This window comes from Lissotriton helveticus, chromosome 4_1 (genome assembly GCF_964261635.1).
Source record: "Lissotriton helveticus chromosome 4_1, aLisHel1.1, whole genome shotgun sequence".
Classification (NCBI taxonomy): Eukaryota; Metazoa; Chordata; class Amphibia; order Caudata; family Salamandridae; genus Lissotriton; species Lissotriton helveticus.
Window position 1 is genome coordinate 1,833,077,203 of NC_136063.1, and position 243,793 is coordinate 1,833,320,995.

Below are 243,793 nucleotides of genomic sequence, written 5' to 3' on the forward strand. Positions count from 1 at the left end.
TATGGCGCTGCTGACGTGCATGATTGAGCACTTTGACATTTCAGTTCATGCGTATGATGACGAGACTCCGCTGAATGTCAGATTGGACGATGGGCCCTAGGGAGGATGTCCTGAATCTCAGGATATGCCTTAAGTAAGTGTTGAAGTGGATGAATGTTAATACACTTCTCCTCAACCGTAATAAAATGAAGATAGTGGTCTTTGCAGCAGCAGGTAGCTTGTTTGGCCTGTGGCACTAGGGGCCATGCAACCCCCCATATACCAGGCTTGTAACGTGGCAGTGCTTGTAGACTCTGTTCTGTCTTTTGGGGAACACATTAAGACTGTGTGTTCCATTGGTTTCCACATACTGAGCGATATTATAAAAATTCTCCTTTACTCATTGTAGTGAAGGATGATCGGGATTCCAGTACTTTCAAGTATATATTTATTTCAAGTAGATGGTACAATGTAGTGAGTCCAGAGATGGTAAATAAAGATAATAAATAAGAAAAACCCCACCAGGAGCAGGCTCCTTTCAACTCAGCCCCAAGCTCCCAACTGAATTCACCAGAGCTAGGAACCCAACATTCTAATGTGTCATCATAAATATATAAACATTCCACATGGTGACAGCAGGGGATGAGCAAGACAGGATGAGTAGCAATCACTACACTCCTGGGTGCCAAGGGTTGCAACTGTGACCCCTAAGCCACCCGTTGTGACCCCTGCCACCTTGTTTATGTCCCCAGGCTGTTTGCCAGCCATGGCAAGCGCTCTGGTGGCATAAATCAGGCAGTGTGAGAAGCACTTGATTGCACTCGACCTATAGAGACATCATGAGGGCCTGCAAGCTGAGCTTGGGTGGGGGAAAGAACTCGTCTTACTCCTTGTTGCTATGGTGTCCCCGGGCTGTCAATCTGGTAGTGCACATTAGCGCTACCAATGATGATGGCCCTGGCAAAAACTCCACGGGGACTGGAGTTGGAATAGTAAATTAAACTATTCACTATCCAGCGCCCCCCAATGCAAGTCGCTGTAACGACTTGCGTTGTAAAACCTGCGTCGTAACGGCATGAGTTGTAAAAGAATGCGTTGTAGTGACATACATCCGCAATCTGGATATCATTTTAGAATAAACAACATGAACAAATCCCCCTCTCAACCCCCCCACCCCTTATCCCCCCCTTCCCCAAACTCCCCCTTCCCCAATCCCTCCCCACCCCGCCGCACAATATCATCTCACATTCAAAATACAGTGTCCAATCAAATGTGTATAAGCACCAACAGTGTCAGTCCTTTCATGTCATCCCCGGAGAATCCCCCTGCTCCACAGGGGGGTCCAGCCACAGACCTCTGTAGTCTGCCCAGCGCTTCCATATTTTATAATGCTTCCTTGGGCATCCCCTGGCCTCAAATATCGGACGCTCCAAACCCATGCAGAAGTCCCGCCCTCTCTTCCACACTAGTACCGATGGCGCCCTGGGTTCCTTCCATGCCCGAGCCACATCCCGTTTGGCAATGATGAGGCCCAGCAACAACAAATGTCGTTTATATACATTTACCCCCGCCCCTTCTAAAATATGCAGAAGACCCAACCGCGGAGTACACGGAAGCTCCCATCCCAAGACTTCAGACAAACTGCTCCACACTCCCCTCCAAAACCTGACCAGCGAGCCGCAGCTCCACACCGTATGCATCAATGTCCCAACCTCTCGACCACACCTAAGGCAGTCCGGGGATGCAATTAGGCCCGCCCGCCACAATTTTTCTCTTGTGTAGTAGATTCTATGCAAATATTTAAATTGAACCAGCCTCAGACGCATCGCAATTGCAGCTCCTCTAGGGGCCTCAAGTGCCTCTCGCCAATCGTCTTCATCCATTGCCCCTACATCCCTTTCCCAGGCTTCTCTCAGTTTATGCAGGGAGGTAGAGCAGTGCGTCACCAGGGTTTGATATATGCTGGATATCTTTTTATCAACTAGATTCCCCATGAAGACCTTGGCCTCTTATGGGCTAAATTCCGGTAAAGAGGCAAGGCCTACCAAGCTCGGTGTGATGGCGTGTCGGAACTGAAGATATTTAAAAAATTGGGACTGGGGAATCATATTCAGCAGTTTTTGGACAACAATAAAAGTGTCAAGTTAACTCTGATGATTTATTAATGTACCTGCTGGAGTTGAGAAATGGGAGTTATGACTTGTGGCTGTTTTAACGTATCTAAGGTAGCGCAGAGGGTTAATATGCCTGCTGCAAAGAACGTGTGACACACGATGCGGCCTGGGAGTCGGATTTGGACTCGTGCCTGCTGTGTTGCGTCGGTGTCACTAGTGGTGCAGTGCAAAACTGCCCACTCTTTACTCGTCACTAAAACCTAAATATGAATGCTACCTGACACACAAACTGAACGTGCACTTTGCACGATTTTGGCGTGTCATAATGATTTATGCACACGCTGCATCTGGCACTGCTGTTGCAGAAGAGACTTTACTGTGTAGAATTTACAGTTCTCCTTTATTGTTCATTAATGCCGAAAGAAATACATTTGTTTTTTAACTTAGGAACTTCCTTCACTAAATAGAGATTACTTTAATTAAAACGATCTAGAAATAATCATTTGGTGATGATTAATAAAGTGACTGAGATGTAATAACAACACCTATATGCTTCGCTATATGCTTCATTGCAACGAAATGGATTTATAGTAATAAATTGTGATAAACTATACAAAGATCAAAATTAGTGATGTGCAATTTGTTTAAAAAAACATCCTCTTTACTGCTGAAGCAGTACTTATGATTTATTTCTAAACGTGTGCTATATTGTCTGTGTAACTGTTCGGAACATCGTTCTTAGCTCTCAATGATCCTTATATGTGAGCTATCTTAGTACAAGTCAAACAACAAAGGTTATTCAATGTATGCATTCATGTTATATGTAAGTACTTTCAACATAGTTCTCAGTCATGTTTACGGTTGGGCAACTTGATTATTCACTGTATGATTTATGCAATATGATCTAAAATTACTAAAGAAATATTATATTCATATATGTTGAAATGTGCACATGCATATTGAATGTGCACCCTTGAATTGATGTCTTAAGTTAGCAATTACTCTAAAGGCCTGCATTTCACTTCTTAACTTACTGTGCTTCCGTATTTTGCTGACTTGCTTTTCTTGCAGGGATTCTCATGCTTTGCTAGTTTAGAATAGATACATTTCTTGTAACAGCAATAGATACATTCCTATGAAAGGAACGTTAACTATGAGCTCATGACAAATCTGTGGATGACTAAATACTATTATGTTCTAGCCTGAGCTTGTGACCAAGATGGTGTTCCCATGTCCAGTATGGGATCTTGCTCTACTTCTGCAGTGTTTACCATGTGAATCCAAACAGAGAATGAAACAAATAAAATGGACTTCTATTGATGATGCAGCCAAAGGAGAGTTGCAGACAGACTTTAAGGATATAACTTACCGTTTGCCCTGGCAGATGCGTGCTAATAGCTTCGAACTTTATTGCAGACTGTTTGCTGGAGTTCTTTGCTGAATCCCTTTCTGCGGACCCTATACAGAACCTTACATGGATTCCTATCCGAACCATTTCCTGAATCCCGATTGTCCTTTGAATGGACGCTTTGAGAAGTTACCCTATATCCCGTTGCGTTTCCCTAACTTCTGCATTAGACTGACTTTTATTTCCAAACTATTAAAGACTCTTGACCTAGCTTCTGCAATGCTACTGCTGGTGATACTTTTGTGCCTTATCCCTATCGTTTTCTATAGAGCTGTTTGAATCTGAACACTGAACATTCCATTGCCTGCGTCTGTACTTGAAAGACTTAGATTGCCAATGTATAGAAAAGACCAATTGAGATTATTTCCCGAGCACCAGATTCTCATGTTATTGTTCTGTATTGCGGTAACAGCTCCTTGTTGGTTTAATTCTTGCTTGACTAAACTTCTTCAGGAGGCTTGGCCTCCCTGCTGCCATCTAATATCTCTACAGTGTGGTCTTAAGAGGGATATATTTGAACTTAATTACAAATTTATAATAGATACCCTTGAACTTGGCTACTGATTCCTGGTCTTCATTCTGTAGCCAAATTGGTTGCACTGTAAACTGTAGTGGAGGTGATCGGACAAGAATTACTATCCCTCTTTCCTCTCAGTGCAACTTATAAAGATCCATTGGAGGACCAAGTTAGAAAGTAAGCAAGAGTTTGTGATCCAGGAAAGGAGTGAAACCTAAAACTCCTGCTGTGGGCCCAAAAACTCTGGATCAAATCTGGTAGCATGTCAGATGGTTTTGTCCACTGGCATGAGAGAGTAAGGGTGTTTGATCTAGAAATTGGCCAATTAAAACCCCAAAGGCCCATGGTTCGGTCGGAGGATTAATGGAGTATCATTGAAGCAGCAGAGGACTGTATTAATAGAGTTGGACGTTGTATTTGCTTATACTTATATTGTGGTGTTTAGTAATGGCTGTGTGGTGTAATGCAGTTAATTTAAGTTGATGTGTGAATGTGGAGCTTGATGCAGAAAAGTTGAAGTGGTAATTGGGTCAGTCGTGGCGTAAGATCCTGGGATACATACATCTACGTGGTGGGTCTCAGTGTGGAAGACACTGGGTGTAGTTGTCTGCTGTGTTGTGGTGCATGTTGTGAAATGTCGTAGACAGCATGTGATCGTGGGCTGTCGGCGGACTGGAAAATCAGGTGAGGAGGCCGGATATAGTGGGCAATAGCGTTCTTTTATTGCACTCCGAACAGTTCTTATGACAAGTGAGGGAACAGGGATATGGTTTCTCAAGGGCTGTGCCGTCTTCTTCGGTCACCGTCGGGTGTTCTGGGGGTCCAGTGGTGTTCCGGGTCTTGGGTGAAGGCGTCCGTAGATGACCGGGCAGGCTCCTCGGAGGGCAATAAGAGAAAGAGAAGGAGCCGTTAGTCTTCCTGGGGCTGGAGGCCGGATACCTTAACCGTCACCCGGGGTGTTGAGGTAGAAAAGACGGTGAGGAAGGGGGGGGGGGGACAAAGAAGGGTAGAGTACAGAGTTGGTGGTCGAGAGGGTTCGTGTGGGGGCTGTTTTTATAGTGAACGGTGCTATACACTATATACAAAGTGGCTTTCTACTACAATGGACGTGTCTAAGATAGAGGGGTAATTACACGGGACGGGCCGTACTATTTACACAAGCACTTAGCGTGCTTAAAGGAGGAAGCTGGTACTCACGCGCTCCGCCGTAACTCTCCTCCGAGTTACGGCCGCTCTTCAGCCACCTCCGTGGGACTCCACCAGTCTTCCGACCACTCCTCGGTTTCTCCGCTCCCGTCTTCTCCTTCCGTCGTAGCGCCAGTCGAAATCTCCTGCCACGATACTCCGACGCCCGCTGTCTCTCGTCCTCCGTCTTTTCTGTGTCCGGCCGTCGGCGGGGAGGCGGGACTTCCGGGGTCAGGGGGAGGTCCTTCCGGTCCGACGTCTCTTCCGATTGGGTCCTGCAACAGAGAGAGGGGCGGGTGTTCCGTTGTCACGGACGCTGTTGTGGTTGTTCCGGGTTGCGTGTCCTGGAAGGGAGAGCAGAGGAGGGGTGAAGTCCGGGGTAGGGTGAGTAGGGATCTCGCGCACCGTGGGGAACCCTCACATCCCTTCCCCTAGCTGTCCGTCTTGTACGGGGGGGGACATGGGGTAGCGAGAGAGGTAGTCTGCATTACCCTGGTCCACACCTTTCCGATGTACTGTTTGAAAGTGGTACGGTTGGAGCGACAGGCACCAACGGAGGACTCGGTCATTATGCCCTTTATTCCGAGCCATCCACTCCAGGGGAGCGTGATCCGTGTAAATGGTAAAGTCCCGACCCTCCAAGTAGTATCGGAGGCTCTCCACCACCCACTTGATAGCCAGGGCTTCTTTCTCCACCACGGCATAGTTCTTTTCTCGTGGGAATAGTTTCCTACTAAGGTAGAGGATGGGTTTCTCGTTCCCAAGGGGGTCTTTTTGGGATAGCACTGCCCCTAGTCCTTGTTCCGAACTATCAGTCTGGAGCAGGAAAGGTTGGGAGTAATCAGGACTCACCAACACGGGACTGGATGTCAGGGCGGTCTTTAAATCGGAAAAGGCATGCCACAACACTGGCGTTGGATTTCGAAACACTGATTCAGTTTTGGAGGATTTTTTTAACAGGTCAGTGAGCGGCGCCGCTTTGTGACAAAAGTTAGGGACGAACCTCCGATAATAGCCTAAGAGGCACAAAAACGCACGAAGGTCTCTTCTGGTCTGGGGAAAAGGGAGGGAGTGAATTGCTTCGGTCTTGCTTTTCTGGGGTCGGATTAAACCCTCACCCAGGAGATATCCCAGATATTTTACGGTTTGGGCTGCTAGGGTGGTTTTGGCAGGGTTTATCGTGAACCCATAAGACCCCAGGGAAGTGATGACCTTGTGCAGGTGTTCTAGGTGTTGTGTCCAATCGTCACTGTAAATGACGATATCGTCCAGGTATGCACCCGCATACAAGGTGTGGGGTCGTAAAATGTGGTTCATTGCACGTTGGAATGTAGCGGGTGCGCCATGGAGGCCGAAAGGGAGGACTAGGAACTGGTATAATCCTTCAGGGGTGGAAAACGCTGTCTTTTTTCGGTCCTCCTCTCTGAGGGGTATCTGCCAATACCCCTTACAGAGGTCTAGCGTAGAGATATACCGGGCCTTCCCTATGCGCTCGACCATCTCGTCGACGCGAGGCAACGGATAGGTGTCAAAGGAGGAAATTTTGTTGACTTCCCGGAAGTCAATACTAAACCTGACAGACCCGTCAGGTTTGGGTACAAGGACAATCGAGGAGTTCCAATCACTCACCGAGGGTTCTATTATGCCCATCTCTAACATCTTTTCCGTTTCCCTTTTTATTACCGCCCTGCGGGCTTCGGGGACCCTATACGGTCTTTGTCGGACCACCTTCCCAGGTACCGTTTGTATGGCGTGTTCTGTGATGGTGGTATGTCCGGGTGCAGAGGAAAATACCTGGCGTAACGGATAGAGGACATCCTTTAGCTCAGAGCACTGCTGTGTGGGTAATTCAGCATCTATACAGGGGGAAAAGGAGAGAGCAGCACATGAAAGAGAGCCGGACAGGACGGGACGAGGGCCTTCCCATTTTTTTAGAAGGTTCACGTGATATATTTGTGTAGTACCACGTGTGGGGTCCAGGTCCAACTCGTAGGTGACAGGGGTCACCTGTCGAAGGATGGCATAATGGCCTTGCCAATGCCCTACGAGTTTTTGATCCGAGGACGGCATCATCAAAAGAACCCAATCCCCGACGGAAAAGGTCTGTGGTTTTGTGCCCTAATCGTATTGTCCCCTCTGTTTGTTTTGTGCGTTCTCTAGGTTTTGGCAGACAATGTCCCTGATTACCGATAGGTGTGTTTTTAGGTTGTCCATATATTCGGGGAGAGGGCGCGTACGGTCTGGTTCTGCTTCCCAGGCTTCTTGGGCCATATCCATTAAGGTTCGAGGGGGTCGGCCATACAGTAATTCATAGGGAAAATAACCTGTGCTGCTCTGTGTAGTACAACGAATAGCGAACAATGCAAGGGGCAGCATATCCTCCCACCTTCTTGCTTCTAATCCCAGCAATTTTTTTAGTGTCTGTTTCAGCGTGGCGTTGTATCGCTCTACTAACCCATCTGTTTGCGGATGATACGCCGAGGTTCTGATCTGTTTAATCCCTAGGTGGGAGCAGACCTGCCTCATCAGAGCTGAGACAAAAGGAGTGCCCTGATCAGTCAGGATTTCCCGGGGAAACCCCACCCTAGAGAACACTGAAATGAGGGCTTTGGCGATATTCTGAGTAGTGGGCTGGCGTAGAGGTAGGGCTTCGGGGAAGCGCGTGGCGTAGTCCACGAGGACTAGGGCGTAGCGGCAGCCGCTTCGAGAGGGTAACAGGGGCCCTATAATGTCCACCCCTACTCTGCTGAACGGGACATCGATAACAGGAAGGGGCCTTAGGGGTACCCTAGGGGGCCGATACATGCTATGTTTTTGGCACACTGGGCACTCTCTACAATACGTCTTGATGTGTTGATATACCCCGGGCCAGTAAAATTTGTCTGAGATTGCTTGACTGGTTTTTTCGTCGCCAAAGTGACCCCCCAGAAGGTGGCTGTGGGCAAGGAACAGGACCTTATCACGGAAGGGGCCAGGGATCAGAAGCTGGGGTTTTTGCTGGGCCCCTCCCTTGCGGTATAACAACCCATTTTTCTTGAAGAAGTAGGGACCTACGGTAAGGGGATCCTCGTTGTCTAATGCTCTTTCCCATGCTTCCTGTAGGACAGGATCTTCTTGTTGGGCTGCCCTGAATTCCCTGTCAGTCTGCCAGGGGTGGTCGTCCGGGATCACGGGAAAGACACTGGCATGCTCTCTCCTTTCCTTCTTCTTTTGGGTTTTAGTTTTCTGGGGTTTTGGTTCCTTCGCAGGGGTAGAGAGACCCTGAGGAAAAGGTGTTTCTTCCCACCAACGGGTCAGGGAATCGGTTGTGTCCTGTAGTAGTCCCGGTAGGCCTGAATAGTCGCTCCCCAATATGGCCTGTTCCGGCAGAGCTGGCACAAGACCCACCGTGAGGGTGGTTCCCAAGTCCTTAGGGTGTCGGACATGCACTTGGGTGGTGGGGTATCTTTTTGTATCGCCATGGACACATTGGATGGCGACCATACCAGACGGTTGGCCGATGGGGTGGTTCAAGTCCTGAGGTCTAAGAACGCTCTGTCGACACCCAGTGTCCGCCAGAGCCATGAGGGTTTGTCCATCAATGTTCACCGGGCAATGAAAGGGGGAGGAGAAGCACCAGGAATCGAGCATACATAGTTACGGGCGAGGCCAACCTCCATCGGCTCTTCCTTGTGGGGGCACCCTCGGGCGATGTGACCAAAGCCTCCACAGCTGTAACATTGGGGTCCTTGGTTGGAAGGCCGCGGCAACAAAGGGGTGGAAAACAGAGGGGTCGGCTCGGGTCTTCTTGGTAGAGGCGGACGGTGAGGTTGGATAGCCGTGGAGGGATGTGCTTTATGTGGGTGTTCCTCTCTCCCTCGCTGCACCTCCTGTGCACGGCTGTAGGCACTTGCGATTTCCACAGCGGCTTCCAGTGTAAGACGGGCATGCTGTCGCACCCATCTTTGCGTGGCTGGATGTAAAGACATCAAAAACTGTTCGAGGTATATTTTCTCGAGGATCTCCTCCTTGGTGGAGGCATCGGGTCTCAGCCAACGATTGGTCAAGTCTTTGATCCTAAACGAAAGGGCTCTGGGGGTTTCTTGGGGCCCTTCTTTGGCCTGGCGCAGCTTTACACGATACGTTTCGTCGTCTATGCCCAACCGTTCAAGAATACACTTCTTGATATCAGCATAAGGATTGTTGCCCTGTATGTTTGCCTGTTGATACGCGGCTTGCAGGTCTCCTGTCAACAAGGGACCCAGGTAGTGGCCCCACCGGTCGATAGGCCACGAAGCGGCCTGTGCTAGCCGTTCAAAATTGGTAAAGAAGAAGTCCGGGTCCTCCCCGGCACATACTTCTGGAGGACCACGGAAGGTAGGGAGGCCATGGGCCTCTGATGTCCCAGTACGTCGGTCAACTTCCCCATGGCTTGCTCGTGCGTGTCCCCCTGTTCTTTCAATACGTCGTGTAGCTGGCCGCGGTCGTCCTCAGCGGTTTTCAGGAACTGCTCCATGAACTTTCCCAATTGTTCCTGGGAGTCGGCCATCCTCTTCATCACGGCCTCCATGCCTCCAGGAAATTCCACTTCTGACACCAGATGTGATCGTGGGCTGTCGGCGGACTGGAAAGTCAGGCGAGGAGGCCGGATATAGTGGGCAATAGCGTTCTTTTATTGCACTCGGAACAGTTCTTATGACAAGTGAGGGAACAGGGATATGGTTTCTCAAGGGCTGTGCCGTCTTCTTCGGTCACCGTCGGGTGTTCTGGGGGTCCAGTGGTGTTCCGGGTCTTGGGTGAAGGCGTCCGTAGATGACCGGGCAGGCTCCTCGGAGGGCAATAAGAGAAAGAGAAGGAGCCGTTAGTCTTCCTGGGGCTGGAGGCCGGATACCTTAACCGTCACCCGGGGTGTTGAGGTAGAAAAGACGGTGAGGAAGGGGGGGGGGAAGGACAAAGAAGGGTAGAGTACAGAGTTGGTGGTCGAGAGGGTTCGTGTGGGGGCTGTTTTTATAGTGAACAGTGCTATACACTATATACAAAGTGGCTTTCTACTACAATGGACGTGTCTAAGATAGAGGGGTAATTACACGGGACGGGGCTGTACTATTTACACAAGCACTTAGCGTGCTTAAAGGAGGAAGCTGGTACTCACGCGCTCCGCCGTAACTCTCCTCCGAGTTACGGCCGCTCTTCAGCCACCTCCGTGGGACTCCACCAGTCTTCCGACCACTCCTCGGTTTCTCCGCTCCCGTCTTCTCCTTCCGTCGTAGCGCCAGTGGAAAACTCCTGCCACGATACTCCGATGCCCGCTGTCTCTCGTCCTCCGTCTTTTCTGTGTCCGGCCGTCGGCGGGGAGGCGGGACTTCCGGGATCAGGGGGAGGTCCTCCCGGTCCGACGTCTCTTCCGATTGGGTCCTGCAACAGAGAGACGGGCGGGTGTTCCGTTGTCACAGACGCTGTTGTGGTTGTTCCGGGTTGCGTGTCCTGGAAGGGAGAGCAGAGGAGGGGTGAAGTCCGGGGTGGGGTGAGTAGGGATCTCGCGCACCGTGGGGAACCCTCACATCCCCTTCCCCTAGCTGTCCGTCTTGTACGGGGGGGGACATGGGGTAGCGAGAGAGGTAGTCTGCATTACCCTGGTCCACACCTTTCCGATGTACTGTTTGAAAGTGGTAAGGTTGGAGCGACAGGAACCAACGGAGGACTCGGTCATTATGCCCTTTATTCCGAGCCATCCACTCCAGGGGAGCGTGATCCGTGTAAATGGTAAAGTCCCGACCCTCCAAGTAGTATCGGAGGCTCTCCACCGCCCACTCGATAGCCAGGGCTTCTTTCTCCACCATGGCATAGTTCTTTTCTCGTGGGAATAGTTTCCTACTAAGGTAGAGGATGGGTTTCTCGTTCCCAAGGGGGTCTTTTAGGGATAGCACTGCCCCTAGTCCTTGTTCCGAACTATCAGTCTGGAGCATGAAAGGTTGGGAGTAATCAGGACTCACCAACACGGGACTGGATGTCAGGGCGGTCTTTAAATCGGAAAAGGCATGCCACAACACTGGCGTTGGATTTCGAAGCACTGATTCAGTTTTGGAGGATTGTTTTAACAGGTCAGTGAGCGGCGCCGCTCTGTGCGAAAAATTAGGGACGAACCTCCGATAATAGCCTAAGAGGCCCAAAAACGCACGAAGGTCTCTTCTGGTCTGGGGAAAAGGGAGGGAGTGAATTGCTTCGGTCTTGCTTTTCTGGGGTCGGATTAAACCCTCACCCAGGAGATATCCCAGATATCTTACGGTTTGGGCTGCTAGGGTGGTTTTGGCGGGGTTTATCGTGAACCCATAAGACCCCAGGGAAGTGATGACCTTGTGCAGGTGTTCTAGGTGTTGTGTCCAATCGTCACTGTAAATGACGATATCGTCCAGGTATGCACCCGCATACAGGGTGTGGGGTCGTAAAATGTGGTTCATTGCACGTTGGAATGTAGCGGGTGCGCCATGGAGGCCGAAAGGGAGGACTAGGAACTGGTATAATCCTTCAGGGGTGGAAAACGCTGTCTTTTTTCGGTCCTCCTCTCTGAGGGGTATCTGCCAATACCCCTTACAGAGGTCTAGCGTAGAGATATACCGGGCCTTCCCTATGCGCTCGACCATCTCGTCGACGCGAGGCAACGGATAGGTGTCAAAGGAGGAAATTTTGTTGACTTCCCGGAAGTCAATACTAAACCTGACAGACCCGTCAGGTTTGGGTACAAGGACAATCGGGGAGTTCCAATCACTCACCGAGGGTTCTATTATGCCCATCTCTAACATCTTTTCCGTTTCTCTTTTTATTACTGCCCTGCGGGCTTCGGGGACCCTATACGGTCTTTGTCGGACCACCTTCCCAGGTACCGTTTGTATGGCGTGTTCTGTGATGGTGGTATGTCCGGGTGCAGAGGAGAATACCTGGCGTAACGGATAGAGGACATCCTTTAGCTCAGAGCACTGCTGTGTGGGTAATTCAGCATCTATACAGGGGGAAAAGGAGAGAGCAGCACATGAAAGAGAGCCGGACAGGACGGGACGAGGGCCTTCCCATTTTTTTAGAAGGTTCACGTGATATATTTGTGTAGTACCACGTGTGGGGTCCAGGTCCAACTCGTAGGTGACAGGGGTCACCTGTCGAAGGATGGCATAAGGGCCTTGCCAATGCCTTACGAGTTTTTGATCCGAGGACGGCATCATCAAAAGAACCCAATCCCCGACGGAAAAGGTCTGTGGTTTTGTGCCCTAATCGTATTGTCCCCTCTGTTTGTTTTGTGCGTTCTCTAGGTTTTGGCGGACAATGTCCCTGATTACCGATAGGTGTGTTTTTAGGTTGTCCATATATTCGGGGAGAGGGCGCGTACGGTCTGGTTCTGCTTCCCAGGCTTCTTGGGCCATGTCCATTAAGGTTCGAGGGGGTCGGCCATACAGTAATTCATAGGGAGAATAACCTGTGCTGCTCTGTGTAGTACAACGAATAGCGAACAATGCAAGGGGCAGCATATCCTCCCACCTTCTTGCTTCTAATCCCAGCAATTTTTTTAGTGTCTGTTTCAGCGTGGCGTTGTATCGCTCTACTAACCCATCTGTTTGCGGATGATATGCCGAGGTTCTGATCTGTTTAATCCCTAGGTGGGAGCAGACCTGCCTCATCAGAGCTGAGACAAAAGGAGTGCCCTGATCAGTCAGGATTTCCTGGGGAAACCCCACCCTAGAGAACACTGAAATGAGGTGAGGGCTTTGGCGATATTCTGAGTAGTGGGCTGGCGTAGAGGTAGGGCTTCGGGGAAGTGCGTGGCGTAGTCCACGAGGACTAGGGCGTAGCGGCAGCCGCTTCGAGAGGGTAACAGGGGCCCTATAATGTCCATCCCTACTCTGCTGAACGGGACATCGATAACAGGAAGGGGCCTTAGGGGTACCCTAGGGGGGCGATACATGCTATGTTTTTGGCACACTGGGCACTCTCTACAATACGTCTTGATGTGTTGATATACCCCGGGCCAGTAAAATTTGTCTGAGATTGCTTGACTGGTTTTTTCATCGCCAAAGTGACCCCCCAGAAGGTGGCTGTGGGCAAGGAACAGGACCTTATCACGGAAGGGGCCAGGGATCAGAAGCTGGGGTTTTTGCTGGGCCCCTCCCTTGCGGTATAACAACCCATTTTTCTTGAAGAAGTAGGGACCTACGGTAAGGGGATCCTCGTTGTCTAATGCTCTTTCCCATGCTTCCTGTAGGACAGGATCTTCTTGTTGGGCTGCCCTGAATTCCCTGTCGGTCTGCCAGGGGTGGTCGTCCGGGATCACGGGAAAGACACTGGCATGCTCTCTCCTTTCCTTCTTCTTTTGGGTTTTAGTTTTCTGGGGTTTTGGTTCCTTCGCAGGGGTAGAGAGACCCTGAGGAAAAGGTGTTTCTTCCCACCAACGGGTCAGGGAATCGGTTGTGTCCTGTAGTAGTCCCGGTAGGCCTGAATAGTCGCTCCCCAATATGGCCTGTTCCGGCAGAGCTGGCACAAGACCCACCGTGAGGGTGGTTCCCAAGTCCTTAGGGTGTCGGACATGCACTTGGGTGGTTGGGTATCTTTTTGTATCGCCATGGACACATTGGATGGCGACCATACCAGACGGTTGGCTGATGGGGTGGTTCAAGTCCTGAGGTCTAAGAACGCTCTGTCGACACCCAGTGTCCGCCAGAGCCATGAGGGTTTGTCCATCAATGTTCACCGGGCAATGAAAAGGGGGAGGAGAAGCACCAGGAATCGAGCATACATAGTTACGGGCGAGGCCAACCTCCATCGGCTCTTCCTTGTGGGGGCACCCTCGGGCGATGTGACCAAAGCCTCTACAGCTGTAACATTGGGGTCCTTGGTTGGAGGGCCGCGGCAACAAAGGGGTGGAAAACAGAGGGGTCGGCTCGGGTCTTCTTGGTAGAGGCGGACGGTGAGGTTGGATAGCCGTGGAGGGATGTGCTTTATGTGGGTGTTCCTCTCTCCCTCGCTGCACCTCCTGTGCACGGCTGTAGGCACTTGCGATTTCCACAGCGGCTTCCAGTGTAAGACGGGCATGCTGTCGCACCCATCTTTGCATGGCTGGATGTAAAGACATCAAAAACTGTTCGAGGTATATTTCCTCGAGGATCTCCTCCTTGGTGGAGGCATCGGGTCTCAGCCAACGATTGGTCAAGTCTTTGATCCTAAACGAAAGGGCTCTTGGGGTTTCTTGGGGCCCTTCTTTGGCCTGGCGCAGCTTTACACGATACGTTTCGTCGTCTATGCCCAACCGTTCAAGAATACACTTCTTGATATCAGCATAAGGATTGTTGCCCTGTATGTTTGCCTGTTGATACGCGGCTTGCAGGTCTCCTGTCAACAAGGGACCCAGGTAGTGGCCCCACCGGTCGATAGGCCACAAAGCGGCCTGTGCTAGCCGTTCAAAATTGGTAAAGAAGAAGTCCGGGTCCTCCCCCGGCACATACTTCTGGAGGACCACGGAAGGTAGGGAGGCCATGGGCCTCTGATGTCCCAGTACGTCGGTCAACTTCCCCATGGCTTGCTCGTGCGTGTCCCCCTGTCCTTTCAATACGTCGTGTAGCTGGCCGCGGTCGTCCTCAGCGGTTTTCAGGAACTGCTCCATGAGCTTTCCCAATTGTTCCTGGGAGTCGGCCATCCTCTTCATCACGGCCTCCATGCCTCCAGGAAATTCCACTTCTGACACCAGATGTGATCGTGGGCTGTCGGTGGACTGGAAAGTCAGGCGAGGAGGCCGGATATAGTGGGCAATAGCGTTCTTTTATTGCACTTGGAACAGTTCTTATGAAAAGTGAGGGAACAGGGATATGGTTTCTCAAGGGCTGTGCCGTCTTCTTCGGTCACCGTCGGGTGTTCTGGGGGTCCAGTGGTGTTCCGGGTCTTGGGTGAAGGCGTCCGTAGATGACCGGGCAGGCTCCTCGGAGGGCAATAAGAGAAAGAGAAGGAGCCGATAGTCTTCCTGGGGCTGGAGGCCGGATACCTTAACCGTCACCCGGGGTGTTGAGGTAGAAAAGACGGTGAGGAAGGGGGGGGGAAGGACAAAGAAGGGTAGAGTACAGAGTTGGTGGTCGAGAGGGTTCGTGTGGGGGCTGTTTTTATAGTGAACGGTGCTATACACTATATACAAAGTGGCTTTCTACTACAATGGACGTGTCTAAGATAGAGGGGTAATTACACGGGACGGGGCTGTACTATTTACACAAGCACTTAGCGTGCTTAAAGGAGGAAGCTGGTACTCACGCGCTCCGCCGTAACTCTCCTCCGAGTTACGGCCGCTCTTCAGCCACCTCCGTGGGACTCCACCAGTCTTCCGACCACTCCTCGGTTTCTCCGCTCCCGTCTTCTCCTTCCGTCGTAGCGCCAGTCAAAATTTCCTGCCACGATACTCCGATGCCCTCTGTCTCTCGTCCTCCGTCTTTTCTGTGTCCGGCCGTCGGCGGGGAGACGGGACTTCCGGGGTCAGAGGGAGGTCCTTCCGGTCCAACGTCTCTTCCGATTGGGTCCTGCAACAGAGAGAGGGGCGGGTGTTCCGTTGTCACGGACGCTGTTGTGGTTGTTCCGGGTTGCGTGTCCTGGAAGGGAGAGCAGAGGAGGGGTGAAGTCCGGGATGGGGTGAGTAGGGATCTCGCGCACCGTGGGGAACCCTCACACAGCACCATTACAATAGGGACTTAAAAAAAAACATTTATTTAATATTTTTCACAAAAGGTTATAACATATAAAACATACATTGTTTGAAGACAGAAGTATGGGCAAGCTAGTGAATGGTATATTATGACATATATTATAGCACTAGTGGTTATGACAATGCATTGGGAAAAGGAGGGTGGTAGGAAAGAGATAGGATAGAATTGGATATGAAACTATGCAATACAGGAGACTAATAGGGAAATGCTTATTAAGCAGGCACAGTACAATTCAGCCGGGGTTTTCTGCTTCGAGGTTGAGGAGGTTGTCTCGCAAGAGCTGCCAAACATCCTTTGGGCTGGAAGTGAGAGACTTTAATTGTGCTAAATCTTCACTGACTTTGTTGAAGTGTGTCATGTTTCTGAGGCAAGCAGAGTTTGTGGGGACCCAACCATTGCCCCAGTGCAATGCCAGCTCCCACTTGGCTAGTAATAATGCCATAGAGGTGAATCTGAGGGTAGCCTTGGGTATGTCATGTGAGTACCCCAGTAGTGCCATCAAGGGGTCAGGAAAGATTTCAGTATCTATCATAGTGTAAATAAGAGTGAAGATAGTGGTCCAATAATAACCCACCAGGGGACACCACCAAGTTAAATGATCAAATTTAGCATCCGGGGCATGACTTTTTGGGCACCGAGATGAGCATGCCAGTTCACAGCGTGCAATAGCAGTGGGGGCTTGTAGGCCCAGTGCAGGAATTTAAAGTGTATGAGTTTGTGTTTGACAGGCATGTTTCGTGTGGGAGCAACAGGAGGACCAGATTTTATCGGCACGCTGATAGCCCAGGTCAGTACTCCAGGCTTCCTAATGCGCCTGGTGGAAGCGCCTGGTGTGTAAGGTTTCATGTCCAAGCTAGATCGGTACAGTCTGGAGATGAGATGATATCCGTCTGTGTTGGATATGATAAGTGTTAGTGGTGGAAAGTCATCTGGGGCAAGTGGGTACATAAGTACTTTGGAGTATAGACTGTTACGTAGCCTTCGGAGTACAAAATGATCCATATACGAGCCGTTTGGAAGTGAATGTTGTCAGTATGTGTCACGAGATGGCCATCTGAAAATTCATCTCCTAAAATCTAGAGGTTATGATAATGTAGTGTGCGTTGAACAAGTTTCTCTTGCGTGAGAGGGAGCCAGGGGTTATAAGTCAGCAGGAGAGCAGTAGAGTAAAGAAGATTCCCACCCATTATGCACCAGGCCGAGCAGGTGGTGGACAGGGTATGAATATCGAAGGAGTTCAAAGGGATACCTTTGGGGTGTATCAATGAGAGAGGTAGGTGCCCAAGGTGATCTCTTTCTGGTTTGAGATAGGGGATGCATGCATCTGGATGATACTAGTGATCTGTGTACTGGCATTGCGCAGCCAAATAATATAGTTGAAAATCTGGGACCCGGACACCTCCACACTCTTAAGGGAGAGTTAAGGTGTCCCACTGGATAAGGGGTTTGCGTCCGGCCCACATGAGGCATAATAGGAAGCTGTTGAGGGGATTACAAAAATGTTGTGCGAGTTGTATTGGTATATTTTTAAAAAGATACAATAATCGGGAAAGGACAACCCTTTTAATTATCACTACTCGCCTGCCATTGAAAGTGGAAGTTTGATCTAGCATTCTACCTATGTCGACAATTTGTCGATGGCCGGAACATAATTGAGTTGAAGTATTTGGTCTTTATCTTAGTGCAGGTAAACACCCAAGGATCTCATTTATGAGGCTGTGCGTCACTTTTACGCCAGTGGTGCGTCACTTTTTGTGACGCACCAGTGGCGTAAATAATGCGCCTTGTTGCGCATATTTACAAAGTGACGCATCTAGGTAGATGCGTCACTTTGTAAGCCCCTGCGCCACATTATACCTGCGCCAGGTATAATGTATGCAAGGGGGGCATATTGACGCAAGAAAGGGTTGTAGAAGTGACGCAGTGAAATCTATGAGATTTTCCTGCGCCACTTCTAGGACACAAATGCGTCAATTTCTTACGCCTGCCTCACAGCAGGCGTAAGACTGACGCAGGCCCTTTCACATGGGGCATGCCCATGTGAAAGGATACATTGCTGGAGTTGCGTCACTTTTGTGACACACTCCAGCAATGCGTCACTTTTGCGCCATACAGATACGTCAGAAATACTGACGTATCTGTAACTCCTTGCGCAATGATGCGTCATACTGTAAATATGACGTATCATCGGTGTCGTAAGGAGGGCGCAGTGAAAAGTGACGCATCGCTGTTTTCACGCAGCGATGCATCACTTTTCATAAATGAGGCCCCAAGTATTTAGTGGAGTCTGTGTTCCATGACAGGCAATATTCAATTTCTACAGGATGGGTGCTCTCAGTTAATGGAAAGAGCTCAGACTTGGCCCAGTTTATAAGGAGGCCCAAAAGACTACCAAATCATATATTCTCACAGATCAGAGGGGGGAGATTGTCAGAGGTATTGAATGAACAATAATATATCATCCGCATACAGGGAAAGTAGGAGAGGGCCATATGTGAATTAAAGGTTGCAGTGCAGATGCCAATCCTGAAAATGGCGGACCAGAGGGGGCATTGCGATGATGAACATGAGAGGGGAGGGAAAGCATCCATGTCTTGACCCGAAGGTGACTGGGAATCAATCAGTGAGGGAGCCAGACACCCTTAGGGATGCCACTGGGTTAGAGTGGAGGGGCATAACTGGGGATTCAAAGGATCCCAGAACACCCAGCTTTGTTGATATCACTCTCAGGAACGGCCATTCGAGGGAGACAATCGCCTTTTTGGTATCTAGCAGTCCACCTACTGCAGGGGTAGGTGGGGAGATCCTATGTAGGACTGCAAATATTGTCCTCAGGTTAATGGAGGTGGACCAGAAAGGGACAAAACCATACTGGACAGGGGAGATGATTTGCTCCATTAGTAAGGATAATTGTGTGGCGAGTACTTTGGTGAAGATGTTATTATTATCAACCATCAGGAGGGAGAGGGGGCGGTATGAGGAGCAGAGATGTGGGTCCTTGCCAAGTTTCAAGGGAAGCGTGAGTACTGACTCCTGCTCTTAGGGGGGTAGAGAGCTGATGACAAAGGTCTCCATGTACATGGTTAGGAGGTGAAGGGCAAGTGGATGTTTATATGCTTTATAAAATTCTCCAGTGAGGCCATCAAGACCTGGGGCTTAGGAGCCATCCAGGGTGCCTATTGCCTGCATAATTTCCTCACACGTTAAAGGCTCAGGAAGTTTCGGTGGCCATCTGTCATCCATACCATGGCAATCTCAGCTAAAAAGACCGCGATTTTGGACGCCCTATGTTCGTTGTCTCTGCAATACCCAAAATGCAAACATTGTTCCTTCAGGAATGTGCCTCCAGATCTTCGTTCTTGACAGCCACCGCCTTGAGGATACTTTACAATTTTTCAAGGTGCTTCACTGTGGACATAGCACCATCCTCCAACCGAGATGTGCTCCTCGGTACCGTCCAGTCTGGTGTTCTGATGATCAGGACACTCGCTCATGCAATCAGGGTGGCCGACAATGGCACCGAAATGGCTGTATATTGACCGGAACCAGGTCCTGAGCTCTGCCATGATGGCATCTGTACCTTTCCTAGCATCGGAGCATGTTCCCCTGTCCAGTGGTTCATTGGTATCCGAATGAGAACTGCATTGGAACGCTGGCTTAGATTGCTCAAAGAGAAGCTTGCATTGTTTAGGGTCTCCTCTGCCCATCATGAGGAACAGCTGCGGCAAAAGGTAGGATGATGTGATAGGGAGAGTGGGGAGGGTTATGAACTTGAACTGTGCTTTCAACTAGGTATGTAGGCTCTCGAATCTTGCTTTCAAGTGTCCCTTAATGGGCAGGGTATATTCAGTGCAGATGGCTGTTGGTGAGAACTGCTAATAACTGGCCGGTATGAGCACAGAGAGGTACAATAAGGTAAATAAAGGCACAGTTTCAGAATCCGGGTGGCCTACATGCAGAAGTTGCCCAGTGCAGCACCAGTATTACAAGGGTACAGACGCGGTCCATGCAGGTAAAAGCGGTGGGGTGGTGGGGCAGTGTAAGGGGGGATTCTAATTGACGATGCTGAGGGAAAATTAAATAATTAATTTTCCCTCGGAATCGTCCCTCGGAATCCCCCCTTACACGGCCCCACAACCCCACCACTGTTACCTGCACGGACTGCTGCGGCAAAGGTATGACAAAGTTTGCAATGGATTTTTAAAAAAAGGGTCGTTGGTGCGTGACCTGATATCTCTCACCACAATTGGGCTGTATTGGGTAGGTTTGTCTGAGTCCTCACACTGTGTTGTCATGCCCCAGGCCAGTGGGGTCAGTAGCAGCATAAGTTTCAGTGAAAGGCAGCCTTTGTGAGACAGTTGTATGGGGCCACCGGGTTCCGCTCCATCACTTCTTTAGCCACCAGGATCATTGACTGCTGCTGCAGTACCCCTGCTGATGAAAAAGAAAGGTGGATCAGATCCCAATGGAGTTCGGTACACAGAGGGCCCAGGTGCTGATAAAAATCAATGGTGTGGGACCAAGGCAGCTGTAGTCAGCAGTGGCATTGCATGTACAGCGGAGACAGGATGTCAGAGAAAAGGGCCGGGAAAATCAGGGTTTCATTAGCAGCTGCGTGTCATGGGCCTTGAGGTGGCAGGAAGTGGCAGAGAGTAGCCCATAATGTGGCACAGGCCAGTCAGCTGGTCAGTCTGGATATTAAGAGATCCCGGCACCTGCAGGCATCTCACTCACCAGATACTTTGTTGTTGCTGAGGGCCCCTCAGAAGTCGGGAGGCAGCTCCAGCAAAATGGCGGCCAGGTAGCAGGATAGTACTGCAGTCGGTTGTCTGCAGATGCGATCTAGAGCCAGGATGTTGCTGCTACAATCTCACAGGTCACGCAGCTCCTAGGCAAATCAGGTGACGGGGCTTGCTGCTCCGGCAAGAGCTAGCGGTCCTGGCCTCAGGCTTGCCAGTGGCTCCTGTCACCGCAGGGCCTGCAAGGCAATGGTGGGCAGCATGGGTCCTACTCAGCAATCATGAACATACTGATGTATTTCACCCCGGGAAAAGCAGCCGCCTGCAGCACACCCCAGCAATAGCACCATTCCATGGGTTAGATGTCACTAAAAAGGGGATCCATGCTGAGTGACTGCCCGCAGTTGCCGGAGCTTCACAGGCAGTTGGCCATCTTATTCACCACGACGGCCCCCCTTCCCCTTAAGATAGGAACTTGATCTTTGTGTGGTTGTGAGATATGGTTGGTATAGTTGATATCAGTGCACAGGGAATAACTGTATCAATCTGAGCAAGACCCTGCTGGTCAAGGTTCCACTTGGAGGGAGTGTTAGAATAGGTTAGAAGGTATTGTTCAGATGTGTTTGGAAATCAGTGTAGCAGACAGTTGTTGAAGTTGCTTACATTTTTTGTGTGTATTGCTTAGAAAATGTGCTTGAGAAGAAAATTGTAAATGAGGGTAATTCACTGAGATAAGAGAGATTGACGTCACAGTGTGCTGTGTTGGTATAGGTCGGTTGGTGTGAAGCCATGTTGGGATTGGGTATATATGTCATAGAGAGCTGCACTTGTATTGGTTGTAACCACCAAACAAGAGATTTGTGTAACCACCAAACAAGAGATTTGTGGTAGAAATTAATTTACTGGTTTCAACAGAAAGTCCTTTATGAACAGTGTATTAAATCGAATGAAAATGAAATTCCTGAAAGCCATACAACATATAGTAAGGAGAGATGTGACTGTGCCCGTTAAGAGAAGGAGAAGAAACACCACCTCAAGGTACACCAGGTCGCATTTTGGTGACAGATGAGGGCTTTCACACGTCTTTGGCTTGCACAATGGCATAAGATCACCGAGAAAGATATTGCATTACGTACGGAACATTCAATTTGAGAACGATTGAGAAATTGAAGAGTAAAATGTATAAAATGAAACCGCCTCCTAGACCTACCCAATATGAAGCGCTTAATGCTTGGGAACATGTTTCACGTCTTATAGAGAGAGTGAGATATCAGGGACGAGTCACGAAAGCCATACACACTTGTGCAGATGCTAGGTGGGATGCACAACAGAAAACCAGGAGAATTTACATAATTGAGGGGACCCGATTATATCTTGTATTGACAACTTCAGGAGAAGAGAAGGCACATGCAAGGAAAAAAAAGCATATAGAGGCAGAAGGGAATGGGAATAATCCTGAAGATAATGACAGTGAATTAGATTGGGATTTTGTGACTGAATTATTGTTAAATCGTCCACCTCTATATACTAAAATACTAATCACTGGATCAAGTAATGCATCTGTTGATGTAACGTATTATGTGCCTTCTGCATCATTCAGTGGGAATCCAAATTTAGTTAGGGAAAATTCAGAGACAACAGTTCCTTCCACCACACATGCTCTAAATGCCCCAGATGCACTGACAGTTCCAGTCACTATAGGTCCTGTAGTCCTTTTGCATGAGGCTGGAGCAACCAGAAACACTTCACATACTTTGGCTGTTCCTACTGGATACCTGTTGTAGTTGACAATTCAAGTGGTTCAATGATGAGACAAGTTTCTCCAGGCACCCATGCTTCCGACACCAGGGAACACTTTAGGTGTTGCCAATGCGACCTCCACCTCGCATCAGACAGTAATCAAAAGGTCCTGAAGGTTTCCCAGAGACCATAACCCTTTTTCATGCCCAACTCAAGTGCCCCACCCATGATGAATTACAGTCCCCTGGGCAGAAGTGCCTATGGGAACGCCAGCTTCTGACATGTCCCTTTTGCATTCACCATTTACCTTAAGCAGTGGTACCTACAGTGGAGAAATAATTATAAATACTCAGAACAGCCACATCCTTCTGCTCCAGAATTCAATGATTGGCTCAGAGGTCTGCATACTCCGACAAATATTGGAAATCCTGGAACGAATGGAGGAGCTACTGCTTAAACTCCCAATAGAAAGAGGGTCATAGATGTGGTTAATTGAAAATTAACATGAAAGAAATGATAGTTGGAACTCTTAGCCCGACTTGATTACAGGTTTACCAGGATTATGAACTATTGTTCCCATGTGAAGACATTACTAGACACACAGGACAGCCTCATGATAGGCTTGCAAAACTAAAGCAGAAACATGGGATTGACATCTAGCGTTTCAAAGTCTTACAGAGAAGTTACAGGTTGAGCTTTAGCGACAGAGACATTGCAAAAAATGCACCCACCCTGAATGAAATTATAGATTATAGAGTTGATAACATATGTACACAAATGTGGCGAGCTGGATAAGTGGGAATGATGATGGTCAAAAAGGAGACAAAGAAAGTCAGGATACAAATGTCTCCCTCTGGAACAGACAGGGGAGGACGCTGAAAACATCCCAATTCTTCCCATGAGAGATATGCGTGGTGGAGGGTATGTACTGTATGAGTTGGACAAGTAGGAAGGTAGATTGTTAGAAATGGGGATCTGTAGTTTGCAATGGTTTGTACCGTTGTCCAAGTAGGGACCCTTCTTCCTAGTCAGGGTAAGGGGATACACTCCTAAGGTAACCCTTGCTCACCCCCTTGTAGCTTGGCACACGCAGTCAGACTTGTCTCAGAAGCAGTGTGCAAACCATTTGCTCATAACCAACAGTACTACAGTGAAAACACTACAAAAGGACACCTGACAAGTTTGGAAAAATATCCAATATTTTTATATATCCAAAACAAGACCAAAAAGATAAGAATCCAACATACAGTACTTAAAGATATATAATGTGCAAGATATCCTTTAAGATTGCAGAAATATCTCAGAAGCAAAGTCCTTCTGAGTCAGTAGCTCTGTCTGGGGCTACCGTGATACTGAAAACAACAGAATTCAACATTTCCTCCTGACTGTGTCGGTCAGGGGTGTCCATGTAAAAATACCTTTTTTGTTGTGGTGACACCTGGGTGCGAGTCGGTCATGGCACCCGTCGCGGTTGCGATGTGAAGTGAAGCGGTGCAGTGCCCTCAAGGCATGGTGCTGGCAGCAGCTCGGTGATGGTTGTTGGTGAGACCAGGGCTAAGACACGGAGTGAGGTGGTGCTCATTGCAGTAATGGCAGGTCATGGTGCAAGTGACAGAGCCGGTTAGCAGGAGCTGGCATCGGTCGGCCCTGACTGCTGTGTGGGACGAGGCAGTGTGTTGTGAAACTTATGAGCTGTGCCTCCAACCACAATGCCATCACGGATGTCTAGGTCACCAGGTAGGGAAAGCTTCGGTGAGACCAGGGCTGTGAAGTGAGGTGCGATGGTGCGGAGTGCGGTGCCCACAGGTCACAGCGGAAGCAGTGGCTCAGTGGCAGCAGTGTAGGGGAGACAAGGGTTGCAGTGTGAGGTGCGGCGGTGCCTTCTGCAGTGTCTTCAGGACTTGGAGCCAGCAACGGAGTTGCTTTTCCCCCTCTCTGTGCAACTGAAACAACTGTTCCAGCAGTGGTACCCAGAGGTTGGTTAAGTCCTTGCAGTCCCCGAGACTTCAGAACAGGAGGCAAGCTCTACTTCAAATTCTTGGAAATACTCAGCACAAGTAAAGAAAGTTCAGTCCAGTCCTTTCACTACTCAAAGCAGAAGCAGCAACTGCAGGCCAACCCAACATAGCAACAACTCAGCAAAGGGGCAGCACTCCTCCTGGCAGCTCTTCCAGCTCTTTTTCTTGGCAGGTTCCTTGATTCCAGCGACTTCCCTAAAGTCTTTTATCTCCCTGAGACTTCCAACAGGAGGCAAGCTCTACTTCAAGTTTCTTCAAATCGGAGGGGGACCCCACATCAATTTAGGCAGGTCGATGGGGAAAGTAACAATCAAACACTGAAAGGGGACCTGCCCGCAATAATTTTTGTCAATGGCCTAGGAGAGGTCCTTTGTATTATAAAAATTGTCCTGAACCCAAGCAACTCATATAACAAGTTAGATTTTATCAAAATATATTTTTTATTTTCATGAATTCATTATCATTGTATATAGATATAAATAGTTATACATCCAAATAAATAAACATCTTGACAACAATTAAATGGTGGTTCTGACTTCATACTAACATACCCTTCACATTCTTACAAAAAACATTCACACATCATGCATCCTACAACACTAGGCAGAGATGATTTTTAGATGACAGGGGGACCGATGATCGGATGTCCGGGTTGGTTCAGAAGGTTCCTAAATAGGAACAGACGCCAACGCGCGTTTCGGTGTATGGCCCCGTCCGGGGCAACACCTTCATCAGGGCAAAGTGGGGTAGAGAAGAAGGAACCACACATGTACAGAAGATCTCACTCTTCCGCTGCCTCACTTATGGGTGTGGGAATCACCAGTGCTAGACACCCTGTGTAAATAATATTGGAGTTAAGAACTTCTGTTCTAGGCACCGGCGTTCAAACAGGAACACAAAGGACCAATGTGTTCTTATTTTCATCCTCTTTGGAAATCCCACTTCGGAGGCACGAGTTTTCAGCAACATATAAGTACCTGGTCACCAATGGGGATCTTCAGACATCAGTATATTTCCTCATGTAAACTTCTTCTTCTCACCACCCGTGCTTCCTTGCTCGGGGAAGACAGGTCGCACAGGCTCCAGAAAGGTACCTAAAACAGCGTCTATTCTTCCTGCTTTGGGACCTGTCAGGGTTAAACAACGCCTTCTGGAGCCTGTGCGACCTGTCTTCCCCGAGCAAGGAAGCACGGGTGGTGAGAAGAAGAAGTTTACATGAGGAAATATACTGATGTCTGAAGATCCCCATTGGTGACCAGGTACTTATATGTTGCTGAAAACTCGTGCCTCCGAAGTGGGATTTCCAAAGAGGATGAAAATAAGAACACATTGGTCCTTTGTGTTCCTGTTTGAACGCCGGTGCCTAGAACAGAAGTTCTTAACTCCAATATTATTTACACAGGGTGTCTAGCACTGGTGATTCCCACACCCATAAGTGAGGCAGCGGAAGAGTGAGATCTTCTGTACATGTGTGGTTCCTTCTTCTCTACCCCACTTTGCCCTGATGAAGGTGTTGCCCCGGACGGGGCCATACACCGAAACGCGCGTTGGCGTCTGTTCCTATTTAGGAACCTTCTGAACCAACCCGGACATCCGATCATCGGTCCCCCTGTCATCTAAAAATCATCTCTGCCTAGTGTTGTAGGATGCATGATGTGTGAATGTTTTTTGTAAGAATGTGAAGGGTATGTTAGTATGAAGTCAGAACCACCATTTAATTGTTGTCAAGATGTTTATTTATTTGGATGTATAACTATTTATATCTATATACAATGATAATGAATTCATGAAAATAAAAAATATATTTTGATAAAATCTAACTTGTTATATGAGTTGCTTGGGTTCAGGACAATTTTTATAATACAAAGGACCTCTCCTAGGCCATTGACAAAAATTATTGCGGGCAGGTCCCCTTTCAGTGTTTGAAAGCTCTACTTCAAGCCCTTGGAGAAAACTCTAATAGCAGGATGATGAAAGTACAATCCAGTCCTTTCCCTGCCAAAGACAGAAGTAGCAAGCAGCAGGCCAACACAGCAGAGCACTCAGCAAAGTGGCAGCTCCTCCTGACAGCTTTTCCAGCTCTTCTTCCTGGCAGGTTTCTTAGTTCAGCAGTTATCTAAAGTTCTGGGGTCTCGGCCCCAATATTTATACTCAGTTTCTCTTTGAGGCAGAGAGTGTCTGTGTTCAGCCCAAACCAGTTCTGTCCTCTCGGCTTCCCAGCAGGAGGTGGAGACAGCATTGTCCAAGGCAGACAAGGCCTATTTAGGTGCCAGGGAAATCTCCACCTACCGCTTTAAATGCAGACCAGGCCTATTCAGGTGCTACTGAAAACTCCTCCCACTTCGCTGAATGCAGCTCAGGTCTATTCAGCTCAGTCGTGACTCGTTCAGGAAAGGTAGGACACACATCAACACCCCCCCACACTCTTCCTGTGGCTGACTGAGAGAAAGCCCCTGTCACTCCAAAGCCAGACAATCAATCCAGGATGGCTCTTGATAGGGATGCCCCCAGTCATGCTAGTGCTGCTGGACTTGTCGGCTGCTTTCGACATCATCTCCCACTGCATCCTGCTTAGCAGGCTGCAAAAGATTGGTGTCGGTGGTTTGGCCTTGAATTGGATTCCGAGTTATCTCTCTGATAGAACCCAATCTGTTCATCTTGATGCCTATGTGTCGCCTACAGCTGCAGTGGACAAGGGGGTACCACAGGACTCTATTCTGAGCCCTACTTTATTCAATCTATATGTGGCCCCCTTGGCCTCAGTCATCAGGAATTGTGGGTTTGAAACCATATCCTATGCGGATGATACGCAGCAGATAGTTCACATAGAGAAGGATCCTACTGAAACGAAAGCTACATTTTCAAGGTGCATGATCAAGATTGCTGAGTGGATGAAGAGGAACTTTTTACAATTGAACTCTTCCAAAACAGAGATCCTCCTGTTTGGCACGGCTGTGGACCTGTGGTCCTCAGACTGGTGGCCTTCAGAGTTGGGAGAGGCCCCCTCTCCAAAAAGCTGGGTGAAGAATCTGGGAATGAAGATTGACAATCAGCTCTCAGTGGAGGAGCAGGTGAAGACGCTTGCAGGCTCCTGTTTCGGGACCATGCGGATGTTGAGAAAGATCTTCCCATGGATCCTCCTCAGTGCCAGGAAGACCTTGATTCAGGCGCTTTTAATTAGTCGCCTTGATTACGGCAACTCCCTATTGGTGGGAATTAGGGAAGATCTTTTATCCAAATTACAGGTTGTGCAAAACACAACTGCACGTCTTGTCCTGGATAAACCAGCCCGAACTCCCTCTTCGCCCCTCCTACGCCAACGACATTGGCTTCCAGTCAAGAAACGGGCCACCTTTAAACTGCTGTGCCTGGTCTTCAGGTCCCTGCACGGACTGGGGCCGGTCTATCTGACTAATAAACTCAAATGGTACCATCCTGCACGTCAGCTCAGATCTAGAAATCATAAGCTGCTGTGCTGCCAGAGAATCAGGAAGGGAAAAATGGGAGGTCGTGCCTTTTCATATCTGCCCCCCAAACTTTGGAACGACCTCCCTGAGTACATCCGGGAATGCCTGAACCTGTCCCAATTCAAAAAACGTCTTGAGACCTGGCTATTCTAATCTGCTCTCCAATGACTGCTTGTCCTTCTCAGGCGCCAAGAGATCCCCTTGGGGATAATTTGTGCGCATTACAAATGACTCAAATAAATAAATCCACAAACCAGCAGAGGCACACAGGATGGCTAAGCAAGAATAACCCACTTTCTAAAAGGGGTATTTTCAAAACACACAGTATAAAAATAATCTTTACTAAAACATGCATTTTTATATTCAGGCATATTAAACTCCAACTTTCTATCTTGTCCCAATGGGAAGTTATATTTATAAGATGTTATAAATAAACTCCCATTCTATCCTACAGGACAGATGGCCTTTCAATAGTGAAAAATGAAATACACAATATGACCTGGCAGTATGTGCACACTTGCCAGGTCGACACGGCAGTACCAAAACTGCACACAGACACTGCAGTGGCAGGTCTGAGTTACATTTACAGGCTGCTCATGTGGGTGGTACAATCAGTGCTGCAGGCCCACTAGCAGCATTCGATTTACAGGCCCTGGGCACTATACTAGAGACTTAAAGGTAAATCAAATAAGCCAAAGATGGAAATACCAATCCATAAACACAATTCACCTAGAAAGCTTAGGCACTTTAGCACCGATTAGCAGTGGTAAAGTGCCAAGAGTACCAAAACCAACAAAAACAGGGTCAAAAACAGGAGGCCAAAATGTAAAAAGTCTGGGGCTAACCCGCTGAAGAAGCCAAGTCTAAGATAGACGAACAAAGAAAAAGGAGACAAAGAAAGTCAGTATACAAATGGCTCCCTCTGGAACAGATAGAGGAGGACAATGAAAACGTACACAAGCTTCCCATGAGAGAGGTGCTGGTGGAGGGCAACTACAAGTCTGTAGGTGTTAGACCTGCACTCCGTATGTAATCAAAAATTGCAAAAATGTAATCAATATTTTACATAGTAAGGTAGTCCCCTGCTAAGGGTTGTCCCCACAACCCTATCTGAAAACTGCTCTGTCGAGGCCTGGAATGATCCAGGTCTGCAGGGTTCTCTACCTAAGACCCTAAGGTTTTATCACTTGTGATAAAAATCGTGCACTCATGTCGGCTCATCTTTTTTTATATATTTTTTATTTTTATTTCATTTGTGTCATCAATATTTTTTTGTGGTCAATAAAATCATATGATCACATGATCGCGTTCACCCTCACACTTGCTATTATTACGGGACACTCACGTATATGCACATCGCCACCCGTGATAGAAATCGCGCACCAATGTCAGTTTAAATACATTCTTATCCTATCTATAACATGTCTTTTGAGGTCAACTAAATACATGATACATGACCATGTTCACTCTCACACTTTTTGATCAGTAGGCATTAATAAACGTGATATTCATTCACGGTTGTCACTTGTATCAGTCAATAAAGTTTTTTCAACATCCCGGCCCTTTAAATACCATGAGAGGCTACATGGGATGTTTACACCGGAAGCCAGTGATATCGGAATCTCGTACTTCGGAATACAAACGGGAGGTATGCACCCCACGCCACCAGTGCGTTTTAATGCCTTTAACATTTGGGAAACTATTTGTAAAACTTGGTTGCCTGCATTTCAGGTTTTCAGAAAACATTTCAACCACGCACGCAGTGACACAACGGACGCCCTGAGCGAGGTCGTTTCGGTAAGGCCATATTGCATTTACCATTTTTCGGATATAATTGTCCTGTTTGATTTCGGTTCCCGGGCGATAATAAATATATGTATACACTTTCAGAGTATACCCCGGAAGTCATTTCCTTTCATACACGAGTCGTTGATTTCCATTTACGTTCATCTTTACGTGCTTCTGGTGGAGTCATACATTCGAGCAACAACAATTGGCGGGGTAAGCTTCAAACATATATTACCTTGGTAGGAATGCACCACGCTTATGCTTACGAACGCATTTGGTTATAATGTCAACCATTTCTCTGCAGACTGAGAAAGGGGAAAGATTCCCCGGCGGGAGACATCATCTCGCGTTAATGACTATTTCTCTAGTGAGTACATTATTTAATATCACTGAGATTGAGTCGTTCCTCTCCAGCACTTATTTTTGCACTAAAGTTACGCTCACTGGGGGGTGCATCGGAACAATTTCATCACGAGCACCACACATTTGGTGCATTTTTACATAGTATCCGTGTCGTCTATAGAAATGTTCTCTTCCTCCATGTATGAAATTCTCTTCTCCTCCACGTAATAACAGTTGGATGTGCGAATTCTAAACAGTGACGCATGTAAACACTAGAGGATACACAATGAATATTATCATATCGTGTTGTATTATGTTCTTAATTTCAGAACCACGCCTTGGAACCTCAAGTCACAGACCTTTTTTTATTTTATTTAAAACCCCTGAGGAAGGGTTCAGAGGAACCCGAAATGCATTGGGAATTGTAATTTTGTGTTGTTTGTTCTTTTTGTAAACTACAGTTTGTGGTATTTTTACTTGATTGAATTTTGACAAAATTTAAAATATGTGAATGAGTTTTACCATCGTATTCAGAATATGAGTACATAAGGCATCATGAAAACAGTTTTGTTTACTTGATTACCTTTTCATTAACTTTGGAATTCACTTTTGTATATACGAGCACAGCAGCAAAGAAACCTTAGGGTCTCAGGTAGAGAACCCTGCAGACCTGGATCATTCCAGGCCTCGACACAGGGGTATCTACAAGTGCCATGGAGCAGGGCTGATCTTACATCCTTATCAAATGACTTCCCGAAATTGAGAGAAAATCCAGTAGAATGATACAGACCGGTGGAGTGATTTGTGAAAATATCCAAGTTTGTTTTAAAATTGTGGTTCCTAGTGACTTGTGGGTTGAATGCCAGGTTGCTGTTGAGTGGCCCGACGTGGAGCCGATGAGACATCCCCAAGAACAAGCGCCTTCCCAATAGTAATAAAAAATATTATCAGGTAATTTACCCATTTGAAATTGAAAATATCAACTGGGTCAAAAATGACAGGACAACCCAAGAATCCAAAGTCATTTCATGCTTACTTTGAAAGATTGTGGCAGGCATTCAAGCACTTCAGTGGGGCAGAGAATATCTCAGCCAAGGAAATGGGCCATTTTGTTTACAGCTTCATGCATGGGTTGAGCCTGGAGGTTAGTTCCATGATTCAGAAGCATTTGATTTGTTGGCAGAGTAAGCCTATTGATGAGATCCTGCAATATGCAACATATTACAGCAATTAATTGGAAATGAATCATAGAAAGATAAAATAAAAGTTGATGTTTGCACAAATCATGGCAGCACAGAGAGGTTAGAATCACTGGTCACTGACACTCCAGGTCCAGTGCAGGGAGGATATCAACAGGTCCCAATGATGCAAGGTGTTAATGGTTTTCAACAGCAAGGGTTTCAGCCACTGGAAAGACAACCAGGTGTGCCGATTGATCCAAGGACAGGTGTTGATGTTCCGACTTTAAAGAAAACCAACTCTTGCCACATGTGCAGCAAGTTGGCGTCTTAGAAGAGCGAATGTCGATTTAATACAGGAACTATGATTAATGGAAATCATGTTCAGAATGGTAGATTTGTGCAGTCTCAGGGAAATAATATGGTTTAACCCCAGCAGGTACAGAGACAAAGAATTCAAAATCCTAATGTACCCCAAGCAATGCAAGTTCCACAAGCACCGATGCCACAACAAAATGCGAATGTCCAGAGATACAATAAGAACAGGTTGGTCCCTAGTGCAAACCCCAATCCCTTTGTGAATCATAACATGTCCCAACAATATTCTATGCTTCAAACGGTGGATTTCAACTCAGACTTGTCACATTGATGGGGCCTGAGAGGAGAGGAGGAATGCATAATTGGTGTAACCTCAGTGGTAGAAGTGAGTGATCCCTATGTGGAGAGTGAGGTAAATGGGAATCCTGTCTCATTCGTAGTCGACACTGGTGCTACCCACTCTACTATGAGAGCAGAAGAGGTTCCCAACCTACCCCTCTCTGGAGAGTGAATACAATTTGTAGCAGTTGCCAATAAATAAATGACCAGCCCAGTTTCAAAAGCGGTACCTATCAAAATAAGTTCTTTTGAGGATCATTTGTTGTGTGTGGTTCGAGTCTTGTCAATCTACTTGGACAAGTCCCTTTATGTAAACTAAATTGTTCCATTTACAGTACCCCAAATGGTACTGAGTTCTACACTCATGATGAGTACATTGTTTTCAAACTTGCCTGACAGAGGTCGAACATTGGAATGTACCCTTTACTGACTAAGGATGATTTGGCCCTGGAGTTGAGAGACAGTGTTGCCTGAAGTCTGGGACTTTTCAGGTAAAGATACAGAAAGTATGCTGTTCCTAATTACGACACAAGGGAAAACTAGGGGAACCGGTTTTGCGTGGTCATGAGATGTAGGAGGACGGGGAATTTGGGGCCCTCACACACCCAGCTGGGTTTCATGCTTCATCATAGGGCTGCTCCTCGTTAGGTCAGCACTACAATACCTGACGGGCTCCCTATGAGGGGCTCTTTGGTGGAGATCTTTCATTCCAAATTGCCGTTTGGTGCTGTGGGGGTGAGGGGCCTAACCAGTGTAGCTGAGTGAGTGGAGGTGTGTAACCTGAAGGAAGTTAAAACGGGTTTGGAAGTACCAACAAAAACAATTTTAATCAATAGGTCTCCCACCTGATTAAAAGAAAGAAAGGCGCATGTCTGAGGTTATCTCTCAGGTAGGGCATTCCATTGTGTGGTCAACATGTTTCTTGCCTAGTAGTCAATCAATCTTGTTGCAATTCGTCAGGACCTTATAAAATAAAAATCTATCCACACATGGGTGGTTATATGGTGTAATCTACCTCTTTAAACCAGCCTAACATATACTATGTGTAGTATCTGATAGAACATGACCAACCTGGTGAAGGAATAAAAACAAATAATAAGATCTGAGACTTCAGTATAAACAAAACCTTTGTGTTCCCAGTGTGACAAGCTCACAGCACACAGTGGTGATGGATAAAAACATACACGAGTGGCGTGTGGGTGACTCTCACTGAGCTTTTATCGTGAAAATTACACAGGCAAGTACGGTGGAACACCACCATGGTTGCAGAAAAAAATGATGAACTCACCCCAGTCGGGTTTCTCATTTTACTTCATCAATACCCAGCAGGTATCACACATGGAATTTCCCTATGTACTGTGTGTGTTGTAGGTTAGAAGAAACAGACATTAGAGCACAACACGTAAGATGTTGTAGGTAGGTGGTTAGGTATATGGAGCAGTGAGGGAGTTTTTTAAAACTATCAACAGTTAACAAGAAGCAGCCGTTAATATATGTTACGTAAACGAACTCGCCATAGGACAGATCATGTGGTGATCAAATTGACATGAGCTGGGTGTAAAACTTGTTTGCTAAAAATTGTGTGTGTCATGTCAGGGCAGGTATTTGTGTGAATGCCACATGTCAGGTTACAATAGTCTAGAAACATTTGGTCTGTGGCGGGGGCACCAAAGATTGTTTGGTGTGGTACAACAACTGCATAGATAATGGGTCCCCGCTAGGTGTAAAAAAACTCTTGTTGTTTAGGTAAACTGTGCATAATGAAAACAAAACTAACATTAGATGAGCTTGAGTGTTGCAGAGTAACTAAGAAAAACCCCAAATTAAGGAGAATTATGAAGGCTGTGGGCAATGTGTACCCCAAGAAGCACAGCGTTATCGGACACAAGGTACTCACCTTTGCTGAATCAGCAAAGGCCTCTCTGACCTACCCACTTCTGCAGGGATCGGGAGGTACTGGGAAGGATTGTGGACCTGTTAAAATACTGAAAATGACTCAGCCTGAATTGCCCGGAAGCTCCCGGTTGACTCGCAGTCCGCACTAGACCGCTCAGGTCATAGGAGGGAAACCGGTATTCAGCAGGGCCATCTTGCTAACGGATTGCAACTTCCTTTTAATTAAATATAGAGCAACACATGAGTTATCACCACTAGACTTAGTTGGAACATAATAGCAACTCCACACCACCAGAGAAGCCCTAACACCCTCCAATATGGCAGTTCCCATGATCAGGATTTCTAGTCATCCAAGATGGCCCCCACTGAATACTGGTTTCCCTCCTATGACTTGAGCGGTCTAGTGCGGACTGCGAGTCAACCGGGAGCTTCAACCGGGAGCCAATTCAGGCTGAGTCACTTCCAGTATTGCGGACTAGATCCTGAAAGATTTGACGGGGCTGACAGCAACAGGTGCCTGTGAAGCAATAGGGAATGGATTTTCTGCTATTGGCAGATGGTTTGGTAATCTAGGGAGTGAAATTGTTGGAAACATCTTGAGACCCTAAGGGTCCGATAACGACTTTGGCGGTGTGGCACGGGGTCCACCCTGCCACCACACTACCAAAGCCGTCGTCAGACTGCCCTTAAGATTATGAGTTTCTTCCTGTCTGGCAGGCTACGTTTTTGACGATCCCCACGGCGGTGCCCTGAAAATGGGCACCGTAATGGGAACGTCAAAAACAGCTCCTGCACGGGCCTGGATGCAGGAACTAGTGTGCATGGGGCCCCCTTGCCCCCTGTGTGCATCCACAGGGTGTGAGGCCCCCTTTGCTTTTCCTCCGCTACGTTTTTCATGGCGGTGATCTGCCATGAAAACTGCGGTTGAGAGGAAACTTGTAATATGCTGTGCGGGACCGCGGTGGTCCCACCAGGTATATTACTGCCTCCTTACCGGGCTAAATCGCCATAGAACAGCAGTTCCCTGTCAGCTGCGGTGGTACTGTGCCCATATCATAATAGGGCCACCATCACTGCCATACCCCGTGAGTCTGGCAGTCCGTGGACTGCCAGACTAATAATCGGGGACATAGTGTTAGTTGCTATTTGCGGATTACTCTTGTTCATGATGATAAAGTGTACAAACATAAACAAGTGAAAAAGCGAGTGAAGAGAAAGAGAACAGATGTAGAACTAGAAAGAGAGACAGAGTAAACTTTATGATGACATGGCATTTCTGGAGGATCCCAGAAGGATAATGATGAAGACAGCAAAGCTGTAATCTGAACATCTGATAAGACATTAATGTGATGACTTGATTAGCCATTGGTGCTGCGCAACACTGCCCATTCTTGTCATTTCTCTAAAACCTAAACACGAATGTTACCTGACACCCAAAATTAGTGTGCACTTTGCATATGAGCCTTACGTGTTATAATGATTCATGCACACATTGCATCTGACACTGCAGTTGCAGAATAGTCTTTACTGTGGAATTTACAGTTCTCATTTAGAATGTTTAGTAATGCTGAAAGAAATGCATTTGATGTTTAACTTAGGAACGGTCTTCACTAAAAAGAGATGCCATTAATAAAAAATGATCTAGAAATAATCCTTTGACATTGATTCATAAAGTGACTGACATGTAATAACAAAACGTATATGCTTCATTGCAACTAAAGGACTTCCAATCAATCAATCAATCAATCAGGGAATTGTAAGTGCACTACTCACCCGTGAGGTTATCAAGGCACTGAGGTAGGGGGAGGGGTATGCTGCTCCGTTCAGCCAAAAAGCCAGGTCCTGAGGGCCTTCCTGAAGGTGTTCAGGGAGGGGGCGCGTCTGATGTCTACTGGTTGCTCGTTCCAGGTCTTGGCTGCGATGTGGAAGAACGATCTTCCACCTGATCTGGCTCTGTGGATGCGCGGGATTTTGGCCAGTGCGAGGTTGGATGATCGCTGGTCTCTTTTGGGTATGTGGAAGTTTATTCTGTTGTTGAGGTATTTGGGTACATTGATGTGCATGCATTTGTAGGCATGAGTGAGGATTTTGAAGGTGACTTTCTTCTCCACTGGGAGCCAGTGGAGTCGCCGCAGGTGTTGGCTGATGTGTTCATGCCGGGGGACACTGAGGACGAGTCTGGCCGCGGTGTTCTGTATTGTTCGAAGTTTGACGGAGTAGGGACTTGTTGATGCCGGCGTAGAGTGCGTTGCCATAGTCGAGTTTGCTGGTAGTGAGTGCGTGGGTGACTGTTTTCCTCGATTCGGGGGGGATCCATTTGAAGGTCTTTCGGAGGATGCAGAGGATGTTGAAACAGCTGGAGGTGCCATCGTTGACCTGTCGGTTCCTGGAGAGCGATGAATCGAGTATGATGCCGAGGTTCTTGGCGTGGTCTGAGGGGGTAGGTGGGCTTCCAAGGGCAGTGGGACACCAGGTGATGTCCCATGCTGAAGGGTGGTTCCAAGGACAAGGACTTCTGTCTTCTCAGCATTGAGGTTAAGGCAGCTGTTGGTCATCCAGACTGCCATTTCTTGCATTCGTCTCTGGAAGTTGAGTTTTGCAGTGGTCGGGATGTTGTGGGCGTAGGATACGATGTTGAGGCCGTGTAGTCAGACGATGTCTGCGAGGAAGGCCATGTAGATGTTGACTTTCAAGTTATAATGTGTGCTACATTACAAAGATGGAAAGTAGTAATGTGTCATTGTTTACAAAACCATCCTCTTTACTTCACTGCTGAAGCATTACTCATGAATCCTAAACGTGTGCTATATTGTCTTTGATCCTTACATGTGTGCCATCTTAGTACAAGTCAAACTACAAAGGTTATTCAATGTATGCATTCATGATACATTGATGTACTTTCAACATAGTTCTCAGTCATACCTACTATCGTGCAATTTGATAATTCACTTATGATATACATAATATGAACTATAAGTACTAAAAAAATATTATGTTAATATATGTGCTCACGTATATTAAATGTGCACCCTTGATATAATGTCTTAAGTTAGCAATTACTCAAACGGCCTGTATTTCACTTCATAATTTACTGTGCTCCCGTACTTTGCTACTTGCTTTTCTTGCAGATGTGCTCATGCATTGCTAGTTTAAAATAAATACATTTTTGTAACATTAATAGATACATGCCTGGGAAAGGAGCAGTGACTATGAGCAAGTGATAAACATGTGGATGAATAAAAGACTGTTATGCTCTAGCCTGAGCGTATGACGGTTTTCCCATGTCCAGTGTGTGATTTTTCTCAACTATTGCAATGAATGAATGAATGAATGAATGAATGAAATTATTTGTAGAGCGCACGATGGCCAAAGCGGCTTCCTGGCGCTGAGAGCTCTAGAGGACAGAACAGACAGGGCCAGGAGGTTTAGCGGGGGTAGGCCAGGGCAAACAGAAAAGTTTTTAGCGCTTTACGAAAGTGTGAGAGAATGGGGATAGAACGCAAAGAAAGAGGAAGGGAGTTCCAGAACCGGGGAGCAAGAACAGAAAATCTAGTTCCACCAGTGCGAGATTTGTGGAAACGGGGAACAGTGAGGAGGGCAAAAGAGGATGAACGAAGAGTGCGGGCATGTGACGAGAGATCAGAGAATTGATGAAAGCCGGTGCAGAGTGATCAAGGGCCCGATAAACAAGGCACCCTAGCTTGAACAAAGATCTCTGCAGAATGGGTAACCAGTGGAGGGATTTAAGGACAGGAGTGATGTGATGGGTTTTGGGTAAGTGAAAGATGAGACGGGCAGCCTGATTTTGGATAGCTTGAAGGCGGCGGGTTTCGTAGGCAGGAATGCCTGCGAACAAGCTATTGCCATAATCCAGGCGGGAAGTGATAAGGGCAGAGATAATGATTTTAAGAGAGTCCAGAGAGAAAAAGCGGGAAATTTTTCGGATGAGCCGAAGGGAGAGGAAGCAAGAGGACACCACGGCGCTGACCTGGCCGTGCATGGACAGGTCCTGACTGACTTTGATGCCCAATGTTTTAACGGAGGGAACCGGAGTGGGAGGGGGGCCAAGAATAGGGGGCCAGAAGGCAGGGGACCAAAGCCTGGATGAGCCGCCAATCAAGACAAGCTCAGTCTTATCTGGATTGAGCTTGAGGTGGTTGGCGCCCATCCACCCAGAAATAAAGACCATAAGCAATATGTACCATCTGAATTTAAACAGAGAATGAAACAAATACAATAAACTTCTATTGATGATTCACACAAAGAGGAGTTCCTAATGAACTCTATGGATGTAACTTACCTTTTGCTCTGGCTGATGCATGCAGATGACTTTGAGCTGTCTTGCTGACTATCTGCTGGACTTCTTTGCTGAACCCCTTTCTGCAGACTTTTCCTTGGACTATTATGCAAACCATTTCCTGAATCCCCACTGCCTTTTTAATGGACTCTTTGAGAAATGTCCCTATGTCCTGTTGCTTTTCCCTAAGTGTGCATTAGACTGACCCTTATTTCCAACCTACTGAAGACTCTTGACTGAGCTTCTGCAATGCTACTGCTTGTGTTACTCATACTCTTGTACCTTATCCCTATTGTATATAGCTCTTTGATTCTGAACTCTGTGCATTCCTGCACCTTTGTCTGTGCTTGGAAGACTTAGATTGCTCATGCATAGAAAAGAACAATTGAGATTATTTTCCAAGCATCAGATTCTCATGTTATTGTTCTGTATCGCAGCAGTGGAGCACTTTGTTTGTTTAATTCTTGTTCGCCTAAACCTCTTCAGGAAGCTTGGCCTCCCTGTTGTCAGCTTGTATCTCTGCAGTATGGTCTTAGGTGTGATATATTTTAACTTAATTACTAATTTGTAATAAACACTCTTGAACTTGGCTATTTCTGGTCCTCATTGTGTAGCCACATTGGTTTTCTGTAAACTGTAACGGGCAAATATTGCTAACTTTCTTTTCCCTCAGTCGACTAAGAAAGGTTCAAGGGCTACGATAGAAAGTAAGTAAATGTTTTAGTGATCCAGTAAAGTAATGAAACCTAAATCTCATGTTGTGGGCCCAGAAACGCTGGATCACTAGTCTCTAGAGTGAGTGACTGACTTCAAAGCAAGCTCAGGAACAGACTCCCTGTCCTGTTTGGGCCATGAGTGACTTGCTTCACTTAATTGTCACTCTCTGACTGAGTCAGATGCTTTGACCTCAGGCGGGCTGCAGGTAGTTGTACTGCCAAGCGATTCTTTGCATGGCTGCAAGCACCTTGTTTAGGGTTAATATGGTTAGCAGAATTAAATTGCCTTGGATGACCACTCTGGAAAGGCCATAAACAATACCATTAATAAGTGTGTGATTGCGCAAGCCACATGTGAGAGTGAGACAGTCTGTGTCGTCCAATCAACTCAACAACAGTCTCCACTCAGCGACTCCCCTTAGTGGGGCTGGTTGTGGTGACTACTATGAGCTGCAGACACTGGGCAAACCTCTATCAGAGGGGACAAGTAAAGTCAGATAAGATTATCTGTTTTTAGATTTGACAAAAGATTTTCAAATGCCCTGTAAAACTTCAAAAATGATTGTTAAAGAGCACACATTTCAGGTTGAACCTTCTAACTCATTAATTGCAATTGGTTTATATCAAACACTACAGCGGTGTAGCCACAGCATGTGCATGCAGGTCAGTGCTGGTGGACTGGCCAACAAGACATGGTCTGTTTCGAACACCACCAAGGCCGGAATGGCTGTGCCGAGCACCAGGCAACGGGTGGGAGTTTCCTGGGAGGCTGGAAGGACGGGGAACAGGATTTGTTAATGTGGGCCGGTTTGTAGCAGTGCAGTAGTTTTAAAAGCACTTCAAAGTTCCTCGTATATTCAGCAGTTTTCGGGCAACAATAAAAGTGTCAAGTTAACTCTGGTGATTAATGTAACTGCTGGAGAGAGATAGGACTTTTGTCTAGTGGCAGTTTTCACTTATCTAAGGTAGTGCAAAGGGTAAATATGCTTCTGCAAAGAATGTGTACCATGCATATCAATAAACAATATTTTATGTGGATAGCTCTGTGGGTTACTGCTTTTGTCACAGAGATTCTGTTGTTACGGTTCAGTTCATAAGTTACATTCGCAATATAGCACAGTGAGCCATAAACTGCCATCTAAGAGCTGCATGCAAGCTGTGTGGTACAGGTCAGAAAGTTAAGTTTTTTTCCCAGCCAATCTTTCTATCCTGATGTTGCTAAGAAAGGTTTCTTTGGGTAGTTAAATTCTGATAATTAAAGTCAACCCTAACCACTGTGTTATGTTCTGAATCAGGAGTTTGTGCCTCTCTGGACCAAGCACTCTTAAAAAGTGCCTACCAGTATGGATAACATGTAAATGCTACACCGTGTGGTCTTCTTTGCCATATGTAACATTTTCTAAACACCGATTTACACATGTATGATTAATTGTCTCTGTATGTGTGTGTGATGAATTTTGGAAATGAGGAAAGTTTTGCTTTAGGAACAGTGATGAATGGAGTCATTTTTAAATGTGGACTGTAAAATATGCATTTGTAAAGCAAGCATTCACGCCTTTGGGCATTCTGGCTGTTAGATAAGATATTTGCTGCTGGCAAGGTATCTTCCATACAAGACTCACTATTAGGCACACTATGTTATGCTGCCATTAATTCTGATCTGCTTTTGAGGCACCATGTTTGTTGGAGAGACTGAGCATGGTGAGACAGCACACACAAAGACGGTAGGGCAGTGTCTGACAAAGGGTAGGGTGTTGAAAATGCACTGGAGAAAGTTTAATATCACACATTTCGAATGAATGCATGATGATGCAGAAAGGTCATAAATAAGATGCATAAAACCTTAGAGGGCTGAAGCTCAGTGGACTAACTCTGGAATGCTATGTGGGGTCCTTGTTGACAGCTTGCTACTAAATATTAGAGCGAAGTGTTGTACTTTCACTGAAAAGGAATGTGTATCATTCAACAAAAGTGTTCACAAGTCTTTTGACTAACATTTTATTTTCTAGTATTAATGGTCTAACGATTCACAGAGTATAAAAATAACTTTAATCTGCCATATATTGGTTGCATTTTCCATGCTTAGGCTAGGATTCATTTTGTGGTCTGTACTGGATTAAAAGAAACTGCATTAAGAAAGCAGGAAGGAGGATCAACAGATCTGCTGCATCAACTAAGGAGAAAAGTACAAGGATGTATTGCTCAGCAAGGCCCTGTTGACCTCCAAAGTCCAGGGCAGAAGTAGCCGACTAATACAGGTTTACAGGTAGTGAGGGCCTCAGTACAGATAGAGGAGACAGGGCAATGAGATTGACAGGCTGGTCTGATGCCCTTTTACTGCGAAGTCTTGAACAGCAGTAGAAGAGACTACAAGTATACACAGGGAATGCTAGATCCCCACTTGCGTTTCACCTTTATCTAGCATGCCCATTAAGTGAATATCTGAAAGGCAGTAAAAAGAGCAGGTTGTGCTTTGAATCTTAGGTATGGCTGTTAATACATTGTAGGTTGATGATGGAGCTAATGTAGCAAATAGTACCGACATTATTTTGGAATTTAACAGGACTCCTAGTGTAAATGCAAAAAGGACAAACAAGATTTGGCCTGCTTCTCACAAACTTGAGCCTGCCATGAAAAGTTGAGAAAGTATGAGGGGTAGTCCATTAACATATATTAATTTTTTGCTGATTCAACTAACCTGTTATTCCTGTGTTATAAAAACAGTTTGAAAGTTAGAGCATACCTCTTAGTTCAACCCTGCGTATGAGGGAGTCACCACCCTTTGGCTCTTCCTCCATTTGAAAATATGACACATCTCACTGAAAGACTTGTGTCTGGATGAACTACTGCTTCTAGGACTGCCAACAAATGTTTAAACAGAGTGCAAATACTCCAAAATGCGGTTCCCAGACTGACTTGGGTTTTAAGAAATCTTCGTCTATCTTCAGTTAGCTCAAGAAGCTACACTGGATTCCTGTCAACAACAAAAGACCTTCTAAAAACTTTGACCAAAAATGTGGGACAGATTTCTTATATATCTTCGTTGTTCTCCTAGTATCAAGCCCCTCGTCCAGTTAGATATCACTCTGCTTGTCTGGTAAAGGTCCCGAAATTCAAGAGAGCTTGAGTACGGGGGAAGCCTGAAATGCACTACCACCACTCTTACATGCCGAAAACAAACTTACTGTACTCAGCCAACAACTGAAGACCTTTTTATTCACTAACCGCTTATAGCATCCTGTGACTCATCTTGAGCTGATGTTAATCTCAGCTATTTCTTCCTTTTAGAGTATCAGGACACTTTCCCGAAGTAGCTGATTGTGATTTATAAATTGATCAACCCACCCCCCCCAAAGCATATATATATATATATATATATATATATATATATATATATATATTCACTGAAAAAAACATAGGTTTTAGCCACGTTATAGTTAGGAATTAGCATTTAAGAAACCTTAGAAATTCACTGAAAAAACATAGGTTTCACACATTATAGTTAGCTGGACATTTCACTCATACAAAACCATTGAAATTCCCCCATTATAGTTAGTTCAGCTAACTATAACTCGCGCGCCCGCAATCCACTGCTGATGACGTCACATATTACATCACTCATGACATGGTCAGTGACATCACTCATGACATCACTCATTACATCTCAAATGACATCACTGATGACATCACTGATGATATCATCCTTGTGAAAGAGTGGCAGACCTCCTCTCACCCTAATATAACCTTTGATAACCAGAAAATTTTCAAAACAATGGAGATACCTATACCAGTTAGAAGAACCTATTCAGTAATTCCAAAATCTACATACATATCCACTCATTCACCAACAGTTCTATATAGTCACTCATACATGTAGTCACTCATCATATGTACTCATACACCTGGACATCCTGTTCCAATAATCCTATATTACTTTTAAAAGCAATTACACAAATTGCGGTGGAACGTCATGCGTACTCGCATCGTAAGAGTACCGTAATCACAGCGTAAGCGTAGGCAAAGCCATGTGACTTTAAAAGAAGAGATTTGATTGGTTCATAACACTTCCTATTACAACTTTTGAAACTTCCGTCCCATTTTAATAATTCTACTTCTCTAATTTGGCAGTTTTTTACTTTTCCAGAAGGGCAAAAAAACGTTAATGCTCCAAAAGTAACCTGTAAAATTTTCCAAACTATTTCAAGGGGTGATCCATCTCAAAAATACTCCTTTGACACAGAAAATATGGAGCGACACGTGAAGAACTTACACCCCAACAACTTTGCTCGAGCTGCAACACAGAGGTTGAAGGACAACCCACCTGCTGCTGCACCAAGCACATCAACTGCTGCACCAGCATTTTCAGCAAGCAGTCCACACCCAAAAATTGATCCTGATTTTGCTAACGTTAAAATTCTATGCATTTATTGCAATAAACTTTTGTGTTATGGGAAACAGTCTATTGACCTGATAAAACGCAGGAAGCAGGAGCATCGCTGTCCTCGACATTAGATTTTTTTTCATTCTTTTGTTCCTGTTGGACACTTCCAACCCCCCATTATAGAAAAAAATTGCCCCCGGGATTTGCCCCCCCCCCCCGGGAGCTAATTAAGAATAAAACGGACTTCTAGGTTTTTTTTTTCCTTTTCCACCGCGTACCTGTACCGTACGCGTACCCCGCGCTTTTTTTTATTTAAAAAAAAAAATGTTTGTGCCTAAAGATCCATGTGGGACCCCCTGAGCAGGCCTAGTGGGTCAACATGTTTGTACCCTTCCCCCTTTCCTTATTTTTCAACTTTGTTTTACTGTTTTCTTGTGACTCAGTGCTACCGAGCGAGGCACAAGATGGCTGCCAACACTTCCTGGTTTGGAGTGTTGACAGACAGTTGACATCCAATCAGTATGCAGCTTGTGCTCGTAATTGTACGGATTTAGGTACGCGTGCCGTACTTCGTCTCTAGATATTACTATGATTTTACTTTTGATTTTCTCAGGAACTACTGAACGGTTTTGCACAATCTGCGTACCAAACTGTACCTCTCTGCCAAATTTGGTGTAATTCCGTTCAGCCGTTCGGGCTATAGCCCTGGCTAAAGGTCCCTATGGAAAATTGCATGGGGAAAACACGTTTTGGGACTCCCTTTTTTCTCGGCCCCCACTTGACGAATCACCCTCAAACTCGAGTAAGCGCCACGGAGCTCCATTGCAGAGTGTTGTAAAAAGGGGCGTGACCTCTGAACACCCCAGGTACCTCCAGTATGCGCCCAGGAGCTGCGTTGCAGACAGGTGTTCAGAGGCCAAGCCCTTCTTACACCTCTCTGCAATGCAGCTCTGTAGGCTAGTTGGACCCTAGGGACCATCAGGATTCAAGGTGACTTAATCTCCCAACTTAAAACGGACACAGGGTGCGTTTACACAGGGACGAAGGGAGGGTACGGGGCCTGATGTGAATGCGACATGTGCAAACTCGCCCTGTGGTGTGTTTTAAGTTGGGAAAATAATTCCCCTTCAATCCTGAGGGCCCCTGGGGGCCAACTAGCCCACCAGGTGCTTCCAGTAAGAGCCACTGCGCTGTGTGCAGAGAGGTGGCCCAGGCCGTGCCCCTTTTTACACCTCTCTGCAACGCAGCTCTGTGGCCCTTAGTGGAGGTACCTAGTGGGCAACTTGGACCCTAGCGACCCTCAGGATTCAAGGGGACTTAATCAACCAAATTAAAGCAGACACAGGGCGCGTTTACACAGTGGTGAAGGAAGGGGATGGTGTAGGAAAGTGGATCTATATATGGTGGACCAAAGTAAAATCAGCCGAACTACGAATTCCGATTAACTCACCTGTTATCAGGAGAGACCTCAGTACTGCATCTTTGAGCCCAGTACTGATCCTGAAAAGTAATTTTAACCATACTTACCAGTAACTTGAATTTCCTTCCATAGGCTAACATTGACTAGTTTGGAAATTCTTCTAAGTGTGGAGTTTTGGAACTTACAAATATTCCTCTAAAATCAGCCGAATATTTACCGAAAATCATCCGAACAACGAATTCCGATTAACTCACCTGTTATCAGGAGAGAACCTACTGCTGCATATATTAACCCAGCACTGACCCTGAAAAGTAATTCTAACCGTACTTACCAGTAACTTGTATTTCCTTCCATAGGAATCCATTGTGTGCTTTTCACCAGAAAAGTTTCAGTGTCAATTTTCACAAACAACAATTAGTCCTTAAAATTCGGCTGTATGACTTAAACGCATTCTTTCAACTGTTTACAGGAGATGCACCAGTGCTGGATCCAGGATCCACCACTGAGTAAGAAAAAGTAACGATAACACTACTTACCTGCTAAGTGAATTTCCTCCCATAGGATAACATTGGTGATTCTGTGTGAAAAAGTTTCTAAGTGTCAACTTTTAAAATACAATAATATTCCTTACAAATCAGTACTGTAACCAAAATGCTTTTACTCAACTGTTTATAGGAGATGTCCCAGGACTGAATCCAGTATCCAGTCCTGTGGTTAGAAAAGTAATCCATAAAGTAACCAATTGCATTTAAGTAGAAATTCCCATTGAGCTCAATGTTGCATTGTGTTTGTAATTGTGTTGCCCATTGCAACAAGTGTAACTACTGTACTTAAGTCTATTGCCTATTTGCAAAGCATTTAAACTAAAGTAATTCATTCTGAGAAAGTATATTTTGTAATGTAATGTATAATGTATTTATAATGTAATTAAAAAAAGAAATATCGAAAAATAAATAGTTTAAAAAATGTTGTAAATCGGTATCAAAAAAATAATTATAACAATTAATACATTTAAAAATTGTCATTTACAAAACCTTTGAAATTCACTGAAAAAACCATAGGTTTCAGACATGTTATAGTTAGGAATTAGCATTTAAAAAACCTTTGAAATTCACTGAAAAAAACATAGGTTTCAGACATGTTATAGTTAGGAATTAGCATTTAAAAAACCTTAGAAATTCACTGAAAAAAACATAGGTTTTAGGGGTTTTATAGTTAGCTGGACATTTCACTCGTACAAAACCATTGAATTCCTCCGTTATAGTTAGTTGTACTCACTATAACTCGCGGGCCCACAATCCACTGCTGATGATTTCACATAATACATCATTCATGACATGGTCAGTGACATCACTGATGACACCTCAAATGACATCACTGATGACATCATCCCCATGACAATCTGATACATCTCATCATACACTAGTATAACCTTTCAACACACATTATAAAATAGGGAGTACCATATTTGAAACCAAAACAAGTTTCTAAAAACCCACTCAGTGATTCCTACATCTACACACACATCAAAACACCTACCTATAGATTCACTCATACATGCTAACAAAGAGCAATAAACTACTATTAAATATACTCATACACCTACATCGACATTACACACCAGTACACATCCTATTCAGTTATGCAGTCATCCTACTCACTTATGCAAACAATTGATCATACTTACATTTACTAAGCTACACACTTATACAAACACCACTTTATTTATTCAAATAGATAGTAACTCATACTTAGCGTGTTATAAAATCACTATTACAAGTATATAATTTTCAATACAGTCACTCATGCAGTCACTGAGTCTTATGTATACTTATTTATATACAACAACTGTCACATACACTGCCTTTTATATTTCTACTTTGTTGGACATGTGTCATTAAGAAATATATTTACTCATCACCACACCCATAAAGAGATTCACTCACTCCCCGTTTCAAAGCTTTTATTCGATTTGTTAGTACAAATCATACAAGCAAAACTTATATAACAATTCATTACATTAAAATTATTATAAGAAGGCTAAATTGTAAAAGAGAACTCCAGAAATATGCGGAGAGGACATAATAAATAATAACAAATCTAGGTGTTAATTCATATTTGTAGATATGATGATAACTAAAAATGCAGGAGTTCACGTATAACAGAGGTTATAAACATCTCATGTGGTACATATCCTGACAACTATAATTTTTGGAACGAAATCCAGGCCAAGGACATGAAACATTATAAATAACAAAAATAAATTTGAAACAAAATAAGTACAGACAGGACGGTGTAAAATATGGCAACTCTAAACACTTCCTGGCAGCTGTACTTTTCCAAATAAGGTAACTACGGGTGCAATAAGTACATAAAATAATAATTAAGCATTAAACATTAGAGACTAGGTGGCAGGGGAGTGTAGCTATGAAAACAAAGCCAAAAAATGGTTTATCACAGAAAATACTCTTCCTGGCACTATACAGTTTAAGTCGGGCCGAGAATAAAGAGAGCAATTTGCATAATTATTTGTAACATACAATATATAAAAACATAAGGTACAGACAGGAACATATAAGAATTATGACAATACAATACATTTCCTGGCAGCTGTACATTTCAAAATAAAAGTAGCAGTAAAAAAACAAATATCCTCATTCTCAAGTGCTGATAATAATGCAAGGGCATTCTTAAAAGACCGTATGTTATATTTGATAAAAATAGGTTTTAAATACCTGATTCTTAAAAACTGATAAAATTTGCAAAAGAGTAGAAAATGGCAGCAACTCTGGCGTGAAATGTTGTCACATGGGCAGGGAGTTTCTGATTTAAGTTTCTGTACTGGAAATGCCACAAGGTGGTGTACAATACCCAGCCTAACACGAGTTAGGACAAATTGATGAGAAGGGCGGTTGACCACTGAAACAACTGTGTCCACATACAGTCTTAACCTCATATACCTACTAAATCAACTATTTACACATCTTTAGACAGTCACACACCTCCCACCCAACCACACACACATTCACTATCCCATACAAATATTCACTTAAGTAATTAATAACTAATATAGACTTTCACATAGCTAGTAACCAACTTATGTAGAGGTTTACATAACAAGAGATAGAGTAATACAGATATTCACACAGTTTAATCACTATCCCATATATTTAGTGAAACACTTTAAATTAGTCACTTAGACAGTCAATCACAGTGCTATAAATCCTCCATCCAGACACTTATACATCCACTCAGTCTTCAATGCAGATTGCTATATATATAATACTTATTTAAATATCGAACCAAACCTCATTCACTAAGTGATGTCATCAGTGATGTCATTTGGGATGTCATCAGTGATGTCACTGACCATGTCATGAATGATGTAATATGTGACATCATCAGCAGTGGATTGCGGGCGCGCGAGTTATAGTGAGTACGACTAACTATAACGGTGGAATTTCAATGGTTTTGTACGAGTGAAATGTCCAGCTAACTATAAAACCCCTCAAACCTATGGTTTTTTCAGTGAATATATATATATATATATATATATATATATATATATATATATATATATATATATATATATAGATATATATATTCTGTCTATATACATCTCTATATAAATAATTGAAAACATATAAGGTAATTGAAGAAGGTGTTAAAAAAGAATGGAAGATGAGGCAAGAAATTATGCATTGTCTCTTTATTTCTTTCAAGAGTTTATATTGGCGTTCTATCAAATATGTGAAGGTTTCATGTACAAGAGAAAATGATCAAATTGTCAAGGATAGTGCTTGAGAATTTCAAATCGTTCCTAAAAAGTGCAAAGAAACTCCCCAAGGAGTATTTAACACCGCTGTTAAATTTCCCTTCCAATTTTTGAAGAACGTCCAGAGGGATCTCTGCTATTAAAAAGGGACCATACTATTAACATCATAATTGTGTTGAGAATTATGAACTTTTGGTACATAACAAAACATACTTGAAAGGTCACGTATGAATATACATACATAATATTTTGCTGGCATTAAATTGATTAACCTGCATGTCAAAGGGGTTATGCGAATAGTTTTCTGTGGATAACAACATGGTTTTCTATGTGAAGTCTAAGATGGAAAGTCATATGGATGCATTGGATTTTCCACCCTTTGTTCCATATCTTATCTTGCTTTAGTAGCCATATGGATTTTTGACCTGTGGGCGCCCCATCACGTATGGTTTAGAAGACCATTGTGCAAGGTTATTTGAGGGATATGCATTGAGCTCATAGTCTTCACGTGGTAACTCTGGTACGTTGGATTTCTGTAAAAGAATAAAAAAAAATCTCAATTATGACAAAAAAAAGGAAGACATCAGTAAGTTTTTTAATTTTTTTCACTTAACATTAGGTCCAAGTTGATACGTGTACATTTAAAGCTCCACAATGTATTTACTGAAAGATGTAATATGCATTCTCTTATCCTGCTTGCTTTTGACTGTATTACTGCATTCACCTTTATTTCCTCATCACAGGGCACCATTACATTTATAAAATTACTCAAGGGGAAGATTTAGAAAAATGTTGTGCAACGCAGCGCTGCCCCGTGAGGCTGCACTGCGTTGCGCAACAGGGAGGGAACAGGAGAGCGCCATGTCTTCAGACATTGCTCTCTCCGCCCCTTTCCCTTGCGCAGGTGCTGATTACAGCTGCAGTTCGCCGTGCACACACTTTAGCGCCGCAGTGTGTGCATGAGTCCAGCATAAGTTTTGTACAGGAAGTGTACCCTTCCTGTACAAAATTCTATGCTTGACACAAGGGAAAGCTTTTCCGTCTTTTTATGTGTGCTGCACAGTGCAGCATGCATGCAATGTCGGAAAAGGAAAGAGAAATGAAAGGATTTCTCCTTCCTTGCGCCAAGTTGAAAAGGGCGCAGTTTTCTCATGCTAAACCCAATCTACTGTCTTTAGTAATTTGGGTTTAGCGTGAAAAACCTTAGGTGATTGCATGGGAACGACCATGTACCGCCTTGGCATGCCCTCATGGCGCAAAGTAACGTGTAGCAGCGCAACTCGCTGATTCGCATTACTTTTACGTTATTTCCAGCGCTCAAGTTGAGCGCTGGAAAGTAAATTACAAAAAAATTATCTTGCGTCATTTTGATTCCCTTTTGTGCAGCAAACACGGCGCAAAAGCTTAGTAAATCTCCACCAAAGACTCTTAGATGTTGCTGATCATCTGGATGAATCCTACAGCTACCCCTGTTATCAGATCTCCCCAGCCTTTTCTTTCCATGCCCAAATCTAGTTAGTAGGAAATCCAAAGATCAAAAGTCAGTTCCAAACTAGTCTTATTGTCTTTGAATCTTAGCACCCTTGCAGCTCTGTTCATACCCATTCACACATCCAGCTCTTACCACCATCAGCATAGTAAATCGTACTTACTTAATATATTCTTATAGGGGCTTTCAGTCAGCTCTCTTCATTCATTGGTTTGTTATTGCGCCATGCACATTTTTCTTCTGCCCACTACAGCCTTAAGCATTGGCCAGTGTGTCAGCCCGCTTAAGTTATTGGCTAACTTTACTGTGAGTGACGGAAATGTAACCTTTCACAAAAAGCACGTGCACACAGTAGTTCCCTTCAGTGGTCAAAAAATATCTTTGCATTAGGCATTTTTTTTTACATTGGTGAAGGCCCAGAAGGACTCCAACAAAAAGATTTGATTAAAAAAATGGTAAACTAAAACAGGCATTGACAAAGGCTGAAGGCTGACAGCCAATGCCAGACCTTTGCTTGTTCTTTCTGTAAGGGTGATGAAGAACAGGCTGCTACGCTGATTTGTCTTGTCATTTTCCCAGCACTATAGGAAGCAAAGCTTTACAATGCTTTATGATACTCAGTTGGTCTGTCTGCTTTTCAAAGATGCCTCAAATATTACTTGTAGTGACTACGGCAGTCCCACAGTATGATTAGATTAACAAAAAAGGTTATTACACATGCAGGGAACTGGAAGGTCTCACACTTCCAAAAGTAATCCACCCACCTTGTGCATCATAAACAAAATGGCCACAGAAGCTCTGTAATTAGTTAAATATTTTTCACCCTTAGAAAATTAAGAATATTTATGTAGGTATTGCTTTTCCTAAGCTACCTATTTATAAGACGACTGAATGCCCATTTATTTATAGGCAATGAGCCTTCCACTGACCAATACAATGCCAAGCGTGCAACTCCTTTGATCTCCATAAGCCTTTGAGTTCTCCTAAAGACCTTCTTTTGACCTATATACATTAACAGCTGCTGATATATCAAGATCCAACAGCATTATGCTGCTCTTTATTACCACTTCTTAAGAATTGACTATGTAGGCGGCTATTTTGAAATTACACTGACACTTGAATTTGAAGTTGTAAGTAGAGAGAAGCTGCATATTCAAGCTGAGGGAGATGGAAAATTCTCACAGTAATGTATGAAAATCAGCCAAACTATGTCTATGGTATTTCTATAGCACAAACCTAGCCAAAAGGCAGCAGAGTGCTTTACAGGGTCAAAGACAAGTATACAGTCAAAAAGCGATAGGAGAAGTCTCTGGTTTATGGATGGTTAATTAATTGATGAAATAGGGTTCTTTAAAGCGGTGAGTCTAGAGGTGAATCTTCACCCATTTCCTAAGTTGGTGCAGCATTAGGGTAGTTCTGATGGATACGGGCATGCTATTCCAGATCCTCGTGCATTGAGGGAAAAGGCCTGCTGCCTTGCTTTTTTCTTTTTACACTTCTAATCTCCAATCTTATAGTATCCTGGCTGCACTTGTTTCACGAACCGCCACAGATGGTGAACTTGTCTGAAAAATAAGAGGAGGTGCTAGTCATAATGTTTTTGTAGATGATGTATCTGGTTTTAAAGATGGCGCGGGCCAGCATATGGGGATGAAGTGATCATATTCCTTCAAGCCCTCGATGAGTTGTCCTGAGGCATGTAGGATGCTAATAAGGGGTGTCATCATGGAGCCTGGTAGGCCATGGTGCAGGGCGTTGTCACCCTGCAGCTGTGAAATTACGAGGGCTTGATAGCAAATCTTAAGTGTATTTCTGGAAAAAACTTTCGTTTTCTTTAGAAGAGGAACCGTCTTTGTTTTTTGTGGCAATGTATTTCTTGAGGGTGAGATTGGTGTGATGGATAAATCAAAGTGATTCGACATTCGGTGAAAGTTGTGGTTTGAAGCCGCACAACATGAGAGGCATGGTAAACAGCCATTAGTTTGCGGATATTAGTCCGTATACCATTACTTCGCAATCATCACAACGCATGCGATGTAACAACTCATAGCCCTTACTACGCGATTTGTTACATCGCATGTGTGGTACCAACGCATGCGTTGTACCAACGCATGCGTTGTAATGGCTATCTACTTCGTTGTGAGGAAACGGACGCGCTTCAGTTTCGTCGCAACAACGTGCCCCTCTGATGAGACTGGAAGCCGGAGAAGAGAGGAACCACGCTGGGAGGAGAACAGAGGAAGCACGAGGAGAGAGTGGTAAGAGGGGCTGTGTAGGGGCTGTGTAGGGTCATGCAGGGGTATTGTTTAGGAGTAGGGACAGGATTAGGGGCTGGGTGGTGTTTTAGGGTTTAGGGTAATGTTGTGGTATTAGTGTAGTGTAGGGTAGTGTTTTAGGGTTTAGGGTAGTGTTGGGGGTCTTGCAGGGTAGTGTTTCAGTGTAGGGAACGGACTGGGGGTAGGGTCGTGCTGGGGTTGTGTTTTAGGGTTTAGGGTAGTGTTGTGGTGTTAGTGTAGTGTAGGGTAGTGTTTTAGAGATTAGGGTAGTGTTGTGCGGGGGATGTATGACATAACAACGCATGCTTTTACCACGCATGCCTTTACAACGCTGTTTTTACAACGCATGCCATTACAACGCATAGTGCTTTGGGGCGCTGGATAGTGAATAGTTTAATTTACTATTCCAACTCCAGTCCCCGTGGATAGTAGGGAAGGTGTTGGATAGTAAATTCAACCTATTCCCTATCCAAGAGCGCCCCCCAACGCAATGCGTTGTAATGGTTTGCGTCGTAAAGGCACTGCGTGGTAAAAGTTGCGTTGTAAAGGTTGTTCACCTTGTGCGGGTCATGCAGGGTAGTGTTTTAGTGTAGGGACCAGCTTGGGGGTAGGGGCAGGGTCGTGCTGGGGGTGGTGTTTTAGGGTTTAAGATAGTGTTGTGGTGTTTGTTTAGTGTAGGGTAGTGTTTTCTGGTTTAGGGTAGTGTTTAAGTGTAGGGACTGGCTTGAGGTAGGGGCAGGGTTGTCCTGGGTGGAGTGTTTTAGGTTTTAGGGTAGTGATGTGGTGGTTGTGTAGTGTAGGGTAGGGTTTTAGGGTAGTGTTGGGGGTCGTGCAGGGTAGTGTTTCAGTGTAGGGAACGGACTGAGGGTAGGGGTAGGGGGTAGTGTTTTAGGGTTTAGGGTAGTGGTGTTGTGTTTGTGCAGTGTGGGGTAGTGTTTTAGGCTTTAGTGTAGTGTTGGGGAGTCTTGAAGTGTAGTGTTAGAGTGTATGGTCCAGGCAGGGAGAAGGGGGAAGTTCGTGTAGGGGGTAGTGTATTAGGGTTTAGGGTAGTGTAGTGGTGTTTAAGTAGTGTAGGGTAGTGTAGTATACGCATGATTTTAGTGCGATGTTTTTACTTAGCATAAACCATAGTAAATTTATAACCATTTGTGTTATGAATGCATGCACAGTTAAAACTTGCGAAGTAATGGTTTATGCTAAGTGAAAACAGTGCATTAAAATCGTGCGAAGTAATGGTATGAGAAGTATCGACATTCATTCGAGAGGCATTCATGGGAGTGATTTTTTAGACAGAATTACAACTCAAACATATAAAAACAGTCTTACAAAGTCCCAGAACAAAAAACTGTTCGCTGTTGCTTGGGTATGACAGGGTTGTTCTTATTCTCTCAAATCAGAATATACTGTGGGACTCTTTTATGAGGTGTGCGACCCTTCTGCTTGTGTCTGGGTAAGACAACAATCAATGTGCTATTTAAATCGCCAAATGGTGAGTTCTTATTTTGGTTCACATAAATAATAATAACCTGCTGACAATGGTTTCTGTGGTTATTCTATATTATCCTTCAACATATCTGCAGATAATCGTACAGCTAATCACATAAGGGCAGGCAATGCAGTGCTCACGTGTATGAATAAATACAAAAAATATACAAAAGAAACAAAACAATATTCACTGGTTATAAATGATGTAGATCAGACAGACGTGCCTGTGGCATAGAAACATGTAGATTTGTAACTAATCAGATAACCAAGTGATATACTGTCGACGTTTCGACCCCTTATAATTTACAGGGTCTCCTCAGGAAAATAGTCATCTGGCTTAGTACATCACATCGTATGCCAAGGATGTGGCAATAATACCTCGTCAAATTCACTAACAAGGTGGTTGAGGACAGTCTTTGCCCCAAAATCCTCAGTGGTGCATTGGTCCACTAATTCAAGGCACTAGCAAAGTTGTCAACCAATTCACTCAGCATGAGTAATCAGCCGATGCATGATTCTCCATCGGGGATCAGTAGCTGCGCTACAGTTGCTTTATGGAACATTGGGGCATATTATCAAGCACGGAGTTAAAATTATCGCTGATTTGGTGGCAGAAAACTGGGTTTGATAATATGCCCTTGAAAATTCCAATAGAAGCCCATGTTGACACCAACTTCCGCTAAAGTGGCGATAATTTTTACTCTGTTTCTTGATAATATGCCCCATTGTTCTCGACTGCAGTAAATGGAGATGGATGTTCCGGCACCATGCCCATGACGACTAATCTTGCAACGTGACAAAGTTGGATAGAATAAAGCAATTTTAGCGTTTACCCTGGCCCCGTGGGCATATAGGGTTGTCTTTGTGGCATTATACACAGGGTTGTGCTTATGGCAAAAATAATGAACACAAACATAGCTTTATTAGAATGCTGCCCTGGGTATGACACATGAAAAAACATAGAGACACTTTATTATTCATTGCTCTGCCTATAGCCCAATATAGAAACCGAGAATAACCAAAACCTTCGCAAAAATTGCATTCAGGACTCAAAATAATGCACTGATATTTCTCCTAGCTGACAGCATTCCACATATCCGAGATGGGTCCTTGACATCTGGTTTCCACCTCACTACAGACCATTATGATACCGTCTCCAGTCCTAAACATTTCACCTAAAATTTATAAATTTCAAGCATGTAAATCTAATTAGTTAAATGGAAGCAAAACTAGACTACAACACAAAAGTCCAGGGCGAAACAGCGTCTGTAATGACATGGAAGAAATGGTCACCCTACCTTCGTAGTCTCGAGATATGGCTCCAATGTGACATTAACCATCTTCTCTTACACCGCACAGTTTTATGTATCGTTGTCATGTAAAATTGACTGATGCCCAAGGGGAAAGAAACTATCTATATAAGTTAATCAGGTATCACAGCTCTCCTTTTTTCCTAATTTTTGTGTCATCTTCTAGGAGGAGGAGCATGGGAAGATGCTGTTTACTTTCCGTTGCAGCTTCTGCCTAGTAGCAGCAGTGGAGTGGGTGGTGCCGAAGGGGCGGGGGAGGGGAAATCAAGTAAAAGAAAATCACTTACCTCCCGGCTGCCGCCACCTCTCCAGTGTCCCGCCTCCTCCTCTTCCTGGCTTTCTGTGAGGAAGCACCAGGGCTCCCACACTCCCCACAGCCAATCACAAGGCTGCAATGTAGCGTTGTGATTGGTTTGAGTGCCATGACACAGCGCTCAGCCAGGGGCTGGAGGGGTGGGCATGTGCTCAATGCAGGTTGTAATGCAGCCTGCATGGAGAACAGGAAGGGCCGTCCAAACAGTCATTGCACACAGGAGTGTTCTACCACTCCTCCCTTGCTCTGCAGCCCTAACCGCCCCCTCACACACGCCGCCACAGTAGGAGGACAAAATAAATGTCATTATCATTTAATTTTTTCTTTTCTTTTACTGCTTCCTGGCAGTGGGGTGATGCTCCTCCGCCTTAGTGAAGGAGCCACCACTGTTTACTTTCTCTCCATGCCTGCAAACCGGCCGCTAGCAACACCATTCAGCAGTAAAGTGGGACTATGCTGCCCCCATAGAGTGCACTACCTCCCCACCTCCAAGACGCTGTGCCTGCCGCCCCAACCAACCTTCCCGACCCCACAGCCTCCCTCACACATGTTTTTCACCAGCTCAGAGCTGGTGGTAAATATCTGTGTTAAGAACCAGGGAAAACTCTGGCAACCAACAAGATTTCCCAATTCTGGGGAGTTTAACTTGTTATTCCATCTAACACAGGGGGTTGATGCCAGTCGGTATTGTTAATTCTGGAGCAGGTATCTCCCTGCAGAATTAATGTGGAACTTATAATGAGGGACTTCTAGAGAGGAGCTTGCACCTCTTCAGCAGATTGAACACTTTAAAAGCTCTTTGCACCTTTCTCATTAGTGGTTGTGCTTTTTCTTACAAACCAAAAGTACTGATTAATAATTGTCATCTTGCAATACCTCTTTAGAGCAAGGTGTGGTTTTACTGTCGAAGTTCATTCATCTTAAAGAAAACCTTGCATGAGACAGATGCCAGAAATCATCCCGTTATCTGCCTTTGCCTTTCAAACAAATGGTGAAGGAAGACATCAATAAGAATGAATCCCATTTAGACAAAAACAATTTAATGTACTACGCAGGATGTAGACCACGAGGACTTGACTCAGCCTTGGTGACCTTTGACCTGTGGTGGACTTAATTGTCTCCTTTTGGGCCTTTCAGCGATGTTCAACACTTCTATCATGGTGTATTTTTCTCTTGATTAGAAGAGTAGGTTATAGCTAACACCATCTTCAGGCAGTAGTAGCTGGCATGCATTGATAGTGGCAGGGCGGGCGGGCGGGGGGTTGTGAGGATCGGAGGATGTAAAAAAAAAAAGATAAAAATGCTACCTACTTGCCGCTCTCTCCCGTGTCATCTCAGTCTCTCCTTTCCTCTTCGGCGTCGGGACAGGAAGCAGCAAGGCTCCCTCTCCTAAGCCAATCACAAAGTTACAATGCAGCGTTGTGATTGGTCTGGGCACTGTGGTTCGGCACTGAGCTAGGGAATGGGGGCCTGGGCATGTTCACCATGCAGGCTTTAATGCAGCCTGCATGGAGAAAATGCGAAGTGCGTATGACTGTTTGACCGGCGAGAGAGGGCCGGCCAAATAGTCATGTACACTTAGGAGTGGGCAAACCACTTCTTTCCTGCTCTGAGAGCAGAGCAGCCCCACCCGCCCCTCAAAGCTTTGCAGCAGGAACAAATCAAGTTATTATTATTGTATTTGTTATTTCTTTCACTGCTTTGCAGCAGTGGGGTGATGCTCCTCCGCCTTAGCAGAGAAGCTGCCAGTATTATCAGGCGCATTAATTCCTTTATTTCAAAGAGGGCAGTGTGTGCCTCACATATTCCAATCCAATCATTTGTGACCAGGGTCTCTTATTTTTTTTTTTTTTCACATTTTTTTATTTGCATTTTTTTTTACATTGTTATTGCAGAAGTCACATGGCTCATGGGGAAAAATATGACGAGATTAGACTCAGGCATCTGTTTTTATTTAACGTAATATCTAGACATGACAGGTTGAAAAGATCAGCAATGATAAGCATCTGTTTAGATTCACAGTACGTTAGTAACAATACTACATGGCCATTGTACCCAACGAAAATGGTAATAAGTGCCACCTGTTTCTATTATGTACCAAGTCTCGACAGAATCAAGAACTGATCTGCCCACTGCAACCCAACCGGACCTGTGCTATCTTTATTACAGCTGGCACCCGATCTGGCCCGCGAGTGTCTGGGCCCGGGCCAGGATTGCGTCTCTGCTCTCTCCCCCCACCCGGCTCCGGTGACCCAGCAGCTGACGGCCCGGGGAGCATTGGCCGTAAATCATATCCCTCTCCCTTCGGTTATGGAGGACTGATCACGGCAGTGGAGCCGCGCAGTGGGCGAAGGGCGGCCTACTGCATATACAGTATTGAAACAGCTATTTGGGGGTGGCAGCAGGCAAGAAAACAAGCGAGTTTTTAGAAAGGAGAGTATCTTTTCCAGTTTTTTGTACGTAATATTTTTTAGGTTAAATCCTGTAGTCATTGATTCAGGTTTTCTTTCAACAAATATGGTCGATCCAAGGTTTAGAAAGAGTATAAAATGTTATTAGTGCAGAATTGAACGTAAACAGCCGACACGTGTTTCGCCCTCTATGGCGAATTGCGCCAGGGCTTTCTCAAGGCTAAGTTCAGTTTCTTAATAACATTTAGTTGGATTCTCAAATATACATTATAGTGGGTATATACAAAAGCAGATTCCTTAAATATTTGGAGTTAAATCTCCCGCCAGGTCAACGCGTTTACACGAAAACGAGCGAGACATCTAGGGCAATGTTTATAGACCAACTCCCCGAACTCTGAGTCAAACTGGAATCGGCGCTGCCTGACTTCAAAATGGCGCCTGCGGAGGACATAATGCCTCGTGATAACTCCGGGCCACCTCAAACAACCAGTCCCTCACCAGGGTATCCTTTCCTATGCTGCGTCCCCCCTCTAATGGAATCCTGCTCTCTGTGTTCTTCTTCTAGTTTCTTGACTTTGGTGACTTTTGTGCATCCCGCCATATTTTTTTTTTTTTTTTTTTTTTTTTATGGTCTCCTTCTATACCAACGACCCGGACCCGCCATTTTGTCTGACCTTTGTCCCATTCCTTTTTCCCTCACAACTCCTCCTGATGACCCTTGATCGTTTTTCTCTTTGTGCTGGACTGCCTTAAATATATATATATGTAAATATGTATATAATTGTCCAAGCCTAATTGCTGTTAAAATGTAATTTACTATTTGTATATAGAACTCTAACCACTAGTATATGTAGTAGACCTTTGTACTTACTACCATTCCTATGTGACTTTAGAGTTTTTCTGTTTGTATCTCTTCCTTGAGTGACTTTACAACTTGTACATGCGCAATTTTTTCCTGTTTTTATCTCTACCTTGAGTGACTTTACACCTTGTACATTTGCAATTTTTTTTCTGTTTGTATCTCTCATGCAACTCATGTAATTCAAAGTCCTTATGTAACGCAACTGGTTTTTTGTAAAGCGCTCTGACACTTTCGGGTAATGTTCGCGCTATATAAAATCGCAATAAATATAAATAAATAAATAAATAAAATTGTGTAATGCATATTTAACATAGAAAACAAATTACAACAAACCAACACATTAGGATCATTTATGGGTATTATAGGTGCTTGCACCATGCAAGTACCCATCTCTCAGTCCCGAGCCCCACCACTTTAAGATACAGAATAGACAAAAATCAAGGGTCATCCCAGTTCCCGAATACAACCACAGTGCACATTTATGTAGTGTCAATACCAAGTTGTTATGTGCAAGGTATCCGAGTCATGGATAATTCAGGCATTTACATTTGAACGAGTTCTGGAAACGCACCTTGCGGCAAGCATTGGGACATCGGTGGAATCGGGGTGGGGAGATCATAGATATTTTGCAGGCTATAGCTCATACGCTTAGGGGGTTGCAGTGTTAATACATAAACGGGTTCCATTTAAGGAGAAGGAGGTCTATTGGGATGTCGAGGGTCGCTACCTACTAGTCAAGGGTTCACTGCTTGAACACTCTGTGTTTTTTGTTAATGTATGTGCCCTAAATGTGGATGACCCTGGGTTCTTTGAAGTTATACACAATCATATTGTTCGTATGGTTGCAGATTGCATTTACATGTGTTGGGATTTCAACCTACTGTTAGACCCGAGGTATGATAGCACAACGCATGCAATAGCTACAAAACCAAGAAAGTGGATACTATTGACCAGCTAGGGTTGGTCGATATCACTGTGCAAATGGGGCAGGATACACACATTATTCCGCACCCCAAGACAAGTGGATGCGGTTAGACTATTAGTGCCTATCTGCCTCGGTGGTGCTGTGGGTTAACAAGGTCACTCATCTACCACGCACACCATCTGCTCATTATCCTGTGCTGGTAAAAATGGTATCCCCAGGCCAGGAGGACTATTTTAGGATCAATGCTGGGTGGGTGGACTCTAAGGCTACACTGTGAGAGGCCTTCAAGGCCGATGCCAGGGGGGTATGTATCTCAAAGGACGCTGGTGTACTTAAAGCGCTGCGCCGCACGCTTGTGCATATAGAGGAAAAACTCATGGAGTTGGACCGTAGTGCAGTTACCACTGGCCCCCCTCCCTGCAGAGTCGGGCAGCACTCCTGGCGACACTGCAGAGCGGGAGGCACATTTCCGGGGTAAATATGCCACCGCCAGGTGGTATGGTGAGGGCAAAAGGCCTGGTAGAACATTGGCTAGATTAATGCAGCAAACCCACAGGCCAACCTATATATCGGAATTGAGCAGGGAAGAGGGCAATTGGATAATGGGAAATGTGGGGGTCCTGAGAGAGGTTTTTGAATATTATATAACACTGTATACGTCCAAAACGTCTGACCCCCACTCGGATTCTAGTGACTATTTTGATGAGGTCTCCCTTGTTTGGATGGACAAAGCTTACCAGGAATTCCTAGCAGAGCCCTTTTCTGAGGATAAGATAATAGATTCCAATAATGCGTTGGATGGGACTAAATTGCCTGGGATGGGTTTATGAGGTGTTTTTATAAGCAGTATAGAAGCCTTCTGGTGCCTCATCTTATAAATATGTACCAGGAGGCCATTGAGGTAGGAACACTTCCACCCACTCTGAGAGAAGCGGGTATAATTTTTCTGCCCAAACCAGGGAAAGATGTCCTGAAATGTAGTCCGTATTGCCCATTGTCCCTCTTGAACCTCGATAACAAAATTGTAGCCAAATTGTAGCCAAAGTACTAGCAACCAGACTTGCCTTGATTGTGGGGAAATTGATTTCTCCAGCGCGATTGGAGGTTATTCCCCTAAATCCACAGGTCTCAATACCCGCACACTGTTTGCCACCATGAATAGTATCTCCCCAACGGCCCCTGCGGCCGCTGTCCTATTAGATGCTGGGAAAGCATTTGATTCCCTTGAATGGCCCTTTTTATATGCAATAATGGCAAGGCTGGGTGTGCAGGAGCGTTACCTGGCAATGGTTTGGGTGCTGTACCCACTGCCCACGGCGTGTATCTGACTGAACGGCACGCTGACTAAAGCATTTCCGCTTACACAGGGAATGCAACAGAGATGACCCCTGTCCCCATTATTGAGTGAGATTGCGCTTGACCCATTGGTGCACCATTTGCTGGAAAAGCAGAGCCACAGAGAGCTACAGTTTAACACTGGGCCCTTGCTACTTACACTCTACGCTGATGATATATTTCTATATGTGCGGCAACCTGATAATAACCTCACACCATCCCTCCGGGAGGTGACAAGGTATGGCACCAACTCGGGACTCCATATCAACTGGGAGAAGTCGGTGGTGCTCCAGCTGACTGATGCTCCCTGTACAAGAACTGTAGACTACCCATTGACTTGGTGTGATGACTTTGTGAAGTACCTAGGGTGCCTGTTAGATCTGGGGGTCTCTAGTTGGCAATGGCATTCACCTTTGTCCAAATAGGGACCCTTACCTCTAAGTCAGGATAAGGGGATTATACTCCTTAATAACCTCTGCTCTCCCCCTGGGTAGCGTGGCACGAGCAGACAGGCTTATCTCAGAGGCAGTGTGTTAAGCATTTGTAAATATACACAGTAATACAGTGAAAACACTACAGATGGACACGACACAGGTTTTATAAAAATAAGTATTCTTTATATAGACTTAAACACAAGACCACAAACGACAAAAATCCACAAAACTACACTTAAGATTTCTTTAAAGATGATAAAAGTTCCTTAGTTCAAGTTGATGATAAATGCGACAAAGTTCTCAACAAACTACCTGCATGCGTAACGCAAAGTGAACGAAAGGCTCGCAAAAGGGGAGATGCGTCGGTTCCGTGATCCGGGGGAAATGATGCATCGTGCCTCAATGCTTGCGCAGAGTAGGGGATGCGTCGTAATCCTTACTGGTGCGGAGGTAATGGGTAGATTCTCGGCCTGCAGGCCCGTTGCGGTGCGCAAGATGGCGCCTTGATGCAATGCGATGATCCGGTTGCAATGCGAGAAAATGGCGCCCTTGATGCGGCGATGCGATGACGATGCGTAGATGCTCTGGCAGCCTTGCGACGACTGTACTTTGGATCTGTGACAGGCCCTGCGACACGCTTCTCCGGTGAGGCGATGGCGACCCTTTGGATGGCGTCACGCTTCTCCGGTGATGCGTCAGCAGGCAGCTTCGATAAACACACACTTCCAGAGAAATGCGGCGAAGGCTTGCTTCTCCGGCGATGTGACAAAATTTCAGCTGCAGTGGCGACACGCTTTCTTTCGATGCGTCGCGCTTCCAGCTCCCAGCGACACGCAAATGTCTGGAGTTGAGAATTCGCAGCAAGGAAATTCAGAGGGGAGCTGGAGATGAAGTCTTTTGTCCCTGAGACTTTAGCAGGAGGCAAGCACCGTTCAAGCCCTTGGAGAATATTCTGTAGATGATAAAAGTCCTTAAAAAGTTCCTTCTCCTTTCCTTGGCAAAGAAGCAACCACTGCAGGCCAACCCAGCAAACAGCACACTGGCAGAGGGGCAGTCAAACACCTGCAGCTTCCTTGGTTCTTCTCCTTGGCAAAAGGTTTCTTGTTCCAGAAGTGATCTAATTTCTTGGGATCAGGGTCCCAATATTTATACCCCAAAATCCTTTGTTCTCTGAAGGCACAGAGGCCTCTGCCTAGTCCAAACCAGTTCCTGAGCACTTTATTTGCATGACTCTTTTTCCTTTCACTGTGCAGGGCAGAGACACCAGCCACCCCACAGGAGGTGGAGCCAGCATTACAGAGAGAAGGTCCAGCCCTATTTATGTTTATGTTTATGTTTTTGCAATTTTTATAGCGCGCAAATACCCAGAGGTGTCTCGGCGCTTAACTGAAACAGATGATGGCTACAGCAGATCTTAAAGTGGGAACAGCCAGGTTTTTAGTCTCTTCCTAAAGACAAGGAGAGTAGGGGCTGTTTTGATGGTAAGAGGGAGTGAGTTCCATAGTCTGGCAGTGGAGATTACAAAGCATCTGTCACCCCAGTTGGCTTTCCTTGTGCGTGGGACATTGAGCAGGTTCGCCGAAGATGAGCGAAGAGTTCTGGGGTTTTCGAGAGGACGGAGGGCATCTTTGAGAAACTGCGGGCCTGAGTTGTTGGTGGCTTTGTATGCAATGCACAGTGCCTTAAATTTTGTACGGCTTTTGATAGGAAGCCAATGGAGCTGTTGGATGTATGGGGTGATGGAAGTGAACTTGGGAATGCCCAATAAGATTCTGGCTGAGGCGTTTTGCACTAATTGAAGCCTTTTAAGAACTTTTTCCTGTGCATTGAGAAGAAGGGCATTGCAATAGTCCGTTCTGGCAAAAACGAGGGTGCTGATCAAAGTTTTGCCAGCTGAGGTGGGAAGGTAGGGAAGAAGCTTCTTGATCTTCTTCAGAGTGAAGAAGGAGGTGGAGACTACCGAGTTGACGTGGTGATGGAAGAGCAGTCTGTCATCAAACGTCACTCCTAGGTTACGGACCTTAGTGACAGGTTCTGGTGGTGGACCCATCTCATTGGGCAACCATAGGGGGGACCAGGCAGGTTCCAGTTTCCCGAATGTCATGACCTCTGTCTTTTCAGAGTTCAATTTTAGACAGCCAACATCCAGGAACTGATGGCGAGCATTCCCTCTTGAAAGTTTGCTGCGACTATAGGTCCATCATTGTGCACAGATAAGACCAGTTGGGTATCGTCGGCGTAGGTAGTGAGACTGATGCCATAGGATTTAATTACAACAAGGGGTGGTGATGGACAGAGTCTCTGAATTAAGCAGAATACTCTCACCCAGTCAAGAGATCAGGGCTAAATCCAACACCGTTTTTTAGCTCATTGCACCATCCCAGTTTCAGAACCTGGCTGTATGCAAATTAGTCTGTCCCTGGCCCAGTGCATCATGGGAACAGGGCAGACCAGACTATAAAAGCCAATTCTTACACTGGGAAGGAAACAAGCTTCCGGGGACCGGTTTCTGGCATTTCAGCCGTCTTCAGCCCGGCTTGCTTGAATCCTGATGGTGCAATGAGCAAGGGACTCACATCTGAGTATACCCTTCCACGCTTAGGGTAGACAAAAATATTTACAACAAGGGGTGGTGATGGACTTGGTAGTTTGGTCTGCCCTGTTCCCATGATGCACTGGGCCAGGGACAGACTAATTTGCATATAGCCAGGTTCTGAGCTGGGATGGGGCAGTGAGCTAAATAACGGTGATGGATCAAGCCCTGATCTTTGGACTGGGTAAGAGTGGTCTGCTTAATTCAGACACTCTGTTCATCACCACCCCCTTTTCTGAATCGCCATAGGATTTAATCACCCTCGCTAAGTCCGAAACATAGATATTAAACAGGGTCGGACTTAGCGAGGATCCCTGTGGTACACCGCAAGGGAGGGAGAATGTGTGGGAGAGGAAAGGGCCCAGTTTGACCGCCTGTTATCGGTTTGCCAGAAAGGAGGCGTGAAGTTCTTTGGCAATGTTCTGGATGCCGATTGCTGAGACACGGTCGATCAGAGTAGCATGATCGACCGTGTCGAAAGCTGCAGATAGGTCAAGCAGTATTAATACTGCTGCGCCGCCTTTGTCTAACGTCATTCTTATTTCATCAGCTGCTTTTATTAAGGCTGTCTCGGTTCCATGTCCCTGCCTAAATCCAAATTGAGTATCGTCCAATAAGTTGTTTCATCAATGAATTTGGAGAGCTGTATGTTCATTATTTTTGCAGGGAAAGGAAGACATGCAAAGGGTCTGTAGCTGGATGGGGAGACGGGATCAAGGGTGGGATTTTTCAGCAGTGGCATGATGATGGCCTTTTTCCAAACAGTGGGCTATGAGCCAGTAATGAACATGGAATTACAGATGTTGGTCAAAGCTGGAGAAATAGCATCCGGGATGAGGTTGAGGATGGAAGGAGGCCAAGGGTCCAAGGGTGATCCTGACTTGGTACTAGAGATTAGGCGAGAGATTTGTTCTTCAGAGACTGGTTTGAAATTACAGAAAGAGGGGGTGTTAATAGCTGGAGATGGCTTAACTATGCTGGTTGAGGAAGGTTTGTGAAGAAAGGCTGAAAAAATGGTAAAGTAACTTTATCTATGAAGAAGTCTGCGAGGGAATTGCAGAGGGACTGAGACGTGTCAGTAGGGGGAACAGGGGGGTTTGAGAGATGATTGACCACTTGAAACAGTTTTCTAGCGGAATTCTGAGCTTGATTAATTTGGGAAGTGTAGTAGATCGTCTTTTCTGAGGTGATGAGGTCTTTGTATTTTGATAAGGCGCTTTTATATGATATCTTGTCAATAGGGTTGTAGTGCCTGCGCCAATGTCTTTCCAGGTTTCTACAATGTTGTCTTTGTAGACGTAAGGATTCTGAAAACCATGGGACAGAGGGAGATTTTCTATTGCGATGAGCGGTTTTGGGAGGTGCCAGTTTGGAGCATGCCGTGTCCAAGATGTCAAGGTAATTACTGGAAGCTAATGAAGGATCGGATTCCATTGTATTGATGCCCTCGGTCAGCATAGCTGCAAGATGGGATATATCGATGTTTTTCCAGTCTCGTGTTGTGACAGGGGAAGATGGTCCGATTTGAGATGGCGGGGACTTGATTTTAATAGAAAAACAGACTGCTAAATGATCTGTCCAAATGAGGGGAATGGGAGGGGAAATCAGAATTTCAGGGTTGTTAGTAAATATCCCATCAAGGGTATGACCTGCTATATGGGTAGGCTGGGTGACAATTTGGTGCAGTCCAACTGCAGAAAGATCACTGATAAGAGCAGTGGTGTTGTTGTCGCTTAGGGATTCTAAATGAAAATTGAAGTCTCCTAATATTGTGTATTGAGGAGCTCCCGCCGTAACTTTGATTAGGTTATTGAGGCTATCAAAGAAGTTAGGTATAGGGCCGGGCGGGCGGTAAAGCAAAGTGCCTGTGAATGCCTGGTTGCCGGAAAGGCTAATAGAGAAAGAAAGAGCTTCACAGTCTCTGTAGTTAAGGGCAGTGGTTTTGACTGTATAGCGGTTTCTGTAAATGATGGCTATACCACCCCCCTTTTTTTTGGTTCTATCCAATTTGTGAACGCAGTAATTTTCAGGGAGGGCTGCTTTGAAGTCAGGGCCAGAGGAATTGTCACCCCAGGTCTCGGTGATAAACAATAAGTTGAGATTGTGTGACACAATAAACTCTAGGATGTCGAGTTTGTGTTTTGGGAGTGAACGTACATTAATTAATGCTGCTAAAACCTGTTTGAGGGTGTTAGCAGGGGGTGTGTGGTTAGTACAAGCAGGACATTTGAATGGACCTATCTATGGGTCCATATATAGACATTGTGGTATGGAGTGCGGTATATTGGCCGAAGGACTAAGTGCTAGAAGTTGGGAAGAGGTATATTTGATTAAGGCAGGGAGGAATGGGCGAGGGGAGGTGGCCCTGGGCCCGGTCTCGGCGCGGACGGGCGAAGACGGGCTTGCCTTAGGCGCGCCTTCGGCGCGCTGGCGGCGCGCCCGCTGCGCTCGTCCGCTGCGCGTTCGGTAGGTGCACATGATTTATAGGCGAGAGGAAAAGATGGAGGGGCGCGTGGCCAACAATAGTGGGCGTGGCCTGGGGAGTCCCAGGGAATGGCATCAAGCAGTAAGTTTGTAGCCCGCGGCAGCGATGAATCCGCTGCGCGGGGAATGCCAGTGATTGAAAAGCAATACAATACGTGCCCAGGGAGATCGAGCCTGTGAGTTTAAAAACACAATATTACACACAAATGATTAAGAATTGCCAGTGATCGTTCTCCCGGCTTCCGCCTCAGGAGATGACTGTGTCAGGCTCGCGCTTGTATTCAGCACGTTTAAGTAGTTTTTGGCGGTCGGGGGGGGGCGTGGCCGACAATAGTGGGCGTGGCCTGGGGAGTCCCAGTGAATGGCGTCAAGCAGTAAGTTTGCAGCCCGCGGCAGCGATGAATCCGCTGCGCGGGGAATGCCAGTGATTGAAAAGCAATACAATACGTGCCCAGGGAGATCGAGTCTGTGAGTTTAAAAACACATTATTACACACAAATGATTAAGAATTGCCAGCGATCGTTCTCCCGGCTTCCGCCTCAGGAGATGACTATTCAGTTCCCAGGTGCAACTCCTCCCTCCCATCTAGATGCACATCTCTCTATTCACCACTGGGCTGCCTCCTGGAATTCCCCAGCCCTGTCACTCACAAACCCAGACAAGGAATACACAACCTAGCAGAGGCAGGCCTGGACAGTTAGGAAAGAAAATACCCACTTTCTAAAAGTGGTATTTTCAAACACAGAAATGTTAAAACCAACTTTACTAAAAGATGTATTTTATCATTCTGAGTTCAGGCATACTAAATTCGAATTTCTACCATGTTCCCTGAGACAGTTAGGATTATAAAAATGTAATAATCTAACTGCCCATTCTAGCCAATGGAGAACAGGTAGCCTTGCAATAGTGAAAAACGAAAATGGCTGTAGTTCACTATTAAGACCTGCTACACACATCAGAGCATGTCCTACCTTATACTTACAATGCACCCTGCCCTTGGGTCTACCATAGGGGTGTCTAATATGAAGCAAAGGGAAGGTTTAGGGACTGGCAAGTGGATGCACTTGCCAAGTCGACAGGGCAGTACTAGACTGCACACAGGCTGTGGAATGGCAGGCCTGAGACACACTTTACCTGCTGCTTCTGTGGGTGGCACAACCAGTGCTGCAAGCCCACCAGCAGCATTTGATTTACAAGCCCTGGGCACACATGGTGCACTGTACTAGGAGCTGACAGGTAAATCAAATAACCCAATCATTGAATCACCAATTTAACAAAGGGAACTCTTGCAGTGGCACAGTGCCCAAAGCATATAACCAGCAAAAACATATAAAAACAGAGGAGGCAATCTGTTGAAAATGGAAGGGAGACTCACGCCAATGATGCCAGGTCTAACAGATCACCATACATAGGGACAGGGATCGCGTTCTGCAGTTGAATTATGGTCCGGTTGTTGAGAAACTGGAACGTAATATAGACCATTGGCTGAGGCTGCCTTTATCAATGGCCCAGAGTATAGCCATCATTAAAATGGTGGTGCTGCCGCAATTTCTCAATCGCTTCCTAAACATCCCCATACCACTTTATAACAGTTTTTTCTCCACTCTATGCACATTGTTGACGCGCTTGGTTTGGGGCTGTATACAGACTCGCATTGGCTGAGACACCTTAATACTCCCATAGGAGAGGGGGTGTTTGGTGTACCTAATCTGCAGATCTATCATTTGGTGGCACAGGCGAGTTTCGCGTGCCATTGGTATTGTGAGAACAAATTGCTCCCATACTACAGACCCGAGGCCGACTTGGTGTTACCATCCTAGCTCAACGCTTTACTACCTCTGAGGTTCCCCCCGGGACCCGCAGGACATCCAGATGGGGTCCACGACTAGTTGGGCATGGCATAAGGTGCAGCGTGTAACAGGAGCTTGTGTGCTGTACTCCCCCATGTTGCTGCTTGCTGGCAACAGCTGGGTTTCCCTGCTACAGGAGACGTTGGTGAAACGCACGCTGGCCATATTTCAGCTGTTTACATTTGCCGATTTCTTTCCTGGGGGTACACTTCTTCTCACGCACTGAGGACTCGCGTCTTCATACTGCGGCTGTAATGGACCATTTTGTCCTGGTGAGAGTGCCGCGGGCGTTACACGCCACCATGGATAGTTACCCCTAGGAATTCTAACTGGGGTTATTAAGAGTGGGGATGAAAGCCATTTGGTGACCCAGATGTACAGGGGTGTGGTGACCCGGCTTCCGAGTTATGATGCTGGTGTGCAGGCTGCATGAGGGCAGGATCTTGGCTACCCTTTGACGGATGTAGAGTGGGGTCTGTGTTGTTCACAAACACGTTGAGGCACAAGTTGCTCCATTTTAAGTTTTTTGTGGAGGGCATACATGACCCCATGTAGGTTGCATAGTATGGTCCCGTCCGCACACATGCCCTAGGTGTCGCTCTCCAGAGGCCGACTTCGCACACATGACGTGGACATGCGTTAAAATAGAGAATTATTGGAGAGCCATCTTTTGGGAGCTGTCTAAGATGGTGGAGGCCGAAACTGCGCCATCGCTACTTTTGGCACTGTTGGGTTATGTTCATGACCTTCCTAAGACCTAACGTTGCTTTGTAGCTATGGCGCTCCTCCTTGCTAAGCGTGAAATTGCCCTTAAATGGGCTTGCACACAGAGTCTCACACTTAGCGCATGGCTCCATAGCATGACCTATTGTAACACTACCAGTGACACCTATGCACAGCTGCAGCCACCAGCTTCCCGACCTCTATACATATGGCAACTGTTTTCGAACTATTTATTGGCAGCACCGGTTTTCCCTCCCAGGAACGCCATGAGTCTAAAGACCTGCGATCATGTAGACATCACATACTCTGTGCCCCATCTTCCTTTCTTAATCTTATATGTGATCATTGGCTGTTACTCTGCGATTATTATTAGTATGTACATGTCTCTGCTGCTGTATTGGAATATGCCAGCACTCCAACTTGCTGTGTACGCCATTGCACTATGTACTTGCATGTATTGCTCCACTGGATTGTATTGCTCTTGCGTTTCTTTCTTGTTTTGTGATTTTGGAAAATCAATAAAAATAATTTTTTTAAGTATCAACGGAATGCCATGCCTGCTCGATAATTTGCTTGATAGGGAATCTAGAAATAATGTTTGTTCAGTATTGGGTGCATATATTGATGCTATTACGACTGGATTGCCATTTAATTGACCCTTTGTCATGGCGTACGGCTGTCAGCATCCATGAGCGAGTCATCTGCTTTAAATAGGGGGCCTGGTCTCACCCAAACCAATGTGCCCCTTGCGTAGGCTGAATAACCTGTGGCGTGCAATTGCCCCTCAACCTCCTTTGTAGGTTCGTCACTTCAGATCTAGTTAGGTGAGTTTATTGTAAGAGGGGGATTTGGACCTGATGGCATTTAAGGTAGGAGTAGATCAGATACCTCTGGGAAGGAGTGTGTATCCCCCTTACATTCCATGTACATATTTTAATGTTAGACCTGGTGTAGGTGGGAGCATAAAGTCAGTACACATGAGGGTTATTGGGACACCTATGAAATTCAGACTGAAGCTCCGGAGTGACGCCAGCTGGTGCATGTCTACTATGTCAACACGCATAGTTTGCCGATTCAGTGTGTGTTGGGCAACTAATCTAATAAAAAATGAAACATATAATACCAGTAGGGTGAGAATGCAACAAGCAGTTTTCCAAACCATATAACAGATAGGCATATCGTCAGGGGGCAAGGTCACCCAGATGATGTGTGTCAGTGGATGTAAGGGAGAAGGTGATCCCCTTCTTGAACATGTGAAAAGCTGCCCATGGGGTCTCATAGGTCATATGTGTGTGGGGTAACAATCTTAGATTGGTGTGGTTATACTTACATTAGTTATGACGTAGGCAAGATGCAGTAAATACCATTTTTATTTATTTTACATTTTATTTAATGCGATTTTATATAGCGCAAACTTTACCCGAAGTTGTCAGAGCGCTTTACATAAGAACCAGTTTCAAAACATAAGGACTAAGGATTTCATGCGTTATATAAAAGATACAAACAGAAAAAATTGCAAATGTACAAGATGTAAAGTCACACAAAGAAGAGACTGGTGATTAGAGTTCTCTATATACATAGGGAAGGGAAATGGATGGATGTACTCTAAGAGTCACATAGGATTGATAGAGAGTACAAAGGTCTACTGCATATACTGTTGATTAGAGTTATCTCTATATACATAGGGAAGGGAAATGGATGGATGTACTCTAAGAGTCACATAGGATTGATAGAGAGTACAAAGGTCTACTGCACATACTAGTGATTAGAGTTATCTCTTTATATATAGGAAAGGGATACGAATGGATATACTCTAAGAGTCACATAGGAATGGTAGAGAGTACAAAGGTCTACTGCATATACTAGTGATTAGAGTTATCTCTATATACATAGGGAAGGGATACGGCTGGAAATACTCTAAGAGTCACATAGGAATGGTAGAGAGTACAAAGGTCTACTGCATATACTAGTGATTAGAGAAATCTCTATATACATAGGGAAGGGATACGGATGGATATACTCTAAGAGCCACATAGGAATGGTAGAGAGTACAAAGGTCTACTGCATATGCTAGTGATTAGAGTTATCTCTATATACATAGGGAAGGGATATGAATGGATATACTCTAAGAGTCACATAGGAATGGTAGAGAGTACAAAGGTCTATTGCATATACTAGTGATTAGAGTTATCTCTAAATACAGAAAAGCAGAGTTCCAATAAGTGGGGTCGGAGGGGGGATGCAGTCACAGCACCAAGGGAGGGACAGCGAGGAGTGTCAGAGGCAGCAGGAGAGACAATAGAAAGGTCGTTAGGACAGAGGGGGAGGTCAGAGAACGCTAAAATGGCGGAGGAGAAAGGTAGAAGAAGAAGCGAGTCATAAAAAGAAAATGGCGGGGAACACCCAGGAAGAGGGCTGCCATAGACAGCAAGTCCGGGGGGAGAAAGGCAGTCCGCAGCAAAGTCACAGCCTCATCGTCCATGAGGAGCTGGGGCAGAGGAGTTTGATCCGGAGACCAGGGGTCAGGGAAGAAAGACCACAGGCGCCAAGACAGCTGTTCGCAGAACGGGAGACAGTCCCGGGAGGAGGGGAGAACTCGCCAAAAAGCCGTCCCACATCATCTGGGGCCAAATGGAGGAGCCTCAGCAACGCAGACGCTGGATGGGCACAGGAGGAGAGCTCTTCAGGCTATACTTTGGCAGCAGCCGATTGTGAGCTTGAAAGTCTGTCCGGGGAGTCATTGGCACCGATGTCCCTAAGGCGCAGTGCCCCGGGGCAGAGCAGACTGGAGCGCATCTCTGAGGAGAGCAGCGAGGGCGCCCCGTTAGTTGCGGTGGGGCCCGGCTCACCTCTAGTGCTGGTGTAAAATGGGAGGCCAAGGTCTTCAGGTGGCAACCTCTGCTGGCACCACAGGATCCAGTGAACAAAGCCGCCCGGCAGCCGCCATTTTGCCTCACAAGCACGAGATCCCCCCGAGGTTGCGCCAGGGACGATCCTGCATCTCAAGAAGTTCAGCGAGTTGAAGGTTTCATCCATGGATTCAGCCTCACTTGTTCTGTATGGTATGCTGATATTCGACAGCGAGTCGGCCTGAGAATTTCCTATTTCTGCTGCCGCTTGTAGCGCATTGTGCTGATCTATCCTCATTGGTTCCAGATTCGGCCCAAGGGTCTGTGAGAATGTTTGTTTTATGCACCTTTTTTCCCATTTGCGCTGCCTGGGCCCACCGTTCAGATTGGGCTTTAGTGTACTTGCGGTATATGAGCCATCAACTGCAGGATTCAAAGCGTCTAGCTACTCCCCTGCCGCAATATGGGTATCAAATAAATGGGATTTGCCTTTTGTGATTATTCTCAGGCGAGGCAGGAAATAGCAGAGAGTACTTGAGATCTAGCTGGCGAATTCTGCGTTTCACTTCCAAAAAGGAGTACCTTTGTTTCTGGACTGCCGCAGTGTGGTCTGGGTAGAACATTACCATGTTGTTCGCCACTTGTATCCTCTGCAGTTTCCTGGTCTCTTGTGATATCGCGTCCCTATCTCTGTAGTTTAGTACGCAAAACAGGAATGGCCGTGGGCCCATGCCCAGGGGTGGAGGTTTGTTCGGTACTCTGTGTGCTCGCTCTATTACAAAGTGTTGCAACAGTGATCCCTCAGGCTCTGGATCCAGTTCTCTGTGTTGGTAGTTGTGTCTCGTCCCTCTTCGCCCTCCAGCAGGCCTATGACACGTACATTATATCGTCTGGAGGCTGCCAGATACCGGCGTACAGATGGACCCATCCAGACAGCATCAAGGTTGACAGCACCTGTGGGGCTACACAGAAATTGTGATTGTGTCTCTCCGTCCCAGTGATTGTCGAAACCTTGAAGGTTATCCAAGCCCTATCTTTATTAAATAATTAAATTGATACTCCCTGCCTCCAGAGGTGTTCTCGAGCAGTGTGGAACCCTCCAGTTTTATGTCAAGTGCCATCTCTCGTTTTCTTAATTTGGAGCCGCATGGCCCACCTACAACTCTTACTCCGCCTAGTCAAAGGTAGTTTATGGTGCCCCCACCCAGTCCTGAGGAAGACCCCGTCGTAAGGACCAAAACAGCATACTTTAATTTATTTGAAACGTCAACACTGTTCCCTTTGTGTGCCAGTTTGGTCAACAGTGATTTTCTGCTGTGCTTATACAAACAATGGCTATATATTTATTATGTGTTAACTGTGAGGCTGATTGAAGCTGGTTTTAATGTGAACAATGGTGTGATGCATTTATTGTCACTATCTCTCCTCTTCACTCATTCAACCCTCACTTGATGCACACTACCTCTTTCCCTATCTCCCCTCCTCTTTTCGTGGAGCACTTGTTTGGTACAAGATTGTACTTCTGTGTTGTTATATGAACATCTGTTCAAAGTGATTAAATAAAATTGAACTACAAATTATGGAATTCTAGTGTATTAATGCTTATTGGGTTTTAATTTTGTGCGCTGTTTTTGAATTGTTCTACTGGGACCATTCCCTACTGTACTACTTTATACCCAGGTCCCAGTTGGCTTATTGGGTCTACCCTTTTTTCTATAACTACAACAATTGTTACATTCACTCTTCAGATAAGAGTTACCCAGCAGAAAATACTGCAATAATTGTTGTGGCCCATCTGGCTGTGTACATTATAATGTGCAAAGTAAAGGTGTCTCTGCAGACCTTCAACCTGACGTAGTTTAGAGGAGGTAACTTCCAAGTGGCCTCTATAGTCTAACTCACAGGAAAGAAACTGTGTATAAAAGAAGACCTACTAAGAAACACTGCTTCATTTTGATAGGAAACTAAGGAATCCTGTTCAATCTAAATTGTTCTTACAGCGCTGAACACTCAAAAACGCCTTCCCTAAAAAAATCCACTGTAAAACTATTTTTTCCAAACTAAGGCCCATAGCCATGAGCCAAGGCGAGGCATTGTGCCCACTTCAGGAGTCTCATTGACCATCATTACAAGGAGGCCACTCTACTTAAGATCATTGCACAGACCACTTCATTGGAGCACAGATCCTTGGATGTAGGCCATGACTGCAATACCATTTCCGGCACATACCCGCAAGGTAAGCATTCCATCCATCGTTAATTGATGTCCGATGGAATAGTATGTACAGTAAGTGCAGGGAACATTAAGTTTAGACAACATGGTACATTACTTTTTGAAAGGCACACTAGACTTCAAAGAAATGGTGTGTACCCACATGGATTCCAAGTCCAAGTTAACAGATAATCACACTTGTATCCTACTGCATGTGAATTCCATAGCCCCGTCAGATTGAGTAGCTATTGGTTTTGATCTAACGAGATATTGGGTAGATGTGAAATTGTGATGTATTCCTATAGGTTCTGTATCGATCCCCCTATTCCTGACCCTATTCTGGTTAACAAGTTAACTAGCAGCCATCCCATGAGGCAGAAAACCCCCATGATGCAGGAACCGTTATCTGATGAAGCCACACTACGGCACAGGAACGTGTTATCTGATTAGGTCATAACGCTTGCCATCTAATTAGACAAGCGATATTCCTCCAGCCCCTGATAAGGCATACGGAGTTCTCAAAACAAATCAAACCTATGACAACCTGGGAAAAACCCTGCGGCCATTGTTTTGATTTCACCGAGAACTTCAGCAAAAGAATGTGCTAACGACCTGGTCGTATGACATCCTTATTGACGTATCTATGTCCATCCTTACGTCAATCTCAGCACCTTAAAGGTATAAATATTACCGATATTGCCCTATGCAAACACACGCGGTGGTGACGAGATCGGAGCAGCCAGACTTGCTGAAGCCCAGAGCAGAGCAGACCCCGCTGGCGCAGCCCCGCCTTCCTGACGCGCTGAGAACGAGATGCTGCCTTTTCTCCTGCCGAGAAATCCAGCTCCGGCGCTTCCGGGTAGCCCTCGCAGGCAGCCTGGGATATCGAGACCAGAGACGAGAGATACCATCCCTCATCCATCCTAGATTCCAGGTACAGAACTGAATAACCCCTCACAGAGAATTCTTTAGTCAGTCACTTGGCAAAACAAACTTAACTTAAACTGTAACTTTCTATTCCCGCCCACGCATTAGACTTAGGTCAGGTACACGGGGTAGGCGTAGTTAGAAACACCAGTTGAGTACGATTAGTCAAATGTATATGTGTATGTAATATATCTTATTCATTTTAAACCTTCATATGGCTTAGAAACCATATCAATGTTTTTATAGTATTATTTTATACTTCTGCTTTTAATGTATGCACTTTACTTAACCATAAGTATTGCAATAATATCGATCCATTTCTCTTGTATGAGAAAAGAGACTGATCAATAAATAACATCTTTTATTGAACACGCCCGTCTCTTCCTTTTCTCTACAATCTGATGAGACTAAGAATGCACGTACTGACTGAGTAAAATAAACTGCCTTTTGTTCACACAACTCTCGAGATACACTCTTGATTAGGGGAGAGCAAAGTTGTCATGTTCTATGGTTGTCAGAAACTAAATCCCTTCTTGTCTATCCAGGGAGGTTCAACTCCTCCTTGCCTATTCGAGAAAGTTTCTAGTGAACTCTGAGCTAGCTGGCAAACCCAAAACTTTAAGTCTAATATCGACAGTAGTAGACCTAGTTAAAGTCTGGTCTAGGCCTAGACTATTGAAGGTATTATTCCAATGCGCAGAGCCTATTGGGATAATAGAAACTACACTACATGGCGCCCAACGCGTTTGGAAGGGCGATAAAACTAACGTAAGACATTTAGAGTAACTCAGTCGTGCTTTCTCACTCAGACCCCTTTTTCCCATAATACTCCAAAGACGTCTGGAGTGGGTGATAGGTAATATCCGCCAAACCTCGCAGGAGGAAAACTCCTATGTATGGTACTTGGTTTAGTCAACGTTGAAGGATACACGGTTCCAAAATATTGTGCATCTAATCTTTGTTTCCATAAGAAACCTAATCTGCAAACAAACAAAGTAACCATCCTGTCGGTAAAATGGTAGACAGTGATGATGAAAGAGAGGCAGTTAGATTAGCAACTGAACTCGCAGCAGCTGATACTGCACTGCAAGAAGCAGACCAGGATATAATACTCATCCCGGTCATCAAAAGGAAATCTATAACCTTAAAACTTATAGAAAATGGACTGACACCTAGAGGTGGTACAGTCATATTCGTAATTGAGGCACACGAATATCAGCAGACATAGGTATACTATTCATGGATACATTTTCCAGCAGCAAATGCTGTAACAAAGTACTTCCACTATTACAAAACAGAGGAACCTCCTAATGAGTACACTCCTTTCGAGGAGGTGGAAGTACCACTTAAATTTCAAGAGCATCTGCTCTTATTTAATGGCGCCCTAAAACATAATAATCACATCACCAGGCTCGGTCCATTAGGTAGACCAGGAGCGACGTGGCCGGTCCTAGCCGGATACACACCACATCCAGACATCAATGGGATGTCTCAAGCAGAACTTTTAACACAGCTAAAACAATTAATAAAATTACATAGACAATTAGTCCAATATGTGATGCGGACTTCAACAATTCAGCCAGCAATTAAAATTCCACAGCTGACCCCTCACCAGGGGAACACAAATAAAATTACACCACAGAACATACAATCCTGCCTAGGTAAAGTACCAGCTAAACGGGAACAAATACCATTCTGGTTAGCACAAAAAATCACCCAAATAGAGGCTGTGTTTCCAGACACCACCCCGTTAGAAAAACACAGGATTCTGACTATCTGTCTTCCAATGGGAATCGCACCACACATTGAGGACTGTGACACTTGGGGTACAGTCTTTGCTTCCATCTACACAAAAACGCACGGTGTTCCATCCATTTCGGTAATACCAGATGTGCTAAAACAAATTCAAGACGAATACGGTCCAGACCCCGCTTTAACTCTTGGTATGAAATTACTAAAAGACTTCAAGCAGGTCTCGGCTATATTATTAGCCAACATAAAGGGAGAAGCAGCAAACGTGGCGATCCGCCAGAGGTTAAAAGAGACAGATATAGCAGACCAACCAGCTGAAATTGCCAGAATCATAGAAAAATCCTATGAGGAACTAGGTAGAGATAGTTTAGGTGGAATACCAGTAAAACCACAACTGATTGAAAGTCCTGAAAAAATATTTTTTAATAATAACTCAACATCACAAAAAAAGAGCTGGGATGGAAACAAACAATCCAATCCTAAAGAAAAGAAATTCCAGTCCAGAGGAAGGTCTCCTAGGCGAAGAGAAAAATCCCCGAACCAAAGACACAGGTCACCCCAGAGTGACCCCTCTGGGAAAAGATATAACCTTAGAAATAGGGATAATAGAAAGAAGCCTGATAGATATCAAGACATTGATACACGTCCCTCTCAATCTTTTCAGACTTCCTCGCAGAAATCGGAAAGAAGAGGACGATCAGAACAAAGAGAAGAGCACGCCAAGTCCAAAGACAAGGAACCTGCTCAGCTAAAAAAGAAATTACAATTTCCAAAAAAGAAGGTAGCCAGTATCAAGGTAGTTAACAATGCCGAGAATACTGAGGACACAACTGAAAAACGGAGAATGGGCTCAGACAATGCTAGACAGCGCAGCAGAAGTGAGCATAGCTCGCAAAGTCCTTATGAATCATCTGGAGACAGTGGACACGAATGAATATCTTCAAGTGGAAACTGCAGACACCAGAGTTAGCAAACCTCACAAAATATATGAAATAACTTTACGTATAGAGGGGGATAAGACTAGAAAAATAAGGGGACTATTTTGGGATAATCTCTCCAAGGGCTATGACATCCTTCTAGCTGAAAAAGACTGGCCACCAGAGTTTGTCAGGGAGTGCCCTCATGGCGAAGAAATAATTATGCCTGCCTTCTCAAATCATATCCCAATTCATAAAAAATACACACTTGCCAGAAAGTGGGCAGTAGCTCAAGCTCCTGCTTTATATAAAAATCATGTAGGATGGGATGAGGACTCTCCTCCTCACAAAATCCAGTTAAAATCACAACCTACTGCACAAAGGCAGTACCCAATTAAGCAAGAAGCTAAAAAGCAGGTAAAAGAAATCCTAGATCAGCTAGAATACCAGGGGGTGATTGAAACTTGCACCTCACAAATGAACAACCCTTTGTTTCCGGTCTCCAAACCAGACAATTCATATCGTCTAGTTTTGGATTACCGACATCTTAACTCATGTTGCAAAACTTTTGCAGTGCAAAACTCGCATAGTGCTGCACTAATGAATAACATAGTGCGCAAAAAATACAAAACAACATTAGACATCTCTAATGGATTGTTTTGTCAAAACATAGCACCAGAGAGCAGATATTTGTCTGCATTCTCAATAAATGGCACTCAAAAACAATTCTGTCGGTTAGCCCAGGGGTACAAGAACAGCCCCGGAGTATTCTCAGCGAGAGTAACAGAATTACTACAAACATATGATGACGAAGCATTATCTTATGTCGACGACATATACTTAACAGATGATGACTTGGATACTCACTTGAAGAGAGTGAACACCATAATACTTGGGTTCGCAGCAGAGGGTTACAAATTCAACTTTAAAAAATCCAGAATTGCCCATCTAACAGTCCTGTTCTTAGGATACGAATTATCAAGTGAAGGCAAAAGCCTGGCTGACAATTTCCTAGAGAAATGTGCCGTACTCCAAGCACCTAGAACACTAAAAAACCTACAGTCAATTCTAGGCTTCCTAAATTTCGGAAGAACATACATTGCAAATTACGCAGAAAGGGTCAAACCCCTTTATGATCTAATAAAACCAGATTTTAAAAGAACCAATTGGACTCAAATACACACAGAAATTTAGAGATCCTTACAAACAGACATGTTAATTAAAGCAAAATTAGAAACACGTGATAACACACGCAATCTTGTGATTCGAGTCATCCCAGGAAGATGCGGATTCACATACCTGACCTCTAATGAGGGAGAAAAGGTACCAATTGCATTCAAATCACACTTGTACACCAAGGCTGAAATGAAATTTAGCACAACGGAAAAAAATCTTACTGCAACACAGACAGCTATAGCAAAAGAACGAGCCCTGGCACAAGGTAAACAAATAATAATCGTGACACCAATACCAGCCCTAGAGGCTGTAACAAAAGCAAGCATTCCAAATGCTAAAGCGCTCCATCCGAGATGGATACAATGGGCTAATTCTCTTGCTGCAACAGACGTGGCATACGAATTTGATCCTAACTTAAAAACACAAGAATTTCTCCAATATGAATTTGAATGTCCTCCGCCGACCGAAATTCTGCCTCTAGACCATTACGGCAGTACAATATACACAGACGGATCAGCACAACCCGCAGTAGGGGGTAAACAAGCCTACAGTGCTGCGTGCGCGATCGTTAAAGGTCGCTGGCACGAAGGGAAATTTAAACCAGCTATCACTAAAACACAATCTCTAGGAGATTGTACAGCTCAGCGAGCTGAACTACTGGCGTTCAAGATGGCGCTTGAAAATACCGATCGAGAATTCCTCACACTCATAGTGTGTGATTCGTATTATTGCGTTCAGTCTTACAATGAATACTTGCAGATCTGGCTTCAGAATGGTTTCAAGGATGCGAAAGGTGGCACAATCAAGCATAAAATGCTCTGGGAACAAGTAGTTCTTTTACAGAAAGAACTACCAAAGACTCACGTGATACATACACTGAGTCATCAACGTGATGGCGTTCACGTTGCAGGGAATTCATTGGCTGATGAGGCCGCGAAGGCAGCTGTGCAAACGGCTTCCGTAGCTGCCATCACTCGGTCAAAAACAAAAATAGACAGCGAAATATTACAGGCTGTCAGCGCTACAGAAAAGGATTCGATAGAAACACTCCCGAAAGGCTTTCCAGTAAAATACTCATACATAACTGATGCAAACAATGTTCCTTTTGCTCGAATCCCTGGAGTGGGGGATAGGGCAATTCCAAACATGGAGCATAGGTTAGGACTGATAATAGCGGCACACAAAGGGCTTGCTTCTATACATGCTGGCGTCTCAGCCACAGTATCATTATTAAAACAGAGATACTGGTGGCCACAAATGAGAAGACAAACAAGGAACTATGTTTTAGAATGTGAAATATGTCAAAGAATGAAAGTATCAACGGTGAGACGCCCAGCGCAGACGCCCCTTCTAATCTCGGATAAACCATTAGCCTGTGTTTACCTAGACCACTGTGGTCCCTTACAAAGGGATGGTAACTATAAATATATCTTGGTTGCAGTGGACTCATGTACGAGATTCATATGGATGTGGCCCCAGCGAACGGCTGACGCCAGAACTGTTATAAAAGATTTGCGAGTCTTTATCGGCACATACGCAATTGGCATGCTGCATTCGGACCATGGTCCTGCTTTTAGCTCTAGAGCTTATAAGGAGGCCATGGTCAGCATGGGCGTGACATTGCGGTACTCTTGTCCATTTCACCCTGAGGGGAACGGAATTGTTGAAAGAAAAAACCGTGACATAAAGCAATCTATAACGGCAAAGGTATTAGGTTCGGGAGCTGGGTGGGTCAAACATCTAATAAGTGTCCAACGTAGTCTAAATAACCTGCCAAGAAATTCTCTGAAGGGATTCAGTCTGTACGAATTATTATTTGGTACTAGGATGTTAATCTCTGACCTTGACAGTCAGACTTCAGTGGTAAAGGAAAAAAGCTTTGATATCAAAGATCGTTTGGCTATTTTACGGGACTTAAATGAAACAAGAAAAGACCTGAGCAACATAAAGTTGAAACAGCAGCCAACAACCACTGAAGAACCACCACCTGTCCCAGCAAGACCTGTCTGGATTCCAAAAGTCGGGGATCTAGTCAGAGAAAAGATCGCGGTAAAGAAGGAATTTGGGCCTTCTTACAGAAAAGCAGTTCCTGTCTTGTCTGTCAACGGGACAAGATCAGTAGTACTACCGCCGCTTGCTGGTAAAAAGGAGAACCGAGTTGTATCCATCGACCTGGTAAAACCACAATCATGTGGCCGATAACAAATAGTAGGCCAAGTGGACTCCCCATAAGTAGCAGAACACCAAGGTTTGCTACCAGTACAGAGGTCCTAACAAAGAGGCTAATCACATTCGAAACGCCTACAGAAGAACAACAAGGACTATGCAAAAATGCAATGGAACTTAGACCTCTGAACACCCAAATAAAAACATTTAGCAGAGACACACCAACCTATAATGAAGTAACAAATGACTATGCAAGAAACAGTAATCCTGAAGCAATTGGAACAATTGACAGAACTGCATCCGGCTACTTCATAAACTTCGATGATTCCTCCGAAGGCTTCACTGAATCAAAAACACAGCCATCATCAAAAACCTTTAAAAATAAAGTTAAAGTACTTTTGAAACAACTGAAAGAAACATATCTAATTTCTCCATGGATTGAATTTTGGGTGGGTTTTGGTGCATTTATCCTCATACTTTGGCTCATCATGATACTAACTTTGGGACGCTTCATTGAGGGAAAATATGCTAAAATGGACACAGCAAGTCCGAAAATCAACTTGATCCTCAAACCACACACATCTTCACACGTCGAGAAAAGAGAACTTTCTTCAGTCAACTTCACAGCCAATCCTATACCGGGTGGGGTAGCATTGGATAACACTGACTATGAAATCTATGGTCCGGTTGAAATCCTGAAATATCTACACCAGATTAAAATCTCATTGAGTGACTTTGTAAAACCAAGCTCATTTGCTGATGATTGGGACTTTGAAAGTATAAACAATATGATGTCTGACTTAGTGATGTCTGCTAAATTTACCAAACATGATTATTTGCAGGGTTCGACAAATTATGATAGTATGTACTGTTATAACCACTATGGTAACCATTTTTTACATAGATCTGCACAACCTAGAAATGTTTTAAATTATAATCAATGGGAACATTGTGCAACCCCTCCAAAAGGAAGCTCAAGAACCGTTTATGACAAATATTCATACTTTTCAGGTTTCAACACAAGTAATGGTGAAACATTTTATTTCAAATTGTCAAATAAGACAGGGACAAAGACCATGATAACAAACACGAAATTGATATATTCAGACTCATTCTTTGAACAAATGAATACTTTTGGTTTTGATTATTGGGACAAAAATGTTGAATTGAAAAGTGTTTGGGGCACAAAAGAATGGCAAGTACAGGGTATAGAATCTTTGTTTAGAGCCTGCATGATCCCAGAACAAATTATATTTTTAAATGACACTGTTCAACAAACTACCTGTCTTGGCTTAGCAAAAATCAAAGACTTAAATAAACCGTCTATTCCAAAACCAACAATGAACAGCAATAGCTCCACAGATGAAGAGATAGACGTAAATTATGTATTAAACCAAAACAGAACACATCCTGATTGGAAACAGTGGTTGATCTGGCCCACAGATACTAATAACTGTCAAAACAGATTCCTGAACAAAACACAGGGGTTCAAAATGACCAGGCCAGACCCTAGATATCCCCAAAGACATCACCCAGGGATAATAACCACCTACAGTGTGGGCAAATTATGCCTTCAATGGCTACAAACTTCCACACTGGCAGAAATTAAGCAACACCTAACTTTACTTACTGATGGTGCTGACTTGCGTGATTTCACTATGGGACCACGCAAACAGCGTCAAAAGCGTTTCATAGCAGCCTCTGTATATGCAGCATACAATGAGGCCTGGAAGGTTACTCAAATTGAGACAGCAGAAAGGATACGGGAAATTGACCGTATTAATTTGGAAAAATCACTTTCTGTAGTGGACAATGGGTTAATGACTCTGTCCTCCAGAATTTTTTCTCTGGACAGCATTGTGTCTTCAGCAATCGACATAATATCGCAAGTCTTACTGTTGTTACAACACGGTCAGTCTCAATTGCGTTCTATTGTACAGCTTGGCTGGACGTTACAAAATCTGCGTTCAGGCTATGTGCCTTGGCGTTTAATCAACACAACGTCACTTTTCAATATCTTTAACCTTACTGATAAACAAATCAGTATGGCCCAGAAGGGTGCTGATTATACAATCCTGAGCATTGAGAAACTCGAAAGATTACCAGTGACAATGTCAGAACGACCTGTCAGAGAATGGATAATACATGGGATAATTAATATTCCAATCTCAACCTTCAGGTTTCAATACTGCCAAAAATATATACAGGCTGGCATGTACGAAAAATTGGGAAAAGGGTACATTAAAACAACATGGGACTTGCCCTATTCACATGCATGTGTCAGTAATAAAGGACAGAAAGTGTTTCTTAGTGGCAATAATTGTGCGATGTCACTAAGCGGTACACTTCTGTGTAACGGAATTAGTTTGCATGGAGCCTGTGAAGGGAACTCAAATAACCTTTCATGTCACCAGCTAGGCACACCTGCTACAGAGATAGAACCATTCTTTCAAAGACTCTATAATGGGAGTTACATTCTAATTGTGAACCGCAGATGCTGTAGTCTTATGCCAGGGACTCCTTATCTCGTAACTACGACTGCGAAGGTCAAGTGCTGTGGACGCTTATTGTTCCCCAGCTCCCTTCCAGACAGGGAGGCAAGGGCATGGCCCAACTTGAAAATTACTTCTATTCGAATAGATACTTTAAGCAGAATGAAAACAGTGCTTCTTCAGACGCCGACAAGGCTCATGTCATCAAAAGAAACGTATGATCTCCTAGTCGCAAGGACGACTGCAGAGATACATTCATTGTTATCGACTAATTCCCCCATACATTTCGCAGAAATCCTGAATGAAATCTTAAATATTTCTGATACCAGTGGAGTCTCAAAAGTATTTAAGACGGTATTTTCGATGGCATTAACACCATTCAAAGCCATACTGGGTATTTTTCCAGATTTCGTCCATTCGATTTTTGGCGGACTTCCCCTCATTTTAGGACTAATTGCAGGAATCCTATTCCTAGTCCTTATATTTCGTTATGGCAAACCATGTCACAGACAAAACACCTGCGACAAGGGAAGAAACAATCCTAGCCATTGGATACCGGGACCGGATATCAAAAATCCTGGGACTATCCCGGCTTAGAGACCTGAACATGACTTGGTTTCTATCATTTCGACCCATGTGGCATCGATGTGTTTTACCTGTATTAAGGTGCCTGCTATGCGGAGAAGAATGCGTGTTAGACACCTGTCTGACGCTACAATCGGATGCGCCAATGGATGCAGAAACATTGTTGAGTCCGATAAAGGCTCATGCTTTGTGCTGCCCTCAAAGGCTACCAATCCTGATGACGGCATTCGTGGAAGCTTCACCACTACGATTAAGGGGTAGTGAAGTTCAAGATGAAAGCAGCATCGATCAGGTACGACCTTCTGTCAGCGACATTAATCAGAATGTCAATGGAGACAATCATGCGCACAAATGCATGGTTACACCTATTTCCGAGTTAGTGGAACTCTCCCAGGAAGCTGTTGACAACTTTTTCGAGAGTCTAAATGATATGATGTTCTCACCAGAGCAGAAATAGAGACTTTTGAGCAAGCTCGTACACGGCGTTCCCTGATTTTGGCCTTCAACTTGAAAAACAAAATACCATGAACAATTTTCACTCCAGTTCACGGACAGCAACTTTTTTCAGCAGCCCCAAAATATTTTTGCATATTTTTCGGGACACTATCTTCTGCTTAAAGTAAGAACTATTCTTGGAGAACTAAAATTTCTAATTTTAGATAGCTTATAGACATTAGCTGCCCGCTGGTATGTTCATAATTATTTTTATTCTGTGATGAAATGGTCTCGAACTTTTTTTTCTGTATTAAGAGCCATTTCATGTGTAAATTCTCATATACATGTTAGTTATAATGTATAGATATGCGTGATTACTTTAGCATTATTCTACAGCTTGTGTGCATTCATTACATGTGACTGTTTTCCGTATATTTGATATTTTCAAAATGCATTTATGTATTTTGGGGTGGTAAGGTATACACGATACTCTACAGTATGTTTTACTATGCATAGATTCGTAAATATGTCCATAGTTAGCGTGGAGTGGGTGTGATGTATTCCTATAGGTTCTGTATCGATCCCCCTATTCCTGACCCTATTCTGGTTAACAAGTTAACTAGCAGCCATCCCATGAGGCAGAAAACCCCCATGATGCAGGAACCGTTATCTGATAAAGCCACACTACGGCACAGGAACGTGTTATCTGATTAGGTCATAACGCTTGCCATCTAATTAGACAAGCGATATTCCTCCAGCCCCTGATAAGGCATACGGAGTTCTCAAAACAAATCAAACCTATGACAACCTGGGAAAAACCCTGCGGCCATTGTTTTGATTTCACCGAGAACTTCAGCAAAAGAATGTGCTAACGACCTGGTCGTATGACATCCTTATTGACGTATCTATGTCCATCCTTACGTCAATCTCGGCACCTTAAAGGTATAAATATTACCGATATTGCCCTATGCAAACACACGCGGTGGTGACGAGATCGGAGCAGCCAGACTTGCAGAAGCCCAGAGCAGAGCAGACCCCGCTGGCGCAGCCCCGCCTTCCTGACGCGCTGAGAACGAGACGCTGCCTTTTCTCCTGCCGAGAAATCCAGCTCCGGCGCTTCCGGGTAGCCCTCGCAGGCAGCCTGGGATATCGAGACCAGAGACGAGAGATACCATCCCTCATCCATCCTAGATTCCAGGTACAGAACTGAATAACCCCTCACAGAGAATTCTTAAGTCAGTCACTTGGCAAAACAAACTTAACTTAAACTGTAACTTTCTATTCCCGCCCACGCATTAGACTTAGGTCAGGTACACGGGGTAGGCGTAGTTAGAAACACCAGTTGAGTACGATTAGTCAAATGTATATGTGTATGTAATATATCTTATTCATTTTAAACCTTCATATGGCTTAGAAACCATATCAATGTTTTTACAGTATTATTTTATACTTCTGCTTTTAATGTATGCATTTTACTTAACCATAAGTATTGCAATAATATCGATCCATTTCTCTTGTATGAGAAAAGAGACTGATCAATAAATAACATCTTTTATTGAACACGCCCGTCTCTTCCTTTTCTCTACAATCTGATGAGACTAAGAATGCACGTACTGACTGAGTAAAATAAACTGCCTTTTGTTCACACGACTCTCGAGATACACTCTTGATTAGGGGAGAGCAAAGTTGTCATGTTCTATGGTTGTCAGAAACTAAATCCCTTCTTGTCTATCCAGGGAGGTTCAACTCCTGCTTGCCTATTCGAGAAAGTTTCTAGTGAACTCTGAGCTAGCTGGCAAACCCAAAACTTTAAGTCTAATATCGACAGTAGTAGACCTAGTTAACGTCTGGTCTAGGCCTAGACTATTGAAGGTATTATTCCAATGCGCAGAGCCTATTGGGATAATAGGAACTACACTACAAAATGACCCGATAGACAACAGGGAAATGGCCATTGGTTTTGTAATATCTGGAATATGCTAGGAATTATGGTATCATGGGAAGTTATGGTGAAATATGTTGTGCATACTCATGTTAGGTAAAATGAAATCATACAATAATGCATTGAGCAAAAGATGACACGTGGTTCACCGACACTGAAGCAATGAGATGCCATTATGGGAGAGATAAGTGGGTGCCTGATTAATAATTTAGTCATTTGTGTTTAGATTATTCTCAATGAAAAGATGGATATTAGGTCATGTATTTAACACACCCTTCTACCTGCGGTGATGGTTTTCACAAATTAGTGAACATTGCGATATGTATTTTGGCATTGGTTATGGTAATGTGCGGAGAGTGTAATTACAATACATATCACATGTATACTAAATGTAAGTAGAATTACATCATATACAATACAGTGTCTGAGGAAGGTGGCAAAATAATTAAGTGGCATTGAAATGTCGAGGAGATGCTGTCCTGGGAAAAAGGAGCAGTTGTATGATTAACCATGTATTCATCATTATTAAAACTGTTCTTGAGTAACAGCCCCTCAAACAGAATGTTTATTTGACAAAAACTCCGTCCTACTCCATTGATGGTTCTGACAAGAAAATGAACAGCGCTATAGGTCTTAGTACTGAATATAATATTTAGTACAATATAAACGCAAGATGTATGAAAGCATCGTTAATTTGTGCATATTTTTAGACCTTTGTATACACAAGAAATAGGATATGATGTTAATATTTTATAGATGATTATCTCTGTAATCTTCATAAATGTAATACATTAACGTATTTAAGATGTCTTTTGCACCCATGGTATTCTCAAACAATCCTGGCTTTGTTACGTAAACAATGCTTGAAATAGGATCGCCTGGAAATTGAAAATTGATTAATCAAATCAAATCAAGCTTTATTCAACTATTAGTGAAATAATCATAAAAGCACATACAGAATAAAAACAGTTTAAAACATGCCATAAAAAGTACATTCACGTAAAAGGCTGGGTGTGCGCCAGCATGAATTGGCAAATCATTCAATTCTCGAGCATAAAACCACAATTTACTTGGCCATAGACTTTCCACAAGTGAAAACAATTTAAAACAGGACATATAAAGTACAGAAACAGTAAAAACTGGATAGGCTTCGGCATGAATTGGCTAATCATTAGGTTCACAGGTTTAAAGGCGCATATTACTAGAACAAAGACTTTCTACAGGTGAAAACCGACTTTAAAATAGATGCGATTAAAAGTTCATCCACAAGCGATTGCATGACCAAAAATGTAGGGCGACATGATCTATGACCTAAAGATCTAAGAACAGGGAGAATCCATCTCTTTCTCTGAACTTGATAAAATTTACAGAAAAATAAAACGTGCATGGTGGTCTGGGCTGATAACTCATTGCTTGGACATTTGATTAGCACTCTGGGCTGGGAAGTTGAGAGATCGATGAATAATACCCAGCCTAAAATGGTTAAGCAAGAATCTGTCGTAATCGGAGGTGGCCAGTTTCAGATAGGGCTGCAATCTCCCATCTCACATCCTGATCGCCTATAGGGCGATCTCTGAGTTAAATCTAAGATTTTCTACAAAGTGAAAACAGCTTTGTTTAAATTCTTTCTTGTCTAAGTTGGCTAAAATGGATGGGTTGTTAAAATATTCCTGATGGCCCATTCTACGCAAAAAGTCTAGGACGTATTTCAGACAACCTATACGAGAAACTCCATCTAATCCACAACAATCAGTAATCATTTGGCGATTTAAAACAGTCTGCTCAGTAGTCCAAACATGATACCAAAGAAGAATTGGTTGAATACGGATTACGTCCGTTATATATGGTAAACCAAGTTCCATATGACAATGAAAAGTGGGCACACATTCCGGAACAGCCAATAAAAATCTAAGGAATCTGTTTTCCGCCATCTAAAAAGCAGTCGCATCGACGTGGCCCCAAATGCCTGCCCCGTAGGTTGCAATTGCAACACATTTGGCTTTATAGATTTGAAGCAATTCTGGGGGCGGGCGTTTACCCAGTTTCCTGCTAAAGTTTGTCAAGGCGGCCAAAGCCTTTCAAAATAACAATTTCCTGGAGTGAATGGCCTGGGACCATGAGCCAGTAAGATCGAATAAGACCCCCAGGAAAGAAAAAGTTTTAGAACATTCTTCGCGGTTTTGCTCAAGAAAGAACGAGCGAGCGGTCTTACTCCTTGGTCCACATTTTAAAATAAAAGTTTTGGAGGTGTTGACTGAGGGACCCAAATTGTACATAAAATTAGCTAAACTAGAAATAACTTTCTGTAAGCTATTCGGGGTGCGAGCCATAAGTACAGCATCATCCGCGTACATAAGTGCAGGGAGTGGACACTGGCATTCGTCTATCAGAACCCTTCCTAAGTTGTTAATATACAGTGTAAATAGGAAGGGTGCCAGGACGCAACCATGTCTCACTCCTCTTCCAATGGTAAAGAGATCAGTGAGCTCACTCCCTGCCCCATAGCAAACTTTGGCCCTGGCCCTGGTATAAAATTGTCTCATAAAGGAAATAAGACTAAGGCCCACTCCCATGCGTTTCAAAATCACCCAAAGTTTATCATGGATAACGCAGTCAAAAGCCGCGGGTAAATCCACGAACGCCAAGTACAATTTACCCCCTTGGCCTTAGTGTACTTTCCAATTATAAGATCCAAGTTTAAGCATTGATCAATGGTCCCCAGCCCTTTACAGAAGCCAAATTGGATGTTGCTGATTATTTTATGGTCATCTGCCCAATCCTGTAGTCGGGCTAAGAGAACTCTCCCGATTATTTTAACAGTCGTATCCAGTAATGGAATCGGCCTGTAACATGCCGGGTTATGCCTGTCCCCTTTTTTAAAGATGTGTACCAGAACTGATTTGCTCCCGTTTGGGGGAAAACCAAGGGAACTACATGCATTGATTACCTGCGTTAAAATGGATCCCCAGAACTCAGAATTATACATAAAAACGGTCCAAGGTATACCTTCCGGCCCTGGTGCCTTCCCCCCCTTACTCAATGTTATGGCCTCCATGATTTCACACAATTCAAATTGGGGGTGCAGAACAGTACTTGTAGTCTGTGATTCTATCCTATTGCCTACCAGGTCATGAGTTAATAAATCAAGATGGGAACTATTATTATTATTATATAATTTAGAAAAATGCTTAACCCATTCTCCCCTCGTTATCGCATTTTCTACGGTTGCCCTCTCTGAATCAACTAAAAAGGGAGCATTGACCGCATTCCAGAAAGCTGATGAATCTCTCTGTTCGGAAGCTTCACGCAAGGCGATCCAAGCTTCCTCCTTTAAAAGTTTTTCCCTTGACACCTGAGCAAGATGGTATTCTCTGCTAGCCTCTTTTATCTCATGTTGAATCTTAACAGTTCTATGAAGGGCTAGTATAAGTGCGAAATTGGCTTTTGTACAGTCGAACCAACCCCTTCTTTTGTGGGATCTTACATTTTGAGTTTATGTGAAGAGCGTTATTCACGAACTGAGCAATTTTAGAGTATCGCTCCACAATTTCCTCCAGGGGATTACCACTACAGAGCCACATGTTAATAGCATCCCTGCAATTAGTGATAACCTTGGTCATAAACACGTCAGGATCAAGCTTCTTCCAACTCAGGGAATAACCATTTTGTCTAGCCAGGTTAATGTCTGTCACATGAGGAGTTCACCTTAACATTTATACTCATAAGTATGAAACTCTAATAGTCTGGATGCCTGTCTGGCAGATATTAAAATAAAATCTATTAGAGAGAACAACCCTCGGCCATTAAAGGTCGGGTTAAAAGGGATCGGCGGTCTACAGAGATTATCAGCAAAACCCAAGTCTTTTGTAGACAGAATTTCATTAAGCATGTCTCCCTGGGAGGAATGGATAAAGTGGGGCATGCTTGAATCGCGGTATTGCTCCAGGCCGCAAACCCTGTTATCCTCCTGATGGCAAAGCGTGATGTTAAAATTCCCCACCCCCCCCGATAATAAACAGATCCTTTGAACTGGATGATTGTAGCCCGTTGATGTGCACATTTATAACACTCAGCAAACCAGGTAGATCCTCGCGGGATGTATTATTATAAAGATTAACTATTACAATTCCTGTAAATTTATCCACATTAGCCACTGGAATGTGAACATAACGATTAATCTCCAGTATTGCAGTTATGCTAACATTAAAAAGATTTGAAACATAAATGCACAGCCCTCCCATGGCTCTACCATGGGTTGATGCGACCGCGGGCATATGAAATGTTTTAAAACCGACCAGGTCTCTTGTAGACAAAAAATATCGAATCCCAAAACAAACTCTGACCACAGAGGGTTCACAATCTTAGCCTTGAGACCAGCAATATTCCAAAACATAATATGACATCCCTCTTAGGTTCAATAGCGACGTGGGAGCTAGTTCCAATAAAAGAAGTAGTAAGGGCCTCAGGGGGGATTGTTGGGCTAGCGGCTATAATAGGGGCCACTGGAGGGGTTATTAAACTAGCGGCTGTAAGATAGACAAGGGGAGTGGATGGAGGCGGAGTATTAGTCTCATTCTTGGCGCCTGCACTCTCTATCGAACTATATGTAGTGTGCCCCTGAGACCCCGATAGTCCCGTGTCTAGATCTAATACAGTGCTCGCAGGATTCAAAACCCAACCCTTCTCCCCAATTCGAGTCACAGAAGTACACAATTTCAAGATGGGTCCCCAATTAGCTGTATCTCCTCCTCGGGGGGTTATAAGAAGTCAATCCACATCGTCTAAGTGAGAAAAAAGGTCAAAATTGATTAAGTAATGCCCTCTATACTTTTCTGACATCTCATCCTGCTTTGTTGCTATGAAGATTCAATATCCTCGACTCCAGTGGGTCCTGCTCAACACTCTTTCCACAAGAATGATGTTTGGCAGCATCATCCTGCAATAATTCTCATGCTACCTAAACGAGATCAGCTTGTGCAGATGAGCTCTTCCAGGCCTCAGCCTATCTTTGTAAAATGCTGCAGCCCCTAAGGCTCTTTCCTGTAACCAGTGATATAAATTTTTCACAAGGAACCCCTTGAAGTCCTCCAACCATGCAAGAACGCTAAAACTCATCAACAGGTGGATGACATTCAGTTATACCTGAAGCTTTCATCAAGACCAGAATGCAAATCTGAAAGAGTGTCTTGCCACAATCCAGACGAAACTATCAAAAACTTTCCTGAAGCCCAATGTTTTGAAGATGAAGCCTGCGATTATTACAAGTGGAGTAGGGCATTTTAGACTTGAATAAGACATTATATTTATTGTGCGCCTTTAATAATATATTTTTAAATATTACCTTGTGTGGATGTTTAAACGCATTAAGGATATATAACTATTAGAAATTGAAGCCTTATAAATGTGTGCACTAATGTTCAGTTTGAACATGAAGAAGAATTTTGTATTCACGTTTGCATTAATACTTTAAATCACATTGCATATATTCTGAAAGTCATATTTGAAAGTGTAATCATGTATGCTCTTACTCACGGTTGCATTTGTTCATGTATTTGAAATGGACGTTTAAATGTTTAGTTAATGTTAGCCCGACTAAAGGCCTTCATTTTTAAATGTACTTTGCTTGGTTCGCAGGTTATTTCTTGTGCAGGTAGGTTCTCATGATTTCATTAACTAGAGTACAGGAGTATTGTTTTTTAAAAATATTTTTTATTATGTTTTTAAAAAACACAAAAAACAAACCATAACAAAATCAGGTACTGTCATGCAGTGCCGTACATTAGTAAACCATACATCAGATATTACACCTTTGTAGCCACGATGGGCCATTTGCAAAGTCATCATTACAATACCTACAAATTTGTATCACGGTTCCATGGGGTCTCCCTTTCCTTTAGGCACCAAGGACCTTTTGCTGGTAATTGAGCCAAAGAGGAAAATCCTTCTTGGACCCGGCTAGTCGTCACCCACTATGACATCAAAACCATAGAATTTCCTCCATTTACCCCATTCCCTATGAAATTTCTGCGGGCATCCCCTCGCCTTATAGGTGACCCTTTCTGCGGCCATATACATGTCCATCCGTGCTCTCCACTCTAGGAGTAGTGGTGCATTGACGGCACTCCACATTCTCGCTACTTCCCTCTTCACCTCCACCAGTGCTGATGCAGTAAAGAGTATTTGCGTCCGCTCAGGTCTACGTCGCCTGGGATTCCCAACAGTATAAATTTAGGGTCCGAGGGTATATCACCCTACAGTACTTTTACTCAGTTCCTGCAATATCCTCCCCCAATAGGCCTGTATTATAGTGCAGTCCCAAATGTTGTGATGAAAGTCTCCCTCTCCATGTCCAAATCTCTGTCATCTCACTTGCTCATCCTATTTTATGTAATCTGGCTTGGTCATAATAAGCTCTTTGGAGTATTTTGTATTGAATGAGGCGAAGGCGTGATTTAATAGCTACCTCCCTAGGGTGCATAAAGGCTGCCTCCCAGTCTATGGTTTCGAGTGTGCCCAAGTTACCCTCCCAGGTAGAGTGCAACTTGCCCTATCTGTCCGTGGCATTATTATTGAGGGTCCGGTATGTAAGTGACACTGCCTTGCTAGGAATGTGCTCTTGGAGCAACCTCCCCTCCAGTGGTGCATAGTCCGGCAGTGGGGAATCACCTATGTTCTCTGCTTGCCATGCATGCCTGATTTGAGCATACCTGAGGAACTGGGAGGTCTGTTGTACAAAGTCCTGTTGAAGGGTATAGAAACTTTTAAGTTTACCCTTATCCATAATATCACCTATGGTGGAGATACCTATATCATCCCAACCTCCAAAGCCTCTTAACTTCCGTATTTCTTTGAGCCAAAGGCAATGCCAAAGGGCTGTCTGTTTAGTGAGTTTCCGGTTCCACCCCATTGCCTTTGTTGCACTGCCCCACGCCTATATTGTGGCATGGGTGGCCAGGAGAATTCTTCCTTTGCCTCTGCCACCATAAAGACAGCGCAGTTAGGTGCGTCCGGCCTTGGTTTCCCTCTCCAGTCTGTAGGTGGGAACATCTCGCGATGCATGTATCCATTCATTTACTGGGGCTAGTTGTTGCGCCCAGTAGTAGGCCACTATGTCGGGGAGCAATATCCTTCCATTGTATTGATTTCGGTGTAAGGTACAGAGTGCAATTCTTGGTTGTGTCCCTAGCTGCAGGAGTGAGCATAGCTCAGCGTCTATCTCTCGGAAGGTGGCTCGCGAGAGGGGAAAGTACGTGTTCTGTAGTGCATATAGGAATCGGGGCAGAGTGATAATTTTAAACATAGTGGGCCGGCCTAGCATGGTGAGTGGGAGCGCTTTCCATCGCTGTGCATCTTCTGCAAAGTTCACGATTATGCGCTTATTGTTTATCCGATAGCAAAGGCCCCTATCAGTGGTGAGGTAGATTCCCAGGTAGGGAAACCGGCCATGGGCTATCTGGAGATCCGTGGGGAGGGCGGGCCACGTGGTCAAAATATCTGGGCCATATATTGCGATTTGTGCCAATTGATTGTATACCCCAAGTTGTGTCCGTATCTATCTATAATGTGAAACAGGGTAGGAATCGTGGTAGTCAGGTGCTTGATGTATAGAAGTATGTTTTCCGCATACAGGGAAATCTTTTCTTCAAAGTATACCCTGGGTGGATGTTAGGCACCACCACCATATTAGCGGCCCTGCTTCGTTTGCCAGGCAATCGGTGTGATTGCCTTTGGCTGTGAAGCGCACACGGACTTTTTGTTCGCCGCTGTACCCACCTCCATCCTAATTTGGTGGTGGGTAAATCACTATGTGATGGCTGAAAGACCGCCACTGCCGGCCTGGCGGTCGTGGTCCTTCCACCATCATACTGACCCCTTTAGAGCCTTGATTAGATGACTTTAGAACTTGTTTCTATAGTGAACACCTATTTCTAATTCAAATTCTCAATTTCTGTATTGCTGTAATTATTTGATATCTTATCCTGCTGAGGCTGAACATAGTGAAAATTTTCAGCTGGACCGCTGTAATCCTGTATCTTTTTATTATTCTCTTGACATGCATATATACTGGATTGATTATTAATTGGTAATAAAACTACTTAATTTCAATCTCTGATTCTTGGTCCTTATTGTGTATCCAAATGGGCTTCATGAAAGTGTAATTGTTTTATCATTGCTAAATCCCTTGGCCTTTCAGTCAACTTAAAAAGCCACACCTCATGACTTGACACCATTGTTTCAAATCACTGGATTTTCACAATCATTCCTCCTTCTGCTTTAAAACCAACTTTGTAAAAATGACAGAGTGCCTGGTATCGACCAACCCTGCTCCACAGAAAGAAGGACTTCAGAACTGTTGTACAAACTTTGGTTCTGTCAAAACTCGATGGTGGCAATATTCCGCTTTCTGGCATCCCATAGTCCTATTCCACCACCCTCATCTTTAAGAGTGTCTTCCATGTCATATACAGTCTGATTAAGGGACTGAGTGAAGCTGACACAATACACTCACGTGAAGAGGATGCTATTGTCCCCTTCCACCCTACCATATCATTCTTAAAGCCTTCTTCATCATCAGCAAAGCGTCATCAAACATACCAAGCAAGCTAAATCAATGCTTAAAAAGAAGAAAACCACAAGGAAATGGGCCATCCTCTGTTATGTACTGAAGATCTGGAATTCCATTCCTACCCAACAAGCCCCCCAACTTCATTTTCAAGAGAAACTGAAGCCCTATCTCTCCAAGTGACACTTCATTCATATATTACCGTCCCTGTATTGGACTGTTTCAGAAGACACACCCTCTTATAGGTTCCCTTCACTTCTCCGCCCTACAACTAAACCCCCTATCTTCTCTACCTGTGGATGTTTCTACTTTACCTGATGTATACTTTGTACACCCATCAAGCACTAAAAGTGGAGACCCACCAATTAATTATCTGACCCTACACAATTTTGATGACATTCTTTTCCCCCCGAGGTTTTATACGCACAAACTTGACCCGAAGATTTCAGAGCTCTTTACATGAGCACCAGTTGGGTTACAGACACATACATTTTTGTTGGGCCTGGGGAAATTAGGGGCCAGATGTAGGTAACTTCCATTTAGTGAGTCCTTAATAGCGGTTATTACTGAATCGCTATTAAGGACTCGCTAAATGGAATGTAGGTAGGAATCGCTAAAATATTAGCGATTCCTTAACATTTCTTAATAACGAATCAGTAATTCTGATTCGTTATTAAGGAATACCTAGCATTCATTCATCTGGGCTAGGAGGCCCAGAGGAATGAATGTGAAGAGATTCACTATTAGCGATTCGGTATTACCGAATCGTTAATAGCGGGAGGTATTTCGAAGGAAACCCTATTGCACCCCTGAAATGTGCATGTGTGCACATGTGACGCACATACATGCCCTAAGGGCATGGATGTGTGCCACATGGCACAAAAAAAGCTAAAAAGTGCTTTTTGGAAGGAAATCGCTACTTACCACCAACTTGAAGTTGGTGGTAAATAGCGATTCCTTAAGGCTGAGGTGTACTGTTTTTAGTGCTACCTACATTGCATTTAAGGAATCGGTATTTCCGATTCCTTAAATGCAAGAGCAAAATAAGGAATCGCTATTTTGCGATTCCTTATTTTGCTTGTAGATTTAAAGTCACCTACATCGCACATGGCTAAATACCGGTCAGTAACACTGAAATTCTCAGAATTTCAGCGTTACCAACCGGTATTTAGCCACCTACATCTGGCCCTAAGTGAACGGTGTGAAGAGACAGTGGGAACCACCCCTTTTCGCATTCAAAAGGAACACAAGCCTGTGGGATGAGCTGGTACATGCAAAAAAAACATCTCTGGAGAGAGAAGAGCAAAATACACTTTGGATCCACCAGAGACCCATGGGACACTACCCTTATGGAAGCTGTGTTACTTGCCCACTAACGAAATCCACCAAGGAGGTGGACATAGGTACTGGAAACCCATGGAAGCTGAGAAATTTTAGTAATTGCAATACTGAAAATGTGGTATATCTACTCTCATGTTCGTGCGGTCTCATGTATGTGAGAATGATCACAAGCAAAATCAAGATCCGGATAAACGAGCACCGAAGCACGATACGATGCAAAAAAAACCAATACAAAACGTACCTGTCATTTTTTGGAACACAACCACTCAGACACTGAGTTGAGATGGGTGATCTTAGAAGTTATGAAAAGACAAAAAACCGATATGACCACACCCTTGCATATCAGGGAACAAAGGTGGGTCTATCGCTTACACTCTTGGGAAATAGGCCTAAATGATGAGATACCATGGTTTCAAATGGCGGGACAACTTTCCTTGTAAGTTACCTGCTATATACAGAAAAAGCCTATGACCAGACAACATATTTGATCTTTCTTTTATCTCATGAAAAATTCCTTTTATTTCATGCATATGATGCTAGTCCATCCTCTGGATGGCACTATGAACTATCTGTGATAAAGGGATTGCCATATAGTACCAATCAAGGTACTTTAGACCCAACATTTGGTTGACTTGTCTCTGATGCTTTTTTTTCCTCCCGGAGGGCACTGGGAATAAACTGTAACAGATGTATTGTAACATATCGCTGGATGATAAACTTTGAGATAATATTAGAAACGCATTGGCCTTTGATACTAACCACCACAGATGGAACATTCAGATGCCATGTCTGGGTATAGAGACCTTTATAACACCAGTTGTCATTTTTGCATTTTTATTTTCTGCTAAACAGTAAGTGTAGCCACCTTGGTCCCCGTACGATATTCTTTAAACTGCAAGACACGATGTAAGGATGAGGTCCGCAACCGAGTTGTGATCATAAGTATAATTTATTATCATAAGCACCAACACCTATGCTCTGAGGTACGGAGCGCACAGCCTGCCGAGCCTGCCACCAGCTGTCATCTGTCAACATTTCAGGGATGACAGCTGGTGACGTGGGCGCTGGGAGTACGGTGTCCTAGAAGGGACCAATGTAATCACAACACATCCTCCTCCTAGAGGAAGGAAAAGCAACCTGGGAAGGGAAAGGAAAGAGGAAGAGAGAATGTAGGAAAGAAGGGAATAAAGGAAGAAGGTAGAGAGAAGATAGAGAGAGAAAAGAGTGAGAGTGGGGAAAAAGAACAACCAGTAAATGAGCTGCAATATTTTTCTAAACATATAACCATAAGTGGTAAAAGTACATTTCAATGCTACTCACAAACATAATCTGACAATTTTATGAGTGGTAATATTCTCCTTCCTGTTCTACTGGTGGCTTGGTTTAAAGCACGGACAGGAGCCTGTGGGGATGGTAACCTCCTACGTATTCTATTAGCATCTGTCCTACCCGGCTCACAGTGATTAGAAAAAGTACTTCCCAACTCAAGATCGGGAAACCCAGTGGTGTTGGGTGCTTGTGGTTCTTCGGCAGTCTCTTCATCTGACCATTCAATACATGCCCTACCTAAACCTTGTGTCTGTTCTTGGACCACGTTCTCATGTCTCTCTGTTTTGTTTTTGCACTGTGACAGGGCAGAGAAATGCCATACTTTGCCATTGCTGAGCAAGGCTGAATTGCAATACATCTCCTGTACTACTTGTGGCTCTGTGTATCTATTGTTGCCCTTGCCTACATGTCCCCTTCTCTTCACCCTCACAGTGTCCCCAACCTCCAGAGTTACTGGTTTGCCACCGTGTTTTTTATCATACCTTTCCTTGTAGTTAGCTTGTGCCAACTTCAATTTCTCCTCAACCTGCTCTGTAGACCAGATAACTATTTTTGCTGCTTTGCCCATCCTACATTATCTTTACACAAAGGTGTCCTGCCCCGCATAAGTTCAAATGGACTGTGGCCAGTCGTAATACAAGGTGTGAAACGATACGCCCACACCGTTTTACACACCTCCTGCCTCCATCTCTTGTTCTTGTTTTTGGCCAACTGAATAATCCCTTTTATTACTCTGTTGAACCTCTCCACCGCTCCATTGCCAGCGGGGTGGTACACTGATGTAGTTTTGTGACTCACTTTGTTTCTAAGAATATCATTTTTAAATGTGTCTGAGGTGAACTGTGGGCCATTGTCACTGACTATGGTTTTGGGAAGACCTCCCCGCGTGAAAACCTTGTCAAGAAATTTCACCACATTGACCGCATCAAGTTGTGTCAAAACATTTACTTCTGGCCATTTTGAGAAGTGATCAATAAGGACAACCATGTACACTTGTTCCCCATTGTCCACTACCGGTCCCACGATGTCTATCCCTACTCTCTCCCATGGCATGGATGGGAAGGGTATGGGTTGCAATGGTGGTCTAAAGGTCACTTGAGTTTTATCAGAGTTTAGACATGAGGATCAGTCCCTGACGACCCTTTCGACTTCCAAGCTTACAGCTGGCCACCAGGAACTGCTCTTAACTCTGTTCTTAGTTTTAGCTATTCCCAAATGCCCCTCGTGGCAAATGTCCAGCATCCTTCTCCTTAGCGTAGTGGGTGGTACAACTTTTGCTCCCCTTAGCAACAATCCATATTCATGAGATAGTTCATGTTTCACCTCCCAGAAGTGCTTTAGTCTCTCTGTTAAGGTACTCTTTGAGCCCCAACCTTTTTTTACCATTTCAATTACTTCACACAACGGCTTGTCCTCGTCTTGTTCTACATTCCATTCCTCGAGTGAAATCCCTTCTAACTCTTCTCTCACACTGGCGACACTCTCTTCTTCACTTTCATCACACCTTTCACGTTCTGGCAATGGCATATGACTTAAAAAGTCTGCCACAACATTCTTTACTCCAGGTACATGCTCCACAACATAATTGTATTCCAGCGCTCTCATGGACAAGCGCGCCAGCCTTGGTGACGCATTGTACAACCCTTTAGTAGTAAATACCTTTGTCAAAGGTTTGTGGTCGCTGCGAGAATAACCCTGACACCCCAGATAAGCTGCCTAAAGTGCTCTATTGCTCATATGCACGCCAGTACCTCACGGTCAATGACTGGAAATTTCTCCTCACTCGGGGTCCAGGAGCGTGAGGCAAAGGCAATGGTACACTCCTTACCATTGACATCTCTCTGGGTTAGTACTGCACCCAATCCTTTGCAACTAGCGTCTGTTGTTATTACATTCTGTAGCATAGGGTCAAAACCTTGTAATGGAACGGTTGAGCATAGTTCCTTCTTCAACGCTGCGAAAGTACTGTGGCACATTTCATCCCATATAAACTTGTTCTTTTCCTTTAACAATTGCCTCAGTGGGTAAGTCTTGTGTGAGAAGTTCTTTATGAACTTTGCATAGAATTCAATCAATCCTAGGAAGGACCTTAGTTCCTCCCTGTTCTTTGGCTCAGGTGCATCGTCGATGGCTTCCAAAAGCTCCTTCTTGGGACAAATACCTTCTCCTGATATCTCATGTCCCAGGTAATTCACCTTGCGACATGCAAACCTGCACTTTTTGTACTCCGCCGTCAAGCCCTTTGCTGCCAGAGTTTCCAAAACTTGATGGACCTTATCGTCGTGCTCTTGTCGGGTTTTCCCCATGATGAGGATATCGTCCTGAAATGTTAGCAAGCCAGGAATGTCAGCGAAGATGTTCTGCATTAATCTCTGGAACATTGCTGCGGCTAATGCCAAACCAAAAGGGCCTCTGTTGTAGCGATAGCATCCAAATGGCGTCACGAATGTGGTGAGATTCTTACTCTCTTTGTGGAGAGGTTCCTGGTGATAGGCGGCCTTCAAATCTATTGTCCAGAACCACTTCACGCCCTTGGTTTTGTCTAGCATCTCGTTGATTCTCGCCAAGGGATACTGTTCCACCACTATGCTCCTATTAAGATCACGCAGGTCGATGCATAGTCTCAAACTGCCACTGGCCCGTTTTGCAACAGCTAAAGGTGCCACCCATTCCGACGCTTCCACTCGTTCTATAACACCTTCCTTGAGCAGCTTGTCAAGTTGTTCCTTCACCTCTTCCTTCACAGAAAACGGCAAATTGCGTACTTTGTGCATAACTGGTACAGCGTTCTTCTTGAGCACAATTTTGTGCGTATATCCTTTGAGTGCCCCTATCTTCCCATTGAAGATACCTGGGAATTCTTCTAACAAGGCTTTACTGTAACTCTCACTATCATCCACTACCAGTACAGAGTCTGCGTTGCTTGGATCAAGTTTTATTCACAGATCCCCTTGGTCCATCCAGCCCAAAACTGACGGTCCTACTGCTGACATATAGAGCTTGCAAACTGACTCTCTTCTTTTGAAAGCAAATTTCAACTTCCTAAATCCACAGACTTCGATAGGGTCATTATTGAATGTCTTTATTTTTATGTCTGCTTTTTCTAGCTGTTTTCCTAAATGCGGTGCAAACCTTTCCTTTCACACCTCATTATTTACAGTCGTGTATGGAGAACCAGAGTCCGCTACAATGCTGAACCATAAGATCTTAGTCCAGCGCCTCTTTAATCTAGGGGTAACGGGCAGAGCACTGCTGTGGCTTACATCCTTCCTGAAGAATAGAACCTTCCAGGTTTGGGAAGGAAGTGCGCGCTCCAAGTCATTCCCCCTCCAGTGTGGGGTCCCTCAGGGCTCATCACTGAGCCCTACTTTGTTTAACATTTATATGGCCTCCCTGGAGGATGTGGTCACTCCCTTTGGGATTAAAGCCATCACGTACGCAGACGACACTCAGCTGATTGTCTCGCTTTCCCTGGAGAAGGGTAATTCAGAAAACCTGTATAACTGCCTTTCTGAAATTCACGCATGGATGTGTGATTCCCGACTTAAATTGAACGGCACAAAGACAGAACTTATGCTTTTGGGCCAGCTTATAACATCTCTTCCTACCTCCATCTGGCCCTCGTGCCTGGGGGATTTTCCAGCACTGAAGAAGGAACTTAAAAGCTTAGGGGTGTGGCTCGAGCAGGACCTTTCCTTCAGGATACAGGCAAAAAAGACCGCCGGCACCTGTGTGGGACTACTCCACTCAGCCCGTAAGATCCTTCCCCTATTACCAGCACAATCCAGGAAGTTGCTTATTCAGGGTTTAATCCTATCCAGATTGGACTATAGCAACGCCCTTTTTATGGCCGCCCCAGAATCAACTATTAACATCCTTCAGCGCGTCCAGAACTCAGCGGCCAGGCCCTCCACTGGTTGCCAATCCGGGAAAGGATTAAATTTAAGTCCTTGTGTATCACTCATAAATCCTTTCAAGGCAAAGGGCCCCCTATCCTTAGAAACATGCTCTATTCCTACAAGGTCACCAGAACTCTGCGTTCTGCCTATGGTAATCTGGCCACAGTACAAAGAGTCAGGAAGGCCCGAAGTGGAGGGTGCCGTTTCTCGGTCAACGCCGCAACCTTGTGGAATTCCCTTCCGGTCAAGCTTCGATCCAAACCGAGTTACCTGAAATTTCGAAAGCTTTTGAAAACGCTCCTGTTCCCACAAGATGCATAAAAGCCTGTGCCCCCCCCCCCCCCATTTTCCCTTAGTGGTCCTCTGTACTCCAGCGCTGGGACGCTCTCGGGCAGCCATGTGCTTTATAAATCCTTTTTCATTTCATTTCATTTCATCTCTATTCCTCCTATTGTCATCTCACATACTGGCTTTCTGGTTCTTGACTTCTTTTCATTTCCTACGCACTTAACACGTTCACCTTCGATATTTAGTATGAACAGATTTTCCTCTTCGTCCTCTGTGGAGTCTCGAATATTACTTTCTTCACATTCCACCATTTTTATTTTGCCAGCACCCAGTCTATAGAATACTTTTTGGAAGTGTCCGACAAGGCCACAATTCGTGCACTTTGCACCTCGTGCTGGGCATCTTCTATCATCTGCCATGTGATTTGTGCTCCCACATCTGTAACAGCGCCGTCTGTCACTGTACTGTATTCTTCCTTGCACCGGTTTGTAGCTTTTGTAGGTCTGGCCTGTCTTGCTGTTTTTTTTTAACATCAGTCACTTTATTTACTGTTCTTCCTTCCTTCTTCTCACTGTTTTCTGCAATAACAGCTTTTGCACACCTTCCTGTTAGTTCCGCCTTCTTTGCGATGTCTATTATATTCTGTAGGGGGTATTTACCCTTTGCCCACAAGTTATCATGGATGTTGCTGTTGGAACCCTGCATTACAATTTGGTCCCTAATGAACTCATCGTGCAAGTCCCTAAAGCGGCAGTTTATCGCCAAATTTTTCAATGCCGAGACATAGTCATCAATTGACTCTTCCTTACCTAGTTTTCTATGGAAAAACTTGTACCTGTCCACACCCACACACACAGTTGGCTTGTAGTAGGTGGTTAGATCATCTATAGCGTTCTCAAACACATCCTTTTTACCTTCACCTCTTGTCTTTTTGTTAATGCTTTTGTACACCCTAATTCCCCCAGCTCCAAGACTATGTAACAGTATTTTGTACTTTTTTTCTGCCTTAAATTCATCATCATCCTCAAAGTTTGAAATGTAGTTTAAGAAATACTCCCTCCATTCCTCCCATTTCACTTCTGGTTCTCCTTTTCCTGGGAGGAATGCCCTAGGTGGTGTAAGGTTCCATAAATATCCTGAAGCCATGTGTCTACTCTCTTATTTTTAGTTCTTAGTACACACTGGCTGTAACTCCTGTATTATCCTTCACTTCCTCATGTAAATCTATTTTTGTCCTGCTGGTGGCAGTTAATTTACTGTTTTTCACATTTAGCTTTGTGTCTTGTATGATAAATCGCTGTGTATGCTTCCCTTTTATTTATTCTTTTCCTTTGTGTGAATGTTTCCTAAATAAACACACTTAGTCAATCCACAGCGTGAGTTTACTTATTTCAATGACAGGTCCCTGTAGCACAAAGAAGTATTCTTTTTTTTTTCCTCTTGACTTTACATCTCCTTCGTTTGCCTGCAATGCATTTGTCTATCCTTCAAAATGGTCTCCTGCGCATGACGTAGACGCGCTGATCCAGTCAACTGTGGAGCGCTACCTCAGAGACGCGCGCACAGCTGTCAGTTGACAGTTTTTCGATGATATTACACGGCAGTTGGTGAAGTCGCCACGAACGCCTCTCCTCAGATTCACTTTGCCCAAACATACTGCTTATATCACCGCTTATATAATGTTTTAGATATCACATATTTTTTCCGTTATACACACTCTTACATTGGATATTCCTCTCACTGATTTTTTTCACTTCTTAATATTATGACATTCACTCACCAGGAATTATTGCTGGATTTATTCCGTTAAAATTTCTTCTTCTTTTTTTTTATGTCTCTTCTCAATACTTTCACTTCAGCTACTCCGTTTTTAAGTCCATTTACATTTTCACTTCTCACGCTGTTTAATGTGGGTCCGAGTGTTGGTGCCTCGGCGCTAACTTTGTAAAGATGAGGTCCACAACCGAGTTGTGATCATAAGTATAATTTATTATCATTAGCACCAACACCTACGCTGCCGCGCCTGCCACCAGCTGTCATCTGTCAACATTCCAGGGATGACAGCTGGTGACGTGGGCGCCGGGAGTACGGTGTCCTAGAAGGGACCAATGTAATCACAACACAGGATACTGGCTGTGCTACTCTAACACGTTTTTACTTTAACACGCTGTTGTAAACAAACGTCTGAATCAAGGAGCAGGTTGCGCTCACGTGATCAAAGGAAGCCACAACCGGTTGTCATGACAGGCCCTGGTTTCATCAACAATGGACCAATCGGTCTTAACCACACCTCTGTCTCACATCAAGACTGCTTGATTTAATCTCCCAAGCAGGACCCTTCTAAGAGCGTTTGAAAACCCACGTGGGGCCAACCAATCCCTCGCTGCAAATTAAGGGCTGATTTGCCAGAAAGGGGCACACACACAATCAGGCCAGCATCTGCCATATGTAACTCGGCACTCACCGGATACTTACGAGCCACTTGTGCGAAAGGTTCCCATCATGCTGAGAGCAGGTCAGGCATTCCATTACATATCAGTTTGGCACCTTTTGGGACACCGGATTCAACAATCCAGGTAGCTACTTAATCAATCACGCAGATAATTGTATCGAACTGGCCATTTTTAAGCACTTTAAAAGCATGCTCTCCTCACATCACATTTTGTCTTCAGGGAGGAGAGAGGCAGACATACAGGTGTACCTACGGGAGACGTACCTTGATGCAGTAAGTAGATGACTGACATGATTGCTAGAAATGAGATCGTTGTCTATACATCGTGAAAATGAAGTTTTTAGCCTTTTTTAATTGTTCCCTTTTTTTCCCATTTAGTGTTTGACTACAGGGGTCATCCCAATTTGCCCTCCTCCCATGGGGCATTTATACTCTTGTTACAGGGTAAGATTAACTCACTCTTGTTAGATTTGGGGGTCTCTAGTTGGCACAGGTAGGTATTTGTGACAAATAGGGACCCTTGCATCTAGTCAGGGTCAGGGGGTACACTCCTAAAATAACCCCTGCTCATCCCCTTGGTAGCTTGGCATGAGCAAACAGGCTTATCTCCGAGGCAGTGTGTAAAGTAACCCTGGGCGAAGCACTACGCTACGCTCGCGGAGTTTTCGCAACTTCGCACTACGCGAGCTGCACGTAGCACAGTGCGAACATGCATAGTGCAGCGGTCATTTTTTGCTTGTTCGCGGTCCTGAACGTCATGTTCGCGACCGCGAGCAAGCAAAATGACATCCTGGCGAGATTCTCAACGCGAGGAGGTCAGGTTTCTCATTGTGAGTGGTTGCGCATGCTCGCGACCGCTCTCAATGAGAAACTACCTGTTCGCGTTGAGAAAGCTGCCGCTCGAGTAATAATCTACTCGAGCAGCAGAAAACTACAGCTCGCACTGTGCAAGATGCCGTTGTCAATGCTTGCACAGTGCCGGATGCTTGTCCGCACTGTGCAATCATTGAAAACGCATCTTGCACAGTGCGAACATGCTACTACGCAGCTCGCGTAGTACTACGTGAAGTTCGCGTAGTGCGAAGTGCACTTCGCGTAGCTTCGCGTAGCGTAACTACGCGAACTACACCCAGGGTTAGTGTAAAGCATTTGTGAACACATACAGTAAGCAAGTGACAGCACTACAGATGGACACCACACAAGTTTTATATAACAAATAAGTATTCTTTATATAACCTTATCACAAGACCACAAATGACAACAATCCACAATACTTTATTTAAAATGGCACTTTTAGCTTAGTTCTTTTTAGTTCTTAAAATGCGACACTTTGAGTCAATGTACCTTAAGATGCGACACGCAGGGCAAACAAAGTATTGCTACAATGGAAATGCGGCAAAATCCGGTGCAAAGAAATAAAGACATTCAAGTTCTTCCTGATCTGACACGCTTCTCAGATGATGCAAGAAGTCTCGACTCAATATGTCAGCTGCAGCGGCGACACCCTTGTTCCGTCATGCGACGACAGCGGCTTTGGCGGCGACACTCTTCTCCGACTTTGCGAGATGCTTCCGCTTGATGCGACAACTGCAGTGGAGACACCCTTGTCCCGTGATGCGACGACGGCAGCTCCGGCGGTGACACGCTTCTCCGTGGATGCGAGGCGCTTTTCTTGATGAAGTGCAATATGACAGCTACAGCAGTGACATCCACAATGCGATGGCAGCAGCAGCAACAGCGACACACTTCCTCTTCGTTGAGAGATGCTTCTCTCGATGCAGTACAATACGACAGCTACAGCGGCGACATCCACGATGAGATGGCAGCAGCAGCGACACGCTTCCTCTGTGTTGTGAGATGCTTCCCTCGATGCGGTGCAATACGACATCCACGATGACACGGTAGCAGCAGGGACGGCGACGCGCTTCTTCCTCTTGAGTCACGCTTCAAGCTCCTTGTGACACGCAGTCCCTCAGAAGGCCCAAAACAGCAGCAGGCACTTCCAAAGAACTCTGGGGAGCTGGGGGTTGAAGTCTGTTGTCCCTGAGACTTCAACAGGAGGCAAGCTCTTTTCTCAAGCCCTTGGAGATCCTTCACAAGTTGAATAAAGTGCACACAAAGTCCTTTCTACTTTCTTTGGCAGTCAGGAAACCACTGCAGGCCAATACCCCAAGGAGAACTTCAGCTTAGGGATAGTCTCTCCTCAGTTCCTTCAGGTTCCTCTCCTCAGCAAAGGTTTATTCGTGTAGTCCAAAAATTATCTCATTTCTTGGGATCGTGGTCCCAATATGTATACCCCAAAATCCTTTGCCCTCTGAGGGCAGAGGGGCCTTTGCCCAGTCCAAACCAGTTCTGGAGCACTCTGTTTATATGACTCCTTCTTTCCTTTCACAGTGCAGGGCAGAAACATCAGACGCCCCACAGGAGAGGGAGCCAGCATTGTGGAGGAAAGCACAGCCCTGGAGCACTCTGTTGACATGATTCCTTCTCTCCTTTCACAGTGCAGGGCAGAGACATCAGACGCACCGCAGGAGGTGGAGCCAGCATTGTGGAGGGAAGGCACGGCCCTATTCAGGTCCCAGGTGCAACTCCTCCCTCCCATCTAGTTACAGATCTATCCATTCACCACTGGGCTGATTCATCCTGTCTCTTGGAATCCCCCAGCCTTGTCATTCAAACTCCAGATAAGGAATACACAACCTAGCAGAGGCAGGCTTGGATAGTTACACAAGAAAGTACCTACTTTCTAAAAGTTTTATTTTCTAACACATAATGTTAAAATCAACTTCACTAAAAGATGTATTTCATCATTCTGAGTTCAGGCATACTAAACTCAAATTTCTACCATGTTCCCTGAGTCAGTTAGTATTATAAGATGTAATAATCTAGCTGCCCATTCTGGCCTATGGAAAACAGATAGCCTTGCAATAGTGAAAAACGAAAATGGCTGTAATTCACTATTAGGACATGCCACACACACAAGGGCATGTCCTACCTTATACTTACAATGCACCCTGCCCTGGGGCCCACCATAGGTGTGTCTGATATGAAGAAAATGGAAGGTTTAGGGACCGGCAAGTGGGTGTTCTTGCTCAGTCAGCATGGCAGTACCAGGCTGCACACAGGCTCTGCAATGGCAGGCCTTAGACACACTTTTACAGGCTGCTTCTGTGGGTGGCACAACCAGTGCCGCAAGCCCACTAGCAGCATTTGGATTACCAGCCCTGGGCACTCCTGGTGCACTGTACTAGGGTCTGACAGGTAAACCAAACCAAACCAGGCAATCATAGAATCACTAATCCATACATTAATTTACAATAGGGAGAGCATATGCACTCTAGCACTGATCAGCAGTGGTAAAGTGCCCAGAGTCACAAAACAGACACCAACAGTTCAGAAAAAAGACAGGAGGAAGGCAAAAAGTTCAGGGATGACCCTTCAAAAAGGGCCAAGTCTAACAACTCTCATACAGGTTTTTGGCTTAAAAGTACACACAGAAGAGTGTCATGTGTTACACATATAGGATTTGTGCACGTGACTGAATGCAAATTCTGGTAAAGTGACCGCAGAGTATTTTGTTTTTTCCTTTGTACTCTGTTTTTCTTTCAGGCTTCAAATTGAGTCATCCTTTCTGTGGAGTGTGACATAGGTCACCCCACTCAGTGGCATCTTATCACCAGATGGTTGGTAAGAGCGGAGCCCTTCAATTTACTTAGGTCCTGATGAATGCCACGGACCCAACAGGGCCACACAGCAGAAACATGTCGACCACACCGATGACGGTGAGTGGACACTAAACTCCCCACTACACCATTCACTTGTTTTTAAAGAACCATAGAGCTGCCCACCTCATGAAAAATAATCTGACAGCTATAATGGCCTTTTAATTCTCACTCACTTTTCACAGGCCCCCACTTAGTTTAGAAGTGCATCCCTGTCGTCAAGTGTATGCGCGCCCTCCACCAAACCAAGTTTCGGGAGGGCGAGGACTGATCAATGATGAAGCATGACCTCATGCGGTCGTATGTGAGACCAGTCCTACACATTTTGTGAGATGCCTACACTCTAAATTTAAATCCTCTGCACTAAGGTCACTATATCTGGGAGCAGCCCCATTTTGTGTTGAACAAACATGTTTTTAATCCCACATTTCTGCTCATGTTCAAGTAATCTTGTAAAGAAGCATGCGCACATGGGGCAGCAAGCAACATCCTGCTAGGCGGCTGAAAGCATCCCCATCCACTCCTTAACAAGGAACACTAGAACTTGACAATGTTTGGAGCATCTGAGTTAATATGACTCCAAACAAGTGGTATCATGAAAGTGGCGGAGAGTGTTCATCACATCACTAGAGCAGCTGACCCAGGATTTTAGGCCGCACAATAATTATGTCATCCATTTTCTCGTATAATTTAAGCTTTATTGTGGGGAGCCTACAGCGCACTTCACTTTTAGAGGTATTTTCATGACTGTATAAACCAACTGAGAGTTGGATACGTGCTCCGAATATGATTTCAGGATCCCATCCACTCACAACATGCATTTCTGTGATATGGATTTTGACTTCTTTGTCATTAATCCAAAGGTGTTTCACTAACTTGACTGATATTCCTGATAGACATTATTAGCCCTACCCCTGTCCTGGACATTAGGACTTTTTTTGTAGGTTGTATTATACAATAAAATATATATGCTAACAAGACTCCTCTTGCTGCTGCTTTCTCAGCTTTAGATCATCTACATGTGTGATTTCGGAATATTGCAATCCAAATCTCCTGAAAATGTTCTTGCCTAGAGTTCAGGACAAGTCAGTTAGGTCGCATTCAGAGGCCATGGGCCAAGGAGAGGCTGCTTGGACCTCAACTATGGGGGTTAAGATAATTTGCCCTCGGTGCCCTGGGGTCCGATTAACAATGGCTGAACAAACTGTGAAATGTACAACCCCTTCAGTACTTGAATCTTAGTGGTAATGATGGGGAACAGTCACAGGCTCCCGAGGGAGGTAGTGCGGGGATGCTCAAGGTCAGAGCGCAATAATCACCCAACAACACAATAAATGAATATCCAGCACAGTGCTTATCTTTTAAAGAAAGAGAAGAAGTTGAACGCACAGTAGAACAGCATACCCCACACTATCATGACAAGATGGAATTTAGTATCCTTGGTGCTATCAGGCAGTACTGAGCTTCGTCCACTATTCCCTCAAACGTTCCTGCTTCATCCAAGCTCGGAAACCCTTGGGTCTAGATGCTGTGGTCATGAATATGTTGCTTCTCTTCCTGGTATCCCCCTTTTTGACTTGCATGTACAAATCAATCAATCGAAAGTGAATATGTGTGATTAATAGAACACACATTTAGTTTGTTACTTTTTTCTGCAATGTGATAATCGAGTTTGATTGGATATATTTCCTGTATTTAATCTAAATGCTGACTTTTCTGTTCTCCAATATTTGTTATTGATTTCTGAAGAGTTTCCTAAGGGTTGATTACTGAGTGATCATTTTTTTTATTATAGTTCAAAAGAACACAGTCTTGCAGAATGAAACTGTAGGACTTGGCCCTTTCCCCAGAATTTTTCGTTTTTTATTCCTTTAATTTAGGGTGCCCCCTATTGTAACAAAAGGGTATAGGCCTTGTGTAGTGAAGAAAGCCCTGTGTATTTCAAACTAATGTTAAGGTGCAGGTGCTTTCTTCCCCTAACAGCTTGATACTCAGTGCTTGACTTAGTGGCACAAACATCGCAGGAATTTATCTCGCACCGATTTAGGGTGCTAGACAAGGCAAGGCAAGGCGTGTTCAGACCTTACCTGCATTTTCCCTGATAGCTTGGCAGACTACTTGCCTACCCCCCTCAGTGAGTGGCCGATTGTAGGGCCGTCATCTGCGGGGACCGGCAGGGAAAAGAGTAGCGGCCATCTTAGTGAGGGCTCGCCTCTCCGTCGCACGGACGACGGCATAAAAACAGAAGAAGCACTGCGAGAGAGAGACTGCTCGTCATTGACTCCTGAGGCGTGAGCCGGGAGGTTTACTTTAAAAAATTTACCTTGATTTTAAAACTGCTGAATATTTTCCCCGTGTGTCCTTCCCCCCTCCCCCTGGCATTAGCACTTGATACTCAGTGCTTGACTTAGTGGCACAAACATCGCAGGAATTTATCTTGCACCGATTTAGGGTGCTAGACAAGGCAAGGCAAGGCGTGTTCAGACCTTACCTGCATTTTCCCTGATAGCTTGGCAGACTACTTGCCTACCCCCCTCAGTGAGTGGCCGATTGTAGGGCCGTCATCTGCGGGGACCGGCAGGGAAAAGAGTAGTGGCCATCTTAGTGAGGGCTCGCCTCTCCGTCGCACGGACGACGGCATAAAAACATACGGTCATGGCTCCGCGCAGTGGACGCGCATTGCGGGCGCGCCGATCGCGCGCCGGAGTCAAGCCAGAGTCCTGCCCGTCTGCGCCCGTCCGCGATCGACCGGGGCGCGGGGCAGGACCCCATAGACCCACTATTCCTACGGATGTCCCAAGCAGCAGCAGCCCCCGAATACATTACTCCAAAGCTGATCTCCTGAAAATTGGTAAGAGGCCGACTCAAAGCTGCCTACATACTTTAGGACCTGAACATATGCCTTCCCTCTGTAAAATATGTAACCAAGAACTTCCCACGATAAGGAAAATACCTAGAAAGGTAGCCAACCTTAAGATGATACTGTTGAACTGTAGGTCTCTAAGTAAACATAAAACGGAGATCTACGACCTACTGGAAAATAAAGATTTGGATGCCATGTTTCTAACCGAGACATGGCTAGAAGAAACGTCCTCTCCTGATATTCTGGACGCAATACCTCCCAGCTATAGCTTACTGAGAATTGACAGACAAAAACAATGTGGAGGAGGGCTAGCATTAATCTACAAATCAGAGCTAGAATGCACTCTTATGAAATCCACTATAACCAATAGTGAATGTGGCATATTTACCATAAAAATTGATCCGACTAATGCGATCACTGGCTTACTGATATATCGCCCCCCGGGCGCTGCGGCACCTTTTTGCAGCCAACTCATTGAGTCGGCTACCCAGCTAGCAGTTAGATACAATAAACTAATTATTTTAGGCGACCTAAATCTTCATTTTGAAGACACTAACTCCAGGGAGGCACAAATGGTGGCTGCCGCACTAAACTCTGTGGATATAAAACTTCTCTCCACAGCCCCCACTCACCAGCAAGGTCATCTTCTGGACCCCATCTTTGCGAATTGGGATGGCATTAAGATCCTTCCCCCGATCCCATTGATCTGGTCAGACCACAGTATTGTGCCATTTGAGATACAAATAGAACCCATAGGTACCATACCCATAAAGCATCCCCCTCAGAAACGTCGTAACTGGAAAAAATTCACTCCTGAACTCTTTAATAGCATTTTAGCAGAGCATCCCCCTATAATAGGTAGCACGTTACAGGAGGTTTGGGACAACTATGAATTATGGATGTCAAAAGCATTAGATAAAATTGCCCCCTGGACATCCAAACCTCCAGTGAGACAATCCAGAACTGCTCCATGGTTTTCAGAGAAACTCAGAAGAGCCAAAACTCAATGCAAAACCATGGAACGGAGATGGAGAAAGAGCTACGCACCTGAACTCAAAGCGAGTTATAAAACTAAACTAAAAAAATATCAGAAACTGGTTAGATCGGAGAAAAGTATTCATTTTAAATACAGAATTGAGCAAGCAGACAATCCCACGAGAGAACTGTTCAGTATCTACAAAGAACTCACAATCCCCTCAAGACTCGACACTCAAGACACATACTCTGCTGAGATATGTGATCAATCAATCAATCAATCAGGAGTTTGTTAAAGCGCGACTACTCACCCGTAAGGGTCTCAAGGCGCTGGGGGGGGGGGGGGGGGGGGGGTGCAGGTTCCATTCCATCAAGGAGGGGGTCTGTCGAAGAGCCAGGTTTTGAGGTTTCTTGCGAAGATGGGGAGCGATGTTGTCTGTCTGAGGTGGAGCGGAAGGGCGTTCCATGCTTTGGCCGCGAGGAAGGAGAAGGAGCGGCCTCCCGATCTGGTCTTTCTGGTGCGGGGGACCACAGCGTAGGAAAGCTGGGCTGATCGTAGGGTCCTTTGGGGTGTGTGGAATTTGAGTCGGCTGTTCAGGTATGCTGGTCCGGTGCCGTGGAGGGCCTTGTGTGCGTGGATGAGCATCTTAAAGGTGATTCTCGCCTCGACGGGGAGCCAGTGGAGTGTGCGCAGGTGCTGGGAGATGTGGCAGTGTTTTGGCAGGTTGAGGACCAGTCTTGCGGCGGCGTTCTGGATGTTCTGTAGCTTGCGGATGAGGTTTTTGTTTATTCCGGCATAGAGTGCGTTGCCGTAGTCGAGTCTGCTGGTGACCAGGGCGTGAGTGACTGTCTTTCGGTGTTCGAGGGGGATCCATTTGAAGGTCTTACGAAGGAGGCGGAGGGTGTGGAAGCAGGAAGATGAGACAGAGTTGATCTGGCGGTCCATTTTGAGCTCGGAGTCCAGGATGATTCCCAGGTTGCGTGCGTGGTCTGTGGGGGTTGGCGGGTTTCCGAGGGCGGTGGGCCACCAGGTGTCACTCCAGGCGTCGGGGTTTGGGCCCATGATGAGTACTTCTGTTTTGTTGGTGTTTAGTTGTAGGCAGCTGTTTTTCATCCATTTGGCGACAGCTTCCATGCCTTCTCGAAAGTTGCGTCTGGCAGTGTTGGGCTCGTTGGATAGGGAGAGGATGAGCTGGGTGTCGTCTGCATATGACACGATGTTGAGTCCGTAGGTTCTGACGATGGGGGCAAGTGGAGCCATGTAGACGTTGAAGAGCGTCGGGCTGAGGGAGGAGCCCTGGGGGACTCCGCAGGTGATAGGTGTGGGGTCCGAGAGGAAAGGGGGGAGTCTGACCCGCTGCGTCCTGCTGGAGAGGAAGGAGCAGATCCAGTCGAGGGCCTTGTCCTGGATTCCTGCGTCATAGAGTCTGCGTATTAGGGTGCGGTGGGAGACTGTGTCGAACGCCGCTGATAGGTCGAGGAGGATGAGGGCTACTGTTTCTCCTTTGTCCAGTAAGGTGCGGATGTCGTCTGTTGCGGCGAGGAGGGCAGTTTCCGTACTGTGGTTTTTTCTGAAGCCGGATTGGGAGGAGTCGAGGATGTTGTGTTCTTCAATGAATGTGGCGAGTTGGCTGTTGATGGCTTTCTCAATGACTTTCGCTGGGAACGGGAGCAGGGAGATGGGTCTGTAGTTTTTGAGGTCGGTGGGGTCCGCTGAGGGTTTCTTTAGGAGGGGGTTGACCTCGGCGTGTTTCCAGTCGTCGGGGAATGAGGCGGTCGCCAGGGAGCGGTTGATGGTTTGGCGGAGGTGATCTGATTGCTGACTTCTTTGTAGAGAAGGTGGATAAAATCCATGCCACCTTTGTAAACAACAAAACTATCTTAAACATCAACGTAGACACCAGTTCCACCCTAACATACAAATCCCCACTAACTAGTTTTAAAGTCCCTGACAAACATGAATTGTTGGGTATCATCAATGGCATAAGGTTCGGCTCCCCCACTGATGCCTGCCCACCGGACCGATGTAAGGGAGTTATGGAAAGTACATTAATTGACCACATCAGTCACATGATCACTCTATCGTTCCAGGAATGCCATGTTCCGGAAGTATGGAAAACTGCCCAAGTTATGCCATTAAAGAAAAAGCCCAACATTCATATCTCCCAGCTCCAAAATCTCCGCCCAATCTCCCTTCTCCCATTCTGTGCTAAAATCATAGAAAAAATCACTAACAAACAACTTATGAAGTACTTGGAGAGAGAAGCTCTCCTTCACCCCTCTCAGTCGGGATTTAGATCAGGCTACTCGACTGAGTCGGCAGTCCTATACTCGACTGAGTGTCTCTGGCAGATAGTGGACGAAGGCGAGACAGCGGCGTTGGTCCTGCTGGACCTTAGTGCAGCATTTGACACCGTGCTGCACTCAACGCTGCTGTCTCGTCTTTCGGACATGGGAGTAATGGGCCCAGCACTTGCTTGACTGCGCTCCTTTCTGGCTGACAGAAGTTTTCAGCTACATTGCCCACCCTTTAGATCATCTCCTTGGAAGGTGAGCCATGGGGTTCCACAGGGCTCAAGCCTAAGCCCGACGTTATTTAACATCTATATGCAACCCCTGGCACACATCGTAGAGGACTTTGGGGTGGGCATTGTCAGCTATGCTGACGACACCCAGCTGATGTTTAAGCTAACTCCTGACCGAAGAGAATATGCCACCAACTTCTCTGACTGCATGTCGGCAGTAGCGGCTTGGATGAATAACAACTGTCTCTGTCTGAATGGCGATAAGACCGAACTACTGGTAGTCGGGAGAGCAACTTCTGTGTGGTCTCATTCATGGTGGCCTAGCGAGCTGGGCAACCTGCCTACCCCTGCAGAGGCGGTTAGAAACCTAGGAGTCATGCTGGACTCAGACCTTTCTGGCAAGACCCAAGTCAACAGGATAACGGGAAGGTGCTTTAGCATATTAAAAGTTCTTCGAAAGGTGTTGGATCTTCTTCCTACCGAAGCCAGAAAAACCATAGTCCATGCACTGGTAACACCCCATTTGGACTATGGGAATGCCCTTCTGATTGGGCTCAGTCAGAAGGGCCTACATCAACTACAATGCGTGCAGAACGCTGCCGCACGCCTGGTGCTCGGACTCCCAAGAAGAACTTCTGCTAAGGCTGCCCTGACCACACTCCATTGGCTGCCAGTGAAGGAGAGGATTAAGTTTAAGACTCTTTGCTATGCCCACCGCATTGCTCAGGACAAAGGTCCTGAGTACTTAAAAAATCTCCTCACTATACACCGTCCGACCCGGAACCTAAGATCATCTGGCATGATGCTATTTAAACTCCCCCGAATCGTCAGGGCCAAAATGGGAGGAAGATCTTTTAGGTATTTAGCCTCTAAACACTGGAATGCGCTCCCGCTCCACCTGCGGATGGAGCCATCTGAACTGAGATTTCGGACAAAACTGAAAACTTATTTGTTCCCCAACATGTAATCCTCCCTTAAGTTTCCATTTCCACAGCTCCTCTGGATCTCTGTATTGTATCAGCAGTTAGCGCGGGGACACACAGTTCTGTGCAGCCAGGCGCTTTATAAATGTTTTATTATTATTATTATTATTATTATTATTAACATGGCTGCCACTGACCCCTGCTACTGCAGCGCGGTCTTTGTGGGCGCATTCTAGTGGCCAGGAGCTCGCTGGAACCCTCAAACAATGTATCAATACTAGCCTGCCAGCCTGCCCATAGCCAGAATGGTGGAACCCCCTGGAACCTTCTGGAACAGGTGAGGTGACACCAACTGCAACTGCCAACTGTCAACTTGCACTAAATAAGGAAAGGGAGAGAAACTTTCCTGTCAGACTGAGGGAGCACAGACCTGGGGGAGAACCTACGCAGGAGTTCTAGGCAGTGGGGCCTAGACAGGGACCTATGACACTGGGAGTGACAGAGCCTAGGTGCTGCCTACCAAGTGTTGAGGAATCCTAAACCTACCCCCTGATCTGGCCCGGCGGGAGGGGAACCCAGAGTCCACCTGAGGAGACCGGCTGAGGAGATTTGGTACCAGCCATCAACTCCAACCCCCCCCTTCAAGGAACCCAGAGACTGATATTTACAAGGGCGCAAGAAACATAAAGCGGCGAGAAGAAACCAAATCACCACAGGACTATTGAGAAGACAACCAGGTATTGGTGCTGTGTCGCTCCCCGCGCTCCCTGACGCCACCTGGGACCCCCTTTTGCTGGTTTGCCACTGTCGTGTGGCCTGTCCTGTCTGATCTGCTGGTTTGCTTCCAACTAAAATAAACTGCCTGCTGGCTAAGCGCTCCTATTCCCTAGCAATAGCACCCTGGACTACCTGTCCTGCTGGCGCTACCTGAACTGCCTTATTAATGGGAATGGCCCAAGAGAAGCGCTGTGCCTGCGAAGCGCTGGGGCTGTAACTAACCCTGAGGTCCCAGCGCTGTCATTTGAGGATCTGTGGCTGCCAAGAGCGCTATTGTGGAAACTGCCCAAGCGCTACTGCTGTCTGAGCGCTAGCTCCCAGAACTGCTGTGTCCCCTGCGAAGCGCTGTACCAGAGAAGCGCTATCTCCAGGACTGCCATATTCCCTTCCCCTACAACTGACACCAGAAAGCCATTACCAGCGCTGTTACTGCGAAGCGTTGTGAACCTGAGAGCTCGGCTGCTGCCTGGGGACCCTTGAGGTACTGTGAAGCGCTGTACATCCAGCATCTGTCATTAACTTCAAGCGCTGCATCAGCGAGGCACTGTGTGCCCAGGACCTGAATTTGCTGCCTGGCGCTGTGTCAGAAGGCTCCCTGAACTGGGGAATAGCCCCATTGGCCCTTCAAGTACTGGAACTGGGCCAGGGCCCCCCAAAAGACACCTGTGGGGCCTCAGCTAATAAAAGGTAACCCCTGCCTGGGGTACAGTTGCATGCCAGTTAGTGTAGCCCTATGCATGTTTATGGCTGAGTAATGCAGCGTTTATTCTCTCATGAAATGTTGAGCCTTTTTATGGGGTACCTACCTAATGGAATGTTTTATACTCCTGCCCCAATGTTCTAACTTCTACCTACCAACAGGCATACTCTTGAATACTGAAATGTTTTATCCCTGCGTCAAGAACTGCAGAGCAAGGAATTGGTTAATTGTGCCTGTCTAATGAAGGGTTTTGTTCCAACCTGAGAATTCCTGCTCATGTGCCATTGTCTTACTGGTTCTTAGGCACAGGGTTTAGATATAATTAATGGAAGGTTGATCCCTGCTTGAGGAGAATGTTATTCTGGGTAAATGAAATGTTTAGTCCTACATAAGGGGCTGTTATTTTTTTTTGTTGTAAAATGTAGTTTTATTCAAATTTTGCAGGAAAGGGAAGGGGAGGAAGGTGAAAGAAAGAAAAAAGAAAATCATACAGGCGACAATTCCGCCAAAAATCCCTCACAGGGGAAGCATCAATGAGCACTCGAAGACATAAGCGGGAAGTTGCCGGGCGGGGTGGCAAGACATGATAACAGAGTTCAGTTGTAAGTCCAATGCATGTTAGGGAGTTCTTAGGCATAAATCCAAACGTGGCCCGATGGCCGTCAGAAGAAGAGTGCAGCAGATGACACATGAGCCCAGCATCCCCTAAAGGCTAAGTAGCGTCGCAACAGTTAACAAACCCCGTTCCCAACTAGTTCCTCCCCTCCCCCCCCCCGATGGTGGCAACAATAACACTCTCGCGCCGTACAGAGCTTCACAAGCTTGCAATCTGATTAAACTTGGAACAGGTGGAGCGCACGGAGCGTAGGCGGGCACACCGCAGACGGCAGGCCACTGGACAAGAAACGGACCAGAGGACCCCAACGGAACAGAAAGTTTTTTAAATTGCCTAGGAAGATGTCCGCCATTCTCTCCATGCTCAGTAATCCCCAAAGTCTCGCATGCCACAATGATGAGGCCGGGGCATGTGGTTTCTTCCATGCTGCCGCCAACGTGAGCTTAGCTGCCCCCAAGCAAAGCCACAGGATGCGTTTATCCGCTTTAGTTTGATGCTCCAACATCGGATCTCGGAGACCCAACAGGACATGGGCCATGGAGTCCGAGATCAGATACCCCAAGTTATCCTTGATGTGGGAAAGAATTTCAGCCCAGAAAGGGCGAATGACCGGGCAGTCCCACCAGATGTGGCGGAAGTCCCCCAATAGGCCACAACCCCTCCAGCATCTATCCGAAGAAGCTGGGAATATACGGTGGAGCTTGGACGGGTAAAGATACCAATCGTGCATGGTTTTCAAGTGGGCTTCCCTAAGGTTCACCGAGTGATTGTGCGTCATGATGTCACTCCAGAGATGCTTCCATTCATCGCCAGAGACGTCACGGCCCAGAAGGACCTCCCACTGTTCCATATAGCGGGGGCGCGGGGAGACCGCAGTGGCCAGAAGCAGCCCGTACAAGAAGGAGATCGTCCCCCGCATAGTGGAGGTGCGGAGAAGAAAGGACTCGAAAGGGGAAAGCGGTCGGGTAGCGGCCTCACTTACCCCCGCTGATGTAGCCCAGTGGAGAAGTTGGGTGTGGCGATAGCGCTCAGTGACCGGAACCCCATAGTCACGCATGCAGTTGTGAAACGTGAGTGGAACCACCCGGTGGAACAAATGCAGAAGCGCCCTACAGCCTCCCTCCCTCCACAGCCTGAAAGGTCCCTCCTGCAATGCCGGTGGAAAGGCCGGGTTGAAGTGAATGGGGGTGAAGGGAGACGGAAACGTGGTCCAGCGGTCATCGCCAGTGACTGTGTCCCACACCTTCAAAACCGTGCTAGTAGGAGTGCTAATGTAGGCATTTTTAGGCCGGTCTGCTCTGGGTTTCCAGATCAAGTCCCAAATCGACCACCCAGCCACGCTCCTATCCATATGCAGCCAGTATTTCTCTGAGAGCTGCTGGGACCATTCCACTATCACACGTAATTGCGCAGCCTTATAATATAGGAGCATGTCAGGGAACGTCACTCCGCCCTCCTTCCTCGGCCGACGCAGCTTCGTGAAGGGGATACGAGCCCGTCCACCCTGCCAGACAAATTTCAGCATCAACATTCTTAAGCGCCGAAAGAAGTCCATCTCTATAGGAATAGGGAGGGCCTGGAAGAGATAAAGGAACCTAGGCAGGAGGACCATTTTAAGGGCATGGATCCTGCCGAGCCATGAGAGTAATTTCGGTTTCCACCAGTCCAGGTCTGCTCGTATTGCAGCCAGCAGTGGGGGGAAGTTAGCCGCGAATAAGGACCCAATAGTAGGTGTCAGGTGTACTCCCAGGTATAATAAAGAGGCAGACGCCCACGGTAAAGCCGTGAGTAAGCGCACTCGCTCCACTTCCGCTGGGGGGAGAGTTAGGTTCAGTATGTATGACTTGTCAAAGTTGACCTTGAACCCCGCCACCGCCTCAAATTGGGAGAGCACCTCACGAACGTGCGGCAAGGAGTGAGCCGGGTCCCCCAATGACAATAGCACATAGTCTGCAAAAAGGGATATTTTATGCTGTTCCCCCGTAAAAGGAAGGCCCTTGATCTGCTCCCTCTCCCGTATTGCAAGTGCCAGAGGCTCGATACTCAAAGCAAAGAGGAGGGGGGAGAGGGGACATCCCTGCCTCGTACCCCGGGAGTGGGGGAAGCAAGCAGACCGGTGACCGTTAATCAGCATCCTCGAAGTAGGGCTGTGATAGTTGGCACGGATCATTGTGAGGAACTGGGGCGAAAAGCCAAATGCGGTTAGGGTGCGAAACAGGAATCCCCAATCGACACGGTCGAACGCCTTCTCCGCATCCAGCCCCACTAGTATCGCCGGAATGCGGAATCTGGTGGCCTTCTCAATCAAGTGCAACACCCGCCGCAAGTTGTCGTGCGTTTGCCGCCCCTTAATGAATCCGGACTGGTCCGGGTGTATAATGGCCGGCATCAGATCCTGTAGCCGGCGGGCAATGATAGAGGAATACAATTTAGCGTCTACATTCAGGAGGGCTATCGGACGGTACGACGCGCACTTGGAGGGGTCCTTCCCCTGCTTGGGGATCACGGTGACCATGGCCTCGGCCATAGTTCCAGAGGTTTCCCCAGTGGTCGCCATTTCGTTGAAGAGGGAGACCAGGCAGTCAGCCAATTCAGTCGCAAACGATTGGTAGAAATAAGCAGTATAGCCGTCCGGGCCAGGAGCCTTATTAGGCTTCAGGGCCTTAATCGCCTCCAGTACCTCTGCTCTGGAGAAGGGGGCCGTCAGTTGTTCGTTCCACTCTCTAGAGACCTGCGGAATGGGGAGGTCAGTTAGAAATGCGTCCTGCGCACTCTGATCTAGGGGATCACCCTTATACAGTGCCGCATAAAATCGGCCAAAGATGTCCGCCTTATCCTTATCTCGATGTCGCACGGATCCCCCCCGAGTCCTGAATCCCCCCTATATATTCTTTCTCCCTTTTTTCACGAAGTTGACGGGCCAAGTGCCGTCCCACCTTGTTCCCCTGCGAGTATGATACTCGTCGCAGTCTCAGGAGGGTGAACTCAGAACGATTGGTGTAATGGGCCCTCAACTTCCCTCTGACAGCCGTCAGTGGTCGGAGCGTTGCTCGAGAGGGGTTCAACTTGTGCGCCCGTTCTAGGCCTTCGAGCTCTGCCTCCAATTTCTCCCGTTCCTCCCTCCTCAATCGATTAAGAGCCGCATTGAGGGCTATGCAGGTGCCTCTCAAGGAGGCCTTGCAGGCGTCCCAAGTGTTGAACACAGACGTGTCCGAGGTTGGGTTGAGGGTCAGGAACTCCCTGATGGCCTTTCTGAGTTCCCGACAAGAGGTATCATCCCGAACCAGTGCCGCCGGGAAGTACCATTTCCAAAAGCCTGGGGGGCTGTTATTTTTAAGCTGCAGGAGCTAGGAAAACCTTATTACAGGCCCTGCCGATTCGAGGAGCTTGCTGTGCAAAATTGCTAATGGGGCCTGGGTTCTCATGACCTGTTTATTCCTGATTAAGGAAATGGTTACTTCTGCTAATTGAATGTTTTAACCTTTATTGAAATAAGTTATTGCTATTGAGAATATGAATGGCTCTACATGAAATGTTGTACTCACCTGCGAAAATGATAATTGCTAATGAAAGGTCCCTACTAGATTAAGGGGGTGTTTACCCTGGTATTGGACTGTTTTAGAGGTCCCAAGGCCCACAGTTTATAGGCCTCAATTCATAAAAGGATAACCCCTGATTAGAGGATGTAATAGAATGCCTACAGTACCAGGATGAAGAGTATTAGCGAGGGCTAGGCCCAAACCCAGGGATTATCCATATTTCGCCTAGTGTCCTGCTCAGCCTAGGGCTTATGCATGGTTCACCTGTTATTAAATGTTTACTTCTGCTCAGAGAAGTGGTTACTTCCTGGATGAAATGTTGGTGCATAACTAATGAAAAGTTCTATTTCTGCTGTTGAACTGCTTAATGCCCTAATCTAGGAAATGCTCATTCCTGCTGGTAGTGATTCTTAAGATGGTTATACCTGCACAAGGGGATGTTTATCCTTAATGAAAAGTTTTCTCCCCTTTAGTGCCGCATTTTACTGGAAGCCTACAGTTATTTATTTACATGTTTATTGCTGTGGAACGCTCACCCTTGCTTGGTGAGAAGTGGGTAAAATGCCTGCAGAACCAATGAGATGCAATGTAATTTGGTTGTCTCCTTAATGTATTTCTTACAGGTGCTGACAAGAAGCAAGGCTACGTCAGGCCTGTGGTTATCTATACTTAATATTATCTAATATTCAATATTTATCTGATATTTAATATTTATTCCCCTGAGTATTTATTACAAAGTGTGGAAACATATGTATTTGAAAGGAAAGCTAAAAAGCTAATGATACTGTAATTCGTGATTTCCCTGACTCTGCTCTTTATAAAAGTTATCTAATTTTTATACAAACTAACTGGAGTGGTGTCACTCATTGCGTGCCCATTTTTACTGGATCAGTGGTTGCGTGTGCTGTATGGTCGCTTTACACATAAGTTTTCGGATGCCTACCCGCTCGTGCCATGCTACCCTCGGGGAGCTGGTGACCCCAGTTCCAACAGAAACTAAGTGAAAGGACATCAGACCACTCTCTGCTAATTGTTTAGTCTGAGAGTTTCAATAGCAATGAAAACAAGCATTTGCAATGCAATAGGTCTCGCATTAGAAAGGTTTGAGCTATTGGTATTGTAATTGACACTTTTTTAATTTATGTTTTGTTTTTGAAAATAGCAAAATTAATAGTTTTGTCATTTACAATACCAATAGTTATAACTTTTGCAAATGTGACACCTATAGCATTTGTAATGCAATATGTGTTGTATTTACGTGACTTACATGTATTAGTATTACAATACTCAATTGCAAATGGCAGGTTCTCCTTTGGTACCACATTTCCGTGAACAGTGTAAGGCTATGTCAGCATTTTTTTTTCCTATGCTAAGGCTATAAATAGCACAGTTAGCTGGAGATCACATTACACTCTTTCAACTAGAAAAGTGATCTTAGCATACATTTATAGAAACCTGAAACTGAACATGCATGGCCGGCGAATAGCTTTGTCCCAGCACGAGTTTAACAATAACCCCTAGCTACAAACCAGTAATTCCGGATGCATAGTGGGAAGGGTGGTGTTATTTGCATAAGAGAAACAAAGTACCTCCAACTCAGCATTTCATCCAGCTGCAGACACACACTAGCTAAAATATTACTTGATTGTTTTAATGCAGCGCTCGCTTTGAAGTTGTGGACTTAGAGTTTGGTGGAGGGAAGGTCAGCTCACATTGAAAATGGGTACCTGAAAAAAAACGGAAAGGTAGTTCATTCAGTCCCAATATCTTCCAATACTCTGCAGAGGCCCGTTGTACACGATCCCACACACAATACGTATTCTGATATTTAAATACTTGGTAGAATGGATTATGTCACATGCAATGTCCCCACTAAATGCAGCACGTTAGAATCAAGGGCTGAGTCGTCATTTTAGAAAGTTTGCGTAAATAAACGTCTTAAATGAAAAACGATCTGAATTTTAAAGAGTGAATCCCTTTAAAAAATAAAGAAAGCGATAAAAGGATCCACTTTGCACGCTTCCGACCGGATGTGCATTAAACCTCGAACCAAAATGAGATAGAAGGTAACGCAGAGTTGATAGAAAACAGAGTCAAGAACGATTGCATATCCCATTTAGAGAATAAACTAAGTGTTCAGTACAATATCACTCACTGCTTTTTTATGTCGAATAGCATCTGGATGTTTTCCATGGCAGACAGGAAGCCAGGCAACCTGTGTTGGGACGGGGGCGGGCCGCAAACAGGAAGCAGACTGGAGCCTAACCCTGCACTCCTGTTTGCGAAGCCAGCCGGAAGATTTGCCTGTGAGCTAGCGGGGCTCCCGTGCTCATGGAGAGCCCCGCCTGCTGCCGAGGGAGAGAGGGACACGCCGAAAGAGCCCGGTGAGTGGGGGGGGAAGATGTGTGCGTGTCTGTGTGTGTGCGTGTGTGCACGCGTGTCTGTGTGTGTGCGAGTGTGTCTGTGTATGCGTGTTTGTGTGTGCGGGTGTAATAATAATGGGAAAGCCTTTTCACGTAATAATAATGAGAAATTCTTTTACAAGACCTGGCTGCTTAAAGACAAATTAAGATCACTACCCATGCTGTAAATAACTAAAAAAAGCATCTTGCAAACTTCCCCCCTTGGGTGACTCTAAAGTGTAAGCATTTCATTGCTAATTGAGCGCGTTAACCGAAAGCGAAAGTGCGCCCACACAGCAAGCAGCCAGCAGCAAAAGCGCGCTCACAAGGACAAATCTGAGACACAAAAAGCACGTGGACGACTCGTGTCTCACATTCCCAGAAGTCGGCAACATAAGTTGTCAAGCTTGGACGCATGCTTTGCATGCTTTTCCAGCTCGACCTAAAAATGCTATGAAAGCTGAACACAAAGAGTGAGAGGATAGAGGTGAATCTTCCCTAAGTGGGATTGGCTGTGCAGGATCATAACACCACTTCTGAACTGATAGCTAAAGGGAAAGGAGGTACTTAACCTTCGTTCGCTGAACTTATCATTGACATTACATTGAACATAAGCCCTATTGTTTAAACAGGTATGCGGATGTGTGAGTCATCTATGAAACTTTAAATAGGTTTTTCTTTTCTGCTAGAATTAGCTTACTGTTTACAAGTAACAGAATAGGGGTAGAATTGCTATAAATGTAAAACAGTAATCATTTTGGAGTTTTTCCTTTTGATCACGCTTTTGGTAAATGGCGCTGCTGCCATTAAATTTGTCTTTCTTGTAGTTACAGTTCATTTTATTTGGGAAAAATCTTTAAAATGAGTCCTAGTGTGTGTTCCAGTGTTCTTGAGTGTATTATTCATTAATGAAACAGGATTTAGGGTTCCACTAACTAGCCTTGTAATGTCTCATCGGATTGATCATTAACTAAAGCACATCTCACTCAAATATTGTTCAGTGGGTTGTGGGCTGGTTGCAGTACAACAGATTTTCTGTCACGGTTTGGCATATTGACTGACTCATTAGTGCTAGGAGGTCTGGAAAACCGAGCTCTGTGTCTCTAGGACAATGTAGAAAATGGATCCCCTTTTGCCCCTTATATGTGGTATGAGGATGTCATGAGAATATGGCTCAGGTGCAAGTACATCACTCCTGAAATCAGTGTGATCAATTTTTAATTGTGAGTCTTACCACATGTTATGGCTCAATCCCATCAGGACTGGTGCTGACACACGCCTCTGCAGTGCACTTACAATCTTTCTCATAAGTGGTTGTGCGCCAGCTGACAGCATTGTCTGTAAGTCCAGCTTTGTCCATGCAGTGCACCCAGCAGACGCGAGGGTGCCATCCTAGTTTGTTGCAGTCACAATCTGACCACCAATGTGTATCACAGCAGTGGCGATCTTGGGCTGCAGCCTCTTCCAGCTGGTCTATATGTTGCAACCTTGTGAAATCTGATCACGCTGGGACGTTATGGCCATCCACAGGCCTGTCACTCCGGGTGGTTGTGGCCACACACAGACCATTTACTCTGGGCAGTTGAGATCAAGCACAGGCTGACCACTCTGGGCAGCTGTGGCCATGCAAAGGGCGCATCACTTTATGCAGCTGAAAGCCAATCACTCTGACATGCAATCACAGCCTCGACCGGGTCTCTACGTCTGCGTCCATGTGGTTCCTGCCAGGAACCAGTGTGAAGAGGCTTAAGGTCCAAAGACACCATGGCACTCAGATTGCTCTCCTTAATCTTTCTCTTCTTGTCACTTCACAGGCACCTGGGACATGGTGCACCTCACTCCTCCTAAACAAACAGTCCTCCTGCAGGGTTGGCAGGATTCTTCCCTCTCACAGCAGGCAGACAAGCTTCTAGGCACCTCAGGGCAGGTACACACTCTTCCAGCATGATCTCCACACTCAGGTAATCTCTGAGAAGCTGGGTGTCAATCAGACACCAGCTGTGGGCACACAGCAGTCCTCTGAGTATTCACCTGAAAACACCCTTCTTTGTGCATAGAGGACCTGAAACAGAAACAAGTGGGACAGGGAGGTTCCCCTTTAATGCACTAAAATCAAACATGAGAAGTGTTCCCATTTCTGTGACTGTGAAACCAGTTTGGGGTTCTCCTTTAAAGAGTCCTTTCCAAGCTACTTTCCAAACACAGCGTGTGAAGAGGCTTGTCACAGCAGGATTGTCTCCAACCTGGAGGACACACAACATAGGCACAAAGAGGTATGAGGTGTTTGCACCTGGCTGTCAACAGCCCCTGAAAGACTAGTCAAAGAAGATAAATGGGCAGTTCTCTCCTAAAGGTTTCCTCTACTCTGCAAATAATGGCTGCAGTCCTCACCCGTCTCTCCAACCTCCTACTATCTATCAAATTGCAAACTCCATAAAGGTTAATCAGCAGCTTCTTTCCAGCAAAAGGCCTAACAAAATATGTTAAAGAACCCTGTCTCCACTCCACTAACTTCAGTGTCTAGGTGTCCTCCATCTAGCTTCAGGAATGTCAGCATGCACTTCCACTGTCTGGGAAAACAATCCACCTTCAGCTTGTGCCAAGGTCAGGCCTGGGGTATTGAAAATAGATCCCAAAGGCCTCCCTTACTCTGGCTCACTCACACATTTGCATTCTACATACAAAAAACATTCACAACATATACTAGGGGCGCCAGGTCTATGGACTGGGAAAGTGAATATAAGTAGAACTGTACATGAGAGGGACAGTAGGCCTTCACTCCAGTGACAACGATAATATCAGGTATTACTATGGATTCACAAAACACGGTATGGTATCAACACCTCTCTCTAAACCCAAGACAGGGACAGTAGCCCTATGTCAATCAATGAGGGAATGCTTGCCATGCTCATCAAGCAAAAGACACACACGTGATGGACGGCATGGAGAACAAATCAAAACATTCACCCCTAGTCAAGAGATCTGGGTTAAATCCATCATTCTTTTGCTCACCATGCCACCCCAGTTTAGACCTGGCCATATGAAAATCAGTCTTTACCCTGTGCCTCATGGGAACAGTCCAGCCCGAACTGCCAAGCCAGGTCCTCCCTGGACCGGAAACAAGCATCCTAGACCGGTTTCAGGTTTTCACCCCTCTTAAGCCAGGATAGCTTGATTCCAGTGGCACAGGGAGCCCAGGATCCACGTCTGGGCATACCTGGCGCACTTAAGGCTAGAAAGCAAAGGACACACAATTGATGGACGTAATGTAGAAAAAAATCAAAACATTCACCCCCATTCTAGAGATCTGGGTTAACTCCATCATTCTTTTGCTCACCATGCCACCCCAGTTTAGACCTGGTCATATGTAAATCAGTTTTGACTCTGTGCATACTGGGAACAGTCCAGTCCAAACTGCCAAGCAGGTCCTCCTGTCAGGTTTTTGGTTTCATACGTGCTTGCCTTATGTATAAACTACAATTCCCATGATTCCTTTTAGAGGGGAGGTACTTAAGACAAAGTCGCGCTAGGACTGACATGCGTAATTCTGATCTTGTTCCTGCGTTCCTGTCGAGCGGTCAGTTTCCTTCGTGCTGAGCATAGAGGACGTCGGCTTTTACGAGGGTAGGACACTGGTTATTTGTGCGGAGCGCTGTATGTATTTCGGCCACGCGCTGCCGTACTCTGTCCCGAATTCTTCCAAACCTTCTTTCTGGATAGTTCCCAGCGAAACACGGTGGGGTCATTCCGACCACGCGGGTTTGCTTATATATATTAAGTGGCCATTGTGTGAGTACTTGTGCAGCGGAAAGCGGTGGTGAAAGGGAAACCACGCGTTACCGTTTGCCTTACTTGTCCAGGATTGTTATATGCGGAGCGCGGTGGTATAATTCAAACCACGCGTTGCCGTATAGCCACCGACTTAGTCTTGTTGTATTAAACTTTGTTGAAGCAAAGCGCGGTGGTGAGGACATAACCACGCGCTACTGTATTCTCTACCATACAACCTTCTAATTTGCCAGTATTTTATGCGCAACGTAGTGGTAAGATTACCACAAGCTGCCGTGTTTTCTGGATATCAATCATTTCAAGACTGGCCAGAATTTCCTGGTTTTATTTGTTTCATTATTTCCTTTTCAAAACATTACGAGGTTCCCTTGGAGACTCAGGTTATGATGCTCTGCTTGGTGATGACTTATAATATGGATAAAGGAGTAAAAAGTTACGCTACAGGGTATCCCTTGATTTAGGAGTTATTCTTCGTGGATAGCTTTGTCCCTGATAGCAGTCTTATCGTTTATGGTATGTGAGCCTGTGGTGTACTTATTGAGTACTGTTAGTAGACACAGAAAGGTTGTTGTTCAGATTACCTATACATTTCATATGTTTACAGATCTTGTCCTGGGAGAAGGTCTGTCTTGGATGCTCTGGTGTTCTAAGAGGTCCATTTGACACACGACAGGTACTGCTTATTCTAGTGAGACCACATGAGTGTAGCCATTTATGTCTGCTTTGCTTATAACATTGTATTTGTGTTGTTTCAGATCCTTTTCCCTGCAGTCTCCTTCCCTTTCCTTTCCCTCGCTTGATGGTTCGAACACCCTGTGGTTACACTTCAGGGTGTTGGTAATGTCAGGAGGTGGACCCCTGATTAGCAACGACTGGATCCTGCGGAGCACACCTGACACCTCCCTGGACTGGAAACAAGCATCCTAGGACTAGTTTCGGTGTTTCACCCTTCCTCGGCCAGGATAGCCTGATTCCAGTGGCACAGTGAGCCCAGTATCCACGTCTGGGCGTACCTGGCGCACTTAGGGCGAGAAAGCAAAAGACACACAATTGATGAACGGAATGCAGAACAAATCAAAACATTCATCCCCAGTCAAGCTATCTGGGTTAAATCCATTATTCTTTTGCTCACCATGCCACCCCAGTTTAGACTTGGCCATTTACAAATCAATCTTGACCCTGTGCCTCATGGGAACAGTCCAGCCTGAACTGCCAAGTTGTCAAGAGCACATGGCAATTCCAGGATCATACACATGTGTGGGCCAGGCCTAGGCCTCTACACACTAGCAAGATTAGAAGGATATCAGGGTCAACATTATTAAAAAACAGGATACCAGATATATGCAATGTGGCAATCAGGCAGGGAAAGACAACTGTACATCATGAAGGGGACATTTCCATCCCAATAAAACCTTTCCCCACCTGCTGGTGTGCCTGTGTCCTCAGCCATCTTCTCTATATTCAATTCTCTAATTCTTATTCTGGCTGGAGACTGGTGAGAAGAAATGCTTATTTTTGAGTTCTCTCTTTATTTCTCATTTACATTATTTGTCAAAACATAAAAAGGTGCAGACCAGTCTATGTGTGCAGGTAGTGGATGACTACAAAAAAACGATCTGCTGTATAAGTTATGCCGTTGTACTTCCTTGATTCAAGAATGGAGGAATAGGTTTATGGATGCAGATTTTTAACCCACTCAATTAATTTGTCATTTCTAAGTGTTTTAATGAAACCAATGTATATCGCACCTACCTTATAACTAATTGTTTTATATTTTCTGTTATAGGGGAAGGTCAGGTGTTTGTAGTTGGATTTTTACATTTTTATTGTATTGTTTATAAATAACTGAAAATAAATACTAAATTGAATTGAAAAGTTGATACATTCATCAGGGAGGAGTGGGGAAAAAACTGCACAGCGAGGTGAAAAATCATTTTCTCAACTGTAACCTTCTGGTAGGCAAGATTCTGGAAAACTGGTTATCCACAACTTCTTCTGCATCTCCCGGTGTCACGGTTTCCGCAACTTGCTGGACATGCACCCTCAGACCCGGTCTACTGGTTATCTACACAGCAGGATCAACACCCAGCAACCTCCTAACCACAGCCTTCCACTACGCCTGTCTGTGTCCTTGCCATCTCATCCTCCATACTAGTGCCTTTGGGCTTATAAACCTGATGCGCTGTGCCTCTGCCTTATCCCCCTCGTTTCATCAGCATGTATTCTATTGGTGTCCGTCCACCTGTCTCCTTTAGACAGTGTTTAATTAAAAAAAAAAATGCATGATTTATTAGTAGCCTGCTGCCGAATGTCAGGGTTCCCGAATGCCATGGCTGCCAGTCTTGATGCCACCGCTTGACTGTTTTTCCGCCACCTTTCACTTGTTACCTCACTCTTACAGGTGCCTCACTCCTGCAAACAGTGGCACACATTTAGCACTTGCTGCTGACCCTTTATTTGGTTCTCTGCCATCCTCCTGAGAGTGGAGTCACAAACAGAGCCCCAAGAATGTGTGACAGATCCAGTCTCCATACAAATGCCATTCCCCCTAATTTTCAAGGCTGGATTTCTTTTCTCATCCTCACCATTTCTCTAGAAACATTGCACAAGAGCTTGTGGTGTAAATGTAAAATCCTTTAACATCAAACATTGTTCAACATATCATACAACATATGAAACATAGGACATACATGCATAAAGCACGTGCAGAAAATATATTTTTTTGCTACATACAGGCCTGGGAATCCTGGCTACCGGTAGAACGTTGTACGCTGGTATCCTCTCCACATAGTCCTGGACAGGCTGAACTGAATCCTCATAGGAAAATTCTTGGCTCTGGGTGTAGACATTGTAGGACATATTTGGTTTCCTTGTGACATGTGGAAATATTGCTTCCTGATGCGGGTAGCTGTTAAAAGTAAACATATTTATTCAAATTGTGTTAGATAGCGTTAATGGAATGAGTAAACAAACAAACAACAACTGCAATTCAGTAAAGATATGCAGCTGGTTCAGTGATAATGCTGGCCTCAATAATTCACCACCACGCAGTTTTCTATACTATCATTAAAAATATACCCCTATTCGGCTTGCAGCAGATTGGACCTTGCATGTTCTCCTTCTTGCCACTTAACTTTGGACCTTATTCTGAATTGGATATGATGTCCCGTCCACTGTTTTACAAGTGCATTGATGTCACTGGCGCTCTAAATATGGCGGACGGGACAGATACACCTCATTAGCCCAACTCTAAGTAAGCCCTTCGTTTTTGGTGAAAGAGCAAAAAGGGTTCTCCTCGAAATTACTCTTTTGCGGTGATGTAATGTGCACCTGCCCACTAACAGTCTACTTTAATTTTAGAGTCTAAGAAGGCCTGAGTTAGAGGTTTGGAGGAAAGAATAATGTATATCAGGAGGATGGAGTAAATTAGTCCGCCACCTTGTTCCGAACAGCTTTGAATATATGATCCAATTTCAGCTCTCTCATGCCCTCTTTGGCCAGGTCACTGAAAGTACGTAGGCACACTCGTCAAAATTCTAAATATTTTTGCAGGCAATCTCGGTGACACCCTCCATTTCTCATATGTGAGGCCCTGTTTCGATCTAAAAAACCTTTTGTTATGGATGTTGCATGCAACAAAAACATATTTCTCTGCAAAATGTGTGTAACTGACTCTCACACATCATCCACAATAAAATAAATAAAAGGAATGAATAAAAGGAATTTAAAATAATCTTTTTAAGAATTATTCAAGGTCATCAGGACAAAACTCTTTATAGAACAGGCTGACTCTATCAAGGGGCCCCCTGAACAGCCCACTTTGCCCATGCCTTAAAATGTCTCTGGCTGACAGCTGCCTCCCCCTCCATCCTGCCGCCCCAGACACATCTCTTAACATCGGCAGGAACTGGTATCAATGTTGTAAAAGTTTGACAGATGGCTTCGTCAAACCTCAAGTTTTCACTGAGTTTTACTTTTTTTCAAAAACAAACTCTCAAAGCAGGAGGTTGTTTTTGAATAAAGTAAAACTAAGGACTAAGGACCCCTACACCATGGGAGTTTTTTCCCATAATGAGGCGGCATTGCTGTCACTTACCGCCAGGTGACAAAACAGTAAACAAGCATTTACAATGCAATGGTTTTGCCTTTGTTAAAGTTAGAGCTATTGGCATTGCTCTTGACACTCTGAAGCTCCACTCTGAAGCTCCACTCTGCACTCTGAAGCTCCACTCTGCACTCTGAAGCTCCACTCTGCACTCTGAAGCTCCACTCTGCACTCTGAAGCTCCACTCTGCACTCTGAAGCTCCACTCTGCACTCTGAAGCTGCACTCTGAAGCTCCACTCTGCACTCTGAAGCTGCACTCTGAAGCTCCACTCTGAAGCTCCACTCTGAAGCTCCACTCTGAAGCTCCACTCTGAAGCTCCACTCTGAAGCTCCACTCTGAAGCTCCACTCTGAAGCTCCACTCTGAAGCTCCACTCTGAAGCTCCACTCTGAAGCTCCACTCTGAAGCTCCACTCTGAAGCTCCACTCTGAAGCTCCACTCTGAAGCTCCACTCTGAAGCTCCACTCTGAAGCTCCACTCTGAAGCTCCACTCTGCACTCTGAAGCTCCACTCTGCACTCTGAAGCTCCACTCTGCACTCTGAAGCTCCACTCTGCACTCTGAAGCTCCACTCTGAATCTGCACTCTGAAGCTCCACTCTGAATCTGCACTCTGAAGCTCCACTCTGAATCTGCACTCTGAAGCTCCACTCTGCACTCTGAAGCTCCACTCTGCACTCTGAAGCTCCACTCTGCACTCTGAAGCTCCACTCTGAAGCTCCACTCTGAAGCTCCACTCTGAAGCTCCACTCTGAAGCTCCACTCTGAAGCTCCACTCTGAAGCTCCACTCTGAAGCTCCACTCTGAAGCTCCACTCTGAAGCTCCACTCTGAAGCTCCACTCTGCACTCTGAAGCTCCACTCTGAAGCTCCACTCTGAAGCTCCACTCTGAAGCTCCACTCTGAAGCTCCACTCTGAAGCTCCACTCTGAAGCTCCACTCTGCACTCTGAAGCTCCACTCTGCACTCTGAAGCTCCACTCTGAAGCTCCACTCTGCACTCTGAAGCTCCACTCTGCACTCTGAAGCTCCACTCTGAAGCTCCACTCTGAATCTGCACTCTGAAGCTCCACTCTGAAGCTCCACTCTGAAGCTCCACTCTGAAGCTCCACTCTGCACTCTGAAGCTCCACTCTGAATCTGCACTCTGAAGCTCCACTCTGCACTCTGAAGCTCCACTCTGAATCTGCACTCTGATGCTCCACTCTGAATCTGCACTCTGAAGCTCCACTCTGCACTCTGAATCTGCACTCTGAAGCTCCACTCTGCACTCTGAATCTGCACTCTGCAGCTCCACTCTGAATCTGCAGCTCCACTCTGCACTCTGAAGCTGCACTCTGAATCTCCACTCTGAAGCTGCACTCTGAATCTGCACTCTGAATCTGCACTCTGAAGCTCCACTCTGAATCTGCACTCTGAATCTGCACTCTGAATCTGCACTCTGAATCTGCACTCTGAATCTGCACTCTGAATCTGCACTCTGAATCTGCACTCTGAATCTGCACTCTGAAGCTCCACTCTGAATCTGCACTCTGAAGCTCCACTCTGAATCTGCACTCTGAAGCTCCACTCTGCACTCTGAAGCTCCACTCTGAAGCTCCACTCTGAAGCTCCACTCTGAAGCTCCACTCTGAAGCTCCACTCTGAAGCTCCACTCTGAAGCTCCACTCTGCACTCTGAATCTGCACTCTGAAGCTCCACTCTGCACTCTGAAGCTCCACTCTGCACTCTGAATCTGCACTCTGAAGCTCCACTCTGCACTCTGAAGCTCCACTCTGCACTCTGAAGCTCCACTCTGCACTCTGAAGCTCCACTCTGAATCTGCACTCTGAATCTGCACTCTGAAGCTCCACTCTGCACTCTGAAGCTCCACTCTGAAGCTCCACTCTGAAGCTCCACTCTGAAGCTCCACTCTGAAGCTCCACTCTGAAGCTCCACTCTGAAGCTCCACTCTGAAGCTCCACTCTGAAGCTCCACTCTGAAGCTCCACTCTGAAGCTCCACTCTGAAGCTCCACTCTGAAGCTCCACTCTGAAGCTCCACTCTGAAGCTCCACTCTGAAGCTCCACTCTGCACTCTGAATCTGCACTCTGAAGCTCCACTCTGCACTCTGAAGCTCCACTCTGCACTCTGAAGCTCCACTCTGAATCTGCACTCTGAAGCTCCACTCTGCACTCTGAAGCTCCACTCTGAATCTGCACTCTGAAGCTCCACTCTGCACTCTGAAGCTCCACTCTGAATCTGCACTCTGAAGCTCCACTCTGCACTCTGAAGCTCCACTCTGCACTCTGAAGCTCCACTCTGAAGCTCCACTCTGAAGCTCCACTCTGCACTCTGAAGCTGCACTCTGATGCTCCACTCTGATGCTCCACTCTGAAGCTCCACTCTGAAGCTCCACTCTGAAGCTCCACTCTGAAGCTCCACTCTGAAGCTCCACTCTGAAGCTCCACTCTGAAGCTCCACTCTGAAGCTCCACTCTGAAGCTCCACTCTGAAGCTCCACTCTGAAGCTCCACTCTGAAGCTCCACTCTGAAGCTCCACTCTGAAGCTCCACTCTGAAGCTCCACTCTGAAGCTCCACTCTGAAGCTCCACTCTGAAGCTCCACTCTGCAGCTCCACTCTGAAGCTCCACTCTGAAGCTCCACTCTGCACTCTGAATCTGCACTCTGAAGCTCCACTCTGCACTCTGAAGCTCCACTCTGCACTCTGAAGCTCCACTCTGAATCTGCACTCTGAAGCTCCACTCTGAATCTGCACTCTGAAGCTCCACTCTGAATCTGCACTCTGAAGCTCCACTCTGCACTCTGAAGCTCCACTCTGCACTCTGAAGCTCCACTCTGAATCTGCACTCTGAAGCTCCACTCTGCACTCTGAAGCTCCACTCTGCACTCTGATGCTCCACTCTGATGCTCCACTCTGAAGCTCCACTCTGAAGCTCCACTCTGAAGCTCCACTCTGAAGCTCCACTCTGAAGCTCCACTCTGAAGCTCCACTCTGAAGCTCCACTCTGAAGCTCCACTCTGAAGCTCCACTCTGAAGCTCCACTCTGATGCTCCACTCTGAAGCTCCACTCTGAAGCTCCACGCTGAAGCTCCACTCTGAAGCTCCACTCTGAAGCTCCACTCTGAAGCTCCACTCTGAAGCTCCACTCTGCACTCTGAAGCTCCACTCTGCACTCTGAAGCTCCACTCTGAAGCTCCACTCTGCACTCTGAAGCTCCACTCTGCACTCTGAAGCTCCACTCTGAAGCTCCACTCTGCACTCTGAAGCTCCACTCTGAATCTGCACTCTGAAGCTCCACTCTGCACTCTGAAGCTCCACTCTGAATCTGCACTCTGAAGCTCCACTCTGCACTCTGAAGCTCCACTCTGAATCTGCACTCTGATGCTCCACTCTGAATCTGCACTCTGAAGCTCCACTCTGCACTCTGAATCTGCACTCTGCAGCTCCACTCTGAATCTGCAGCTCCACTCTGCACTCTGAAGCTCCACTCTGAATCTCCACTCTGAATCTCCACTCTGAAGCTCCACTCTGAAGCTCCACTCTGAAGCTCCACTCTGAAGCTCCACTCTGAAGCTCCACTCTGAAGCTCCACTCTGAAGCTCCACTCTGCACTCTGAAGCTCCACTCTGAATCTGCACTCTGAATCTGCACTCTGAAGCTCCACTCTGAAGCTCCACTCTGAAGCTCCACTCTGAAGCTCCACTCTGAAGCTCCACTCTGAAGCTCCACTCTGAAGCTCCACTCTGAAGCTCCACTCTGAAGCTCCACTCTGCACTCTGAAGCTCCACTCTGAAGCTCCACTCTGCACTCTGAAGCTCCACTCTGAAGCTCCACTCTGCACTCTGAAGCTCCACTCTGAAGCTCCACTCTGCACTCTGAAGCTCCACTCTGAAGCTCCACTCTGCACTCTGAAGCTCCACTCTGAATCTGCACTCTGAATCTGCACTCTGAAGCTCCACTCTGAAGCTCCACTCTGAAGCTCCACTCTGAAGCTCCACTCTGAAGCTCCACTCTGAAGCTCCACTCTGCAGCTCCACTCTGAAGCTCCACTCTGAAGCTCCACTCTGAAGCTCCACTCTGAAGCTCCACTCTGAAGCTCCACTCTGCACTCTGAAGCTCCACTCTGAATCTGCACTCTGAAGCTCCACTCTGCACTCTGAAGCTCCACTCTGAAGCTCCACTCTGAAGCTCCACTCTGCACTCTGAATCTGCACTCTGCAGCTCCACTCTGAATCTGCAGCTCCACTCTGCACTCTGAAGCTCCACTCTGAATCTCCACTCTGAAGCTCCACTCTGAAGCTCCACTCTGAAGCTCCACTCTGAAGCTCCACTCTGAAGCTCCACTCTGAAGCTCCACTCTGAAGCTCCACTCTGAAGCTCCACTCTGCACTCTGAAGCTCCACTCTGCACTCTGAATCTGCACTCTGAATCTGCACTCTGAAGCTCCACTCTGAAGCTCCACTCTGAAGCTCCACTCTGAAGCTCCACTCTGAAGCTCCACTCTGAAGCTCCACTCTGAAGCTCCACTCTGAAGCTCCACTCTGCACTCTGAAGCTCCACTCTGCACTCTGAAGCTCCACTCTGAAGCTCCACTCTGAAGCTCCACTCTGAAGCTCCACTCTGAAGCTCCACTCTGCACTCTGAAGCTCCACTCTGCACTCTGAAGCTCCACTCTGCACTCTGAAGCTCCACTCTGAAGCTCCACTCTGCACTCTGAAGCTCCACTCTGAAGCTCCACTCTGCACTCTGAAGCTCCACTCTGAAGCTCCACTCTGCACTCTGAAGCTCCACTCTGCACTCTGAAGCTCCACTCTGCACTCTGAAGCTCCACTCTGAAGCTCCACTCTGCACTCTGAAGCTCCACTCTGCACTCTGAAGCTCCACTCTGAAGCTCCACTCTGCACTCTGAAGCTCCACTCTGAATCTGCACTCTGAAGCTCCACTCTGCACTCTGCAGCTCCACTCTGAAGCTCCACTCTGAAGCTCCACTCTGAAGCTCCACTCTGCACTCTGAAGCTCCACTCTGAAGCTCCACTCTGAAGCTCCACTCTGAAGCTCCACTCTGAAGCTCCACTCTGAAGCTCCACTCTGAAGCTCCACTCTGAAGCTCCACTCTGAAGCTCCACTCTGAAGCTCCACTCTGAAGCTCCACTCTGCACTCTGAAGCTCCACTCTGAAGCTCCACTCTGAAGCTCCACTCTGAAGCTCCACTCTGAAGCTCCACTCTGAAGCTCCACTCTGAAGCTCCACTCTGAAGCTCCACTCTGAAGCTCCACTCTGAAGCTCCACTCTGAAGCTCCACTCTGAAGCTCCACTCTGCACTCTGAAGCTCCACTCTGAATCTGCACTCTGAAGCTCCACTCTGCACTCTGAAGCTCCACTCTGCACTCTGAAGCTCCACTCTGAAGCTCCACTCTGCACTCTGAAGCTCCACTCTGCACTCTGAAGCTCCACTCTGAAGCTCCACTCTGAAGCTCCACTCTGCACTCTGAAGCTCCACTCTGAAGCTCCACTCTGAAGCTCCACTCTGAAGCTCCACTCTGAAGCTCCACTCTGCACTCTGAAGCTCCACTCTGCACTCTGAAGCTCCACTCTGCACTCTGAAGCTCCACTCTGAAGCTCCACTCTGAAGCTCCACTCTGAAGCTCCACTCTGAAGCTCCACTCTGAAGCTCCACTCTGAAGCTCCACTCTGCACTCTGAAGCTCCACTCTGAAGCTCCACTCTGCACTCTGAAGCTCCACTCTGAAGCTCCACTCTGCACTCTGAAGCTCCACTCTGAATCTGCACTCTGAAGCTCCACTCTGCACTCTGAAGCTCCACTCTGAATCTGCACTCTGAAGCTCCACTCTGCACTCTGAAGCTCCACTCTGAATCTGCACTCTGAAGCTCCACTCTGCACTCTGAAGCTCCACTCTGCACTCTGAAGCTCCACTCTGAAGCTCCACTCTGAAGCTCCACTCTGAAGCTCCACTCTGAAGCTCCACTCTGCACTCTGAAGCTCCACTCTGCACTCTGAAGCTCCACTCTGCACTCTGAAGCTCCACTCTGAAGCTCCACTCTGAAGCTCCACTCTGAAGCTCCACTCTGAAGCTCCACTCTGAAGCTCCACTCTGAAGCTCCACTCTGAAGCTCCACTCTGCACTCTGAAGCTCCACTCTGAAGCTCCACTCTGCACTCTGAAGCTCCACTCTGAAGCTCCACTCTGCACTCTGAAGCTCCACTCTGCACTCTGAAGCTCCACTCTGAAGCTCCACTCTGCACTCTGAAGCTCCACTCTGAAGCTCCACTCTGCACTCTGAAGCTCCACTCTGAAGCTCCACTCTGCACTCTGAAGCTCCACTCTGCACTCTGAAGCTCCACTCTGCACTCTGAAGCTCCACTCTGAAGCTCCACTCTGCACTCTGAAGCTCCACTCTGCACTCTGAAGCTCCACTCTGAAGCTCCACTCTGCACTCTGAAGCTCCACTCTGAATCTGCACTCTGAAGCTCCACTCTGAAGCTCCACTCTGAAGCTCCACTCTGAAGCTCCACTCTGAAGCTCCACTCTGAAGCTCCACTCTGAAGCTCCACTCTGAAGCTCCACTCTGAAGCTCCACTCTGAAGCTCCACTCTGCACTCTGAAGCTCCACTGAAGCTACACACCGCGCAGGGCAGCTCTGGATGCTGATGCGAGAGGCCAGCTGGGAGGCGCGCTGCTCGTCTTCCTGCTCGTGCTGACTCTGAGAGAAAACTTGTTTTCATTGGGAGAGCGGCCTTCAAAGACCCGGTCACTGCGCCTCTCCGAGTGTTTAGCTTGGGATAAAATGGGCGCAGTGTTGTGGTGATGACAGTAGAGCAAGGGAGGTGCCGGCAATGCCGGAACAGACTCGGGGGCGTTCCCGGCGTCGCGTGACGTCGGCAAAAGGGAAAGAATGTCAGGAACGCCCCCGTGTCTGGTCCGGCATTGACGGACAGGCCCCTCGTCCAATGGCAAGGCTCCGTTTACGGAGCCAGCCAATCAATGACGAGGGCCGACCCAAAGCACCCTACAGTTCTCAACAGGATTTCGCCTGCGCGAAAAGCTGCGCAGAGCGCAGCTTTCGCTAGGCAAAACCTAAAAAAAAAAGCCTGATGGCTATCCTCTGACAGCCTGTAATCTGTTGGGCTGGCGGAGGAGTATATATTCGGCAGAGCTAGAGTAGAGTGGTCACGTTGGCAGAGTGGTGGTGATGGGAGTTGACGAGAAGTTCTTCGGTGGCCTTGATTCAGCTGTGGGGAGGGGCGATGATGGCAATGGTGTACGGTGGACGTGTTGATGGCGTGATGTATACAATAAAGGTCAGTCCAGGAGAGTTCTGTGGGGTGGCTGTAGTTGAAGTTCCTGCTGGCTGAGAAGACAGTCTCGAGCGTGTGGCTATGTGGGTTGGTGCAATGACTAGCTGCTTGAGTCCGATGTTGGCGTGGTTCCCCAGGAGGGGGGTGGTGTTCTGGTTACTGGGGTTGTCCAGGTGGAACTTGAAGTTTCCGAGCAGGATGTAGTTGGTGAATGGGAGAGAATGGTGTGCGATGAAGTCTACTATGGCATTGGCTCATGGCCCAGGGGGTAGTGTTGGGCTTCATCCGGATCTGGAAGTGGAGGTGTTCCATGGTTGCCATTTGGGTCATTAGAGTGCGTAGTCAGTCGGAGTGTGCTTTTGTAGATGATGGCAATATCTCCTCCTGGCTGGTCAGGATGGTTCTTGTGGGTGATTTTGTAGCCGTCGGGGATGGCGATGGCGTTGTCCGATCTGGAGAAGAGGTTGGTCCAGGTTTCAGTGAAGAAGGCGATGTCTGAAGAGGTGGCGTCGAGGAGGTCCCAGATTTATGTGGCATGTTTGTAGAGGGACTGCAAGTTGAGGAGGATCCATTTGAGCCGGTTGGGTGCGCTGTTGGTCAGCTAGGCAGCTAGAGGTGCTAGTGTGCTGATGTGGCAGGAGGTGCGTTGGCAGTTTTGGAAGCCCCAGGGTGCAAGGGTATTCTTCAGTGATGCTAGATGGCAGGTGGCGTAGCGTCCAGGTTTGAGGGCGAGGAGGGTGCTTGCGGCCTAGTGGTGGAGTGCCTGAAAGGCAGGGACCCCATACTCGGCACAGTACAGGGGCGGACGGATGCAGACTGGCTTGCCTTAGGCGCATCAGTGGCACGCTCGCATGGCCACACAGTGTCTGCCATTAAGTAGTACTGCAGTGGGGCTGGACAGCTGGGAGACGGGAAACTCAGGAAAGTAAACTGGAGGGGGCAGGGACGTGGGGGATTGCAGCGGAAACAAGGAAGAGGATAGGCAAATAAGAACTGCAAAAAAGCAAAGGAAAAACAAAGCAAAGTAAAAAAAAGACAAAGGTAGAAAAGCAATGGAGAAGAGCAGAAAGATGAACAGAAACAGCAGAAAAGAGGGACAGGAGGTCAGTAAAGCTGCAGAGCAGTGACCTTCTACCACTGGACCACCAGGGAGGAGGTGTAGGCAAGAGCCTGTGGCTGGAGGAGGGACTTGAACAGCTGACCTCCGGGTCAGAGGAACCAGCAGCAGCAGATGAGGACAGCAGCAGCAAGACGGTGCAGAGCTGTGGGAAGAGGAAGTCCACTAAGGGTTAGTCCCTCGTACACCCAAAAGCAAACTAACAGGGGGCAAGAAAAGGCAGCACCACCCAGTTGCATCTTCCGATATACCAGTGACAACCAGATTCTGTGTTCACCAGCGAGTAACGGCGGATCAAGTTGCATACCCAAGGGCCTGGTCCAGAACCAGCACACGTGCCCCTGGCACCCACTGCCACCAATGGCTGATCTCAGCAACTTGAGCCAGTTAGTGGAGTCCCCCACCAGTCTTGTGTAGTGCCCTCACTGATGTAGATCAGCCACAGGGCAGGGATTGCTGAAGGCACGGTGTGCGTCACCCACAGGCGCTAGGCCTGGGCCCGACTCACCCCTGGGCCTCCTCCACTACCCGTCCCACCTTCTCCTCACCAGGACATTGACACTGGGGCTCAATACACTGCACGCTCTCCATGTCTGTGACTCAGCCAGCAGGAGCCTCAGTCAGGTGGGATTTCACAAACCAGGGTATAGCAGTTGCCACCAAGTCCCCTGGGGGACCTCCTGATGCAGGTAATGCAACAGGACACCCTTAGGCGTGAAGTTGCAGCGCTCCCACCACACATGTTTGGCGCAGCTCAGGGTCCTCACCCTCCACAGTGTCAAGCCAGCGCAACATCCTCCAGCCTGTGATGCAGAGAGGTGCGATCCACCATTGTTAATCTCCTCGGGGTACCCCGGTGTAGTGGTGGCACCTGGTATACTATGCAGACCTCTCTACGTTGGTGCACAGGTGCACCTCTACCATTCACATCTCCAAGGTGCACCAGGCGGCTTTCACACACAGCTCAGCAATGTGTCTCCATGCGACCTGACAGACTTCACCACCAGGTAAGGGCCATTGTCAACACCTCAATGTCTACCACCAAGGTCCAGCACCTCTGCCTCCCACTCTGGGTCACAGACGCAGGTCCAGCGAGGCCTCTGGGCCCCAGGGACTGTCCCCACTTTCTAGGTTTTGGCTGCTATGGTGTTGCAAAGAGGGCGCTATAAGAAGTGATGCATCACTGGTTGTTCCCAGCGATGTGCCTCGTTCCATAACTGCAGCCCTGAATCAGCATTTCATCTTCTCCTGGGGCTCTAGCTGGTCATCCCGGCTGTTGGGGTTTAGGGAGTTGTTGTTGATCTGTGCTGCACTTGGCCCTGGCTGCTCCATTCTGCATGCCATTGGTTTTATTTCCTATTTTTCATTGGAGGTGGACTTATAGGCCATTTTTGCCTCTAGAGGCAAAAATAGTCACGTTGGGCTCACTAACATGAGTTTTTTGCTGATAATGGGCCTTTCATCACTTTTCTCATCAACATTTTTATCGCCTTGACGCTTGTGTTAGCAGCATTTTTCACCACAGCTAACTGTTACTATACCCATGTAGCGATGTATTGGAAATAAATTGCTACCAGGGCGCTAGTTTTTGGTGATAGGCCACATTAGGAAAACTGCTACTAACGCTAAAGATAGTTAGCAGCAGCTCTTGTACATATACCCCGTAGAGCCCTGATCATAACAGTAAATTGGGTTGTAAAAATATGTTTGTGACCAAATTTACATTTTTGACCCCTACCAGAAATTCCAGGCAGGTGTAAATGGTTTTATGAGTAGGGGTTTCTCTACAATGAATGTATGATAGAAAGGGCCACTCATAATGAGTGTTTTTTTTTTATAACTCTTTTTATTGGTGCAGGTAATCTCAATGGTCGGTACATATACATAAGCAGTATTATCACAGTGTTACATTGTCAGGAGCACACACAAAATACCATTGTCAAGGAATAAGGGCACAAGATGGAGATATTATACATCACTTTAGGGGGTCAGCGGTTAGTCAAAGGAAGGGATCACATAAATTCCCATGGAATTCGTTCCACTTTGACCAGATTGCAATCCATTTCCAGGGGCAGCCCGAGCTACATAGACTGTCTAATCCTGCAGCATACATCAGTCATTGTCCTTTTTCCATGCACCAAGCTTTGGAGGTGTTACTGCCCCCTACAGACGAGCTATGTTGCGCTTAGCTATCATCAGGCCAAGCGTCACCCAAGTTCTGCCTTTTGCTGCCAGGTCTGTGGGCTCCCAGATGTTTAAGAGGCATCACTTGATTTCATGCCGGAGTTCCACCCCCCAGACAGCCCGCATACAGTGATGGACTCGCTTCCAGTAGGTTTGAATCAGAGGACACTCCCATATAATACGCGTGAACGTACCCACATCTCCGCATTGCCATCTACAGAGCCCTCCTGTGCTTCTGCCCATTAATACCAGGCGGGTGGCAGAGATGTAGCTGCGATGTAGAATTTTCAATTGTATCAGCCTTAGTTTAGCCGATATTGCCACCTCCTTAAGGGAGGAGAGCGCTTCCCTCCATTCCTCATCGTCGATCTCTGTTCCGTCATTTTCCCACTTTCGCCTGAGTTCGAGTAGGGGGTCAAGGGTGTGGTGTATGAGTTTCTTGTATGTGAGGGAGATGGCTTTGTCCAGTAAGAGACCGTCCAACAGTCCTCCAGGGGAGAGGATTCGGGAAGTGACGTTCCGGGTGGAATGTTTGCAAGGAGTGTCTGACCTGCGCATATCGAAAAAACTCTGCCTGTGCTAGTTCATACGTCTGCTGCAGTGAAGCAAATGATACCATTCCTTTTGGTCCCCTTAGATCTTTGATACGGGAGATCACAATCAGGTCCCAGTTTCTGAACCCTTTAGTGCGACCCAGTGTACCTAGCTTCTCCGAAACCCAGAGCGGAGTAGCCAGCATCAATCTGTTCAACCATCCCAGACTGCGGCTTACAATATGCCAAAGTTGGATCAAGTGTTTTGTGGGCCCAGTGAGGGGGTATTTATTAGGTGTAGAGTAAAGAACTGTCTCGAAATTCCCACCCGGGAGGAGCCATCTATCCATCCCGTAGCCAGGACTGTACCCGCCGCAGTAAGCGCCCTGGTTGATAGCCGAGAGGTGGGCCGCCCAGTAATATTTCCTGATGTCAGGAAGTGCAATTCCCCCATCGGACCACCCCAGTGTAAGCTTATGGAGTGAGATACGTGGCGTCCCCGCCCACAATAGATCCCTCTCGGTGGCCTCGATTTCTTTAAAGTACTTGTGTGGGACTAGGTCCGGGTAGTTCTGGAGAGCGTGTGGAAAAGTAAATTTTGCCATGTTCTGTGTCCCTACGTGTCATCCATCATATGTTATGTGTGCATGATTAAATATGCATATGCATTCCCCATGTTCGATTCAAGACGCAATTATAGTTGTGTCCACCTCTAGTATGCCAGTTTCTAGTCCTCGTGAATACTACGAATATCAGGCCTATGTAAAGCTACGTTGCCACGTTTCTCAGTGTGCACGTTATTCCATTATAAAGTCCCCGTTTCTAGGCCTCAAAAGGGCCTGGACACCAGATTCAGCTCCTGTCTCCTGCAGCCCCGCTGAGGAGCGATACAGCCCCCACCTGTATCCTCGACCCTTCACTTACTTCCTGCCTCGCAGTGCCCGGTCCAGCCTGGCTCTGCCTCTGAGTCTGCCAAAAGTATGTTATAGTTCCAGTTATCAGTTCAGTCCTCCTTCTCTGCATTCCTAAGCTACTGAACTGCATCAATAGTTTCCGTCATTGTCTAGCCTTCACGTCTCCACGTTAGAGAAATACTGCATTCAATGGTCATTTAATATTCTTCATCACGCACTACATGTAGAATAATGCATGCTCCAGTCTTAGTGTCTGCTATCCTTTCCCCTCCTAACTTCTAGTTTATATCAACATGTTCTCTAAACATCAGATACTAGATACTGTTTAGGTACATGTCGCCCTGACTCTCCAGACTTCAGTCTCTGCTCCTAGCACAGAGTTCATAGCCCCCAGCTTCTCCTAGTGATACGTCATTGCTAGTTTGCGCGCACCATTAGGTTAGAGGTCCCGGCTCCTTAGGTAGCCCCCTCCATGGTTTCCGCCCCATTCATGACATATTCTGTTACGTTTGCATCACATGTCTATGTATACGCCCTGTTACACCCACTTTCACCTTTATCTTTCGCGATTGCTACGCGTCATGCCTTCTGCTCCACCCACTGCTACGCCTACTGCAATGTAATGCTATGTGTTTGCGTTATGTATATATGCTGATGTACTGTTATTAAAAGTTGTCCTTATCCTTTTCCTGCCCCAGGCAAGCGCTTGCCATCCTATTCCTGTGCAGGTTGTCCTGTTCCTGTCCTTTATGCTGTAATAAACCTGCAAACTCCTACTACCTCGAATCTTGACTCTTATTTTATTGAGCTATCTGTTATTCATTTATGTATTCAAAAATAGGGTATTATTTATTTATTTACCACATAATGGCGCCCGAATAGGGACTTGCCCTTTCCCCACGCGTCGGTGAAGCCACGCCGACCCCCTGACCCTCTGCAGTCGTGACGGAACTCTTCTGCGCACCGGCAGATATTTCTGCTTCAAGTATCCCTCAGGCCCACGGAGGAGACGGAGGAGGCGGTCCAGCATCCAAACGAGACGGTGGAGGAACGCGGCGAGTCCCGACCAGAGCCCAAGCCGAGAGTCCAAGGTCCGAGGTATCCGGAGGTCCACCCGTAACTGAAGTCCGAAGTTCGTCGTCCGTCGTCGTAGCAGTTCAGTCCGATCCGAGGCCTTCCGTTCTTGCTGCCCGGTGAGTACCATTACTGGGGTAGTATCTAGACAGGGTCAATCTAAATTGACTCTGGTCCGTGGGTTGGTGGTACACAGACTCACAAACGAAGTGTTCACCTAGGTGGATACGGGTCTTGATGCGTCCCTTTATGGGACCGGTATGTTCCGTACTGTTTCAGCAGTGCATCCAGTAACTCTAGTCTGTTCCGTTCTCGAGAAATTCTTGTGTTTCTGTTTTCAGTATTCCAGGTAATATTCTGTCCGAACTGTTATGTTATGATGTTGTTCAATGTATTTCCAATGTCGTGGTATGCCTGAATTGTTCTCCCAATTGTTATTGTTCCTCGTGTATTGTATTGTGTTCCGATTCAAGTTTACAATGTCTCTCTTTTCGAGATTACGTCAGCTAAAAACTAGAAAGGGTTTGTTAGAAGAAGCAGTTCCTGTTCCGCCGAGGGACAGTCCAGGTCACTTTATGTATCAGAAGCATGGCATAAGCGCCATATTGTATCTAGATTTATGGGTAGAGTATACCAAACAGTTAGAAGAAAAGTATAGATGGCCCGTATCGGGTACATGGGATGCCGAGTGCATCATGCGAGTAGAAGAAGCATTATGGAAAAAGAAAGCCAGACAGTCACAGAAAGATGCCATTGAGTTATGGCGCAAAGAATCTCATAAAAGAACCGAAAAAGAAATCAGAAAGTCAGAATTAAGTAGAGAATCCTTAGAACGAGTACAAGAAAAAGAACTAATCGAGATAGGTGAACAAGTCAAAGCCGAACAGTCAGACAGACAGAGGCATGCCCTTAATAGGGGTATGTATCCTCTTCTTGCCGAGGGCTTGCCAAAAGCGACCCCAGAGGCATCCAGTAATTTCCCGCTACCATTAGTTCCGACCAAGCTACGTCACAAACAGACCGCAGCTGATATTTTTATTTCGTCCTATTTGGACGACACAGTCCCAGAATATGCAAATCCTGTTCGCACTCCGCCAGTCCCTGTAAATCAGGCACTTCCCGCTCCTCCAGACACCGGAGTACCTGTTACGGAACCCCCGGTCCAGCCCGCCATACAAGTCCAGCCTGCATTTCCATTTCCCACTCTGCCAGGACGAAGAGCCTCAGTAGACGACTCTAGTTTAGGGGCCGCAGGGGGAGGTACTCCTCAAACCCCGCCGCCACACAAGCGTTTAACAACAGCCGAATTACATGCACAAGCGTCACAGCGTACGCCCAGACATCAGTCTGTAGCAGAAATAAGAAAATCCCTTGCCGAATGCGGCTATGATCCAGTCCCAGGCGAGGATAATATGGTTTTATATTCATTCCGCGTAAGAAAGGTGGCCGAGTATCTAGTCACCTTACCGAATATGAAAGAAGATCTAGACAGAATATATCGTTTCATCCGTACAGGGGATGATCCAGAAAGCATTAGCGAGGCCATGTCTCAAAGGAAAGCCGAGATCCAGCTCATGATATTAAAGTTTCTGATCAATTGTCTAATAAGAGAACAAGATTACCCGTCTAAAGATCCGGCCGAAATGAAAATCCTGACAAGGTGGAGTGATAATATAGCCGAGGGTAAGCACAAGACAGTCGGTGCTATGGAGAGTATGTACAAGAAAATCCGTAGAGAAATAATAAAGATACACGAACAACGTAAAGCAGCACAAGTAAGCGAGAAAGAAAGTAATTCTGATACTGAAGAGGTAGACGACGAGAATCCCGACAGAATAGCGTATGTAGGAAAATCTAGATTTCCAGATCGCCATTTACGCCTAGAACACAAGTCTACTTTCCATCATCTAGCACCAGAACAAGGTTCTCTAGAACAAGTATTCCAAGCTACCGATCACATTCTGAAATCACGAATCGGTTATAGTGAGTTAAGTACTATGCATGAACAAGAACTAGCCCGATCAGCAGTCCGATGGATTACTGATTCTATCACTTTTCCAGACGAAATAGTGGCACAAATGTTTCTGAAACTGCCCCCAGCCGAACAACGACTGGTGGGTATGTATATGGTTCAGCACCTCATTACATTGTATGAGGGTCAGCACTCTGATCCAGGTCCGTTACATGATGTCCTGAACGAGTTACTCCAGTATAGATGGAAAGGTTTAGGTACCGATTTAATTAGTATCATTCTAGAACAGCGTCACAAATATAGAACGTTTCTGAACCCGCATTTTGTTCATGTCTCACCCCCAGAAAGTAAACCATTTTACATGGAGAGACAGAATCCGTTACGAGAAGTCCACCCAGTTAGAGGAACGGGTGGCGAACTAGAACGAGTGTTTGTTTACACTCCGATTACAAAGATGGAACTCCTCGAGATGAAGAAATTAATTCCCTGTCATGACAAAGACCCAGCAGGGTTCCATAGAGAATTAAAAGACATGCTCCGTATGGGAGAATACACGTATCCAGATATAATTAAAATGTTAAAGGTTCTGCTGCCCGCAGGGGTGTATGAAAAGCTCAAGGAAAAAGAATGGGAGGTGGGAGAGAAAAAGATCGATTGGGCAGTTCTAGAAGCTGAAGACAAGGCACGAGTACCAGGTACCGGTCTTGGAGATAAATGTAAAGAATTACCAGAATTATTAATACAAGTTCTACCCAGATTATTGACAACTAGAAAAGAAGACTGGGATGCAATCTCAGCCTGTAAACAGAAGCAAGATGAGGATATTAGTGATTTTTATTCTAGATTTGAAAAATGTTTTAGCATCAACAGTGGCCTCAAGACAAGTAGTGAGTCATACCCTCACCTTTTTGTTACTAAATTAGTCGAGAATTCAAGCCCATCAATTAAAAATCGAGTTCTGAAAGTCGAAAGTACCTGGCAAGCTAATACCCCGTCCCAGATGTTGCAGATGCTCCAATACCACCAGAATAGAATCAGAGAAGAACAAGAACACGAAAGAAAACGTATGAAAGACACGAAAATGAAAGTACTAGTTGCACAATCTGTTCCTCAAGACAGTCAGAAGAGGGGTCCGAATCAAGCCAGTCATCCTGCAGCTCCCGTTAAAGGGAACTGCAATTATTGTAAACAGCCAGGTCATTTTATAAATGAGTGTGCAGTTCTGAAACACAACATAGCTACTGGTAAGACTAAAGAAAGACCACGTCCGCCTAGACAAGAACAAGTTTCACAGATTCCTCAGCCACAGAATGCACCACAGACAGTTACAGCTCCGCAGCCTATCGCTGCAACACAACACGTTACACAGCAGATGTACCAGTATGCACAGTCTGAGTATCCAGAGTACCAACAGTATTCATGAAACAGCCTAGAGAGGGAGGTAGGCTTGCCTCTCATCGAGATACCTGTAGATCAAGAAGGTCCCTATGTTCACAGTCAAGTATTAGGGAAAGACAGAAAGTTTTTGATTGATACAGGGGCAAGTAGGACCACAATTAGTCACGCCGAAGTTCCAGGGGCTCCGCTCTCAGGCTCAAGAAATGTTTCCCTTGGATTTTCAGGAAAACCTATCGTAAATGAGATTTCAAAGCCAGTTACTCTAGAAGTAGGTCCATTGTCCCGCACTACTGATCTGTTACTTACTAAGTCATGTCCAGAAAACCTGTTAGGCATTAAGACACTGAAAGAGTTGGGTGCAGTTATATGCTGTTCCCCAGAGGGAATACGATTGTTCCTACGTGACTTCAAGGGTCACTATGTATTACGAGATTTTGATTCAAGACTGTCTAATGTTCCACAGCACTTATGGGGGCAAGGTCCAACTGATGTAGGTTACATGCAAATCACACCCTATCGTGTGACTCTCAAGCCAGGTGTAGTGTTACCACGAATCAGACAGTACAGATTGCCACCTGAGGCTGTAGCAGCCTTATCCAAAATTATTGACGAGCTCATGGTTCAAGGAGTGGTTGTAGAAACTGACTCCAATATATGTAATTCTCCGGTCATTCCAGTCATGAAACGTACTGATCCAAATGCACCCCCAGTATATCGATTAGTGATTGACCTACGAGAGCTTAATAAATGTATTATTCCGCAGTACCCAGTTGTCCCAGACATCTCTTCCCTATTAACGGCCATTGATTCCGAAGCCACGTTCTTCACTGTCATAGACCTCAAGAACGCATTTTTCAGTGTTCCTATTCATCCAGACAGCCAGTTCCTTTTCGGATTTTGTTTAAATGGAAGGAGCTATATGTTCACACGAGCTCCTCAAGGTTTCACAGAAAGTCCTAGTATTTACAGTCAAGCACTCAAGAGACAGCTAGACAACATTCACATGCCAACTGACACTGCCCTGCTCCAGTATGTCGATGATCTACTGATCACAGCCCGTTCTGAACGTGCTTGCGAGCGAGCATCCCTTACAGTTTTGTATTTTCTGGCCGAGATGGGGCACAAGGTGTCCCCTTCTAAGCTTCAATTCTGTGTCCAGCAAGTGGTCTACTTAGGACACTTACTGTCCAAGAGGGGTAGGCAGTTGACACCAGACCGTATCCAGTTAATAGCGAGTCTTCCTCAGCCCAAGACCCAGAAGGAGGTACGTGCTTTTATCGGCCTTACTTCTTACTGCAGACAATGGATTCCTCAGTATGCATTTCTAGCCAAACCACTGATACAGTTAACGACACAGGAGGCAGCCGTATCGACTGTCCTCCCTTGGACATCTGAACATACACTTAGTTTCAATGAGTTAAAGAAAGCTTTATGCCAAGCTCCAGTTCTAGCTACACCGAACTACAGTAAGCCTTTTACACTTTTCGTTACTGAACGCGAAGGTACAGCATTATCTGTTCTCACACAAGATCAGGCAGGACAATACAAGCCCTGTGCTTATTTTTCGAGCACATTAGATCCTGTAGCCCAGGCTCTGCCTGCGTGCCTCAAGTCAGTTGCAGCCACAGCACTAGCTATCAGACAAAGTGATTCCATAGTCTTAGGACACTCCTTGACAGTACAAGTTCCACATTCCGTGGAAGTTCTTTTAAACCGAACACAAACTCAGCACTTGACAATTGCACGTTTAACAGGTTATGAATTGACACTGTTCCAGCCACACATAGAAATCAGACGCTGCAACATCCTGAATCCTGCTACACTGCTACCATCAGTTAATTCGAATTCAGCCACACATGATTGCGTGGAAGTAGTTAACATTACGACAAAGCCAAGACAAGACCTGACAGATATTCCATTATTAGATCCCGACCTGACACTTTATGTGGATGGTTCATGCCTGAGAACTAGTACAGGAGAACTAGTCGCCGCGTATGCAGTGACTACTGACACTGAAGTAATAGAGACACACCGCATTGATACCCTGTCCGCTCAAGCAGCAGAGCTAGTTGCTCTGACACAAGCCTGCATACACGCCAAGAACTTGAAAGTTAATGTTTACACAGATTCACGCTACGCATTTGGAGTCGTACACGACTTCGGAGTGCTCTGGCAGGAGAGAGGTTTCATGACTTCTCATGGAACCAAGATTCAGCATGGTCTCCTTATTCAAGCTCTGTTAGATGCCATACATTTACCGACGGCTATCGCTATCATGAAATGTAAAGCACATACGAAAGTTACTGACATTATTTCCCAAGGTAACGATCTAGCAGATCGCACAGCCAAGCTTACAGCACAGACTCCAGACATTCCAGTTAATCAGACACATACTCCGGATCAGATTACATGTATGACAGTTAAAGACCCTACACAAGATGTCAAAGACATACAGTTACACGCTACTCCCGAAGAAATCAAGAAATGGTCCGAACAAGGAGTGGTCCAGACAGATCAAGGATGGTTAACGAAGGGTAGAGCCACATGGTTTCTCCCCGACTCTATGGTTCAAGTCATTATTAATACCGCACATAGTCCAGCACATCTAGGGGAAAAAGCTATGTTAGACAGTATCCAGAACATTTGGTTCAACAAGCATTTACGAGCTGCAGCCAAACAGAAAGTCCGTACCTGTATGATATGTTGTCAGTTTAATCCAGGTAAAAGTGTCCCGGTGGAACAAGGTGGATTCCAGCCCCCTGACCACCCTTTTGAAGTCCTCCAGATGGATTATATTCAGATGGAGCGATGTCGAGGTTTCAAGTATGTCCTTGTAGTTGTATGCGCTTTGTCCAGGTGGACAGAAGCATATCCAGTCCCAGATTACACAGCCGCGACCACTGCCAAGCAGTTGGTTCGTGAGTTCTTCCCTCGTTATGGACTCCCTAGAGTCGTATATTCTGATAACGGCCAGCCATTCTCATCTGAACTCATGAAGCATGTTTCCCTTTTGTTAGGGTACCAGTGGAAGTTTCATTGTGTACGCCATCCTGAAGCAGCCGGTCTCGTAGAGAGACATAATCAGACTCTGAAAATCCGTATCGCCAAAGTGTGTAAAGAAAAAGGTGTGGACTGGCTGGTAGCTCTGCCAGTCGCTTTATTTTATATGCGCATGGTCGCACATTCCAGATCAGGTCTGTCCCCGTATGAGGTCGTTTTCGGCCGCCCCCCTAACATGTGGGGTACTCCTAGACCCCGAAGTATTACCGATGTTTCAAGTAATATGCTGACAGATTACCTAGCTTCCTTGATGTCTGCCCTCAACTCATGTCGTTCACAGGTTGCCGCCGCATTTCCAGACAATACCGAGGTGGCACCGCACGAAATCGTTCCAGGATCCATGGTGATGGTCAGGAATTTTGACAGATCGAGTCCGCTGGAGCCTCGTTGGAAAGAGCCCCGACAGGTCCTCCTCACCACCCGTACAGCCGTGAAGTTGGAAGGTCGCAAAGGCTGGGTGCACCTTTCTCATGTAAAACAATTTAATGGACTGAAACCCGTCTTAAAGAACATTTCCCAGGATTTGAAGGATTGCCAAAATATTGTTCTCAAGGACTGTCCCGCAAAAGACATTGCTACAACCCCTCCCCTGTTAGAGAAAACTCCGCAACAGGAGTACAAGCTAAAACTCCGGTCTAGTAAAATAAGTCAGTCAGTTTGATTGTCTAAGTCCTCCCCTAGGTGAAACGGTTAGACTGTTTCTGACATGTATAAAATAGACCCCCATAGTGAGAGAGTTAGTCAAAACTCAATTCGATGTATCGTTTTTCTATGTTTCATATTGTTTCTCAGCATTATGATTTCCTGCACCAGTTATGCATTTTTCTTGTATTTCCCAGTTCTTCATGTAAATAAGTCTGCTAATGCTACAGTAGAGCACACGTTTAATGATCTGCCTCCTCATGAACTCTCTTACCGCCTCGCTATGCGAAATAACTCATTCATCCGCATGTTACATTACTCACATCAGACCAGCAATGCCACTAATTGTTGGGTGTGTGGTCGACTCCCCCCTTTCCAGACACCGAATGGAGTTCTGCCACTTTTTCCTTATCCATTCTCACATAATGGTTCGTGTGGAGCATGGTCCACGTTAACGTCATCCTCAACAGATATGTCTTTTCTTAACAGTACATGTTTTCCAGACAAACAAGGTCTTCCCCACAGAACCGGGTTAGATCTAGAAAATGAAGTGTATAATTTAGGTAATTATTCTTCGAATTTCATGGTCTTGAATGTCCAGTCTGATTCCACTCCAGACTTACCTGCTATTTCAGTACTACCAGTCAAAGGCGAATTATGTGTCCGAAATTATGGTTCTGTACATGTAGGACATAGTGATTGTACTACTATTGTCAAGTATAGTGACAGTGGGAAATCTATTTTCAAAGCTTCACGTCATTCTTATTTTATTTGTGGTCAAACTGCATATGTTCGTCTGCCCCTCGATTGGGAGGGAACCTGTTACATTGCCTTCCTACTGCCACCTGTTTTCCTAGCCCCACCTGATTATCATAGAAACACACATCTAGTACACATTAGACATAGAAGGGAGTCCCCAATTGTCGATTATACTGAAACTACTCTAGAACAGTATACAGATTTCAATAGAGGGTTCTTCTTCTTTATAGGACCTATCCAGAATAGTAAACTGATCCGTAGGTTAACCAGAACCCTCGAAGCTGTAGTAAATGAGACTGCCTCTGCTCTAGGTAACTTAACTGAAGAGCAATCTGCTATGAGATTTGTCGTTTTACAGAATCGTCTCGTCCTTGACGTCATACTGGCCGATAGGGGCGGGGCCTGTAGAGTCATCGGATCTAGTTGCTGCATTTTCATTCCAAATAACGCGCCGTCTGTTTATTCAGCTATAACCAGACTCCATAAAATTGCCCATCTGATACACCAAGACCCAGGCACCTGGACATGGTCCGGTTGGTTCTGGAATATAATTTCCGCATGGGGATGGAAAGTCTTGTCCTTTCTAGGTATTGCAGTAGCGATCATATTTAGCTGCTGTCTCTGTATACAATGTGGCCCTGCGATTTGCGGCATTTGTGCTACCTCTTGTATTCCTAGTCCCAAGCCCCGTTCTAAATCCCGTTCCAGGATAATTCGAGACGAGCAAATGATACTGTATGAAATGATAGATGGTATCATGAAAATTGATGTTTCCTGATGGAAACGTAGTGACAAGGAGGGAATGTGGAAAAGTAAATTTTGCCATGTTCTGTGTCCCTACGTGTCATCCATCATATGTTATGTGTGCATGATTAAATATGCATATGCATTCCCCATGTTCGATTCAAGACGCAATTATAGTTGTGTCCACCTCTAGTATGCCAGTTTCTAGTCCTCGTGAATACTACGAATATCAGGCCTATGTAAAGCTACGTTGCCACGTTTCTCAGTGTGCACGTTATTCCATTATAAAGTCCCCGTTTCTAGGCCTCAAAAGGGCCTGGACACCAGATTCAGCTCCTGTCTCCTGCAGCCCCGCTGAGGAGCGATACAGCCCCCACCTGTATCCTCGACCCTTCACTTACTTCCTGCCTCGCAGTGCCCGGTCCAGCCTGGCTCTGCCTCTGAGTCTGCCAAAAGTATGTTATAGTTCCAGTTATCAGTTCAGTCCTCCTTCTCTGCATTCCTAAGCTACTGAACTGCATCAATAGTTTCCGTCATTGTCTAGCCTTCACGTCTCCACGTTAGAGAAATACTGCATTCAATGGTCATTTAATATTCTTCATCACGCACTACATGTAGAATAATGCATGCTCCAGTCTTAGTGTCTGCTATCCTTTCCCCTCCTAACTTCTAGTTTATATCAACATGTTCTCTAAACATCAGATACTAGATACTGTTTAGGTACATGTCGCCCTGACTCTCCAGACTTCAGTCTCTGCTCCTAGCACAGAGTTCATAGCCCCCAGCTTCTCCTAGTGATACGTCATTGCTAGTTTGCGCGCACCATTAGGTTAGAGGTCCCGGCTCCTTAGGTAGCCCCCTCCATGGTTTCCGCCCCATTCATGACATATTCTGTTACGTTTGCATCACATGTCTATGTATACGCCCTGTTACACCCACTTTCACCTTTATCTTTCGCGATTGCTACGCGTCATGCCTTCTGCTCCACCCACTGCTACGCCTACTGCAATGTAATGCTATGTGTTTGCGTTATGTATATATGCTGATGTACTGTTATTAAAAGTTGTCCTTATCCTTTTCCTGCCCCAGGCAAGCGCTTGCCATCCTATTCCTGTGCAGGTTGTCCTGTTCCTGTCCTTTATGCTGTAATAAACCTGCAAACTCCTACTACCTCGAATCTTGACTCTTATTTTATTGAGCTATCTGTTATTCATTTATGTATTCAAAAATAGGGTATTATTTATTTATTTACCACAAGCGTATAAGAAACGCGGCAAGGTCATCATTTTAAAAAGAGCTGCCCGGCCCAGTAGGGACAGTGGGAGCTTCTTCCCGGTGGCAGTGTCCCTTTTGAACCTCTGTAGAGGGGGTAGGAGATTCCTCTCATATCGAGCAGTCAAATCGGTGTTGATAAAAATCCCTAGATATTTACACCCCTCTGTGACTATTTTGATCGGACAGCCTCGCGGCACCGAAGGGGGAGTGCCATGTAGGACGTAGAGCAACGATTTCCCCCAATTAATACTGTATCCGGAGTTTCTCTCAAAACTAGTAAAAATGTCTAAGGCCACCATGAGTGATTTGTACGGGGAGGCAAGGTAAAGGAGGATGTCGTCCACGTATAGCGAAATCCAGTCTTCCCAATCATCAGCCCACTTGAACCCTCGTAGTGAGAGATCCTGACGAATCCAGGCCACAAGCGGCTCCAGGGAGAGGGCGAATAGCAGAGGAGAGAGGGGGCAGCCCTGTTGTGTCCCTCTCTCCAACATGAATACCTCGGAAATCTTATTGTTCACTAACACCTGGGCTAATGGTTCAGTGTAGAGGAGTCTTACCCACCCAATGAAATTCGGGCCAAATCCCAAATTTTTGAGGACCGCAATCATATATGGCCATTCAAGTGTGTCAAATGCCATCGTGGCATCCAATGAGACCACCACTGCATCTTCCTGGATCGTGTGGGAGCGTCCCAGTACCCCATGGAGTCGTCGTAAGTTAAGAGCGGTATTGCGGTGTGGCATAAAGCCTGACTGGTCCAGGTGAATCAGTTTGGTAAGAACCGGTTGGATCCTGTTTGCAAGCAGTTTCGCAGGATCTTGGGTTCGGCTTTAAGCAGTGAGATCAGCCTGTAAGAGGCACACATGTCTTTGGGATAGCCACTATCGTGGCTATATGTTGGTCTCTCGGCAGTTTCCCTAGTGCTTTGCTATCATCAAACATACGCTTGAGGTGAGGACCCAGGCTGTCGGGTTTGAGCTTGTATAGCTCAATCGGAAGACCGTTAGGCCCCAGGGCCTTTACAGACCTGAGGTCAGTGATCGGCTTGGCCAGCTCTTTCGTGGGAGTACTCTCCAGGGCCTCTCGATCCACGCCAGAGAGGATAGGCATCTTAATGTCGGCCAGAAGCACGGAGGAGTCCTCCTCTGGGAGTTCCAACCCTCTTTGGTACACCTTCTTTTAGTGTGATGCAAATTCTTGCACTATCTCCTCAGGATCCGTCAGGAGGGCACCCAACTCGTATCTAAGCTCCGCCACTACCCTCTGCGCTTTCTGTTTTTTGTCCAGCCAGGCTATTAATTTACCCGCTTTATCACCCTGATCATACAGACGGCCGCCCCTGTCTCTCGCTAGGCTCTTAGCGGCGTCTGTGGCAAGTGCCCTGTAATTAGCTGCCTTCAGCTGCATCTGATGCAGAGCCGCCGGTTCACCCCTAACCTGTGCTGTCTCCTCCAGTGCGAGGAGGTCACGCTCGAGAGTGACCATTTGCTTTTCTTTTTCCTTGCGCTGCCCCGCAATTGCGGAGATGGCTTCTCCCCTGATGACAGTTTTGAATGCTTCCCACAGGATTGTAGGGAAATCCCCATCCCTTCATTTTCTTGGAAGTAATGTTCGATCGAACGAGTCATCATCTTTTTGGTCTCTGGGTTGTGAAGGAACCAGGGATTTATGGGCCCGACACAGCCAACCTTTTGTTCCCCGATAGTGAGATGAGCCCATATGGGAGAGTGGTCTGATATACCCCGTGGCAGGTGTTCAATCTCTTGGATGTTAGTGTCGTGCTGTAGAGGCATGAGGATGTAATCTATTCTGGAGAGGGTGCGATGTGGACCCGAAAAGAATGTGTACTGTTGTAGATTTGGGTGGTGCACGCGCCAAAGGTCTACCAAACCAAATGCCTCCAAAAGGTTGGATAGCCACATGTGCCCTGCGCTGATGTCTCGAGGTGGGTGTCTATCCAATCCTCCCGATACTACAGTGTTAAAGTCGCCCCCCAGAAGAAGCTGCCCCTCGGGGAGGGAAAGGAGAAGTTTGTTGAGGTATGATTGAGATTGAAGACCGGGTGGGATATATACCCTCACTAAATTTAGCATTCGTCCCTCCCATTTCCAAGGTAGTACTGCAAAACGTTCGAGAGGGTCTGTCTCTGTGTGTTCAATGGCGAGTGGAAAATTCAGGTGCACCAGAATACCCACCCCTCGGGATCCTGAAGTGAAACCGGCATGTGTCACCATTGTGTAGCCCCACCTGTTAAGAGCGTGACAAGAGGAAAGGTTCACATCGACATTTGCCAAGAGCAAAAGAGAGAAAAATACACTAAGGGGAAAAAGATGGAGGAAGAGAAAGACAGAAAAACTGTCCCAAAGGGAGAAAACAGAGACCTGCAGAAGTGACATAAAAGGGTAGGTAGGGTGTGTCTGGTATTGGATTAAAGAGGCATCAGGTGGTTTCAAGACCATGGAGCCTTGGTATTGGTATTGGGCACATTAACATTTAACGGCTGCGGCCCTGGGCTTTGTCCACCGGCACTCAATCATGTATGAATTAAGCACTAGGCCCAACCTATTGTGGCTCTGCAAACTGGGCCATGCACAACCCCTTCTGGTAGTGATGGTGAACAGTCACAGGCCGCCCCAGGAGGTTGTGAGGGGGGTCCAGGAGCATATAAGTCAACAATTACAAAGCAGTGCAATAACTGATTGTCCAACCCAGTGCTTTAGTCTTAAAAAGAAAGTTACTTTATGATACACCAAAACTACATACCACACAAGTAATGATCAGGAACAATTTAGTGAACTAGTCTGTGGACTAACTGAACTTTGATTGGCAATCCTATTCCTCACCCCCGTAGTAAGATTTTCTACAGTATTATAAATAAAGGCTCACGTGGAGATTAACCTCTTCTAGTATACGCAATGTACTCAATTCATCACAGTTGAAAAAAGCAACTGGGCTCTCACCTCAGGTCATGTACAGGAAGCATACAGCTTAGGCCAGCAGCAGCAGTACACAGTCCCTCTCCCGCTTCTGTGAAACAGCACACACTTTGGGTCATACGTGGCCTTCTCATACTACTGCGAGGTCCCTGTCCTTGGTGGTGGTGGATGACAATGTCAGAGCCCTCTGGGTTAAAGATTCAAGTAACCTGGAGTTATGGTAGTCCCACAGGTAGATCATATCATAGCTGCACTCCTACCCAATTCCGTGTGTTAGGCTTTCACTTAGGGCCCACTTTAGTCTGCTAAGTCATGGTCTAGTTGCGCAGGGTAGTCACATCGGTCTCTAGGTAACAGCAGCATAAAATTAGCCCCGGTCACATTTCTTCAGGTCTGAGTGGCCTGGGAAGAGCCATAGTCACACTTATTTGGGTCACAGCAGCATTTGATGAGCTGCAGTCCTACTTCTTTCTGTTACAACTGCATAGGATGGGCTGTGGTTACATTTATTTGGGTCATAGCAGCATAGGTCCAGCCACAGTTTTAGTTCTTGGCATATTGGAACTTAGCAGCCATAATTTCATAGTTCCTATTTGGAACTAGGAATGTCTGGTATCCATTGACACCTAAGGCAGGCAGATCACTCTTCCCTGTTTTCTTCCTCTAGCAGACCCCACCAGAACTGGGGTCTTGCTGCTACTACCTCTTTCTGTACAGTCACACCTCAAAGAGGATTGGCAGCCTCCTTTCTTCCCAAAGCAAGCAGGATCACTTCTATGTACCTCAGGTCAGATGAAGAGCTTCTTCTAGCAAGGCAAGCATCCAGGTGATGTGCCCCACTTCTCGGAAAGTGTCTGTCAGGCAGACACCAGCCCTTGTTGCATAGCAGTCCTCTATGTACTCTTTCGAGCATTCCCTTCCTTTATCAGAGAATTTGAAACTGAAACAAGCAGGTCAGTGGATCCTACTTTGATACAGTCAAAGCGAACAGGGGATGTGGATCCACTGGCTGCGCTTTCATTAATGGTTTCAGGTAGATCTCCTTTCAAGTGTCCTTTAAAGACTGCTCTCTAGACACAACCTTTTTCTACAGTGATGCTCCTCAAACCAGGGTAGTGTCCAGCTTGGAACACCCACAATAAAGGTGCAAAGATGTGTGATCTTTCTGCTCTTGGCTATCATCAGCCACATTGAAGAGTCTTAGGGTAAAGGCTGGCTGCACCTATGGGGTCGCTTTCACTTTGAACAACAGACACTGCAATCCCACCCTTCACTCCCACTCCCACCATCTACTAGATGGCAGTGCTACATGAAGTCTAATTAGCAGTTCCTCTTAATAGAAAGCCTAACCGAATTTCTAACAGCATTGTGTCCTTTCTCCCCACATCAGTTTCCTCTCCTCCATTCATTGTCTCAGTTTCCTACAGGTTTCCTACACCCAGTTTCAAGAATGTCAGCAAGACACTTCCACTGTTTGCGAAAACAACCTCACCTATATCTATTGCACAAGGCCAGGCCAGGGTGCACACAAATTTGATCTCACAGGTCTCCATAACTCTGGCTCACTCTGACATATAATGCAGAGTATGCCACATACACAACATGCACAATATACACTTGGGATGTGAGTGCTGGGGCCTTGGTAAGTCCACTGAAGAGGGCCTTTTTACAAGTGAGCCAGTGGACTGCCACTCCAGAATCATGGATAAAAAGATGTGATCACAACTATGGATTTAGAGAACATGGTATTCTGCCACCACCACTCTGCATGGTCAACCAGCAACAGGGAACCTAATCCTGTGAGTGAAATGAGGGCATGACTGGTGTGCAAGTCCAGGTCCTAATCAGGTTCACAATAAAGTGTGAGGCTAGTACCAAAATCTAAATTCAGCATCACAGGTACACTGCTGGCTGCTAGGACAGGGGAACATGACTGTACACCAATCAGGACGTATTCCCTTAACAACAGCACTTATCCTGGAATCCTTATCTTTGCATTAGGGTCTCTAGTTCCTGAAACCTGGATTACTATCTTTGTGTTTGAGCACTAGTGTCCAATCAGTTTGTTGGGATTCATTCTTGGCAAAACAATTATGAACAACATTTATCAGACTCCATGGCATCTATCTTTGTCTCTTATCAATCTTATGGGTCTCTGATCAACTGGGTCTGCTAATTTTGTAAAATAAACTTGCATCCCCAAAGAGGGCCTGCGTGTAAAGAAGATCCCCTTTTGTTTTTTTTCTAACTGGAGACTTGAATGCACCATGGATGCAATGGTATTCTCTCACGAAAGGATGTTCTTGCTCAAAAGACCTGCTTCAGTGCATCATCATAATTGCAAATATCAAGGCAGTTGATTTGTCATCATTCTGTAGGAGGAAGCAAGCACACCAGTCCCACCTACTGCACACTCTCCGATGAACTCCTCACCACACCCCTCTGCCTCTACTGTGTCTTAGGCCAGAAATATGTCAACCTGATCCACCCAAACCTGTGTCTTTTCAGATAGCCTCTACCTTCCTCCGGTCTGGTGCTTGATGTGGTGGATGTCTGCAAATTCTAGTAGCAGAGGGTATTTACTTTTGGTTCTCAACATGACCTGCCAGCCACCTTGAAAGCACTTGTTTAATAATGGATCAGGAGGCTCCAAATAACTGCTGTTCTTTGGAGTGCCAGTGGTCGTGCAGCCTTAGTTACCTCACCAATTCCACTATGGGGAGCATCACTCAGCCAACTCCAATTGTGTCACTTGCCCCATTACACAGCAATGATACAGATACTTGCAGAAGCATCTAAAAATGGTGACTTCCTCAGTGTGAAGCTAGCCCCACTCTGAAGACAGACCTTTAATGCCCTTCCTGAAGGTCTGAAACTCTGAAACTCCATTGCTGAAAGGGCTTTACCACTGATCCATAAAGAGTGGAGTAGCCAATAAATATGTAGAATGTGCTCTAGCCTACCTACTTCAAATCCATTTGTGGCAACTGCACAGTAACTTGAAATTCCTCAATGAGCAAGCTATGTTTGCAAATTGCAGTGGGTCCGATTCACAGAACTAACTTAAGACAAAATCCTAAACTTACTACCATTTTGGTATTCACAGAAGGGACTTACTCATGTTGGTATTCACAGAAGTTAAGAGTCCTAACTTTAGGACTCCTAAATGCCTTCTGTGAATACCAAAAGTCTTTAAGTCAGGATTTTTCTCAGTTTAGGAGTAGTAAAGTTAGGAGTGCATGAACGGTACTCCCCTGGACAGGGTATCTGTATTTGACTACCTGGACCTTACCCTTACTGAAAATATGGCCTGGGGGCCCCAAAAAGATAAGTCAAATCTTAAACCGGCCCAGACTGCCTGTGGCCTGGCCAAGTTTTATAGAAAGTCGTTTCATAAGCCTGTAAGTCCAGCATGGAGATTTATAAAACCCAGCTTAGGAGTGCTGCCCTACATGGGGCTGAACTCTGGGGGCACTCTCACCTTAGCCCTATTGTCAAAAAAGATAACAACTTCCTAAGGCAGTTATTCGGCCTACCGGTGAGTTCCACACTGGTTCCACTACGTATGGATCTAGGGTGAGACCCACTGCAGAGGAAATTGGCTGCAGACCTCTACTCTTTTGGTGGTGCCTCTGGGTGACACCTGAAGTGGCCGAATACAGGTCCGAGCTCCTAGAAATTTTTAGACTCCCTGGCAACAGGCAAGCTGCCATGGTTTGCACATATCAGGGAAGGTCTCCGTTCTATTGATAGAGACAATATATGGTATAATCCAGTTTCAGCCTGTTTGACAATCCTGCGTAAACAACTAGTTACCAGCTATAGGGTGGACAGACTTGATAAACTCCATGAAGATTCTACCACTGGATCTCTTACATCAAACTTCCTGGATATGAAGGATTCGTATAATATAGAGCCATGCCTAGATGAAATTCGACCGGCATTAGCCAGGAAACTGTATGTGCAGTTTCGGCATGGCTGCCTTCCCCTGCGTTCCTTCACTAATAAATGGTCCAGTGGTACTACTTTGGGGTGTCCAGCTTGTAGCTCGGGGGAGGAGTCTGAACTTCATGTTTTCTTTTTATGCCCGGGATACCACAACATCAGGCACAGATGGTTGATCCAATTGTGTAGCAACCTTGGCACAACACACTGCAAAGAAGCATTCAGGCTCCTAAAATATAACACTGAACTTCAAATTGTTTATGCGGTAGCCAATTTTTTAAGCTCTATGTGGTGGGCACGGATGAATTTTCTTAAAGTTTAACCATGGACTGGGCTATGTGATTGACATTCTCATTGTTTTAACCCTAAAAATAATTTTAACTTAAAATTGTTTTTATCTTGACTTTTAGCTTTTTTAACGGTTTTAGTATTGTTCGTACTTATCTGTGTTTGTTCTTTTACAGTGTACAAACCGAAATAAAGAATAAAGAATGAATGATGAATATTTTAAAAATGTAAGTTTTCAGTTGATTAATTAAAGTGTTATGTAAATGTTTTAATTGATCAATTTTGTAATTATTTGTTATGAATTATTAATTAATTCATTTTAATTGGATAATTACAGTAGTAACTATGTACATTATTACATTAGTATCCATTCACATTATTTAGTATTTTTAATTGGGAAATAATTTTTAAATTGTTCATTTTTGCATACGTTTTTTTCTTCAGATTTTTTAAAGTAATTGTTTACAGTTGTAGGGTGCTTCAATGAATATTATTAAAAAGTATTCAATATTTTTAATATATTGTATTTTATTTGAGATTTTTTTTAATGTTGCGATTTTTTTTAATACATTATTTATTATACATGTTTCTCAACAATCTCTCTATTGTTGCTTAGTTTGTAGGAGGAATAGTAAGTCTCGCCCCCTTCAAAGTCCAACACTTTCCCTAATGTTGCTAACTTTGGCATGGGAATGGTAAATCTGGCCCTTCCAAAGTCTAAAACTTTCACCAATAGTGCTTAATATGGGGTGGGAATAGAAAGTTTGACTCCTCCAAAGTCCAAGGCTTTCTCTACTGTTGCTTAGTTTGTGGAAGGAATATTAAATCTGACCCCTCCCCCTCAAAGTCCAACACTTTTCCTACTATTGCTTAGATTGTAGTGGGAGTAGTAAACCTGACCCCTCCCAAGTCCAACCCTTTTCCTACTTCTGCTTGGGTTAGAGTGGGAATAGTACATTTTATGCTTCTAAAGTGAATTACTTTCTCTCTTGTTTTTTAGGTTGAAGTGGGAGAGGTACATTTTAGTCCAACAAATGTAATGGAGTTTTATTGTTTTTTTGCTGAAGCAATATCTCTGTTTATTAATTGTTGTAGTTTCTTTTAATATTAGTGTGTATTATTTTTTATTTATTTTTTTGTTGTGTTGTTTTGTTATTTTTGTATTGATGATTTTATTCCAAAGTGTATTTTTATTGTAACTTAATATTTTATTTAGTAGTTTTTTTTAGTAGCATGGGTTTTAATAACTGTTTTTAAAATGTGGTTATAGTAATCTAATTATATTGTATAATTGTCAATCTTTTCAATGTAGTATTATAAATGTATATTGTATATATTTTGTGTTTTTAAATTGTGTTGGTACTGTTAGTATTTGTTTTAACATGTGTAAAAGAATATTTTATGATATATATTGTTTATTATATATTCTAATTATCTAAAATCGCTTTCAAGCCTTACTTATTACAACTGTATTAACTTTATTTTTATTACATTGTAGCAGGGTTTCTGTTCTCCCACAGAACTGTGCACAGAGGATTGGAACCTCAGCGAATTAGGGTGACCCAAAACTCACCTTAGTACCCAACAAACCCCTTACCGAGCTAGCTACAGTGTCTCATTGGTCATAACCAACTCCCAATGTTTAGACAAACCAGAACATGAACTCACCAACCTCAGGTTACGTGGAACACATGAGCACTCTTTCGTTATACAATCATTACTAACCAGAACATGGAGTAAAGAAGAACTCGTGAGCATTTGAAATGTTTATTTACTAATGCCGTCTTCTCAGGCGCAGTATCTTAGATAATACAAGTAAACATATTATCAGCAACAAAGCTACAAGCATAGTTACTAGTCCATAAAAAGCGAATGGTGACAGCATGTTAACATGCTGTAAATGAATAAGGGTTAACAACACTTATTTCTCACCCTCCCTAACACACATATTATATTAATAGCTAAGAAGGTCTCTTTGGGTTTGAATTAGGGCGGGCCCATACCTCAGGATCCTAGAATGAAGGGATCACATCAGCATACACCAGCTCTCTCTGCATGCGAACAGCATCAAGTGTCTTTTTGCCTCAAACAAAGCAATATAAAAACCCGCCTCAAGCCCAAAGTTGGCAGAAGCTGCACTTATGTTATGTCTATGAAGGCGCGAAGATCAGACCTCATAACAATTCTGTATCGTGTTGTTCCTGAAGCTTCAGCACTCTCTGTACAGACATAGTTTATTAAGCAAAGCTGATATCAGAGTAATAACATATTATTCTCATGTAAACCACAACGAACTACTAGGTTGAAAGCTAAATCAACAATTAAGTGTCTTGTGCAGAAGCAGCAAAAGGAAAAATGGCGTTTAAACATTTAATGAGCCTATGCTAACTTAACACATTATAAAGATATACAGTAGCTATATGACAACATATATACGTTAGTTATTTTTCTAAAATATATTATCATTTTAAATACTTTAAAATATGTATACTTATATGTATGATCTCGATATTTAGTACACCAACATTTTTGTAGACCTTGTTGATTACATCTTAAGTAAATAAACTTGATATTGATCACTACAATATTTCTGCTACAATATTTGTGTATTGCAATATTTTTGACATCAACATTAAATCATAGAAGCTTAAAATTTATCAAACCATAAGGGACAAGTGCCCTATGTGCATGGCTAATCAAGCATTGTTGCTTCATATGTTCCGGCCCTGTGTCGATTCACAGAAGGGTTCATACAGCCAACTGAAATAGTCACCAACATTAAGCTAGAATTGAAGCTGAAAACCTATTTCTAAGGTTGGCGATACAAACAAAAAAGAATAAGCATGATGCCAAATTCATCAATCAAACGTTCATACTGATTAAGAGAATGATTGCTCAAAATTGGAAATCAAACTCTCCTTCCCTTTTAGAAAGCTAGAGATGAGAATTGATTGAATGGAGAGAAACAGAATTGCAAGTCATAACCATACAACAAAACAAATCAGTAATAGTTGCTAGCTGGGACACTATGGTGGAAGAGCTTAAATCTGCAATGATAGAAGACCACCATGATAACATACCGCTAACAACTATACAGCTACAAGGATTTTGATCCATTTATTACAATAATATAGATCTGTGCCTCATGATGTATAACCTTTTGCACAGATTTCAGAACACACATAATGGCATGTTACATCTTAATGCAGATGAAACCCTCTCTCAGATAGAATGTAGTTAGTTGCTCTTAGCAGTTTCCAGCATAATAATATACAATGCATATTATTACGTGGTGGGACTCCATGAGAGGAGAATTTTTATTGATATGACTTTAGGAGTTGTGACTGGTCTGTTACAAGTGAGGGCTAGTAACTAATCATATAAAGGATGGCGGTTTCCACAGTTTCTCTTAATGTGGTTTACTGTTTGAGTGCAAACTAAGGACATGTATGTAACAATCGCAAACAGGCGTATGTATCCTGATAAACTTCTAGAGCTCAATGAACATATGTTAAAATTATATATATTTAAAAAAACACCCACAGTGCTATCATTTTATTGTTGGTTTAAGTCCTTTCACTGGATAACCTGTTTAAAGAGCACACGTAGTTGTGGCTACTAATCAAAAATACAGCCTAATTTATATTGAATCATTTGTATGAATTACATACCTTGGCCTCTGATAGCGTTCCGTTTCAGCGACCTCGGGCGCAGTTCTCTGTTTCGGTAGATGTGACAGCCTGAAATCATCCTGAATTGTCGAACAAAAACATCATCAATAGTTGTAAATGAGGATGCATCGTAAATAAGCTAGCATGCACAATGATACAAAAATGTTTGTGATTTCTGAGAACAACAACAGCTGACAATAAATGATAATTGTAGCTCTATGACCATGGATTTTGAAAACAGTACTTGCCACCTACCATAGACATCTCAAGTACCCAATGTTTTGTGTTATCGATACAATAAACCGCATATTGGGCATGTGCTTTGTTTGCATTTATTTTTCATGTAAGTAATTTGCTAGTGTGCAGAAAAGGTAAGCAAAAGGTGCACCTCAGATATTTCCTGCATTGCAATGCTAGACTGAAATATCACATCTCATGTCAATTCTTTGCATAAACTCAAGAAGGCTCCCCCTTTCCTTCTTAGCACTGCCTACTCTAAGATGGGGTATCATCTCTGATCCTCCCACGTGTCTACAACCTTCATTTAAAAGAGGTTTATGGCTCCCCATTTCGTTTTGGAGGATGGGAACATGTGAATAAGGATTTAGCACATTCATTAGATCTAGCTTGAAAGTGCACTATTGCGAGAGAGGCTCTGGTTCTGTCCACGTGTTGATCTTCCCCTGTACTGGATTTAATTGGGCAGTGGTTGTGTGCTCCCACTGAAACAGAGTACTTTTATTGGACAGATTATACTCAATACAGCTTTCCTGAGATAGCTCTGGGAGCAAACCAATGATCATGGCTGTATGGTTCATTGGGAAAAGTTACGACAGATGAAGCAGATCTGATTTTTTTATAATGAAAAGTTATGACAAAGGCGATGTGCCTGAAGTATTTATTGTGAACAGCATATGTGAATGCCAATAGGCCTGACAATGTGAATTGTTATAGCTTTTGTAAATTTCTTTATTAGCATTTCAAGTAGAAGACAATGTACTGTACATCTTATTGTAAGACTTATTTCTAGCATAGAAAAATAGGCTTCAGCTCCTGACTGCACCCCGGACAGTTCAAGTAGCAGAACATTGTACATCTTGATGCAATACTTTTTCCCAGCATAGTAAAATAGGCATCAGCTTCTGCCTGTACATTAATAGTAAGTTAGAGTACTTTGGCTGTCAAACACATAACAGTACTACCGTCAACAATAGCAGAAAAAAAACAGTTTATACTAATTTATATAACTAAAACGGTACTCCCTCCCTCCTAGCTTCCAATCATCTACTGGACCACACATGAAAGAGTACTTTTGGTTGCCAACTACAGGTCATTTGCATTTTTAACACAATATGAGCATCAACTTATTTTCTGGTGTCCACTCACCCTTCCTATTTAAAAACTTTACAGTACGGCCTTATAGAATCAGCTAATGCCAGATTGGTCACCTTCAGGAGGTAACAGTAGCGCTTGTGTCATAACACTCCAGGAAATCAGATCTTCTGCCATCCTCTCATCCCAGCTTGTTCGTCTCATATGCGCCACCTCCACCCCAGCCCATTCCAGCAGGCCTTTCTTCCATTCCCTTTGTGAGGGGGGGTGTCAGCTAATCGCAATGCACCTCTTAGCTACTATGAGTCCCAATACTGTGAATCGCGGACTTAATTTTTTCTTTGGATTGTCAGGGAGCAGGCCCAGCACGCATTGTTTAATCGTGTGTGGTATATCCCACCCTGTCACATGCATGATTTGGGTTAGGATCTCTATCCAGTAGGTTGTAATATTTGGACAGTGTCATATGACATGAAGGAAATCTGCCACAGTAGCACCGCATCTAGCTCTGGTGGGATATATAGTGTACAGCCTCTTGGAGCGAGGTAGGCTATGTAAACTATGTTGTATCACTTTGAATCTAGCACTAAACGACACTGCACACTCCTTTATAAAGCATTCTTTGGGGGTAATAGGTTCATCGCTTACACACTGCCAAGTATCCTCTACTAGCAGGAGCACTAGTCTTCTATCTGCACACAGTGTGCGATAATTTTGTGTTATGAACCTATGCCCACCTGTTATGGAGAGCACAGTCACCAATTTCTGCATTGTCTCAGGGGCCCCAGGGAACGACGACCTTAGCTGGCATGCCATGGCCACAATTTTGGCATATTGGAGGAATTGTCCTCTACCCAAATCAAGGAGAGGGCTGCTGTAGACTGAGCCGTGAGATAGCACTATGCAGGACTTGCCAAACCTGTACCACCGCACCGGTAAAAATGATACTGTGAGAGTGTTGAAACTTGTAATCGCTGTAGTGGAGGCGTTTGCAACAGAAGAGTCTGCCTCAGTGCTGTAAAGTACAGCAGCAACTCTGTATGCCACGTGGGGCTGTTGGTTCCATGATTCCCAAGAATTTCGGGGCCATTGTCTGAGGAGAAGACTGGGGCTGCATTCAGCAGGTCGGGCCTGCACAACAAAATAACTGCCCCATATGGACTCTAAAGTACTGCCAAGGACTTCGTGGATGACATTGCAGCCTTGTTGAGCTCAAGTTGGGAGCTGAAGAGAGGATTTACCCCATCATCCTTCTGAGGAAGGCCAACTTATCACATCTTCACGAGTTGGGAGCTGCTCCGATAACTGGAAAATTCTAGCAGAATCGCTCAGGACAGAGAACCTGTGCTACCAGCTGTTATTGCGTGGGGCGCGAGCAGCCCAACTTCTTTGAACAGGATAAGAACTCGCATGTGCCCGTGCTGCAGAAACGGTTAAGACTTGTAGTGGGCCTGCAAGGCCCGGAACTTGCTGCAGCACCATAGATGCTTCAGACTAGTTCCTGAAGTGTAAAAGGGGAACACTTGAGTAAAGCCTATTAGTAAGCATTTCCTGGAGGTAGCCACAAGTGAAAGGGGAATAACCCCTGTAAGACATTGGGCTACTGGTTGAGGAAGGTGAAACCATACTGAATCAGCAACCACAATCCCTGTTAAGGTGAGGCACAAGCAAACCCCAAATGAACCTGTGCTCAGCCCTGTGGTAGCTTGGCACAGAGGAGTCAGGCTTAACTTAGAGGCAATGTGTAAAGCATTTATACAGCACTCCAAACAGTAGTAAAGTCTAAACACAACACAAGAAAAATCTCACACCAATTTAGAACAATTTAGCAAAATGTAATAAGTAAATCAAGAACGAAACAACTAAAATCCAATTAATAGTACCAGAGACATACAGTTTTAAAGATTTAAGTTAATATAACACCAAAAAGCCCAGAGCACCACTCACGGCTATCTGGTCATGCAAGACCAGTGAAAGTCACAAGTTCAAGCTGACAGCATTGGAGTGTGGTTCAGATACAGGGACCAGGTTAATCCCGTGAGTCCAGTGCAAAGAGTATGTTTCACAGTGGAGAGGGCCGCAAGAAGCAGGGAAGTATCACGATGGTCATCGATGTAGCATGAAGAGCAGGTCTGGCATCACTGACGGTCGTTGCAGTAGCATACAATTCTTATAGTAGCGAACGGTCATGCCAGAGCTTTATGGTGGTACTCCCCATGAGATGTCAATGCTGTAATGCACAGAGTTGGGTTGACGGAACTTCGCTTTGGCGGGCAGAGCAAGTGACAAGGTTTTAATGACAACAGACCAGTTTGAGGATGCAAAGAGCCCAAACACTTCAATTCAGCTCCACTGAGGCCACACCAAGGGTCCAGGACCTGAGTGACGTCGTTTGGGGGTCAGGGGCTGGCTCCATCTGGATCTGGGTGATGGCTCAGGTGGGTGGGAGTCTGTTATGTCCCAGCGGCTCTGAACACCAGGCCAGCAGACTAGCCCTCGGAATTACTCTGGGGGTCCTGGGTTCAGATGCAGGTCTAGTCCCTGACTCAGTCAGGAGGGCCGCAGGGCAGCCATCTAGCAAGGCAGCAATCCAGCAGGCCAGCAGTCCAGCAGAGTGGCAGTATTTTCAGCAGCACAGCAGTCAATCATCCTGTCAGTCTCCACAGGGCCAGAAGTGTACTGAAAAGTTGGCATCTGAGGTCCAATATTTATACCAGGTGCCTTCTTTCAAGCGGGAGAAGCTTCTAGAGGTATTTTTTGAAGTGCATGGGATTCCTGACTGCAGCACTGCCTAAATGTCTCAACTGGATTGCTTGTCTCGAAGGACTGCTTTTCTGCTTGTTGCCCTGCTGCCTGCTGCTCTCTGACTCTGCCCTGATGAAGGAGAACTGGGCTCTGCTTTTCTTTCAAGTGATCTACAAGGGCCTGCTTGCTTGAATCCAGTTTTCTGAAGTCTCAGAGACCGCCTGCAATTCTTCTATTTCTGCTGGACTCTGCCTTCTATGGGCCCTACCCTATCCTGTTGTGCCCTCCCCATGTTCTAGGCCTCAGAAGTTGGTTCAGCAGCAGTTTTGATACAAAATCGACACATCATCACCACTGCGTCAATTTGAACTGACACAGTAGCCTTCGACGCCAACGCAGAGCCGAGCGAAGGCAGCCAGTGCAGCTCGACAACGACGTGGAACGTGAGTGCAAGGTTTGACGATGATGCAGCTCTGGTCAGAGGTCCAGACTGGGAGGCTCGACTTCGATGCATCGACCCAACTACGAGGTTCGATGACCACACAGGACCGACCCGAGGTCCCGACAGTATGGCTTAACTGTGACAGATAGATCCACTGCATGAATCGAAAGTGAAGCATTACCTTCACTGCGTGAAGAGGATCGAAGCATTCTTTTGCTTGCGACCAGGAAAGGTTATTTGTTCACCGGGGCCTGCATGAGCCAAAGCAGGCCTGCACTTGCCTGAAGCTGACCTGCACTTCAACGAGGTCGGCCCGAACTTTGACTTTGTCCCGGTTCAGCACGACCTAAAGTAACCTTTATAGCGCTACTTGCTTCTAGTGGACTCGCCCTTGGAACACTATTACTGCAGAAACCTTGGATAGATCCCTGACTCAGAACCCTCCATCATTTAGCAATGACCCAAATGAGGCCGCTGTCACTTTTAATCAATGGCTACATAGATCAATAGACTGGAGACACCATTATGACTCCAGGGCAAAGGAATTATGCAAACAGCCCTTGACGAACAATGAAGAGTTAATTCTTAAGGAAAAAACTCACTTTTATATTAAGTCCATCGAAGTTTCGAAAATTCTTCCAAGGAACTGTTCGTTACAGTGGGAAATCTAGCCAACCCACCAGAGGCCATAAACGCTAATGTGAGCCAAGGATTTCGCAACTCTTTGGCCACTTTCTTCCAGGATAAGGTTTAGGCAGTTTACAGCAATTTTGCAAGTAACCCCCCCCACTGGGATAATTTCCCTCCCAGTGTCTGCAGGCTACAGCTGACACTTTCGATTATATCCAAGATTACAATTGTATCCCTCAGTACCCCATTTTATCATCTTTCTCGCACTTGACTATTAATCAAGCTATGAATCTGCTTCTTCTCACTAAATTTGCTTTTCCCCTTGATCCTTGTCTACCTAAGATATTTAACCTATTGCCAGAAACCTTTGCCATACATCTTTTACCCATTTTTCAATCAAATGTTCGCTTTGGGTATTTTAAGTAGAAGTTAGCGTCAATTCTTCCATGTTTAAAAAAACCCAATCTGTACAACACAGACCTTAATAGCTATTGCCCCATTTCCAGACTCCCTCAACCTGTGAGAAAGCTATAAACATAGAAATTTCTGATTTTGTTGAGAAGCGTGGACATTTTGACTGTACCCAGTATGGGTTTAGAAAACATCACAGCACAGAACAGGCTCTGATCACGGCATCTGAACAGTTCAGGCAGACAGTTGACGCTGGGGTGAATGCGGGATTGGTGCTGTTAGATCTCTCATTAGCATTTGATACGGTCAATCATAAATGACTTCTAGAACGTCTAGACTCACTAGGCATTAAGGGGAGAGTGCTGACAATGCTTGAATCATTCTTGCCTGATCGCAAAAGATTTGTTGCCCTAGCTGACTTTAAGTCACCCACTTTCACACTCCCGTGCAGCGTTCCCCTGGGCTCATCCCTGAGCCCAACCCCTTTTAATATCTACATCGCCCCTCTGGCAAAAATGATTCGGTCTCTGAGATTCTTAGCGATTTACTACGCTCATGATACCCAAATTATAGTATCTGTGGCATGCAATCCTTCCAACACGGCCACACGGTGCAACAATTGTCTACTTCAAGTGGGGCATTGGATGGCTTCTAACGGTTTCAAGATTAATTCCAAAACTGAGGTCCATCTTTTCAGGAACAATGTGTCTTTTTGGTCACCTTCCTACTGGCCACAGGAGTTCGGTTCCCTCCCTATACCAGTAAGTAAAGTGAAGAACCTGGGGGTAATTGTTGACTCCTAGCTTACTTTCAAAGCTCATGTCAATACTATTACTTCAGCCTAGTTCTACACATTGAAACTTCTCAGAAAAGTTATTCTGTTCGTCCCTCAAAATCTTCAAAAATTGGTCACCACAGCCCTGGTGGTGTCAAGGGTTGACTATTGTAATGGTCTCTTTGTTTTATCAGAAAAAAATGTCTTACTAAAATCCAATCATCCAAAATGCTTCATGTCATTTGTTGTTGGGCATTCACAAGCACAAGTCTGCCGCTTTTGCACTCAGATAACTTCACTGGCTTCCGGTTAGGAAACACATTGACTTTAAGGATCTTTGCATTACTTTTAAAGCTGTACACAGTACGGGTATGATCTTTTTTAAACATAATTTTCAAGTGCATTTTCTAGGTCAGATGCTGAGGTCTACCTCAGTCCACAACCTTCTCGTGCCCAAACGTAAAAAAGTTGGTTCGGATGGCAGACGTTTTCTGGTGGAAACCACCAGACTCTGGAACTCTCTCCTGCTACAACTTAAAAAGGAAACCCAATTGCTGGCTTTTAAAAAGCATTAAAAACCTGCCTTTTTAATCTCTGACCTCTTGGGTTAGCTTCTATGGCTCTCTCCTTGAGTCAGTGTCTAGGCACCCTTGGGTATTAGTTGTGCTATATAAATATATTTTTCATTTAATTTCTAAGTGCTTTACTGCATTTATTCCATTAAAATTCAATATCTTCCTTACAATGGATTTTTGTTATTTTGGTTTTGTTTTGTTTATAATATGTCTATTTTGATAAAACTGTGTAGAGTATTTTTTGTGGTGTATTCATTGCGTGTGTGTGTGTTGCAAAAATACTTTACACATTGCCTCTTTAGATAAACCTGACCGATCTGTGCCACGCTACCAGATAGTGAGCACAGGTTATCTTTTAATGTATATCTAGCTTACCCTGACAAGAGTGGTGGATCCTGCCTGGCCTTGGTGCATACCTCATCCAACCAGGAATCACATTTCTAATAATTTCTTTTTCCAGTTCGAAATGGATGTTTAAAACTGCACACACAGGCTGCAATGGCAGGCCTGAGACAGGTTTAAAGGGCTACTCAAGTGGGTGGCATAATGAGTGCTGCAGGCCCACTAGCATTTAATCTACAGGCCCTGGGAACATACACTTTACTAGGGACTTACAAGTAAATTAAATATGCCATTTGGGGATTAGCCAATGTTACCATTTTTATGGAGTGAGCATATGCACTTAAACACTGGTTAGCAGTGGTAAAGTGCCCAGAGTCCTACAGCCATCCAAAACAAACTCAACAAAAATGCAGGAGGAAGTCAAAACATTTGGGGGAAGACCACCCTAAGGCTGACAGGTCTAGGAACCTTGAAAATGTTACAAGGAAGAGGGTGGGACAGGCTTTTGCCTGCCAACTGCTAGAACCCCGACCTCAAGGGGATTTTATTGTTGCTTCTAAATGTCGTTATTCCTTTTCATGTGTAGGGTTAAAAATAAAATGCTTTTTCTTATGAAAGCAAGTATTTGACTGGACATTGATTTTGAGTCATGTTCACTTACCTGTATCTACACTTCCCCACTGAGAGAGCCTTTGACTGCTCATACATAGCTACCACTGAGAGTCAAGTGCAGAACGTTACTTGCCCAGTTGCTGAGGGTATACGGCCGGTCGGGTTCAGCAACATCAGGGGGCTTATTTACAAGTCCATTGCTTGCAAATAAACTTTTTGTGACGCACCAGCAGTGCATTTTCCTGCCCCATATTTTATATACAAGGACAAGAAAAGCCATAATTGGTGAATTTCTGTGTATTTTCTTTTTCGAACCTTTATTTGTCTTATTCTGAACACAACAACAAACAACAAAACAGCAAAGTGGAGTACAATGGCAGCAGAGGCATTCCGGACTCAGATCAATTTCCATTACAACAATAAGATACTTTAGGGGAAACAAAGACACATTCTGTCATCATAGTACACATCGCAAAGCAAATACATTAAGCTATAAACACCCCAATACAACCTTACCCCCGTAACTATATTGGCTCATCAGAACCCATGGAATCATCCCTCACTTCTCCTGGTCCAAAAACGTTTGACATAGTAACCCCCAAGCTTCTAAGTCAATTGGAAGATTGGCATCGGCTCTAACACAACGCATTTTCCTTTCCACTGCCCCTGCCCATTCTGTGACATCTCTAACCTAAAGTTTGACCAGTGGAACCCTAACCCCCATCCAAATGATGGTGACTTGCCTCCTTGCCAGCGCAAGAGCAAGCTGCATGAACCTGATCAACATTTTATGCTTCTTAGGGCGGACTAGATGACCCAGCAGGACCAATTGTGGTGTGACCTCACAGGTCAGGGCAGCAGCCCGGTTCAACCGTACAAGTGCCTTCTCCCAGAAAGTCCCTACCTGCCAGCAGCCCCACGCTACATGCATAAAATCTACCTCCCCTGCTGCACAATGAGGACATATTGAGATGCGCTCAGGATTAATTTTATTAAGGCCCACAGGAGTCACATAGGTGCGATACATGAAGTTAAAGTGAATTAATTTGAACCGGGTGTGACTGTACACTGTCTTCAATGACTCACATGTCCGAGCCCAATCCACACCTGTGCTATTGGTCCCCAGATCTAACTCCAAAGCGTTCCGCACCCTCAGCACCTCCTAATTGTATCAGTCTGCAGTGCCTTATAAATCAGCCGAATAAGATATAACACTCAAAGTAGCTGAGACGGATGGATACGCAGGGTAAGACACCCAAATCCCCCTCACCGAGGGATACAATTGTAAGCTTGGATATCATCGAAAGTGTTAGCTGTAGCCTGCAGACACTGGGAGGGAAATTATCCCAGTGGGAGGCGGGGGTACTTGCAAAATTGCTGTAAACTGCCTTAACCTTATCCTGGAAGAAAGTGGCCAAAGAGGTGCGAAATCCTTGGCTCACTTTAGTGTTTATGGCCTCTGGTGGGTTGGCTAGCTTTCCCACTGTAACAAACAGTTCCTTGGAAGAATTTTCGAAACTTCGATGGACTTAATATAAAAGTGAGTTTTTTCCTTAAGAATTAACTCTTCATTGTTCGAAAAGGGCTGTTTGTATAATTCCTTTGCCCTGGATTCATAATGGTGTCTCCAGTCTATTGATCTATGTAGCCATTGATTAAAAGTGATAGCGACCTCATTTGGGTCATTGCTAAATGACGGAGGGTTCTGAGTCACGGATCTATCCAAGGCTTCTGCAGTAATAGTGTTCCGAGGGCGAGTCCACTTGAAGCAAGTAGCGCTAAAAAGGATACTTTAGATCGTGCTGGACCGGGACAAAGTCAAAGTTCGGGCTGACCTCTTTGAAGTGCAGGTCAGCTGCAGGCAAGTGATGGCCTGCTTTGGCTCATGCAGGCCCCGGTGAACAAAGAACCTTTCCTGGTCGCAAGCAAAAGAATGCTTCGATCCTCTTCACACAGTGAAGGTAATGCGTCACTTTCGATTCATGCAGTCGGATCGATCTGTCACAGTTAAGCCACGCAGTCGGGACCCCGGGTCGGTCCTGTGTGGTCATCGAACCTCGTAGTTGGGTCGATGCATCGAAGTCAAGCCTCCCAGTCTGGACCTCTGACCAGCGCGGCATCATCGTCAAACCTTGCACTCACGTTCCACGTCGTTGTCGAGCTGCACGGGCTGCCTTCGGATCGGCTCTGCGTTGGCGTCGAAGGCCACTGTGTCAGTTCAAATTGACGCAGTGGTGACGAAACTGCTGCTGAACCCACTTCTGAGGCCTAGAACATGGGGAGGGAACCACAGGCAAGGATAGGGCTTATAGAAGGCAGAGTCCAGCAGAAATAGCAGAATTGCAGGCGGTCTCTGAGACTTCAGAAAACTGGATGCAAGCAAGCAGGCCCTTGTAGATCACGTGAAAGAAAAGCAGAGTCCAGTTCTCCTTCCTCAGAGCAGAGTCAGAGAGCAGCAGGCAGCAGGGCAACAAGCAAAAAAACAGTCCTTCGAGACAAGCAATTCAGTTGAGACATTTAAGCAGTGCTGCAGTCAGGAATCCCATGCACTTCAAAAAGATACCTCTAGAAGCTTTTCCTGCTTGAAAGAATGCACCTGGTATAAATATTGGACCTCAGATACCAACTTTTCAGTACACTTCTGGCCCTGTGGAGACTAACAGGATGATTGACTGCTGTGCTGCTGAAAGTACTGCCACTCTGCTGGACTGCTGGCCTGCTGGATTGCTGCCTTGCTAGATTGCTGCCCTGCGGCCCTCCTGCCTGAGTCAGGGAGTAGACCTGCATCTGAACCCAGGACCCCCAGAGTAATTCCGAGGGCTAGTCTGCTGGCCTGGTGTTCAGAGCCGCTGGGACATAACAGACTCCCACCCACCTGAGCCACCACCCAGATCCAGATGGAGCCAGCCCCTGACCCCCAAGACCCTTGGTGTGGCCTCAGTGGAGCTGAATTGAAGTGTTTGGGCTCTTTGCATCCTCAAACTGGTCCGTTGGCATTAAAACCTTGTCACTTGCTCTGCCCGCCAAAGCGAAGTTCCGTCAACCCAACTCTGTGCATTACAGCATTGACATCTCATGGGGAGTACCACCATAAAGCTCTGGCATGACCGTTCGCTAATATAAGAATTTTGTGCTACTGCAACGACCGTCAGTGATGCCAGACCTGGTCTTCATGCTACATCGATGACCATTGTGATACTTCCCTGCTTCTTGCGGCCCTCTCCACTGTGAAACATACTCTTTGCACTGGACTCAGCGGGATTAACCTGGTCCCTGTATCTGAACCACACTCCAACGCTGTCAGCTTGAACTTGTGACTTTCACTGGTCTTGCATGACCAGATAGCCGTGAGTGGTGCCCTGGGCTTTTTGGTGTTATATTTACTTAAATCTTTAAAACTGTATGTCTCTGGTACTATTGATTGGATTTTAGTTGTTTCGTTCTTGATTTATTTATTACATTTTGCTCTACTGTTCTAAATTGGTGTGATATTTTTCTTGTGTTGTGTTTAGACTTTACTACTGTTTGGAGTGCTGTATAAATGCTTTACACATTGCCTCTAAGTTAAGCCTGACTCCTCTGTGCCAAGCTACCACAGGGCTGAGCACAGGTTCATTTGGGGTTTGCTTGTGCCTCACCTTAACAGGGATTGTGGTTGCTGATTCAGTATGGTTTCACCTTCCTCAACCAGTAGCCCAATGTCTTACAGGGGTTATTCCCCTTTCACTGGTGGCTACCTCCAGGAAATGCTTACTAATAGGCTTTACTCAAGTGTTCCCCTTTTACACTTCAGGAACTAGTCTGAAGCATCTATGGTGCTGCAGCAAGTTCCGGGCCTTGCAGGCCCACTACAAGTCTTAACCGTTTCTGCAGCACGGGCACATGCGAGTTCTTATCCTGCTCAAAGAAGTTGGGCTGCTCGCGCCCCACGCAATAACAGCTGGTAGCACAGGTTCTCTGTCCTGAGCGATTCTGCTAGAATTTTCCACTTTACGGAGCAGCTCCCAACTCGTGAAGATGTGATAAGTTGACCTTCCTCAGAAGGATGGTAGGGTGAATCCTTTCTTCAGCTCCCAACTTGAACTCAGCAAGGCTGCAATGTCATCCACAAAGTCCTTGGCAGTCCTTTAGAGTCCATATGGGGCAGTTATTTTGTTGTGCAGGCCCGACCTTCTGAATTCAGCCCCAGTCTTCTCCTCAGACAATGGCCCCGAAATTTTTGGGAATCATCCAGCTGCTGCTAAAATGCTGCTACCACCATTACCCTTGAGGACACAATCCCCCCCACCTGGCTCTCTACCAAATGTATCATGTGGGATGGGGCACTCGCCCTCAGGAACAGCCAAGCCAGCATCCTACTCGACTTGTCCCCCTCCCGAGTCAAGCGTTGCCTATGTTGTGTAACCTTATACGCACATAACCTATCCCACTTTTCTGCTGTACTTCAGCGAGCCCTTAACTCTTCCTGTTAAGACTATGGATCGGCCAGTTCCAGCTTCTGCAAATCGGCTAGCTCCCCCTGTGCACGCAACTCGAGCAGTAGCTGCCTTTCACATCCCACTAAACTACGCGGTTACCGGTGGAGCCTCAATTAGTCTGCAAACAATAATAGACTGCAATAGCGTATCTCTGCCCACCACGACATCCACTGGAAAGCACCAATTCCAAGCTACCTGCTTCCGCCCACTCCATCTCCCCAAGTAGCGGTACATGATCTTCCAAGAAACAGGCCAAGTGCTGCACCCTCTGCAAGACCTCTACTGGGAATCCAGCCGCCAGTATCCTATCCAGGTTACTCAATAAAACCAATTACGCTCTACTCGATTTCCCCTGTACCTCAAAAATTGCACAACCAACCAAAACACAAAAAACTACAAACAAACCCCCCCTCCACCCCAGGACAAACATAGTAGCACAGATATGCTGCGTAAGCCCACCTGTATCATGTGCCAGGACAACACAATATCCCTGATTTATCCAACTGGGATAAAAACCCCAACAACCACCCCAGCTCCCATCTAACCCACTTTCCAGCTCTCGTCCAGTAAATCCCCCCCCCCCCCCCCCGGACTCCCAGCACAAGATACCACTGAGCACCAATAGGTCAACCTGAAACACTGGAGTAAAAAAAATGCAGAAATATAAGCATCACAGTACATATAAATGAAGTACATCATCGCCAAATAAAACAGATCCCCAGCACCAAGCTAAAACCTGCTCTCTCATTTGAGAGATCAGGCCTAAACAAAAAGGAAAAGGTGTTATCCTTAGCCTCCCCCTCCCCCCACCCAGTGCATAAAAGAACCTTGGATCATTCCACCTGCAACCAATACATCCCAAGACAGATTATTACACTGCAGTAAGATAAGTCTCTGGTACAATACCTGCTGAGTGAAGCTGAGAGCCATTCAATGCAGAGTCCAGATCACCAGTCAGGAACACCGCCCCCTCAATCCACAGGGGAGCAGTTTTAGACACTTGCATGGTGCCAACTGCCTGAATGGTTACTCTCTGCAAATCCTGGGACACACCCATCGGCCGGCCTCCCCTCCCCCCCCCCTCCCCCCCCCCAGGGCAGCCCCTCCAATCACCACGGCCCCTCCGTCCCCCAAAACAGGCACGGACTCCCAGGCCACTGATCAATGCACCATCCCATATCTCCAGTCAATCCCACACGTTCAGGGGTCTGTCAAAAAAAAATATTCGCTCCCATTAACAGGAACCTTCTACTTGGAGGGGTAAAGCAACATGTACTTTAGATTCATGGTACACAACTTCCGTTTGACACCAAGGAACGACTTGCGTTGCTGCTGAATTGTCCTCGTGTAATCTGGGAAAATGGCTATAGCATGAAAGTCAACTCTAGGGATCTCATGTTCCCGAGCCGCTATTAGTATACAGTCTCTGTCCCTATAATTCAGTATTTTGGCTATAATAGCCCTCAGGGGATCCGCTGGGACCGGAGCCGGCATGAATTCCTAGTGTGCTCTTTCAACTACAAATATCTCGGACAGCCCACTTGCCCGCAGTTGCAGTTTGATCCAACACTTCAGTTTTTCTATGTTTTATTTAAGTTCAAAACTTTAGTATTGTCACTGACATATTCACCTAACTATAATGCTACTTTAAGCTTTGTTTTAGTCAGTGAACATATATATTCACAAAAAAAATCAAAGGTTAAAGTAACGTTATAATTAGATTAAATGGTCAGTAACAACATAACGTTATAAACTCTAAAAAAAACAGAAATTCATCAGTTATAGTTAGTTATCTCAGGTAACTATAACTTGTGCCTTAAGATAACTATAATTCGCGCCCACACCATGCACAATTTTCTCATCAATAATTTCATTTCAAATGTTGCTGTAATAATATCCATGATGTGATAAAAGATGCCATGAGTGATGTAATGTGAGGTCATTAGCAGTGCATAACGAGAGTGTGAGTTATAGTTATCTTAGTGCACGAGTTATAGTTACTTGAGATAACCGTAACTATAACTGGTCAATTTCTCCGGTTTTTAGGGTTTAAAACGTTCCGTTGCTACTGAACATTTCACCTATCCTAGAATGTTACTTTAACCTTTGTAATTTCAGTGAATTTCGAGTTTTCTTTAGGTAAAGTAATATTTAATTATAATATATAATCCAACCCAGGCTACAGGGATTGCGTGTGACCGATTGGCCTGTGGGTAGGCCATGCGGCCAACCTCCTGCATGCAGTCAACCCCATGCTGCATACGGCCTTTGTCCGTGTGCAGTGAGGGGTAGGCCACAATGCCTGGCCTGTGGCCAGGTCCTGTGGCAGGTTATGTTCCGCGTTTGGGCCCACCTCGTTGGCCAACGAATGTCAGGCGCCCCTACCTGGGCAAATGCGGTGATTCCCAGCACAGGGGCCTCCGTCGAGGATCCACCCGTTGTGTCAAGACAATGAAAATAAGTTTCGCCCTCAAGGCAGCTGCCCGCAAGCTCACGGTACAGTTGCCAATAAATGCAAGGAAAAGGCTCTGAGATGGCCTCCAACGGCTGGGATGCCAGGTATGGCAGGTCACTCACCCCCAGCCTGGGAATGCACGGCTCCTTCCAGTGTGGTCCTCGTGCAGCCTTAATCAGTCATCTTCGCTCCCTGCAGGTCAGGAACAGGTCCCGAGGCGAAGTCTCAGTTGGCTCTGCTTTGCTCTGTCCGGCCCTCCGTTGCGGCAGGTTCCTCTACCAATGTAGGTTGCGGCCTCATTCACCGGGGGGGAGCATAGGTGAAATGTGGCCCGCGTTTCCAGGGTAATCTCAGAGCATCCATGAGGTGCTTCTCTACTGCCAAGCAAGGCGCTTGTCTTAGGGCTGCTTGGGAGCCTCAGGGAGGAGAGGGCTTCGTCCTAAGCAATCTCCTCTTGTCCATGCAGAACCACACAGGCAAGGCAACGCTGCACGCGCTGTTGCACACAAGAGCGTTACTTCACGCTCTTTCTTAAAGCCCACGGAAGGAGAGGGGAAAGCTCTCCAGCCCCTGCACAGTGCTCCACACGTGCTTTACAAAAGCAGGGTGGGAGTACACAGTGCATACCACGCGCAGTGGCAAAAATCACATAGAGCAAGCCACAAAGTCCTGGGAGGTCACTGGGACAGAGAACAGGGCACAGGCAGGCCAGCACGTAGGGTCCTCTAGCAGAGTGGCAGTCCCTTCAGCCATCCAGCAGGCAGCAGGTAGTCACAGAAGGCGGTTCCTCCTGGCACACAGCAGTCCTCTGGCAGTCCACGCAGTATCTTTCTTCCCTTTTCATGGGGTTACATCCCCTTTACCTGTAGTCCTAGTGTGTTTGTTCTAGGGGCACTTTAAAACAGATTTAGAAGGTGCAGGTGCAACTCCTCCCACCGCTCCAAATGCAGACCAGGCATATGCAGGTGTAAGGTAAAACTTTCTCCCACTACTCTAAGTTCAGCCAAGGTCTATTCAGCCTAGCGCTGAGTCACCCAGGCAGGGTAGGGCACACCTCAACTCCCCCAGGGACTGGCTGGAGTGAATGCACATCCCCTCTCACCTATCAGTCAGAACAAGATGGTCAATACACATCCAGGCAGGGCACAAAGACATGTCAGCACACAAAAAGCCCACTTCTAAAAATAGTGATAATAAATCTGCTTTCCCCAATAAGCAGGATTTATCACAACTATTCCAAACATACCAAACACGGTTATGCTACCCCTCTCACGTCAGGAAATACCACTGAAGGACATATCAGGGAATCCCCAATACAAATCTATGAGAGGGCAGCCTCACAGCAGTGAGAACCCTAATAGGCTGTTTGTCACTACCAGGACATGCCACACAGTTAAGACACATGTCCTACCTTTTACCTACACTGCACCCTGCCCATAGGGCTAGCTGGGGCCTACCTTGGGGGTGACTGATATGTAGTAATAGGGGAGTTGCAGACGTGGCAACCACTTTATATGTCACGTCACAGCAGCAGTAAACTGTGCACGAGGATCTGCAGTGGCAGAGGCCTGAGACAGGTTTGAAAGGCTACTTCGTTGGGTGGCGCAAGCAGCACTGCAAGCCCACCAGTAGCATTTAATTTACAGGCCCTGGGTAAATGGGATACCACTGTACAAGGGACTTACAGGTAAATGAAATATGCCAAAGAGGTATAGACCACCTTACCATGTTTACAAGAGAGAGCACATGCACTTTCGCACTGAACAGCAGTAATAAAGTGCCCAGAGTCATAAAACCACCACCAACAACAAGTAAAATAAAATACAGAAGAAAGGCAAAAAGTTCTGGGGTGATCCTGCAAAAAGGGCCAAGTCCAACATCTGATATGTGGGGTGATGTGAGTGCAAAGAGGTAGATCGAGTCAGAGTCTTGCTGCAGCATTTTGAATGGTCTGGAGCCTGTTCAAGACCTTCTTAGTGATTCCTGGGTAGGGTGTGTTGCTGTAATCAAGTCGGCTGGTGATCGAAGCCTCTGTAACTATTTCCTGGTGTTCACTGGTAGCCATCTGAAGATATTTTGCAGCGTCTTAAGAATGTGGAAGCAGGTGGAGATCACTGCATTTACTTGGACTGTCATGTTGAGCTTGTCGTCCAGGATGGGGTTTGGTGAGGGTTTGAGGTTAGTTGGCTACCAATTAGAGTCTCAGGTGGAGCTTTTCTTCCGGGTATCACCACTTCTGTTTTGTTTCTGGTTAGTTTGAGACAGTTGCTTTTCATTTACGTGGTTACTGCGGTCATGCATGTGGCCAAGTTACTTTTTGTAGAGGGGGTCTTGTCTGACATAGAGAGTATATGTTGCCTATCATCTGCACAGGAGAGTATGTTGATGTTGTATGATCAGATGAGGTCAGCTAGTGGAGTCATGTATGTGTTGAATAATGTTGAACTGAGAGATGATCTTTGAGGGACACCACAAATGAGGTTCTTGGCCTTCAGCGTTTAGGGTGGCAGGTTGACTCTTTGTGTTCTTCCTGTGAGGAAGGAACAAATCCAGTTGAGGGTGGGTCCTTGTATGACTCTTTCGTGTAGTCTTCTGATCAGGGTGGAGTGGGAGACTGTGTCGAAAACTATAGACAGGTCAAATAGTATAAGGGCAGCTGGGTCTCCACGGTCGAGGATCAGCCTTATATTGTTGGTTTGAGTGATAAGGGCATGCTTGTGCTGTGATTGGGTTGGCATGATGTCTAGGAGCTGGTGTGTATTGAGATACTGGGAGAGTTGTTTGTTCATGACGTTTTCCATGATCTTGGCCAAGTCGGGTAGTATGGAGATTGGGCAGTAGTTTGTTAGTTGTGTGGGGTCTGCCAAGGGTTTCTTTAGCAGTGGGTTGTCCATCGCGTGTTTCTAGGCATCCAATAACATCTCGGAAGTGATGTGGATGAAGACTTTACTGATGGTGGCGGCTCCAATGTTGTAGATGTTGTGGGGAGAGGGGTCTGTAGGTGCCCCGGCATGGATGGTTCTGATGATGCTGGTTGTTTCTTCCATGGTGGATAGTTTGGAGGCTGTCAGGGTTTTTCCATGGGAGTTTGAGGGTAGACTAGGGGTTATGGTGTAGGGCTCGAATTGTTGTATACAGCTTTGATTTTATCACTGAAGAATTCTGAGATGTTCCCCCATAGTTCTTGCGAGGGGGTGATACAGTTGGTAAAGTGAAGTCTTTGATGATTGCAAAGATTTCTTTTCCGCTGCTGGAGATGTCTAGGCGCTCTGCCCGGGCTTTCTTCTTCGTTTCTTTGATTTCGCTAGTACAATGGTGATGAGGCAATTGCATTTCTGGATTTGAAAACAAAAGCTGTTGATCACACAATAGATATAACTCTTTTCAAAACGAAGAGCTCATGTAATGCTATCTTGTTGCTCACAGTTACATCTGTAACACTTTTAGGGGGAGTGTTAATTTGAGATCGATTGTGCCACTTTTGCTAATGATATGGAATCCAGATTTAAGAATAGAGAATCATCTGGTAAATTCAGAGAAAAGCAAGAAAAAAGGCTGTGAAACGACTTCTAACTGTCGAAGAGACTAAAGGTCTAATCAATGCAAATGAATTGAAGATTATTTGACTGTGTGTAAATATTCTAAGCATATAACAGAGCAAAATATTATTCAAAAACATTGACATATGTTGCTTTGTGATCCTAGTTGGCTGTAACATCTTCAGGACTAACCACACATTTTTAGTGCCTTTAATTACAAAGATAGAATACCTAGAAGTTTAATTGAACAGTAAAGCTAGCTTTACAACATCTAGATACAGTATCAAATGCTAAAAGTATTGCTATGTTTCTTAAAAATTGTTTTAAAATTCGATGTACTTATGACCAATTATAGCTTCAATATTGTATTATGACATTTTTTCTTGGAGTTCTGAATTGTTTAATTGCTCTTGGCTTTGATAATATACAGTTAACTGGCTGTACCCAAATTTTTTATTTTTATACTTGTAGTTATAAGAGACTCTATTCGGTAATCGTAATTCAATTGTTTAATATCAATTTTAGCTTATTCCCATGTTAGTATGATGAAACTGTTATAACATGTTGTTTGCTTTTATGATTTTATCTACTTCTAAAATCGAATAAAGCTTTTTACTACTACAGTATAAGTAGGATTAAGCTGCTTGACTGTTTGATATTTCTTTCTACCTTGTAGCAGATGTAAAAAAAACATTATTCCCTGAATGGATGTAAGGAAACTGTCTGAATAACTAATCCTATGAGCTTAGATTTCTTCTTAATTGCATAAGCTTGTGCATAATATATATTCCACAGTGCCCATAGTAGCACTGTCATCAGATGAGAAGTAGGATTGCAGAGCACGTGGGAGCAATAAGTCAAGAGGACGAGTGATATCCCAAACAGGCGTACTTTAATGTGTTTCATTCCTTTACAAATGTGGTATAAAAATTCTGCCTTTACATTGGAATAACATGTGGCTAATCTGTACTTCGTTTACATATTCAGAAGTAGTTTTGTTTTCTTTTATTTCCACTTATCTCTATTTGTAGTGTATTCTTTGAACTTGTGTGTATATATCTGAGGGTTGAGGGGAGACCTAATGTCTGGCTCCTTTAAAGGTTCTGGGGCTTGGCCGAGCAGCCACCACGTTTCATGCAGCTGCTGAACAAGGTATTTTGTGTTCCAAAACAACCCCCCGAAGGGAGAGTTTGTTTATGAAAAACAAAAATGTAACGACCCTGCCACCCTTGCAGCGTTAGTTGCACAAACTCTGGTCGTGTACATTTTGGACCTCCAGGGAATACTAGCTATATTAAGCATCTTGAAGTAGATAATTGGTACTGACATTTTAGAGATTCTGGTATGTCTCATTAAACTATTGAGTGAAAAGTTGATGCACCTATAAATAAATAAATCAAGGAAGTATTTATTAGTTTCATGTGAAGTATATGGGTCTCCGACACAACCCATGGACGCAAGTGTGTAACCTGTGTGTGGTCACAGACACAGCTGCGTTTATGGATATTAAATACATTTTGGCAAATACAGTTTTGCAGTTTTGTACCTTTTTTGTTTCCTGAGATCTATGTGCGGTGCTTGGATTAGTCACCAGCAGCCATTAAAACTGTAAACAAATAAGCAGAAAATGGCAAGATAAAAGGCTCACAGTTTACTATCAAGGTCTATTGAAGTGTTACCTTAGTGTGTTCCTCTGGAATATATGCAGGATTGATTTTCGGAAGTGCCATCTCATTCCTTGCCACTTTTCTGGAGCTGAAAAAAAGATATTGTTTTGATAAATCGTATGCTTCATTTATTCTTGAATCGTGTTTCGAATGTGATTTTCTCAGACCATTGACTAAAGCTGTGTCATTTGCTAAATCCAGCCATGGACCGATGTAGCAGGAGGATGATGCACACATAGGTCCATTTATGAAAATAGTGTCGCAGGGCAGCGGCGAGCAGCGCAGCAAGCCACCTTGCTGCACCACCCTGAGTCACTGGGAAAGGGCAGAAATTTCCCTAAGTAATACAGCACATTCCTGTCCTGTCCCCCGCACTGGTAGCATTTCAGCAGTCTAGTGCCAACTCATTTATTTATTTATTTATTTCATTTATAAAGCGCGCTGTCACCTTGCAGGCATCCTGGCGCTAACTGACTCATAGGCGTACAAGTATCAGGCAGGACAAAACCACACAGTAGATCACTTAGGAAACAGACAGGTTTTAATCTTTCTCCTAAATGGGAGAAGTTCTGTGGTTTGCCTAATCTCGAATGGGAGCAGATTCCGTGGTGCAAGGCCGCCTGTGTCGTTTTCATCTTTCTTTGTGTGCTGCAGAATGCATCACACATAGAAGAAGTAAAGAATGAAGAGGAATAAAGATATTTCTCCTCATTATGCCTCACCTGGAAGGCGTATCTTTTTGGTGCATTCCCAGGTTTACCAGGTTTGGTAAATCTGGGAATTCGTCAAGAACCATGGGATTTGCGTGGGCACACCCACCGCAACGCCCATGGAACGCCACCCATGCGCACAGGAAGGCAACGCAGATATTTGCGCTGTGGTGCCTTACTCCAGATTTATGGAGCCATTGAAAGCCATGTAGTGTGGCTCTGCGTGGCGTCATAAATCTGATTTAGAGGCTTGCGTCACACAGGTACTACGTTGCGTGGTGCAAACGTGGCGCAAGCCTCTCATAAATATGCCTTCAGTGCTGGCATCCTATGCCTGGATTGGATGGAAACTTTGAGCAAACTCAAGTTTTAGATTGTAAAATCTTTGCAAAGGTGAAGTTAGACTTCCTTCATATGCACAGCTGTTGAATAATAATACTTACAGACAAGAGGTAAGAAAGCTCCATAGAATGCTACAATACAATACAATATAAACTGTAGCATAAGGACCCACGAGGTCACACTCATTTCGGAAGCCTAGTCTAAGACCTGATACCACTTCTCAAGAACTAAAAGTTCATTACTCACGGTAGTAACACTAAACAACGTTCTTCTCATTCCACCGGAACAGGAAGTAGTGCCCACATCGAGATACTGAAATCTGTACCCTCTGTTCTTTTCTTGCGCGAACTTGATCAGGCAAAAGTTGGCTGATATGGGGGGAAAGTACCATTCTGAGTTTTGGCACCTCAGAACGAAAAAGCACAGTATTACGACGCTATCCTCCATTCTGAAGTATGAAACTGGGAATGGTGCAGTAATAAAGCACTGGTAAATACTGCACCCTGCAGTGCTAGTATTGAGTGAGTGTGGTACTGCCACCCAGATTATCTCAGGGCTCATACTGCACCTCTTTGAGCGATATGAAACCAAGTTAACACATGCATACATTTATACAACAAATTATAGTTGACTCTGCTTGAACCAGTATCCACGAACCTCTCACCTTGCATGCTTTTTGTCGTTTTTGGGCTTATTTTTGCAGTAGTAAATCCACTGCACTGTCACGCCGGCCAGAGAAGCAAGCGCAACAGCCGGAAAGACAATCACCAATATGAGATCTAAGGTATTCCAGAGGTGCTCACACTTTGGTCCCATGTACCAATAATCAGTCCATGATTCCCTGTAATTTGGACATCTGCAGAGAAAAAAAAGTTATGAGCATTACAAACATTGTTTAAATATTGATAGTGTAGCAAAAACACCCTCCAGTGATACCAGAAAATTGTAGATTGACCCAGTGTTTCAATTTGACTATATGACCTGATTGACTTAGAAGAATTACATTTTCTAGTACTAAAATCACAAGTGATGACTGTGATGGTAATTGTGAAGGAGGAACCTTGATGGGGAGAAAGAGAACGCTATACAAGATATTAGGGAAGTATTCTGGATTGTGGACATATGGGGAATATAATACTGATGCATACGGGTCTTTTGAGGTTTACCTCTCGGTTGAGTCCATGGAGTCTGAGGAGCCCTCCAACGCTGGTCGAGATCACTGAAGACGCGAGTTTATAGTTTGCCCAAATCCTGATTCACAGAATTAGGATTTGGAAATATTTCCAATCTTAAATACAATGAATGCAGATTTTCCACTGTAATAAGTGGCCTTTGTAGGGATACAATTCGGCGTGAGATCAGGTTTCTAGCGGAGGGAAAAGAGGTTGTTGAGAGGTAATGCTAGGAGCATCCACAGAGTTGCAAGTTTTTGGCTATTCATAAATATTGGCTAAGGGATTTCACAAAAATTTGGCATTGGTAAATTTAGAAGTAAAAAATGCTTGCATGCGTGTGAAATATATGATGGCGCCTGAAATATGTCTATTTTAAGTGGGTGAAAGGGAAGGGATTTCTTCTTATGGAAAACATTTTCGATGGGTAGAAAAACAGAAGGATATAGTAAAGTTGCATTTGCATGTAAATTATGGTTTTGGGAGGGTGGGCAGAAGGCAGGTGCTAGGGTCCGAGGGCGAAGGGCACAGTGATTGCTCCAAGGGGTTCGGGTGGAATTTCTTAGGTTTTTGAGTGTCAGTTACCAGGGATAGGAGTCATTTTTAATGGGCACATCCTAGTTAGCAAGGCCAGAAACAGCTTTTCCCACCCACCCGTCCATAAATGTTGGCTTTGATGAGGTTGGTGCACGAGGAGTAGGAAGTAGTATTGGTTTGTTGCTTTATGAGCAGGTGTGTGGTGGTTCCTAGTGAAGTTTAAAAGGTTTATAAAAGAGAGCATTAGTTATTTTCAGACCCAGTTGAATTTTGGAGGGGAAGGGGATTTTAATGGAATGAGAGCAGAACAGTGGTGGATGCAAGACAGATGGATGCGGGGACTTATGAGTATGAAGGGTGTGATTAAATTATGCTTGATTAGGTTTGGAAGGGTTGCTTAGGGGACGGGGAGTTTTTTTGGGGGGATAGTTGATAACATGTAAAGTGAGGCTAAAGTTTATGATTAGTATGTATGGGGTAGAGCCAGGTAGTTGGGGGTGGGGGGGTAGGGGGGATTGTCCTTCTGGGCACCTGTATCATTAAAGAGGCCTTTTTCACACTATAACGTAGACAGTCGTTATTGGAGACACCATCCCGCCCGATGTTACATTTTCGAGCCGTATGGCTTCGAGGATCAGTCACGGCCGCAGCGGCCTCTATACAGGCGCGCAACACCCATTGGGCTCACCGGGCTTCAGCCCCCCCCCCGTCGTCTTCTTCAGCCCGGGCTAATTTGACACGCATTGAAATGACTGCGCATCGGAGCTGAGAATGTCATTTTTATGATGCTTTCTGAGAGGCCCAGCAGCCCGAGCCAGCTAGCCTCTGAACAGTTTCAGTGAACCCGCTGCCCCCGCCTCTTGTTTTCCTTTACTGGCGCCGAGGTGATATCCTTGCCTGAAGGCAGGGATTCCACCTAAGCATTTGATGTGTTCAGCATGGGGTGGGAGTGGGAAGATGCACACAGCAGGGGGAAAGGGACGGCCAGTGCAGGTGACGCTTTTCCTTTGTAAAGGAATTTCTGCTGGCGTCATAGCCCAGGGTGTGCTTTCTGTGCACTTGTATGGATGTGTATTCCATACAAGTGCACAGACAGCAAACCCTGGGCTATGACGCCAGCAGGAATTAATTTTCAAAGGAAAAACTTCAACTGCACTGGACATCCCTTTCCCCCTGCTGTCTGTGCACTTGTAGGGAATTCACATCCAGGGCGCTGCTCACCAGATAAATGGTGAACAGGGCCATTTCTCTTTTTGCATCCAAGGGCACCAACGACACAGAAGCAGAGGAGGCCCTGGCAAGGAGAAACCAGGAAACATTTGACCCACACCTGTCCACACTGTGAGATTTTCGGGAGGGGCTGGATGCCAAGACGCAGTGCTGCTGATCAGCCCAACTCAACTGAATAGTATCAGAAGAGCAGGCAGCCGTTTTTTTATGTAAGTTTCAGTAACTTTAATGCATTCTTCAGCACAGCATTACCTACTGCCTGCATATCTAGGTTACTCTAAGTGAATGTTGTTTTTGACTTACATGCATGGAAACGTCAAAGAGGAGAGTTCCCTCCAAATATGCAAATGTAGTGTAAGTTTGTAGTGTTAATTTTTTGGGGTGCTAGTGGGTAACTTTAGGGTTCAGGGTGGGTGTGGGTTTTAGGGTGCCAGGGAGTAATTTTAGGGTTCAGGGTGGGCTACGGATTGGGGTGCCAGGGGGTAATTTTAGGGTTCTGAGTGGGTATGGGTTCTAGGGTGCCTGGGGTAATTTTAGGGTTCAGGGTAGTAATGGGTTTTGGTTTGCCTGGGGGTAATTTTAGGGTTCAGACGGGTATGGGTTTTGGGGGCTAGGAGGGTAATTTAGGGGTTTAGGGTGGGTGTGGGTTTTGGGTTGCCAGGGGTAATTGTACGCTTTAGGGTGGGTATGGGTTTTGGGGAACCAGGGGTAATTTTAGGGTTCAGGGTGGGTATGGGTTTTGGGGTGCCAGGGGGTAATTTTAGGGTTCAGCGTGGTTATGGGTGTTGGTGTGCCAGGGGTAATTTTAGGGTTTAGGGCGGTTAAGGGTTTTGGGGTGCTATGGAGTTAATTGTAGGGTTCAGGGTGGGTATGGGTTTTAGGATGTGAGGGGGGAATTTTAGGGTTCAGGGTGGGTGTGGGTTTTCGGATGTCAGTGGGGCAATTTTAGGGTTCAGGGTTGGTAGGGGTTTTGGGGTGCCAGTGGGTAATTTTAGGGTTTAGGGTGGTAATGGGTTTTGGGGTGCCATGGGGTTCATTTTAGGGTTCAGTGCGGGTATGGGTTTTAGGGTGTGAGGGGGGGACATTTTAGGTTTCAGGGTGGGTGTGGGTTTTTGGGTGTCAGGGGGGCAATTTTAGGGTTCAGGGTGGGTATGGGTTTTGGGGTGCCAGGGGAGAATGTAATGTTCAGCATGGGTATGGGTTTTGGGGTGCCAGGGGTGATTTTAAGGTTCAGGGTGGGTATGGGTTTTGAGGTGCAAGGGTGTAATTTTAAGGATCAGTGCGGGTATGAGTTTTGGGGCTCCAGGGGTTGATTTTAGGGTTCAGAGTGATAATGGGTTTTGGGGTGCAGGGGGTAATTTTAGGGTTCAGGGTGGGTATGGGTTGTGAGGTGCTAGGGGGGTAATTTTGGGGTTCTGGGTGGTAATGGATTTGAGGGGGCAAGGGTGTAATTTTAGGGATCAGTGCGGGTATCGGTTTTGGGGTGCCAGAAGTAATTTTAGGGTTCAGGGTGGGTATGGGTTTTGGGGGGTAAGGGTGTAATTTTAGGGATCAGCGCGGGTATGGAGTTTGGGGTTCTAGGGGGATGATTTCAGGGTTCAGGGTGGTAATGGGTTTTGGGGTGCGTGGGGGTCATTTTAGGGTTGCATGTTTTCTCCGCTTGACCTGAGCATTAATCGATCCTGATTATCTGCCATATTAGCCCCGCCCCATTGATTAACATTAGCCACGCCCCTTCATTTGCCATGTTAGCCCCCCCGAAATTAAGACCTAGTTGCGCCCCTGCCTCTATGGTACCGTGGGCCGCATCCCAATCACCCTATGCTTCACTTTGGGTCCTGTTGCGGTGAGAATCATTCACTGTGTTGACGGTTCACTGTGTCCACTAAGCTACAGGGCACATCACACTGCACCCCAAGTATCAAGCTTGTCCATGCTTATACCCAGCCACGGCCGGCAGTGGGAGTACCTGCAGGGCGGTGACGTGGGGAGTGGCAGGGTGGGGGTAGTAATGTATGGATTACGGAGTTTTACAGGTAAGTAAACATTTGAATGAATAAAACTAATTTCGTTGCGCCCACTGCATCGCATTTGGGGATGCAGTGCACTCAACGAAATTCGTTTTATTTATTTAAATGTTTACTTACCTGGGAAGCTCGTAATCCAAACATTACTTCCCCCCAACCTGCCCCTCCCCCTCCCCACGTCACCGCCCTGCAGGTTCTCCCACTGCCGGCTGTGGCTGCTTGTACCTCTCGTCCCTTTCGACATCGCTGATGACTCCCACTTTCCTCACGAGTCCTTCAAACTTTTACCAGCCATTTTTCTTGGACAATTGGAAAAAGCTAAAAGGAGTGATATCAACTAATGATGTCTGCGTGCCATCTAGTTGACAGAGTAGGAATTACAGTACAAAGTGTAGCAGCAAGTAACATTCTACGGTTATGGTAAAACCTCTTCCCTGGAATGTGGGCCATAGTCAGTGGTACTGTCACACTATTAAAGGGTCTGTTTCAGACCCCCCTTGCTTCTCAACATTTAGGGATCTGTCCTTACTGCATTATTCACTCACTGGATTCCTTTTACTTGTTTCTCCTTTCTCTTGAAACTTGGGGGGCGTCTATATTTGCTATTTTATTTCTTATTGTTTATATTGAACATTTTCCTGTTGCAGTTTAGCTTTTCTGTACTATTGTTTGGGAGAGGCTTTTAATGCAAATTTCAGCTTTTTCCTCTGCCGAGAAACCTCCATCTTTGCCTAGTTTTTATCTCATTATTTAAAGGTTGGCTTTTGATACCTTGCCTGGCGCCCCCTTCATTGTCCTCTAAGTGAAGTAGGAGGATGGTGGTGTGGCATTGGGGAAGGTCGCATGTATAATCCCTTCTCAAAAAAGACGAAGACGTTAAGCGAAATGCGACCTGTCAATAACAGTAATCCCTAATCCAAAATTGGCAGATTTTTTGCAAGAGGGAAATCCGCTGTTTAGGGATAGGTATTCATGCGGAAGCATGTGATTTTCAAAGATTAAACATCACATTGAAAGGGTAACTGGTAACTGGAATCTTTATTGTTTAAGTTATTTAAAACCATAATAATATCATAGTACAAATATAATATTCCTATAAAAAGATTAGAAAGTATTTTAAAAAAACAAGAACAAACATGTTAATTATATAATTCAAAAGAGCAGAAGCGGTGTCCTTCTCATGATGACAGTTTAAAGTTTGTTCATAAATCTGCGACGTCATATTGTTATTGATTTATGGTTTTTGCACGTAGTATCATGTAAAACATTTTTTTATATATATAATTGCCATAAAATTCTAAAGATTATTGTTTTGGAAGTGCCACATAGTTTTTCTCATAATACAGTAAAAACGTCATTATTGTACAGGTCAGCTGTGAATTCCTAAAAATTAGCAACTTTACACAAGTAACTGAAGTAAGCCTACTTCTTGTAAAGTTACTCATTATTTTGTGAAACAGTCACTAAATGTCTTTAATGAACGAAGAACATTCATATTCTAACCAGCAGAACATTTTTCATTTCTGTCATCACTTATACACAAAGCTACGACAAGGATGTGCTATGTAGCACCAGGGTTTCAGGGCCCAGGCTAAAAAGTTCACATAACATGGCCTTCAGCAGACCACCTTTACATATAAACGACCAGCAATGTAATAAAAGATGCTACTTTTTACAGCAATCACTAGACAAACGCAGTGGCTTAATGCATCAAGTCTAGTGTTGCCTTCTTACAGAAGTCTACATGTATTAGAAAAACGCTTGCTTGGTTTTCATCTCTGTGGTTATGATTGCACCACAGACAATCCTGGCTCCCTGAACACTGTGGCCAATGTTTATCAAGTACCCATGCAATGCAGCGAGCCATGCTAAATGGAAAGGGCAGTAATGCACCATATTTACCATTAGGCAGTGCATTCCTGTCCTTTCCTAGCGATGGCACACTTTTGGCTGCCTAGGCACCCTTGTGGGGTGCCCACAAGGGTGTCTGCGCTGTAAGCAGGATTGTTTTTGTGCAGGAAGGGACACCTTCCTGCAAAAAAAATAACCCTGAGAGGCATATTTCTATTTCTATTTGTGCTGCAGAATGTTCTGGAGAACACCTAGAAAGAGAAAAAAAATGAGGAGAAATAAAGATATTTCTCCTCGTTATGCCTGAGTAAGGGAGGCGTAGTATATTGATGCATTCTCAGTTTCACCACTAATGGAAAATGTGGGAATGCACCAAAATCCGTGGGTGGAAACGTAGGAACAGTCATGGAATGCCTGCCTGCGGCAGAGTAATGCACGGTGGAGATTCACGTTGCTTTGCGTAACTCTAGATTTATGCAGGTCCACGCAAAGCGGCATTGTGTGGCTTGATCAATCTCACTTAGGTTTTGTGACGCCCTCGCGCCTCTTTTCATGGTACATGGGTGACACAAAGCCTTGATAAATATGGGCCTGCATGTCAAATTAAAGATACTATTATGGACAAAAGGTGTGCCCTTGTGCACACTACAAGGTTATGGACAAGAGTTTAGCCACTGTCATGGGCCCTCGTGCAGCAAAGAAAAGTGCCAGACTAGCTACTGTTTGAACTGTCAAGTACAGCACTAATCAAGGTTCAGTGGGTCCTTGAGGCCCCGGGGCCCCAGTGTCACTGCACCTACTGCACCAATGGAAGCTTAGCCCCTGGCTACATACTGCGTAAACAAGAAATACGCATCCAAACAAATCCGAGGGGACATTCATTAATGGCTTGCATTGTGAGTTAGGACAGCCATAGGGTGGCAGGGTTAAAGAAAAAGAATCACCATTTTTGCTTTTCACGGATCATCTTGAAGAAAGATTATGATCCTTTTTACTTTCTGACATACATTTGGAGCGTAAGGATACACAACACGTGTTATGGGGTGTGGACGGCATGAATGCACCATTTAATATTGTCATTCCGCTACAAAAGGGCTCCGTTATGGATGCGTGTGTAGGTGTTTGCAACGTAAAGTGGTGTCCAGGGGGTAAATTGCGGGCTTTATAGGATGGCAGAGATGTACTTGTATATTTTTCCGCCAGTCACCAGCAGAGTGTTCTGTGAAAATAAAAATAAATATAAATATGATACATAACAACATACTTGCAAAATGGCCTCTGATCCTTACAGGCACATTCTATGTTATCGGGACAAAAGTTTGTTGTCGTGCCCAAACATTTTCCAAAATCACGAACGTTGGAGCAGTTGGCTGGAAAACAAAACAAAAAACAAATGTCAGAAGTATAAACGTATGTACACTGTTTTCATTCTTAGTTAAATTTTCTGTGGTAGCAGTTTTATAAGAATATTATCATCATACCTGACAAGTAATAAATACAAACTCTCTCTAGTGTTGAAATGTGCAGGCATGGTGAAAACGTTATTTACAAGGCAGAAGTGCAATGTGATATTTTTCCATTTAGTTAAAAATGTATGTGTGTGAAAGACAGCTTTAGTTGATGATAAAAAAGGGGCAACATAATGTTCTGTCGTTTTTGACAACCTACTAAATTAAATAAGATGAACTTTTATAGTTAGGCTACCTTAAAGAGCTGAAGGAGCGGTATCCCCCTTCGCTTAGACTACCATTACAGGGTATGTTACTGAGGCTCAATACATTTGAGGGAGAGGTGTCCCCCCCTTCCATGAGACTACCATTACAGGGAGTGTTACTGGGCCTGAATCAGCACTCGATAAAGCCACTGTGTCCAGAGTCTTACTCAGCCCTCACCCTGCCCACTGCTACAGTCTGGAGAAGCATGCAACACTCCAGACCCCGCCCACACACTCTTCTGACCCCCCCCCCCAGCAATGTAATCCACTGTGGACTGCCCTGCTGACGTTTACCACCCGCTGAAAGCACATAGTAAATATCTGTGGATGTTTCCCTGGAATCGGAGATAACCATTGGAACCCAGTATTTGCAGATCTGCATGTTTATGTAACATTCTGGGAACACACACTCATAATGGCTGGATTTTTATGGGAGATACCTGCCAGATTTGTTAATTCTAAGCCTGTGTCCTCCCCACACGCCCACATTTGCCATACTCAATATGAGGCCCTAAAATGGATCTTTTACATCTGAAAAAATAGCTCTTATCACTATACCTGAATTTGCAGGAAACTGTGTGCAAAACTGCTTCTGCCATTCAGGTCTCACATCTTTTTGGATTATGGATCTTTGCAGGATGTGTTCCCTCTTCACAATGCAATCTACGCCTGCATCAAATACTGAGACACGTTGGCTTGTAGCGCATGCAGTTGCCCAGTGGTCGTAGATAGGATTTTAAGCTATTTGCTTTCAACAACACTTATTGAGACATGTAATTTAGGATTATTTACAAACTGATTTCATAAATTAGAAAATATAAATATTTTTTCCCATCATTTTAACATGAGATGTGTTCTTTAAAGGACCTGATCTAAAGCTAAAAGGGACTTGGGTTTGCATCAGGTCTTGGCTTAAGTATTATCATTGGCGTTCTCTGAATCAAGTCAGGATAGACCAGGCAGTCTGCATGTCAGATCAGTTAGGCGTCCCTGAGGGGCAAGGGCCCTACCAACCATATGGGGGCAAAGATCAAAATATCGAGAAAAGGCCTTTAATCTCAATTTGATGATTCTACGATTTTACATTTACTCATGTTTCATTCTTTCAAAGAGCAGTGCTCTTGCTGGGCCTGAGTGCATCTCTGCAATGGCAGCCATTCAAGTCATGAGAGGTGTGGCTGCACCTATCACTTGCATCACCCAGAAGAAATAACAGCAGTGTAAGGATGCCCAATAGCAGTATACTTGGGATATTTTCGCTACTCTGAGTAATCTGTGTCATTTCCAGCATTTCCCGTTATGCTTGTTTTGTGAAATTCCCAATGTTAGATCATTATGTCTGGTTGGCAATAAAAGGCCTTTCAATCAAAAATCCTATCGCCGGTCACAAAAACAACATGAATGACCACAACACAAGAAGCTGTTGTTCACAGCGCTTGTTTTTTTAATGCTTTTTGTTAGTATGTGTAACAGGGTCTCCCGTTTCGGGCACTAGGCCTGAGCGTACCACACTGGAGGAACGACATACATACACACACACAGAGCTATAGTGTGAGCCAGAAGTCTGCATGTGATCTCTGTCCGTTTATTATATAGCCCCTGGCCACGCTTGGCCAGAGGATGCATTAGGTGTAGTTCCAGGGCATGTCGTCACCATGGAGGCATTGCCTGGGGGTTGTTATATCCTTCTCCAACTTGCCATTGGACTTTGCTGTCGTGCTTGGCATGCAACGTCTCTGAGCCCCTGGCTTGGGGTGGATTGGTCCTGAGGTTATATCGCTGATGACAGGAGCGTTTCTTTACTCTTCTCAGACTCCTGGCGGGAATAAAGACTCGGTCCCGGATGTGGGAAATGTTTGGGAGGTGTTGGACTTGGCCCTTTCTGCAGGGTCATCACATCCCAGAACTTTATGCCACAGTGACGTGGCATGTAAAGTGGTTGCCATGTCTAAAACTCCCCTTTTACTACATATATGTCACCTCTAAGGTAGGCGCCAGCTAGCCCTACGGGCAGAGTGCTGTGTTGGTAAAAGGTAGGACATATGCCTTAACTGTGTGGCATGTCCTGGGAGTGACAAATAGCGTATTTAGTTTCTCACTGCTGTGAGGCTGCCCTCTCATAGGTTTGCATTGGAGATTCCCTGATATGTGCTTCAGTAGTAATTTCTGATATGAGAGGGGTAGCGTGGCCATGTTTGGTATGTTTGGAATAGTAGTGATAAATCATGCTTTTTGGTGAAAGCGGATTTGTCATTACTATTTTAAAAATGGCACTTTTAGTGTCTCAATCAGAGCACCTGCTTTGTCTTTCTCTGCCGTGATGCCGAACTCAGATTGCACCATAGGTATATAACAAATTAAGTGTCATTGTTGACATGCCAATTTGTGCTGGCAAAACTTTTCTATGACTTCGATTTGTCCATGGCATATTGATGGCAAAAGTTTTTTCGATTAATTTATTATCTACTTGAACCAAGGTCCTACATTGATCTAGTCTTTAAGAGTTCTTCAGTCCGCATAAGATTCTTTCTGTCCTGAAGATGGTCTACTAGATGTAACACATGACAAGACCAAACGTCGACCAGTTTAACCCATTTTCCATGAATAAATTGTTATATAGGAATTTTTTACTGAATGTTAAATAAAGATTTCTGTTTGGAAAATAGGCCTTTTAAATAGGTTACCTACATAAATGACTAATTGACATTTTTATCTGGAAGATTGTTAATCTCTGTGACTTATGTACATTTGAATATTGTTTTGTAGCCTTTAAATTAAACTATTTGATTATAAATTTCTACAAAAAAGTATACACCCATTGCTGATTGATTTTTTCAATTGAATTATAAAATTCATAAATTTGAGTTCGTTAGTTTTGGCACTCAAAATTATATTGATAACGTTTGTTTAAATATTTTGAAGCAGAATCCCTTGTAGGCACTTTAACCTGATAACACCTTTAGAATTGGGCATTTCTGTGTGCTTATTAGTCTTTGTGCCCTGCATGGATGCGTATTCACCATCTGGTTTAGACTGACAGGAGAGAGGGGATGTTCATTCATTCTAGACAGTCACAAGGGGGGTTGAGGTGTGTCTTGCCTTGCCTGGGTGACTAGGCTGAATAGACTTTGGCTGCATTTAGAGTAGCGGGAGGAGTTTCCCTTGCACCTGAATAGGCCTGGTCTACATTTAGAGTGGTGGGAGGAGTTGCACCTGCACCTGAATAAGGCAGTGTCTGCTTTCTACAATGCTTGCTCTGCCCCCCTGTAGTGTGGCTGGGACCTGGGCTTGGGATGTGAATGGGGGTGTTGTGCACTTCTAAACAGTGTTTGAAGTGCCCCCCAAGAACAAAGACTTTATGATTATAAGTACAAGGGCTGTGACCCCATGAATTAAGACACTGCGTGGACTTCTAACCAGACGTTGCTTTGACTATCCATTAACATGGATCTCTGCTACTTGGGGATAGCAGTGTCATGTGGCAAGGAAGAAACCATTAAAGCCAACAATGGCACAGCCATACCTGCTATAATAGATAACATTACTTGCTGAATATCGCTCCCCCTCATGAAAATGGTCCTTCTTCTGAACTTATTATATCTTGTTATATCTTTCTTAATATTCCCTACCCACCGGGGCACGATTTCTTTAAGTCACTGCAAACGCCATTGATACGACTAGCTTGGGCGGGAGGGCAACCCCAGCTCTGTGGGACATTTGTATTTGTATTGGGATTTGTAAAGCGCAGGAATCACCCCGAAGCGACCACAGAGCCTCTACCGGCCTGGTCGCCCCCACGCTCTTCCTGCCTCCCGCTCCAGCACCTACCTGCTCCTGTGCCTAACTGCCGCCGCCGCCGACGCCGCCTGCTCCCTCCTCCCTCCTCCAGCGCCGCAGGGCCGCCCGCACCCGTTTTTCCCGCCGCTGCCAGCCCGCGGCCCCGCCCCCCCGGCAGCCGATTGGCTAACCCGCTCCCGCCTCCCCGCAGACCCTCCCTACCGGCACCCTTCTTATGACGCCCCCAGAGCGACCGCGCAGCGGACGCGCGCAGCGGGAGCACCGATTGAGCGCCGAAGGTGCGCCAAAGGTAAGCCCGTCTGCGCCCGTCCGCGCCTGGACCGCGCCCAGTGCCAGGACCCCTGGCCCCCGCAGTCACCAGCCCTCCCGCCGGACCTACGCCGCCACCGACCTCTACGCACTCAACGCCGGCAGACTCCCGGGCTGCTACCGAGCCACCCCGAGACGCACCCGCGGACCCTTCTGCTGCAACGCCTGCAAGTTCGCCTGCATCCGGACCTGCACCACTCCAGCAGTGCCCAAGACCTCGACGAACATCAGCAACAGCCACCTGAATTGCATCCTGCTCAATACCCGCTCGGTCCACAGACACGCCGTCGAGCTCTGGAACCTGCTCGACACCACAGCCCCAGACGTCGCCTTCCTCACGGAAACCTGGATGAACGCCTCCTCAGCGCCCGATATCGCCATCGCCATCCCGGACGGCTACAAGATCATCCGGAGGGACCGCGTCAACCAGACCGGAGGAGGCATTGCCATCATCCACAGGAACTCCATCCGCATCACGACCAACACCGACAACACCCTCGCACCTGCCGAGCACCTGCACTTCCAGATCCACATCAACCCCAGGACCACCCTCAGAGGCACCCTCATCTACAGACCCCCGGGACCACGCACACAATTCAGCGAGGACATCGCCGACTTCGTCAGCCCGCACGCCCTCCTCTCCGCTGACTACATCCTCCTCGGGGACCTCAACTTCCACCTGGAGAACAACAACGACCGCAACACCACCACCCTGCTGGACAACCTCGCCAACCTCGGACTCAAGCAACTGGTGACCACCCCCAGCCACTACGCCGGACACACTCTCGACCCCGTCTTCTCCTCCAGCAAGGACATCGCCTTCAGCCACGCCACCGGACTCCACTGGACGGACCACAGCTGCGTCCACTTCAGCTTCAAAAGGACCACGATCCACCACCACCAGCAACAGGTTGCACGCAGAAGCTGGAACAAGATCACAGCCGATCAACTCGCAACTTCCCTGAGCAGGAACCCACCCACCAGCGCAGCGAACCCCAGCCAAGCGGCCACCAACCTCACGATGTGGATCAGCGACTGCGCAGACGACCTCGCCCCTCTGAGGACCCCACCTAACAGGCCCGGCAGCAAAAAAGCCCCTTGGTTCACCGACGAACTCAAGAACTCGAAGAAGAACTGCAGAGCCCTTGAGAAAGCCTGGCGCAGAGAACCAACATCGGACAACATGACTACCCTCAAGCTCGCCACCCGAAAACACCACCAACTGATCCACACCACCAAGAAAACTGCATTCAAGGAACGACTGGACAACAACGCACACAACAGCAAGGAACTCTTCAACATCGTCAAAGAGCTCTCCAACCCCAACGCCGGAAACAACGACATCACCCCTTCGCAAGACCTCTGCAACTCCCTCGCCTCATACTTCCACGACAAGATCACGGACATACACAACAGCTTCAGCACTCAACCGACGCTCGCCACGACTGAACCACCGCCCCCCACCACCACCCTCCGCGCCTGGACCCCGATCAGCACCGACGACACCATGCGCACGATGAACACCATCCACTCCGGATCTCCGACAGACCCCTGCCCTCACCACGTCTTCAACAAGGCCGACGCTGTCATCGCACCCCACCTGCAGGACATCATCAACACCTCCTTCGACACCGCTACCTTCCCGGAGAGCTGGAAGCACGCCGAACTCAGCGCCCTACTAAAGAAGCCATCAGCCGACCCCTCCGCCCTCAAGAACTACCGACCCATCTCGCTGCTCCCGTTCCCCGCAAAAGTCATCGAGAAGACCGTCAACAAGCAGCTGGCCGCCTTCCTCGAGACGAACGGATCCCTCGACCTCTCGCAGTCTGGCTTCAGGACCAACCACAGCACCGAGACCGCCCTGATCGCAGCCACCGATGACATCCGAGCCCTGCTCGACAATGGAGAAACAGCGGCCCTCATCCTCCTAGACCTCTCCGCGGCCTTCGACACCGTCTGCCACCGTACCCTAGTACAGCGCCTCAGCAACGTCGGAATCCGGGAGAAGGCGCTGCAGTGGACCATCTCCTTCCTCGCCGGAAGGACACAGAGAGTCCGCCTCCCACCGTTCAGATCAGAAGCCACCGAAGTCATCTGCGGCGTTCCTCAAGGCTCCTCGCTCAGCCCAACCCTCTTCAACATCTACATGAGTCCCCTCGCAGCCATCGCACGACAGCACAACCTCAACATCATCTCCTACGCCGACGACACCCAGCTGATCCTCTCCCTCACCAACGACCCCGCCACCGCCAGAGCCAACCTACACGAAGGGATGAAGGAGGTAGCCGAATGGATGAAGAACAGCCGCCTGAAACTGAACTCGGACAAGACGGAAGTCCTCATCCTGGGATCCTCACCCTCCGCCTGGGACGACTCCTGGTGGCCCCCCGCCCTGGGCAGCGCACCCAAACCAACAGACCACGCACGCAACCTGGGCTTCATCCTGGACTCATCCCTCTCCATGACCAGACAAGTCAACACCGTCTCCTCGTCATGCTTCAACATCCTACGCATGCTACGCAAGATCTTCCGGTGGATCCCCACCGAGACCAGGAAGACGGTCACCCAGGCCCTCGTCACCAGCCGACTGGACTACGGCAACGCCCTCTACGCCGGAACCACCGCCAAACTCCAGAAGAGACTCCAGCGGATCCAGAACGCCTCAGCAAGGCTCATCCTGGACATCCCCCGTCGCAACCACATCTCCGGACACCTGCGAGACCTGCACTGGCTCCCGGTCAACAAGAGAATCACCTTCCGTCTCCTCACCCACGCACACAAAGCCCTGCACAACCAAGGACCAGGATACCTCAACAGCCGCCTCAATTTCTACGCTCCCAAACGCCAGCTCCGATCGACCGGCCACGCTCTCGCCGCCGTCCCCCGCATCCGAAGAGTCACCACAGGGGGAAGGTCCTTCTCCTACCTCGCCGCCAAGACCTGGAACTCCCTCCCGACCCACCTCCGCCTGACCCAGGACCACCTCGCCTTCAGGAAGCAGCTCAAGACCTGGCTGTTCGAGCAGTAGCGGACCCCCCCTCCCCAAGCACCTTGAGACCCTCCGGGTGAGTAGCACGCTATACAAATGCTTTGATTGATCTCCGTGCTATAGGAGCAGATAAGTCAGATAAACATGGGAGACAGGTTTAAGCTCTGAACAATGCTGTTTTCAGGAGTTTCCTGAAACAGAGTAAGTTGGAACATTTGCGTAGTTCCTCGGGCAAGGTATTCCACAATTTTGATGCTAGATAGACAACGGTTTTGCCTACGGTTCTAAACTTCTTAAACCGGGGAACCACCAGCAACCCTTTACCTTCCGATCTAAGATGACGATTTGGACAGTAGATTTCAAATTTGTCTGACAGGTAGCTGGGGCTCGCACCATATAAAGCTTTATGGGTGAAACAACAAAGCTTAAAATTAATTCTCTGGAGGATGGGGAGCCAATGAAGTTGTTGTAGCAATGGTCCTGAGGAGGTGCAAGGTGTTTTTTTAAGGCCAAGCGAGCCGCCACATTTTGTACAATCTGCAATCTGGTTAGTAGGGACACATTTGCAGATGCCAGCAGTGCATTACAATATTCTAAGCAGCCAATGATCAAAGCCTGAATCAGGATTCTTCGTACAGAGAGAGGCAGCCATCGGAAAACTGTGCACAAAAGGCTTAATGTATGGTAACAAGTCCCTGCTGTAGTCATCACTTGGTCCTTCATGGATAACAACACATCTAAGCGTACTTCCAGTTTTTTTGCCACCAAGGTAGGAGTAGGAGCAGAACCCAATGTTGCAGGCCACCCCCCAGGAGACCAGAAATTCTGGGCTGACCCAACCAACACATTTTTGTCTAGGACGCATTTAGTTGCAGACAGTGGTTCATCATCCACTCTGCAATAGCTGACATCCCCTTAGTAAAATGCCGATCAACAGAATAAGAGTCCTTATCAAAGGACAGGAGCAAGTGGGTATCGTCAGTGTAAGAAAAAGGAGTGAAACTGTACTCCCTAATAACCTTGGCAAGGGGAGCGACATAGATATTAAACAAAGTTGGGCTCAAACAAGAGCCCTGGGGCACCCCCTTAGTGAGTTTCAAGGTTTGGGAATGGAATGGACCAAAGTTGATGGTCTGGGTGCGTTGGTCAGGGAAACTGACCAGCCAATTAAGTGCCTGTCCCTGCAGACCGGCCTCCCTCAGTTGCAAAATCAGTTTCTGATGAGAGACCGTGTCGAAGGCTGCTGTCAGGTCCAATAAGACCAGTATCACTGCTTTAGTAGCATCCAAAGCCATTTTAATATGATCCGTAACCCCAATAAGGGTTGTCTCTGTGGAGTGGTTAGGTCAAAACCGCGACTGAGAAGGATCAAGAATGGCGTGTTTATCGAGGTATTCCACTAGCTGAGTGTTAATATAACTCTCTGCCATTTTACTCATCAACAGGAGAAGTGAAATGGGGCGGTAATTGTTCTTTCTTTTTAATAGGGAGTACTTGAGTAGCCTTCCAGTCAAGAGGCAGAATACCTTTGCTTAAAGAGGTGTTCAGAATCTCAGTCATTAGGCCTGCTAGAAGAGGAGCAAGCAGAGGATATTTATGTGCTGGCAACACATCTAGAGGAGAGCCGGATTTTGACGTACTAAGCACGGCTTCCACCTGAGAAATTTGAAAACCTTTGAAACCAACCAGGCCGCCGCCAAATCCTTAACTGTTTGAGAGCTATAGTCAATGGGCTCCGCGTGACAGGAATTTTGAGGAAATTGGTTATAGAGTTATAGATCAAAGTGATTTTATCCTCCATGTGCGCAGCTATGTTGTCACACAGTTCCTGAGAGGGGATAATATGTTGTGCACAAGCTGAGGGCTTAATAAAGGTGTTAAGGACTTTTTATAGTTCCTTTGTTGAGTTTCCTGCCTGGTTCAGTTTTAGTATAACATGCTTTTTCCGTGCTATTTTTAAATTCTTGTGATAGGCAACGAGAGCCAGTTTAAAGTTAGATCTTTCGCTATCTAACTGAGATTTGCGCCAGCTTTTTTCCAGCACTTTTCATCTGGATTTTTCCAGCCGTAACTCGGTAGTGTACCAATCTTCACTTTTTTTCAAAAATGTATTAAGTCGATGTTTTAATGGAGCCAGTGTGTCAATTATGTCACTTATATTATCATTAAAAACCCTTAGCTTCATGGTGCTGGCCATATGTTCATTGAATATCTGCTGCGTATATAGTTTGCTAAAACAGTCATACGTGACTTTGTGCCATTGTCTTTGAAGGGCCAACTTGCACAGCCTTTTTCAAGGAAGGGCTTTGGGGCACCAGACATCGAGCTCTACTATCTATGTGCCCAAGCACAATATGCTGCTCAATGGTATAGTCCCGCTCCTTTTGTGCCACACCTGGCCAGAGAACAAGGTTAGCTGACCCGATACTGATTTTCTGGGGTCATTGACGGCATACTCAATGGCTGCATGTACCACCAAAGCATGGAACCGACTGGCTCGCTAGCTTCCAAAACCCCGGCTATACTCCCCGTTGATTCCTATAGACTATCATTCTTCTATCCAGGTAACTCACAAAAAAGCCTGCAGAAAAATGCTTCACAGAGCCAGGGTATCCTTCTAGAGTGATCGCTATACTAATGGTGCATTTGTCACTAGCAACAATTTTTCAAACAGTGGTTACCGTCCCCATTAGATTTGTTCTTATACACTAGACTGCACCACAGTGTGCAAGCTGCTACCCCTGATTTCTCATAAGAACCCCATTCCATGGACACTTTACATGCAGTGCTCAAGGCTTCTACACAGAAGCATCTGGTTTCTAACTTATACCATACAGCCCAACACGAGTCGCCACCCCTAGTTGGAGGAGCCCGAGCCAGCTGGGAATTGAAACTGGGAATGCCTTTCACAGATGAACAGTAGCAGGATTGTTGTCTGCAAACTTGACACATTACATTTAGCAGCAGACTTAGCATCATACATTATAAATGTCTACAGAGATTCTATTACACGCATGTGAGATTACATCTATACAATCTTTGCCCGAATGACTGTTGTGCCCGCTGTGGCATAGAGGGAGCGGACTTCCTCCATCTTGCATGGACCTGTGGCCCAATACAGGCCTAATGGGATGTCATGTGCCAGTGTCAATCGGAAGCCCCTAAACTTCAGAGGTATAACCAACCTCCTGGTAGCACCCACTCCCATTCCTCCTTCACTAGACACAATGGACCCCTAACTGGATGTCCAAACAGAAGTTCAAATGGGCTGTAACCAACCCCCTTCTGTGGAACCCCTCTGTAGGCAAAGAGAAGGCATGGCAAAAGTATGTCCCATCTGCGCCTAAGCGCTTCTGGGAGACCGTTAATCATGCCCTTGAGGGTTTTGTTGAACCTTTAAACTAACCCATTGCATTGTGGGTGATAGGGGGTGGTAAATTTGTAATTTACTCCATACTCCTTCCACATAGCAGTCAAGTAACTAGACATGAAGTTTGCATCTCTGTCTGATACTACCTCATAAGGAAAGCCCACCCTGGAAAAGATTCTCAGGAGGGCCCTAGCCACAACAGGAGCGGTAGTAGTTCTAAGGGGAATTGCCTCTGGATACCTAGTGGCATGGTCCACCACCACCAATATACATCTGTGCCCAGGTGCAGTTTGAGGATCCATGGGACCAACAATGTCAATCCCTACCCTCTCAAAGGCTACCCCCACCACAGGTAGTGGTATCAGGGGAGCCTTTGTAGTACCCTATGCCTTACCACTGGATTGACCAGTGACACAGGAGCAACACAACTCCTTGGTGTCATCAGACATGTGAGGCCAATGTGAGGCCAATGAAAGTGAGGGACAACCGTGTCTCAGTTCTTGTTTTGGCCTAGGTGACCTGCTAATGGGATGTCATGTGCCAGTGTCAATAGGAAGCCCCTACACTTCAGAGGTATAACCAACCTGCTGGTAGCACCAGGCTTGGGGTCTCTACTCTCTGAGTATGGGAGTCCATCATCCCAGTAGATCCTATGGGACCCACCGGCACTCCTAGCAGCCTCAGCAACAGCTTGTTGTCTTAGGGGTTCAACAGAGGGGCAGCTCAGTTGCTCCTGGCTCAGATCTGTCCTGGAAGGGTCCCCTGTCCCCAAGAACTCAACCTGATCAGGCTCAGGTTCCTGTGAGACAGTTCCTTCTTCAGGACTAAGATCATCTCCCTCAAGAGACTGATCTGTACTCTGAGTCAGGGGGAAGACACTGCCTTACCCCTACTTCTCCATCTCTTGGAAGGCGCCTGGTCCATTTTTCCAGGATCCAGGGCCTGTTCGGTGGAAGACATTTTTGCCTGTGACCTAGTCATAGCAAACACATCTGCAGGGATACCCAATATTTATGCATGAGTCCTGAGTTCCACTTCAGCCCAAGCTGAAATTTCTAAATCATTGCCCAACAAGAATTCATCAGGGAGTTCTGTACTTAACACAACCTTCTTAGTACCAGTTACCCCTCCCCTGGTGAAATTAACAACTGCCAAGGAATGGTCTGTCCTGACATTGCTAGCATTGGTCACTTGGTACATCTCACCAAGTATGATTTGCTCAGGGGCCACAAGATCTTTTGTCACCATTATGACACTTGCACCTGTGTCCCTAAATGCCAAGGCCTCTTTTCCATTTATCAAAGGCTGATGTCTGTATTTGCCCAGATTACTGGGACTGACAAATAAGGAGGCAATATCCATGCCTCCATCACAGACCAACACAACCTGAGTTGGAACTATGACTAGGCCAGAACCCATCTCAGATCCCAATGTTAACCCTAATACACACTTATTCTGAGTACCACCACTTGGAGCTGAACTAGGGGAAACAGTTACCTTAGGGGCAGTGGTGGTTGGAGTTGAGTCCTTGGGCTTGTTACAATCACATGTCCAATGAGTCTTCTGTTTACAGATTTGACACCATGGCTTCTTCTTGCCTTGTCCCTTGTTTGATTGTGACTCCTCACCAATAGAAGATGTTTGGGGCCCTTGAGAAGACTCCTGATCTTTACCCTTCTCCCTTCCCTTTCTGAGGGTTTTAAATCTTGCTTCTTGGAGTCACCACCTTGGTTCTGAACCTTCTGCCTCACCCTGGTTCTGACCCATGTGTCTGCCTTCTGACCCAATTCTTGGGGAGAGGTCAGATCAGAGTCCACCAGGTACTGATGCAACAACCGATGTTGACAATTATTAAGGATCTGCTCTCTCATAATTAAATTGTACAATCCTTTAAAATCACACGCTTTACTGCCAAGTAACCAGCCTTCCAGAGCCTTAGTAGCACAATCTACAAAGGCAACCCAGTCTTGAGTCTGTGCCTTCTGGGTGTCTCTGAACGTCATCCTGTATTGTTCAGTGGTTAAGCCAAACCCATCAACTAGAGCACTCTTCAATACTTTGTAATTATCAGCATCCTCTTCTCTTATAGTGAGGAGCTTGTCTCTACCTTTGTCTGCAAAGGAGAGCCACAAGATTGCTGCCCACTGCTCTTGGGGGACCCTCTGTACTTTACAGGCCCTCTCTAGTGTAGTTATCCATTTGTGGATGTCATCCCCACTCTGATAGGGAGGGACAATCTTGTTCAGGTTCCTATTGTCATGAGTATGTTCTCTACCTCTAAGGATACTGTTGCTACCACCATGGGGCTCTTGCCCCAGCCTTCCGGAAGCTCTCTGGATCTCCAGGGATTCCCCATCTAAGGCCAAATGCTCTCTCTTGATTCTGAACTTAGCTCTCTCAAACTCAAGCAGTTTGCACTTCTTCTCAGAAGAGGATTCTCTTGTGTGAGAAGCTGAGGACCCTACAGAAGTACCAGAATGATTAGACTCCTGAGAAGGAGATCTTGATCTTCTTGGTAAACTGCTAACTCTCCCTAGTGGAGTAAAGAGTGGGCCACTGGGGCCTTCTACCCCACCTGAAGGAAGAATTGGAGTATCCAGGTTAGAATCATCTTGATCCTCCTGGTCAGCATTGGAGTCCATGTCATAGAAGTTTTCACTTCCTGCCCTTTCCTCCTCTGCTGTCCCACTCACTTGCCTTCCTCATCAGACCCTGGAGTCTTTCTGAGATCATCTAAAAGCAAAGTCTCTATGAGATGTTGAGTACTTACATGTCTCCCTGTCTTCAGTTTCTTAGATGTACACACATTTCTCTATTCTTGGAATGAGAGATTGTCATACGTAGTTGGCAAGGAGCCACTGGTTACTAGTGTTGTGTGGTGTAGGCACCTACCTAACCTAGTGGGAACTGAAACTCTCTTGAGTTGGAGAAAGGGTGTGCTGGACCCTTGACTACCCAACTCCAAGTTCAGTAGAACTTACTTATTCTAGTCTTGATTTATATGTACCTAATATCTTTAGTGGTTTTCAGTTAATCACTCAATGAGATGTATCTGGTAAAACAATAGCAAGCTTTAATCCCAACTGCTGCACACCAATGCGAGAAGTTGGCCTGGTATATGCTGACCACTAATTATAGTGGGCACCTTGTACCAGTCCAAACAACCCTTATTGATGATTAGGATAAAGACAACCTTTATTGAAAGCTATCCTAGTGATAGCTATGGAGAGCCTCCTCCAGGCTAAGTCTCGAAGCAATGTAAAGCAGCTTGTTTTACCAGATCAGAACCTCCTGAATGACCAAATGAAAGGAGAACCACACAAGGAATATATAAAATATATGTATTTATTACTAAACACTCTCTACTAACCTCTTTATGAGGTTACAGAACAATGCACACAATATTAAATCACTACAACAACAGTAAATAGCACAATACACAGTGGGCTCCAGGGGGAGACCAAACCATATACTAAGAAAGTGGTATAACAATCACGATTTGACTAGACACAGTGCCTAGAGCACGTAGAATCTCTGGGACCCCAAGGACCCACCCAAGGTAGTGACATAGAAGACCCACAGAGGAATTTTAAAGATTAAGGACACTTCGGAGAGGACTTTCAGCAAACCCTTTCAAATATAGAATGTTCTAAGGCCAGCACCCTTGTGAGCACCGGAGTACTCGTGTCACCTAACCCAGGGAAGCCGGGTGCATAGGTATCAAGTGATGTCGGGAATCTTCGTCATTTTCAATGGCGTGATGCTGAAAGGTGCTGCTGCTGTGAAGAGGAAAAGTGTCCGGTGGAATCTAAGCCTGGATTTGAGGTGAGAAGAACCTGAAAGCAGAGGAGACAGAGTCTGGGTAACTTCAGGGTGACCAGGGGTTCGGTAGACAAATGCCCACTGATGTCGGGTGCTTCAGGTGAGATGACGCAATGCTTGACTCTGCAGCCACGAGGACCAGGAGACGTCGATGATGACCAAAGTACAGAGGTGAGCTGTCCCATGAAGGATGTCGAGTGCTGGGGGGGGGGGGTCAGTGTTCGGATAGAACACCAACAAGCCTTGGCAACTGTATTCCATGTGGTCTGATGAAATCAGCTTCGGTGAGGACCAAGCAATGGAGACTCAGGGCCCATCTGGAGCACCCAGGAAAGCCCACGGAAAGTCAAAGTTACCTCTTAGGGACCCACAGGCCAACGGACCAGGGATCGCGAAGGGACCTCAAGATGAATCACGAAATACCAGCCCACGGAACACTCGTGGAGTGTAAGCCAGAAATCTTCAGTGGGGTCACTACAAGTAGCCCAAAGCACAGCCTCAGGGGTCGCTGGAAAGCATATGCTGCTGCAAAGAGCACAGTGCAGAGGGGTTCGGGTTGCACGGCCCCCACGAGAGTTACGGGTCTCAGAATTGCTGAGAGCTCAGATCATCCTCAGAGACTTCGGGAATCCACCTCCTGTGTTGCAGAAATCTACGGAGTACCTGCTTATCAGGGGAGTAACTCCTTTACTCCAAGGGAGATTTTTCAGTCATCCAGAGTCGTGCAGATCGTCAAAGTACTTGGTTTCTGTAGCAGCGTTTAGTCCAGGTAAAATCTAAAGTCCTGTAGTCAGGGGTTCCTACTTTTTACCCAAGGAAGGGCTGGAACAAACTCTGAGGACCCACATATGGGAGGGTCCTTTGTCCAGTTTCATACCAGAGCAGGAGCCAATGGCTCCTGCAACCAGTTTGAACTGGACTATGCACAGGGACACCAAATGTGTCCCCAGTGCAGACATCAAAGCACTCTCAGATTGCACCCACCCAGCCCCAATACACTAAAGTCTGTCTGGGAGGTAGTTACACCTCCCTGTGACAGGAAGCCTATTGTCCAGTCTCCCCTGCTCCAGCTCAACTCAGCAGCAAGAGGGCAGACGCATGTATGTCCCTGGCAGCATCCATTTTGTGATGCCCATGTCGAGGAAGCTGGAACCAGGTGTATCGGTGAGTCACATATGTTCCTTTAGGAGAGTGGAATCATACCTCCTCCACCAGTTACTGACGGGAGGTATGATTCCAAGGTGTTTGACACCAAACACTGCATGTTTCTAAGCAGCCGTTTTAAAGTTAGTATTTACCGTGAGGTTATAATGCACTTAAAAGTATATGGTTGGCTGCATCACAAACAACCCTGGAGAATAGGCTCCGAAGGCTGCAGAGGGGCTCTGCTCATGCATGGGGACCCTCTCACATAAAACCCAGCGCCCTGCCTTCAGGATTGATAAGGCCTGCCATAGGGGTGACTGATAGGTTTATATGTGCAGTGATATAAGGTAGATATAGTGAACTTATATCTACGTAAGGGGTGCATGCACCACTTTACACAGCCTGCCGTAGCAGACCTATGGTGTCAGTTGAGTCTTCTCTCAGGGGTGGCACAATACATGCTGCAGCCCCTGGGAGGCCTCTGGGGGACCTATGCCCTAGGTACATAGTATACCATATACTAGGGACTTACAAGGGTACCCAAAATCCAATCTGGAGTGTACCTAAAGTATATGCAATCAATTTAGATGAGAAAGTAGTTATGCTGGGGTCCTGGATAGCAGGATCCCAGCCAGTCTAAGTCGAAAACAGTGAAACATCAGCAAAAAGTGGTGGTAACTATAAGAAGCAGATCCTACTCTCCTGCACCTTACACTGTTTTTTTATCTGGGGTACCTGTACTATCATTAGACAAGGGGGAAACCACTGACCAATTGATTAATAAAGCTTCATATTGGTTAGCCTTACACTCTAGTTACACTGTTAGGGATCATCAAGACATTTTGATGGCATGTAGGGTTGCCTGGATAGGGCCCTCAAGGAACAATGTGGGGGTAGATTGAATTATTAATTTGGTACGATATTCAGAAGTGGCACGGAAAATCCTTAATGTTACTTCTAAATAATTTTTCAGGGAATCCTGTATGAAATTACTCCCGCTGTTTTTTTTTTATAGACCTCAGTTGAGCAACCGAGGAATGGTCCCCATTCACCCCCTTTTATTTTACCTCTCCCCAACAGTATTAATTCTAAAATTGAAAATGAATTATGAATCATCTTTTGGAATGTGGCTGGTTTGTCCCCCAAGTTCACTGATGAAAGCTGGTTATTGGACATCGGATCATTTATTATTATTTGTGTACAAGAGACCTGGGATCAAAGAATAATTTCTTCCTGGAAGGGTATGAGACAACTTTTTGCCCAGCGGGCAAATTGCATATGGGCAGAGCAAGAGGGGGCCTTGTCATTTTTGTAAATCTTGAGCTTTGTAATGCCCTACGGATTATAAAGTGGGATTCCCAGGTGTTCCAGGGCATAAAATTGTGCATTGGAAGAGCTTTTCCTCTGGCTATGATTAACTTTTATAATGCTAATAGGGGAATGGGTTTGCCCTCTAATTTTCATTCCTTAAACTGTGCCTTAGACTCCTTAAAGGGGGAGGGTCTAGGGCATGAGAACCTTATGTTGGTGGGGGATTTTAATTGCCATTTGTGCCCTTACTTTGTGAATAGTTTACTAATGCAAAGTCTAGTCTGGTACCAGACACTTTGCATATGGAGCACAAATTGGAAGGGGAGGAGTTTAATAATTTTTTGTATACTTACAATCTGGTATTTACTCTAGATCATGTGGTCACAGGGACTATTTTTTAATTGCCACCGACTTATATAGAACGGGACTCTACCACAATAATAGATTACATCTTTGTGACAGCCCCCTTGGGTGGGTCATCTGCTGTCTTTAATGTACAATATGCCCTTATAGCAATCACAGTCACCTGGCATTCTCTATGATAGGGCTGGGGAATCACCCGATGGGCCCTCGAAAGTCCCAGGCACTATTAATTCCCACAGACCAGGGGAGACGCCTACGCTGGTAGCAAATAGATTTCACGGCGCGCCAAAGGCAAGCCCGTCTGCGCCCGTCCGCACTCATTCCGCACTCAGTGCCAGCCACGCTGCCGCTTTTTGTATAGAATGGAGTCCCCAATATCATATACCAGAGGTGAGCTCAAGGGCACTTTCCTTCAGATTTCCAAAATGTCCTGGGCCAATCGTAGGAGGCACTAAGAACACTAGGAAGCAGATTTGTCAATACTGCAACCTAAGGCTTATAGATATCAAATGTAAGCTTTGAGCTGATCAGTCCTCAAGCAATATCTACAAGGGATTTTCAGTAAAAATATGGAATAAGCATACTACCCCTAAAACTCTAAACCCAACCCAAGGATTGTCATGTGCACTAGTAAATGCACAGTCATTAATTAAACACCAGTCTGAATTTAGTCACTTTGTTGACTCTCATGGTCTGGACCTGATATTTGTCTCAGAAACCTGGGCAGATGAAGCCATGGCCGGCTTTAGGGCAGTGCAACCGGTGTGGCCGTGACCTGTGGAGGGGGCGCTGACTTCAGTGGTGCACTATTTTTAGCAATAACTTATGATTGGAGAGATGAGTGGCACTTTGGCCAAGTGGTAGTGAGAGAATACGAGGAGGCGGTCATGGAGTGTGGGGGCACCAAAAATTATTGTTGTACTGGGCGCCACCAACGTTAAAGCCAGCCCTATATGAAGCATCAGGTCCTGATTTGGTGACAGCAGTCCCTGGAGGATTCATAATAACCAAAAGAAATCGGCCAGGCAAAAAGGGAGGAGGTCTGGCAATAATTTACAGAACCCATTTGAAAGCTTCATTTAAAGACATCACAATAGACAAGGAAGCTGAGGTCCTTTTGTTTAAGATATCGGCTACCTGTGGAAAATGACTAAAATCGGTATACATAAGCGGCGTTCATTTATGTTCACCACAGCCACTGTTGAAAGTAGAGCGACAACCATGAAAGCAGTAGCCACGCCATCTTGTCCCTTTTAGGCCCCATCGCGAAAGTAGGTGGCAGCCATTTTTGTGTCACGACCTCTCTGTCCACTGCCAATAGCCTGCGCGCCTCTCCCCCTCACACCCCAGCCTCGCAAGCATTCCCCCGCACCCCGACAGCCCCCGGTTTCTCTAGCTTGGACCATAAGCGCACCTCTAGCGGGACCCTGTCTCCGAGCCACATCCCGTGCTGAACCCCCTCGCTCTTTCATCTCATTCAAAGAACAGGCCCCCTTTTTGATAACCTCTTCCTCCCTGCCCGATTGTCCAGCCCGATCCCAGGCCATCACCTAGCCCGACAGATGCAGTTTATTGCCCCCTACAGTAGGACCTCGCCTCACATCAAAGGAGCGGTGGTTAATCAATACCCTCACACCTCCGGATCCGACCGATCGCCCACTTTCCCGTTCCCAGCAGAATGTCCAGCTGCGCGACAACCACCACATGCTGAGGTTGAGGTGGGAACTCTACTGTAAATATGTGTGGGAACGGGGGTGAAGCGGGGATTCCGAGGATGTCTTTCCGTACATCAAGTATTGACAAGAATGTGTTTCATGTAATAAAGCAATAAACCTGTGTATAAGAGGCCAGGCCTCAAGGATGCGTTTAGAGCACCTCGAGAAGATACCCTGTTGTCTGATTTGACGTGTTCTGCTACGTCGGAATAAACTCCTGTTTGCTGCCTTCTGTCTCCAGAGCCTGCCTCTTTGTTTGGTAATCTCGAATGGTATGAGAGGCGGCTAACGCCGGGCAAATACTGAAGGGTTCTTGGTCGAATTCGGCCCTACCATTCTACAATTGGCGTCCCAAATGTGGGGCCCATCAGCGACGCGTGGATCCAGTGAGAGAGGTCCCAACGACAGAGTGAATGACTGCAACGATCGGGAAGTGCACCTGCCCGATAGACCCTCGTCTGGCAGCCGATCATCCGAACTTCACCGGTTCCGAGCAGACCTCTCTCGAGTGATCTACGGTCCTGACTGGGAACCATCAGGAGTGCCACAGCAATTACGGAGAATAGAGGACGATCAGGTGCTGGAAGCGGAAGACGAGAAACTGTCCATGCGGTCCGGGTAAGGTCCTGTAAACACGACGAATTGCGAATTGATTGTTTGATTGTTTGAAAATACTAGTATTACTCATTTGATTGTTTCTGAGAGATTCTCTATTTGCAAACAAGCACAGAGTCGCCATACTCTGTTTAGTCTTTGCAGATAGTGAAGGGTAGGTAACGCAGGCCTTTGCCCCCGTTGTAATCCGTCGTGCCTACTTCCCTCTCCATTTGATTGATTGTTATCCAAGCATTTACTGTTTTGGAATCGGTTCTCTTTGGATCATTCTCTATTTACAAAAAAGCACAGAGTCGCAATACTCTGTTTAGTCCTTGTGAATAGTGAAGGATAGGTAACGCAGGCTTTTGCCCCCGTTGTAATCCGTCGTGCCTATTTTTATCCATCATTTGATTGATTGTTTGACCGAACATTGATCGTTCGGAATTGGTTCTCTTTGGGTTATTCTCTATTCACAAATAAGCACAGGGTCGCAATACTCTGTTTAGTCTTTGCGGATAGTGAAGGATAGGTAGTGCAGACTTTTGTCCCCTTTGTAACCCGTCATGCCTATCTTTGCCCCGTTTGTTGGTAGTTGGTTCAGCCCGGACCGTTTATTAGAGGTAGATCATCCGGCTCCACCGGAGGACGCCCCTAATAAAAAGGACATAAATATAAAAAAATTGCGGGTTAGCCGCTGTATCTTGCTAGCAAACAAAAACATAAAAATCGTTAGGAAAAACAAAAGGAATCGAGCAAAATCAGTAGGCCACTGATGGGATCTCTTTTCTGACCTCGCTAAAATAGAAACATTAGGAATAACCCCTCATGAGAAATATGAAACTAGTGAGAAGAATCAAGCTCAACGCCATGATGGCTGCAAGACAGCTCGGCTCCACCGCCCACCCCGCCCAAATAACGACAAACAATATGCAAATATTATAAATATATACAACACCCCAGCAACGTAACTGTTTAAAACTTTTTATTAAACAACTATTTAAAACTTTTTATTAAACAACTATTTACATGGCAGCAGCAGCAACAACAAGCCCAAATGCATTCGCCGTCTGCTTAACGCTGTTCCTGTCCCGCCTTCAATGTTGGGCTACTTTGAGCTACTTTTTAGAAGGCTTTGGGCTATAAAAAGTCTACAAAAGCCATCAGCCGGCGAGGTAGCGTCGGTAGCGGCCCGTTGAGCGAATAGGCCGAAGGCTACCCAACGCGCCAAGGCCTTGCTGGCAGCCATCGGCCGAAGAGGTCGTTGGGTGGATGGCCCGGAAGCACCACGGCCACGATGTTGTTGTACTGGCCTTCCCATTCTGTCGTGTATTTCTATAGGTTCTGAATCAGTCCCCCTATTCCTGACCCTACTCTGGTTAAACTAACTATCAAGTTAACTAACAGTCAGCCCATGAGGCAAGAAAACCCCCATGATGCAGATACCGTTATCTGACGCAGTCACACTACGGCACAGGAACGTGTTATCTGATTAGGTCATAACGCTTGAGATCTAATTAGACAAGCGACATTCCTCCAGCCCCTGATAAGGCATACGACGTTCTCATAACAAATCAAACCTATGACAACCTGGATAATCCGTGCGGCCATTGTTTTGATTTCACAGAGAACTTTAGTAAAGAATGTGCTAACGAGCAAGTCGTATGACATCTTTATTGACGTATCTATGTCCATCCTTACGTCAATCTCTGCACCTTTAAGGTATAAATATTGCCGACCTTGCCCTATGCAAACACACGCGTGGTGACAAGACGGAGCAGCCATACTTGCCGAAGCCGAGAGCAGAAGCAGACCCCGCTGGCAGCAGCCCCGCCTTCCTGACGCGCTGAGAGACGCGCTGCTATCTCAAGCCGAGAGACCCAGCACCGGCGCTTTCGGGCAGCCCTCGCAGGCAGCCTGGAATATCGAGAGCAGAGAAAGAGATACTATTCCTCATCCATCCTAAATTCCAGGTACAGAACTGAATAACCCCTCACAGAGAATTCTTTAGTTATTCACTTGGCAAAAACAAACTTAACTTAAACTGTAACTTTCTATTCCCGCCCACGCATTAGACTTAGGTCAGGTACACGGGGTAGGCGTATTTAGAAACACCAGTTGAGCACGTTTAGTCAAAATGTATATGTGTATGTAAATATATTTTAATCATTTTAAACATCATATGGCTCAGAAACCATATCAATGTTTTTACAGTATTATTTTATACTATTGCTTTTAATGTATGCACTTTACTTAACTATAAGTATTGCAATAATATCGATCCATTTCTCATGTATGAGAAAAGAGACTGATCAATAAATAACACCTTTTTATTGAACACGCCCGTCTCTTCCTTTTCTCTACATTCTGATGAGACTAAGAATGCACGTACTGACTGAGTAAAATAATTGCCTTGTGCTCACATGACTCTCGAGATTGACTCTTGATTAGGGGAGAGCAAAGTTGTCATGTTCTATGGTTGTCAGAAACTAAATCCCTTCTTGTCTAATCAGGGGAGTTAATTCCTTCCTTGAACATTCGAGAAAGTTTCTAGCGAACTCTGAGCTTAGCTGGCAAACCCAAAAATTAAGTCTAGTATCGACAGTAGTAGACCTAGTTAACGTCTGGCCTAGGCCTTTACTGCTGTAGGTACTATTCCAATGCGCAGAGCCTATTGGGAAAATAGGAGCTACACTACATGGCGCCCAACGCGTTTGGAAAGGGCGATAAAACTAACGTAAGATATTTAGAGTAACTCAGTCGTGCTTTCTCACTCAGACCCCTTTTCCCAAATACTCCAAAGACGTCTGGAGTGGGTGCAAGGTTATATCCTCCAAAACCTCGCAGGAGGGAACTCCTATGTATGGTTCTTGGTCAAGTCAACGTTGAAGGATAAACAGTTCCAAAATATTGTGCATCTAATCTTTGTTCCATAAAGAAACCTGATCTGCAAACAAACATAATACCATCCTGTCTGTAAAATGGCAGAGAGTGATGATGAAAGAGAGGCAGTTAGATTAGCAACTGAACTCGCAGATGCTGATGCTACCATGCAAGCAGCAGACCCGAATATAACACTCATTCCGGTCATTAAAAGGAGATCTATAACCTTAAAACTTATAGAAAATGGACTGACACCTAGAGGTGGCACAGTCATATTCGTAATCGAGGCACACGAATATCGGCAGACAGAGGTATACTATTCATGGATACATTTTCCAGCAGCAAATGCTGTAACAAAGTACTTCCACTATTACAAAGTAGAGGAACCTCCTGAAACGTACACTCCTTTCGAGGAGGTGGAAGTACCACTCAAATTCCAAGAGCATTTGCTCTTATTTGATGGCGCCCTAATACATAACAATCACATTACAAGGCTCGGTCCTTTAGGAAGACCAGGAGCAACGTGGCCGGTCTTAGCCGGATACACACCACATCCAGACATCGAAAGAATGCCTGCAGCAGAGCTGTTAATACAGCTAAAACAACTACTAAAAATTCATAGACAATTAGTTCAGTATGTAATGCGGACTTCAACAATTCAGCCAGCGATTAAACTTCCACAGCTGACCCCTCACCAGGGGAACACAAATAAAATTACACCACAGAACATCCAATCCTGCCTAGGTAAAGTTCCAGCTAAACGGGAACAGATACCATTCTGGTTGGCACAGAAAATTACCCAAATAGAGGCGGTGTTTCCTGACACCACCCCATTAGAAAAACACAGGATTCTGACTATATGTCTCCCAATGGGAATCGCACCACACATTGAGGACTGTGACACTTGGGGTACAGTCTTTGCTTCCATCTACACAAAAACGCACGGTGTTCCATCCATTTCGGTAATACCAGATGTGCTAAAACAAATTCAAGATGAATACGGTCCAGAACCTGCTTTAACTCTTGGTATGAAATTACTAAAAGACTTCAAGCAGGTCTCGGCTATACTACTAGCCAACCTAAAAGGTGAAGCAGCAAACGTGGCGATCCGCCAGAGGTTAAAAGAGACAGATATAGCAGACCAACCAGCTGAAATTGCCAGAATCATAGAAAAATCCTATGAAGAACTAGGCAGAGATAGTCTAGGTGGAATACCAGTAAAATCGCAACTGACTACAAGTCCAGAAAAAATATTTTTTAATAATAATAATTCACCAAAAAAGAACTGGGATGGAAACAAACAATCCAATCCTAAAGAAAAGAAATTCCAGTCCCGAGGAAGGTCTCCTAGGCGAAGAGAGAAATCTCCAAACCAAAGACAGAGGTCACCGCAGAGTGACCCCTCGGGGAATAGATATAACCTTAGAAATAGGGATAATATTAAAAAACCTGATAGATATCAAGACATTGATACACGTCCCTCTCAATCTTTTCAGACTTCCTCGCAGAAATCGGAAAGAAGAGGACGATCAGAAGAGCACGCCAAGTCCAAAGACAAGGAACCTGCTCAACAAAAAAAGAAATTACAATTTCCAAAAAAGAAGGTAGCCAGTATCAAGGTAGTTAACAATGCCGAGAATACTGAGGACACAACTGAAAAACGAAGAGTGGGCTCAGACAATGCTAGACAGCGCAGCAGAGGTGAGCATAGCTCGCAAAGTCCTTATGAATCATCTGGAGACAGTGGACACGAATGAATACCTTCAAGTGGAAACTGCAGACACCAGAGTTAGCAAACCCCACAAGATATACGAGATAACATTACGTATAGAGGGAGATAAGACTAGGAAAATAAGGGGACTATTTTGGGATAACCTCTCCAAAGGCTATGACATCCTTCTAGCTGAAAAAGACTGGCCACCAGAGTTTGTCAGGGAGTGCCCTCATGGCGAAGAAGTAATTATGCCTGCCTTCTCGAATCAAATACCGATTCATAAAAAATACACACTTGCTAGAAAGTGGGCAGTGGCCTTAGCACCTGCTTTATATAAAAATCATGTAGGATGGGATGAGGATTCTCCTCCTCACAAAATCCAGTTAAAATCACAACCTACTGCACAAAGGCAGTACCCAATTAAGCAAGAAGCTAAAAAACAAGTAAATGAAATACTAGATCAGCTAGAATACCAGGGGGTGATTGAAACTTGCACCTCACAAATGAACAATCCTTTGTTTCCGGTCTCCAAACCAGACAATTCATATCGTCTAGTTTTGGATTACCGACACCTTAACACATGTTGCAAAACTTTTGCAGTGCAAAACTCACACAGTGCTGCACTAATGAATAACATAGTGCGCAAAAAATACAAAACAACCCTGGACATCTCCAATGGATTCTTTTGTCAAAACATAGCACCAGAGAGCAGATATTTAACTGCATTCTCAGTAAATGGCACTCAAAAACAATTCTGTCGGTTAGCCCAGGGGTACAAGAACAGCCCGGGGGTATTCTCAGCGAGAGTAACAGAATTACTACAACTATATGATGATGAAGCATTATCTTATGTCGATGACATTTACTTAACAGATGATGACTTGGAGACTCACTTGAAAAGGGTGAACACCATAATACTTGGGTTCGCTGCAGAGGGTTACAAATTCAACTTTAAAAAATCCAGAATTGCCCATCTGACGGTCCTATTCTTAGGATATGAGTTATCAAGTGAAGGTAAAAGCCTGGCAGACAATTTCCTAGAGAAATGTGCCGTAATCCAAGCTCCTAAAACACTAAAAAACCTACAGTCAATTCTAGGCTTCCTAAATTTTGGAAGAACATACATTGCAAATTACGCAGAAAGGGTCAAACCCCTTTATGATCTAATTAAACCAGACTTTAAAAGATCCAATTGGACTCAAACACACACAGAAATTTTGAGATCCTTACAAACAGACATGCTAATTAAAACAAAATTAGAAACACGTGATAACACACGCAACCTTGTGATCCGAGTCATCCCAGGGAGATGCAGATTCACATACCTGACCTCTAATGAGGGAGAAAAGGTACCAATTGCATTTAAATCACACTTGTACACTAAGGCTGAAATGAAATTTAGCCCAACGGAAAAAATTCTTACAGCAACACAGACAGCTATAGCAAAAGAACGAGCCCTGGCACAAGGTAAACGAATAGTAATCGTGACACCAATACCAGCCTTAGAGGCGGTAACAAAGGCAAGCATTCCAAATGCTAAAGCACTCCATCCGAGATGGATACAATGGGCTAACTCTCTTGCTGCAACAGACGTGGTGTACGAATTTGATCCTTACTTAAAAACACAAGAATTTCTCCAATATGAATTTGAATGTCCTCCGCCAACCGAAATTCTGCCTCTAGATCACTACGGCTGTATAATATATACAGACGGATCAGCACAACCCGCAGTAGGGGGTAAACAAGCTTACAGTGCTGCGTGCGCGATTGTTAAAGGTCGTTGGCACGAAGGGAAATTTAAACCAACCCTCACTAAAACACAATCCCTAGGAGATTGTACAGCTCAGCGAGCTGAACTACTAGCATTCAAGATGGCGCTTGAAAATACCGATCGAGAATTCCCCACACTCATAGTGTGCGATTCGTATTATTGCGTTCAATCTTATAATGAATACTTGCAGATCTGGCTTCAGAACGGATTCAGGGATGCGAAAGGTGGCACAATCAAGCATAAAATGCTCTGGGAACAAGTAGCTCTTTTACAAAAAGAACTACCAAAGACTCACGTGATACATACACTGAGTCATCAACGTGATGGCGTTCACGTTGCAGGGAATTCATTGGCTGATGAGGCCGCGAAAGCAGCTGTGCAAACGGCTTCCGTAGCTGCCGTTACCCGGTCAAAAACAAAAATAGACAGCGAAATTTTACAAGCTGTCAGCGCTTCAGAAAAGGATTCGATAGAACCACTCCCTAAAGGCTTTCCAGTAAAATACTCATACATAACTGATGCAAATAATGTTCCTTTTGCTCGAATCCCTGGAGTGGGGGATAGGGCAATTCCAAACATGGAACATAGGTTAGGACTAATAATAGCGGCACACGAAGGGCTTGCTTCTATTCATGCTGGCGTCTCAGCCACAGTATCATTATTAAAACAGAGATACTGGTGGCCACAAATGAGAAGACAAACGAGGAACTATGTTCTAGCATGTGAAATATGTCAAAAAATGAAAGTATCAACGGTGAGACGTCCAGCACAGACGCCCCTTCTAATCTCGGATAAACCATTAGCCTGTGTTTATCTAGACCACTGCGGTCCCTTACAAAGGGATGGTAACTATAAATATATCTTGGTCGCAGTGGATTCATGCACGAGATTCATATGGATGTGGCCCCAGCGAACGGCTGACGCCAGAACTGTTATAAAAGATTTGCGAGTCTTTATCGGCACATACGCAATTGGCATGCTGCATTCGGACAATGGTCCTGCTTTTAGCTCTCGGGCTTATAAGGAGGCCATGGTCAGCATGGGCGTGCAATTGCGGTACTCTTGTCCATTTCACCCTGAGGGGAACGGAATTGTTGAAAGAAAAAACCGTGACATAAAGCAATCTATAACGGCAAAGGTATTAGGTTCGGGAGCTGGGTGGGTCAAACATCTAATAAGTGTCCAACTTAGTCTAAATAACTTGCCAAGAAATTCTCTGAAGGGATTCAGTCCGTACGAATTATTATTCGGAACTAGGATGTTGATCGCTGACCTTGATAGTCGGACTTCAGTGGTAATAGAAAAAACCTTTGATGTCAAAGAACGTTTGGCTATTTTGCAGGACTTAAACAAAACAAGAAAAGACCTGAGCAACATACAGTTGAAACAACAGCCAACAACCACTGAAGAATCACCACCTGTCCCGGCAAGACCTGTCTGGATTCCAAAAGTCGGGGATCTAGTCAGGGAGAAGATTGCGGTAAAGAAGGAATTTGGGCCTTCTTACAGAAAAGCGGTTCCTGTCTTGTCTGTCAACGGGACAAGATCAGTTGTACTACCGCCACTTGCTGGAAAAAAGGAGAACCGAGTTGTATCCATCGACCTGGTAAAACCACAACATGTGGCCGATAACAAACAGTAGGCCAAGTGGACTCCCAATAAGTAGCAGAACACCAAGGTTTGCTACCAGTACAGAGGTCCTAACAAAAAGGCTCATCACATTCGAAACGCCTGCAGAAGAACAAGAAGGACTATGCAACAATGCAATAGAACTCAGACCTCTGAAAACCCAAATAAAGACATTTAGCAGAGACACACCGATCTATACTGACGTACCAAGTGAAAATGCAAAAAACAGAAATCCTGAACCAATTGGAACAATTGACAGAACTGCATCCGGTTACTTCATCAACTTCGATGATTCCTCTGACGGCTTCAGTGAATCAAAGACACAGCCATCATCAAAATCCTTTAAAGACAAAGCGAAGGAACTTTTGAAACATCTGAAAGAAACATATCTGGTTTCTCCATGGATTGAATTTTGGGTGGGTTTTGGCGCATTTATCCTCATACTTTGGCTCATCATGGTATTTACTTTGGGACGCTTCATTGAGGGAAAATATGCTAAAATGGACACAGCAAGTCAGAACATCAACTTGATCCTCAAACCACACACATCTTCACACGTCGAGAAAAGAGAACTTTCTTCAGAACTTTCTTCAGCCAACTTCACAGCCAATCCTATACCTGGTGGGGTAGCCTGGGACAACACTGACTATGAAATTTATGGTCCGGTCGAGATCCTGAAATATCCACACCAAATCAAGATCTCCTTGAGTGACTTTGCAAAACCAAACTCATTTGCTGATGATTGGGACTTCGAAAGTATTAACAACATGATGTCTGACTTAGTAATGTCTGCTAAATTTACAAAACATGATTATTTGCAAGGTTCTACAAATTATGATAGTATGTATTGCTATAACCATTATGGTAACCATTTTTTACATAAATCTGCACAACCTAGAAATGTTTTAAGTTATAATCAATGGGAACATTGTGCTACACCTCCAAAAGGAAGCTCTAGAACCGTATATGACAAATATTCATATTTTTCAGGTTTTAACATAAGTAATGCTGAAACATTTTATTTTAAATTGTCAAACAAGACAGGGATGAAAACCATGATAACCAACACAAAATTGATATATTCAGATTCATTCTTTGAAAAAATGAATACATTTGGATTTGATTATTGGGACAAAAATGTTGATTTGAAAAGTGTTTGGGGTACAAAAGAATGGCAAGTACAGGGTTTAGAAGCTTTGTTTAGAGCCTGCATGATCCCAGAACAAATGATATTTTTAAATGACACTGTTCAACAAACCACCTGTCTTGGCTTAGCCAAAATCAAAGATTTAATTAAACCGTCTATTCCGAAGCCAACAATGTTTAGCAATAGCTCTGATACAGATGAAGAGATAGACGTAAACCATATATTAAACCAAAACAGAACACATCCTGATTGGAAACAATGGTTGAAATGGCCCACAGATACAAATTACTGTCAAGATAGATTCCTGAATAAAACACAGGGTTTCAAAATGACCAGGCCAGACCCTAGATATCCCCAAAGACATCACCCAGGGATAATAACAACCTACAGTGTGGGCAAATTATGCCTTCAATGGCTACAGACTTCCACACTGCCTGAAATTAAGCAACACCTAACTTTACTTACTGATGGTGCTGACTTGCGTGATTTCATAATGGGACCACGCAAACAGCGTCAAAAGCGTTTCATAGCAGCCTCTGTATATGCAGCATACAATGAGGCCTGGAAGGTTACTCAAATTGAGACAGCAGAAAGAATACGGGAAATTGACCGTATCAATTTGGAAAAATCACTTTCTGTAGTGGACAATGGGTTAATGACTCTGTCCTCCAGAATTTTTTCATTGGACAGCATTGTGTCTTCAGCAATCGATATATTATCGCAAGACTTACTGTTATTACAACATGGTCAGTCACAATTGCGTTCCATTGTACAGCTTGGCTGGACGTTACAAAATCTGCGTTCAGGCTATGTGCCTTGGCGTTTAATCAACACAACGTCACTATTCCAAATCTTTAACCTTACTGATAGACAAATCGGTATGGCGCAAAAGGGTGCTGATTATACAATCTTGAGCATTGAAAAACTAGAAAGATTACCAATGACAATGTCAGAACGACCTGTCAGTGAATGGATAATCCACGGAATCATAAATATTCCAATCTCAACCTTCAGGTTTCAATACTGCCAAAAATATATACAGGCTGGCATGTACGAGAAATTGGGAAAGGGGTACCTTAAAACAACTTGGAACCTGCCCTATTCACATGCATGTGTCAGTAATAAAGGACAGAAAGTGTTTCTTAGTGGCAACAATTGTGCTATGTCACTAAGCGGCACGCTTCTGTGTAACGGAATTAGTTTGCATGGAGCCTGTGAAGGGAATTCATACAACCTTTCATGTCACCAGCAAGGCGCACCTGCAACTGAAATAGAACCATTCTTTCAAAGACTCTATAATGGGAGTTACATTCTTATTGTAGACCGCAGATGTTGCAGTCTTATGCCCGGGACTCCTTATCTAGTAACTACAACGGCGAAGGTCAAGTGCTGTGGACGTTCCTTATTCCCCAGCTCCTTTCCAGACAGGGAGGCAAGGGCATGGCCCAGTTTGAAAATTACTTCTATTCGAATAGATGCTTTAAGCAGAATGAAAACAGTGCTTCTTCAGACGCCTACAAGGCTCACGTCATCAAAAGAAACGTATGATCTACAAGTCGCAAGGACGACTGAAGAGATACATACATTATTATCAACTAATTCCCCCGTACATTTCGCGGAAATCCTAAGCGAAATCTTAAATATTTCTGATACCACTGGGGTCTCAAAGGTATTTAAGACAGTATTTTCGATGGCATTAACACCATTCAAAGCCATACTGGGTATTTTTCCAGATTTCGTCCATTCGATTTTTGGCGGACTTCCCCTGATCCTAGGACTAATTGCCGGAATCCTATTCCTAGTCCTTATTTTTCGTTATGGCAACCCATGTCACAGATCAAACTCTCGCGACAATGGAAGATACGATCCTAGCCATTGGATACCGGGACCGGATATCAAAAATCCTGGGACTCTCCCGGCTTAGAGACCTGAACATGACTTGGTTTCTATCATTTCGACCAATGTGGCAAAGGTGTGTTTTACCTGTACTAAGGTGTCTGCTATGCGGAGAAGAATGCGTGTTAGACACCTGTCTGACGCTACAATCGGATGCGCCAGTGGATGCAGATACACTGTTGGTTCCTACCAAGGTTCACGCTTTGTGCTGCCCTCAAAGGCTGCCAATCCTGATGACGGCATTCCTGGAATCTTCACCACTGCGATTGAAGAGTAGTGAAGTTCAAGATGAAAGCAGCATCGATCAGGTACGACCTTCTGTCAGCAATGAGATTCAGAATGTCAATGGAGACAATCATGCGCACGAATGCATGGTTACCCCTATTTCCGACTTAGTGGAACTTTCCCATGAAGCTGTTGACAGTTTTTTCGAAAGCCTGAATGATATGATGTTCTCTCCAGAACAGAAATAGAGACTTTTGAGTAAACTCGCACACGGCGTTCCCTGAATTCGGCCTTCAACTTTAAAAATAAAGTCACATGAACAATTTCATTCCAGCTCACGGACAGCAATATTTTTCAGCAAGCCCCTTAAAATATTTTTCTACATATTTTTTCCCCGGGACACTGATTTTCTGCTTAAAGTAAGAAACTATTCCTAGAGAACTAAAATTTCTATTTTTAGATACTTTATAGACTTTAGCTGCTCGCTGGGATGTTCACAAATATTTTATTATGTGATGAAATGGTCTGGAACTTCCTTTCTGTATAGCCATATTAAGAGCCATTTCATGTGTATTTCTCATATACCAATAAGCAATAATGCATAAAAATGCGTGTTTACTTTTGCATTTAATTCATAGCTTAAGTGCATACAATATTTATGGCTGCAATTTTTCAGTATATTTGAAAATTTCGAAATGCATTTATGTATTTTGGGGTGGTAAGGTATACACTATACTCTATAGTATGTTGTACTATGTTATACTATGCATAGATTAGTAGATATGACCATAGTTAGCGTGGAGTGGGTGTCGTGTATTTCTATAGGTTCTGAATCAGTCCCCCTATTCCTGACCCTATTCTGGTTAAACTAACTATCAAGTTAACTAACAGTCAGCCCATGAGGCAAGAAAACCCCCATGATGCAGATACCGTTATCTGACGCAGTCACACTACGGCACAGGAACGTGTTATCTGATTAGGTCATAACGCTTGAGATCTAATTAGACAAGCGACATTCCTCCAGCCCCTGATAAGGCATACGACGTTCTCATAACAAATCAAACCTATGACAACCTGGATAATCCGTGCGGCCATTGTTTTGATTTCACAGAGAACTTTAGTAAAGAATGTGCTAACGAGCAAGTCGTATGACATCTTTATTGACGTATCTATGTCCATCCTTACGTCAATCTCGGCACCTTTAAGGTATAAATATTGCCGACCTTGCCCTATGCAATTACACGCGTGGTGACAAGACGGAGCAGCCATACTTGCCGAAGCCGAGAGCAGAAGCAGACCCCGCTGGCAGCAGCCCCGCCTTCCTGACGCGCTGAGAGACGCGCTGCTATCTCAAGCCGAGAGACCCAGCACCGGCGCTCTCGGGCAGCCCTCGCAGGGTACAGAACTGAATAACCCCTCACAGAGAATTCTTTAGTTATTCACTTTGCAAAAACAAACTTAACTTAAACTGTAACTTTCTATTCCCGCCCACGCATTAGACTTAGGTCAGGTACACGGGGTAGGCGTATTTAGAAACACCAGTTGAGCACGTTTAGTCAAAATGTATATGTGTATGTAAATATATTTTAATCATTTTAAACATCATATGGCTCAGAAACCATATCAATGTTTTTACAGTATTATTTTATACTATTGCTTTTAATGTATGCACTTTACTTAACTATAAGTATTGCAATAATATCGATCCATTTCTCATGTATGAGAAAAGAGACTGATCAATAAATAACACCTTTTTATTGAACACGCCCGTCTCTTCCTTTTCTCTACATTCTGATGAGACTAAGAATGCACGTACTGACTGAGTAAAATAATTGCCTTGTGCTCACACGACTCTCGAGATTGACTCTTGATTAGGGGAGAGCAAAGTTGTCATGTTCTATGGTTGTCAGAAACTAAATCCCTTCTTGTCTAATCAGGGGAGTTAATTCCTTCCTTGAACATTCGAGAAAGTTTCTAGCGAACTCTGAGCTTAGCTGGCAAACCCAAAAATTAAGTCTAGTATCGACAGTAGTAGACCTAGTTAACGTCTGGCCTAGGCCTTTACTGCTGTAGGTACTATTCCAATGCGCAGAGCCTATTGGGAAAATAGGAGCTACACTACAATTCGTCCACCCTGAGGCGGCATCCAGCGAGCCACGGTGGGGGGGGTGAATGCCTTGCTGATGACCCCCCCCCCTTATTGCCTGGTCCGACCATCACATATACCTGCGCCAGGAGACGGCGTGGGGTGCACTGGGAGGGAGAGGCGGCGCGAACGAGCCTCCCCCACCTCCCCAGGTGGAGGTGCCTCAGCTGCACCCCAGCGCTTCACTCGGCCAGCTGAGTTGCGCCCGCTCTTGCGGCACAGTGCCTCACTCGGCCAGCTGAGTTGCGCCCGCTCTGGCGGCACAGTGCCTCACTCGGCCGGTTGAGTTTCGCCTGCTCTTGCGGCTACAGCGTCTCACCCACCATCGGGCTGAATTGCACCCGCTCTTGCGGTACAGCGACAGGCGGCTGCCACGGAGCTCATGAAATGGCGGTCAGCTCCACAGACTTCGGCCTGGCCTGCAAGGATGGCTCTGGGCTACCTTGGAACTCGGATGCTTGCCTGCTCGGGCATGAGCCCCACTCTTGAAGACGTCCTCTCAGTTTTAAAAATTTTACGAAAGTCACTGGCCCTCGACTCCCGCAGGCTTCCGGTGGGGGCCACCGCCACTGTTGCTCGACTATCCCCCATGGATATGCCACTGCCTCGGGCGACCGCCACCTTATCCACATCTGGTATCGAAGGAAAGACTGATTCAACGTATCTGTGGAGGGATACACCTGCTGTCCCCCTCTCCGGAGTGGCCACAACGTTGTCACAAGATGGTGGTGCTCTCATGCTGACACCGGCCTTTGTCCGAATTACTAGGAGACACTGTAGACTGCCAACTCGATCAGCTCCGGCGGTGGGACCTCAGCGTGACCCGGTAGGGAAGATTTTGACTTCCTCGCCTTTAAGCCGCGGCCCACGCCGCTTGTCCTCTCTGTTGGCGCTAACGAACTTTTTGAACTACCGAAAGGGATTCTGGTCCGGCCGCTAGTTGTCAGAGGAATTTGGACTATACTCTGGACCCACCCGGCCACGCCCCAAAATGGCGCCAGAATAGGCGAGACTTGCAACTCCTTATGACGTTTTAGTTACATAGCCTTGATATTATGGGATATGTATACGGTCCTTGAGCACGTGGCGGGCGGGGAAGGGTACTGAATGGGCATGCGGACAACCCTACTGATATTGGCTCTTATTCACTATTGATTATTGTATTTTCGAAGTTATGCTACTCATGATGCTCGCCCATGGTATGCGTATAAACGATTTTATTGTAACTGATCTTGTTTTACTTTCAATTATAAAATCAACCTTCATTGATCCTGCAACCATTTGTCTCGTTTAAGTTTTTCCAATTACAATGGCTCGCCTCTTACGTACTCCTATACTACAAGTGTAATCTCTCCTTACCTCATACATTTCCCGTCTGCCCCGTGGCCGGCCTGTATGGTTGCAGGCCCGTATTTTTATGCTGACATCTTTTTCAATCAAGGTTTTAAAAGAAAAAAAAATGTGTAGAACTAGCCTCATATCAGTCACTTAGATGGGTAGGTTCTCGGATAAAGGCTACTATTTTCAAAATAAATAAAGACAAGTAAAATGAAGCAATTTTGGTTATGAAAAATTAGAAAGGCACGGTACATACGAACAATGCGAAAAGAATAGTCAAGATCTGTCGTATTTTTGCATTCCTGCAGCATAAGCAATAGGTAAAAGATTCGGATATTTAGATATATCTATGAATAGGACAATAGACCAGTTCCTCTGGGCTGCAATGCCGAGATGCAAGGTACTGCTTCCTAAAGAAGATAAGTTAGGCACGTGGTAGGTAAAAACATTTTCGTGTTTTTGCGCGCTGATGTGCTTTGTACGCTGTCACCCCCCCTTCTCTTTCTCTGCAGGTTAATATCGGAATTTCAGCTGGAGTATGGAGAAGACCCAGAATGCACCGTGTTACACGCAGAAAGAAGAAGAATTGTATGGTATGAATGCGCGCGTGGGCCCCGATTTGTGTTGTATGAATGCTCATGTGTGGCGCACGTCTGGGTTGACGGACGAATGCTTTTTTTTGTATGACTGAGGTATGGATCGAGCGGTTAATGGAATAAGAAAAACAAGCCCGAACATGATACCTGCATGTGAAGGACGAAAAAGAATATAGCACTTACCCTACCTAGGAACGACTCTCTCCCTCTCTGGAGCTAGTGAATGGGAGAGTGGCCTACGCCAGAAACCTGAAGGGTTATTGTAGTACCTCGGACCCCAACCGATATCCCAAATGAACGCCCTAAATGACGCGCACCAGTGAGTCAACTTAATGTGCAGACTAGATGAGAAAAGTTAAGGATACCCCGGGTTGGGGTTCATCCAAAATCCCCCCTCAGCCCAGAAATTAGGGATATTGTCATGTTTTAGATTCACCCCCTCTTCTTCCATCCTCATAGAAAAGTCAGAATTGCACCATCGCACATCCGACAGACACCCCTCCTTTACCTCAACTCGGATCGTCATTTGTTAGATGTTGGAAGACCCCACCGTGAGTATAAGCACGACTGGACAAGTGTCCGACCAATTAAAAGGAGTAAGTATTTATTGAAGCGAGGTTACCAACAGAAATTGTCTGCTATTATGAAGGAAGGAGAACGAAGAGCTCGACCCCCAAATGAATTAAATGGAGTACTGAAAATATGCAACACGCATGAAAAGGCTCTTTCGCCAAAAATAGCCCTCTGTTTTATCTTAAGTTTTCGTACTTGATGTATGTACTGTCGCACCCTATCTGGTATTTGTGTATACGTAAACTATGAATTTATGTTTTCCCTCAGCTTGTGTTTTTTTTTTTACGTGAAACTGACCCGTACTGATCTATATGTGTGTGCACTGAATAGCCTATTATTGTACACGTCTCTCTCTCTCTCTCTCTCACCCTCTTTTTATGTTGTACGTGTACTAATAGCCTATTTGGTACGCACGACGCTCTCTCCCTCTGAGGGCTTCCTCGCTCCCTTTTGAATAAATGACGACACTGTACCTCACCGGTACGGGAATAATTGACTTTTAGACACGACAGTGTTTGAACAAATTGACAGAAACAAAACGATCGTATTTTGCCATATTACTGCCTCTCCTTTCTGTAAAATGATGAAACTTAATTGGCTGAGAAAGAAAGGACAGGTGAGACGACTGATGTCCCCTAATCTGACCCTTAAAAAGGGAACTATATGTCAGTGGCTTTTGTCTTAAGTACTTTGGTAACACCACCCTCATCGTTCGGATTACCACCGCCCATTGTACAAAAATAGAATGTCCGATACGTCCCCGTTCCTCCAGAATGGTCCCAGTTCTGTACCAGCCGTCCCAGAAAATCTTAAAGACTGTAGCTATAGTCCCATGATAACAGCATTTCACATTTTTTATAAATTAACAGACCCTGAAGAAACATATAGCTCAACGGGATTTGTTTTAAGACAAACGCGAGTCTCTACTGAAAGAGCCGGTTTGAATTCGATAAACTATGTAATTTTTAGATATCAGACTTCTTGCCACGTTCGCAAATATAACAAGAGTAAAACGTCAGACAGACATGTTGTTTGAAAAAAAAAAAATGCTTGCCGACCTGCACTACAGCAATGATGCATGAGTTAACAACATATACCGATGTAAGGATTACCAAGCATCCACCCTATCGTGACCAATGAACAATTCCCCAACTACTTGGGGTTGGGAGAGAAATTAAAGTGTGTAAACGTCTTCCCCTGCCAATTCTCTAAAAAAAACTGTTTTTTGTACTCATTTAAGGATAGCGTGCAGTCGGAGGAGGAGGGGGGCCGGATGTGACGCACGGCCTGGCTGCAGATCGGGGAATATCTATGACCTCGACCAAGGTGGAGCCACAGAGCAAAGAGTTGCGGGACAAGGCACCGTTCTCAGCGTGGAAAGTGAAGGAAAGGAGGGCCGCCCAGAAGCCCCTGCACGTTGATGAGCTCGTGCCGAAAGTCCCAGCCCATTGTGCCCGATTGATTGGCCCACTTACTTGAAATTTCTGCCCTCCTTGGTCCGTTTCAGATCTGATCCCACTCCACCCTCTCTTCCCTCGGCCTCCCAAAGCACGCCCCCATCACCCCCCTTTTTTCATATGGAATTTTTTTACTTGACTCTGAGACGAAAGACAGCACAAAAGATAGAATAGGGTTTGTCATGAAGGAAGAACGGAATGCGAGTACCCCGCCTAAGGTACCTATGATAGGTTAGTTAAGGAATAGGACAAACACAGGACTGTGGTCCGAGAGCAAAGAATGGCCACACCCTGCAACGCGAGATCTGAAGTAGAGCTGGATGCATAGCTCCACCGCCGGTGCTCAACAGTGCCAACGAAAGAAGAAAAACAATGAGGGCCTACCAGTGATGGCTCGCTGTAAAAAGACACTGGACAGACGAACCCTTTTTGAACATTGCCACCCCTTGACTGTCCCTTGTATTAAGTTGAATTCCTCTCCCAACCACTTGTATTGATTATCACCCAATTGAGCTTTCGAAACCTTACATCGGTCACTTTCAACTGTACATGGATAACTAAGAAAGCGTTAACTCTGTATCATGACTTAATAGCCCTTATTTGGCCAGAACATTTTTGTATGACATCATGTTTGTATTCGAACGAATTTCCTACATCGTCTAAATAATATCCCCGTCTCCAAGGTCTAACATACGACACAGCTAATGTAATTTTGTATGCACTGCCTCCTCGCCTATCGCATCGACTACATGTGGTTATGTACGATTCTGTTAACATTGATAGCAGGATTATTTCCATCTGCCCGTAATGCATATGGGCTACCAAAGACCTCGATAAACAGCCCAGCCACATGCTTCCCTTATTAGTATAACTAGATGTCAGCTTGTACGTCCTTACCTCAGACATAAACAGAAATGAACTAACTCATGATAAAAACTGGGGACTGTGGAAAATGACTAAAATCGGTATACATAAGCGGCGTTCATTTATGTTCACCACAGCCACTGTTGAAAGTAGAGCGACAACCATGAAAGCAGTAGCCACGCCATCTTGTCCCTTTTAGGCCCCATCGCGAAAGTAGGTGGCAGCCATTTTTGTGTCACGACCTCTCTGCCCACTGCCAATAGCCTGCGCGCCTCTCCCCCTCACACCCCAGCCTCGCAAGCATTCCCCCGCGCCCCGACAGCCCCCGGTTTCTCCTGCTTGGACCATAAGCGCACCTCTAGCGCGACCCTGTCTCCGAGCCACATCCCGTGCTGAACCCCCTCGCTCTTTCATCTCATTCAAAGAACAGGCCCCCTTTTTGATAACCTCTTCCTCCCTGCCCGATTGCCCAGCCCGATCCCAGGCCATCACCTAGCCCGACAGATGCAGTTTATTGCCCCCTACAGTAGGACCTCGCCTCACATCAAAGGAGCGGTGGTTAATCAATACCCTCACACCTCCGGATCCGACCGATCGCCCACTTTCCCGTTCCCAGCAGAATGTCCAGCTGCGCGACAACCACCACATGCTGAGGTTGAGGTGGGAACTCTACTGTAAATATGTGTGGGAACGGGGGTGAAGCGGGGATTCCGAGGATGTCTTTCCGTACATCAAGTATTGACAAGAATGTGTTTCATATAATAAAGCAATAAACCTGTGTATAAGAGGCCAGGCCTCAAGGATGCGTTTAGAGCACCTCAAGAAGATACCCTGTTGTCTGATTTGACGTGTTCTGCTCCGTCGGAATAAACTCCTGTTTCCTGCCTTCTGTCTCCAGCGCCTGCCTCTTTGTTTGGTAATCTCGAATGGTATGAGAGGCGGCTAACGCCGGGCAAATACTTAAGGGTTCTCGGTCGAATTCGGCCCTACCATTCTACATACCCATGTATATTCATTCACTGGGATGTTAATTTACCAGCCGCCAGGTTCCAGAACGAACTTTTTACACATCATGGGCCAACTTCTGGAACATAAAGTAACTTCTCAAAATGTTACCATCTTGGGTGATTTTAATTTTCATTTAGACAATCTGCTCGATAACGACTCTAAGGCCCTCCTTAGAGTCAAGCAAATTGTGAGCGGTCCAACCCACATAGCGGGTCACCTCTTAGACCCTATATTCACAGACTGCCCACTACTGAAATATAATAATACCCTTCTACTTCACTGGACAGATCATCATGCCGTGATGTTTACTCTTACTCATCCTTCCCCAACGGTTTCCAAGCACGTCCCAGTAAGCAGCGATTCAAGCGATCAATGGCATAGGCTAGATAGTAACGATTTTCTCGCCTAGTTGAATAAAAATAAGCTGTGTTTTATAAAAGACCCAGAGGTAGCCTCACTACAGTACCATCACTGGATAGCAGTAGCAGCTAGCACTACTGTCCCTCTAAGAACGGGGAGAACCATCAGGACAGTATCAACTGAACCTTGGTTTTTGGAAGAACTAAAGAGCTCAAGAACGCTGTGTCACAGTCACAAAAGATGTTGGCGCAAACACTACGACCCTAAAGAAAAGGAACTATACAAGTCAAGCCTGACACAGCACAAAGAGTTGATTAAAAAAACTGAAATCAGCTATTTTTCTGAAAAAATCGAAGGAGAAAAAAATAATTTGAAGGAGCTTTTTGCAACAGTGCTGAAACTTAGTCAAGTACAAGAGACCAACAGTACAACAGACCAAGCGTTCTGTGATACACTGGCCTCCGCATTCCACGATAAAGTCTCCACTATCTATGACACCTTTGTTTTAAGACCAGTTAATCCCCTAGGTGTCCAATCTGTTATCACATGTTCGACCTTAGCCCAGCCTATTTCGGCAACCAAATCTACTGAATCCCGCTTTCCTAACTTCACACCGCTTTCTCAAGAACAAACACTAAAATTTCTATTAGCAACAAAATCCGGCGCACTCCTCGATCCCTGCCCTCCACGAGTAACCCTTCTGTTAGGGTAGCCGGTTGCTATGCCACTTACGGAGGTCCTCAATTTGGCCATTGAAACAGGGACCTTTCCCACAATGTGGAAGAAAACATCAATTTTACCTTTGTTAAATAAATCAAACCTAGATAAAACAGAATTAGGAAACTATCGCCCCATTTCTCAGTTACCCTTACCGGCAAAAGTATTAGAGAAACATATGAATCATGAAGTGACGGTTTTCATTGAGAATAATCACATATTGGATCCTACTCAATATGGCTTTAGAGCCCATCACAGCACTGAACAAGCCTTGATCACTGCAACGTAGGAAGTCAGATGTGCGGTTGATAATGGAGGATCAGCAGCCCTGATTCTATTAGACTTAGCGACTGGCTTTGATACGGTGGATCATGACATTTTAATTGACAGGTGCCTGGAAGGTGGAGTAGAAAACGTAGCACTAACATTGCTCAGATCCTTTCTGCTCAATCGAGAACAATTTGTAGAAATAGGAGGCTACAAATCTAAATGTTTCAGGCTCCAGTGTGGTATGCCACAGGGCTCATCATTGAGCCCCACCCTTTTCGATCTATATGTGGCTCCTCTGGCACGTATGATCAAATCACACGGATTTGAATTTATATCATACGCAGATGACACCCAGATTATTGTATTAATCTCAAGCAATAATCCTAAAATAGCGCAGAACTTTAAGGAGTGTATGAGATGTGTCAGCGTATGGATGGCTGAGAATTGTCTTAAATTAAACTCAGATAAAACTGAGGTACTTTTCTTTGGGAAAGTCACTTCTTTCTGATCCTCAGAATGGGGGCCACCAGAGCTGGGAACCCTCGCAACTCCAGTTATTAAGGCAAAACATCTTGGAGTCATTATAGACACCACCCTTTCCTTCTGTCATCACGTAAACAAACTCACTGCTTCCATCTATTACTTCTTAAAAATCCTGAAGAAAATTCTGTCCTTTATACCAACAGGCTTGCAGAAAACAGTGGTGGCAGCCTTTAGTGCTGTCTAAACTCGATTATTGTAATGGAATACTAGTTGGAGCAAACAAATCAGTAATAACAAAACTACAGGTTCTTCAGAATTCCACTGCTACACTGCTCGTCGGGCTGTCCAAATACTCATCTGCTAAACAGGCTCTCAATACTCTGCACTGGCTACCGATTGAGAAGCGAATTCGGTTTAAGGCATTGTGTATCTCATTCAAGGCCATACAGAACTCAGGCCCCTCTTACCTAATTAAACGCTTCCAATGGTATACACCAGCCCGCGCACTCCGTTTGGCCTCCGTGAAGCTGGTGAGGGTACCATCATCCCGCCTCCAAAGATGGGGTGGCAAAAGCTTCTTCAACATCACCTTTAGATGGTGGAACAAGCTACCTCTTCATTTAAGAAACTCCCCTGATCTTCTGTCCTTTAGAAAATGACTGAAAATGTGGCTTTACACGCTGTAAACTGGGTTTTCACTTTCTCCCACTCACGCAGATACCCTGTGGACCTCCTTCACAAGCGCCTAGACACCCCCGGGTTGTAGAGCGCTAAATAAATACACAAATAAATAAATACATTTAATAACAACCTCTTTTTCACTTGCCAGCAGGAGATAGGTAGGTGTTTGGATCCCTTAATTCCTAGTGAGGACATTCTAAGCTTGTTTGCCGCCATCACACAGGTTGTTTTGGGATCTTTTATCTACACAGGCGGCTGGGCACGGCTTGGCCTCCCCTTCATGGTTCGATTCTAAGTGTTCATGGGCCTGTAGGCGGCTGGGGGTAGCTCTGAAACAGGTGCCCCTGGTTGCTCTACCGATGTCTCTACAAAGAGGCCTTGAAAGACTGTAGGCACCAATTAAAGAAACAGGTATGGGAAGATTTAATCAAAGTGGGCAAATTGAGGGACACAACACTATTTTGGAAGATAAATAGCCCCTGTTTTGCAAAACCAGGTAGACCAACCGTGTGCCATCAGATTACTCGGGTACAGTGGGTTTCCCATTTTGAAAGTGTTTATAATGCAGGCCTTCCAGATGAGCGCCGTGTAGATATAATCCTTAGCCTTGTTAGCTTCTCCCTGGAGGAGGTTTACACGAGCATTGAGTTGCTGTCTCAGAATAAGGCTCTGGGCACCGATGAGATACCACTGGATCTTTTCCACGATAATATTGAGGTGTGGGCCCCAAATTTTACCCAAGTATTAAATGCGGCGGCCGTGAAAGGGCCGTTGCCATCCTGGTACACAACAACTATTATACCAATTTTTAAAAAGGGTGACAAAGATTTCCCTTATTGATGCTGTAGTTAAGGTGTTGGGTCGGGTGTTTTTATCTAGACTCTCCATATGGGCTAATGATAACCATTTTTTATCGGAGGTTCAATTTGGCTTTTGCCCAGGCATGTCAACAACGGACCAATGCCTTAACCTCTATCTTTTAATAACCAAATATACAGTGACACAACTAGGTGCTCTGTTTTTAGCCTTTATGGACTTTATGGACCTTATGTCCGCTTTCGATCGAATTAATCAAAGCAAACTGTGGAATATATTGATTTGCTTGGGAGTTACCTCCCCCCCCATTGTGCCACTACGTACGTTTCTTCATGCTCCCATGCCGTCGGCTATTAGAATTTCCCAAGAAGGGGCCTGCACCAATTATTTTAACTGCACTCGGGGAGTGCGTCAAGGCTGTATTTTAGCCGATTTTTTATTCTCAATTTACATCAATGGCCTCGAAGCTGCCCTTTTGGCTTTACAGTTGGATTCCCCCAGGGTGGGCAGGAGATCTTAGCCAGTTTTACTTTGTATTGATGATGCAGTACTCATGGCTTGCACGGCTTGGGGCTTGCAGGTTTTAATAGATGGGTTTGTTGCTTTTATGGACAGGCTGGACTTGGGTGTTAATTTTAGTCTTATGTCGTAGTTGCTAGTCCCCGGGGACTTCAGTTGAAAAATGTTAAAGCCAGCAGTCAACCCTAGCAAAGGTCTCGGTTTTCTTCTACTTAGGAGTGCTATTTGATGATTAACTACAGTGGAGATCGCTTTTAGAGGAGTAATTAAGGAGTTTGATTAAAGCTACGAGCACTATTTTCAGTTTTGCTAGTAGATTGGGATCATGGTCGCCTGAGGTCATCTTGAAATTGTATCAGTCCAAAGTTATTTCTAAGGTTTTATAATGCAGTGAAATATGGGGGTATGTTCCCGCACACAGGCTACAGGTGGCTGAAAATAAGTTTCTGCAGCAGATTCTATGAGTCCCACATGGCACACCAGCCTGGCAGTGCACAATGAGTTAGGGGTTGATTTTTTGGTGGATCAATTGGCAATCAAACCTTTATTGTGCTGGATAAAGATATGGAAAAGAGAAAATAAGGGCTTAAATCATCTGATCCTTTCCGACTACCTTTCACTGGAGCATGGTAACAAAATCCCTTGACTACGTTATGTAAAGGAATCTTTTTATGCTCTAGGGAGGCCAGACATTTTTCTTGCACACAATACTATGGGTCCCGGAGATGTAAACATTGTGTAAAAGACCTACACCGTAAATACTCTTCTCCTCATCACGAAGACATTGAACTTAGGAAACCCTCCGTGAGGACTTATGTACTGTTAAAGTCCTTTTTGGACTACCAAAGCTCATGATAGATTTTTAATCGTCTCTATTTTCTTTTAGCTTCCCCGGCAAGTTTTTCCAGTCAAATCAAAGGGGTCCCTGTGGTTGCAATACTAGATCTCCACAGGATATGTTACTCTTTGTATTATTTTGCAAATTCTTTTCCTTTCCAAGAAGGCAATTTCTCCATCCCTTGTTAAAGAGTATGACGTTTAGGCATGCTTGAGCGGCACTTCTGTATTTACCGCTCCTGTCAAATGCTTATACCCTCTGTGTCTGGGCTCTCTAGTCCTGAATAAACTATGTTTGGCCAGAATCCATATGGTACCATTTAGATTTATGAGGTGTGTTGTTTATGAATTCATGAGGTTTTTTTTATCCACGTTTAACTCTTTTAAAAACTGGCTGTGCAATAGTTGTATTTAATATTTTAACTTATGATGTATATCTCCATCATTTTAATGTATGTTTGTATCTTTTATGGTCGCATTTGCTATTGAATAAAGAAATAATTATTATTATTGATTTTAGACCACATAACTCTATCCATTGGCCCAATATTGGCTCAAATTTCCTGGGATATTCTCTTGTGGTATATATCACCCTTCTAGCCTCCATTCAAGTTACCATTCCTGCAATCCATGGTTCCTTAGTGGGGACACCCTGAGCCCTCCAGACCCACCCTGTGTCTCTCTTTGACACCATTCAGACGCAGCAAACAGAACAGTGGTTTCTTGCGGTTCAGGTCATTACTCCCTCCTGCACTTCCAAAAGCATGAATTGGGAGTTAACGGAATCTCCTCTTCTAACGTCTCCTAACTCTTTCCGTATAGTTTAACAGTATTTCAGTATCTTCATACATTCCCATATGGTGTGGTAAAATGACTTGATAAATACTTTGCAATGTAGACAGTTGGGCAGTAGGATCTTGTCACATGCTATGTAAACTCAATGCGGGCTGTATTAGGTGGAAGTGAGCCCTAATGGCCACCTTTAACCATTAAAGCTGCCTCCCAATCCACGTCCTCCCTGCCTCATATGTCTTGTTCCCATCATCGCCAGAGGCCTCCAAAGACATCATGGCTGTACTCATTATGTAGAGGATATCGCCCCCCTCCCCAGGGGTCCAACCAGTGGGAACATGTCAGAAAGGGAGGCCCAGTACACCAGCTTAGTATGCAGGTCATATCTCAACTGGGTATATTTGTAATGTTGCGTGTGTGAGAGGTCCTATTCTTCTTGTAAACACACAAAGGATTTGAGTGCCCCATCAGTCATTACACATCCCCAGGCTGACTCTACCTCTCGCTTCCCACAGAGCAAACCCCTGTAGTTCTCTGACTTCACATATTGTTTCCTCCCTACAGAACGGTGTGGTCTTGTCGGCCTTCCCTTTCCACCCCACATGGGACCTTTCTTTGACCTATGCAGTGAACACCGGCAGTGCCGGCATTAGGAGGTTTATTTAGCCTCTTCCATCATACACAGGTTTATTTAGCCTCTTCCATCATACACATATCCTGATTCATCAAGCTAAATTGCACTTGCAAAGGGCAAGATTCTCAGAATCTTGCCTTTTGCGAGTACAATTTTTGCATTTGGGATTCATCATCCCAAATGCAAAATTCGCCATTGAAGAATTCGCACATTTGCGAAGAATTGCATTTAAGGAATCTCTATTTGAGATTCCTTAAATGCAATTCATGAATCATTTTAAAATTGCGAAATTGCAATTTTGGGCCGCTATTTACCGAGAGGTCAGACCTCGTGGTAAATAGCAAAAACTTAGAAAAATGCATTTAAATGCATTTTTCTAAGTTGCATGTTACACACACAATGTCCTTTGGACATGTGTGTGCGCAACACCAATGTAGATTGCATTTCAGGGGTGCTACAGGGTGTCCTTTGGACACCCCTGCACCCTTGAAATCGCATCCTTATTTGCGATTAGCTAATTGCTAATCGCAAATAAGGAATAACTCCCCATGCATTCCTATGGGCCTGTAGGCCCATAGGAATGCATGGGGAGTTATTCCTTATTTGCGATTAGCAATTTGCTAATCGCAAATAAGGAACATGTAGGAATCGCAATATTTTTTGCAATTCCTACATGAATCTCGTTTTGCAAGTCCTTAATAGCGATTCCTTATGAATCGCTATTAGGGGCTCCCAAAACGGGAGAATGATGAATCTGGCTGTTAGTGCCTCCAAGGGGGTTCCACCACGTAACATAAGTCCATGCATCGCTGGATCTTCTCCTGGGGCATGTTTATTACCTGTATCTGTGAGGCCAAAGTGGGGTTAGTGGGTAGCCTTTCCTGCTTTCCCACCCCAATGGGAACAGCACTGAAGTGACCCCATTTGCCCTCACCGTTACAATGGCACAGCATTCAGGAGGGCTACTCAGTTGTGAAAGCGAGGGCCAACTCCAAAATGCGTTAGCACCACAAAGAGATAAGGCCAGGGAATACAGTCAAATGCCTTCTCCGCATCAGCGCAGATGATCATCAGCGAGTTGGGGGGTATAATCTTGTAACCCTTTTTCAGATATCAGGGTCTCATCAGGACAGAGGAACCTGGGGAGCTAAGGTGATTAAGAAATGAATGACCTGGACTTAGATTATTCATAAAGTGAGGTGTATAATAGATGGTACATATTGATGGTTGGTGGGTTGGTCCAGTACTATCAATTAGATTACTAGACGGCCAATGCTGGTGTTTGTCAGGGGCATGGATATCAATCTTGCCGCGTTGTACTCTGTGGGGTAATAAGGGTAGTGCTAGTATGTACCATCTTTTATACACCTCAATTTATGAATAATCTGAGTCCAGATCAGTAATTTATTAATCTCCTTAGCCCCCCAGGTTCTTCTCTGTCCTGATGAGACCCTGTTATCTGATAACGGGTCGAAACACCAATAATGACAGACCTAATTCCTGTGTGAATTAACACTGGGATTGATCCCACTTTGTTTGAAAATATATGCAATGCATTTTGGCTGTCTTTAAAAAGCAATAACCAATATACCATGTATGTTTGTTCACATTGTCACTTTTACTTCTTTGATGGTTTTGGTTCTTAGCACTTGGAGTCCTCAGGCAGTATCTTTTCACCACTCATCTGACTATTTATTGTGTGACTCAGAATCTGGGATCGATCAAATAATAAACTTTGGTTCGGCTGAATCAAATTTATTCTAAATACTGACTGTTTTTTTCATTAGGATTAAACCATAACAGAATTCACTTTCTGCAGAAACATTCTTGGTTTGTTCCAAGGGGGAACCACTGCCTGCTCTTGAAAAATGCTGTCGTCCACGTTCACAAAGGGGAAGGGGCCCCTTAGGACCCCTTACCATTTGTGAATGGGTTACCACCAACTTGAAGTTGGTGTTAACTGCAAATGATTTGCGACTGCATTCCCGGTCGCAAAACATTCCTACATACCAGTGCGACTCGCTATTATGAACGGGCGCCCTTAACACGCCACATCCTAAAAGCGACTCACAAAGCCTATTTTGCAAGTCGGTAATAGGTTATCGACTGGCAAAATAGGGTTGGTACATGCCAAAAAGCATTTTGCCGGTTGCAAATGAACCGATGGGCCATTTGTGAGCGCTAAAATGCTTCATACGTCTGGCGCCTGACCCTTTATCCTTGTTGGGAGTGTACAAATATTGTGACTTAAACGCAAGTATGTGTAGGAACAGAGGGTAAGCACTAAGGGGTCGAAACACATTTCACATTTGGAATTCTTAGCCCATTAACAAAATAACAGGAAGCAAATACATGTATGATGATCACTAAACGCTAATAACCAGATCCATTTGATTTACTTTCTGGCATCGTAAATTGCTCCTCTGATTTTTTTCCATTTTTGGTAAAGCTTTATTACATAGTTACAAATAAATACATTACAAGGCCATAATATGTCACATTTTCTGAAATAATATTTTTCACTCATATATGTATTCATAATATAAAAAAATTGTTCATATTTGTCCTTGACAAGCCACAACTTCCATTAAAAAATACTGAGTAAAATATATTTACTGCAACATAAAATGTATTCATGGCGATCGTAAAACCTTCTCATAACATGCGAAAAACAATGAAAAACGTTTTCATTTCAATGTACAATTATAGAGAAATAGTGCAGGTCAGAAACGAGTCACTGAATTTAATTGAAACACTTACGATCCGAGGCCTGTGCAGCTAGCAAACTACTGGACAGCATCAAAGCAATGAGCAGAAATCCACTGCAGTTCGCCATGCTGCTGCCTGCAGGTGCGCGCATTGACAGCAGGTCCTCAAACACAGCTGAGCTGCTGAGCGCCAGAACTTCCTTATAGCCTACCTGAGAGGGAGTTTGGACTCGGTTTATAGCATCCACTGAGAGCACATTACTGATTAACTTGTCGTGATCGTCATGGGGCCTTTCCCAATGCTTGAGCAACGGAGCATTGTCTAACAGTGAACGTGTAAGAGCTAGTGATGCTCTGCAGGGTGGGACCGCCCAGCCCCAGCACTCACGGTGCGATAGGCAGAAACATGTGTCGTGATTTGCGCCTAATTAGACATTTTTTGCGGATTCATAAAACGCTCAAAAAGTGTGCCTGACTCAGGGGCACCTCCTCCACGTGGGCGGAGGAGCGTCACTCCCTTGCTCTCTCGTAGTGCGGAAAGCAGAAACATAAAATGGTATTTTAAATACCATTTTATGTTTCTGCTTGTGTTGTAAATTTCACAGACACAAAGTGTGAAGTGAGAGTTACATATGATCTGAGCTATAAACACTAACAAAGCGCACCAACACCTTTCTCTCTATGATTACACTGTCGCGGCCCAGGAGGAAGAGCGGGAGGGGTGGGTATTTCCTGCCCTTTCTGTGATTTGAGTTTGCAGCGTGGCATTGCGTAAGGTCATTGCTATCTTTGGCCTAATAAAAAACACTTAATCTGTAGAAGGGCGCTGGCTTCATCTCCTGGTGCAGGGTGGGCTGTGCTTTATGGCAGGCATGGAGGAAGGGAGAGACTGTCTCGGCTGCAGTTCCGGCCTCGGACAGGGCCCCTGCCATTACTAGTGAGTGAGAGGCGCTAAGGTGGTGGTATTGGTTGTGGTGGTAGAGGTCGTGGTATTGGTGATGGTGGCATTGGTGGTATGGTGGTGGTGGTATTAGTGGTGGTGGTATTGGTGGTGACGGTATAGGTATTGGTGGTGGTGTTCTTGGTGGTGGTGGTATAAGTGGTAGTATAGGTATTGATGATGGTGGTATTGGTGGTGGCGGTATTAGTGGTGGTGGTAATATTAGTATTGGTGGTGATATTGGTATTGGTACTGGTGGTGGTGGTATTGGTTTTGGTGGTGGTGATGGTGATGGTATTGGTGGTGGTGGTATAGGTGGTGGTGGTATTGGTGCTGGTATTGGTGGTGGTGGTGATACTGGTGGTGGTATTAGTGGTGTTGGTATTGGTGGTGGTAGTGGTGGTGGTATTGGTGGTGGTGGTGGTATTGGTGGTGGTGATATTGGTGGTGGTGTTGTTAATACAACAGGTTTTTGAAAACAACCCGTCAGGTTGCCTTAGTGCAGATGATATGTAACACAGATGTGCTGCTGTCAGCTTCAGCCCATTAGCACAGGATTATGTGCTACCTGGAATTCTCATTACTTAATTCACTAATCATTTCTAAATCCATATTCCTTAGGGGGTTGAAATAGACACAAGATAATGCCAGGTTAAAGTGATTGAAAGCAAGTGCCCATGTTACGGGGGCGGTCATGCTACTTAAAAAAACACAAGCAGTTTCATCTGAAGCAGCGCAAGCCCGGCCTGCAGTAAGAGAACTCAATAAAGTAATTTGTGCTTACAGACTAAATAATAGGTCCCGTGAAACAACTAAAGTAAAGAGGCCCGTCCCCATGGGAGGGTACAAATGAAGACAAGGCCAAACTAAGGAGGGACTAACAAGCC

The 243,793-nt window shown here is 45.4% G+C and overlaps 1 protein-coding gene across 1 annotated transcript; it reads right to left on the bottom strand.

Annotated features, from left to right (window-relative positions):
- Positions 1–48,239: 48,239 nt before the first annotated feature.
- LOC144829383 (uncharacterized) lies at positions 48,240–242,174 on the bottom strand. Its single transcript, XM_078688478.1, has 7 exons — positions 242,019–242,174; positions 194,036–194,141; positions 186,619–186,810; positions 184,915–184,990; positions 164,900–164,979; positions 129,699–129,873; positions 48,240–48,853 (listed from the first exon to the last, which is right to left on the bottom strand). Exons 1-7 carry the CDS (start codon positions 242,116–242,118, stop codon positions 48,722–48,724), a joined length of 861 nt encoding a protein of 286 aa, XP_078544604.1. The 5' UTR covers positions 242,119–242,174; the 3' UTR covers positions 48,240–48,721.
- Positions 242,175–243,793: the final 1,619 nt, after the last annotated feature.

Coding starts and splice junctions, on each gene's coding strand:
- LOC144829383 (XM_078688478.1), bottom strand. CDS start 242,118: ATGCGCGCACCTGCAGGCAGCAGCATGGCGAACTGCAGTGGATTTCTG. Junction 184,991..186,618: donor AACGACAAAAAGCATGCAAG/GTGAGAGGTTCG, acceptor TCTTTTTTTCAG/CTCCAGAAAAGTGGCAAGGA. Junction 164,980..184,914: donor TTCCAGAGGAACACACTAAG/GTAACACTTCAA, acceptor TCGACAATTCAG/GATGATTTCAGGCTGTCACA.